General features: G+C 42.0%; 3 protein-coding genes and 1 long non-coding RNA gene across 9 annotated transcripts; 1 reads left to right on the top strand and 3 right to left on the bottom strand.

The window, feature by feature from the left end:
• The first annotated feature begins 10,566 nt into the window (after positions 1–10,566).
• MATCAP2 (microtubule associated tyrosine carboxypeptidase 2) lies at positions 10,567–38,436 on the top strand. The gene is made up of 7 exons (XM_071561409.1): positions 10,567–10,817; positions 17,894–18,576; positions 26,856–26,999; positions 29,704–29,836; positions 31,014–31,319; positions 31,822–31,919; positions 36,221–38,436. The coding sequence occupies exons 1-7, from the start codon at positions 10,793–10,795 to the stop codon at positions 36,380–36,382; spliced, it is 1,551 nt and encodes a 516-aa protein (XP_071417510.1). The 5' UTR covers positions 10,567–10,792; the 3' UTR covers positions 36,383–38,436.
• A 10,420-nt stretch (positions 38,437–48,856) lies between these two features.
• Positions 48,857–110,773, bottom strand: EEPD1 (endonuclease/exonuclease/phosphatase family domain containing 1). The gene is made up of 7 exons (XM_071561407.1): positions 109,612–110,773; positions 76,477–76,528; positions 60,408–60,518; positions 57,052–57,186; positions 55,682–55,814; positions 49,462–49,656; positions 48,857–49,353 (listed from the first exon to the last, which is right to left on the bottom strand). Exons 1-7 carry the CDS (start codon positions 110,463–110,465, stop codon positions 49,154–49,156), a joined length of 1,680 nt encoding a protein of 559 aa, XP_071417508.1. The 5' UTR covers positions 110,466–110,773; the 3' UTR covers positions 48,857–49,153.
• Positions 110,774–112,267: 1,494 nt separating this feature from the next.
• On the bottom strand, positions 112,268–163,067 carry LOC139674334 (uncharacterized). 5 transcript variants are annotated; one of them, XR_011698284.1, is made up of 9 exons: positions 163,002–163,067; positions 135,091–135,278; positions 126,911–127,027; positions 126,117–126,799; positions 125,158–125,192; positions 121,065–121,363; positions 119,989–120,123; positions 116,805–117,066; positions 112,268–112,625 (listed from the first exon to the last, which is right to left on the bottom strand). It is a non-coding gene; the product is annotated as an uncharacterized lncRNA (long non-coding RNA). The 5 variants fall into 5 exon arrangements; XR_011698282.1 differs by lacking the exon at positions 112,268–112,625 and adding an exon at positions 115,055–115,138 and having other exon boundaries at positions 116,768–117,066; XR_011698281.1 differs by lacking the exon at positions 112,268–112,625 and having other exon boundaries at positions 115,300–117,066.
• A 7,610-nt stretch (positions 163,068–170,677) lies between these two features.
• Positions 170,678–236,605, bottom strand: SEPTIN7 (septin 7). Of its 2 annotated transcripts, XM_071561405.1 has the most exons (13): positions 236,509–236,605; positions 197,819–197,925; positions 191,796–191,896; positions 191,057–191,191; positions 187,920–188,037; positions 186,097–186,189; positions 184,782–184,878; positions 182,702–182,753; positions 181,651–181,776; positions 176,469–176,489; positions 173,680–173,815; positions 172,249–172,388; positions 170,678–171,702 (listed from the first exon to the last, which is right to left on the bottom strand). In XM_071561405.1, exons 1-13 carry the CDS (start codon positions 236,516–236,518, stop codon positions 171,663–171,665), a joined length of 1,176 nt encoding a protein of 391 aa, XP_071417506.1. In that variant the 5' UTR covers positions 236,519–236,605; the 3' UTR covers positions 170,678–171,662. The 2 variants fall into 2 exon arrangements, with proteins under 2 accessions (XP_071417506.1, XP_071417507.1); XM_071561406.1 differs by lacking the exon at positions 176,469–176,489.
• Positions 236,606–251,749: the final 15,144 nt, after the last annotated feature.

The following is a 251,749-nucleotide window of genomic DNA, read 5'->3' as shown; positions in this document are numbered from 1 at the left end:
GTTCTTGAGCTCAAAGTTGCCAACAGAAAATAGAGAGAAATAAGTCTTTTCTTTCTCCTGCCATCCCAAAGGACAAAAAGTCATGAACAATTTGAGCCCTTTAAATATTACAGAATTATTGCAATTTAAACATGCTTCCTGCTTTACATGTAGGTTTGTGAGATTTATACAGTGCAGTTCCGTCTGTTCTTAAAGTATTTCCAAGTTTGGCTCCATCCGTTGCTGTTGTCTTTCAAGTGACATGGCATAGCACATGATGCTCAGCCTGAAGGCTGACCAGAGGAGTGGGAGTTGCACATTTTATTCTTAAAAAGGAGGAAAATAGTCATGCTTTATTCTGTAAAATAAATTTCTTGTAAAAAAACATTTCTATGAAGTATATTCTGAAAAATAAAGTGAATATTCCTAGGAGAGTATAACTGCTTAAAATGTCAGCACAGCGTGCATGTGACAAATGTCCTTTCCTTTTGCTCTCCACAGAGCCAATCATTTCTTCATCATTTTATTCAGACTCCATGGAGCCCTACTAGAAACAAACACAATACATAGTTTCTCATCTTCTCAAGGGGTTATGTCTGTCTACCAGAAAAATAAGTGGAGTAAATATACTTATCCTTTTAGGCTCCAAAGAGCCAAAGAAGGTCAGTCTTTTTCAGGAATGGTGCTATAAAATGACTGAGATCTCTTCTCTGTGTAATAGTGAGCAATACAGACTGTAACAATGGAAATTTTAGTTAAGGTTAAATTTTTCTTAATAAATTATTAAACTATTTGCAACTTATGGAAAAAATCAACTGATGTTTCATAATCTGAAAGTATAAAAAAATGAGAGCAAAAGAAAGGAATGCCATGTGAAACCAGCAGAACAATGAGCAAGCTCTGCCTGCTCAACAGCATTATATTTTATGCCAGCCGTTTGCATTCAAAAATTATGAATCACACCCTTAACTGTTGCCTCACCCCACGTGATATGGTTCAAGATTTCTTCTTGCCAGGGGTAAACTAAGGAAAAGTCATCCATTCTGTAGCAATAACACAATACAAAGCACTTGGGTAACAGTTTTTGCTGGCTCACAGTTTTCATGGGAATTGAGAACATGGGCACAGAAGCCAGTCATTAATCTTTTAACATGGCAAGGAAAACATTTTTACTTTACCAAGTTTTTCTTCAAAAAATTTTAAAGCATATTGACTGCTTTCAGGGGTGTATTTTCATGTTCAGAAAGTTATAGATGTTTGGCACTAGCACTTCAGTTAGAGTGGAGCACTTTTTTACTAATAAGGAGAATACAAGTCAAAGTCTTTGAATCTCTGGCTTCCTTACAATACCAATACAATCATTAATGTAAAATATTAAAGTTCATAAAGCTGATCCCAGTGTAGTCCACCATGTAGCTCCATTCTGTAATCCTCAGAGAATATTTCCTAAAACTTTCTGCTGAAAAACTGAGTTCACAACTCTGATTCTAAAGGAAAGATGAGCAAGATGATTCCTTTGATTTGCAGAACAATCTTGGTAATCCTGTTATTTAAAGAAAATTACTACTTTCCAACTTGTCATTTCCCTTTTTTCACAGTTTAATAACTCAAAATGAAAGTCAATGCTCACTTATCCTGCCCTTGAAAGCAGATTCAATCTATCACGTGATTAATACAGTGCATTAGAATACAGTAGTGTAGTATATTACTTGTAGATTTACTTTCAAAAGGTGTTTTTTACCAGAAAAACCACTCTTCCACTAATCAGCTGGAGAGCTGTCATGATTCTGATATTGATCTCACACTTAATAGTATGATTGAGTAGGATTCCACATGAAGGAGAAGCAAATGTATAGTCTAGCACACAGTGGTGTGCATCATTACTTCTGGACTGTAGTCTGATTAGAATGAATTCTTCCCCTTGACTTCAGACAAAGGGTATAACCTTGGGGAAGAGGTGAGGATACAGCCCTTTCAGAGCTTCTTGAGGACATTCCTTTTCACTAGCCCACCTTCTTTTTGCTTCCAGTGGATTCTGGAGGATGTATGGTGCAGGTCTGACTCTGTGTCAGTGATGTTTAATACGAAATCAAGCTCTAAGACATTCCCCTCTTCACAAGCGCCCCACCAGGACCCCTGCAGAAGGGAATCCTGAACTAAAGAAGAGCAGCAAGAATACAATATCTATAATTTCATTCTTCAAATGAAGAGCTTATTGTGCCCTCAAATCCTCTTGAATATCCTAGCATGACAAAGACTTGCCCTGGAAAAAGGCAATTTCATCCCCAAAGAATGAATAGAAGGGCTGATCCATAGTCTGGCAAAACACAGCAGTTTGGATTAATCTGTATTTTCTGTTGCAAATATTACATAACCAGAAACACTCTGATGGCCTGCAGTGAGGATGTGTTCTCTGTGCCAAGCCAAAGGTGATTATACTGCTTTTGTCAGCTCCTGTGATAGTCACAGAGGCAACTTAGGCTGACATTATGCAGTAAAGGAATACATTTATGTCAGGAATAAGACAGGTTTTGTGAGAGAATAACCCCATGTGTGACATGGATTTAAATTAGCAGTGCTCAGAACACAAGTCTCTCTCCTTAGTAGCCTGAATAGGAAATTCATAACCAGCTCAAACAGACTAAATACTGCAAGACTCATAGCCAATACAGCCTAATTTTCAGCTGGGACTTTATCTTACCAAAAGGCTTCAATTGTTACTCTGCCTTGACTCTGCCCCAAGTGTGGCTGGGGAAAAATCCTTTAAAAAGGACACTTGCTGGGGGGAAATATGCTACATTTTTAAAAACATACAGAATTAATTTCAAACTGTGTTATTTTAATTATTCCCTCATTTGTCCTTTGCAAAATCTAGGACATTCTCAAGAAAACACTGCCTTGCTGAAGACACTCTTCATATGAAAGGCTGGAAAAGACCCCCCTTCATTTCTATATTCTACATCAAATTACAATATGATGACATGGAGGGGTTAGTGTTAACTGTTGTCAGAGCTGAAATACACCATCTCATATGAGGAGTGACTGAGGGCAAATCACACAGAAATTGCAGCTGGAGGGAAAAGCAAAATTATTACAGGTTAATGGTTGGACCTGCTAACCACAGAGATCTTTTTCCCAGCCTTAATGATTCTATGACTATAGGGAGAAACAATTAAAAAAAGAGAAGAGTGAAAAATGGCAAATAATAAGAGAGGATAAAAAAGAAACCAGAGGAAAAGAAGAAATATTAAAATGGAACAGTAGTGAAACAAGGAATGAGACAAAACTCATATTTCATTAACAACGAGAGACAGTTGTCAAGAGAACTCAGTTTCAGAAAAAATGTCTGGGTAGTTGAACTCTGCATTTTTACAAGGCTGTGGGAGTTAAGAAACATTTGCCTTTCACGCACTCTCAAAAGATTTATTGTGTTCAGTTTTCCTACTATAATATTGCATTTGTATCACTAAATCATAGAAATTTTCTCAGGCCTGTTCATTTAGGTCTCCTGACTGATTTATAGAGGAGAAAGAGAATTGGATTTCCTTCTTTTGTGTCTCGACGTAAAATATCTTTATTTATCCGTATGGTACAGATGTACAACTTGCTGACATAGAAATTCTGAAATGATGCAAAGGGCGTGAGAGTACTTAAGTGCCATGATCTTAATTTAGATCAGGATGTTACTTTACAGTACCTGAGACTTGCTTGCAACTCTGCAGCATAATGCAAATGAAGTGACAACATAATCACATCAGCAGTTCCACAAGCCAAACTGTATGGCATTTTATACTCTGGAAATAATTTTCTGAACAATGGAAAAATTAGGAGATTCATACTGAAAAACCATTTTTCACCAAAAAAAGTGTTTTATCAGCTCTAGTTTCTTTTTTTTTTTTTAATTAACACTCAGTAGGCTGCAGGCTTAACAGGTAATAATTTTCTGACCTCATTCTTGCAAGCTTGTTCTGTTATTTTATATAAATAAGGAAACTACAGGACACACATAAAAGAAATTATGCATAAGGAAGGTTAGGAATCTTACCTACAAATATAACTGAAAGTTTTTTTAAACTAAAATAGATGCTTCAAATTAAGTGTAGCCTATATGCTTTGCTAAACAGGGAAAGACCTAAGGATATGAAATGGGTTTTACATGAGTACATGCTAGTTTTTCTCTCTGTCAGTCCTCTGGAAAAACAACCAACCAACCATAAAGTATTGTGAAATCCTTTCTGCAAAAGTAGCTTATTTACACTAGAGGGTGCTACTTGGACAGGATTTTAGGCTCCTCAGTGTTTTGCTTTAGAAATCTCTTTTTCAACGTTTGGAAAAAAATGCACATCTGAAATAAGAAGCAGATGGTTTTAGTAGAAGAAATTCTACTGAAATATAAATGAACATAATTGAAATGTAGTGGTGATGTTATTTTCCACACACATACCCATGAGGCACAGTAGTCCCTCATGCCATCTCAGCTTCAGTAGAAATTACATATATAATTACACTGAGGGTGCATTAGAGATGAGTAAATATCCCTAATACTTCAGTCTGCTTTTGCTTAAAACACTATTATGGCATGGAAAATAGGCTAACTAAAAGAATATGAAAATAAGATCATGGTTCTTCATTAATGGGAGGGACAGAAACATTCAGTGAAATAAAACATAAATTAAAAGTCTGTCATACAAGCACAGTGTCCCTGAATGCCTGGGTGTGGTGTGACAGAGAGTTGCCTCACCTCACAATAAAGCATCAAAGAAGATGAAGGGAATGGAAATAGCCAAGAGGTTTATTTTAAATAATTCTTCCAAGTGGTGTGGTGAGAATTGTTAGAGCTCTGAACATGCCTCTCTACATCTCCAGGGGCTTTGGCTGCCCCGAGTCAAAGCCCACATGGAGGTGGTGGAGAGCTGGAGCTATGAAGAGAGCTGCTGCTCCCTAACAGCCATTTGCAAGTAGCTTGGTATGGGCAGCTTGTCTTCTATGTTTAATCCACAAATACCTTTTGAACTGGCAGATCTCTAAGAGGGTAAGATGCTGTGTGCCCTGTACTGTTGTCAACTCAGAGACTCCAAAGCTCCAACTCTACGACTCTACTAATCCCGTGATAAAGTGGTGCCCAGGGAATCTCCAAAACCAGACAGGAGTTAGAGGAGAATAAAGTCTGAAAAAACGTCTGTTTTGCCTTATGCTTTCCCCAGTTTGAACATGATTTCCATCAGCTGAATTTGTCACTAGTATCACTTGAAAGGGATTATTCATCATGGAGGAAGTAAAATAGCCCCAGCTGTTTTATTTACTCCCCACTTAACTCCACAAACTATGCAGGAACCTACAAGGTAAAACTCAGTAGCAGTGCCAGACATATACTTGGAAACTGGAAAAAGAGTGGGGGCTTACAGCTTGGGTCCTGCCCCTCACTGAGTCCAGTGTTTCTCCTTGAAACAGGGCTTTCCAGAAGACCACTTTCTCCAGGCCAGGCAAAACCCCTTCTGTTTTACAGATCCTGTCCTAAGTGAGAGAAACTGGATGTCCCATGAAACGAAATCCTTTGATGAAGAAGTACATCATATCTCTTTCCTCAGCTACTGGGTCATTGTCCACTGATGTCAACTGCGTAGGGTCCCCTGGTCCCAGTGCTGCAGCTGCAGGAGAGTGCTGGCCCCAGTATGAGGTTAGAGCTCTGCCTCCAAAACACCATGTACTCATAACTGCACAAGTTTCTTGTAAAAAGCTGCTAAGGCAGCGTTTTTTGATTCTTGGAGATACCGTTTTCATTTCATAAGTCAGTTGTATAGCCCAGACTAGCAAAAAATAGGGGATCGAATAAACAAAGTAGAAGAGGAAGAGATAAGGATATGAATGGCAACAGGGAGAAGAACATTGTGCTTTTCTCAGATTGGTTAAGTGATAAGCCAAAAAGGATGATTCACTACTATGAAAACATTTGCTTTTCAACTGAAATTATCCCAGCACCACAAGAAAGTTGACTGACTTCATAAGGCCCCAAAACAAAGTATGAACATTTAAAACATTTTCATTATTTGGGGACTGTCATGGTTTAACCCCAGCCAACAATTAAGCCCCACACAGCCATTCCTTCACTCCACCACCAATGGGAAGAGAGTCAGAAGGGTAAAAGCTTGAAAACCCACGAGTTGTAATAAAGGGGATTTAACAGGAAAAGCAAAAGATGTGTACACAAGCAAAGCAAAACAAGGAATTAATTCACTGCTTCCCATAGGCAGGCAGGGGTTCAGCCTCTCCAGGACAGCAGGGGCCCATTCCATTTAATGGTGAGTTGAAAAGACAAACACCATCACCCTGAGCCTTCCCCCCACTTTATATACTGAGCATGATGCGATATGCTCTGGAATATCTCTTTGGTCGGTTTGGGTCACCTGTCCCAGCTGTGTCTCCTCCCAACCTCCAATGCAGCTCCCCACTTCTTTGTCAGCATGGCAGTACAAGAAACGAAAGGCCTTGGATCTGTGCAAGCACAGCTCAGCAATAAAAAACCTGTCTATACTATTAACCTTGTGTTCAGCAGAAATCCAAAACACAGCCCCATACTAGCCAGTGTGAGGAAAATTAACTCTACTCCAGCTAAAACTGGCACGGGGCAGATTGTCATTAGCCCTGTGCTGCCTGACCTGGCATTTGTGTTGCCACAGCAAGGTACCTGTGATTCATCTGCAGGTGTTTGTGGTTCAGCAAGCAGCTTGTGCTCGGGCTGCCTGTCAGTCCTGCCTGCCAGCCCTGCCTGCCACTGCCAAAGGCAACATTCTGCCTTTCTCAGAAGGACCCCTGTAGTGACAAGGCATTGCTGCAGAAGTGGACAGACCGTTAGAGGAGGAAAGGTCAAGAAGGCTGAGATGGTCCATCAGTCTCTACTGTAATCAGGTGCATGCTTTACTGTGACTTATATTTGTATAACCCAGTTCTCTGCCACAGGAAAGCAGGTATAGGTGCATTTGTGAGAGTCGACTAGACACCTCAGACTTTTTTCCCCTTGTGATAATGGACAACAGTTAACTGCCTGTCTAGGTTCATATCACGAGGATCATCCATTGTTTTCACTTCTCTGAACTTTACTGCAAGGTTTTTCTGTGTTTTGTTTGCCCTTGTTGGGCTGAGTTTATGGTTTTGAGCCTCCTCAGCATAAAACATGAACAAATTCAGTGGATAAATCAATCTGAATACTGGAGCTGTTTCAAGTTGTGCATCTTAGAATAGCAGTCCCATTGAATTAAGTCTATGAGTAAGCAGCTCCCACAAGCATGTGCTGCCTTTGCTGTGTACTAGAAACGTAGGACCCAGCTGGAATCCAATGGCAACATCAGACATTTCTGGAGGAGTTTCAAGAAAGAATATGTCTGAAAGGATGGTCAGTTGGAGTCATCTGGTCAATGAAATTATTTGGTCAGAAAATACTCAGTCAGCTAAAAGTCATCAAACAGGGAGGGAGGGCTGACCTTGCAACTCTGAAGGGCCTGAAACTGTGCCAAATTATGCAGTGTTAGTTAAGGACTGTGGTTCTCAGCTTTCCCAGTTCATCGGTGATTTTTTGTTGTCACAGAGAGATGGCAGAAAGATGGTGAGAATATGGGGGAGGAACCAAATAAACCAATGTTAAAAAGCTTGTGTGTGTATATATATGTGTCTGTGTGTCTGTGTGTGAGTATATGCATATTTAAAATCCAAATGCACATATACACATATATATTTATATATGCAATTGTGTTGGAATTTTGGAGTGTTAGCTTTTGACAGATATAGAGATCAAGAAAATGTGTCACTGCTCTTCCAGACTGTACACATTGCAGAGCTTATTGATGCTAATACTCCTATAAAGATATTCCTCTGCATGCAAGACATTGCAGCATTTTTGACTGGGTGAATATGAAATTATCTCTGAAAGCATGACCAGGTAAATCTGAAATTATCTCTGGAAGTAATGTTATGTTAAAACTGAAATACAAAATGCATGTCACCTTTAATTCTGTCTCCTAACAATGAATAGGTGGTACCAAAATATAGATCTATTTGCATTGTGGAACTGTGTTATTTAATCTGTATTCCACAGTGTGCCTCATCTAAACTTTGGCATTTGTCCCCATGTTCCCTCATCTCGCCACAATGTGATCAGTGCCAGCTGCACTGATAGCCTCCAGGAATGTTTTCTTGACAGAATAGCTTGTCTTTTTCTCACTGTCCTTCCAGACAGACTTGCAAGCTAAGATGTCTTTGAGGTCAGAACTGCTAGAGGTACATTAAATATACATATGTGTGTGTGTGTATAGCATTTTTGTCATATTGAGATATTTAGTAATGTTTTTCTCAACTAAGCTTTCCATATTATTTTTTTAATTAACAAACATGACAAAGCTTGCTCAGAGACAAAGCAGAAAGCAGGGACAGGTGGCCTTTTAGCATCCCTCCTCTGTGCCTTCTGCTACTGCCTTTGGCATCCTCTTGCTAGAGCCAGTAGCTAGCATGACCTAAAAAAACCTTCATACCATCCTGCAAAGGAAAAAGGCTGGCAGGAAAAGAAAAAAGAAGTGGTGGCAACAGATTCAGAGGAGACTGACTGCCCAAGCACTCAGTGAAAAGGACTGAGTGACACCATGGAGAGGTAGGCAAGAGATGAGAGGGATGGAGTGAAGGCATGCACTGGATGGAGCAAGGACAGGGGATAAATGTATAAAAAACACAAAAAAAGCTGGAGTTACCTATTTCATTGCTATGGCCTCCAAGGATATATAAAGTAGCATCTCTACAAGGAGAATTTAGGGGCTACGCAGCAAAGTCATTGGGGAGTTATGGTAACAGGGTACACTGACTATTTTTAGCAGTTGTCTATCATTTCTTTATCAGCTGTCCTGCTGCTTTGCAGTGCTTGAACCAATTCATTGTCTTGTTGGGGTTTTTTTCTGTAATTGCCATGTATCACAAGCAAACTCTTGCCCATTAGGGATAGCTTTGGCTCTCTAAATTTAAAAGTGTTTATTCAGTTCCTGCAATTTGAGATTTGGAGACAAGCCTGCAAGTTCCAGATGCTACGCTGTTAGCAAAACACTTTGGAGGGTATTTTAGGTTAAACTTAGACATGTTGACAGAGCCTGTATCTTCTCAGTTCTTCAAAGAATTCAAGTTAAAAGGGACATCAAATTTGTCAGCTAAGTAGAAGTGTGTTTCAGCACTGGCTCCTCATTAGCAGACTGAGAAAAATGACACCTCAGTCTTTTCATAGCTGGTCTTAAGAGTGCCTGTCTTCGCCTGGGTGTGAGGCAGTAGTAAATAAAATGAAAATCTGTGCTTTAAACCCTGATTTTTGTTTTTAATTACTGCCTCTGAAGACTGATACAAAAGCAGACAGAATTATCAGACCATTGTGATCAGTCATGTGATTGCATGCATGTAAGTGTCTCTAAGTATTCATGAAGCTCAGTAGAACCTTTCCAGGAAGGACACAGAAAGGGGTTCTCAAAAGTACCAACAAACTGTGATGTGTGGAATTTCCTTCCCTGTTACCTGACGATACAGCCAGACTTTACAGGACAATGCCATGGAGGGAGTCTTTGTGTACAGTGCATTGTAGATACGGATTAATTGATGGGCGGGACATTTAATGGCAAACATTGAAGATATTCAGCTAAAGCAGTGCATGACTTCCCAGCTCTTCTCTGCCTGGCAGATCACTACACTCGCATAATCTATCTGGCATCTATCTATTGTGCCATTAAGTCACTTTCAATTAAATTGCTTTCTCCAGTAAGTGTTGACTATTTAAAAAAAAAGTAAATGTATTATTAACACAGTAAAATGTATTGTGCAATCTTGACTTCAGCAATGCCCTTAAGTCTGCATTAAGAGGACAGAACCTTCCTACACCATGCCTGCATTACTTGGTTACACAACCGTGATTGCTAGGATAGAATAACTTGTTCCTATTTGACATTCAATTTTAAAACACAGATTGTATTTCAAGGAGTGAAAAGTTTCACAAGCAAAGCAACAGATTGCACAAGTAGTGAGACATGAGGGTGCAGTATAAAGTCTGTCTTGTGCTTTAAATTCTATTTATTACTTTTCAATGTGTCATAACCATCAGTTATTGCCCTACACTGTTGCCCTGATGTGATTCCTCCATTCTCTTTAGCATGAGACACATGTCCCAGGGTATGTATCTTGCTGAGCACCCTTGTCCCGTGCAGTCCTTCCTTCGCCTGCCTCGAGCGCAGCAGGTAATTGCCAATCACACCAACTATTACCAATTACTGCGATGGTGGTTGTCGGTGACTATCAGAGGACTGCAGCGCTGCACTCAATGCGACTTATGGTCGCTAGACTCCAGCCAACGATGATCTGAGCCCCTGCCCATGCTGCTGGCACTTGGGACCCAGCCGTACCAGTGGGATAAAGTGGCCTGTGTCGGCGACATCCCGAGCAGGCGGTCGGCGGTGCGGGACACCAACCGCCCTGCCTGCTGCACTACAGCTCCCAGGGTGCAGCGCGCTGGCGCTCCGCCCCCGCCAATTCTGGGGCCACGCGGGTCACACCGGGACTTGTAGTCTGCAGGGAGGGCGGGGGCGCCGGCGGCGCGGCTCCCGCCTGCCGGCCCGGGGCCAGCCGCGCTCCCCCGAATCCGGGGAGGCGCCGAGGCGGGCACATCCCGCGCCGTGCCCGGCTCCGCTCCCTGCCAGCCTCCTGCCTGCCTCTCCTCAGGGCTCCCCGCCCAGGAGACGGCCGCCCGCCGCGCAGGGGGAAGCCGGCGGGGCAGAGCGGCGGCGCTGCCCGGCGGAGCATCATGCTGGAGTCCATCTGTGTCACCGGTGAGTACCGCCCCGGTGTGCAATGTCCTTCCCTGCTTCCCGGGAGCGGCGATGGTTCCCCACGGCGACCGGGGGCAGCCGGTGGGCTGCCAGCAGCTCCCTCCCTCCCTTCTTCCATTTCTCCATCCCGGGAAAGCATCACCCGGGCGGGCGCTCGGTCTCGGTGCGTGTCCCTGGGGAAGGGACCCCCCACCTGCCTGTCTCCAGGAAAGTCGGCGGAGCAGGAGCCCCCTGGGTGGATACAGAGCCAGTGTGTTACCTGCGGGCCCCCATCCTTCTCCGGGACGCTGGGGAGTGTGGAGGTGACACCCGCTCCACTGCAGGGAGGGACGGGAGATGCAAGGAAGAATGCCAATAAAACTATTTCTGATGATATACGGTGCCTTTCACTCTTTGGCTCTGCCCTGTGTTGTCAGAGAAGTTAACAAATCGCTCTAGCGTGTATATATAAAAACCTGTATTATGACTATATAACGATAATATGGAAAAGCATTTGGTGGCACACAAAACTGTTAATGTTACATGCTGTGCACATGTGGGATGCACAAAAACCTGCTGCTGAGAAACAAATTTTTCACTCAGATGTTTTTCTTGTTTGAATTTGATGTCATTTCATAGGTCATTGCTTTAGCTGCTCAAGCCACTGTTTCTTTGTCTATCTAGAAAAGGTGGGGGTGTCTTAGAATCCCCTCATTCAATACTGTTACAGTTGTAATTAAGATCTCTTACTCTTGCTTTGCAAAATTTATATGCCATTCTGTCTGTACATGGATATATGACTAGTGTCTTGCTTCTAGTACTGGGAATGGAAATAAATTTCGTGGGGTCGGTCAGAGCAGCTCTAGAGACCTACAACAGCAGCTATAATCTTAAAGGAAAAGATTTCTTGAAACATAGTTATTTTGGGTCCATATCCCTCCATCAAATATTCCTGACCACACCTCTGGTGCAGCAGAACAAGCCAGAGATTTGCTTGGATGGCAATTTCATCCTGTGCAAGCCTGCCTGTAAATCAGTGGTTTGTGATTATATCCTGAGTCTATTAAATCAATGGGAGTTTGTCACTTGATTTCATTAGGGCCAAGTCTTCACTTTGCTTATTATTACTGTGCTCATGTAATTTAATTTGAAGAACACAAATTTGGAGTCAGTTACATAATACCGTATTTCAGTGTAGAAATATGTATACAAGAAACTGCTTGCAAGTCAGTTCATACCTTTTTTTTAAGGTAGAAAGAATACTTCCAAATATCATTGTCACTTTAATGGAGAAAATCCAAAATGCATGGTCCAAAATCATGCAAATTGGTCCTATAAATGTGGGATTTAATGAATCAGACATACAAGTTGTACGATAGCTGAAACTTGCCCTCAGTCTTAAAACTCAGAATTAAAAAGTGAATGACAGATAACACCTTTAAGTACATAGACAGATATTTCAGGGGGGAAAAAAAGTCTTTGGTTAAATGACAAAGTTCCCAACATCATACAGGCATTACCTAATAACTAATTATTAGTTATTAACTAGTTAATAATTATTAATTAATAAAATTATTCATTATTTATTAATAATTATTAGTTAATAACTAAGATGCTTGTGAAAATAGAAGATAGCTCAGTGCCAGTCTTTTTACAAGAACTCTTTGACTAATTATACCACTAAACCATTTCCAGTCATTATAAACAGAATTATATCACAGTGTTGTCTATTTCAAGTTGCCAAACAGTTTCTGTTCGAAACTGGTGTGTTTGTAAACCATAAATATGTTTATAGTAGTGAGGAAATAGAATATAGGATTCTAGTCGGGTTCTGTTACACCACAAATGAGCCTGTGGCATTGACAGTGGCACATTACAGGTTCATATACAACATATTATGGTGCCTGTTTTTTGCAGTCTGGTCTTTTTACAGCCCTCTGCACCCACAAACCATTCAGTCTAGAGTTCATAAACTACAGGGAGTTATTAATCTATTCAAATTGTCTGAATATTGGAGATGAATATTTTTTTCTAATGTAATTGTACCTTTACATGGTGGTCAGAGAAGGAATCTTACTTGTCACATCTGTGTATTTTCTTCTTGTCTCTCAGTTTCCAACTTAACCATTTATTTATTACTTACATTATTTGCATTTCTATAAATCTGAAAATTCAAGTCAAGCTACTGGAAATTATTTCAGATTTTGAGCAAGAGGAAATTCAACCATATTCTAACATGGTAATGGTGAACTGAAACCAAAAGCAGTGGCTCAGACCGTTACATTCTTGGGACAGGAGGAACTGCTCCAGAACATCTTTGCTAAGCACTTTGAGAATCATAATTGCAGCTTGGAAAGGGTTTGTCCATTGTGCATATATAACCTGAGTGGCAGCAGCGTGAAAACTGCAGGAGCTCTGTACTATTTTAGAGCAAGGCTAGCTGGACAGAAAGAGATCTGTGCCCACAAATACTTGTCATTAACCTCGTTCCACCTATGGAACAGGTATTTAAGAAGCTGCTTAAATAGTAGCTGCCCTGTACCCTAGAGAAAGATATACTTATAAAACACTCTCCGAAGTCTAGAAATTTCCCAATCTAAAATCTAGTAGATTTTACTACACATATTATTAAACTAATAAAAGATTAGATAAATTCATCAATTTCTAAAGGATGGAGGCCAATAAGATAATCTAGCTCCTGAATATAACAAAATCTAACATGGTTTTCCTCACAATTAACTGCTGACAAGATTAGGCAGCATTTGCAATGGTGCAAAGTTCAAGACTAGTGCCTGGGGTGCAACTTCTAAATGGGAAGTGTTTCAGCAGTGCAGAACTGTAATGAAATTATGGGTTCCCACATATCCTCTGTTAGCAGTCTTGGGCTCCATCCCTTTTCCAGTGGAAAGGCACTGGAATAGCTACATGTACATAAATGGAAGTTACACATGCACGGGCAAAACTCTGCTGTTTGCAAAATCAAGCCTGTGGTATTTTGAATTGTTCTGTGACATGTGGTCCATTTGTGTCTGCAGGATGGAGTAAGTAAGTTCAGTAGTGCCAATTCCAACAGATAACATTGACAGTGATGGGATTGTGGCTGGGGCACAACCTGCTCTTTTGTGAAGTTCTTTAGACACACAAAGGGAGTTGCCATTGGATGTCTCTCTGCCCTGCTAGCCCACCTTATGGGGTAGCAGAAGCCAAACACCGTGACTCTAAAGTGGGGTAGAACTCTACGCTGGCCCAGGACAGACCAAGTTGCCATTAACTGAAGAGATTTCTGTCCTCTGGTACCCTAATTATGCCAAATTGGAGACAGTAAGCTCTTCTTCTCCCTCCTTGCTTATGTCTACATCACCTTGCACTCCAAATCTGGCAGATTGTTTCACCTAATATTTCACTCCTGTCTCTAGACCTATGTTTTTATTACTGTATTGTTGCAGAAAGGAACAAGCTATAAATAAATGGAAGTAAACATGATGGAAAATCTTTTGGGAAGAGACTATGTTGTTTTGGTGTGAGGTTTTTTGATTGTTGAATGTCTTGGGGCTTTGTGACTTATGAGTGGTTGGAAGTAAGTGAAATTAAGGGAATCTTTGTACATAAATGACACGTTTTCAGAGGTTCTCAAAGGTAACTGGAGGCCTGGTCTTATGTTCTTTTGACAGTTTTCTGCTGCAAAAACTGAAATATGTAAAGTCAGGAAATTCAGATTTGTACTTTTTAGAACACTCATAACACATGTGGATGAATACAAAAGAGAAAACCTGTATGATCCATAGCATGATATGCAGGATGGAGTTATGCAATAGCATGGTGACTTTCAATTTGCCTTTTTCATGCCTTTTTGAAGTAATCTGTAGACATCTGTCCTGTGGTATCCAGCATCTAAAAGCTGGAAATCATAGTGCTAAGCAATCTATGCAATTAATCTGGGTTGATAATCCATTCTCTGACTGGCTACTTTATAGCAGTGTGGTTACCTCAGTACGTTTTGGAACATTGAAGCACATTTTCAGAAGGCAGGCTGTGCAATGAATTGGTTTTAAATTCAGAATGTTAGACCTCTGTTTCAGTCACCAGGCATTAATCCTTGGGAACTCTTGGATATAGCTTTGTAAGTCATTCTTCATTAGCTTGATTGATGCTGTCTGATTTACAGATGTGACTTTAATAGCTTAAACATGGTGGAGAAAACCTTAAATTTGGTGCTTTGCAACATGATTTTTACATAGTCTCAAGTATTATTTTCTAGCTGATTTGGTAAAATAATGATGTTCAGAGGACCTATACAAAATTTTAGAATACTAGCTAAATTACTTCTGTGAATACTGCTTTGCTATCTATTAGAATATTTCAAATCTGCTGGATTACCTGTTGATTCCAGATTTCTAGCACAAATAGGCATGAAACAGTATCCTTCTTTAGCTGGAAAAAAATTAAGGACAGCCACACTTAGTTTGACAACTGAGAAATCACTTTGCTACAAGATTGTGCATATAAAGTAACTACAGAATTGGGGACAACTATTTTTGATATCAGCCATGTGCATGTGAAACCTGCCAGTGCATGTTCAGCACTCAATCATCATTTGTGACACTTTCAGGAGAATTCTGGCTTATGATGTTGAGCAATTGTCTACATATAAATGCATTTATTACTGGCCAGCTGTACTACTTAGCTCTGAAAGCTTGCTGTCATGAGTTTTTGGTTTAGATTGACACAAGAGCTTTGGGGGAGGGTGGGGCAGAGTGGTGTGGTTTAAGGTCATGTTGAGTTGTTTCTTTGAATTCAGTTTTGGTTTTGTTCTTTCTTATTTATCACTTCTTAGATACACATGTGTTATTAATTCGAATTATTCCCTGTGTAGTAGCAATTTAAGTATTTTTTGCTCTTTATGGTTTTTAGAACTTGACTAGTAGAGAAAGTGAAGTGTTAATGCTATTAATGTTAAGTTACTCTCCCATCTGTATTACAAGAGGCAGCTGTGTAATTTCCAAATTCAGTGTTGGCTATGCAAGCAAAATCACATGCTCAGAAATTTAATATGCATTCAGACATTCTGGAAACCTCAGTTTTCCTTTATCCTTCTTAAAAGTAAGCATTCTCATCCTGTAAGAGTTGGTACAGGTCTGAAGTCAATCTCAAATACTTGCCAGGAATTGGTCATCCTAGTATGTGGTCCAAAAAATACATCTCGTTCTATGTAGTTAGCTTGATGTTGTTTTCCTTGTGATGGGAAACAGTGGTTTCTCACCATGACAGCTCAGAGTAAAGCAAGATAAGCCATGTAGGCAGGTTGTCACATATGTGATGAGAATGATCTGACAGAATTTGAACAGGAATGCCAAGGAGCACATCCCTGTGCCAAGCATAGAAAGGGAATTCTCAAACTTGCCGTGAATCAAAACTGAGTTTGCATAAGATACTCATGCTTTTGTGAAAGAGAATAATCTAATGCTTCTGTCTCTCCAGTGGAGGATACACCCAGGCCAAGATTGCCCATCGTGTGTTCATGTAAATAGGACCTCTGCCTTTTTGCTTTTTCAGACAGCATCTTCAGGAGACCTGAGGAACACAGGTTGACATGGAACTGACAGAGGTCCAACAGCATGAAATACGTTGTCATGGTGCTTAGGTTGGGAGGAAAACCTAATTTCACTGTGAAAATAAAGCTGGAATTAAACTACCATCGATTTTTTCCCCATGGAGGCATTTAATGATCTCTTGCTAATGTTCCATTCAGAGTATAATTACTGTATGTAAAGTAATTACGGCTCTGCTATGTATAACTATGGGATGAAGCTCAAATCCCTTTTGCGGGCTTTAATCAAGCTCCAGCCACATCTCCAGTTCTGTGAATCCTTTCATTTTATGTGCAGAAGGAGGAAGCATTTCCATGTGGCATGGTTTATTTGTACCCTTACTTTTGCCTCACCTAATGTTCTAGGATGAACTGGCTGTCAAGAGGAGGGAATGATTAGAACCAGCAAAGCAATCTCACTTCTCTCTAACAAGCCAGCACAAATGTTAAATGCAGTTTTAATCCTCAGTGATTCTTCCATGCAGCTGCTCTGCACCAGGGACCCGTCTCCCCCTGAAGGCTATGCCAGGGGTCAGAGCAAGAAAGGAGGCTTCATTCATTAAAGGAATCTTATTTGCTTTTTTCATGCAGTTTAATCTACAATGTTTCTTCCTAAGTGTTTTCTTAAAGCCAGCTGTTACTGTAGAACAGCTTTGAATAGAGGAAATTACCAGTGTTGTCTTAAGGTATTTCAGGAGTGTAACTCGCTGATCTCTCTTCTATCTCCTCTTAAAATACAGCTGACTGTCTGTATTAAGGCTGAACAAGATTAAGGCTGAACAAGTGAAACTGAGTCTTTTAAACTTATATTACTATTCCTATGGTGTTGTCAATTGTTCACAGTGGCCGGCCCATTCTGAAGTTCTCATCCTTTTCTGAGAGTAAATTCTGTGAATCACATTTTGCACATGAGATCATGCCAGACTGCTTATATCACAGCACAGATCCCTGTGAGATGGGACTTCAGTGTAAAAACTCCTTACATACTCTTCCTATACAGTTTCCTATTTTTTAAGTTTATGTGTAGAGAAAGCCTTCCCTGCATGATAAAGACCAATCAGATTTTTCTCAAAACTAAACATTTTTTAATCTAACAGTAAACATTCATGAAGTCCCACTGTCTTGTTTTAAACAACTTAGTTCTTAGCTACAAATGGTGTAACTGTACGTGAAGATGTAAGATCACAGAATCAGAATCACAGACTATTCTGAGTTGGACGGGACCCACAAGGATCATCAAATCCAACTCTTAAGTCAGGGATTGAACCATACAGGGGATTGAACCCATGACCTTGGCATTATTACAACCAGGTTTTAACAAGTATTTTATGCTTGCAAGTCCTAGTCTAATTGTTCAAAAGTGATATGCACACTCAATTCTCCCTTATGTCTAGAAGTCTAGGTAGTGTTTCATTTATGTTGCAGTTTTGAGTCCTCAAGATTAGTATCGCTGTGTGAAACAATTGTGTCCCCATTTTTTTCTTTTTTTTTCTTTTTCCTCTAAACACAGAAAAACTTCACTGGCCTAAGACAGAGCTTTCTAGGAAGTCAGTCCTGAGTCTGGAAGTACATAAGCTGAACATTAATAATGAAAACAGCCTCCAGCATCCACCTTCTGGGATCCTTAAGGACATTTTCACAACAGGAACCAGTAGCTACAATGTCCTTCTGCAGAGCAAGGAGGAGAAAAAGCACCACACTCCAAAGCAATCATCTGCTCACCACAAGAAGCACAGGAAACCCACCAAGTGTTCTACCACCTTGCGAGGCGGCGAGCACCGCAAAGTCAAAGTGCCCCAGCCCTTGCTGGGCAGTGGGTGGTACTGCGCCAGCAGACAGCCCTCCATCCTCGTCACTAGCCCAGTGGCTACCGGCATGAAGTTTACAAACAGCATTTCAGCTGCAGGGAGCAGCACGGGACTGCCACCTCGACCCAGAAGCAGAACTAAGAGGCATTTTAATCTGACAAAGCCAAAGCAATCCCAGTCCTCCAAAGGCAAGGGAAAAGAAGGCGATGTTTCTGGCCAAAAACTCTGTTTACTGACTGCAATCAAGCCCTCCAATGTAGAGAAAGAGAAGATTAAATTCTTCAACTCAGATTTCACATACAATCCTCAGTTTGAATATGAAAACCCTGCTCTGCCAAATGTGTTAGCTAAGCACAGCCATGCATCTGACAGATTTCTTAAGCAGGTATAGTTGCCTTTTTTCCCTTCTATTCCACCAACTATTTCTTCCTACACTTAGGTGGTTTTTCGTTTTGTTTGTAGGATATCATTTCTCCTTGTCATCCTCCCCTACGGTTTGAAAAATGCATCAGAGATGAGCATGCAATAATAAAACTGAAATAAAATCTTTTTTATTAAAAAATTAAAACCTTTGTATAATTTACAGGATTTTATAGAATAAAGGCAAAAGAAACATAATTTAAAGCGAGCAAAGTCTAGTACCTGAAAAATACAGTGTCTGAATAGGCAGAGGAATAAAGCTGTGTGGAAACCCTGCCAATCCTCTTGGTGACAGAGGGATTGGGAGGGGACAGGGATTACTTGAGGTCACCATTATTGGATAAGCATATGTTGATGTTCCTTGTTTTAATCAACTTTGAAAGGATATTTGCATATACATTAGACTTAATCAAGCAGCAGTCAAATTCCATTCCAGAGAGAAGTAAAATTTAAAAAGACAAACCCCTCCTTGTTTTTTGTTTTTTTTTACTTTTCTCCATAATGTCCAGCCACACTGGTAACATAGCTAGAGACATTCCCAACTGCCTTGGCTTCCTACCTGAGTAACAAAAAAGTCCCAGACAGCAACAAAAGCCTTTCTTTGAACTTTGACCTAAGTGACAAAAACCGATACTTATCTATAAAATAGCAGAAGTACTACTCTTCCCACTTTTGCTATTTTCAAATAGTTCAGAAGGATCTTACTGAAGTCTGACAAGCTTTTCTAAATAGAGGATCTCATGTTTCAAGTGATACTTTACTTGGGAAGACATCCTGCCATTCCATGAGCTTCACTTCTTTATGATATGAATATTTCACTTAAAACCCCAGAAATTCCTGGTGAAAAGGATACGTGAATTAAAGTACCATGGAATCTCAGAACTGATCCTTGACTTGTGAACAGACTGACTTTGGACTTGTGAACAGGCTGACTTTGTTTTTTCCAAATCTAAGAATGCACAAAAGTGTTACTACCCATTAAATCATTGTATTGATGGTCTTGCTCTGCCTTTTCACATTGAAAATATCTGCATATTTTAAAAACTGAGTTCTCTGTTTTCATTAAAAATTTATTTTCTTTCTGAGAACAACTGTTCTGTTCCTACAATCCATCTTTTATACTTCTAAACAACCAACTAAATCATGCTGACACCAAATAAAACTGCTCCTCGACTAGAGCTTTTTAACAAGTTTTTCTTTGATTTTTATAGCACTATTAGCAACAGTAATCACAGACTACAGCAAATCAACAATAGCTGATTTGCCAAACAATTTAATACAAATTACCCTTTCACTATGGTCTAGGAGAGCCTTACAAAGTTATTTTATGAATTATCATTTTCTGGAGTAAGCTTGTCATTGGTTTACCCTTCTTTTCATAAAAAACCCTACACCTAAATGAGGAATATTTTAATAATGAATAATTACTCAATGTTACTGTGATTTGTAACTCTACCCTTTTCCCTGTCCATAAAAAGCCTGGGAAAAGAAAGGCTTTGCAACAACCTTATAAAAAGCAGTGAAGGATTTAATATTCAATGATACTTCTGAAAATTGACAACGAGGATGTAAAATGCTTCACAAGATTTAGTTTAAGTCACCAGAAAAGCATTTATTCAAAGTTCAGCTCCTAAAAATACTGAACAAAAATACCTTGCACTTAAAAATGACTAAACCAGCAGCATTAACACAGCTCCAAGCCCAGCAGGTGTCACTCTCTCTCTTTTATCAACTACTAACTTTAGAAATTTTCAGCTCCACACAAATTTAAATTTCATTTCATGCAAATTCACTATCCAGAAAAAGCAGCATTAATCAAAATTTTAATCAGCAAGTATTGTGGGAGGACTTGCTTTTCCTCATTGCTATTTTTTTCCATGCAGATTTTACTTGTCAGAAGAAACACGTAGGTATCTCATAGAAGTTCAGTTCAGGAAAGATGACTTCAGTTTGCAAAAAAGGCACTCAGAGTATCAAGAGTCAGGTCTGGAGTAAAAACATAACTGTGTGTAGTCATCCTTTTTGCTGCAACAAGGATAAATTTGGTTTTGTTGCTTTTTGGTTCTTTGTTTTTTAACACTTTTGGCTTTTATTTATTGTTGTACTTATTTTAGAAAGCTTTACTGTCTGTGAATGGAATTATTCCCATTTTATTTTACACAAGGTACTCACTGCAGCTTACACTTACTTGCTTTTTTATGAATCAAAAGGTGTAAAATCAGGTTTTTACTGAGAGAACTCACCATTTTTACAGGGGGGGTTTTAGGATACTTCAGTGAAACCAGCTCAAAATCTGACATTTCAGAATTTTAGAGGATTTCTAGTCATTTCAAAAATAGTTTTAACCAACAGCTGTGCATATCCTGCTAGGATATTAAAACAGATTGTGTTTTCTTATTGCCCTTTCTGCTTTTGCGCATATCTATGAAATTGGTTAATACAGCATTAATGCCACATGTCTGGAAGACAAATCACGCTCTGCCCCATTTATCTGGGTTTTTTAAAGGCTAAAAGTACTGGGGTTTGCAGTGCAGCAGTGAGGAGCACAGAGGCTTGTGAGGCACTTTGTCCCTGTGCCTCTACTTAAAGATTTTAACCTTGGGCACAGCCCAACACTACTATTAATTGACTTTTCACAGACATAGAGAAAACATTTTTGAGTTACTAATACATTTGAAAAATACTAAATTTAATGTCTTTCTTCTTATACTTTTTTTGTTTCTTTGCTTCTCTCTTTCTACTTCATGTTATTTTCTTCATAATAAGGTTATTCATGAGTCACACAATATGTGCCTTTAGGGAAGTGAATTTGAGAATAAAAAAATAGCCTGCAGATTTGCAGCTTTTCACATTGATTGACATATCTGATATTACAGAAATTAATTCTCTTATTGCTGTGTTTCAAGGTCAGTGCAGCAACTGTGTGCTCTAAGTGCTCTAAAAAAGGTTTCTGGCTCAAAGTACTTGTCTTTCATTAAGTTTCTTAACTCTTTAAGTGTTTGTTATTTTTGTCTCAGGTGCTAGAGGTGGCAATACTTAATTGTTCCAAGTGTTGGCAGAGCAGATGACCAAGCAGTTGCAGTTTGCTGAAACAAAATCAGCAAGTTTCAACTTTAAGTAACCTTTCCTTGATTGTACGAGAAAGCCAGAAATCTATTGTAATATACATATATTTAAAAAACACCCCAAACGCTATTTTGTTGAATGAGCAATCCCCCCATGATTGGATTGTACATCCTCTTCCCTCGTACTCATAAAAATCTAGCAATTTTGATTAATAAATAAACCTGTTGTGCCACATTGCAAGTGTTTGTGTGACACACCTTTTAAGGCCATAGTACATGTAACTTACAATTAGCAAATTTATCAGACTTTGAAAAAAAAGGTTAGGGGGAGCTGGAAGGCTAAACAACATGACACTCAACACTGAGTAATCCTTTGCTATGTCCAAGTGATGTCACAGTTTAGGCATGTTGAAGATTCAAAAACACAACACTGCCTGTAAAGAGCATTTAACTGTGAAACATTTCATTCTCTGCTAGTAAAAAATTCCCTCCTTAACTAAGATTTATAGATAAGGCATGTTAATATATAACACAATGCATATCAGGCCATCCAAGTAGCCTAAGTTTCCAAGGTCCAAGACAAACTTCTCTCTTCCTCTAGAAGAGACCATAGATCACTTTTGGGATACTACAGTAGGAGCATAGGTTTATTGCAGAACACAGCCTCATACAAAACCAAGCCTGTATTAATTTTTAACTCTTTACAAAGTATTTTAGAAGTTTTCCATTAAAAATATTTTTACAAGCTCTAAATTACTTTAAAATGCTCTTTATCTCACTGATATACTAACTTAACAAACTAACGCTAAGCATGCAAAAAAAAAAGGCACTGTATACCCTGAATAAAACTCAAAATACTACAGCCTGAGTGGACTGGCCTCAAAAATCTCCCTCCCTGCATTCCTCTTGACCAGAACAGCCACCATTTTATGGCTGTTGATTAAGACTAACAAGTTCAGCCTGGTACCCCTGGGAAGCTTTCTTCCCCTTAGCAAATAAGCCATGCAGGGAGGAAAGTAGTGGTGTTTTCAAGCCTTGTCTATCTTGTAACTCTCAGCAGAGACTGTGACCCCTTTGTAGCAGAGCTGCTTCTGAATGTAGGACGAACTGAATTGAACGTAGGGGGCTGAGCCCCTTTTCTGACTTGGTCTCCTTAAATAACCCATGAGCATGTCTAATCAGTACACACTTCTACAGCAACTCTCAAGTAACTAAGCTGCACATGGGTGACTTGGGATTCAGAGACCTACTTGGCTGTAAATAATTTGTTTTAAAAAGCCAACACCACCGTAACCTAAACCAGGCAATTAACCAGCCTTGTCTTGCTTCTGTGTCATTGCTTTCTTGAGCATCATTAGAGTTTGTTGTGGAAGGGGGCTTGTCTTGACTGCTTCTTTTGGTACTCTTTGGTAGTGATAAGAGAGGTGGAAGCAGACCTTTTAGCTAACTAACAATGAAAAGAATAGGAATTACTGTTCCTAACCAGTAAACCTGGTACAGCCACATAGTGCTTCTTTTCTTCCATTTTTACCTGTTCCTGAGGAGTTTACAGTTTTGCCTTAGGAACTATGGCAATACCAGTATTTTGCTGGTCCAGAGGCTGGAAAATAAGCTCACAGTTGGATGCTGGAATAGACAGGACCTGGCACACTGGTCTGGATTTTCCCCTTTCCCGGCAAGTTGTTGCAACACCTGACTGAGTCATCTTGCCTGGGAGACAGGTGCAGAACCCCAAATGAAGGGCTTGGTGTTCTATTCAGTGCCTGGAAACCAAACATTTTCCAAAACTTTTCCCCTGAGAAGCTGTCCCTAGGTGATGACAAGAAGAGTCAAAACCAGCAACAGCTCTGGGAATGGGGACTATCCCAGTGCTGGGGTGAAGTGCCACTCTCCAGAGATCTGTGTGTGTGATGGCTCTCCCTGTTGTTTCAGTGCTTCCAGAGCCACACCTGCCTACTTGGAAAGAATTATTGGGACTTCTTCTGTTTCACTTGAAACAAAGTCAAGAGAGAAGGTGTTAGGGGTGAGCATCCTCCTTAGTAATTTCTGATTATATGTCCAGCAATAAGGAGGCTTAAGCTTAATGCCTTTCTCAGCATGCATGAGTTCAAACTTGCAATGCCAATTTGGATGTGGCTGGAATGACGGAACATGGATTACTCAGCATGGCACATAAGGTAGGGGAAGCACCATTAGTATCCCACTCTTCCCCTTCAAGCTCCAGACTGCATCAAGTTGAGGTGGAAGAGACCAGAGTGTGTCAGTGCTTCTTCAGGAGGATCCATCTACAGCTTGGGCCTCCTGGCTCCCAAACTCATGCTGCTTACCTTAGCACTGATTTTTCACCTCCAGGGAGTTTGCTGTTACAGACATCCAGGCAGAAAGTTTAATGTGTGTTTGGTGTTCAGTGCTCATTTTCTCACTGTTTATTATGGTGAGATGGTTTTAGAAAATACCTGCAGTCTGACAAAGGTAGGAGGGACCTCTTGGATAACACCACCTGTGTACTGCTGCATCTTATAGTACAATATCTTTATAAGCAGCATCAAAACAGAGGAAGGTTAATAAAGTTTGCAAACCCCTCTCAAACACCCTTATTTTTATGAACTTTCACATTGAGAAGAAACTGTCCCCTTGCTCTCCAATGGTTTCAGCAGTCCTCTGCTTTATCAAACCTGCCCTCATCCACACCTGTTCAACTGTGATCAGCACTCCAGATTTGTCCTACTGTTCAAAAAGTCTGTAAAGTATCTTTGTTATTCTTTGAGCTTACTTTTTATCTTTTGCTACATTTATCAGCTTTCTTCAGCCTATGAATCTCACTTGCTTATTCTTCTTCATCCAAAGCCTTTGCCATCACATTGTCAGAACAGCTTTTTTTCATTGTTTATTATGAAACTGAACTGGACATGATGTGTGCTTTGCTGAGAGGCAGGATAGGCTTCTTTTGGAGAACCCAACAGCCACTTGATCCTTTGGATATGGCCAAGTGTTGCCTGAGAGCAATGCTGGTTCACTTAAGGCAGAACTGTGCCTTGGGACCTACAAACAGTTTAGCTCATGAATGGACCCTTTCCAGTGCTTGAGCCAATATCCTGGTCTTGTTTAATTTGCTGGTAGAGAGATGTAGGCTGAGTGCTAGGTACTTTCTGAAAGATGCTTTAAAAACAAAAAGAACAAATCCTGGTGGCGTTTGAAAGTAACATCCATCACTCAACTCCTGCAGTAAATAACTTGCAGAGAATTGTGAGCCAAACATTTCCACCTGCAGGATCTACTGTGTTTTAAGTTTTGAGAGGAATTTCTGTTCTATACAACCACACATTAAGACAGACCTACCTGAAAAAGGGAGGGTTATGGGGGACACCACACAGCACAGCTGCCATGTGTGCTTATTGAGGTGTTTTAACAGGGAGAGGCAAAGCCAAATCATTTGCAGTGGCTCAGGTGGTGAGTAACTTCTTGCACTGCTGCTGGGCTGTCCCTGAAGAACTGGTGGTATAGGTAACAGGTTTCTGTTTATCCCTCACTTTCCAGTTTGTTTTTGGTGCTCTCCAGCATACACCCTCTGCTCCCACGTAAATAAAGCCTTATTCTGGAGACTCAGGTGCACTGGGAACAGAGATCACAGCAGTGAGACATAGTTGGTAGTTTCTTTGTTTCCAGATTGCTTAACACCCCCCAAAAATACAGCATTCTTTAAAAACACCCAGAGGATTAGCTTAATCCATGCTAAAGTAGTAAATGATGCACTTTCTTCACTCTTGAAAAAGAAATTCAGATCTGACCAGAAGGCCCTTCAAATTTAATAACAAATATTAGGGGCAGACAAAGAAATACTGAACATTAGGTGCAATATTTCTTTGGCATTCAGGTAAGTGGTACTTCTCTCATCAAATAGCTACTGGGCTTTAAGAATATGTCTAGCTGTCATTTATGGGTTTCAATAGCAATTAGGGTTGCTGAGTTTCAACTTGAAAAGAATTAGTGACTGTGAGAGACAAAAGATTAATCCAATTTTTGTGGACAATCAGTCAGTCTGACAGTATCAGAATTACACAGCTGGAAACAAGTATTTTACCAGCTTCATGCATAGATATAAGTGCATAATATAAAAAGAGATTCAATCTGCAAGATTTCCCCCTTCATTGTAGTGGTATTTTCTTAGAAAGAGGATTAATTTTTTTAAGGTAATATCAGGACTTTCTGTTATCAAGTCTGTGAGAAAAAGATATTCCCTGTAGCTGGACTGTTGATGGGAAAGAGGTTATTCCATTGCACATTTTCTTATAAGGGTGTGAAATGACATACTGGAAAGCAGATTACTGGGGATGAGCATTTCACACCCCACCAGTAATATCCTCAACATGCAGAGTTCAGATCATGTTATGGGCATCATGCTAAGCTTTACACCTACAGGGCTCTTCTCCTAGTAGCAATAGTAAGAAAATACCACTATGTTTCTAACACAACATGCCTCTTTCATTTTGGGGGGGTTAAAAAGATGTGTTGTTGTTTAAATGAAAATTTTAAATGAAAGCTCTGTAAATTAAGTTCCTAGTCTCTCTCCTCCTTTCTGAAACAGACATCCATGGTACAGAGGATTTCATTGTAAGGAGACATTTTTGGTCAAAGTATTATTGTTAAAATTATAGTTACACATCTGCTTAATCAGGGATAGTGTTCCTAAATTAGAAAATACCAAGAAATGAAGTGAGATGACAGTAATGTTGATATTTTCAAAGTTCTTTGTAAAACCATAAAAAGAAACATGCTCACAGACTGCAGTTGTCCTGGAGAACTGTTATATCTGTTTTACAAGGCAGTTGTGCAACATTCCCCAAATCAAGAGGAAAATGAGTATTATTTCACTAGACTGATAATCATCTGTGTTGTGCTGATGTATGTGGGTCTAAGATGAGTTCATCAGAATCTTTTTTCAGTATTTTGGCATGTACATTAATGTACATGTGAAGCTAGTACAAATTCATTGCAGCATGTGTCAGCCTGTATTAAATGAGAATAGCTTGATAGTGACTGCCAATGATTTCAGAAAAGAAGAAAGATTTTAAAATTTAGAAAAAAAAAGAGAGATTGAGAGGAAGAGAAAGAATACACATGCAAGTCCAACATGGGGATCTTACTGCACTGATATTTGCTATGCTTTTGTGTTTCATAGTCCATTAACATTATGGAGCGGACATTGCAGAAATATGGGAGCTATGAAAAATTTGAGCAGGCCACTGGAGGCAGCTTGCTGACCAAAAGTCGGATCTGGAATCGTGTCAGGAAATACATGGTGAAAGAGGGCTGCCTTGGTGAGGTAAGTCATGCTCTGCATCAGGGAAGGAACATTTCTGTACACCTTAGACATTACACATGGATGGACCCAAGGGACTATCTGGGAGGCCTTTCCTCCATAATTACAATTGTATACCTTACATCACATTTTCCTCATGGCTATACCCACTCTAACATTCGAACAATTGAAACGATGCAAATTCCTTGTGAATGTTTCAACCACCTCTCTGAGCCTGTTTCCTGATTCATATATGCTTGTTCTTAAATTCACCTCTTTTGGGAGTACCCAAGAACGACACCCTTCCTTCCCTCCTTTTTTCAGCTACTTGTAGACTAGCACATTTCCATTTATTCACCAGTTCTGTCATCCATTCTCTTGTATCAAAGTATTTACACCAGAGGAAAGAGTTAAGAAAAGGCCAAGAAAAATAAGCACCAGCCCAAGAGACTGATTTATGAGAAGTAACACAAATGAAAGTGACATAAGTGAATAAAAATGTCTGAAAGAGGTTGGCTTGTTGAGATGGTTTAAGTGCTGTTTTTTCCTGGCTTTAACCATCTAAATTTTTAGAGCTCTGTGCAAAAAACCTTATTTTCTATATTCAGGATTAAAAATACCAGTTTGATGGAGTTACATAGAACTGCTTGGAAAAGTCGGATGAAATTAAATGTATAAAACAGGAATTATTCCAAATTAATTCACTGACTGACACAAAGACTTAGGTGAGGCCACTGGCAGTGAGCAAGAGGAGTCTGGAATGGGTCATCAAGAGACAAAAATTAGTTTCCCAGAAACTAGGTTTGATTGGTAAATATAATATTATTAGGAGAAACTGTTGCTGTAAAAGTCTGTAAAAAAGACTCCTAGCGAAGTTTTGTAGGAGATAAGATAATGGGCAGGCACTTTAATGAGCAACCCCGCTCATCCAGGAATACATCGACGCGCGCGCATGCAAGCTCTAAGTTCTATAGCTTTTATAATATAATCTATCCAATCACTACTGTCCACATGTCCAGTTCCACCTCTGTCCCCTCCCAGTTTCCACCCCTGTTGAATTGGGGCTGGGGTCGTTGGGACCCTCCGTCTTCATCCACCTCCTCTTCTTCAGCACACAAAGGTTCTCTGGACGCTCTCCAGGGCTTCGGGTCACACTGCTCCATGTTTATGTTCTCTTCTGATATGCTTTAATCAGGTACCTTGAGAAAGACACTAAATAGCTGGCAGATCTTAGCTGCCTGTTCTGGAGCAGGGGTAGAGATAGAACGACTTTATGCTACAAGCTGCTAAATATTAATTCAGTAAAATCTACAGCATTACATCTACTGTGTTCCTAAAATCTACAAAATTATGAAAATTGAGAAAATCAAAAAAACCCCTTTGGCATCAAAACTGTTAAACTCATCATACATTTTTATGAGACTGATTTGACACTGATAACCAGACTTTATCTGTGTTTCTAAGAGTGAGGTTAATAAACTACAGTTTAGAGCAAGCAGAAGAAAGTTCTGTGTTTGGTCTTTGCTATGTTTTTATCCCTTTACATTCATTTTTGGCTTGGTTTGACTTTGTGGAAGCAAGATCCTGCATCCTCATCGAGCAACCCATGTCCTTATTAATGAAGTGCTTTACTTTTTCTGCAAAAGTAGAGTTAATGCATAATGTTTAGTATGATCTAAAGTATTACAAAAATACTCTCTCCAGCTGAAGAGATATTAATAAAGCTAAGTGGTACTTGTGCTTTAAATCTAAATGCCTTGGGATTTTCCTTTTTTTCTTGCCTCTTAAATACAAGTTTTATGGGACTGACTGTTTGCTATTGAACTTGAAGCTGAATGATGAGTTTTGAAGGCAGGGAAGTGTCATTTTAATGACTTTGATCCCTGCGTCTTTTTTTTTTTGATACTAAAAAAGTGGTCTTTTATTTAAGTACTCTCCCATGTAGTTTTCTGAGCAGTACTGTTTCTTTAGGCTTTACATGAAGAGGGAGGGAAAGGTACTTAGTCTTCAACAAAGAGAACTTCCCTTCTCCCTTTCAGTCACTTATTTAAAAATGCTTTTTGAAGTCAAATAACAAAATATATAAATATGCATTAATTTCCTTCTCTGGCAGTTTTTGTTTTGATTACCAGTTTTCCAAGAGAAAACAGGAAAGCAAGAACTATATTCCTGTATAAAACAAAATGAAACAATACCAGCATTTTCATAATATTTCAGGTCTGCATCATGTAACAGGAAACAAAGTACACAGTGCTTCCTCCTCCCATTCATGTGGCTTTAGAATTGCAACTAAAAAGGTTTCACACAGTTAGATATATAGATAGCAAATCAATTTGTGTGTTTACCTAGTATTCTTCAGTTCTCAGCAATACTAAGATAATTAAACACAGTCCAAAAAATAGAAATTTTTCTAATTAACTTGGCATATACTTTCTCCCTGACCTTTGAATCTAGTCAGTGTTACTCTATTAAGTTTTGCAGTCTCATGTCTATCTATCCTAACACTCATACCAAGTCCCACTAAAGCCTGAGGTTTTGTCAGCAGCACAAGTGAGTAGGAGAAGCTTGCTGGAGTCAGAGGGTCTCTCATAGGTAATTGCTGGCAGCAAGGAAGAGTTGTGAAGGGCAAGGAACCAAAGAGAAATGAAATAATGGAAGGGCCAAAGCAAAAAAGCAGCAAAAGGAGTGAGAAGAGAGCTCTTTGCTGCCTGAACTCTCTCCTCTTCAGATTGTGGTCCATCTCACGGAGGACCTGCTGTCTCGAGCCTCAATGACAGTGGTGAATGGGCGCCCCACTCTCACTATCAATATCTCCACTGCACGAGAGCACTGGCTGGAAGGGATGCTGAGACACGAAATTGGTACGAGCGTGACAGCAGTTCTTCAGGCAAAGGGGAGTACTTGCATGCCTTCTTAATTATTCCACAATAATGGGCCAGGCACTGTATATATACAAAAGGAGGGAACATCCTTGTGTAAAGAACCTGTGTAAAGAAGGTGTGCTAAATGGAAGGAGAAGCCTTTTTATCACTGCAGCATCCAGTAAAAGAATTCCTAGGGTTTGTGAACATTAGCACTTTAGGTCAGATCCAGAGTGAGCTTTTGAAAGAAGTCTACCTACTAGTCCCACTTTCTGCACTAAGGTTCACATGCCAAAGGAATCTTGGAGAAGGCAAAGTGTAAACTCTTCAGATTATGCTAGTCCAGAGGCTATGCTCCAGGGCATACCTTCTGTGCTGTTACTGCTCAGGGACATTTTGCTTATAAGAGGAATTTAGTCTACTCTGGAGTTGAAAAGAAAGGGAAACAAAAGTAGTGTGACCATTCAACCTCAGCTCCAGCCATTTCACTTTACAAATTTGTATCTGTTACGCCACATTCTTGAAAATGTAGACATGCTTAAGGCATGAAGTATTTACCCAGTGATCCCTAAACTGCTGTAAGATTGCCTTTGTTTTGCATTGCACAAGGTTGGCCCAGCCCTGTGGAAAAGTTCTGCAAATTTTCCAGTGCATCTGTTTTAATTAAGTACATAAAAAATTACATAAACTTGTCTAGTGCCTGAATATCAACTGAATAATAAGTCTTGCAGTTGCCTTGAACCACTGTTACTCACTTTTTGAGGGGACATCTTCCAAGGCTGCAGTAGGGCTGTTTAAGCACCTTCAGGAAGCAACATTTTTGCCTCCTTACTTTGATTTTCCTTCCTTCTCTTCACTACAATGCCTAGCCTGTGCCAGAGACATTCAGCAACATTTTGGAAAATTCCTTTCCATAGATTTGGAAAGTCAAGTCCTCCTGATGGTTGTATTCCTTAGGCATTTTCTGTACTCTCACTTGTAGTCAGCAGGTGAATATTTGCATGGTGTATTTCTCTCTGACAAAATTCTTTGTTTAGACAAGAATAAATTTTCCCAGTTCACAGTCCCATCAGCTCAGAAATGGGCATCTCCTTATATATTTTACAATTTTTTGTTAACCATTATATGCTACAATCCATATATGGATTATATGCCATAATCCTTTTTTATTTTTCAGGAACTCATTATTTTCGTGGTTTTAACAACAATAGCCAGCCTTGGTGCAATAGGAATGGACGTAGAAAACATGGGTTAAAGCCAATCAACCCCACAGAAGAGGGGCTGGCAAGCATCCACAGTGTCCTGTTCCGCAAAGACCCTTTTCTCTGGAGAGCTGCCCTGCTCTACTACACAGTGTATCAGGCAAGCCAAATGTCCTTCAGTCAGCTTTTCCAGGATGTGGGGAAATTTGTCAAGGACCCCAATACTAGGTGGGATTACTGCGTGCGAGCCAAGAGAGGGTGGACTGACACGTCCCAGCCAGGTGGGTTCCCTATTTGCCTTCTCTTTTCCTGTACTTCAGGGAGGTTTTCAGAACATGCACAGAGCTCCTTCATCATGTCACACAGTAAAACAGAGAAACGGGACTCCACACTTTCTGATATGAGGTGTCAGGGATTCCACTATGGAAAACAAGGCTGCACATGTGTGAGACTTTCAAGCTGAATCAGTAAAGGAATTTTTTTTTTGGAAGTGGACTGTAAATGCAAAACTGTGAAAAAGTCCATACTCACAGCTTGACTTCCTTTCATATTTATTACAAGAGATACAATGTTGGTATCGTTATTCACAGACACTATCTTCTGTCCTTAATTTCTTTCTCTGTCTAGTGGGTTTTGTCTTCTAGTTAGTTTTTGGAAAGGTTTTCAAAGTCAGGGATATAAATGTCTAGTTTTTAAAAATAAAATTGTTCTGCTCATAATGGCTTTTGAGAACATGCCTTGACCAAACCTTGACAGAGTGCAATGTATCTCTCTTCCTTTAAGGCTGTTTCAATAAGGATCAGGTGTACTTGGATGGCATCCTCCGAATCCTGAGATACAGGGAGTCCATTGATTTCTATCTTCTGACAGCCCTTGGAAAGGTGAGTGGACTCATTATCCCCAAAGGGTACAGTTTTATCATTTCAGCAAACCTGCCTGCAATGAGCTGTGAGTCATTGTGCTCCGTTCTACTTTGATCTGGAAATCTCTGCTCTGTACAGCACCTTGAATTACACCTTGCAAAGCTGCAAATATTTTGAGGTCCTAAAAACTTCTACCAGATTCTCCTCATTCCTTGCTTATGATCTTATCTCCTCAATTAAGATTTTATGGTCATATTTCGCAGACTTTCCTCCCTTTATGGGGTACTACCTGACTTGCAGGACAATAGAGTGCCTTTGCCAAGCAGGACAGGTACTAGATAAGGTGATGGTCCTAGCAGAAAACAAAAGGAACCATTTGATTCTAGCAAATCCCCTTCCATCACCAAGAATTTTTCATCTGAAATTTATCTCACTGATGACATCAGTTTTCCAAAAATCAGAGTGGGGGCTCTTTTCCCCACAATGCATGGTATTTCTACATTCACAGGACATAATTTATGTCAATTCTGTCACAGCATGTTTGTTCTCAAAATCAACCTAAGAAGTGCAGAAACTTTGTCACACTTCCTGAACCAAATCCTTGGGTTGCTAAGTTTCCACAGTTCGTAAAGCAGGATTTATACTCACATAAACTGGGAGTCGAATGGACATTAAGCTTGCATTTAGAGCTGGTATACCAACATTTCTGCCTGCTTGGCAATCAATGGGTGATAAAGGGAAGGGGCATATTTTGATAGAGGGGTTTGGTCCACATTTAAGTTTTGCCTTTACTGTCAGAAACATCCATACTGATAAGCACTGAACCAAGTTAGAAAGCTCTGAAAATAAAATTGCACTGTCAAATAGTCTCCAGTTTTATTCTCTGAAATTTCCTTTTCATTTAAGCTTTCTTAAACTCCACACAGCTTCTGCCTACCCAGCTACTGAACACACATTGTTCCTGTGCTGCTTCATTCAAGGAGTCTGGAGGATTCTTAGCCCACTGCAAAAACATAAGTCATTCCTTATATAATTACAGATTCCGCTATGATCCGCATTGCATGGCATCCACATTAAGGGTCTACAAACAATTTAATTCTAGCAGTATAATAACTTATAAATGCTTGACTTTGCAACTTCTAAAATTGAGGGATCATAAAGTCTGTTCTGAATGTTTTTGGTGCAGACATCTTCTGCAGTCAAGCTGGAAATTTGTGTGTAAGAGCAATGCCTACTCTCAGCATCACAGATCAGTCAAGGTCTGCAGAGATCTATCAAGATCATTTAGTCCAACTCCCGTGTTCAAGCAGGGTCAGCTACAGCAGTGTGCCCTTGACCATGTCCAGTTGGCCTTTGAATATCTCCACTGGTGGTGACTCCACAACCCCTCTGGGCAACCCATGCCACTGTTTTACCACCCTCCCCGTACAAAAGTGGTTTGTGTCCAAATAGAATTTTGTGCATTTTAACTGGTTCTCATTGCCTCTTGCCCTGCCAGTAAGTAGCCCAACTCCCATGTTATCAGGTGTTTATACACACTGACAAGATCCCCCTGGGCTTTCTTTTCTGCAGGCTGAACAGTCGGCTCTCTCGGCCTTTCATCATACGAGAGATGCTCCAGTGCCTTAATCATCTTAGTGACCCTTCACTGGGCCCATTCCAATATCTCCATATACGTATGAAACTTGCACTCAGATCTAGCTTGCGGTTATTAAGAGTTTATAACAACTTTAAAGGGGGATTTTTTTCTGGTTTTAGGATGGAATAGGAGGATCAGTTAGTTCCAAAGGGAGTGTTAAGCTTGGCTGGCATGTCTTCCAGGTTAGAATAAAAAGCACAGGATTTAAACATAGGGAAGCCCAGCATTTAGTTGTAAAATTTTGAATGCCTTTTCTAGATTCTTAGTGTTGTATTGTAACAAGTGAGCTCATCTTTCTCAGCTTGCCTACGTTGGGCATATTTTCATTGCAAATACAATAAAGGTATGAACATAACAGGAAACAGAAGCAGTCAGCTGTGCTGCTGACAGCAAATTGCTTCTGTACTTTAGTAGGTAGTTGCCGCAGTGGTAAACATCAGAGCACTACCTTCCATGTGAATGTATTTAAGACAGAGCCACACTCAAGTTTCTGTGTCTTCTGTTCTCTTCCAAGTACTACAGAAATCTGGATGATGGAGGCAGCTGTGCCTTCCCAGTGCTTCTGACATTACTTGCAGTGTAGTAGAAACAGAATACATGCAAGCTGTTCAGCAAACCTAGGAGTGACTAAGGTGAAAACTTGAAATCTGAGAAAAGACGCTTTTTAAAAGGAGCAGTTTGCAAACTTTGCAGGAAAGAATGAATTAAGGTAAACACTGCAAAACATTCACGTGGCAATCGCATGCAAGTAATACTGAAGAGAAATAGGATGCAGATCTTGAGTGCACTTCAGTCTAACATAACTACCAGAGTTTTAAAAAGCAAAAGCAGTAGAATATCACCTATTACTGTGTTTCCCAAGAAACACATGAACACCTTACACAGAGCATAAGTTTTAGCCTTAGCCTTTTTTATCTAGTACAATGACTTTAATTACATGTGGTAAGGAAGACAACCTGTTTCTGCAATAGGATGAGATTATGTTTTTGATCTGCTCGGGATGTCAACATTTTATAGCAATTGCAAGGCCGGGGGAAATACATCCCATTCAAACCATACCTCAGATTGCATATACATATTTCTTTCTTGCAACAGTTAGAGAAACCCCTGAACATAAATATGAGGAGCAAAAGAGATAGAATTTAATCTCATTTGGTGCTGTTCTCAGTTCTCCAAACCAAGAAGAGATGGTATGATTTTGTACAGCTCCTCCATATCCACTTCTAACAGGTTAATCAAGTGTAATGCCACACCATCTTCAAACAGGAGTATCTTAATGACTTGAGTAAACCTGGGCAAGAGTGTATGTTCATATTTTAAATGGGATTTATCTTGTCATTGCAATTAGAAAAGCACACACGTGTGCTCAGATGAGAATTCATTCTCTTTGGAGACTTTTTCCATTATCATCAGTGAGAGATGCACCTGTCTCTGTGGATCAGGTTTAGCAATCTGGATTACACTGTCCTATCTTTCCAGAGAGCCCTTCCATGCCCCTTACACATTGATGAATCCTTTATGCTCACTTTAATCTTTTCTGAATAGAAACCATCACCTGCTAAGAGGGCAGGCTGTTTCCATGGAACCCAGAGCGCACAGTGCTCAGCTCCTTAGAAATGCAGGGTAACAAGGTTGGAAGGAGCAGGCTCCTCTCTTAAGCCACCTGGCACAAACCTCCTATGATGACATAGGACATGCCAGTTAGAAAGCACAGCTAGGCTGGTGGGTTTTGCCAGTACACATGCTTCTGTCTGTAGGGTGCCCAGAACACACAGCTTGTAGACAAAGCAGCAACCACACAAATTTCATCATGCTGGATAGCTCCCCAAACAGTCCTGTTCTGTGCTGGCAGGGCAGCTTGTGCATAGCCAAAGCATCCACCCATTCTGGACCATCATTCACAGCATCTTGAGCTACTATGACTTGAATTCTAACTTGTGGAATCTAAGACTATGAAGGAAAAATTATCAGTTTTCATTACCAAAAAAAGGTGTTTGGCCTTGCAGTAGCTGCAAAATATTTGAGAGTTTGACACTTGTCCTCAGAAGACTCCGATACCAAGTGGCAAACCCAATTTTCACCTTGCTTTTGAATGGGGAAAACAAAAACCTAAAATGGGGATGTTTGAATGTTGTTCATGCTGTAGTTAGTTACTAGAGGTGTATTTTAATTTAGCTTTACATTACTTAAGCATATTTGCTAGTGCAAATGGAAACATCAGAGTTCAGGTCAGCTGGCACCATGCCTTTTCCAAAGCCTGCTTCTTGTGCCATGCCTGTCCTGTACTCCTTTCTAGTTCCTTAGTCTTTGGCACAGTGTTTTTTCCATTCTCATGTCAATTTTTCCACCTCTTCGAGAAGTGACTCCAGGACTCCCACATGCTCCATCCTTTCCCTCTCTATTCCTGCAGCTGCTGTAGATCATTCTCATTCAGGTTCTTATGAGTCTGTTTACTGATTGAATCAAAAACAGAACCAGGAATTATGCAGGCATTTACTAAAATTACACTTTTTTACATCATCTACTGCAGCATACAGTTAGTCTTGTTTTCAAATGAGTTGTCCAAGATTTTAAATTCCCCTGCTCTGAAATACTTTCTCATTTACAAGAGAGAATTTAGAGCACCAGCAGAGAAGTAACAGGGCTATCCGGCTAAACTAACCCATGTTCTTCCTTACAGATCTCGTATGAGGATGTGGATCGCCTGAAAGGATTAGCTGTGATTGAGAACATGAGGGTGCCCCACTTTTTGCAAGACCATGCCCGGTATATGGAGCACTTGGAAAAGATCATGGAAGTCAATGAACTGACTGATGAGGAGCTCCAGGATCTCATAAATTAGCCCCACCTTTCACTTACATTTTGAGGACGTAGAACTGGGCTTCTCAGCTCTTGCAAAAACAGACTTAGGAGGAGCGGGAGGGAAGGGTGGCCAGAACATGCAGAATTCAGAAAAAGCCCCTTTATGTTCCTTTTGCATTGTGATTGTATACTGATCATTTTTTAAAGGGATTGTGCATTTTTAAAAAATTTGGTTTAGAAATTCCTCTGCAGTGATCTGTCCAGTCATTTATTCTGTCTTGTAAACTAAGTATAGTGCTTGGTGCTGTCTCTTGTAATATTACTGCCTTTTCCCACCCAGGTTTAGAGATGGAAGAAAGGATAAGGAAGGGAAATTCCCCCTTAGTTCACTTGTGTTTGCCTTATCTTTTGTCATAGCTTCCACGGTTCATAGTAATAGAACTGCTGTAGATTATATTGCGTTGCTGTCTGCATAACTTTCCCATTTAGTCATCATTGCAATGAAAACAGAAAGTTTAAAAAGAGTGCACAGAAGCAGGTCTTTGTGCCACAGGATCAAAGCTCTGTAACATTATGAAAAGTTTTGGGTTTTTTTTTTTTTAATAAGAGAATTAGCATTTAAAAATGTATGTATTGTTATTTCAATGAGTGTAAGCAGGTAGCTGGGTTATTGCCCTTTATTCCCTCAAAAAGTTACACTGTTCCACATCTTTATCTGTAAAGTATGTGTTTCAGGCAGCTGAATTCTGAAAAGGGTCTCCCTCCTTTCAGGATAAGCGTAGCATGTCTAAGAAGTTCAACATGGCAGTGTTTTGGAAGAAGGATCAAGCAGAGCTGTGATTTCATGACTTACATGTTCTAAATAAATTCAGGAACACAGGTCCATGATTCAGGACAGCAGGCAACACTCACTTCTCTGGGTCACCTGAGCCTAAAGGGGATCAGGTCACATTTTTGAGCAGTAGCTCCATGCTACAGCAAGCTTGAGCTTGCAGCGCTCATTGGAGAAACAAGATATGATGGCAGGAGGGGAAAGAAGACTCACAAGTGCCCTATTCCTGTGCTCCAACAGAAGTGCTGCACCACTCTGAAGCAACTTTACCTCTGTTTTAACTGCTGGTGCTATATCCAGGACCAAGAAGAGAAAGCTCCTTACTGTAAGGCTTTCTCTAGTCCCATGATGAACAGCTTAGATGATGCAGGAGGACTTACTACATAAACAGCATTTTCTGATTCCAGAGAATTATGGAATTGGTGAGGCAAATTTAGTTCTGCACCTATAAGTATTCTGACAAAGGGTTTCATTTCAGTAGACAGCAATTTACCAGGGCTCCTCTGAGCTCCTGAAAGGCAGCTGTAGGGGCTGAGCAGGAACTAGGGGGAGCCATGGGTAGAGCTTCTGCCCTTTCTTATCCTTCTACTTTCACCCACTGGTAACAAGTCTAGAATGGAATAAAGTCAGTAGATGGAGCCAAGGTTTTCTCCACACCACATTTGCATGGATCTGAGCCATGGTATCCTGTTTTTTAAAGAAACAAATGGAATAACACTCCCACCTTATTTTACACCCAGACATTACGAACCATGACAGTAAAGTCTTGAGAAGACATTTTCTGATCCATAGGAAAACCTGTGAGGTAAAGCTCTCAGTTGGCTAAGAGGTCTGAAGGTTTATGAATAATCCCATAAAAGCAGCTGCCTCTCAGATACTATTGCATTGCAGTGGCTGGCTGGCTGCTGCTGCTGCAAAAAAGAAAATGCACTCAACAAACATAAATGTACTAATTTTAGTTATTTTCCAGGCAGGGACCAAGAACTGCTTGCAGCAGCCTTAATTTTGTGTTGTCAGTATTGTTCAGGAGTTGAAAGCCTTTCAGCCTCTGTATGCTGAATTAAAAGCCCTGTTTTCTCTCCTCCCCTCCTTCAGGCTGTCTAGTTTGATCACTGGTGACTTTGCCTGCCCAGCTTTGTTTCAGAGCTGTGCAGAGCAGACACAGTGTTGCAGCAGCTTGACAGGAACCATTTGAAGTCAGTCATACACCTGCTCCAGGTTTTGGCTGCTTTGCCGGAAACAGAAAGAAAGCCACATGTGACTCAGGTTGAGCCAAAGGTTGCAGTCAAAAGCTGTCTTTGGAGACAGCTTTTGACTGCAACCTTTGGCTCAACCTGAGATCATTTGATCTGCCTCATGGAAGAATTTGGCTCACTTTACTGACCGAGGGGTATGCAAGACAGTCCTTTTTGAAAGAGACAATTTTGAACTGATTTTATTCTTGCAGGAGAGATCCCTGCCTTCCTCTAGTGACTTCTACATAAGCAAAATGCTTTTCCTCCTCCTGCAGTAGTGGTGTCTTATAATCTAAATGCACATGTATACTGTGTCCTCAAAACCAGGAGGCTGTGCTAGTCACCCTACTTTTCCACAAAATGCCATTCCTGCAGCCCTTTGTCCAACAGCCACTTGACTGTTTTACCACTCTGTAGCCCTAAACACTATTACAGGCCTTTTTGCTTTACTTGAAGACCTGCATCACCTTTCTCTCAAAGCAGTAGGTGCCATTAAACTTCCATTCTTCATTATTCTAGAAATAGATTTGCCTGGTGCAAGTTTGGAGTCTGGAAGTGGTCAGTATCGATATGTAGCAATAGGTGAAGCTGTCAGCTTCTGTTCTCAGCATCAGATTTGTAGTTCCTCCTTTGTAAAAGTATTTCAAATTTTGAAGTGTAACTTTTGTAAATTTTTCAGAATATTTGTTTTTCACTGTGAAGAGGCTGGTTAGTAAGTTGTGAATCTGAAGTTCTGTAAGAGTGTATGGACAGCAGTGCACGTGAGCTCACATCACTACATAGTCCCATGATGTCAATGATGTGTTGACAGCCTTTCCTAACGGTCTGGCTTGGTTCCTTTGCTGTGTATCTGTATCTGTCTTGCTGCTCTGTTCCTATACAGAAACTTGGAAAAGTCTCCCAGTTTCACCAGACCAATTTTAAAAGGCATTTTATACAACTTTTACAAATAAAGACAAATAAAAGAATGATAGAGAGGTGGGAGTACTGAAGTGTTATATCGTGTTGTGTGAGTGCATTACTCTCTTCCAATGGCCTTGGCTGTACAGCAAGTTGGACATCCCAAGCTGTGCGTGAAGAGGTGCCTTTCTGACATGGTTTTCAAAACATCACTTGGGGTTGGAGCTGAGAAGGATCTGTTGAAGTTTGCACATAGTATGGCTCCCACTGCCCTCAGTCAAGCTGCTCTGAGGAAATTACCCCCCCCATTTTTCTAGGATATGGTTTGAGGCAGCATCAGAGCCGCCTTGCTGTGATGGGTTTCTCAGCACCATCCATCCTCTGACACTTAAAATGTGCTTACCTATCTCCAGGAGTCCTGTCTTCTCCTTATGGTTCAGCTCCCTCATGTATAACTAAGGGTAACATATAAGGATTTTGGATTCTCTTTAGTGAAAATATTTTAAAAGTCATTAGCTGATGTGCCTGCAACACTGCTAAATATTATCACACCACATTCCCCCTCCCTTGCTAGAGAATTTGGCACACACGGCCTGAAGCCTGCCCCCTCCACAGGCTCCCAAAGCACCACTGTTCTCCCTTGCTCAGTGCATCCCAGACGCCCCTTCTACAGTGTCAGCATTGCTGGGCAGGTGCATTTCAGTACTGAATAAATGTCACATTTGTTATAGGTTATCTGCAGGACTATTGCAACTCTGAAAGGTTTTTTGCAACACTCATGTGCCAGACTTGTAATCCTGAATGTCCTAGCAGTAGCTCCAGAAATAATCTGAGCACTAAGGTTCTCTGTTCCTGCCTGCCTGGAAAGAAAGGACAGATGGAAATCATTTATGCTTGAAACCAGGATGGAAATCTGACAACACATGAGTCAGGGTGGAAGTTGAGAAAGACCCTGTCTAAGCCAAGACAAAGGCAAAAGGAAACAGCTGGAACAATTTTTTGGTTTGGTTTTGGTGGGTTTGTTTTGGTTTAGTATTTTAAGGGTATGTTCATTTGAAAGTGTCTTAATAATTTTCATAATATATTAACACCAATTTTTTTTCAGTGTGCAGTTAAAAATGAGATCATGTATCTTTAATATACAAAAAGGAAAATCTATTTTGGCTTTGCTGAACAATTACAGACTTCTCACAAGTGAAAGTCTATTAGATTAAACCCAGAAAATCTGGATATGGAATTTTAAACCTATTCATTAACATTGATTCAACAATGAAAAGATATCATCAGAAGTATCTTTCAAGGCACAGCTATAACCTCCCCATTCAAGTTGTCTAAATTAATTTCTTATGGTGCAGCTGAAATGCTTTGTATCTTTCCCCAATCATATAGTGCCTCTAAGACACTTCTGGCATCTTTTCCTGAGGTTTCTAAGGACACACAGGGTGAAGTACAGCATTATTTCAATTCTTTTGATAACAAAGATACTGAGACCAAAGTTCAAACTACACTGGCCACCATGTGAAGCAGGAAAGAACATGGAGAGATACCACATAGATATGGCTCACATAAGTGAGCAGGATTGGGTTGAATAGACATGGGTTTGAAAAGAAAAAAATTACTAAGAGAACTCGGTGGTGGGAGAAATGCAGCCAGTGGATGGGAGTGGCTGGCTCCAGGCCACAGTACTCCTGTCATGCTGCAGGTTCAGAGCAGGGTGGGCATCTCCCCACAGGGACCTTCTCCCCTGGCCTTTGCAATGTTGTGGGGCTTTGGAGGAAAAGCAGAGCACATGCCAACAGCAGTCCCCCTGCACAGCTACTGTGATACAGCAGAGCTGGGCTCACGTCCAGATCCTGTCCCAGCACAGCCCAGAAAATGGTGCTTGGAGATTCTTACATGTGTGCATTAGGGCCTGATTTCCACCCTGTGCCACAGCCCAAACAAGAGACTTCTCAGGCTGCTTGCTCCAGCTTACTGGCTTATTTCTCCTGTCTGACTTTTGTCCTGGACTCTAGCACTCATCCCTCAGGCTATGTTTCTTTAATTAGAATCATAGAATCATAGAATCGATTGGGTTGGAAAAGACCTCCAAGATCATCGAGTCCAACCCTTGGTCCAACTCTAGTTCATTTACTAGATCATGGCAACCAGCGCCACATCCAATGTGTTTAAAAATCTCTAGGGATGGTGAATCCACCCCCTCTCCGGGCAGCCCATTCCAATGCCTGATTACTCTCTCTGTAAAAAATTTTTTTCTGATATCCAACTTCAATTTCCCCTGGCAGAGCTTAAGCCCGTGCCCCCTTGTTCTATTGCTGAGTGCCTGGGAGAAGAGACCAGCCCCACCTGGCTATAACTTCCCTTCAGGTAGTTATAGACAGTGATGAGGTCACCTCTGAGCCTCCTCTTCTCCAGGCTAAACAACCCCAGCTCCCTCAGCCTCTCCCCATAGGACTTGTGCTCCAGTCCCTTCACCAGCCTTGTTGCTCTTCTCTGGACCCGCTCCAGCACCTCAATATCCTTTCTGAACTGAGGGGCCCAGAACTGAACACAGTACTCAAGGTGTGGCCTCACCAATGCAGAGTACAGGGGAAGGATCACTTCCCTGGTCCTGCTGGTCACGCTATTTTTGATTCAGGACAGGATCTCATTGGCCTTCTTGGCCACCTGTTGACTCATGTTGAGCTTCCTGTCAATTAGTACTCCAAGGTCCCTTTCTGCCTGGCTGCTCTCCAGCCACTCTGTGCCCAGCCTTAGCGCTGCAGGGCGTTGTTGTGGCCAAAGTGCAGGACCCGGCACTTGGCCTTATTGAACTTCATCCCACTGGAATCAGCCCATCTTTCAAGTCTATCCAGATCCCTCTGCAGAGCCCTCCTGCCTTCCAGCAGGTCGACACTCCCTCCCAACTTGGTGTCATCAGCAAATTTGCTGATGATGGACTCAATACCCTCATCTAAATCATCAATAAAGATGTTAAACAGGACTGGACCCAATACAGACCCCTGGGGAACACCACTGGTGACTGGCCACCAGCTGGATGCAGCTCCGTTCACCAGCACTCTCTGGGCCCGACCCTCCAGCCAGCTCTTAATCCAGGAGAGGGTACACTTGTCCAGGCCATGAGCTACCAGCTTTTTCAGGAGTATATTATGGGAGACAGTATCAAAGGCCTTGCTGATGTCCAGATAGACCACATCCACAGCCTTCCCCTCATCCACCAGGTGGGTCACCTGATCGTAGAAAGAGATCAGGTTGGTCAGACAGGACCTGCCCCTCCTAAACCCATGCTGGCTGGGTCTAATCCCTTGTCCACCCTGAAGGTGCTGTGCGATTGCACTCAGGATGAACTGCTCCATAACCCTGCCAGGCACGGAGGTCAGGCTGACAGGCCTGTAGTTGCCAGGGTCCTGCTTGCAGCCCTTTTTGTGGATTGGGGTGACATTCGCCAACCTCCAATCATCTGGGACCTCCCCAGAGAGCCAGGACTGTTGGAAGATGATGGAGAGCGGTTTGGCAAGCTCTTCTGCCAGCTCCTTCATCACCTTGGGATGGATCCCATCTGGTCCCATAGACTTGTTAGGATCCAGCTGGCTCAGTAAGTCGGTCACTATTTCCTCCTGGAATACAGGAGGGGTATTCAGCTCCCTCTCCCTGTCCACCAGCTCCAGAAGCCAGTTGTCTTGAGGGCCACCTGTCTTACTGGTGAAAACTGAGGCAAAGTAGGTGTTAAGTACCTCAGCCTTCTCCTCATCTTCCTTAACTATATTTCCCTCCAAGTCCAACAGAGAATGGAGGTTTTCCTTGCCCCTCCTTTTGTTATTAATGTATTTATAAAAGGACTTTTGTTATCCCTAACTGAAATAGCCAGTCTTTCACCTTCCTTTTTATCTAAGGAATATGTTCCCTACCACATCATGCATCTCTGAGCCTAGAAAGTATGTCAGTTCACTCCCACCCACCAAAAAATCCACAGGTGATTTGTGAGTCAACCTCTTCCCCCTCCTCTCCTTGCAGTATTGGTAAAGCTGAGGTCTTCTGTATTTCTGATTTTCCTTTACAGCTTCCAGCAAAGAAGTTTTTTCAGGTTTGGAAAAGACTTGTCACCAGGCACACAGGACCATGTGGAGAAGCCTCCAGCTGTGATTCACTCCTCCTTCTGCTCTCATCTTCATCCCTCAGCCTTTCCCAGCCTCTGGGTCCCACATTCCTCCAGCTCACCCCTCCATGTTGCAGCTATGTCCTAGACATGAATTACTTCAGGGAGCCCCCATGGCATTCCTGCCTGTCTCTTGGCATGGTCCTGCTACTCCCCCACTCCCCGTGTGTTTGCAATCTCACACATCCCCTTTACCCACTCTGATTCATTGAAGATCCTGCACAGCTCCCCCACTGTGGAAAGGGCAAAAGAAACCCATTTCCTTCTGTTTTGAAGTGAAAAGGGTGGTTAAGTGTAGCTCTGGTCACACGTTTCCAGTCTGGAGCCCTGACAGTTACATCGCTATCTTCCTGCTGCAGATAGAAAGGAGCCACAGCAGGTTCCCAGGCTGATTTCTGAGCATAAAGCAAAGCATGCTGCTACAAGCAGCTGTACTACCCGCTCTGTCCCAGAGGTGACAGACAGGGAAAAGCACCGTGTGTATCAGCTGACCAGTATTGCCACCCTTTGGGTCTCCACATACACCTCCATATGTCCCCGAGGCACAGGGCAGAAGGCAGGGAGGAGACAGGAGATGTAGCAGAAGCACTTCTCCCTCCAGCACCTTCTTGACCCAAGGAGCACTTGAGTGGATGAGGGTAGGGTGAGAAATCCTTTAAAGCAGCTGGAGAAGCCTCATGGGCAAAGGGGAAGAGTAACACAACCACAAATTGCTAGGAAAAGGAGTAATAGTCCTTTAGTTGAGGCTATGCAAGAGAACTGATGAGCCCACCAGACACATATGGAGTTATCTTCATGGGAGCAGGCTGATAACTGCAAGCAATAAGAACAGGAGGAGGTAAAGTAACCACCCAGCAGCAAGGCAGCCCCTCTTGTCTACCAGTATGCCAAGGGACTAAGGAGGTCTGAAGCAATGATCTGGAGAAGAGCTTCCCTGAAGTCCATTCTCTAAAATCTGGTGGGAAAGTGCTCTGACAGCCCGGTGCTAGTGCTCCTTGTGTTTTCACACAAAGTTTGAGCAACACTGCAGTTCAAGTTTGTGCACATTCCATTTCTTTTCTTTTTAAATGAGGCCTTTCACACAGCTGATACGAGACACACTTGGACATCCCTCAGGCTGGGAACATCTCATCAGGCAGGGTTACAAGATGGCCAGAAGAATGGGTCATCAAAGGGTCATTCACCCACACATTTGCTAAGTGTACACATAACCTGTGGGTACTCCAGAGTAAGTCCTTTTCTAAAAGGGAACTTTTTTCCTTCCAGATATGGAGGTAAATATTACTTAAAGCTTAAAAACCTAAAAAACAGGTAAGCAGATGAGGGCTCTGTCTGCAATTGTGGTCATGTCCTGCTCTCCGGAACATGGGACACAACCCAGAACTGCTGAGTGGTGACAGAGAGAGCTGTGCAAACTGCTAGTAAGGGTCTCCAGTCACCCTGAGAGCAGCCAGTTCACATAGACTTGCTGCTGTGTCCCTTCCAGGGATGAAAAAGCTGCTGTGGGCTCTGTTTCCCATGAAAGTCCTTGTTTACAGTCTGCGTAACTCCTCACATGAGGGAGAACTTTGTGTTTAGCTTTGGAAACACAAATTAACATAAGCCTCCTACAAAGTTTTTCCCATCTAGAAACTCTGTACAGAAGTGTGAAATGTGAAAGGAAAGTCAGAGGCCAGGAAATGCCTGTGTGGTTTTTGCCTTGCTTCCTGCAGCTAAGAGCTCACAACCTAAATATGGGACATTTCCACCTAATTTCTCAGTGTTTCAATTCATGACCCAAAGCACTCCCAGGGAACAACAGCTGCTGTCTCAGGAGCTTGGCTTCCCATCACATCCGGCTCCTGCCTGTGGCCAGCAGGCTCCTCCAGACACCAGTTTTAAAACTAAAAATCAACTCAATCTCAGGACAAGGCATTTAAATATCCACGAAAAGCTTGAACTACTGTAGGCTGACCCTTTTCTGTCACTTTCTAGAAACACTGAGCACTGACTCCCACGAAGGCTCGAGAGTACCAAGACCAAGGCTGGTTACCTTGTACAGTCAACCTTCCACTCCTGCAGCATCAGGGTTTATCAACTCACTGCTGCCACAACCTGGTTCTTGGAAGTTCACCTCCAGGACATTTATTTAGTTGTGTTTGCTCCTCAGAGGTTTTTAGCAGCTCTCCAAATTGTTCCTCCTGTTCCTCCTCTTTTTTTAAATGGCCTGCAACACTGTGGTGAAACAACACTGCAAAGCCAAGTGACCAAATGGACATTTGCCAAATATGCTCTTCTAAAAAGCACACTGGACAAAGCAGGGGCTTTGCCATGAAGCAGAGGTCAGAGTAAATAGGAAAGGAGACTAATTTGACTGAGAATATTTTAAAAGCCTTCATTGTGAGCAGCAAACAGGCCAAATAATAGACATAGCCCACTAAGCCTTGATGAACCAGGTGCTGCTTCAAGCTTTTATTTCAGAAGATGCTAAAAGGTGGAAATAGCCATGCCTTTCCAGGAGCCACCTCTCCAGCCAAGAGGAGAGAGGTCCCTTGCAGAAGCCACAGCTGTGAGGTCTCACCAACCACAGCCATGGCAGGGACCACGTGCTGTGCATCATCTGTCACCTGGCCATGTGAGGTCTGAAGCCAGCATGTGTCAGGAGGAGATAAGAGGCAACACTTTGTTGTAAGGCTCCATGTGCAGCGGGCAGGGAAGAGCACTGTGTGCAGGTGAGATAAATTGCCTTAAAAAGAGGACCAAATCAGACTGTAGCCATTAGTGACATTAGTTATGAAGCAGGACCCAGCCTCATAAAATTTGGGCATCTGAGGGAACCCCAGAACATGTAAGGAGTAGAGCCTGTATCCAGTATTTTGCAGAAAAGGCTCAGTGGTTCTGTGGCACCTCCTTTGTTGCTGCCTTCGCTACAGAAAGCAGGGCCTGCACCTTGAAATAAAATTGCACTTTAGGTTTGCTCCCACACTCACAGAAGAAAGACAGTCACCACTTCAGCTTCTGAACAACCATAACAGGACAGACGTTCTTGGGAACTCCAAAATCTAATAGACTCACAACCACCCGATCTTCATCCAAGGATGTCACAAAAAGCAAACAAAGCAAGCTTTCTAAAACCAGTGAAACAATCAAGACACTGAGGCACTGCTTATTGTCAACATGAAGTAACCAGGCACGTACCTTGGACAGATGCTCCATTCAAGACAGAACTCCATCTGTAGATATCCAGCTCCTCCATCTTCTTCCCTGTGATCCTGTGGGGCCCATCCTGAATAACCACCTTTCCAGAGCTCTCCAATAGGCTGAGCAACCTCCATGTTACAGACCAGCCTCATTAACCTTTCCTAACAGCTCACACATGGGTTGTGAAGGTGACTCAGCTCATTTCCCCACTGGCAGCCCTTGCTAATCAGCCAAAACAAGGTCCCCTCCTGCAGCCCTGAGCACTGCTGCTTTCAGACCATCACCTGCACAGAAAGCTGCAGATCATTCTCTAGGCTTGGGTGCCTCTACATTAATTTACATCTGCAGCAGAATAAATGGGATCTCCTTCGGCCAAGTGTTATTTCTAGATCTATAAAGTCATTCCAGCCTCCAAACATATTTATAGCAGGAAAACACTACCAAACACTAGCTGGTACATGAGAATAAGAGTATTCTTGGGAATTTTACTGCATCTCACCTCATATGATACTTATTTGACTATGGCAATTCTATTGCATCTTCACCTATATTTTGCACTGATCCAGTAAGAGTTTCTTGGAGGATCTGGTGCTGCTTAAATTAAGGCAGCAAAATTGTACCTAATTGAAAAGCACAAAGCAGTAGCAAGAATTCAGACTAAAAGTTGTAGCCCAGATCTCCTGGCTGGCTTCTTTAATGACCAGAGACAAATGCCTGCACCTCCCATTTTCAACAGGGAATGTTGAGCAAATAAAGATGCACTTTTGGTCTGATGCTCTGAGCTTTTAGTCACTCACTTTACCTCTTGAAATGTCCATGAAACCTCCCTCAGCCTAAGAGGCACCCCCAGACTATTACACCTTCTTTGTTTAGTTCTGCATACAGATAGAAAAGCTGTTCAACTGTGTGTTTGTATGGAAATTTTTTTAGTCGTTGAGAAAAGAGTTGTTTATTGTTGCTACTGAATTGTTAGAAATAAGATGATGTCTCAAATGCTGCAAGAATATGATAGTGTTTATTCTATACCCTTCAGTTACAACTCTCCTTTGGTGTGGCATTGCTGTCAGGAGTAGTTTCCCTTTATAACCCCATGAGTCATGCCAGAGAACTTTCCATTCAGTAGCAAAATGTGTGGTCATCTGCAGCCCAGAGCAGAACGTTAGTGGGCAGCTCAGCACCTTTCACACTCAACCTATTTCTCTTGCAGATGCTGAATTGCTTTTTCCGGTCCTGATATGTTTCCCTTCTAGGTCACTGTTTACTCATTGCTACTTGAAAAAATTCATGTAGGTGGCAAATTTAATGCTCTGTTCCCTGCTGATTGAAGTGTCCCCCACCTAGGACATGCAGAGGACCAGAACTCCTCAGAAGCAGACGCATCCCTGCCATATGCACAATGACCATACACTGTATTTAGACTCCATGTCACAGTGACTGCACCAGGCTTATGCAGCAAGGAAAGGGATGCATAATTGCCTGCTCTTCCAAAGTGAGAAACTGAAAACACCTAAAGCCTCAGTGGACAGAGGTCAATGCAACACGTGTGTCAGCCTTTGCAGTTATCACAGGAATGTGGGCTCATCTACAGACCTCCCACAGAAGCATGACCTATTTGTGCCCCATGCAGAACCCTGCTCAGAACACTGACTATGAGAGATCCACGGATATATCACCTCTCTGATGTCACTTGCAGCATCAGAGGACAAGGGCTGTTCCTGTGAGAACCCCAACAGGGAATAAGGAAGAGGGCACAGGAGAAGTGGACCTCTGGCTATGCAGAGGGACAAGTTGGTGATTTCCCAGCTCCTGAAGGCTAGTGTGCAGGAAGAAAACCCAACACTGAATGTTGCACCAAACAAAAAGCCAAACCCAAGCTCCGGTAAGCCATTATGGGGCAAAATGACCCTGCCAGGAGCATAATGAGGGAGGAAGGGAAGGTTGTGAGATGCCTACATGGGGCTGCAGAAGAATAGGGTCTCTCCAGGTTAAGCCAGAGGGACCACTCAGGTCTCATTTCAGGTCACATAGGAACCAACTCCAGCAGCTTTTGCAAGTGTTGAACTGCATTTGCAACTTGCCAAGAATTTCCACTGTATCTCTCTTTTTGGGGCTTATTACCTCAATTTACAAAGAGGCAAAGGAAAATAACCATCCCAGCCCCCTCACTCTCACAGCAAAGCCCTGCTCAGCTGCATTTTAGCAATGATCCTGTAGCGTATTAAAAGTACACTTTATTTTCTGTACAATTCTCATTCAAATCTCCAGGTGTGAAAATGTCCACCGTGTCCCCAGAAAAAGCTGCAGATTGCTCTGCTGCCATGAGACATTGTCCACAATTTTCCAGGAGGAGCACAGAGCCAGGGCCACCAAAATCAAGTGCTGATGCTTTCTAGGTGCAGGGAGGAGGAAGGAGAGAGAGGGAAAGCCAGTCCTGCTCTGTCAGAGCTGTGAGGGACCAGAGCTTTCAGTTGCTTCCTGGGTAGCAGAAGAGGCACCCTCAAGTTCACATCATCGTTCGTGCTTAGTCTGGGAGTCGTTGCGTTCAACTGTCACCCCATTCCCATTCCGTGTCACCTCCTTCCTGTTCCAGTCCTTTTCCAAGTAAAATTCAGCGAGCACTGGGCAGTGGTCTGAAGCCACTCCACCCCAGGACCAGTTATCAGGGATCCATGGGTTTGTAAGCCCCTCTCTCACAACAGCCCAGTGGCCTGCATCAAAAAGAATCACAGAGAAAAAGGTAAGTAATATTGCCCAAGTTCAACACATGCCACTGACCTAATTAGAGGTTATACAACCTCCCTAAAAAGCAGCTCTACCTGTGAAAACCTTTTTCAAGCTCCGACTGATCCAGATGTTGTCCAGTGACTTGGACCCTTGTGGGTTCTTTGTGCTGATGTTGGTGAAGGTGCTGGAAGGGACCAGGTGATGGAACTTCTCCTTCCTAAGGATGTCATGGTCACTGCTGTCTGGGGCCTGGTTAAAATCTCCAAGGATAATTACATCTTTTTCTCCTAGAAAACAGGAAAAATACAAAAGAATAGGAGGAATGGACATCCATCACTGAAGTACAAGGGGAAGAGAGGATAAATGCGAGGAGGAAAAATACAAATACTGAATGGCAAAGCTGACTGTACTCTGAACTTCTGAAAGAATTATGTGTAAAGCCTTTTTTGCTGGCTATTTACTCATGGCCAGTCTCTTCATGACAATAAAAGCAGCCAGTACACGTTTGATGCTTGTTTTTAAATATCATCTAACTAATATTGGTGTCTTTTGCTTGCTATTCACTGATGGTGATAAACTCAAAGAGAAGCAGTTCTTATCATAGAGGGTTTTAGATATCTGTGACTTTGTAAGCTTCTTTTTTTTATCACTGCAAGAAATACATATTTGCTTTAACTTATCTTGACATTGCCTTTTTATAGATTTTCTGTAAGGGTCAAGGACACTTTTGTGAGGAACCCAAGAAGATGCAGCCTTATGCTGGTATATATTAAAGTCTCAAAAGTGCAGTTCTCATTTTAACCTCTGCATTTGAGAAATGCCAAAGAGTAAGACCAAGGAGCAGCCTGCAAGCCTGATGGCAGAAGATAAGTTGAGAAACCACACACTGCAGCAGCTTTTCTTTGCCTGGGTGACTGAAGGAATTCTGCTCAACTTGGGATTCTTCAGCTTTTTGTCTACAGCTGAATTTTCAAAGAAACACAGGGAATGACTTGAAATGCTCGTCAACCAATCCTGTCTTCATGAGAACAGAAAATTATTTCAGTTATATTGTATTTGCAACCCTAATGAATGAGGAATAAAAGCCTCTGGACCTTAATTCAGTATCCACAATGTGTGGTCTCCTAGGTCCACAGATGTGGATGCAGACATCCCAGCTGTGCACTGGGGTAAGAGGACAATGCACATGCTCTGGTGCCCATCTCAAACCACTGCCAGAGATGTCTGAGAAGACAAACTGAAGAATGCTGACAGCTGATTAGAGGTGCTGCTGCAATACAACTTGGTACTGGAAAAGTCAAGAAAGACACTGAAAGGAAGGACAAATGCACAAAAAATTCATCCCAAAGCTGACTTTAAAGAACTGTACGAGTCTGTAAGCTTTTCCTCTGATAAATGTGAGAGACGATGGGGTGGACAGACAGATTGCTCTGCCATACTTAGTATTCTTGGATAAACCTCGTTTTGTGCTATTGCTGTAGAAGGGGCTATCCAGGAGAGGGAGCACAAGCTCAGCAACAAAATCTATTCCAGTTGCAAGGAAGATTAATTGGGAAAAGGAAAGAAAGCAGCAAGACTGATGGCATATGACTCACAAATACTTCAAAACATGCTGCTTGCTAAGATGCAGAAGGACAATGAACAGAAAGTGAAAATATTTATGTTTTCTCTACCCTTTGCAAGTAACAAATATTGTAAATAACATGGAGTTTAAATATTATTCTATAAAGCTTTCATAGCTGCAATCTTCCCACCTCTGAAAGAAACAAAAAGCCTGAATCTGAACAGAGGTTGTTTTAAGCTCCATCAGAACATGCTTGTCTAATGGGATGACAGTGCTTGCTGTGAGCTGGTGGTATTGTGAGCCTCTCATCACCAAGATCCCATGCAAGATCTCTTGCTTGGCAGGACCAGGAAGCTGGAAATGCAACTGAACCATCTTGGTCCTTCACTACTAACACTTGCTTAATGCCCAGGCAGCACTCAGCTCTTTCCATGCTTTCAGCTTGGCCCTATAAGTGGGAAAGGGCCATTACAGAAACTTCTGGAGCACATCCGTGGGGTGTGGTGTTTGAAAGTGATAGAGAGGCAGGGATCAGGGATCTTAACAGCAGTATCTTGATTATGTACAAAATCTATTCTATTCTAAACTACTCACACTTGTTCTAGCAAATGCTTAAGCCTATTTTCCTTGGATGAGGAACCTATGAAGAAAACCACCATACTTACAAGTGACATTTTTAACTAACTGCTCCATTCTGGACAGTTTAGAACTAGCAGAGGCTACAAAGACCCAGCACCTGAATGTGTGCTCAGAAGGTGGTAAGAAGTCAGCCCACAGCTGCCTGCTCAGGGACGGAATCACTATATTCTTCACCCATTTAAATTTTTGCATGCAGAATAACTAAGGATAAAATCATTGCACAGTGTAAAAGTTGACAGACAGAATAGGTTGGTGCATGTAAAAGAGGCTAGAACCCAATTTATCATTGGGAAGAGAAAGGATTGCTTCTGGACTCCCTCTCTCAGGAGCTTCTGGGGCTCCCTAGACTGCAAATTAATGGGCAATACATCAGGCAGCCCTGTGCTAAGCAAGAAAGAGCAAGCAACAGCAATTTTCTAGACAACCACCAACTTCATTTCCCCTTGTCCTGGCTCACTCTCAGCCTTGCTCCTACCTCTGCCAGCTCCTGCGACAGCAACATCATGCACACCAGCACTGAGGTTTCGTGTCCTGTCTGCCTCTCAAGATCCTGACAGACATCAAACAGCGGGAGGGAAGGAAGTGAATCCGCCTGGACCCTCCTGAGTGCGTGACTGAGACTAACTGGACACCCCTGGATCTCTCAGCAGAGGGAGGGAGCAGAGCTGCTGACAGCAGCTGTAGCTCTCAGGGGGTCTCACAGATCAGCCCCAATGGCTCTCAGCCAAACTTAGCAAAAGTTCCAAAAGAAATCATGCCCTTGCTTGTAACAAGGGCTGATAACTGATCAAAAACTGCAGTCATGATGTCCACAGTTACAATGAGGGGGGGGGGGGGGGAGAAGGGAAATCAAGACAATGCTACTTTTCGAGTTTACAAGTTTGAGACTGGCAGGGCTTGACTCTCCTCCTCAGGAGCCAGAGGCTCCTCAGCCAATTAATCTGGTCCTCCTTCTCCTCCAATAGGACAGAGCAGCAGGTGCTCCCTTACCAAGCCATCTTTTGCTGCAAAAGTCCCTGACACAGACTGTACTGTCTCACAAGGACCCAGACCCTCCATCTGGGTCACTTATACGGCCCACAGCAGCCAGGCATGTGTCCCACACAAAGGTTCTCCCACACACATTCAGACCCACTGGGCCCAAAGCAACGATGCACTTGTCAGCTGAGAACTCCTCAGGTGAAGAAATGTCTGGTCTGTTTGCAAAGGCATCTTCAAACTCACTGAAGCACCAGAGAATTTTAGCAGTGCCTGTGGGTGGCTCTTGGCCAGCAAAGCAAAGCACTGCCTTAACTCAGCCCTGTGCCGCAGTGGCTGAACTCCGGTGTGCCAATGCAATCAGCTGAGGGAATGACAGTGCCTGCAGAAAAGTCTGCAGTGTTGAAATCTTGTTCCCTGCAGGAATTATGAAACCCTCCTTTGCTTCGTGGCAATCCAAAGGGGCATCTGTAGGACAGTCTCCTGATTTTCCCATGCCCTGAATGATTTCCCTCATGAATTGAACAGACCCTTAAACCCCCAAATCCTTTCTGGAGACAGTAAGATGTGTATGTTGAGAAGGATGTGATCATAATCTGGCTGCTAAGCAGGTTCCTACTGCTTCTCAAAGGTCTTGTAAGCCTAGTGCCTGAAGCATGGGTAACCTATGGAATACGGTCAAGCCAGATGGTAGGACATCACAGAATCATAAAATGGTTTGTGTTGGAAGGAACCTTAAAGATCACCTAGTTCCAACCTCTCTGCCTGTTTCAACCTTCCACTACACAAAATTGCTCGAAGCCCCATCCAGTCTGGCCCATCCACTGCCAGGGGTGAGACATCCACAACTTCTCTGGGCAACCTGTTCCAGTGTCTCACCATTCTCTCAGGAAAAAAATTCTAACACCTAATCTAAATGTACCTTCCTTCATTTTAAGGCCATTCTACCTTGTCTTGTCCCTAAATGCCATTGCTAAAAGTCCCTGTCCAGCTCTCTTGTAGGTCCCTTCTAGGAGCTAGAAGGCTGCTATAAGGTCTCCCTGAAGTCTCTTCTGCAGACTGAACAACTCCAGCTATCTCAGCCTTTCTTCATAGGATAAATGCTCCAGCCCTGTGATGATCTTCATGGCCCTCCTGTGGACTTGCTCCAACAGCTCCACATCCATCCTTTGTTGGGGGCCCCAGAGCTGGGCAAAATGCTCCAGATGGGGTCATATGGGAGCAGAGTAGAGGGGAGAATCATCTCCCTTGACCCTCTGGCTCTTCATCTTTTGATGCCGTTGGCTTTCTTTGCTGCAAGTACATATTGCTGGCTCATGTCCAGCTTCTCATCCACCAACACCCCCAAGTTCTCCTCAGGACTGCTCTCAATCCATCCAATACCCTGGGCCCTATGTCCAACCACTACCAGGACATTCAGAACAGCACCTGTGTGCTGCCCATGTTCACCACACTGAAGATGAACTGGTGAAAAAATCTTGAGAGAAGATAGAAGGGCTGCTGCAAAGAGCTAGCTATGAGCAGCCAACAGCAACCACATCTCTCCAGTACAGAAGAAGGGAAGGAAAGAGAGGGGAAAAGGAACCAGGACCCACTTGTCTGACGGGAGAAATATGGGGACACTGGTGCTCTGCATTACAGGAGGCTGTGGATAGTAAACAATGATCCTCAGAGTCTCACAGGCCTCCTCGTAAAGGATAGTTAAACAGGCATCTGTTAGCAAAATAGGAACAGAAACTCTAATTTTCTGCAGTACCCACAGACAAATAACTTCCTATTACCCATATTTTATGGACTGATTTGGAAGAAATTGAAGGGTGGCAGTAATTTTAAGCATGACATTCATTTTGGCAGGGTAATTCAGTACTTCAAAGTAACACGTGTACACTACGATTTGTTTAGGAAACCACACCTGCATCCCACACATTTGGAGGAATCTGATTCTCATCTTTTGTGAAAGACTAAGCCAAGAACAAGCATGCTCCAGTAACATGCCTGCCATACGAAAATTAAAAGAAAGAAAGAGAATGCCAACAGTCTAAATTTAGATGCAGTGGAAGTGCCACTCAGTTGACTTCAGAAGAGCTACAAATTTATCTGTGTCTCAGTTCAGCCTTTGGGGATTAAACAAATGATCCTTTTGTTTACCTTCATCCTTTCCAATTTTAAAGTAAGTGGACAAATACTTTAACCAGGGGCACTTAAAACAGTTCCGACTGACTTCTGCAGTTCAAAAGGAACCACAATAGAACAGACATAAACCTGCAAATACCTCTTGTGTTATACAAGAGAGATATTAATGCTTTCAAGTAAACAACCTTGCTAGACTGGGCCAAGTTGAAAATCATCATGCGTATAACTTTGCAACCCTTTCACATCTTTGTTAAGCAGTAAACAAAGGGCTACATTTTTCTCTTCCTGTAACAAGATCAGCAACATCTGAAATGTTTTTTCTGCTTCATAGGAAACTGAATATAATTTGCAAGCTTCAAAGTAAGAAGCAAATTTGCAGAAACGAGGTAAAGAAATTCAGCTGCCTATTACATTGCTCAAGTTCAGATCTACATTCTGGTGTCATTCATCCAAGTGTAAAACCAGAGCAATTTTTTTGAAATCAACAAAATTATTCTGCATATTACATCCAGGTACCAAAGCAAGATTTGGTCTCTTTTCTCATCAGCAACTGTCTCCTGATTTGCATTGCATAAAGAACCTATTTCTCCTGGGGGGAAAGAAAACTAAGCTTTGTTCTGATATCAGGGAGGTGTCATTTCCACAAAGCACTTAAAATAAGGTCTCAACTCTGGTGTCTTTTTTTCCTTTGGCAGAACTTGCTCTTACAGGAATATAAAATCAGAAGGAACTTCATTTGAAAAAATGGTGCCAAAGCCAGTAGGTTTCCCTGTGCTGTTTGTGTTCATTAGGAAAGACTGTAAGACAATGAGCAAAGGAAAAGCACATTTGTCACACTAGGCATCATTCAGACACAAATGCGGGTAAAGACAACTGTGAGGCTGATGAGAATATTTGTGAAATGCTCACTGAGAGACATTTTATTCTTTTCAAAATTCCTTTTAATTACATAAACGCCATTGTGCATGTGATAGCTGGCAGGGTAAAACCTGCCCTACCTTTCAGAGTTTCCTGCAAACTCTGCGCACAGGCTGCCAGTTTGTGGCTGTCGTGGTTCTTCCCGGTATTCTCTCCTGCCAAGGATGGCAAGGCCAGGTGAAGGTTAACCACTGTTAGATCATTCATTCCAACCTGGGGGAGGAAGGAGGAGAAATCAGTGCAGGGGTCACAAAGCAAAACCACGTGCTTGCTCCCAGTACTTTCAGTAGTAAATTTGAGGGACTAGGACTCCCTTTGCTATGTATGTGGTATGTTTTCATGCACCTGGTATTGGAGAGGAAGAGGAGGGAGTCATTTTGCAACTTTGTTTGCCATAACCTGATACCCTGTCAGTGCTGGGGAAACTGGTTTGCATAGGCAAACAGCTCCATTCCACCACAGTTGCAGAAAGAAGTCAGCTGCTTATGAAAATCAGTTTATGCAAAACCAGTTGTTAATAAGCTACCAACAATGTCATGGTCATTACGGGGGCTAATTAGTACTGTAGTCTTGTGATTAGCCATGGTTCGTCACAGAGACTAACCAAGAAATTTAATGTCCCTTGAAAGAGCTGTTGGCTCCCTGCAATCCTCTTCTTACCTTCTGGGAATCACTTGGAACAAGTAATACTTATTCCTAATATTTACCTATATACATAATTATTTAATTACTAATAATTTAATTCATAATTATTTGCTTAATGCTTCTTTCAAAGCATCACCAGAGATGTCAGGTTCCCCAAACCAGGCCCCTCCATCACAGCCTGTGCAGAGATGAACTCCCTCTGCTTGTATGTTTGCTCGAGCTAAGTACAAGAACTGTTTCCAAAACTGATGATATTCTTCTAGATGGGTTCAGTAAAAAAGCTTTAAAATGGAAACTGCAGTATGATAGCAATATAAGACAGGCCAGCCTGAGTCCCTCTGGAGCACTGTGCCTTATACACAAATATACATAAAACGTATCTTCATTCTTCCTGCACTTCTCCCTCTTTGTGGCACTGACAACACTAATAGCCCTGTGGCTGGCTGCTGCTGAATAAGCATATCATCCTGGCTGTGTTCATTTGGTAAAAGCCAAACAAAGTGACTGGTGACTTCTGTCATACTCTCAGTGGCTGTGGATGCTACTGAGGATCCACTGATCCTCACGTTCCCAAATGTTTCCTTGTGGCAGGGCTTGTTCCTACAGGAGCAAGGGAAAGGATTGACTGTGGTGAGCTACCACACGTATTAAGGTCTGCTAAGCACCTGTCCATCATCAAGCCAAATGAGATGGGTTAGAAGCTCATGAAAATTTTTATCTGTTAGAAGTCTGTGTCTCTTTTCATCTTGCCCAAATTCTTTTTAATAAAAGCTCTGCAAGGGTCAGCTGGCACAATAACAGATACCTTGAAATGTGCAAGATACGGGTGAGGATATGAGTGCCTCCCATTGCCATTAGTCTGTGCACTCTCCTGAGATGAGGCATCTTTCAGCTCAATGCCAGCTGTTGTATCCCAGAGGAAGCCAGAGTACTCAACTCCCTGGAATTAAAAAAATAGAAAAGCCAGTCATAAAAATGTATAACCAAAACATTTCTGCCCAGATGCAGCCCTACAGATGAAACTTTCACCTGCAAGTTTCAATACCTCTGTTTCCATTGGCATTGGCACAAATCACTCCCCAAATATGCAGAGGTAGTAGGGGATGATGCAGGTTTATATTCAGGCATGGCAGCTGCTGAGGGCAGCCCAACTCGCTATGCATAAAGGAGAAACAGCATCCCTAGGCTATCAGTAGGAGATATGGAAAACAGGGGGAAACACTTCTGTATTTCACCCCAGCCAAAAACCCCAGCAGATGTGGGGGAAACACTCACTGAAAACTGAGTATGCCAAGCTGACACATGCAGCACCCTGCTACTCACAGCCCTCACATCTGCATGCCAGCTGTTGGGCACCCAGGTAATTTTGGCACTGCTCAGTCCAGCCAAGGATTTAATAGTATGTTTTATCTTATACAGGCAGAGCACATTCAGGACCACCACAGTGGTGAATGATGCTGACTCTCATGTGAGTGTTTGGGCTGATGTGGTCCTCATTTCCTTCTAGTCCAGCCAAGGCATCGAATTTCTCCAAGCATGGTCAATAATGAGGTAGGCAGTTCTTTACCCGCAGGATTATTTTTTTCTAACCATGAGCTCAGTGCCTCATGGTATCACCGGGTAACTGGTAGGGCTTGTGGTAGGTGATGCTGTGCACAGTTGTTCCTTCTCCCCAGGCTGTACGTACACCATCTCACAGCCTTCTGCCACACACAAGCTAAAAATATCTTGGCCCCTTCAGCCCCTTGGCATGAAATCTGGTCTAGACCTGTCAATCTTCACTGTCTCTTTTCAAGCTTGAACGTTTCAGGCTCAGTTCTGTGCTCTTTTCAGCTTTATCATCCTGCATGGGCTTTTTTTTAATAACTTTGTGATGTGGAATTGGCATTTTCAAAAAGCTGCCTACCTTGGTTGCACCAGAAGCAGTATCTAATTCAAAGCCTGTCAGCCTCTCCTCGCCCAGACACCATTTTCCTTGGCATCATTCAAACCTACTTCCCTTAGCAAATCATAGTTAAATCCATTGCAAGGAAGAGTTTTCTCCATTTCAACTGTAATAAAAAAGTGTTAACTGCTCCACTGACTTTCCAAGAGCCTTGAAAGTATTAAGGTTGGCTAAAATTCCTTGGTAGCCCCTTTGACAACTACCTTTAAAGTACTGACAAAATTGTTCCACCAGTCAAGAATCTAAGGTCTGAAAACTGCTACAGGAAAAGATGTGGAAGAGTAACACTGCTGTCAACAGCTTTTTGCTATTTCCTGGCTCCAGACTTCACATCAACATGGTGGTCAAAAGTCACTGCCTGGTTGAAGGCCAAGTGTGGGAAGCACAAGCCTGAAGCACCATCCACTATTTTGCACTATTTAGCCCTGTAGAACCTCCCGAGACTGTCCTGTGCTGAAGATGCTCTGCTGGTGGGGCTACACTGCGTTACCGCCCTACATCACGTTTGTGTACATGGTGGTCACACCTGACAGACTCATTAGTAGCCCCAGGGTTGAAAAAGACTTTTTGTCTTAGTGCAGGATTTTTCAGCACAGCCAGATTTCTGTTAAAGCAGCTAAAAGGAAGAATCAGTAGATAAAGTTTCTATTCTTAGCTTGGCCACACATTTCTCTCATAATTTTGGGGACCATTTATCCTTATTTCCCTACCAGTAAACTGAGGTGGATGATAATTCTTATTTACTCAGTCTATAGTCAAAACTGCCGTTCTTATCTTTGGAAATACAGCTCAAGAAAGAACTGATGAAGGACTCTGGATTTAACATAGAAACTCTGAGACATTTATAATAATTCTCGAGGGGAAAAAAGGTGGAGGGAATAACTTTCACAGCTTCGCATGACTATTTTTATTCATTGTTTTAATGATCTGGCCTACCAAGAGATCCCAAAGGAAAACTCCAGCCAGGAATAAAAATGTCCTGAAGGGCATTTGCACTCTGCATGGCAGTGTGAATTGTATTAAACCCTGGACACATTCAGACCCTTCATGCCTTTCTAGTGGTAGCTATAGTCCAATTTTTGTGCTGCTCAGGTGTGGGTTTTAGTTGGGGTTTGGGTTTTTCCCCCTGCCTCATTCTTGGGTTTTACTCAGAGGGCCAATAAAAGGAGGTGCACCTCCCAAAATTCACCAGTAAATGGTGATCCAACTGATTTGGAAAAGCCAAATTAAGGAAATGTGAATTCCAAGCAACATGTTACAGGACACAATTGCAGCTACATATTTAGAAACAACAGTGTTCAGAATAGATCATTCTAGATCAATAGATCATTCAAGACACCACGGTGTACTGTTAGGCACCAGTTATTACATGACAGGTCTCAGTTCCCACTTCTACCACACAACAGCATCCACACTGTGATAACTGCATCATGAGAATGACCCTGTTCAGCAACAACATGCTTGAGCTTCAGGAGGACCTTGTTCTGAAAACTCATTAGTACCCTTAGAGGGAAAAAGAGAGATTTCCCTTAGGAGAGACTGCTTTTGGGCACTGTTATGTCATGTCCAGCCCAATGCAACTGTATCTTGAATATTGTCAAAAGTCAGAGGTGCAGCTGCTACCACCATATAAATTAGTACCTCTCTACAGTATATACACATACTCCCACGGTGGAAGATGCTGCAGGGAAAAGTGCAGTGCAGATTTCAAATAGTGTTCACAGCACTTTTAACACCTGCGCGAAGGACTCAGGAGAATATGTGAAATAAACTCTTCCAGATAAGGATGGCAAGCTGCACAGCTCCTCTACAGGGCCTTCACTTGCAAATGAGGAAAATGGGGAGCCCTTACAAATGCCAGCCATTGCAGCAACAGGGAACAACCCCAGGTGACCAGCCTACCAGGGGCAAAACTGAGGGCTCCTTCCTTGTCCTAATGGGTAGCCTTTCTTCTACATTTCTATACTGCCTTTATCCACCACACCTCCCACAAATACACACACACCTTCCTACTTACAAGCACACCACAGTTCTTTCAAAACATCAATTGCAAAGTCAAATTGAAAGCTATAGGAACAGTCAGCTTAAAAAAACAAGAAATTCAAACCTTGCCAAAAAGGATTTACAATATGTGTTGCCTTAAACATTCAAAACACATCCTTAGTTAGAGGGAGAAGAGAAAGCAAAGCCAAGTTCAGGCTTAGGGATTAATGTACCTTGTGTAGCTGGCCGGAGGGTTTTTCGGAAACAACACCCTTCCAACATCCTCTAGGGCCCTTCCACTTGCGGATGTTTGGCAGTGTCGGCTGGTTCAGCTCCATACAAAACTAGAGAGAGAGGAAAGGGGAAAAAAATGAAAAAGAGATCAGTGTTGTAGGGATTTTAAAAATTGCAAAATAAAGTGTGTAGTAAAGCATTGGTGAGAGGCACTGTGCAGTACAGGCTGTGCTCTCTGCTTTCCCTGAAGGTTCACAAAGGAGGTTGTCTGAGCCACATCCCAGGCTGACTCATCCCCAACTTGGAGATAAATAAAAATTAAAATAGCTTAAATGCAAATGCTGCGAGTAGAATGTTTCTCCCTCAGACCCTTTTTCCTCTTCTCCAAGCTACTTTTTAGATTGGAAAGGTGTTGTCTCTGTGCTGCTTCCAAAGATGTTGACTACACCATATCCCACCCCTTCCAGGGGCTTCACAAAGAGCTGCTGAATGTTCCCAGGGGCCAGGGGGCCCCCACAGCATGGCTGGCTCCACTCCAACAATGCAGCCACCAGCACGACACAAGAGGAAGGGTGTAGGCCAAGCTCAATAACTGCTATTTTGGGGTTAAGGCTCTTCTGACTTTATGCCAGGGACATGTGCTTGAGAACCTTCATGCATGAGAGAAGTGGCTGCACACCTGCACACAGTTCCAGCACATCCTTCTCATGCTCCCCAGAGGTCTTCATCTTCCCAGTCACTGCTAGACAGCCACAGCACTTGGACACCATTATGTTCCAAGCACATGGTCAGAGCTATAGAGACTCTGCCCTAACGCCCAACAGATCATGGATACTGTAACTGTGGACACTGGAGAACCCCTGAGTCCACCTGGGTAAAATCTTGAGATGGAAATATAAATAATAACAAAAAACACCCTGGAAAATCTAGAATCTGAAACTCCTTGATGTGGTCAATGTGGAATACTTTTTGCCAGGATTTTCAAAGTAAGGTTTAACAGGAGAAGCTAGAGTCCTTGGCAAAGCTGATGTTGGCTCCAGAAAGGCTTGGGCTGGAAGCAGATAGGAATGGGCAGCAATCAAACCACAAATAGGCTGTGCTGGAGGTTCTGGCTGCAGGGAAAATGAACAGTAAAAAGTCATCACTGTGAAAGAGAAACAGGGATTTCCAACATGCATCACTTTGCTCTGACACTGGAGAAACTGCTTTGAAAGGCAGAGGATTTCACAGCAAAAGAGGATCCTTAGACAAAGTCTTGTATCCAGAATGTCCCTCCAGATCAAGCAGCAATTTAACAAAGAAGGATTTTCAAGGCAAGCAATAACCTCATGTACACAGCAACTCTTTGCAGTGGGGCACGCCAAACACAGTTTGAAGAGCTACAGAGTTGCACAGATATAAGAGTTTTCTACACAGGTATGAGTAAAATGATAGGACAGTTATTTCCATGTATATTTTATGTTTTGATTCAAAAATTTAAAAAAAAACCCTGCTCTTACACTGACTACCTTGTCTGCAAGTTCAGCATCCTGGAGGTTGAAGCTTTAAGCACTGGTTTTCAGATACACACAACCCAACCACCCTTTTTTACCATGGAAGGTCAAGAGTCATTTTGTTGCATACTCAAAACAAAAGTGAGTGGCACACCTATATAAAGTTTTCTGACATGCAGATGTTGGTTGGGGCTTCTTATTCAAGCTGCTGCATTTCCATACCATGTTGGTAATGCACCTGTTACGTACCTTCAGGCAGCACTGGGGCTCAGAGGATTGATGAAAGGAGGAGGCACACAGGGTGTTTGCACAGCCTGGGAACAGAGCTCTGCTCGCAACTGATCACCCAGTGCTACCCTAACAAACACCATAAATCTCAGCAGCAATAATTACTCATTCCTGGTGCTAGTCTGATGTCTTTAAACAGGGTGAATTTGGTGAATGAGTTCTCTAACATTTAAAAAACTTAAATCAGCAAAGAAAATATTGTTGAAATTACAAGTTCAACCGTAACATGACAAAGAGTTAACTTATCTCTGGGTTGCAGCTGCCTAGAAAGTCCAGTCAGCACAAAGCATATGACTGGACTGAATAAACCCTACAGAAACCATCACTTTATTAAGAAGAGCATCTGCAGTCAACTAGTTTGAATAGTTTGTTTCCTCCAAATCGATTTTTTTAAGGTCTTGATTTAACTTTGTGCAAACAAAAAGATGACAAATAAGATTACACGGTTTGTTCAGAAAAAAAAGCCATCAGCCTGTGCTGGGTACTGCTGCAGCAGTGGAGAACTTGGCCTGCAGCAGCTGACTTCAATCTGTGCCCATTTTCCAGGGGTTACAGGCACACAGAGTTTGAAGCTGTGACAGCATACTTGCTGAGGTCATGTTTTTTTGAAGTGAGAAGGGCATTTTTCAAATCGTGTTGTTCTGCCCGCAAAACCCAACGTCAACCAACATTACGCTTTCCCTCATGCAGTAAAAATATAGCCCACAATGGGAATGAAAAAAGTGGTTTTCTTCTTTGGAAATCTAAGTCAGGCTTCTGCCAATCCCTTTGAGAAGCAGTTCTTCAAGAAGTAAAGAAAAATCAACATTAAAATCTGTCAATCAGAACAAGTTTGGTTTTTTTATTATTGTACCCAAATCCTCCTAAGAAAAAAAAAGCTGCAGTTTTATTTTTCTCTAGAGCCTCTCAGGCTGCAATTTTCATGAAATTTAATCAGCTTCTTCATAACATGCTACACACACCAAGTCAAAACTCATACACATACCATAGGACCAACAGTACCAGGGCTTATTTATAAGGATGCCCTGTATTGCATGTATGCCACCAGTCTCTATTCCAGCTGGGTGCTGGTTTTTGTGGGATAGGCAGCTCTGCCAGAGAGCAGGAACATGGCAGCACCAGGCTCCAAAGCACAGTCTAAGCAAAGAACAGCCTGTGCTCCTGAGAGGTCAATACCCTTGTGCCAGGTACCTATCTGCCCACTGCATTCAATGATCTTAAACCAAAAATGAGTCCATGATTCTATGATTGCCCCCATTTGGCACGCAAGGTGCCAACAAGGAGCACCACCCCAGGAAGTGGGGAACAAGCTCTGGTGCCTTAGCTCATCAGCAACACCTCATTTTACCAAGAAGGGAGGGTCCAAAGGTGTAATTGTTCTTTGTCTACCCTGATAAAGAGCTGGCACCTGTTCCTCCCAGCCTGTCCAGACGCAGACACAGGTATAGCAATGAAGTTACGACTAACACATGCCAGCAGGCACCCTGCAGTAGCTCACAAGCAGCTCTCACCACCTTTTCTTCAGGATGCCCTCGCTACCCTGCGTCCCATTTGTGCAGCAGGATCATCCTTCCCAGATGACAACACCAATCCATGCTGAATATCTCTGCCTAACAAGCATTAATTACTCCTGTAATACCAGCTTTTGGGACCACTCTAAGCCAGCGATCTCCCCTGAACTAAGCATCTTTTGCTCAAAAAGAAGATGGACTACTCCTAAACCCTGGGGAAACTAAATGTGACCCAGGAAAACAATGTCCCAGGGTTTAATAATTGTTTCAGAGGCTGAGAAAGGTGAGGAGAGAAGGAGCACTGAGGAGATTCCAGGGTGAGCCTGTTGTTATGGCACAGTACACTTCAGTGCAGTAATCATCACCTGAACTTTAGAAAGGCACACAAAACAACTAAATGTCCATTTTGGTTGATTACCACAGAAGCTTTCAGGCCAAAAGGGCACTGCAGTTAAGGTAAAAAACAAGCTGCTTCACCAAGGCAAAGGTGATTTTGTCTTAATGAAGAAGAGAGAGGAGAGCTAGGAAAGAAATACTCATTTTCTAAATGTCCCATTACACAGTTAACTTTTCTTTTAACAAGCACTAGAGGGAGCAGCTTTAATGACTACCAGAGGCAAGTAAGAAACTTCTATTAATTCCTTATCATCTCAGCTATGTGGAGGTGTCATATCAGTAAAGATTTGACATCACTATGGGGAAAGAAACCTGGACTTTGAGGTAAGGGCTATTCTGGCTGTCTCGTGCTACAGAGCACCTCCCAGTGATGGACTTGGTGCTTGTGGAAAGGGTAAACAGAAGAGCCCTAAGACATACCATGTAAATTGTGCAGTTGCACACAAGAAGAAGTAGCTCCCCAATCCTCTCCAATAAAGCACCCATTCAGAAACATGGTCTAATATATTTCTCATAGAAGACAGAACAAAATTGACAATGGCTTCATGAGACCATCTGCCCCTGCTTTTTTAATCCACCTTTTAATACATATATGACTTCCCTGCTCCATCACTATGTACTGTATAAATTAAAAATTAAATGCGCATTATCCTTTCTTTCCTTTATTCATCCAACTGGATTGTACTTTTATTTCTCACTGAAAAAGCAGACTTGAACACTCGTAATCCAAATTCAATGTACCACATACAGAATACAGCTGCAGTTGGTGCACCCTAAGGAAGCCTGACCCAGAAACCTGGGAGCAGAAACGCTACAAATATCTCTGAGAAGCTGAAATCAATACCTATGTCTTCAAGCAAAACTTCCTGATTTGACACACTGCTGCAGAAGAAGACTGTTTTGTTAGATCAAATTTGAGAAGAGGAATAGGCAGAGTTAAGGGGTGAAGAGATTTGTGGATGCTGTATTTTATTGAACTGGCTGTTGAGGTAGGGATGGGGAAAGGTCAGAGGCTTCAGGGCTGTTGTCCTGTGCAGGCACACACGGCAGCACAAGGCAAACCAAGAGGGGATGCAAGACACGATGGGGCCAGGATGCTCCGTGCACTTCTGCAGCCGGATAACACAGTAACAGCACGGAAGGAAGCGTTATTGTGGGCGAAGGCTGAAACAGAGACTCAGCATCACTGGGTCCCATTTCCACTGACAAGAGTGTTGTCTCAGGCCTTTATTGCTTGTTTGCCTTTCCCTCAAGCATATCCTTTTCCTGTTTGCAACACAGTAAAAAACACACACACACAAGAACTAGTTGCATCCATTGCCATGGGGGATTCACTCACAAACTCTATTCAGGGGAACCATACAAGTAACATGGGGGAAAGTTGTTAAGATATACCATTTTTCAAATGCCCATTTAACCAGTCCCTTCTAGGAAGACGTCATTAAAGACTGCATAATGTTTATTGCTTGTGTTGTTCAAGTATTGATATTACATAAAAGCAAATAAAAACTGGGCAGGCAGATGGGGGTCCAATAGGCAGATAATTATGAGTGTTTTCAAAGGAGAACAACCCCTTTCCAGGGAATCAGTTTCAGTCTCAGCCATGTGTATACATTTCTGATGGAAAAAGTTTTCTACTTCTCCACACTGTACATAATTCTATGATGCTAGAGTTGAAGAAATAAAAAAAATTACAAAGTCTAGGAGAAAAAATTTAGGATGAAAAAAATAACGAAACAATCTGCTGAAAGGGCAAAACCCACAGATTTACTCATAGGAAGTTTATCTGCCCCTTTGGCCATGCTACTGTGTCCTGTTTGTACTGGGTCATTGAGACTTGGGGCAACCCTTTATGTACTGGTTTGTTTTTCCTAGAACTAAACTGGAACATCCAGATTCATGACCAGATAAATCCTTGCTACGCTTTTCACAAACATTATCTAATGTACCTTTCAGAAAGCTCTACAAACTCCTCATGAGAAGTGAAATCAAGGTAAAGCCCTTCAGAACAGACAAGTATTCAACATTTTCTTCAGAAATCATACAGGATCCATAGGCACCGTCACCACCTCTACATACCTTTGCATACTATGGACATACAAAGCTCATTTGTTGGTATAATGTGCATGCAAATTGGGGTCCCAAAACTTGGTCCTCCTGAAGACACCTACAGCTTTTTCATCAACTTGAGAAGAACTCATCTGTTCTCCTAGAAAATGTGCTGCTTCTGCTTCTTAAAGAGCATATCAGTAGTTCAGACACCCATAGAGGAAGGATTTCTTTCCTCTGAAGACCAGATTCTCATTCTGCTCCTAAATGACTGCCCCAGGCACCACGTTATGGACTGCAGAGTAAACACTTACCATGCTGCAGCCTCACCGCCCAGCAGCATTGTAATGACCTGAATTCCCAGCTTTGCTGCAAAAAACACTTCTAAGCTTTATACTTTAAAAAGCTCTGGGACTGAGCTTCTCAGAGGAGATAGAATGAGGGAGGATCATTTCTCAAGCCCAATTATACATAGGCTAGAAACTAAGTTGTCCAAGTCCCTCTGCCTGCTTCAGAGGGGTGTAATTCTGTGTCTGCAGAGGCACTGCTTGGCAAAGCACCAGAGGACCCCACCATTTAGGCATTCCTTGGTTTGGCAGCAACCAAATGATGCTTGGCAGGATTGGAAAGTTTTTCTAACAGAAGACATGGTTTCCCACATCAGGTATCTGAACCCTTTCATGAGCTTGACTCCCTTTTGAACCAGTCCCTGGATGCGAATCCAGCTGGACACGCGCCTCCCTCCTGCCGCTGCTGTGTTACTCACCCATTGTACTTCACGAATGTGTGGGAAATAATTATGCTGATAAGCTTAACATTAGCTCAGTTATCAAAAGTGTGTAATGGTTTGTTTCCATATATGAACCTGTTTGAATCACTTTTTTTTTTTAAGTCAGGCTTTACAGGATCAGTTGGGGAGTGGTAGGAGCATAAGTTTGAACTCCCAAGTTATTTGCTTTCCTTTTTGAGCACTTATTTTGGAAAACCTTAGTAGTGAGTTTCTACTCTGCCCTCCCAAATGAATTCCAGCTCACCACAGCCACCCAATTGTTTAATTCTTTGTAATATCTAAGATGAAATTACTTTCTTGAGCTTTGAATATATGATTAAAAAAACAGATGTTCCTGGGACAACAACATAGATCCTTCACTGGCCTGTTCTCCTACCTTCAGCCTAAACAAATGTGATTATTTATATAAACAATGTCTTTTTATAGATCTTCAAAAGGAAGACATTTGGTGCAGAGCAGCAAAACAACAACTGAAGGAGGCAATGCAATAACTCCTCAATACAGTTTAAGCGCTGAGGCCACTAGTGAAGAAGAATGGGATGCTCAGCTACCTATTGTCAAAATGGAATACTCACTCTCTTTCATCCAGTTTGCCATTTAACGGGAAGGTGTCTTCTTAGATGCTTGGTGGAAATCTATGCTGCCCTTTCCCTATGCAATAGTAGGGCCATATATGGCAGCTTCCACATAGGAGAGGTGTTGCGGGTTCTCAGTTTCTGATGTTTCCATTCACAAGTTGAGTTTTTTCTTTGTACTTCATGAAATAGACTCATTTGGCAGAAGACATTTCCTGAACATTTCTTTTCCTACTCTTAAGGTCTTTCTTTTTGTTTTTAAATATAATACAGGAATTAAGGTTCGAGAGGTCATTAAGGATGGTCACAAATCTTTGCAATTTATTCTTGAAGTCTTTTCAAGAGAGTGTTTTATTCTTCCTAAGTAGGCAGTATAATCATTAACAGCTATAATGGCATGCCAGAGGACGGATGTGATGCAGAGAAGAGTAAAAAGAAACCCTAATGACTACAAGGCTATCTTTTTCATCAAGTTGACTTTATGAAAGGTGAAGGGTTGAGTTCAAGCACTTCTGCTCTGTTGTCAGAAAACAGTACCCAGCTCAACTGGGAAGTTGTGCCAAAATCCCAGCAGTTGTTTGGAGACTTAAACTACATGCCAAGTTGGAACAGACATAAGGTATGGGCAACCAGGAATCAGTGGCTTCCAGGCAATCCCTCTTTTTTTTTGTTGTTTTTACTTGATTTGTTTTTATTTAATCCCTGTGATGATTCTTTTGACATGAACTCAGGAATTGACTTCTGTGGTGCTGTCTAAAATGATATAACTCTGAGTAAACCTTACTCACCCAGTAACTACCAGGACTACATGAGGTGACAATGAGTTTATCAGAACCTAACACTTAATATGGAAAGTAAATAGAAAATCATCCTATGAAACATGAGATACAATAGTGGTATGAAATAGTTTCTTGTTCACCAATTCAAAACATCCCAAACAAACAAATCAGTGAGCTCTATTGATTCACCATGATCTGAAACTCCTGATCTGCACACTGCCTTCAACCAGAGGAGAAGGGAAGGGGGGGAAAAATGTGCTCATAAAAAAGAAAACCAAATACAACTGAAAGGGAACAGGGAAGTCACAATATTTGAATGTTATTAATCAGAGAAAGCTGCTTAAACACTTAAAATAACTAGGTCTCCCTCTATTCCTGTGGTAAAAATTTACTAATTTTTAGAGATGATGGCAAGTGAGTTGGATGTTTTGCCGCTTCATTTCTTTCCTACTGTTAGTATTACTGTTTTCCCAGCTGATTTACATCTCTGCTTAAAGCAAGCATTCTTTCCCATGGCAAGAACACAAAAACAAGGAAGAAAGAAACATACAATATGACTCACAACCATTGACAGCCTCAAGTATTTATTCTTTCTGCAGGCATTGATTACACCACCCTACAGAACACTGTGCCACCTTCTGTAAAGTTATTTAAATCTGTCTCGCCTCCTAATCCATTATTTTTTTTTAATGCTCATTATCAGGAGGATCTCTTCCAGGCTGCTAGCATTAGGCCATGCTATCTCATCTTAAAAAAACCACAACCCACTCACACACCCTTTTTTTCTTTCTTTTTTTTTCACAGCTCTAGCTCTTAATTTAAAGGACCCATTTTGACACTGATTCCTCTCTGAAATAGTACATTCTTTATTTTTAAGTTTGCATGAGTAATAATAGATGGTTTTCTGTCTGTCCTTACTAGCAAACCCTCCATGGAGTTTACAGGACTGTCCTCCAACCCTGCCCACAGTTCTGCTATAACAGTTGCTATGAACTCTTGTTTTCCATGGAGAGCACACGTATTTTTAATACACATAAACTATAAAAAATTATTTCAGATGACATTAAAACACCTCTGCTGCTATGGCAATGTATTAAAAAGGGGGAAAACCCCCCAAAAAACAACAGAACAAAATCAAACCAAACCACCCCCCATTTCCACAAATTGCTGACTATTCAAAACTGGTCCTGTTCTATGAACTTACTCTGTCTTCTGCCATCTTCTCGAAGAAAGGACTGACTAAGGACTCCTATTACTTCTACCACCCACAATCAAATCTTAATACATGCCAGCACTTGTAAACACATATTTGCTGTTTCTCCCTGTTCCAGAAGTGTAGAGAATGACTTCACTTTGGGTGAGTTTGGTTTATGCCCAGGGGTAAGACCAGATGCCTTACAAAGCAATGCCAAGCTACTATACCAAGCAATCCCCATACCACCACAGAGAGAGCCACATCTCTGCCCTGGAGAAGAAGGAACCTCATAAAGGACAGCATTTTAAGAGAACTTGTTTTTTCTGTAGCTCCCTGTGGTGTGTACAGCATGGCTTCTAGTGTTTTGTTTATTGAAGTCCACTCACTGATCATCAGAACATAGATGGGCAATGCAACTAAAGAGGAAAAAAAAGCCAAGATCAAATTCACCAGAAATTCCAGTAGATGAGAGAGCCTGTGCTGCCAATGCCACTGACACCCTGAAGATAGATTGCTGCTGGCTTGGAAAGACAAAGCAGTCATAGGGCCTCCTGCAGAGAACTACTGAATCATCATGATGGTGGCCAGAGCCATAAGGTCCAACAATATATCTTCTTAAAATTCTAGCTTCTAGATCCCTCCTGGAGGACAGAAAGGAGGAAAACATGGAATGCCAGAAACAAACACTGCATAGTTGCAGTGTTCCTAAGTCAATTCAGTAGATAGGATAATGCCAAAGAAGCCTTCCATTTTGTAAGAAATGCTGTCAACATCATTTCCAGCTCCACTCAGTCAAAACCAATTCCTTCCCAAAAACAGCTACTCTTCCCTTCACTCTCAGCTTTTGTGACCCCAGGGGGTGAAGTCTGAAAAAATATTTTACATTCCTGAGTACTACCTGTGCTCAGATAATCAAGGAAAACAAGGGAGAGAGGGGGAAATACAGGGAGGGTATGGGAAAGCAAAAAAGGAGAATAACAAGGAATAAGGTGAGAAAAAGAGTTAAAGCCAAAACATTGGACTATTTGGAATAATCTCCTTTTATTCTAAGTGCTCAATCATTGACTCCTTGGTGGCTTTGGAGGAACAGGCAGGACCTACACTAGCTGATGAATTATGTAGAAGTCCATCCTATGGCTGAATAAGAGACTTGACTCCACATATTCTCTCAAGAAAAGGGGAGCAGAAAACAAGGCAGCAATGGGGCTGAAAGAAACTGATTCAAAGTTACCGACTAAGCCAGTGGCCAAGTCAACATCTCCTTCTTCTGTTCTCTGAGACTGCTGTTTCCTTATCTGACTCTAGAGGACATCAAAAGGTACTTGATTTTCAAAGAGGTCAACTTTCTGAAAAGGATAGTTCTAAGAACAGGCAGCAAATATAACTTCTTTACAGCCATTCGTTGCAAATTGTCTTATGATCTCCTTTAACCAATGGCTCAAAGCAAAGCAAGATTGAAAGATGGGGCTCACACTGTTCAGGAGGATTATGACAATTAAAAATATGCACATAAAGATTCAGTCCTGAACTAACTGCATTTCTGGGGCACATGTCTGCTGCAGTAAAAAAAAAAATCACATAAAATGCGCACACAACTATATTTATATCCACACAAGCAAGAAGCGATGCGTCTATGGTTATCCCTGCAAATAGAAAACAGCACCTCTCTTTCAAACACAGAAAAGCTCCTAGGGATAACCTTTCACAAATAAACAACCTGCTCTGCTTGGAGAGGGATTTTATAAAGAACAGAGATTACAATGGGCTTAATCATGATTAAACACTGATCTGGCTCAATCTACTCAAAAGCAGACAAAAGATAAATAAAAACCTCCAGCAGATACATTTCATACTGGAAATTCTGGAACTTCAATTGACGTCACACTTTTTATGTTCTGATAATATCTGGAGGAAACAGTACATTGGATCAAGAAAACAAAAGCAAATTTTTAGTTAAAATTCTCCATGTGCTGTGTACAAAGAAGGAGGCTACAGCAGGGAACACACAGGGCAGCTCAGCATTTTACAAACCTCTTTTTGACCGCTGCTGAAATTGCATTGTCAGAGCAACAAGCACTCCATTTTGTCCTCATCTCCTGCATCTTAGCCTATAAGAGTGAGCAACAGTAGCCATTGCATTCCCCCTCAGACAAGAACCACTTCTGATCAACAGCAAGCATGTTAGATTTCTTTTAGTAAAACAATGCCACCTCCTCAGTATCACCCCAGTTGTGGTTCACTGATTCCTGAGGCACAGTATGGAAATTCTGTGTGAGGGGAATGGGCTGCAATTACCGAATATCTCCCAAATACAGACATCTGGCCTTTCCTCCAGCTGAGGAAACCCAGGAAACTGATTCCACACCATGGGAGACAACTACAGACATTAGTAGTACTGAGGGAGGTGGGAAAAGTTAAGAAATAAGCAAAGAGTGTAGATGGCTCGCTTACAGCTTTCCATTTTATGCAACAAGGTAAATATATTTTCTGTGAAGAAAAAGGAATAACTATTTGTATGGGACGGGGAAGCCTACCTGGAGGAGAAGGCTGATCACAGTTTACTCAATTTATCATCTCCAGCAGAGATGAACAAGTAAGTCTGGCCAGCAGACACAAGAGATCCCTTCCTGTACTGAAAGGACTAGAAGGTACTTTACTACCTGTTCTGGTGCCCTGTGAATGTATCTTGTGCTTCCACAGGCATCAGATGAAAGACTTTCAATTCCTCTTAATTTGTGACTTCCCATACTTCTCCAGTGAAAATGAAAATCCCCAGACAGTGAAAACCTACTGGTAATTACTTTGTTCTTTTCACTGACCTCTTGGAAACAGCTCACATAAATTCACCATCACTGTGACAGGCAGACCTTAGTAGTGAAATTTATGTTACCCTAATTTTCAAGCTGCAAGTTATCATCAACTGCAAGAAAAACAACCCTAAACAAAATCAAATTTCTTAGCCCAATTCCTATCATCCTTCAGCCCACCCAGTGTATCTCTCATGCTAGTCTTGACAGATCACTCCCAGCTTCAAACAGAATAATCATCACTTTGCAGATGAATTCCACACTTTACAAACTGCAGCTCAGAATCACATGATTTACATTTCCTAGGTAAGAAGCCAACAAACTTCTCTCTCTATGGAGCCAAGTAGACAGTCCTTTCTCATCTTGAGTAACAGCAGATACATTTACTTATTAATACACCAATATGAAAATAATGGGTTACTGTTGCTTGTTCCCAAAGCAGGCTTACCTTATAAAAATCTGTACTAAATTGTACAGATTATTTAACTTTCCTCTACAACCTGCCTGAAGAAGAAACAGCCTTGAGAGTCTCCATTAACACCTGAAAAGTGCAGGGAAGAACATTTGACAGAATGCAAAGCATATTTTTATTTTTCCTACAAGATGAATGACTCTTCCTTCACAACCTCCTGGCATCAAGCACAAATAAGAACCATTATTTTGGCATACCTGTTGCCTATGGAATAGGACTACAGAGTTAAAATGCTAAAACAACAACTGATGTGAAATGTCACCTGACTAGGCAGTTTGATCTGCTAATTACTTATACAGACTTCTTTTTAAACTTGAAAACAGCATGTTCCTAAGAAGAATTATTTTTCCCCTTCCTCAAATAAATACAATTAACATTTGCCAAGTAGAATTCTTCATCTGCAATTAAGGGCTTCCCAAAATTAGATCAAACAAAGTACTCAAAAACACATTGGGGCAAGAGTGTCTCTGGGAGCCTCTCCCAGAGTTGTGCTTCTGAAAGAGGAAGCAATGCTTAATACAGGACTCAGCACCAACAAGCTTGCGTGCCTGAGCCATTTCCTTCTAAAGCCTGAGTGGCCTTGAACCCTTGTGGGGATGAGGCTGGCACGACTGCGAGCTCTCCCGTGGCATCTCGCCATCTGCGTTCCTCACTGGCCTCGGCAAATGGCAGCAAACTTTCTGAATCGAAGGCATGCAAGTAATGCAATCCCATAGCAGCTGGGGCGAGCTCAGCAAGGAGGTAGAGGGAAGCAAACAGATCGATTGGAGGTTCAAGGCAAGACAAAATACAGGTAAGCACAAACTCGGTTTTAAGCTGCTAGTAAGACCACTCACGTGACTTCTGGTGGAATGAATCTGACAGGCTACAGCCAAAACAAACACAAACAAGCCCATCTCTGACCCAGAATTTTCACCAGGTAAACAATCCTGTTCTTGTGTGACCTGGTTCACTGAAACAAGTTATTATTTTCTTGTTCCTCTTAACAACAGCAAGTGTGGTACCAGGGTGCAGCTCCACAAGCAGCACCCCCCAACTCAGAGGCATCCCATGGCTTCCCAGAAAAACAAACCAGCTGATGAGCAGCATCCAAGGGTCAGTCAAACTTGTCCCAATCCAGTCTCAGCTGTAATTAAACCCTGCAGATCATACCTTCTGTCTTGGCAACCCCAGGCATAAACACTGCCAAGTGTGGTAGATCTTTGGCTTAAAGGGGCCATTTTGGACCAATTTGCCAAAATATTAGGGTTTAGGAAATTAAATAGAGCCTTCCCATGACATAAAGCTTCTCACAAAGTGTTCAGTGTGTTTTCAATGGCCAAGACACTTTAAAGACATGTATCTAAGATAGTCAGAATGGCATGAAACCCTTATGCAGTAAGCAATAAGTAAATCTATGACATGCAGCTTTTGGAGGACAGAAACATTCTGCTACACAAGGGGAAGGCTTTCCCAACATACCCTCAAGGGGTACCCATCTTGTCAAGACCTCAATGGTTTAAGCAGCCTGCTCTGACAGTCTGATGCTTCATGTGCTTCACCTCACAGTCCATCTGTGTTGGGCATGGCCAGATAACTTCATGACACAGCCCTGAGGTCCTGGTTCTCAACAGACTTGCTACACATGCACTTCACTTCAATGTGATTTAATTTAATGGAGCTAATTTGCAGCACAAACACTACAGTGTGTCTGTAGGTCTTTTCAGGAGGGCACTGCTGTTCAGCAGTGGGCTTCTACTCATTGTGGGTTTCCATGCAAGTGTCAAAAGTACATAAAAACACTTCCAAAGTTGGCCATTAAATTTTAGAAATAAGAAAGTTTCTGAAGTTCAAAACCATGTATGACAGACTGGAAAGTGCCCTATACAAAGAACACTTTTAGATTATTATGTTCACTGCTTTCTTAAAGAAAACTTCCCTTCAAAAAACCAGAAACCCCATCTTACAATGAATATTAAAATATTATAATTTAATAATGTTCTGTATTCCTACAATATAATGTATTCCAGTACTATAATGCTGATAAATAATGATGTACGGATAGAAAATATGATAGCACGTGTTCTCAAAACCTAACTCTGCAAGCAGGCTGGACAAGGGATTCTGTTCTAGGCTATGTTCTTTTTTCCCTCCTGTACTTAAAAATTAAAGACATCAAATTTCTTTGAACTTACATAATTCCACCCTGTTATCTTCCAGAGAGCTAAACTGGCCTTTTAAATTCATTAAGCTTGGCATCGTATGAAAGACGATATCAAATATTCAGAGAACTTGATTTAGAAAGATCAGTTTTCTGAGGCTAAGCCTTTCTGAAGAGCTTCCTGCAGTGCTCCAGACAATGCCTCAAACAGCCATTCCCACCAGGCTGAGATCACCTGCCCTCACTAGGACATGTTTTTGGAGGTGTTGGGCCAAAGGGAGGTACAGGTCCAATGGAAAGAATGTACAGGGTGTGATGTGCCAGAGAGTCCAACTGCTGCACAAGATGAACATTTGTGAATGTTGACCTGTTTTGCAAAATGGGTGGTTGAGAACCATGTCTTCTTCACATTTGAAAAACTACAGCTTCATCTGTCTAAGCCTTCTGTCACTGCCTTTATCAAAATCTACTTCCTTGGTTCAAAATCAGAGCTCACAAAAGCTAGAGAAGAAATGCCCCATTTGAAATAACTGGGTGGTACGCAGAACCTCTGTGAAATGCATCTCCAGTCAGTGGCAAAGCACCAGGCTGAAGCACCCACTGCTGCTCTATTTCCTTTTACCCCATAATTCCAGAGTACCCAGCAGATGCAGCCTTCACACAGCGCTACAGGGTCTTCTTCACACAGGAGGGATGTGTTCAAGGCAGGAGCAGATTTGCTCCTTCCTCCCTGGGCTTTGCCAAGCCACTCGTAGGTACAGAGGGGCTGCTTGGGTTAGCACCATCTCAATGCCTGCCCTAAGGCAGTAGTTTTTCCATTAAGGCTCAGAATCCAGTTGTTTCCTTTGAATCCTAACAAACATATCATAAGTCTGTGCTGCCTCCCAGTTGGCTCCTTGGCTTGCAGATGAAGGAAATGGTGTAGAAAGTGAAGGGAAGCCACTGGTTCCCACATGAGTACTGGGAATCTAGTCCTACCCTCCAGGTGAGAAAAATCATAAAACAGTAGAGAAATACAACATTTGGTTCCTCACTCAGTAGAAGGACATCATAGAATGGTTTGGGTTGGAAGGGACCTTAAAGATGGTATAGTTCCAAGCCCTCCACTATCACAGGGCTACCTTTCACTAGACCAGCTTGCACAGAGCCCCATCTAGCCTGGCCTTGGATGCTTTCAGGGATGGAGCATCCATAGCTTCTCTGGGCAACCTGTTCCAGTGCCTCACCACTTTCACAGTAAAGAATGTCTTCCTGATATCTGCCCTAAACCCGCCCTCCAGGGTAATGCTGTGCTCACAGTACCTTGGGTGTAGAGCAACACCAGGTTTTATTATTTACTGCTTCTTATAAAGCATTGCTTTTCCCCAGCTTGTGGTAAAATCAGAGAACAGCAAAAAACACGTGGTCAGCTTGGACAAAACATCACCCCTCTGCCTCCACACACTACGTAGCTAGGAAGATGTCTTATTTTATGCTGTATGATTTTCCACGAAGTTAGGAAGCACAACTAACACAGAGGGCTTTAAGAGCTTCAATGTGTTAGGTCAGTTGTATTAGAGAAATTTTTAAATACCTTTTCCAGTGCTTCTCTGTCAACCAACTCCTGCACAGCCAAAAGCTTGATACTGTAAGAAAAAAACAGAGAGAAAAAAAGAATGAATCACTCCATTGCAAGCATTACAGAAACACAAGTAACAGCAGAACTGAAACTTTTTTATCTTCTCTCTTCACAGAAGAGATACAAGACATGCTCAGGATATAACAAACCAAAGCAAGAGAGACAGTGTTACTTTGTTTGCCTTGAATCAGCCATACCACGCAGGTTTTTTGGTTTCCAAATTACAGGCATATCTGAATTCACCTCACAGAGAAACTGCACTAATCACTACTTTTTTTAATACCCCAAATTAACACCAAAGGATCTTCTGAATGACAAACACAGAAAAATATTCTAGAGATTTCTATTGTTTTTAGTCAACTTTGTTCTTCAGTATCAGCATGTTTCTATGAGTCCCATGACAGTCGTTCCCAGGGATTTACAACATTATATATGAGATACAGTAATAAAGACAACTCAATGCAAGAATCTTGAGGGACAGATGAAGGAAATGTGTACCACTGTTTGAAAGTAGGGTAGAGAGGTAATCTGTAGTTATTATTCTGGTGGTGCCCTTTGCTGATCAACTCCAAATTTCTTTGCCTACTGAATCTTTTCTAAGTTTACCTCTAGGAGATAAATCCTGCACACTGAATTTCGTTCACTTCAACAAGAATATTAGAGCTATTCAAGCAGGATTTTGCCCTGTAGACAGGCAAAATCACAGATAAATCTGGGTATATAAGAGAACCTTGTATGACATCCAATCTTTCATAATCAGTTTAATGACTAATTAGAAATTATCCATCCTCCTTCAATTTCAGTTTCTTTCATGTGTGCTCATGCTGTGCTAAAGTCCAATCTTTTCCATGGTAAGGAATTTCAGGAAAGTATCTTGTTGCAACCCTGCCAAGCTGCAGGGCTCACAGGACAGGTATGAACCTGAAAAGTATAGACAGCAGGTCAAAGGAGGTGATCCTTACCCTCTATGCAGCACTGGCAAGGCCAGACCTCACACTTCCCCAGCTCTGGGCACTCCCCACCGAGGGTCCACACCAGCTGCCTTGGCCAAAGAGTAGAAGGGATCAACAGCACTTCTGCTTAGAGAGCTGGGCATCTACTTTAGGATGTCACAGTTAAGTCTGTGTCCACCTAAAATTCAGCTCTCTACAGCTTTGGTGTCTAATTGAAGCTTGCATTTAGATTCACTATATAGTTTAATGAAATAAGAAACTCACTGTCCCAAGGTGGTTCAAACCACCTATCCTAGCATCATCCCTTATGTCCTTCCACAAGGACAGAAGCTGCTGTCACCCTACACTGCCCCAAGCCAAACTTACAGAAAGCTGGCAGGCTTTTTACCCATGAAGTAGACCTGTATTGCAACTCCAGCTGCTCACTTTCCTTACCCAGTCTTAAAATGAGTCACTTAATATATTATCCTTGGACTCTAGAGGATAATTTCCTTTACCCAGGGATACAAAAACATTTCCATGGCAATAGAAGACTCAAATGATGCATATAAATATTGTTTAAATGACTCTCACCACCCTGTAGACACAGTAAAAAGCCAGTGAGAACAGTCGACATAAAAGTATGCCAAAGGATATACTACGAAAAGTTTTATTAGCCTTTCAAGACCTCAGAGCAATATTGCAGAATTCTTGAACATCCACTGGCCTCTTATATGTTGATTATGTACATCCCTCCTGTGACTGCAGCTGGCAAAACATAGCTTTAGTTCTGTCCTTCTACTGTTTTTCATTGGAGGTGGAAACACACAGCATAACCCCTAAACACAAACATGCTTTCACTTTAATGGACTTCTGTTTTACAGATGTCTTCAAGGCATCATAAAAAGTCTATATTCAATGAATTATAAAAGACCCCCAGACAACAGATTTCTAGTCTGTAGAGGCTATTATTACTAAGACAGAGAGGGTAGAGATGGTTCATAAAACAATGGAATAATCAGAACAATGAAAAAGGTATTCCATTAAAGTCCAGCCACTGCAGTAGCAGGGGATATGTGGTTTTGTGTTACTGTTTGGTGAACACAGTAGGCTTCACACAAGCATTCAGCTGAACTGGAAGACACTTAGGGAAAGTACAAAGCCAATACAAGGTATTTTTAAACATAATTTTCTTTACAACTCTGCCAGCACGCAAAATAAAGATGGGATGGGGCACCAGGCAAAAAAGGCACCTCCATTTACAAACACTACAATATTGTGCTCCATTCCGAAGAAGCTTAGGCTGATGCACCTTAGAGAACAAGGTCCAATAACACAGGTAGTAGCAATGAAGCCACAATCGAGACCTGGCTCCGAATTCTGTGGTCACTCCTTCATTTTGATGACCTGAAGTAGTGCACTTTGGAAAAACACAGGATGGGTGAGAGGGAAGTAGGCTAACACACACATGGAGGCACCCAGGATGCCCACAGCCAGCTGGGCTGTTACAAAGATGGCTTCAAGTCTGTGTATACTTAGTAAAAGCTAACATTTTGCCATTCCCTTCTGCTAGCTGGACAACAGTGTGGGTTTTGTTATGCAAATTACTTTTGTCTTTTTCTTTTTGAAGCTAGACAGTTTTTGATTACTTCATCAAATCAATGAAGGCTGTAGATGATTCTATCAATTGACTGATTTATTTCTAGAATGTTATTTGTGATTTACCTGATACTCAGTAGCTGCAGAAGAAAGATGTAGACTGCCTCAAATTAAAGTACCATTTTCATTAGAGATCATGATCTTACTGTACAAATCTACCTTTGTTCCCATTTACACCTCTAAAGCCCCACAAGAACTGGTATACATTTATTTAAAACAAAGGATACGGAGTCACACAGAAGCAAGTAAGGAAACAGGGAGCAGGAATCTTTTTACTTTATTTCCTTACGTTTATGGAGGTGCTGTGCTTTTGTTCAGAGGTGAAGAACCCATATGAAGGATTTACATTCTGCAGAGGTACTGCACATGCAGGGCCAGAATCAAATCACAATTCAAAGTTGTTACATGATTTGCAGCAACACTTGTTTTACCTCTGGTCAGACAAAAACTTCCTCTACTGTTAAAAATTGAGAGACCAATGTGTGCCTAGTACTTTACTCCTTTCTCCTCAGGTGACATCAGGTACTTTTTCTGGGTCAAAAGGAATCGGCAAATGCAAATATCAGCCTTTACACAACCAGTTTGAAAATCCTTCCTTCCTTAAAGCACCATTGCAGATGCTGTTTCTGCCCACCGGATTACAGCCCACTACCTGGAAAATTGCTTTTGATAACCAGTTATTTACTGCTATTTCTTCCAGTAGTTCCAAGCAACATTAGTATGTGCTACTTGATGCAATGTCAGCTTGGAAATGCAGCTTCTTTTAAGACTGCTGCTTTGGGTGTTTCAAAAAGAAAACACACTGTTTATTTAGGCACTACATCAGCAATCTTACAACCACAGAGAGCAGCTCGTAAGTTTATTTGCTGTTTGTAGCTTTTGCATTCACCAAGTATTTCACAGTAGATGGGAATAAACTCAGCAACTGAGAAAGACATGGAAGAAAGAGCTCTAATAAAAAAAATCTCTAATAAAATGAAAAGAGTTACCAAAAGCCAATATGGAAAACCAAGACTCTTGGCATAATTTCTTTCATCCTCACCCACATTATGCAAACACTGAGTCATGAATATAGTCATAGAAAAATCGTATTTCCCAAATAAACCTGTTGGTTCCTGGAGAGCCTGCTGTAACCTACCAGGTTTAAAGTACACTGGTTAAGAAACCTGTAATGTGAGTAACTATACTGACCGGATGAAAAAGGCCCTGCTTAAATCTGAAACCTTATTAAAAATACTCACAGACTCAATTACTTATATGATCTATTTAAACAAAGCTATTGAAATTAATATCCTGGCACCCTAGCCACAGTCAAAATACTTGAAAACATGCAGTAATCAGGATGAAGGACTCTCCTCCAGCAGTAAAAATATGCAAACATGATGTGCTGTCAAGGAAACATGACTCCCTCTTTTTTTGGCTGTGGGTGATGCATAGCATTCTCCTCTAAGGGAATTCCTTTTGGTTTCCAGAAGGTTAGTCACAGTGCTGAGCAAATGCCTATAGCTACAGCAGATTACTGTGCCTCAGGGTATCATTGCAATTCTTTCCTCAAATCCTTCTCACTTAAAAAAAACACAAAGCACTGGGTTACTATCTCTAATCACACATACCCAGGAATGTCTTCTCAGCATCTTCTGCAACACTGCAAACTTGCTGATAGGTCCCTTGCTGGCTGGTGCACTCCTATTCACTGTGAGCCATCACAATTATGTTTAATTTGCATTGAGCTTCACTTCCCAGCTTGAGTTCACATTACCCACAAAAATCCCATCTGCTCTTGGAGTATGGGGGTTTGGGGCCTTTCAAGGAACCACTGCAGGATCATCTGCCTGCAAAACAGCGAGGGTATGGCTCTGCGGCAAGGCAGATGGGATAGACTGAGACCACCAAACAAAGCCGATCCTAGACCCATCCACACAGAATGCACCTCAGGTCTTCAACTGAGGAAGAGGAGCTGCTTCTTCCAAAACCAGCTAGGAAGGTGTTTTAGGGATAGGGAGGTTTTAGAATTACAGACAGTTTCTGGACCATTCCTGCACAAAATTAGAATTGCAGCCATTATGGACAGAGGTCACTTGGCTGCCACTAACAAGAGAGGGTCTCCAGAGCAGACCCCTGCATCAATGAGCACAGTGATCTACGTCTGCTGAGCCGAGCACAGCAGGGAGCTGGGGTTCCCATTCAGTGCAGAACCTGGTAATTTTGATGAAAAGGGAAAGAGGAGAAAGTGAGGAAAATGTGAAGCATTAAGTACAGCAATCAGAGAGTCAGCAAAGTGTTTAAGAGAACACTTGGCCTCTCTATGGTGTCCTACAAAAGCTGCAGTGATCCAAGGTGGCTGCCAAGGTAGAGCAGCAAGACCCGATCTGGAAGCTGGCATTCCCAGTGTCTGGGACACCTTCGTAGCCTGCAAACAGCTCATGCATGGTGAGTCTGTCCGCATACTCCCACTTGGCTTTTCCTTCCCTCCTTAGCCTGGAACCACAGCTCCCTGGACTGTCAGTGCTGCCTGTCTTCCACCTGAGGGTTGATACAGCATGTGGCTCATTGCCAGGCATCACCAACCCAGGCTTGTCATCCAGCAATGTCAAGCAGCAATGAGCTGAGGATTAGTCTCAATTTGCTTTGCAAGCTTATACCTCTCTGCTCAAGGCCTGAGTTTTTCCCAAAGTCTCATGCTTTCTGTTCACCGGTGCATAAGCTTAAATTTAACAATAGCAAGAAATGCCATTTGACTTCTCTAGGTTTTTTGTCTCTATCTTCAGCACACAGCTGTACCAAATCTGGGTTCAGCTGGACTCCCAACCATTGTTACAAACAGCCCATGCAAAAACCACTCAATCCCAAAGCACCATTTTGAACAACATTCAATAATTCCCTTCTGCCACCCTTTTAGCTCACTGACTTTTGCCTTTGTTCTTGAGATAAGGTCCCATAACCACATCATAGCACACAGTGAAATTTTATGGAAGACTTACACATCCAGGAGCAGGAAATGGATGCACATAACTGAAGTGCTTGATGACACATTCACGTTAGAGTTAGTGAAAAAAAAGAACAGGACAAGACTACTTGGGTCATCAAATTAACACGCTAGATTTGTATTTGCAGACCTTACAAACTGGCCATCAAGGAAAAAAAAAGGGAAAAAAAGAAAAAAGAAAAAAGAAAAGAAAAAAAAAAGAAAAAAAGAAAAAAGGAAAAAAAGAAGAAAAAAAATTGCAGCTGAACTGTGATAGTGGTACCTGGAAAGGAGCATTGCCCATCACCTGATTGCTTTCCCCGTACCTCACCTTGGTCTAGAGCTCTCCATCTGCATCACAGCCTCTCTTCTTCCTTGGGCATTTCCAAGATGAGGCTGAGTAACAACAGGGATGGGGAAGCTACAGACATGGGTATGTGTTCACTGGGAGGGCTGTGGTGCCTCCCTGCTGTAGCCAGCTGTCAACAGCCTGAGGTTAAGGGCTGTGATTAATTGTTTTTTAATCGTTTTGATCACAGGCAGATGCTTAGGCATCAAGCACGTGCTTTCCCCACATGGAGGTTGGGGAAAGAGGCTAGCCCAAAAGTGAGGAACACAGAAAAACACAGATCTAGTGGCTTTAAAAAATGGGGGTGCAAGGCAGGGGATGGTGGTGTGTGGAGGGGTTTTGTGGGATATTTTTGTTGTTTGGGTGTTTGTTTTAAATACAGAGCTGCTGCTGGAATTTGTCCCTAGCTGCTAACACCTAAGGAGTCTCAAGGTTTTGCTTCCTGACTTCATCTGCCCCAGTGACAGCTACACTGCGTAAAGGCAGGTGAAAGAACAGCAGGCTCTCACCAACAGCATGGTAGACTATGTCTAACACGGTGGGATGATGGCAGAGCAAGTCTCTGAGCACTCTGGGGCTGCAGAATGATCTGTGCTGCCCACACTGACCAGACTGACGGGTGACCTAACTGGGGTGCCTTTACAGTGAAGGAGCAGCAGGACATCCATCAATGCATGCACTGTGAAGAGCCATCTCATTTTTGCTGGTATATCCCATTTACAAAGTTGTATCTCCCCATCAAGACTCTGTTTGCTCACACCCCCATAAAAACTGAAGCAAAAGGAGGAAAGGCAAAAAGCGTGCTTAATGACTTTCAGCCTCATAAACTTCCTCCACCTACCCCTGTGAAGTCTGACAAGGAAAAAATAATCAGTTTCTCCTTCTCCAGTAAAAGCATCTGCATATTCTCAATCGCTCCTTAAATGGAAGGAAAAATTGTGTCCACTGCCACATCTTAACAGCTGCTGGAGGCCACTGGAGAGCTTATGAAGTAAGCTGATGGGCTTGGATGAGAATACCATGCCATATTGCTTTGGGATTAGCTGCCAGCTAATGACACAACAATATGAATTGGAAGGTTCTCAGAAAAAAAATGTATCTACAGTAAGAAATAATTATGATAAAATCAGGGAACTTCATTTCCTTTAAAAAATTATATTTACTTAATATATATTAAATGTATTTTTATATATCTATATTATAGATACACATAAAATAGATACATTTCATATATAATTTTTAAACATATTCATATATATACATATAAAAATTTATTTAGGGCTACTTTTTTGCAGCTTCCTCATTTAGATGGAAACAAATGTTCTTTCATGTGTAATCACCACTGATTTGCCTGCAACATGGTCTGAAACCAAAAAGCAGATCAAGGCACCACAGCTGGAAAGGGAACCAGGAGTAAATGGAAGGAGCAAAGAAGTTGAAATCCATCAAGCAAATTGGCAGTGTAGCCCAGGCCACACAAACACTCTTCCTCCAACAGCTGCATCCACAGATCCTATTGCATTATGTGAGTGATCGGAGTATTTGTCATGGGGAGAAAGGAAAGTGTAATGGAACTATAAGAGGGAAAACATGAATTATAGATGGTTACTACTGAGAGTTGAAGGGGGGGGGGGGGGGAACAGCAGCATTACCCAAGCTAACAATAGTTTACTCCTTTCTTTTTCCATTTGAGTAGTTCCCTAGGTTCAGGGATGTTCTCTTCTTGCTATTTTCTTTCCTAAACCTACAGCAAAGCCACTTTTTTGCAGGATCTATGAACTTTGCACAGAGGGTCTGACTCATGTTCAACTGATGCTGTGGTTTCAGCACAGCTATATCATTGCAGGAACAGAAAGATGATTCATAAACTCTGGGCATTGTGTATTCCCACTGCACGAGAGCAAAACCAAAAAGGAAGATTACAAGAAGAGCCAACTTCTTCTTAGCACTCTGGAAGAGAGCAAGGCATGCTCACAAAATGACCCAAACCACAACTGGCTGGAGAAAGCACGTGAATGCCCATGTATAATGAGACCTGGAAGCATTCTTGAACACGTCCTTGGGAACACCCAACCCAAGCTCTTTTCAAACAGATGAAATCCATGCTGCTGTGCATACCGACTTTTACTGCATCAGTGAGCAGAGAAGGTCACACACAGTAAAATTAAAAAGGGAGGTGCTCAAAACTCCCAGAATCCCAGTGAGACTAAAGAAACATCATTCTTATCCAGCTTCCAAGAAGAGGTGTCTCCCGAATTGTGAGGCACTGATGCTCATCAAGAACGTCCATATTCTGAGTGTTTCTACCGTAGAGAGGTAGAAACCTCTTCCTCCACACAGAGAATCAAATCTCAGGCCTAATTATTTCCTTTGTCAGGTAAGGTGGAAGGAGATGAGACATAATTTCCACTTGTATAATATCTCTCTTTCTGAAGATTCCCTCGATGTTTTATACTAGAGGAAGTCACAATAGGGTCATCCTTTGCATGCACATAATGCACATGTAAATACTCTCCTTTCTTTCATTATCATATTCATAAAGATTTGCTAACTCATCCCCATTTAGAACACAGAGTACCGAAAACACAAGCCCTGAGCTAACTGCACTTTTTAGAAACACTTGGCTAAGTTACAGGCCATCCTATGGCCTTTTCTCTTGATGTCCTGTTGTTCTTTCCTGTCCCTCTCCAGTCCTGTCTCTGAAAATTGGTGTAATGCCAAGAGAGTAGCAGCAGTTAGAAAACTAAAAGGCAGGGAAGACTTCCAAGGTCCTCAGAGGAAATGCTGGTTATTAAGGGCTGGGATACATTGCACTTGATTGAACAGACCCAAAGTTGATTCCTGAGAGGCAAAGGTTAATTAGATAAATGGCTCAAAAGGATCAATCTGTTCTAACCCATAATTTCCTGGGTTTTTTTTAATTTTAAAAGAAATTTTAAAATAGACTAGGCAGCTGAAAATATGCCTCAAATTCCCAAATGCATGAGGTGAAACCACAGAAGGCCTGGGACTGCCAGTAACATAATGACTACAGAATGGTAGACTAATGAATAAAGAAATAGTGAATCAAATACCTATATTAAATTATACTGGATGCAGCAAACTTGCCTGTACATATCTTCTAACAGGGACCATGTACATGCAGTGGCAACGCAGCTTAACTTCCAACACAGTCCAGGAGGCTTCTCTGTCACCACCTCCACCTCCACTGGTTGCTCCTATGCCAAACATTTTACTACATGATAATTTAAGCAGCAGAAGAGAGGACTACTGCTAGTGGCAGGGGTGTGTGTGTGTCATATTCACTCACAAAAAAATACAGGAGTTGTTGCAGCTCACTTCTGACAGAGAGCAAACCAAAATCAGCTGCCCTCATTAAAAAAAAAAAAAAAAAGAAAAAGAAAAAAGGGGAGAAGGAGTTGGCTTTTAGCGTAATTTAGGTAATGATAAAGTGTATTTTCCTTCTTCCATATTTCATTTCTTACTGTATTTAGCTAAAAGCAACACTGTTACTGTCTTTATCCAAAACAGTTCACCTTATGTTCAGTGGTTTTGAAATCGGGCAAAGTCCTCTGTATAATGTTCACAGTGACAGGGTTTTTATTTTTTAATTTTTCAAAGGATGCCTGTTTTCCTATAATTCTGCAGAAGGAGAGAGGCTCACAGAAAATGTTGTGTTTGCAGCAACATTGATTTCTTCTGAGTCATAAAACTGGACAGGGGCAAGTTATTTAACTTGCACTGAATTATTCAAATCTGTCCAACAAGAGTTGAGAGCAGGGTTGAAAACAAAAATTTAGGTCCTAAAAAGCAAAGGTGACTTAGAACTTCCAAATATAGGCATTATGTTATAGTGTACACGGTCTCTGGCATTTGGCTCTTTTTCTGGATTTTCTGAATCATTCCCTGCTGGGGTAGACTGCATTAATTCCAGAAACAGCACCTTCTCCTACCCAGTCTTGCTCTACTACAGCAATGGAAAAATTTAGTAGTTCTTAATTGAATCAAATGGACATGTTTGAGAAAGGGCACACCACCATGCTACCATTCTAACATGAATTACAAGGCTACCAATAAAATTATGGGGCCTTAGGAGCCAAAGTGGTTAACAGTGACTCTCCTTTGAAAAATCTCCCTCTGTGTCCCTGTAAAACACTGGGAAGAAACAAAAAATTGATTTGAAATAGTCTGCTTCCCTTTCTCCATTGGATACGTGAAACTGCACTATCAAGTTCTTATGCGAAAGCCTGTCATGGTCCCTTATTCAATTTCAGAATATTACTTTGTCATACATGCACATTCTTGTCTCAGAGAAATGAGTTTACCTGGTTAAAAACCTTACAAAGGAATACAGTGAAAGTCAGTTTGTTTTGTAAAATACATGCTCAAGAGCAGTGCTGTAGTTTTATGGTAGTACAACCGTGTTGAGCTGGCAACGTCTGAGCACCAGTAATATTTAGCCCGGTGTTGTGCAAAGAGTATTGAAGCTTCCTGGTTGAATCTGAATACAGAACTTCAAAGTTTTCTACCGTCCACTCTTAACAAAGAAATTGACCCTCAAGAGTTGGCTCCTACTTCGAAGAGGCTGGCAGAGTGCCACTGCATTTGGGCATTTCATAAAGCATCTTTAGCAGAAGACTTCGTGCCAAAATGGAATTGTTTAAGTGGTGGAGGAGGCTAAACATCAGGGATTAAAATAGAAAAATGTACACAAGAAGTGCTCAGAGAGACACTATGAAATCGCTGAAGAGAAACACTGCGACAAAGAGAAAAGAGCACTACAGAAAACAAGAGCAGTGCTCTGGTCAAGTGCACTCTTCTCCATGGCTTTTTCACAAGCAGCTTATTTTGTCTCACGAATTCAAAGACATTTTGACAAAAAGGCTAAAATGAAGTGCATCATTATAACAGGTAGAAAACAAAGCAGAATCTGTATTAGCAGACATCCCATAGGTTTTAAGGACTTATGGCCAAAAGCCAGGTCATCCAAGTTATCAGAGTGGAGCTTCGGAAGCTGGTGACAAGACCTTGACACCACAGTGCTCTGCAAGAGCAAGGGGCAGGCACCCAAAGACTGTCAGGGTGACTGAGATCTTGTCACCTTGAGAAGGAGGAAGGCATGGGTTTCACAAGATAACATTCCTGCATTACTATTCTGACAAAAGTCTCTAGCACAGGCCTAGCCTAACACTGTCGAGCTTGCACATCAACAGAGTGGAGCGCCAGTCAGCGCAGCCATCTGCTGCATCACACCCAGGAATGGCGTCAGGACCCACTGCCAGCAACTGGGTTGCTCTCTTTCTAGCTTCTATACCATATGGTGAAGGAAAGGTTGCAATAGACAAGAATTACTCAAAATTGTCACTCAGCTGGCCCACTTAAAGGTTACTGAAAACAGAACAATTTGGTACCCAAGCTTTGAATGAATATGAACATTCATCCTTCTAAAATTGAAGTCGATTGCACAGTCCAAAATGCGAAGCAAAGAAATTGAAAGCTGTGAAAATAAGATAGCCAGAGGGAGCAAAGGCAGAAAACGTGAGTTTTTGTGTACCAGAGAAGATGACACTCCTCCGTCTCGCAGGCACTGAAGCTTTTAAATGTCAGAAAAGCCATGGAAGACAACTCAGTAAGGCTCTTCACAACTGGTGTTGATGTCAAGCTATAAAGAATTTTGTTTACACTGATACTACACTCTTAGGTTGCCAGAAATGAAAAGAATATTTTAGTCAGAAAACAATAATCAGCCAATACTGAGGTTGCATCTGCAAAGGCCCACAGAAAACAGCAATTAGATAAGAAAACTACCTGTCAAATAAGAGTAAGAAGTTAAAAGCCTCCTTTCCAAGAGCTAATTAGAAAAGTATCCTACCAGCTTCATCTACAACATCATATTAGAATAGAGAATTTAGCTTATGGGGTATTGGGAGTGCCATTTATGTAACTTCAACCCAAATAGCAGACCAGACGGTCTTTCTATTAGTCCAGTTGTTTTGTACTTTAATAATGACTTTGAAGTGTGATGAGGGTTACATGAAGCTTAAGCTTCTGGTCAGCCAAAAGTCACAACCGCATATAGTCTTTGCTCCGAGTATCAGAGTAACACGGAAAGGTTTTGATTTAAACCTCCAGGGGATGCATCACATAGCTGTAACTCTAATCCGGGAGCAATGTAATCCGTCCTCAGGTCTCAAAGTCAGAAAAACTGGTTGAGTAGGCACTCTCCCGGCCAACTGCTGTGCTCAAACCAGCCCCTGCTCATTTTGCTGGCAGAGCTTTCTAGCAGAGATACACTAAGCAGAAGGGACAGACCACTCAAACAGAAAATACGCAATATAAACATATAGCCGAGCAGACTATGCACAGGCTGCAACCATTCACTTTTTCTACTGCATCCCAGAAAATTCCTTGAGACTCTGTGTGGTAGAGTCCTCTACCAACCAAATACTGTACGTCTGTCTCCAGCAGTACTATGGAACCACAAACCTAGGAACGTTGGTCAAAAGAGATGGCTGGATTCAACAATGCCCTAACACAGGAATAATCATGAGGTCAGCTGTAGCTTCACCCAAATGAGTCTTGGAAACCTTCAAAACACTGAGACTCCATGACCTTGGGATAACATTTTCCAGTGCTACACCAGCTTCTGAGTGAGGAAGCTTCTTCTAATGTCTGTTCCGAAGATCCCAAACGAACCAATTGCCCACTTGTACTAAAGGAAGGGGTTGTTTTACCTGCAGGGCTGGGCTATGGGCTTCTGTTGACACAGTCAAGTTTCTTCAGGATCTTCAGATCTCAAGGGCTACCATCTGCCACAGCACCCACTCCCTCAAATTACATACTGTTATAGAGCACAATAATTTATTACCCATCATAAAGGATAATTACCCTGTGTAGCAAATACATACTGCCACAACGGTCTTTGTTGACAAAGGAAAAGGCTTATCTGACTAGATACATAGGTCAAGTAAAGTTTTGTTTCTCCTGTCACAACAGTAGCTTGTTCCAGATTCTTTGGAGGACAGGATGAGACACAGAGTAAAGAAGGCAAACAGCTTCTTTGCTTTCCCCCCTGCTCTCATCTCACATAAAAGAATGCCACCACTGACCATATTTGCATCTCATTCGGTGATTCCCAGGCTTTCTGGGCTGTAACTTGCTGTCAAGATTGAAGCTGCATTCTGTAGCAGACGACACGCTGTTATGAAACATTTAACCAAAAGATACTACAGAAAGGATGTCTCACCAACCATGAGACCACAGTCATGTCAGTCACACCTCAGGAATGGGTAAGGAGGAGGGCAACTAATCCTTTATTTGAACTTCTGCCTAGTTCCTAACCTGTGTGGCATTTTCTGCCATGGATTTATTAATGTGCCATCTTAAAAGTTGCCTTGAAGCAAGTACAACAGAAGGTTTTCACCTTGTTCTAATATGTATTTAGAAAAGGGCACAGTTGAGTTACTTAACATTTGCTTATCACAGCAGTCTCTTTGTTATAGTATCTCATGACTTTGAGATCAGGATGAACTTTATCACTTAAGGCACCTCATTAAAATAATCTATTTCTCCTACAGAAGAGGGAAAATCTGAAGTTTCTGTGATGGAAGATAACACTGAAAGTTTTAAATTGTGGAATACTTACACGTGCAATAACCAGTTCCAACTCAAGAGTGTTGCATGGGCACACACACAGAAGCTTATGTCGCTAGCAATAACAGGCACTGTTACAAAAGCAGATTAACCATCTTTCAGTCCATGTCTGCAAAAACATTGTGTACAGCAGCCTGCCTAGTAAATGCTTCCCTGCAGCTGAGGACCGTGCACAGGAGCATGGCAGCTCACAGTTTCTCCTTGGTCACAAGGAAAAGCCACGTGCTGTGGAAGCTCAAGCAGACTGCCATCAAAGTGGACCCTCATGAACCTCCAGGTGGATGGGCAGAACAGCCATAAAACCAGGACCCCATGTCATTTCTCGAACAGGTCCTGCAAGTTCAAGGGCATCAGTCATGACTTTATGACAAATAGAACCACTGCATTTGTCAGAGTAGTTAAAAAAAATCAGCAAACAAAAACCAAATGCACTGTAGTCTCAGCCTCCAAGTGCTCAGATTTGGTAAGGAATAGTGTGCCATGGTTGAACAAGGCCTGGCAGAGCAGCACCATGCTGAAACACAACAGCACTGCCCAGGCACGCTGCTCCCAGTGCTAGCACCACAACCATGCTCAGCCCTGGCCAAATGCCAGAGTTGACCACCTGGGGAACCTCCTCCCATGCCATGTCCCCACCAGGCAGCACCTCTCCTGCCTGTCTAATTTAGTGTCTTCATACACTATTCCCTGTGGCCCTCCATGTGCTTTACAGAGGCAGCAAATGGTGATACCCCCAACACATACAGCCAAGGTATAGTCTGTCTCTTGCAACAGCAGATAACATGGTTTGAGCAGTCACCACTCCTGCTCAGAGAGCTGCATTCAGCAGCTGTTTAAGTGAAGCCAATTTACTTGGCAGACAAGAAGCTCCCAGATTAACCTGGATCAGCTCTGGCTGCTGAGAAAGAGTAACAAGCAGCTAGCGGAAGGATCTCAAATACGTGCTGCTTTATCACTGAACAGAATATGCCTGAAGCTGCAGAGAAGTGACACAACTCATCCAGCATCATGTGAGAGATGGAGATGGGACAGAACCAGAGTGGCTACAGCCCCCAACCATGGCCTCCTCCTCTTTGACCACCTCACTTTCTAGTGCCTCATTTAGACATTTTACAGTGCAGGAAAGCACACACATTATATGTGCTACTAATATAATTTAAAAGGGCTCCTACTTCCAATTTAAGGAGAGCATTAATACATTATTCACTACTTCAGCATTTACTCTTTGCTGTTTGGAACATTGCTTTGATTTTTGTAGCACCGCTGTTTTCCTCTCACCCTCCCAGTCAGACAAATAGTTCCTAGCTATAATTTTGATTACAATTTGCAAATATTGGTTTGTGGAGGATTAATTATGGTAGTGGAGGCAGAACAAAAACTTGGTGGATGACCAGTGCCAGTTTAGTTAGACGCACAGGACAGCAACGGGAAGTGTCACAGTCCTCTTCTCAGCAAGACTCTCTTAAGCAGCAGAAGTCTTAGGCTGCTTCTTTCTCAAAGGTCATCAAATAAATCCCCAATCACTGAACAGCTACAGCTTAATCTTAAATGGCCATATGTTATTTAAAAAAATAAACAGAAATTAATAAAAATTCAACCCAAAAGCAGAGCACCTAAGAAATCACACAGGCTGGGAGGATGGAAAGGGTCATTATTTCACTACAGAGTTCTCATTAAACACTGATGCCTGCAAACTGTCACAACTGCCACATGGAGATATGTAACCAGTTACTAGAGAAAGCTGCAGAAATTACCATTACATAAATTGCAGAGGGCTGTGTCTATAGAGGAAATAGCCCTCTGGTATCCTCTAAGTGAAAAAAGAAGGATTTAAGGTCTAAAGCAAGGAAGACTTGCCATATCTGCCTCACTAGATGCATAATGGGGGACAATAAACATTATTCTGCTGTGTCAGCTCTGTCACCAAAGGGGTTCCTTTAGAGAGGGCACAGGTAAACATAGAAGCAAAACCCCAAATCCTTCTAAATTTAAAAGGATGTGAGCTTGTTGGGGATTTAAAAAAAAAATCTCTTTAAAGCTCTTCAAAGAGCCATGGAAAGGAGATTTCGTTAAACACATGATTCTCACCATCTTCTTATTTGTGCTATGCAGCGTGTGTAGGGCAAAGATTTAAGGCGCTTTGCCTGTGAGTGGATGCAGACTGACTCGAGCTGCAGCAATGTGCGTTCCCTGAACTGAAGTAACCCTGCACAGGCAGGGATCCAGCCAGACATCTTAGGGGTTACTAGGATTCATATTTAAAGAGGAGAAACACTGACTCTCTCTCTCACTAATAGAAATAAAAATCGTCAGAGGCAGATGTCTCCATGTGCCTAACTTCAGTTGGATAATATGTGGCTGGGATTGCGTTGCCACAGGATTTAATAAGAGGAAGTTCCCTTATCTCCCTTGGTTAAGCAAAAATAACATGCCTTTTTTTGCTTTATAGAGAAATGAGAAAAATAGCACACACACCACATAGCCTCTGTTCTAGTGTAAGGAACAGGAAAAAGAAGTTCCTGACATTATGCAAGTCCTAGCAGTGTAAGAAAGTTTAATAGCATTCACCAAACTTCTAATAGTGCATAACTCTATCATACCTGCACCAAAAAGATTATTTCATTTGTTTTCATGTTTACTGCTCCATGACTAATTCAAGGCTCAGAAATAAGAAGGGGTTTGGAGGCAGAGGACATTGACTAATTCCCCTTGCCATTTACCTTGGCTAAGCAGAGAGGTTTCAGGCAGCTGTGCAGCACACACAAGGGTACTGAAGCTTCCAGACACGGCATCACAGTAATCACTTCAATTGGACTGATTCTGGTTTGCAGTCCAGGTGGCGAGAAGAAAAGCCTCTGCACCTTCTCCTGATGAAGGGGAGTCCATGGAACAGCACCTCAGAAGGTGCCTGTCCCCACACTGGGCTGGCTGCTCTCAGATGGGATGACAACCAAGCACTCAGGGCTTCCTGAATCTAAACTAAAACAGAACTGCCTGTGGTCCCTTAGAAGCTCACCAGTCTTCCACTAGTTTAAGCAATAAAATACTAAGCAAATGACAACCCTACTCTGCCATATATATATAAGACAATGAGGAAAACCACATCGCTTCCCCCAAAACATAAAACCCCAATACACAGGAAAAGACCAGCCATGTCACAGATGATGAAAAGAAAGGAGGTACAGTAGCACTCAACTTTTTCACTGAAGAAAAAAAGCTGAGTGCAAGACTGCAATATGGTACCTCACCCTCAATAAGGTCACTGTGAAGCAGCACCATCCTTGAGGAAAGGAGCTTGAGGAAAGACAAAGTGATTACTAATGTAATATAGGGGTAGGATAAGTCTCTGGGTCAAAGTCAACCTCTTACTGAGTCCATAGGATGCCCAGTGAGGCAATTACAGCAAGCTCAGGTGGTCCCACTTGCAGCAGTTCCACATGTAGAAATGGCCACGTAATGACACAGGAGGATGAGGAAAGAAGTGGTGCACTTGGGGAGGAAAGGCTACAAACAAGAAGAGGGTGTATTCATGCCTTCCTCTTTTAGGAGACCATGGTGAGGAGAAGAAAACACGTAACACCTCATGACACAAGCAAAGAGAAAAATGCTAAGGAAAGCTTTCCCAGAAAAGAAGGGAGCAGAAAGGAGAATTTGAAATCATCCTTATCTTCAGAGAAAAGCATGAATAGTTCATGAAAAAAAATTACACAGTTTAGTAGTCAAGATGGACAGAAGAAGAGGCTCAGCAATCACTGGAGCAGATCCTCAGCAGTGATGTTCTTCCCTTCACTGAAAAGGGAGGACCCTGAGCTGGATGGCAGGATGCTGCTTTCTTCCCAGAGCCGCAAAGAGCACAGGGAAGATCAACAGAAAACCTCTCACCAGCTGAAGTCTACACACCATGCAGGAGGAGTCGGCCCTCACAGGCAGTGAGCAGCCAATGGCACAACTTCTGCCTATGCAAATAAACCCCAGTTACTGGATACCAGCTCCTACTTTGTGAAAGACAACTTTTTTTTTTCCAGTCTTACAAGAAGCCACTATCCATGTACATACATGCTAACAGTGGAGTTTCTGCTCAGTCATAAAGCACCCAAGCTCTCTGCCCTGACATATAGCAAGAAAGCCAGACACCTGTTCTGATGAGCCAGCAGGGGCAATGTATGTGTGCACAGACACAAAGACATGATGCAAAATGAGTTTGGTAACACCGAGAAGTGAGCCAATGCTTTGCTGGGATCCATTTACTCCCTCCAGTGCCCAGCAGGAAAACACCTCTGTCATCAGTCAGTCAGTGTCACCACAAACCACCTCACCACCAGCTCTGTGCTGAAGAAACCTCACGTGGCAGGCAAACCATCTGATTTCCTAAGCTGGCAGAGCCAGGGGGTTGGCCATTTGCTTTCCTCTCTCCACCTCCCCATCCCAAAATACAACAATGTTCTGAAACCCTCTTTCAAGAAGGGAAACACCCATCGTGTCTACAGGATGGGAGAGGCAAAAGGGATGTGGGTTAGCTGGAGGAGGTGCAGCAAAGTGCCTCCAGCTGCTGTGCCCTTTAAGGCATAGCATGGCATGACCTAAACCTCACAGCAGACAGCAGCAGTCCATAGAATAATGTAATCATTTAGGCTAGAAAAGACCTCGAAGGTCACCAGGCTCAACCATTAACCTAACTCTGCCAAGTCCACCACTGAACTGTGTCCCTAAATGCCACATCTACATGTCTTTTAAATACCTCCAACCTTTTCCCTGGGCAGCCTGTTCCAATGCTTGGCAACACTTTCAGTGAAGAAATTTTTCCTAATATCCAATCTAAGATCATGCATATTGATGTGGGATCTGGCTGCAAGGCATCCTACCCACCACCCACTTTAGCTGCCTGTCTCCAGGGAATGCAGCCTTTTCCACTGGGCATTGCTCTGAGGGATGAAACCAAAAGGTGTGAGGTTATGAATCACAACAGTCTGCAAAATTTGTAATTGTAGCTCTAAATTAGTCCTGCTATTTTTCTAGAAACTATCCTCACCATTTTTGAATGTTCAGAACAGGCAAAACTTTAAAGTTAGATCCCGACCCTGCAAAGGAGGCTGCAATATATATACACCACTGCTTTAGGGATCCTGCTCATGCTGCCTGCTGCTCGTGGTTATAGATGCTTCCAAGTTCTTTTCATTAGGAGAAACCCTGAAAAAGACCTCAAACTATCAAACTGGGTGTACGAGCTTGTCTAGCACACCTCTGTGAGCCACAGACCACAGTTTTAATTCAATCTCAGCTTCCTCCTCCTCAAATCATCTCCTTTAGCACTCCAGACACAGCTAATAACATCAGAAGGGACAGCAAAGTGAACAGCAGCACAGCCACATGTACCAAGGGAAGTTTTCATTTCACCTCATCTCCTAACCTGCTAGAAGGCAGGAAAAGATGATACTACTTTGCTGGAATAATTTTTTTTTCATCCTTTACTTATTCTTTCTCCCTGGGCACATGAATGTTTAGAGAACTGCGCAAAGTCTTCTGGAGCAGCACCTTCTGGTATGACGTGGATTAACCTCAAGGCCACCATCTCAAAAAGTATGCAACCCCAAACCTCCAAAGTCAAAATCCTGCAGTAAGACATGTCCCTGTAAAGAAATTTGAATATGTCTATATATTAATTACATTGTAGTCTCTGTCCTTGTATCTGGGTTTGGGAAGGAAAAAAGGACAGTTCAGTAGAAAGCATCCTCCTCCCTGTCCCATTAACCTGCTTTTATTTCCCCTGGCTACCAACACACAAAGAGAAACGGCAAATCAGTAGCAAATCATACTCCGAGTGACTGCAAGAGGGGGAGAGAGGGGGCAACGTTTCTTCTTGCTGAAACCCAGCAGCCCCACCACACTGAACATTTGTGCTTCTTGACAGCAGGCCAGCAAGCAGAGAAATGGAGCCTCACCATGAGCCAGCCCAGCTAGCCAGGCATCCTCAGCAGCACACCATAGAGCCAAGGGCTCATACCACCATCACACCATCCAGCTGCCCTCCGCTTTGGCTCATCGCTGATTCAGGGTTACATTATTCCCATGAACTGCAGCTTGTGTTCCCGCGTGGAAAGCCAACAAGGGAACATGCTAGCCTTCCGAAAAACCATACTCTCTGAGGAGGAGGGGATTAGGAGGGAACAATGTCGGAGTGTCTTCAGTGAGCTGGAAGGAATCCCAGCTTCCAGCTACACAATGACATGCAGGAAGGAGTTTTGAAAGCTTCCCAGTCACAGAGGACTCCTGCGTGCCAGGCTCAGAGACGTCTGGACATAAGAATGGCCTTTATAGCATAAGGATGCAAGAGGACTACAGAACCCCACACACAGAGTCGCCCTGGCCAAGTGGGGAATGGTGGCTCGAGCTTAGCTTTTTCTTTCTTGGCATTGGGTGCTAATTGAGTAATCCAGATCCTTAACCTTATTGAGGTCAGGGGCTTCAGCACAAAACAGTCTTAGAAACATCAGACTTTCATGGGAATGAGAAAGTCAGCTTGTCTAGACCCAGAGCTCTCCTAATATTGGAGCTGAAGTGCAATTGTATGTTGGAAAGGGATGACAGGAGGAGATCATGCTTGATGGGATGCACATAGTGGTGCAAAATTATGTCTTGTGCAGTTTCAATATGATTTGCATGTTTCGTAACAAGCTCCAAGGCAGATAAAGCAGCTCATAACAAACTACATGCAGGGTATGAAACAGGATTGTTTGGATGCTCTCAAAGATATTCCCCATTGGTTCACTCTGACGCCCTGCCAGCCACTGCAATGCAATACCTTCCTCCAGTCTGCCACAGACCTTCTCAAGCTTGAAGAACTGATAACCCCCAAAACTGGTGGAGAAAGGGTGAAGGTGGCAATGCAGCTACCCCCAGGGACGAGTTAGAACAGTGAATGCTGAGCCCCAGTGACAGTTTTATTGGATTCAACAGTGGATATAAAGCAATATAAAGAGGTCACCAGTGATCCTTCTCAATGGTGCTCACACACCTGCAGGCTTACAAAGTCCATGGTGGAGAAATTATAAACCTTTCAAATACTGATCCCATTCCTATTTCTTGATATTCTGCAGATGAAGTAATCATTGCTCCATTGAAAGCATTTCAGATTATTCGAAGAGGTGTGCCTCACACAGACTTTGTTACTGTGACTGCCTCCTAAAGTTGTGCCATAGAAACAATCTATGAAAACAATCAAACCAATGATTTAATACCTATACAGAATAACACAGTACTAAAATATCAAGCCTGCCATGCATTGCACCCAGAAGGCAAAATGCCAGTAAGGAAAACAGGATGTAAAAATAGGGTGACAGGGAAACATGCAGAACTGTTTGACTGGATGAAACATTCAGGAGGATGAAAAATTCAGGAGGATGAAAACAAGGAATACTCAAACTGTTCAAAATTTAACCACCAACTGAATGGGGAAAAAACTTCTAGGTTTGACAGTGTTTTCCAGAGCATTCCAGTTTTGAGGAGTAGACCTGGGAGGTGAAACCTTCTTCAAGCACAGGGAATAATAAAAATGGAAGCAACCGTCTCTGTGCTTTTTTTTGGATGGTGGATTCATGACACTGTATGACCCTTGCACCTTGATAATAGGAAACTGGCTGCAGCAGTTAAATACACATGCAAAATCACTGCTCCAGAAGAACTGAAGATTATAGACCATCCTACTTACACTCCTAGTGAAAACCACACAGGTACAACTAAAGAGAGTAGACACACTTAGTGCTGATCTGGCTGTAGACTCCAAAACAATCCCACAAAACATACCAGTAAATACTTTAAAAACTGGGGCACAGGGAGCCTTGCATGGGCAGCTCAGGCTTTCTCCTACAAATACCAGGGATTAACCAAATCCAGTAGGCACTGATGATAAATGGCACTACCGTGACAAAGCTGATATTCCGCCAGTACTTTCTATTTTTAAGAGATATTCTGAACAGTGTGCTGTGTTGAAGAGCTGCTAGACAAAAAGATTCTTCTGATATAAATTCATCAGTCTCTCCTCACAGAGCTGACGTCTCCAGACACTATCTTTGGGAAGATAAGACGCATATGGAAGAGGAATCGTAAACTGTCAGTGCAGCTCCCACCCATACAGCATAATCAGATAGGAAAAAATGCTGAGCGCTCGCGCTGCCAAATGCCTAACGTACACACAAACCCCTTTCAAACAACTGCTCTAGGAAGTTAAAAATAATTCCATGTTATACACATCAGGAAGCTGACAAGTTGTTTTTCTGTGAGCTTTTAATACCTCCAAGGAACAGAAATCAAAAACATAAATCCTTTTTGCCTTTAAAGCAGTGGTACAGAAGCCTCCTCTAATTGCAAGAATTCCTAACAACTCCTGAAATAAAAGACAAGGCTGAAGTTTTCAAGCAGGTTTTGCCTGAAACTTGAGATATCTTAACCGTCTGAAAAGAGGCCTCAGCAGAGGAGAAAGAAATGCTGCAGCACATCTTGGAGCAAGAAGACAGTGTTACAATGATTTAGGAGAAGTATCACAGATGATCCAAGGAAACTGAAGTCCTCAGCCTTGTAGGTGACAGATGATATCATTCAACCCTTATGGTGCGAAAGCAAAGGTTTGATCAAGAAGCACTTGAAATAACTGGAAGTACTCAAGTGCAAGATGATTTAAAAGCCTAGTGGAGCCAGAGGTAAGGCTTTAGGTTCAGTAAGACTGGAAAGACGACATGGAAGGGGGTCATGCTCAGGTTGCAAGAGCAAGTTTCAAAGATAAGGTCAAGGACAGAAGTAAGTTAATGAGGCAATTTCCTTTCTACCTATGGACAACCAATACACAAGATATCTCCGCAGTTTCCAACTTTCAGTTTCTTTTTGCCAAATTTGGGTCCACAGTTGGGCAATACAGAGGGTCACCATCCTTGCACACAGCTCCTCAAAAAAGCTACTTTACACACGCAAAAAAAAGAAAATCAGAAATGGATGGAGAAGCAAGACAAATCACAGTCAAGTCCAAGTACTCTCAGATTAAAAAGGTGAAACACCACATACTTGGAGGTGACTTTTGCAGAGCTTCCATCCACCAGCAATGCTTTCAGAATTTTTACTGATAACAGCTCCGCGAGGAAATTGTCCGAGTATTTCTTTAATCCACAAGCTGATGTCTGAGAACTGTTCAACTCCTGAAACTCTATTTCATCCTTTAAGCACTTTTCTGCAGTGCTGCTTTGCACCAGAGAACTCAGAAACAATCAAAACAAGACACTGTGGTGTTTCTTGGTAACCAAAGGGTAATCTTCACCAAGAGATCCCTCCGGGATGTGTTGGAAATACATCTGTGCTATCTGCCAGCCTTACCAACCCCTTTGCCCTCACCCAGGCCACATGCTGCTCATTGCTCAATGCTGTTTTCGGGAGAGCAGCCAGCACAGAGGACAGTGGGCAGCCCTGGTAGCACAGTCTCCATTGATTGTGAAAGAGAACTGTAAACACAGCTAGAGATAAGGGAAAGAGCTCTACAAAGGACTACCTGGAAGATAAAGGCAGATAGCTGCAAACTGCACTGCCATTGCTGCCAAAACCATAGGAAAACTTGGGTTGGTTGCAAAGCATAGTCAGGTACCCCTGAGGCATTCTCCTGATGATAACATGTATTTTAGCACTTAAGTCAGTGGTGGTTCTGGTGTTTTACATACAGGAGTGGAACCTGTTGCAGACACAGTGTACTTCCTCTCCCATGTCTTGTGGGGGCTGGTATGTACTTCACCCCAAACATCACAAGAGCGAAACAATTCAAAGATTTCCCTAAGGTAGGCTTAGGGAAAGGGACCCCGTCATTGACTTGAGTGAAAGAGCCACATCAACCTATGTAAGCTTAGATGGTATTACCACTGGAAAATTCTGGCCCTGTTAGAAAAGCAGACTGTTTTAAAACAACTAATATGGGTTGTTCCCAGCTAAATCTATCCGCCCAGATAGGGGTTCACACTTCTCCATATTTTTGTCGGCTTAGAAGGAAGAAAAAGGAGGAGTAAGGTAGTAATTTTACATGCTGTGAGAAGTAGGTTTGACAGCAAACCTGTTGAACTGGCCTCACATGTATACAAACAAAACTTGCCTATTTTAAAGTTCATTTTTCAATACCAAATTAAGATTTGCTTTTGTCACAACACCCTGCAATTCAGCAGCACTGACATGGAACCACATTTGGTCTTGTTTGTTTAAATAGAATAAATAAAGAAAACCAAATATAAGGCTTCTAAGTTAAGATGCAGTGTGTATCCAACAGCACACTGCTTCCAGTTTGGCAGAAAGGTGACTAACCTTTATGCCAGCCAAGCCTGGGCGAGGGAGGGAGGGCACTGACCGGCAGTGACCTCAAGTGAGCCTGGAGCAAGCCCTTGGTCGAGCGCCTGCGCCTCGGCTGGACTGCGACTGATGGACCGACACGGAAACGGAGGGGAACAACACAGCTATAAATATCAGGGAGTCAAAGGATAAGTCTGAAGGCAAAAGCAACAGCCTCCTTATGCTGCAGCCTGGAGAGGTTTATGCTTCCCCCTCAGTCTTCTGAAGCAAATGGAACAGCGTTTCTGCAGGACTGGCAGCGTGTGGTGAGCGCCAGGGATTTAGGGCAGGGAGGCTGCCGCCGCCACACGCAGCAAAAGCAGAGCTGATCAATTAGCTGTTCAGTAACCCATTAAAACCCGTTCAGCTGTGAACAGCTTGGACAGCTGTTGTAGCTAAATTTGCACAGGAGCTCAAGCACGCTACCTGAAACGCCTATAAAAATGGAGCAAAAAATAGCCACACAGAAGGAAAGGGAAATTTTCCAGTTCCTCCTCTTCATCCATCTCCATAAGCCTATGGCGTGAACTGCTCCCAGGTATAGCCTTGCCCACTGAGATGTTCACCACAAAGAACAGAAGGGCATTACTATGCCCTTTAACTAAATAACTATACCCACATAGTCTGTGACAGACTGGGGGACAGGATAGACAGACAGCCCACACAGCCAAGAGGCCCCCTTCCAGACAGCATCAGTCAGAGGGACTCCAATCCACCCTGCACAAGCAGGCTGCATTTATTCCATTATTTGTGAATGCAAACACAGTGCATTCCATAACCACAATATTCTCAGCCATCCTTAGCACATTAGATGACAATCAAATCCCAAATGTATTTTTCCATAGCAATAGTTTTTTAAATTATATTTTTATACACAGTTGAGCTTCTGGAACACACATACACACGAGGCATATGGGGGGTAAAAGTATTTCTCTTACTCAGTGGCCTCTAATAATTTTACCACAGGCACTGGAAATAACAGCTTGGCACTGACGCCGGGTTCCTGCCTGCACAAACCCCCAGCAGCAGGGATGGAAAGGAGGTCAGCAGCACTCAGCACCCCCAGCAGTGACCCAGCAGTTTACAAACCCTCATGCCATTTGGAAAAGCCACACAGCTTGATCAGAACATGGATATGCTGCATATGCCAGGGGTGAGATGAAAGAGTTTATGGACAGAAAACATCCTTTTTTACCACAACTACATATGGCCTTCATATTTATCTGTTGTTGGCATGATGCATACCCTGCTCTTGGCACCTTACAGGGCATTTCAGAACCCACTGTGAATCACTCAGGCCCGAGATGAGGAAAAGGTCCATGATGAGAAAGGATGTCTTCAGTAGGTCTCACCCTCCCTCAGCAAAGCCACTATGATCTTATTCTTCAATAAATCAGTGGGGATTCCCAGCTATTATTCAAATAAAGCACAGACTCTCTGTAAAATAATAACGAAAAAAATCTGGAAGTGAAGAAGGTACTGAGTTCCTATTTTTAAGTAGTTATTAATAATGTGCCATAGTCTCCATTGTCTCCATCACCACATCATATAATAGTGTGGAGAAATTACTGCAGCATATTGTAATTATTTCAATAAGGACACCGTGCCTCCCCCTGCCAGCTTACACCTGCATCACAATGAAGAAAAATGTGACTTAAAAATAAGTTACATGCACACTGTAATCTATGCCCTATCACCTCTTCTCTGCTTATCTGGCCAAGCCTTTTAATCATGATTTGGGCAAGACTCCCAGAGAAACACTAATTAGAGACTGAAGAAGCAGAGTCGTCCTAACAATGCTGCTGTAGGAAACATGCTGAAGCCCAACTCCACCAAGAAGGGTGCAGCTAAATCTATAAAAATCAGATTGCTTCCTAAATGTCCCTGTTTAACTGCTGGAGATCCATGTTCATGGTGAGACAGACCAGCACTTGGTTGCAGAGACAATGTTTCCTCCAGTGAACAGGGACTGACAAAGCTTCTGCTTGCACCTTGCCCGGAACACAAGAGCACTTAATTCTCATGTTCACAGTCCTGTGGCTTTTCTTTCCTAGTAAGAAGAGCAGCAGCAGCATCTTTTGCTTTCAGAAATGGTTCTATTGCTCTCTTCAAGGCAAAGCTAGAAAACCACCCTTCCTGCAGCTGTACTGCAAGTTCCCAAATCACACAAAAGTCACAAAGCATTAAACATTTCTGTTTATGGGATGAAGCCCTATGTGTAGCTACCTAATCTGTCTTCTACAGTCATGTGGCACAAGCTTTCTGAAAAGCAGAATGAGGTTACAGCCTTACGGCCTTTGCTTGTGATTCAGGAGCAGGCAGTACAGCATCACTTAATAATTCAGCAATTTATTACCATAAATCAGCCAACCCATTTAATCTTTGTCCCATGGAATACAGCAGACCTTGCAGGATCTGTAAGAGTAAGCTGACAGCTCTAGGTTACCAAAATACCTGCAATCTGCAACTTGAATCCAGTGACATGAAATACATGCCAAAACAGCCCAGCAGGCCTGGATTGAAATGATGTGGCCATTAAGTGCTGCCAGATGTATCAATTACACATGTTGGGAGAAAAAGTAATATATGAACCAATGTTTTCCCCACTAATCTATTTCATTTTAGTCAAGCTTTATGGCAGAAGTAACATTAGCAGGGTATGGTCATAATTTTAAAAAGGAGGGGGGGAAAATATTTATTTTATATGGATAAACCAGCTTTTAACTATACCACTCTTCCAGCCATATTCTCAACTTTAAATCAGGTAAAAACAACTGGTTAGATAAAGCTTCTCAAATGTTCAAAGAATATGCTGAGGCAGTTCTTCAAAGTCAACATGATGCCCAGATCTCAATTTAAAACAGAAAATCCCTGGGAAGGCTACTCAGGGGTGATTTCAAGGGTCTGTCCTACATTCTGTACCATGTCTGAGGAACAGAAGCTATGGGGAGGCTGTGGAAAACCCACCAGATTCACAGCTATCAACAAAGACCAAGAAGGACTGAACAGCTCAGTGCTGAGATCTCCTGCAGAGGACACAGCTCTAGATGGCTTCTCTAAGAGTCTGGACACAGGGATGGTGTACACCCTTCATGACCTTGCTGCAAGTCTGCCTTTGATCTGTTCTGCAAAGACTCAGGAGTTGCAAAATAACTTGTGTGAACATATGTCCTCCTGCAAGAGGAGCAGGTGATGCCTACACACGGGGCCACAGTACTGCAGTCATACAAAGCAGAAGTTTAGAAATGGAATTTAATTAATGTATTATTTTATTAATTTGAAACTGACATCACCTGTTCCCCTAGCAGCAGTCCTGAAAGGGGCTGGAACCCCTGTCCAAGATGGGTGCAGTGCTGCAGAGGAGCCCTAACCCCCAGGGAGATGGTTGTGCTCTTCAGCATTGAGGTCCACAGTCTTCATGTGACTTTACATGAACAGAGCAACGGTCCAAATCCCAAAAAGGAGTAAATCAGTAGAGTTTCACTTCACTGGAAAACTACATAACTCAGGGTATGACCTAAGAAGATCTTGCTGCTTTCCCCCTGCCAGATGGTATGTAGAAGGCAGTTTAAGTCTCCCAATATTCTCCAGTAAGTAAAATATTGTTAGTCTCATAGAGGTGGAGGTCAAAAAAAACAACAAAAAAGCCAAACCCAGAAACAACAGCTCTTCCATTACCCCTTATTTTTTGTCCTCTGAGGTATTAGAAAGTGTAAATTAATGGTGGCTTTACATTCATCTTTATTTCTACTGCTCATTAAAATCCCTTTGTGAAGGGCACATAGATGATATCATCTAACAATTCCTTTTTTCTCAAGTTTTTTCTGAAGTTGCAGGAGGCAGGATTTCCTCTCTGTTACATAAGGAGAAGAGGGTGTATTTGTTCTTTTGCCATTTAAGACTTATTAGCACAATCAGGTTACTCGAGCCAGCCCCTCTTTCCTGATCTTTTCTTGCAGGGGAATTATTCTTGGCGAGGCTCCAGCCTAGTATTAAGCCAATGGAGAAAAACCAAGTGGCTGTAAAAAGAAAGACATAAACCAGACCCACCTCGGGGCTCTGCCCAGCCACTGAGAACTGCAGTGACAGAGTAGAAATAACAAATATAAGCTGGTGCTCAGCCTCCAAAGCATGCGAGTACAACCATCACTAGTACTACAACACAGTACTACAGTGTCTGTTTGGTGGAGGTGCAATTCTTTTCTGTCATCCTGACCAAAAAATGTGGCTACAAACCAGCAGGCAAGGTACCAGACCACACCCTTTCCCAAGCAAAGCCTCAAGCCCAGTAGTAAAGAATTAGCCCTTGTAACTACCCCATCTGTCAGCCCAGCCTAAGGGACTGAAGAGGAAAGCAAAACACGCCCCCTGTTATCTAATGTAGGAAAGTGATGGGAAAGTGGTTCTCCTGCCTCAGCACCTAGTGCAGGGACCTGAACAAGACAAATTTTTCCTCAGCTCTTAATAGGAAGAGGCTGCTTCAGGGGGTGGTTCAGAAACTTATCGTTTTATTATGTGACAAGATGATGTTCTTAGGGTGACCTGGCGTAGGTAGGACTAAGAAGAGGAACTTCCAAGGTGGCCCAGCAAAGGTTATCCAGGGATTGCCTGTCTACTTACTGCCACCCAGGAGGCAATTTTGGGCTGAGGTTTACCTACTATTCCCCCATCTGGAACACCAATTTAAGTCTCAGACACAGAAATGGAGGTTAACTTCTTCCCTTTGAGAGACGTCTATGCTTCTATCTAACCCAATTGAAAACAGCTAACCCGTTACAAAGCTGGGGGAGAAAGAGAGGTTGACATGTTCCTAAGGCTTGCTGTCCACAAAATTAAGTCAAGGAAAAATAAAAGCATCAGTGCTGAGTACAACAAACCTTATACTGGCATTTGTATTTGTTACTCCAGAGTCAAACAAAAAGTAATTTTTTTATACTCAAAAGACTCAATCACTGAAACAACCACATAGGGATGCAGAAGAGCCCCAGTGCTACAAGTTTTCAAAGTGTGACTGGACATGGTGCTAGACAATTACAGTCAGGCTGCCTTTGCCACAAAAGGCTGGATCAGATGGTATTCAGAGGTCACTTTGAATAGTTAAGAGGCCTTCACGAAGTTCCTGCTCAGTATTATAAAGCACAACAAAACCAGTCAGAAAAACTCTGCTGTAAACCATGCTGGAAAAGGTGCACAACTGATCACTGCCTTCAGCTACTAGCAAACTCCTAAGCAAGAAGTCCAGCTAAAGGACCGACCTTTAGGATGCCCTGTGCATCAGTTGGTGTCACACATGCCTACATCATGCTTCTTGATGGGGTCACCAAGCTGGCACCCCACACTCAACAGCCAGAGAAAGCAGTCACAGGATGTAGTGGGAGTCACAAACCCAGTTTATGGCAAGGAGGGACAGGTCTGAGGCAGGTATGGATGAGGAGTGGAAAGAGAGCCCTTCCCTATGGACCTGAGGTACAGACCAGCGCTGGGGTACCTCCACCAACCTTGGCCAGAGGAAACATCCCTGGTGGGGCTACTTATACCTCCCACAAAAACACTTTTTGCCTTTCCCCCAAACTGGCTTGCTCTTTTGATCATGCCACCCTTACCATAGCTTTTTTAACTTTTTTTTTTTAATGAGAAGAAGCAATTGGTTTCTTCATTCCAAGAATGGGGAGCACGTGGAGGGCACGCAGAGGGGATGACCTACAACCCCTGAGACAGGCCAACTCTGACCCCGTCAGTAAATCCCAGATTTGCTGAACCACACCTACAAGAAACACAACAAGTTTGGGCAGATTCACCACAGATTTGGTACTTCAATCCAGTTATGTGTCACATTCACCTCCTCGTTCATCATGTTAAGCTGTTCTAAAATTACTCTCTAGTCCTCTGAATGAAAACACCTCGCTCCTCCACTTCAAACACTGTGATAAACATAGATCTTTGTAATATGAGAAAAGAGGGTGAGGACCTTGCTGTATTTCAATTTTGTACTCCAGCAATGAATTTTAAAATAGCATAGCAGTAGTAGTCATGCTTACTGATTTAGTACACATTCTCTTCACTGCTCTTCAGAAATTTAGCACTTCTCAGAACAAGCGTGAAGATTTTGGGTTGTTTTTCTTTTTTTTACCCCTCTCCTCCCTTCAGCAGATTACAATATAACATTTTATATATTTTTGTTTATTTTGAATGAAGATTTGGCCCTCCCTCCTTCCTGCACCACTGTTCCCTCAGTACAAAGGACAAAAAAAAACCTAGAAGATAGACTTCATCTTCCAGTCTCACCTGGAAATAGCAGCAATTTTTTTCCCTGTTGTTAACACCTGAAAGAACAAGCTCAAAGGGTTTTAAAACTACTTGCTTTGAGCTCGTCATAAAAAAAACCAAACTAAAAAATCCCAACCAAATAAACAAAGAATGCAAACCCCAAAGCAAGCCCCAAAGCAGCCTTTTAACTGGCATAAAAGGCCCCACTGTGCCAAATTAAGATTCTTTATGGGTCTTCACACAGTTGTACTAATCTTCTTGACTTGCTATGCTTTATTTTTAGACTTAAAAAGCTAGCTGAGGCAGGTTCTGCAATAGAAGCACTGCAACAGGACAGTACTCCAGCTTCTGAGAGCATCCCAGTCTACCTGACATCACCCTGGGCTATAAGGGACCAGCACAAAGGAGCTTCCCTGTGTACCTGAGGGCAGCTGTGCACAAAATACATCAGCAAGCAAGTGCCCATTAGCTTAATTCATGAGAGCATCTACCTACTGTCAGACCAAGCAGTCTTCATAACCTCCAGGGCAACAGCTTGTTTAATAGCTGGAGACTTCAGCAACACACGCGGGACATCAGCTGAGCACACAGAGCACTGTGAACACAAGCCTCATGGATTTTGTGAGGCTGAAGTGCTGGTGAACCCCATGCAGCAGTGTATTCTTGCTTGCAGAAGCAAGAGACGAATTTCTCCAGCTGACTACTGAAGTTGAAGTATCTGGGCAAAGATTAGTCTCCTTTCTATCCATTCCCAGGGTACACAACTGGAGCTGGGAGGGAGACCACGGAGCTCACATGCAGAATGAAGGAAGTTTTTGGCCTCAGCTGAGGCTGGTTTACAGCCACAAAGCTCCACTGACCTCAGTAATGCTCACAAAAGCAAGAGGAAATTCCTCCCTGAGGTGCTGAGTATGGCTTTTCCCAACATACACTTTTTTCCTGAATCATGTTCATTTTTTGTGATCCTACATTTATTTTCCCAGAAAAGTTTTGCAGCCTTGTCTGTGGATGCACATTACTCTCGTTTCTTTCCAACTTCTGGTGTTATCACAAATAAGGATCAAGTACAGCAAACAATTGCATTGTACTCTCCCTGTGTGATTGATGACACAGATACGTGCAATAAAACAGGACAAAAACAAGCACTTATATCAGGCTCCTTTGGAACTTCAAAGTATCAGGGAGACCTTTCACAGCACCCAGCACAACTGAGTGCCTGTTTGCTAAACCAGACAAAACAAAGTACCATGCAGCTTACGGGCACAAATAAAACAAACTTCAGGAGCTACACTCTGTATACACAGTGGCCTGCTTGGGCTAAGGCAAGTTTATTTTATAAGTCACTCTCTCTGCCTAGGTTTTATAACAGATGGACTACTTTGTTTCGTTCTTTTTCCCCAAAATGCTAAAGATGCAGAACTGACACTTAACACTTCATTGGATGAGGTCCTTAAAAAATCCCTAATACATATAAATCATCAAAGTCACTTTTCTTCCAAAACTGGATAATTAAAATAATCTTGAAGCTACAGATAACCTGAGTTTCCTTCCTCAGCAGGTCTGTCTGCCTCTGCCCCACCCTGATGCGCAATCCCACCAAACTTCATCCTAAGGTCCGATCCAGCCAACCAGCTGTTCACAGAAAAACCGAGTGGAGACCAAGGGGTAAGTAGGGAATACCTGAACTAGGGAAGCAGAATACCAAGAGATATTAGGCTGAAGTCATCAGCATAACAGTCTCAATACCCCCACTGGTCTATCATCTCCAATTTGGGTATCAAACAGTGCTGGGTGTGAGATGACAGATGTTTTCAAACAGTGCACAGCAGCAGTAGCCCCAACCAAGAGTACTGTAATGCAGCGCAGGATGCCACATCACTGTCATCTTCTTTCTTGCATGCCTGACATCTGCAACTGCACCCACAAGAGTCATTATTCAGCATGTTATTGGAAAAAGCCAGAGCTCAGGGCACACCAGAGTTAATTGCTCACCAGCACTTCCCCTCCGCACAATATCCCTTTTGCAGAAGTCCAGGAATCTCATTCATTTCCAGCTGGAAGTTTAAGTGGCAGCCAGAGAGAAAAGTAACTTTATCAGTGCTGTAAACTAAATGCTGGATCAGCTGGGACAGGTTTGACACATGGAAAGGAAAGGGTGGGAGTTATTTCAAAATCCTTATTGCATTCTTAGATTGCTGTATCAAGCAGAAAGTTTAGCAAGAGAGACATCCTCAGCACTCTTGCCTAATTACAAAAAACAAAACGCAAACTCTCGGCTTTCCATTAACACCAGAAGTACCATCTCAGTTGACCACACCACAAATAGACCTTGCTCCATGCCCATACCCTCAGTGCAGTCAGGGGCCCACCTGGCACAGGCACAGAAGAGCCTCCCCAGGCAGCTGCCCCATGTCTTGAACCCCAAGGATGAGCAGTTCCTCCAGCTCAGCAGAAGCCCCATGACCATTCATTAACAAGCTGTGTCACCCTTGCAGGATGAGCTGTGGCATTCCATGCCTGTTACATAGCCCTTGCTCTGCCCACCAGATTCTGGCAGGAAAGGCAGTTCTCCATGACTTGTTCAAAAGGCTCTTAATGCAGAAACAATCCTTGACCAACCATTAACAGGTCTAACCAACTGCTCAGACTTCTTCCCTGCCCAGATGTGTGTAGGCACATATCTCCTCAGGAGGTCTGCTACCTACCAGGGATCATAGCAGCCTTGTCAAGGGACAGTCACTACAGTCCCAGCATTATGACTCAACCAGGGTTCTATGCAAGTAGGAAACATTTAGTAATCCTGGAAAGGAGTGACTCCCCCTAGGATCACAACAGGACTCTAAAGTGCCCAAAACTCAAAGGCATTAATATACAATCCTGCATGAAGCTAGGTCTGTAGGTCAGGTGCTGCCTCTTACCTGTTCTCCAGCAGCGTCATGCACACAACCTCCCGCACTCCTGGGTTGTTGGCTTTCTCGATGGAGCAGCTTTGCAGGTTCCAGGTAGCCACTCTCAGAACTGGTCTGCCATCTCTCACCCCCCCAAACATCTCCACAGATGGGCGAGTGGAAATGATCTGGGTTGGACCCCCGGGAGGAAAGTCCAAGTCCTCACTCTGGAGGCTTAGAGAAGTGGGGCTGGGGTGAGGCTTGGCCATGAAGTTGAGGCCACCATTGGTGTTTGTCGAAGGGGGTCTGGAGCGTTCTGCAAAAATCTGATGCCTGATTTTGTCCAGAAAGGAGGAATTGATGCAGTCCATCCTCACCAGGTCCTCAATACTTTTGAAGGGTCCATGCTCCTTACGATAGTCCACGATGCTGTTGGCGATCTTCTCAGTGATGCCTCGGATGCTCATGAGCTGTGCCGGGGTGGCGGTATTGATGTTGATCTTGGTGACGGAGAGGTGGTGCTCAGAGGCCAGGTCCTTGCGCAGGGAGCTGGGCGAGTGCTGCGCCGAGCTGCCCTTGCTGCTCACGCAGATCTCGAACTTCACCTGCTCCAGCTTGGCTGCCCCCACCCCGCTCACCAGCGCCAGGTCCTCCACTTTCTTGAAGCCGCCGATGTACTCGCGGTACTCCACGATGTTCTGGGCCACCACCCGGGTGACCCCGGGGAGGGTCATCAGCTCCTCCTCCGTGGCCGTGTTGATGTTGAGCCTCTCCTGGTTGACGAGGATGTTGCTGAAGTTGCACGCCGCGCTGAACTTGCGGCTGTGGCACAGGTCGGCCGGGTCGCGGGGGATGGAGCGGTGGCAGCCCAGGCTGCCCCCCATCTCAGCGCCGCCGCCGCGGGGCGCTGCCGGAGCCGGGGGAGCGGGCGCGGGGCGCTGCCCGCCCGCCGATCATGGACCAACGCGGGAGGCCGGCGATGGACCGGGCGGCTGCGGGGCACCTGCGGACAGACCCCGCACCGCACGCTGGACCAGCGGACCCGCGGAGGGGCCCCCGGTCCTTCTTTCTTCTTATTCTCCTCCTCCCACCCTCCTCCGGGGGCACCGCCGCTCGCCCGGCGCCGGAGAAGGCACCGCTGCCGCCCAGCCCACCCCAGCCCCGCTGCGCTCCCAGCGGCTCCTGCCGCTGCCCCGAGCCCGCCCGCGGTAGTAGTGGGTGGGCAGGAGCCTCCGCCCCTCGGCGGGCGAGGCGGGGCCGCCGCTGCCACCGCCTCCGCCTCCCGGGCGGCACCCGCGCCCGCCCCCGCCCGGGCACGGCGGGGATCCCGCCCGGGGATCCCTCCCGGGGTCAGGTCTTCTGCGGAGTCTTGTCTGCGGCTCTGTCCCGACCGCCGGCGGGCAGCGAGAAGAAGAAGGAAGGTTAACCTCCTCCTTCCTCCGTGGGCACTCACCCCTTGAGCACGGGGAGACTAAGAATGTCCCCAGTGCTGTCACCTGGCCGCTAAGGGCAGGCTTTTCCCTTCTTCAGGTGAAAGGACGCCGAGGTCTCAGGTGCTCAGACATTCCCTGCAGCTCTCCTGTCCCAGAAGTTCCCTGGGCTCGCCCCCGTGCAGCGGGCAGGGAATAAGTGTTTACAAACCTCGTGAAAGCCTCATCAGTCACCTCAACAGGCTTTTCTGTGCTCTTGCAGGGCACAGTGCTTTTGTATATCTGGGTGAAGTCCGCTTTTGTTTTTCTTTACTTTTTTTTTTAACATCTCAAGCAATTGTAAGAGTGCTCAACAGACTGCAACTCACCCCAGAATGATGCTTTTGGATATACTAGGTCTGCATACTAGGTCTGGCTCAGCCCGTGGTCCCTGGTCGGCTGCGTGTCTAACCTTTCCCTGAGTCAGAGCAGCATCATTCTGCACCGAATTGTGACTATGTATCATCCGTGTGCCTGAGCTTTAACATATAGTTTGTTCTGCCCTGAGAGCCGCAGCAGCCCACCACAGTCCATGGTGGTGAAACCGCTGAAGTACTTACACAGCTTCTACTGCATCCAGTCCCATGCCGTGCTGTCTGCAATGCTATCTGTAGTCAAATTAGCTCATTTGAAACTGGCTTGACTGTGCCCACACAGGAGTGACTGCAATGTCAATGAATCCAAAATATAATCGGTGGGTGTAATTGAAAGGAAGTGGGAGGAAAACTGAAAGAAAGAGCAATATATGCTTACAGATGCCAGCTACACTCCCTGATGCTGCCTGGTGCTGACAGTATAAATATATATTTCTTTTAGCTGGACAGAAGATGGTACACATACATTTTCAACATCAAGACTCTTTGTTGGCCCTCTAACAAGAATGGAAAGAGCTTGTAGTAGTGGCTTATGCATGTATTTTTCATGGCAAGATAATGTAAATTATTTGGGTCCACCTGAAATAAAAAGTTGAATTTGTTCATCTTCTTGGTGAAGGAGAACGTGATGTGCATAAGGGAGTGCAGGCTGCACCAGGCTTTCAGACTGCACAGGGCACTGGTGGTTTAACACTGGCACTAGATACTCTGCTGCAGATCACACATTTCTCTTCTATTCGGCTGAGCAATATAGTCGGAAAATTATCGTTATGGGAATGGGTACTGGCTGCATCAGGGTATTGGCTCTCTGCTGACTGCTGGAGTGGAGAAAGTGCTCGCTTAGGTGATTAAATGCTTCCACGTCTGCTGGAGAGTGCTCTGTGCACTGCGATAACAGCAGGCAATGCAGCAGAAGTCATGCCGGGCCTGTTCCTGCTGGGATGGTACCAGCACAGAGCTGGAAACAATTAACCATTGAAACGAGTATTCTTTTTGAAGCAGTATTATTACGGTAATAGCTCCACAAGCTGTTATCTCAATGGAGAACACACTCTTGCTTTCTACAGCAGGTTGTTTTGAATTGATCCAGGCTCATTAAATAAGTTTAGAAGCTGAAAATCACCAAAATCCAGGTGAGGCATCATTACATTGCAGGCAGCACTAGGTTTTCCATGTTGCAGAGAGAAGGTAGGAGCATCTCCTGAAAGAAAATAACAGATGTCTCTCTCATCCAGAACTTTCTGTTGTCAGCAACTACTCAACATTTCTTGAATATGCAGTTCCAAAATAACTTGTGAAACTAGATACAGCTGGAGAAGTGAAGTTCAGAGGGATGCAATGAGTGTCCCATCACCTCATCCTGACTATAAATCCCATGCCAATGTGAACTGCAGGGAAGAGAATAGGAGAGGATTGTTGTTGGTAGTGTTATTCTTCCATTAGCCCTTTACTCTTATTCTCTTTGCCAACAATTACAGGAAGCTTCTTGAGCTCTGAGTCAAACTTTGAAATACTTGGTATTTTGGGGAAGTGCCAAAAGATGTGAAAAGGCACAGGTTTGGTTTATATTTTAAAAGGTTCAACAGAAAAAAAAAGAAAAAAAGAAAAAGATTAATCAACTGGCTGAACAACAGTGTTAGGCAATCCACTAATATGAGAAAGCTAAAAATGTGGTTCAATCAGTAAATCATTAAAAAACAATGTTGAAATTATTGACAGCCAGGGTAGGCAACAGAAAATAAATCTTGTGAAACCCAGGTAAATACTCAATTTTATCTTTGATCCAATCCTGAGCTAGTGTATTTAATTTTATTTGTAAAGTGATTGATCATGGTCTGCTGGTGTTCACCGCCTGCCAGGTAGCCTCCCTGGTCTGCTTGGCACTTATTGTGGCAAGGGGCCACAAATCCGGGATTCCTGGATCTCCATCAGCCCCAACAGCTTAGAGGGCTCTGAAATGCCATGGGTGGCTTATTCCTTAGATCCGCAGCTTGCTGCGTCTGGCTGCTGGCCAGGGCTGGCTTAGAAACCTCTCAGCAACAGCAAAATTGAATTTTGCCATTCCGAGGCTGCAGATCTGGGAAGGCTCTCACAGGGCTGAGCAGGCTCCAGGGGTGAGAGGAGAGTGGCACACCTGCAAAAGGCCCTTGGGAGCAGACATCACTTATCATGCAAAGTGTTTTTGTGTTTCCTTGGATAGTGTTACGAAATGAGCAGCTAAGGATCAACATTTCCCACTGGCCATTTGTTGGTCTTGGACTTGCTTTGCCGCTGTCTACAGCCCTCCTAAGCTGAACATCTCACACCCTGTCCCCTCAAATAGCTAGTGAAACAGGTTTCTGGAAGGTTGACTGGCACCAGGGCAAGCAGCCAGACACACAAGAAATGCAAGGGTGGAGTGGTGTCACCTGCTTGCCAGCTCTGGAGGTCTCAGATGCATCTTTCCTGTAGGAACTCTTCCAAGAAGAAAGAACAAAACTAACCTTTTTCCTTCAGTAGGAGGTTCTGTAGCACTTAAAGCCTTTAAATACAATTTTTAAGAATGATATGAAATTACTTGAATCTGTAATGATGGAAAGGGAGCAGATACTGGTGAGCAATGTCTTTTGGCTTAGTTCATGCAACGAATCAGCCCACAGGCAAACAGATTGCAAAGGTAAAACTTTCTAACATTTTAAGATGATCTCAAAAAAATTGTAATAATCTATTTTTATATTTTTCAACATCTACATCTACACTGCAGAGGCTCTAAACAAATAGAGTCTGTTTCATGATGAGGGTTAGAGGGAGCCAGGAGATGTTGCCTAACAGAAAAACACAGTCTGCCTTCAGTCTTCAGGCAGCAATTGCAGTTCCTACCAGCAATTGCAGCTGACCATGTGACAGCAACACGTTTTTCAGCTCTCACTTACACAGCATTTGGGAGCAGGGGGCTTGGCAGTCACAATTCTAGAGACTGCACTTTCAAACCTGCTGCAATGGGCTCTTACTGGGCAAGGACTCAAAAAGGCAACTGATTAACTTCAGTGCCTGTATTTTTATTTAAAGGAGCTATTAAAATAATTGTTTTCCTTCTGCAAGGACATCTTCAGTAACACTTGTAACAGATGCCCGAGGCAGAAGACAGGCAGTGTTTTTATGAAGACAAGTAATAACAAGTAGGAGTTAGCAATTTCATGAGCAGTGGGACTTAGAAGTCTGATTTCTGGTGGCTCTTTCCTTTGTTGATTTTCTGATCTATATTAATAAAACTGAGTATCCTTTAGTCTCTATTCTACACAGCCAACCATATTTGTGGCTCTTTTAGAAACTCTGTATTTTTGGGACATTAACCTTTGTCAAATCTGCTTGAAATTAGACCAAAAGCTAATAAAATCCATGAGTAGGGAATAAGGAGCAGAGTAGCACAGCATACAAACTCATGAGTTTTTCCTTAGGAATCCAGTGTCTGTGATGTGAGCTCTTTTCCCTGTAAGGCATTTTATATGGCTGCCAAACTTGTTGCAAAAAAAGGTGATGTCACCAGTGCTGTGTTGCCAGGTTACAAGTGTCACATCCTACAGAGAAATAGTCAGAAAAGTAAGCAGAAGTGACTCATTCTCACACCTTGATTAGGGTTTCACTTTGGTTGGTGTTCAGTCTGAAACCCAGACCTCTCCCTCCCACAGAAGACCTCAACCACTGGTTCACCAGTGCAGAGTAGGACAGCTCATCCTGGAGGGAAACAAGAGAAACCAAAGCTAGAGAAGATGTTTTCCAGTTTCCACAGACAGCAGGGAAGATTTTATTCTCATCTCCCACATCTGAGATGGCACTTAATTACTCAAATATCCATTGGGTCACAAGGCTGGAAATTATTTTAAAAGTCTAGTCCTTCCTTGATACCAGGCAGAGTTATCAAGGCCATGCTTACAGAAGCTTGCCTGCTCCAAGTCTCCAGTGGTGCAATCTTCTGGACTTCTCAGATGAGAAACAGTGGACCTGTGTCCCAGCTAATGTCTTCTTTGAGTCCTAGTCTGGCAATCCTCTAATAAAAATGCTGTATGAATCTGGCACAGAGAAGAGTCAGAACTGATCACCTACTAAGCTAGGTGTCTAAGCTTTCTGTGATTCCACCGAAAGGCAAGCATCAAGTGGATTTTTGTGAAAAAGATACAGGCAGTGAGATTTTAGGCACCTTGAAAGCCAAGCAGGAGAAGAGGAAAGGTAAACCAATATGCCTGACAGGGTTGGTCAGTACAGCATTCAGCACTTTGGTTTCAACAGCTGGACCACCAGCCTCTCAAACATTGCCTTTCATATACAGGCCTCTTACCCTTCAAAGGTCTTTAGTGATAGGGAGATTTGGTGGCAGGTAGGGATTTAAAATGCAAGCAAGTCAGCTCACTAATTTGTAGTGAAATCTGGACTTCACAGAAAGTGTTCTTCATTAGTCCTTTATAAACATTTGAGTTCCAGAAGCAGTATAACTTGTTGGTGTGTAGTGCCAGAAATAACGATAACCTGTCTCCTGAGCATCATGCTGTCTCACTGAATGAAATATTATTTTCCAGTAGTTGTCATTTTATCCTTTATTGTGGTTACTAGCTTACTATAATTAATTTTCTTATTAACAAATTTTAGGGAAATTTAAAAAAATCAATTTCATGTTTACCTTTTACTTTTCAAAGTGTTTAATGACCATTATTTAACCATCTCATACAGCTTTTTAACTCAGTGATTCTGCAGTAGCTGTAGCAGCCAATGCAATTCTGCTCAGACTTACATATTACTTGTAACATTTGCTGCTTCAGGAGTTTACTTTTGGTAGGTGTTTTTTGTTGTTAGAAAACTTAAAAAGTTTGTCTCTACTTCTTACTCCCATGAGCAGTTGTGCTTCAGACCCTGAAATTATTCAGACAGGCAAAACCTGGACTCTTAGTCCTCCTAATTTTCTGAGATGTACAGAGAGGTCAGTCAGGTCTCTCTGTGGTTACTTGTGCCAAGTTTCCTTCCTGTCTTTGTCCCTTCACGCATAAATTTCTGTTTGCTGAGAAGAAAACAAACCACAAAGTAGAGTCAAATTTTCACTTAGCCCCAAATTCTCAGAGGTCTGCAGAGAATAGAGCCTCAGTATAGAGCCCTCTAGAGCTCTGCTGAACATCAGGTTACTGGTTTATGAAACTGTCAATGTTTTGATTAAGACTTTCCACACAAAACATAGCATATTGCATAAATGAACATATCTGCAATACTCCCGTGAGAAACTTTGTCTCTCACATTTCAAGTCCTGCACCAACAATTAAGATGGTTTAATGGCCTCAACCACTCCCAGCAGACTTTGAACTCCTCTGAGAAGCCTACCTGACAAGGAACACAAGTTGCCTAGTTATTACAACACCTTCTGTGAAGGTTTGATCCAATTCCCATGAATGCAGAGGAAGGATGTCCAGAAGGATTCAAAAGGCTGCTCTGCTGATTTCGGTGAGCAGACCTGCACTGTTGGTGAATTGACTCGTTCAGTTCTCCATCTGACAGGCAGGTTTGTTGAAATGAAGGCATGAAGGAGGGAGGAAAGCAGGACATTGAAGAGATCATCCTCTAGAACCAGGTCCTCTAGGGTGGCTGGTTGGAGGAGACAGGAGAGTTCAGATCAGCAGCACCTGGGGGAACGGGCAGCAGAGCATCTGAACAACACTGAACCAGCAGAGGACAAACAAGTCCCTAAGCACCTGGAGTTGGACAGCACTGAGCTATTTAAAACCCAAAATGAGTGACCATTAATGACATATAAAAACCTAGCTTTGTTCCCTGGAAAGACCCTGGCACAAACAAGGGGTTTAACTTCTTGGAAGAAACTTAGGTGTTTAAAAAACTAAACTCAACTTTTTTCTTTAAGAGGGGACTGGCTTAAGGGATAGGACAGAAGTAGCTGATTAATGACAGAGGAAGTGGAAGAGCCTATACTCACAAAGTGTGTGGGTGACACTGATCCAGAGAGCCTGCAAGGACTTGGGCAGGTGGGATCAAAATTCAAAACAGTGTCCACAGATCAGAAGGACATTCCAAAACTGACAAGGTGAGTTTTGGTAGAAACCTAAGGAGGAGAAATCCACAGCACCCATTCAAACTGAGGTACACCTGTACCATAGATGGGGCACTAAGGGCTCAAAAAAGTAAATATGAGTTAGCAGGGTGGTGCACTAGGTAGAGACCAAAGTCTGTTTCTCGCAGATGTCATGAATCCCAAAACCATGATTAGGAAGATAGTTATGCAATGACACAGTTACACTCAAGAACATGATGCTTAGAGCCACTATGCCAAAGTATTGGTGAATTACTGTCAGATGTCATGCAAGTTGCAAAAACCAAACAGTTCTCCCAAAGCAAACCCCACGGCCCTGAAGTGTTTACTCTTTTAAGACTAGATCCTAGTCTTCGCTTAAGCCAAGTAATATGTACTCTAATAATTGGAAACAGGGACCATGAAGTACAATTAGACAGGAATAAAACTTGCATAGCCTGGGGTGAGGAGTTTTCTGCCTAAATACAGGCTTAAATTACATAAGATGTGGAGTGTTCTTTTTACTGTGTGTGACATTTTTGCTGAGGTCACTTCCACAGCTCCGAACCTTATTCTAGTCAAATAACATGTGCTTTGGGGAGGCCATGAGGCAAAATAGCTGTTGCCATCTTATGCAAGCCATTGGGTTATGTCAGCAGCACAAGCTCCCTACACTGCAGGACGTTCATTCCTGTTCACCTGGTGTGCTCATTACCATGACTCACCATGAAAACAACACAGCAGATATTGGTTGGCTGTAATTTCTATGCAAACATTGTTCTGAGTATTGTGGGATGTCTGTTTTTCCTGTGATGGATTCTCAGACTTTGCTGTGGTTCAAGAATGGCTCCAGCACCTCCTGCTTCAAAAGCAATCTCACTGCATATCCTGAAATCAGATTTTAATCATTCTCCCGTGTCCCAAAGCATGTAGTTGATTAATTCTGACTTCATGCCACATATAGTCACGTCACACACACACACACACACTTACGCTTGCCAGCCAGTAAACGAGCCACATTCTTCCCGTGTTAGTCATGGAGTGCATGTCCTTTAACCTATGCAGCTGCAATTATGGGACATGGGGTGCTCCTCCCATGACTCAGGAGACATTCTTGTCACCTGACACTGCAAGGTGCTGGGCATCCCAGTCCTGATACCTACTAATTGGTGTCAGGGGATGCTGGTATCCCACCAGCATGACTCTTAAGTCAGGACAGAAGGAAGATGGGACATAGTGGGGTCAGTAAACTCTGGGAAGTGGTCGGATGAATGACTCGCTTAAGCTGACTAAGACCCCATCCCAGAGGGGCTGGTTGCTGATTCTGACTGTTTCTCACACAGGCAAACTCTGGCAATCAAATGCCTCTGGGAAGGCAAACACTGCTCCTTCAGTTTATGTACCTCACTGCCATCCCAAACTGGGTGGGAACTCACTCCGCACTTAGTAAAGGGCTGACTGCATGGTGATGTTCCATGAGCCAGTGCCTTGGGTTTCAGTGTGTCAGGTACCTCTTTTGGAGAGGTCAGTTCCCTTGGCCTGCCTGATATCCGGCATTCCCTGGCAAAGTCATCAGGCTGCCTGCCTACACTTCACCTCTTAGACCATTAGATTTGCCAGGTATGACTTACCCAAACTAAGCGAGCAGTTGCTGTTACCTGCACTATCCCATTCTTGTTACACAGAGATGGGGTGACTGACTTTCACCAAACCGAGGCATCACTCACACTATTTTTATCACTGCATTTCACTGGTTGCAGTTATTACTCCTACCAGCATAGGACAGTCGAGTTTTAGAGAGACAGGTTAAAAGGGAATTCAGAATGATCTCCATTTATTTTAGAGAGCTTCAATACAGTAATTATCTAACATATCAATAGGGATTTGCAGGTTGCTAATGGATGCTGGCCCAGTTCTGTGAGGTCTTTGGACCTGAGCCTGCCATTTGCCTGCTGTGCACGAGGATCTGCCATCTGCCCTCATTGAATCCAACTCTCTCTAGTGTGATTATGACAAGCTGGAGAGTAGGAGATTGCCCAGTGTGAGGAAGGGTATCAGCACGTGGCCTTCACATGATGTGTTTGAGAGAGGCAGCCATGAACACTAACAGTTGGCAGGAACAATAAATTGTTTTCAATCGATCTTGATGCCATCTGGTTCTGAAAGGGCTAATTCTATGTAAGACACACTCAAGGGTTCTCTCCATCACTGTGGCAGATTGAAAAGAAATGAGAAGTTTTGCTGTGTCTGAATTCTTTTGCCATTGATATTTTAGATAAGGTGACATAAACTTGCAGATTCCCTTTAGATTTAAGCTAGTAATTTTTTATGGCACAATGATAACTCAGGATCACAAGAGCAAATCATCAAACAAACTTTGTTAGAGAAGAAATGGTTGGAAATCAGGGAAGGCACTGTATTTTGTCCCTCATTAAGCTCTGAATTTCATTTGGGTTTCCTGAGCAGAGGCTGTGGCAGGTACAATGTGGGGTGCAATGCCCAGGAAAAACATTTCACTCACTGCAGGATCATAAGCTGAAGTAAATAGCCAGAGACAAGTCCTGTGAGGTGTTTGCAACTCTCTCAGCAGTGACAGGTACATTCTTCCCCTCATATTTCAGGAAGGATTGCAGATTCCCAGAAGATCAGACTAGGTCTGGTGGATGAAAGCAAGAAGGCAAGACAAGAATTGGTGTTATCTTGAACGAAGTGGGGGAAAAAAACCAACCAAAAATATGAAAGAAAAAAACCAAATAAAAGCAACCAAACCCAAAACCAACAGCAACAAAAGAAGATAAAAACCAAAAGAAGTTAAAACAAAACAACCAACCCCCAAAACACAAAACAAAAACAAACCCCCTAACCAAACAAACAAAAAACACCATCAATAAAAAACAATCTTTTGTTATATAAACAAGGAGACAGGTCTCTCTCTCATGTTCCAGGAATTTCACAATGCTTTCTCTAACTCACAATTTTAAATCAAAATGTTCAAAAATATTGCACAAAGTAGTTTCAATTTCCAGAAGTGTAGCATTCAGTAAAAAGGCAATTACAATCTTGATTTTGAATGTTGAGTTAGGCTTTTGAAAAAAGTCTTAGAAAATTGGAATATCATAACAAAAATTGCTTTTTAGGATGGTCTCTCTTGTTAAAAGTTGTGGACATTTCTGGTGACAAACAATTGTTCCCAGCTCATTGTTCAAAACAAACCAAACCCAAAACTTTTAAGGATTTGTTTTCAAAAATGCTTGAAAAATCTGTACTGTTTGACCAATCTATGTTGCTAAAGGAAACAGCTGTAAAGGGGTTCACCTCACTATAGTGTATCACTTTGTAGGGTCAAATATTTAATGTTCATACATTTTAATCTTTCAACAAAGCAGAGGGGATGCTCACAGGTAGGATATCCAATACTCTCCATGCTGCCTTCCAATTTTCCTATGACTTCATTTAACAGCTCCCTGCCTCCTATGATGTCATTACAAGAGGCTCACTCAGGCCCATTTAATATCCATGAGCAAATTATCCAGGAGAAGCCATTTCCTTTGCTTCCCACCTTCTGTACCACCTAATCACCTTTCTCTTGACACTCACCCCTGCTCTTTAGAGCTGTTTATGACCTGGAGCTGAAGTGGCAGAGGAGCAGCAGCAAAGGCTGAGCTGGGTGAGGAAGCATGGGATGGCAGAAGGGTTTCTCTCAGCACCACCAGCATATTCACAGTTTTATCTGCTCTTCACAGCTCTTCTCATAAAGCTTTGCCAGCTCACTGCTGTGGGGTTATTTCTCTTCCTGTCAACCAAGAAACTCTTGCCCATGCCTCTGAAGTATTAAAGCTGTGTTAAGATTCAGTCAATGCTTGAATTGCTGAGTTAGAAAAGAGGATCCTTTATGTCTGGATACAGGAGGAGAAAATTCATCATCCTAACCAGTTATTACGAGTAATAAAACTAATTTTAATAACATTAAACTCTTGAAATATATTCAATTTCAACAGAAAATTTTGAGCAAAATGTCCCCACAAATATCCCCAGGAGAGTGGTGCAGCCCAAGGGCAGGAGTCCAAAGAAGATGAGGAATTGCCACTCTTGGAGGTATTTGAAACACAGGTCTATGTGGTCCCAAGCAATTTTGACCAGGAGGTCAGACTAGATGCTCTCCCTTTCAATCTCAGTTATGCTGCAGCTTTGTAGAAAATGGTGGTCTTGGACTTGTTGCCTTTGTAAATAGGAGCTGGTGGAGGATTTAGTGAGCTGCAGACAGCACAGCTATGAGAGGGAGAGGAAGTGAACAGATAATGGGTTGTATGGCATTGGTAGATTCATATACAGTTTTTGCAGATTCATGGGGATAACCATCCCATTCTAAATTGATGAAGAAGCTTACATTTGTCTGATATTTTTGATAGTTAAAGGCAATCTAAGCTGGATTTAAAAATAAAAAAAAAAGAAGAAGCAAAAAATCCTCATCCATCTGCTCTCAAATTATTAAGATTGGTTTATGATTCTGCAGGACCGGATAAAGCAGTTTGTTAATATTGTACAAGTAAAATCCACAGGTCCTGAATCAAAGCTCTGTTGAAATGGTCCAACAGAGAGACTTCTCATTGAACGAGAGGCACCTTCTCCACTTTCTCTGGGGAAGAAGAAACAAAGCAGTCTTCAACTAGCAATATCACAGAGCTTTTATTCTGCTGTCACTCTGCATGATATATGGGGTTAATTTTAAGACAGAAAAAACTATTGGGCTTCTTTTGCCAAACAGGGAGAAGTTCAGTTGCTGCAGAACAATGGAAGCAAAGGGAACTCAAGGGAATTATTCATCTTGTAAATGGAATTTGATTTTCTAATGCAAAGAGCAGGCTTTAATTACAGCAAAATGAAACAATAGAACACTTCCTCACTAAAAGGTTTCAGGGCTTTTTGTTGCTATGATTACTATGTGAAGGGGTTGTGTGTGCTTAGAAGTCCTAGCAATTACAGAAAGGTTTAACTTCAGCCAGCTACTTTCTAAAAGTTACCATAATTGAAAACAGGAATGTTTCCCCTTAACTTACTTCTCTTAAGGACCGAGCACAGATGCCATGACATGAGCATAGTCATTGTGTGATACACTACACTGGGACAGAAAGGGACAGATATCTCTGCATCAGAAAAGGAACCCTTTCTTCATTGGAGAGCATAGCCCAGAAGAGAATTTAGAGAAATGGATCTCCATCTCCCAGAGTGAACAGGATCTGCCATCCCACAAAAGAAAATACTACCACATTTAGTATCAAATTTAGTTAGTGTCAAATACTAAAGTCATGTCATGATTCTTTTGAGTACTGGATAACAGTCCTTGCTAGCTTGTAGCCACTGTATTTGTTAGCATTTAGAATAAATAATTTGATTATTTTATTGTATTCATTATGACTAATTGCATTAATAGGATAGCCTAGGGCTCAATGCACACGAGACAATATAACACTGCGGTCAGGATTTCAGGTTTAAAATGTCCACAGCTACACCCACATCACATGCTGACATCACATGTACTGGTTCCTGTAACACCTTTTGGAAATAGAGATTCCAAAATTTGAGTTATCTAAAGGAAAAGAAAAAATTCTCACATTACTGTGAGACTTTCTGAGTACGAAAAAAGATGCATGCCGTGTTTGTCAAATTAGGGCTTAATTACATTAACATTTAATGCTTAAAAATATCAGGAAAAGACTGGGGGGGGGGGGTGAGGGGAAATCAGAACTCAGAACAGAGGCAGATGAATTGCACACAAGTTTAAATGCTTGATTTGGATTCCCTGTGAAGAACTGTCACTATTCTTCTAGCCTCATGCCAGATTGTAAACAAAAATTTAGTGTGTTCAATCTTAAAACACCCCAGCTTCCAGCTTTCTAAACTAGTAGAAGCTAATCAAATTTAACTACCACTTCAAATTAATTTTACTCCCTAGAATGTTGTTGCATAATGAAAATTGTGATGGGAATAAAACAGATCGTGCTCTTCTGAGGTCTCAGGGTTATCAGCCATGCTCCATTTAACCTCAGCAGTTGTCTGAGATGGAGCTTCAATCTTTTTGTGGGGAAAGATGCACTCTAGTTGCTGACTTGGCAACTAATGCTGCATCTACACAGTAAGGAGCAAATCTAGAGAGCTGCTGCTCATGTTCAGCACCTTGTCTCTTGAGCCAGGTAGCTCAGACATTTGCACTTTTGGGAGACTGGTGATTAGTCAGACTGAGAAGAGACTACACATACAGTCAGTGCATCCAGCTGAGAGAATAAATACAGAAGCTGCATATGAGGACAGTCTTTGCTAATGGAAGAAGTCCTGTGCTGTCTTTCTTTTAATCATGAGATCTCTCCAATTGGCAGCTACTCAGAAGGCTGATCCTGGTTATCTGCGTCATAAAGGCCAGATGGAGTATTTTTTAAGGCTCTTCTTGAGGAATAATTTGGGGAGTTTTGTTTGATTGTTGTTGAAGGTTTATTTGCAATTATTATCTCCTCAAATACTAGTGAGGATTCCTCCAAAGTGTAAGTTGTTCAGTTTTAGAAAGTCCAGCAAAAGCCTGTGCCTTTTTGTTGCCTAGTGAGTGATGGTCCGGTGGGATCACATTGCCAAGAGAGTTTTCATAGCAAAGTGAGATTACTCATGGAAGAGAATGTTCATAAAATATGTTTCATTTTTAATGAAGACATTAAACACTCAGAGCTTTGTCTCTTCTCTTCTGTGCCCAGACTACTGCCTCTGTAATGATCCCAACTCTGGGAGCCTTGGCAAAAGAGAGATAGATGCCTCAGTGTCTCTCTGTTAGCAAGATTTCAGGATTTTGGTCTCTTCAGTTAAGAAGTTATTTGACAGTAATGGATAATAATGAAACTAAACTGCCTGGAATATCTGAGCATAAATGTTTTTGAGTGAGGCCAAGGACTGTATGGCTTTGATGAGTCTTCTCACCATATATAAAACCTTAAGAAGGTTCTCTCTGGGACTGTGGGAAGCAGTGCAGTGGCCAGAGGGCTTAGGAAAATAAAGCAAGGGATTATGGATCTCTGAATATGACCAGAGGAGTTAGTATAGTGTCACACAGAGCATTTCCTCTCCTCTCCCTTCTTCTAACAGTAAGGCTCAAACATACTAGGTAAGTCTCCTGTAGTTCCAGGATAGGACATGCAGAGAAGAAACCCTTTGGGAAACTACCAGTGAAGGGATTTCCCTGGACAATTTTGGTGATCTCAGGTCACGGAACAAAATCTTTAGAGGCACTTGCTCTGCCATGATACAAAAGAAGCAGGTCTGAAAAATGGAAAACTAACAATGTGCGATTGGAAGTGATCTGCTGAGGTCCTTTCCCCAGACTTTCTAATCTAAGTGCCCCCAGAACATCACAGAAATCTTACCTCATAAAGTCTTTGTTACAGCTGGAAATACCACTAACCTATTTTTACAACTGAAAAACCAGGCAATAAAACTAAATGCCTGAAGTCACAGAGCCTGATCTGTCCCAGGCTTTCCCCTTGCCCCTGGAATGTATACAACATACAGACAATCCTGTAAAATCAAGCCAGACAGGATAAAAAATTGGGAGAGCAATTTTTTTGGAAAAACATCATCCATAGACTGCATTTATCCTGCATGAGTCAAAGCAAATATTTCCCTCATTCAGTACCCTCCCCTGCCAGCTCACCAGTTTTCCAGGACAGTATCCAGACACAGGAATTTCTGTAAGCATGTGAAAATCAAACATTACTGTCTTGTAATGGCTTTTGGCATGGACATGTATTGCATTTGAACCCTTGCTCATGATGGCTTTATTTCTGAACTATGAAGTCTTGGTCATCTGATTCTTATATTAATATATTAACAAGATAAAATTATGTTCCATAAGGCTTCTTTGATAAAAAGCTTAGCTATGCAAGGGCTTCTTATTATCCCTTTTATCCTTCACTATGTCAGAATGAATTGTAGCACCTAACTTCAGCTAAAACCCCTCTTCAATACTTAATGCTCAACAGAGAAGATAATATTTATTTTATTTTGGAGTTTAATTTTAGATGAGGTGCCATACAACAGAATGAAGCACAGACACTGCAAAATGGTCCCCTGCATTGTGACAAATGACAGAGAACAAATGAGTAGCGCAGAGACAATGAAAAATGCAACATGCCCCTTGAAGGTGACATCCTATAACCCCATGACTAAGTAGTCAAGATTAGTCCCCAGCTATATTTATGCAGCATGCTGCTCACATCTAACTGTACTGCAGAGTGTGAGGGGCAGAAGTCCAAACAAGGAGAAATTTGGTCCAGTTCTGTGGCAGAGGTTATTTTTCTGTACAACAAAAAGGGACTCTATATAACACCCTTCCATTTCTGTGCCACTGTTCATGAAGGCATTCAAAGTTATGTAGTGCAGCTGAGTAAGCTGGAAGACCTTGTCTTAGATGACACTTCACTCTGCAAGCAATTAAGCTTCCAAGCAGCTTCTCACCTTGCAGCATGTGTATAGTCCCATTGGCTTTACTGGCTTAAGGGTCCTGCATGCACCCTTGTGTTACTTTGGCTGGAATAAGTCCTCTCCGGATGTCTCCATTTACCTGGAGAGCCATTTTCTAAGAGGCTGCTTGACCTCAGCAACATGACTTACACAGTTACAGGAGCTGGGATTTTCAGCAGTGTCCTTTAAGCCAAACAATGCACACAGCAATTGTTGGCCCTTTCTTCTGGGAAAGATGCTGCACACAGAAGCTACAACAGGCAATGAGAGTAGAGGGACAGGACACAAAATAAATAATTAAATAACAACTTTAAAACTACCATCATGACAGAGCAGGGAAAACATTATACCTCCTGCTAGCTTAAACTACTGGGTGGAAAAGACATTTGTCAAAGTTCAATTCAAAAACACATGAAGACAAAGACAGGCCTAACTCCCAGTTTCATATCTGTTACCAAGGCATTGTACAGTCTTAACTCTGACAGCAATTAAGTTATCACACCAAGGCACTTTAATTAGTCATAGAACTCAGCACTATAATTCACACTGTCAAAGCCATTTTTGTTCACTTGTAGCTGTTTTTACAGACTGATATAATTGGACAACAGGTATGACAAGCTTTTATTGTGATCTTATCTTCATCGAGACTGAGATTTTGTTGTAGGAGAGGTTGAAACACTGGGCTCTGCCAAACAACACGGCATGGAGAAAGCCTACCTTACCCAGGGAAATCAGGAGGCCACATTCGTGTTTCTGTGGAGCTAACACAAGTGCCACCAAAGTTACCTTATTATAAGCCAAGAACAGTAGTGATGCTTCATACTGGAAATTTCCTGGAAAGTGGTTACAAACAGAAGACATTAGCAAAGGAAGGAAGAAGGAGAAAACAGGGGGAAATAAAAGGAAAAAAAATAATGCAACAAAATTTTGATGTAAATACTCACCTTTCTGCAAGCCCATGCTCGAGGCAGCCAGCTTTTTTTTCCACATTCCCATTAGAAAGCCCACTTGCAGACCTGGTCACACATAGCTGCACATCATCAGGGCACACACGTTATTACCTGTCAGCATAGTGGGATACACCTGTCTCTTTACCACTGAAGGAGAGTATTTATGAGTTCCCAGAGAAGTTGTGGATGGCCCAACCCTGGCAGCGTTCAAGACCAGGTTGGATGGGGCTCTGAGCAATCTGGTCCCTGGAAGCTGTCCCTGCCCATGGCAGAGGGTTGGAACTAGGTGATCTTTTAGGGTCCTCTCCAACCCAAACCATTTTGTGATTCTGTTGTAACCCACACTCATTTTTACTGAGCCAAGTAATACCCCAAAAGAACAAGAGTTTGTCTGTACTTCATCATTATTAGTATGCTCAAGTAGTAACTTTTGCATAATGCGTCCCACCTTGTAGACAGACTGACTTCTGGTATTGTCCTTGTCATGGGAATCATCAAGATTCAGCCTCATCTCACTGAACTGGCAATTCTATCAGAGAAATTAACTAGAGCCTTGCAGCCACACAAGGCTACAAACCCTGCTGCTTGGCATAATAGACTATATAGGCATAAAGTAACCAAAATAAATATTTACTTTTCCCTGACTTCAGCCTGGTCTGTGCTAAGAAAAGCTTTGCAAACCATCCCCAGCTTTGCTCTGAGCGGCTCTGCTCAAAAGCAGCCGACTGCTGAGGCTTAAGCCCCATGTTGATTAGAGATGACCTGTGCCGAGTTAGAAAACCTGATGCTTAAAAAGGCAGCAAATAGCTAGCATCCCATGTCATTAGCAGATGTTTTCCCCATAGTGCGCTAATGAGCTAGCATAGCTTTGGCTTTCAGTACGAGCTCCTTATCTTCCTGAGATTGCCTGACAAGTTTCGCTGGGCACAGTCTACTTCTTTGTCCTTTCTGCGTTGCTTAGCCCTGGCTGGGAATAACAGAGGCTGCCATAAGGTGAATAAGGAAACAACAACAACAAAAACCCCTCTATGCTGCTGACACCGGGAGAGCTCATTGCCTTGTGGCAAACAAGGTGATAATAATTCTTCCAGTCCTGATGGGGAATCAGTGAAATGTCAAGGCTGATAGCTGCCCTTTCCCTTCTGACGTGATCATTAGCCCCTGGGAAGGAAATAAATTACTGAGCCACTTAACACCTCGTTATGAGTTAAAACTATATATTCAGCATCTTCAAGTCGAGTTTTAAAGCAGCTTGGGTGTTTAACAGCAGGCCGTGAAGTTAGCTCTGATAGTATACAGCCTTAATTCCTCAAGGGAAGATTTTCCTTTAAATATCTCCAAATCCCAGGCAAATAATTTTTCATCTTCTCCCTGCTTAGCTGTATTAGTTTGGGATGTATAGTCTGTCTGTATTTATAAATAACCCATTTTGTTTACCAATTATTTTAAGTATTTTCAGGAAAGGGAAGGAAGAAAACTCTGAGAATATTGCAATTGCCTGTCTGCCCTCATTACCCCAGTAATTACTGCACTGTAATTAAATTATTTCTTGTACTCAAGATAAGAAGACTGCAGAGGCAATAATAGCTTAAGAAGTTTCATCTTCTCTTTTTTTTCCTCCGTCTTCTTCTTTTCTCTTTTCTCCAAGGCTGTTCTTCTCTGCCTCTGCATCATTCCTCCCTCCTCACTATGATATACTGGGACCTTGCTGCTGTGCATTGAATCAGAGCTATAAATAGTTATCTTCCTTTCTTTTTCTGTAGGTTTAGATTGTTTTTAAACCCAGATCAGTTGGCATTTGTAGGTGCCTACACTGTGAAAGTTAAACAAGATTGATCTTATTTTATCCAAGTTAATAAAATCTGCAAACATGGTGTGACCTATTACTGGAAACGAAGATACTTTAATACCTGAACCCGTGAAGACTCAAGACTGTGTCAAAGCAAATGCTTTGAACTATAAACCAGGTTTTGATGCTCTTTGCTGTAGCACTGGAAGTAGGAGGCAGAAGCACAGATCCCATGTGTATGAGTCTGCCTACCAGAATATCAATGGTGCAAAGTAGTCACAAAAGGCTGGAGTTTCTGGATGAGCCCAACTTCCTTGGGACAAAAGTTAAACTGTCAACGCAGGATGCTCCACAGAGATGTGGTGTTTTAGGTTGAACATCGCTTGTCATCTTTGTGGATTTGCTGTGACCAGAGGTGCAACCACAGTGGTGCACTTCTGAGGGCGAGGGCACAGAGCTCTTCCTCGGTGTGGTTTCACTGCAATGTCTCATCTCTTTTGTCCCATAACCCCAAGGCTTTGGCTTGGATATGAAAACACAGTTGTCATTTACCACAGCGTGTTTTTCCATCACCCACAGGACTCCCCAGCTCGTGAGGGTGTCATTTATTCTCTATTCAGTTTCACAGGCAAGTTGGATCATCTCCAAAGATGAAGTTATTTTGCTAAGAGGGTCTTCTTTGGCTGACAGATTCATGATCAGATTTGAGCCAAAGAAAGGTGACTTTATCCTCCTGTTAGGAAAGGGGTGGGGTATGGTGTTTAAATACAGCTCCTCCTTTTTAAGAAAGCAAGCCTCAGTCTAAACTTGGGGGATGCAATTTCCTCAGTCAGGGTATGTTGGACCAAATTGGTTTAGAATTATATCTTTAGCTCACTTGTAAAGCTAAAATGATTAATCCTTCCACTGTTTGACACAGAACTGAATTTCAGAGCTGAAGATCTTTCCTTACTTGGGGAAGAGTTGTATATTCCTCCTCCTGCCACATGTACTCCCAGTTAACTCATTAGAGCAACAGTGTGGATTAGCTGTGACAGATGCTCGCTTTTTCAACCAAATGGAAGCCACTATCCTTTCTCTGCTTGACATTCAAGCCTGTGTCAATTAAGTTACCTTTTGGCAAGATACAGTGACCTCTTTGCATGCCTGAGCCCAACACAACAGCCAGGTGCTGAGATTGGACCTGTGAAGGACCCTGCACCAGAGGAGACTGAGCATCAGGGTCCATAAATCAGCTCCTCATTGGGGAAAACAGTTCTGGTTTCACCCCAACTAGCTGCATGTAAGGACCTAGAAACTTTGCTTGAGTTTCTCAAATTGTCCAAGTATTTATCTTGTTCATAAGCATGGCCCTTATCAGAGAAGCCAAGATGGTTTTGGAACTGTGCAAGAAGAGGGAACTTCCTATCTGATCTCACTGGTGTTTCCCAGATGGGAACAATGTGCATTTTGGTGGCCCATCAAGGCTTTTTGATTTGTCAAATGGCAACTGCCTCACCTCTTGTGAACACTCCAGAACCAAATTGGGGGAGAAAGAAGAAAAATATGAAGAAAAATTGTGGGGAAAAAAAAAAGCCTGGAAGACCTCTCCAGCTTCCAAGAGGGATTAAGAACTGGTTTATAATAATCAGTCCCAACACCAAATCTTCCATCAGCCTCCCAATCCCCAGAGGCTTTTCTGGGGGCTTATTTTTTAACTCCCATCACTGTCATGAATGGATAACCCATGTCCTCACAAGCAGCTCTACCAGCCCCAGCAAGAGAGCTTGGGCGAAGCATAACCCAGAAGAGGAAGAGGGGATAGTGGTCTCTGCTGAGTTTAGCTTAAGCAGGCTGACTCACCATGAGGGATGACCAAAAGGGGATGGAAATGTCTTTTTCAGAAAGTTTTCAGGAACTACAAGGATCCTCTGAGGCAGCCTCAACCCTAACTCTGTGTGTCTGCATGCAGCATCAAGGTCTGTTTGAGCCAGTGCACATGGCTATGAGTGTGATGTGAAGTTCTCCTCAGTGCCATGGGTTTTTTTTAAGGAAGGACTGGACCTCGTTAGCATACTGCAATTGTCCTTTGACACTGTTTCCAGGATTTAACACCCAGCATCAGGAATGGGAATGGCTTAGCTTGCAAAGGAATGAGAGGGGAAAATGCCTGCTGCTGCCCTTGCTGTGTGGGAGTCCGTGCTGTCCAGCTCCTGGCCTTCAGTCCTGCCTTGGCAACAGAGAAGGAAATTATTCTTCATGTTCTGAAACCTCAAACACTGACTTACTTTGCAGATTTTCCTTCATGCTTGGCAGCAAGCACCGACACCAGGCATGTAAAGGAGAAACTAGCTCCAGTGGCAGCAGCCTGTGCCTTTGAAGTGTTGAGATCTGCTTTTCCCTATCTGTCACTGGTGACTTTCTGGATGACCTTCACATTCAGTGGTGTGACAACCATTAAGAATTGGCTAACTGGTTTGCTACAGCAATGCCATTTCCAGATTTACTGCAAGGAAATCAGAGAAGTCCAACAAAGCATTCTTCCCAGAGATGGGAATGGCCAAGGCAGGACTTCTGCTGATTTTCCTGTGCATGGACTGTGTCCACTTAATGTATCCCTAGCTCTCTTGTCAGTACATGCAAACATGCCTCCTCTCCAACAAGAGGCTATAGCATTTGCAGTACATCCAGCAATGTTGTAGAGCAGCAGGATTATCCTGTAGGGATGGGTGAATTTCTCTGACCTCATTTCAGATCCCCTCAGGTATTATGCATTGGAAAGTTTGGCTTAGATTCATGCATTTCTGTGTGAGGGATAAAAAAAAGGTAAACAGGAAAAAATAATGAAGGGGGAAATGGTAGTCAGCCAATGAAGCAAACAATATAAAAATCATTATGAAATTAGAAGCTGAGCAGGAAAGAGAAACAGTCTAATAAACCCCTAACAGCCTGCACCTTGTGGAAAATAGATTGACTCTCAGAAGGAAAAGGGAAGATTGCTTCATCCCTGGATCATCACATGTTCCCCAGCTAGAGCATGCTTTCAATCTAGGTCAATGGACCACCCCAGAAACCCCAATGTAACATTTTGAAAGCTTAGGTAGATTTGCAAAAACCACAGTGAGCAGTTTGTAAAGCCATGTGTTCCTCAATACCTACTTTCAGTACCAGCATTTTGGGAGACTGCAGCAAATGAAACCATGCTCTCACCATAGAAGACTCCTTTTTTTTCTTTTTTAATGTTGTTTTTTAAAGTCTTCCTGAGACTATTCCCCAGAAACTTCTGCAGTCCTGGCCCAGCTGACTTCCTCAAGATGTTCCTGACCCAGGGGAATGCTGGCTGCTTAGCTGCTCTCAAGTCAGAAGTACCTTCTGGGCAGTGTTATCACCCCAACCAGGGGATACAAAACTCGAGCAGGTAGGTTTCTCAGGTGGAAAACCGAGTCATGGGGAAGTGAAATATCTTGCCTAAAGATACTCAACTGGTCAGGGACAGAAACTGGGTGTCAAATCCCAGGCTTTTCAAGACCAGGTCAGTGTTTATTTGCTTTAGGAGAGGCAGTCGTGCTCATCCCTCTGATTGGGAACATTTGACAGCACAGCCCTTCCCATCTCACACCAATCCCAGGCCCACACAGGACGGGAGAGGACCTCAGACCTGCTTCTTTCTCTCAAACCCAATGTCTAGCCTCCAGTGATTCCCTGGCACAAAACCCTAACCATCCATCCATCCATCCATCCATCCATCCATCCATCCATCCATCCATCCATCCATCCACAAACAAACAAAAATAAATGCTATCTTAGGTTCCTGGATAGTGGGCAATCAGCATGCTACCAAAATCACCAGGATGGTACTGCACTAGCTAAGTAGGCAACCAGTTCCTTACAGGGGAGGTGCTCTGTGGACGTAGAGGGATCTGCTGCTCAGGACTGCATGGTGGCTTTTGGCATGATGGGCTTTAGTGGTTCCCCAAGGCTCCTTCTTCTAAGGACTCAACTGAGAAGAAAGGTCTCATTCTGTTCAAAGACATCCATTAAATTCCCATTTAAAAATGTCTTTGGATGTAATTTGGCATTAACTGTAAACATGGATTACTGACTTTGTGAATATTTTATTATTTCTATTACTCATCTATATTTTTAGAAACATAGGGCATAAAAAATTGAAGTCATTTTGCTTCAATTCTGCCATGCAAAAGATCTTTTCCTCCAAAATATATTTTGTTAGAGCCTTGTGTTTCTGGTGAAAGAAATTGGAGTGAAGTTAAAAGGGAGATCTGTCTGGTCTCTAACAGTTGCCTGAAAGATGGGTCTGCCTGGGCAGCTGTCGGCATATGAAGTTTCATTTAGGCAGGTAGGAAATTCTCCTCTCCAGATCCTCTCCCAGCACTGACTGTCCTAAATATTTCCCTTTTCACACAGTTAATTTCCCTGAGGCTTACCCCTTTCCTAGATAAAAGCATGCCTTTTAATTTTAAGCCATATAACATTTGTGCTCCACTATATTTTAAGTCCTACTTCCTTTTCTAAGGATCCATGGTGCTCTGATGGCTAAATCCTGCAGCCACCCTTATGCATGCCCAAGGGTTCCTGATGCTGCTTCAGCCCCAGGGATCCTACTCAAATACAGTTTATCATATTTAAAAGATTACATTTTATGGAGAGTTATAAAATTCAGTACTGACTTTTTTGCAATTGGTGATCTCAGTAGGATTTTCAAAGTTCTCTCTCCCCCACTCCAGAATCATTGCTTTTGTAAATAGGGTTTGGTTCCTCAGAGGTCTTGTGCTCCTAATGCTGTTCAGCATCCCAGCACTCAGAGTCATATCAAGCATGGTGGGTGCCATGAGAGCACTGCAGACCTGGCCCCACGAGTGGCACCTCAACCTGCCTGATTGACATTCTCCCAAAACAGACATTGCTCCTGTTCTTGTTAGTATTTTGCCTTCTGAGCTTTTAAGATATGGAAGGTCCCAGTGGGAACAGGAAACCTGCTTTCCAAAAGGGGAAAAGAACCCAACACCGCTAAAGTTATCCTAAAAATCATTAATCACAAATAGAAGAATGGGCTCAGCACAGAGTTGTGGTGGCAGCAGCAAACACTGCCGATATCCCTGCTCCAGAGATGAATGGAGACTTTCCAACTGTGATACACTGGGAGGGAGTAGACTCTTGGCAACATGTGGCTGTACATTTTCAGTACATTCCATAATTTCCAGCTGATTCCTCGGTTGTAAATGAAATTTTGGAGCTGCTGCAATTTGTGCCCTGGCTGTTCAAAAGCACAGTGTCACCACAGGCAGGCTGGAACCCATCAGGTGGCTTTTTTTCCTTTATAATATAATTATTCACAGCTGCTGGGAGCACATATACTCTGACTTCCAAATATAGAAAGCTGGGTATCTTCCACCTCACTCCTGTTTTTCCACAGCTTGCTTTATATCTTCCAGACATGCATTCTTCTTGGAGCACTACATGTGTTTCTGAACCCAACTGAAAGACCCAGGAGGTCTGTGATGGAAAGTCACCACTTCTTAAGCTCAGCATGTGTCAAGTGAAGGAAGAGTCCAATCACTGCCAGTTAGCCCCCTGGAGTGCTCCTATTCCTTTCATTTGGCACTGGTAGCCCAGAGAAAGTGGCTGAAAGGGAAAATTTCTAATTCAGAGACAAAGGGAAATTAAAAAACCAAAATCGCTGGGTTATAAATCTTTTTTGTCTGTGCCCAATTTTCGCCTTTTTTAAAACTCTTTACGGCTTACACTGTTTTAAAGGGAACCTGATCCACAAACTGGGCAATCACAGTCAATTTTAAGACTCATGTTCAGCCTGTTGACCTTAACCTCAAGGTACAGCACAAAGGAATCAAAGACAGCCCATCGATATGGGCAGGTGAAGATTGCCAGCCATGCATTTCTCACTCCTGCAATTCCAAGGCCCAGACTCAGAAATGTGCCAAAAGGTGGAAAGCCCTAAACTGCTGATGTCCTTACAGCCCTTTTTTTATGAAGTCACATCTAGTGACCTCCCAAGGCAGATACTGGTCCCTTTGTGTGACTACAGCAGCCAGACAAGAAGAGGAAAAGTAATTTGGTCATTGAAGTCAACTCTGTGAGGCAGATGCTGTGGCACTCACCACACAGCCCTGGGTGAATTTTTCCTCTCTCTCCCTGCTCCTCTGTGCACATTTTTGTAGTCACAAGAGATATAGGACGAAAAAGCTACTCTAATTTTTTGTCTGTAATCTCCTGAGTACTGCCCCATGAATCCATGAACTAGATTTTACAAACTCCTTTACAGAAACGACACAAAAAATATCCCAGTGCTTAATGAGATGCCTGAATGCTGCTTTCCCATCAGAGGTGAAAAGTATTTTTTGGCTTTGCTGCACTCAGGTTTACTCACCTACTTCATGCAATAATTCTAGTTTCAAGCCATTGGGTTTAGCTGGTCAAAGTCATGGGGTCAGTTCTTCCAACCTCTGTCACTCCAAATCTCTGCCAGGAAAGGTCAGTTTCATAAGAGTTTCTTCATGATCTTCTTTTCATCATAGTTTTGCTGGTAGTCCAAAACATTCATGTGACAGTCTTGAACTAAAACAAACCAACCACAACAAAAAAATCACTCATGAAAAAACAAACGCTACATTGAGGGGCAGAGTCATGGCCAAAGGCTCAGCTCTCAAAGTTTTGCCACTTATCTTCAATAGGTTTAATTTTAATAATAAACCATTTACTCTCATTACTGTGGAAGAATACCTATTCTTTGTGTTTTAGAGCAGCCCATGGTTTACCTTGACTCCCTTCCAAAACAGCACAGACTAGAAAAAAGCCATCTCAATAACATAGCAAAGTAAGCCTATGTAGGTACCTACATGCATGATTTCCCTCTGAAGATAAAACCTGAGAAATGCTCTAAATAAGGTCCAGAAAGAAAGTGCAAAGCTTATGGAGTATGAGTGGATGAAAACATTTGGATCATATAGGACTTGGGACAAAAGGACACAATAAATACACACTTCAAGTGCAATTCATTGCTTGAATAAAATGACAAACCTGTCCTGGAGCTGAAGTAGCAGTAGCTGCATACACAATAAGTTTGATCCAGTGGGTCAGCTGGGTAAATTTCAACACTAATTTTCTAGATACAAAGACCAAAGTGTATTTCAGGATTCAACTGCCCATAACAGCACCTCAGATCACTCCCATGCTGGGGTGCTTTTTGCACCCTCTCAGACCAAAGCAGGAGGAAGGTGATGCAGCCTCCTGCATCCAACTCCTGCAGTTCTGGGTCCAGTGCTGCCCAGGACTGCAAGGGAACAGAAATTAAGGTTCTTTCCCTTTAGGGCATGTATATTTTGCCCATCTCATGCTCATCAGTGTTTTTCTTTTTAAAAAGGGAAAGACCAAAGATCTCTCTCATTTTTATCTAAAGTTTATTAATTCATTGAATATTTAGTTGTTGACCCAGAATTATCTCAGCTGTTTAGAACATGGTGCTAATAATGCCCAGGTTGTGGTTTTGATTCCTGTATGGGCCATTCACTTAAGAGCTGAAATCCTTGCGGGTCCCTTCTAACTGAGAATATTCTGTGATCGAATTTTCCTTGTTGTTTTTTCATTAGGATCTTTCTTTAATTCTTCAAATATTTTGTAAAAAAAAGAAAAGGGAAAAAAGCTTCTTCGTTTGTGTTTGTGGTTTGTTTTGTTTGTTTGGTGTTTGGGTTTTGTTCTTAATTAAGCCTGCTCTCCCCTTAACATCTCAAACCTGAATCCTTCTCCACAGTCCACAACACTGTCAGAGACTACCCCATTTGAGCTGATGGAGTGATCCTTCTCCCCAAGCTTTGGCAGCAAAAAGATCTCACCAGAAACTTTTCACTCCTTGAAACAGACACTTTTCTAAATTACAGGAGAGGAAGTTCAAGGACCAAGCCACTGATGTGGCAAACTGCTGCTTTTATCAGCCTGCAATCTCAAAGCCTTTTCTCTCTAAAACTACATTGGAGTGTTTTAATGTATGCCCAGATCCCCCACATACGACCCTTTGTCCTGCCCGGCATGAGGCTCAGGTGGGACCAGTAAGCCCTGCAATATTTGGCCCAAAGTTTCGTTTTCCAGATGCATGTGGCAATCCTTTATGTATCTGTGGGACTGTCCTTACCCTTACCTTTCTTTCAGCATCTCAGAAAGCTCCACAATGGAAGTAAGGAGAATCTAACAGAGCTGTCGCTGCTGTGTTGACCCCACTGAAATCGTCTGAAAGGCTTTGGTCAAAATTTATTGCCTTGTCCTGCTTAAAAGGAGAAAGTATCAGAGAAAACACCTGTTCCCAATTCCTACATCTGCTCCACGACCTTAGCAAAGGAATTTCACCTTTTATTGCCTCTGTGTCCACATCTGTGAAGATAAATAGCAAAGCAACACATGGCAAATGAACACAGAGAGCTGTAGGAAACTGAAATATCCCATCAGGGAAGCACCAGTGATATCAATCAGCAAATGAAGGCTGAACAAGAACTGACTGTCTCTGCAGAACTGCTATATTTTGCAGTGCTGCTGTGTTATTTTTCTTTCCTTTCCAGGCATTTTCTCTCCCAGGCAGTTACACTTCCACAGGGGGAATTTGCACTCCTTCCCTTTCCCTCCCTTTCCCAGAGAGAAATTACACGTCTCCAGCAGCAGCCCAGAGCTGCAAGAGGCAGGATGCTCGTATTTCACTCTGTGCCTACGTGACCTTTAAAAATATAACTTGCCAGTGATGGGAAAAAGGTAAAGGAGGAATGTGTTCAGCTTAAAGCACAAGTTTTCATGGCAGCAAAGCCTTTGTGGGTTATCCTTGTTGGTGACCCAGCATGGAAGGGCTTTGAAGGCAAGTGACAAAGACTGTGGTGCATTTTATGTGAAGGTGGCAGGTTTGAAATGAAGGAAAGGAGGCAATCCTTCACGCAAATCCTCGTAAAACTGTGTTGTCTCACAGTGCCTAATGGTACAGATCCCACCAGCTCACCAGAGACACCCTGACACAGACCCTGAGGGTGCAGAGCACAAACAGCCTCACTGCTTCCACAGCATGCAGGTCTCTGGACAGATCTGCGGTGACTGACAGCCCCGTTAGAAAAGAGGATCAACGATGGGTGGGGGCGCATTAGGCAGAAATTACTGAGCTGGAAGAGGGAACATTCAATCATATCCTGAAGCAGAGCCAGCCTCGGGACCTGGATTTACAGCTAAGAACATCACCTACTATTAATCTCCGCCCTGCACAGGAAAGGTTTTAGCAGAGAATTCCACCATGTTGTGGGATTTTCATCCGGTGACTTCTCCTCTATTCAACAGCAACGAATAGTTACAGGAAGGAGGTGCAAGAGAGAGCTAATTAGCACTTTAACTTCAGCTGAAATCAATTAGGAAGAGCAACAACCGCTTCATTCACTTAAAGCAACAGCTTTTAGGAAAGAAACTTAAAGACTGCCTAAGGAGGGAAAACAGAAGGACAAGCAGCCTGTAATGGTTCTCATGTCCTCCAAGACACACTCAGAGAATTGTGAGCAACAGCCACACAGCCCAATGCACAATTTCCAGTGGTATCATCTATTTCAGCAGAAGTTGTGATGCTTTTGAGAATCCCAGCAGCCGCTGGATTTTGTGTAAGGGAAAGATACTAAAGTCTTAGAAAAGCTGTCCTATAATCATGGGCTCCTGCTCTTTTTATATTCACCATTGGGTGCCATGAGAATTAGTCTGGGAAAGTATCTGTCTGGGCAGTGCTCAAGATGTGATGAGCAGGACAGTTAGATACCAAATGGCTATTTTTATTCCAATGCATCTGAGGATAAGGATGTTAAGAAAAAATAATTTCATTTTGCTGTGGTTCAGTACATATCCATTTAACCAGAAATGCTGGAGAAGTTTTAATTCAACAAGCACAACATTTTCCATTTACCCAAAAAATCCTGTTTCACACTACATGAAAAATTTTGGAATAAAACTTAAAACAGCTTGAGTGTTTTCACAAATTATTTTGAGGGGGTTGATTTTGAAAGAAGACATTTTTCAGAAGCAAGATGTTGCATGAAAAATTCAAATCATCTGTAATTGAATCCAGCAGTGGACTGATACAAAACCTTGGAAAGAGCTTGCCAAATATATGTGTCCCATTATTTTTTTCAGTTTATTGCTAGCACAGTTTAGAAATGGAAAGCAGGCAATTATAGCAGTTGTATTTGACAAACAACATTGTAAGATGTAAATTAACAATGCCTGTTTCTGGGATTCTGCATCCTTCTTGTGCCATTTTATAATGCAGGGGAAGTGCTGCGTGTGCAATGCTGGCACTGAAATATTAAAACTCACCCAGCGGAAAATCGACTTGTCTCATCTTTCAGCTTTGGCTCTGAACGAGGCATTAGTGGGAGAAGATAATTTTCCTCATAGGGCCAGCCTGGAGAGCAAAACTTGGCCACTGACAGCAGAGGAAAGCAGCACTTTGAAACCTGTTGAGCCACATGACCCTTGCAGCCCCTTCACTGACTTTTTTGGTGCATTTTATGTGAAGGTGGCAAGTTTGAAATGAAGAAAAGGAAGCAATCCTTCATGCAAATCCTCATAAAGCTGTGTTGTCTCACAGTGCCTAATGGCACAGACCCCACCAGTTCACAAGGACTGTGAGGATGGCCAGATAGCCTGTAAGAGCAGGTAAGAGCCATGAACTACCTAAAAAAGAGCTGTGTGTACCCTCCCCTTAGACTTATTGATAGGCACTCACACCAGAAATGGGGCAGCCCAAAAATGGGGAGGATGCTGGCAGGCAGCCACTGGTGTGGGCACAAGGAGAACAAGGCAAGCCCACCACCAAAATGAACACAGCATGGTGCAAACAGTTAGATGTGTGCCAAAACTGTGTGCAGATCAGCCCTGATCTTATCAGGGGACAATAGCTGCCAGGGCTCTGGGCTCTGTTTGGGCCACAGTCACACTGGCCAAATAAACATTTGATTGAATTTTGCCTTGGTGACCTGATTACCTGGCTGCAGCCCAGCTTTTGACATCTTATCAGCCCTTTGAGCCAGCAGGGAAATGCTGTGACCCATGGCCAAAAAGCAAAACCAGGGGGTCAGATTGATTTGGACAGGTAATAATAATAATAATAATAGTAACAACAACAACAATAATAATAATAATGTGTCTTAAGCTACAGGATTAGAGAGACTGGGTACTTTCATATTTAATTGAAGTACTCCTATATTTTCTCAGTGATAAACAGGCAGATGCTGCGTCAGGACTACCCTGTGATTTCCAGCATAATTTCAATGATTTACTGCTGCCTTGAGCTGGTAAAGAGATAAAGGCATCAGCCAAGCACTGGGATCCTCCTTTGCAGAAGTGGCTGTTGGATCAGAGCTCAGGTTTGCAACAAAACAAAACAAAAGTTCCTCAATCAGAGTGTTTCTTTGCAAAGAAATAAAGCTGACAAAGAAAACCAATGCAAATTTTAGTGCACACCCTACTGCAGATGACACCTCTGCCCCAGAAGTGGCTTCTTTGTCTGCAGATGTGGGGCATCTCCCAAGCTCCAGTCTCTGCTTCAGGCACTGCTGAGAGACCATTTGGTCAAACCCAAGAATCTGAGTCCCCAGGGCGCATAATTTCTACAGTCCAGAAAGTGGGACTTAAGGAAAACTTACATGAAAAATTTCCATTTCCTACAGCATTTCACTCTGCACTCCCTGGGATTAAACTTCCCTGGGGGTTTGTGGCTCTCTGCAGATGACATTGCAAATACCAACAAATTTTTACTCTCAGATAAAACCTTGGTATAAGGGATAAGCTATCTTTTTTTCCTGCTTGCTGAGGACCCTGGTGCAGTTCCAACATCCCTACTGTGACACACACAATAAATAGTAAACCTTTCAATTTTTAAGGAGTAAATTAGTACTGTCTTGGGAGTTTTCATGGATCCTGTGAAAAGGACTCAAGTCTTACTGAATTGCTGTTGCTTGATTACAAATGGATGTCTACTCCAGTGTAATATGCCTGTCTCATGAGGGATGCCTTTGCCCCTGCTGCAGGGATCTGATCTCTGCAGAGTCTGTGCCCCACACCAGTATTGGGGCTCCTTGTTTCACCTTTTTCTGACAAATCCTTGTCAGCAAACACCAGAGAATATCTGAAAAGTGTGTTCAGCACAGCTAGCTGAACATGTTTTTTTCCCCTTTTTTTAATGTTTTCCCCTTGCCTCCCCAGTCATTTTAATTTCTCTGATTAAAGGGTACTAGGGATGCTTAGGTGAACAAGGTGTGCTGCCACAGAACAGACATCAGTGGGTAAGACTGAAGTGCTCAGCAAACGCCCCAATGGGCCCTTCCCTCACAAAGTGTTTATTGCACTTAGAGACCTCATTTTCAGAATGTCCAGAGATAAAGAGTTGCAACTGCCAAGTTTCCTCCAACATGTACCCTATAGGACATTCATCTCTTTCTGTGCAACTTGCTTCACTTACATTAAATTTTCCTCCTGATTTTTGCAGACAGTATACAGGGTACAAAATAAGAGGCTATTTAGAGAACAACAGATCTGTTGTACTGGATTTATAGATCAGTACTGATACAAGCACTGAGAACTACCAAATTCAGAAGTCGATTGTTGTTAGATGATGTGTGCACATAGAGCTACATTTTTCTCAAATCATTTATAAAATACTTATGAGACATTTTTATCTGTGTGCATCTGTAGGTGTGTCTATATATAGTTCTCTGAGTGTATTTGTCTACTTGGCACCTCCATTAATCTCACCTTAAAAGCATGGTACGCAGCTCCCAATTTCTTTTTTGTTTATCCTCCTACCCACATCTTCTTCCCTTTTGCTTCACCTGCCTGTCCTTGTTCTCCAGTTTCTCTCATTTGCTTCCTCCCTGCCTAGGCTCCTGTCTATTCGCCTCTTGTGCCCCTTTGCATACCACTCTCAGGGGTGCTGTGTGCCCCAAAACAGCTCCTTGCACCTGTGGCATAGGAGGGAGGCACAGAAGAAAGGGAAAATAAAGATATTGCCTCCTGCAGCTAACCCACTTCTCACTGGTAGGGGCAAAACACAGGCTCTTCCCTCTGGTTTAGAAACCACAGGGAAAACCACATTCTGCTATTAATTTTCCCCCCTATGTACAAAGCATATATTCTCAGAAAAGCCAACAAAAGCAGACCAGAAAAGCACAGAGTTTCTAAGCCAAGACAGAAATGCAGTTGAGCCGAATAAGCCCCCAGATTCAACAACATAAGGAACAGTTATATTATTATTTTTTAATCATTATAACTTTGAAGTGTCTCCCATAATTTTTAATAAAGAGCACAGATCAACCTGTGTGGGTGAAGCGAAGAGAAAGAACATGTCTATTATTGGCAGATAGCTCTGACTTCAGCTATAGAAGAGCTTGCATCTCTTAACAACCTCCAAAAGAGTCACCAAGGGTGCACAGAAGGGGGGCAGTGAAGCAGCTCTGGATTTTCTCACATGGAACTCACTTGCCACTGAATTTGCAGTGCTCCCCATCCTGTACCAGTGGTGATGGGGACATGTGGTCTCCCCTTCTGCCATGTGGTCCTCTTCAAATACCCCAAAAGCCACATGCCAGGGAGAAGCAGGATGTGTAGGAGGGCAACACAGCACCAGCCTTTGCTTCTAAAACTAAAACTTGGCAAGCTTTAAATGTAACAGGCCCTTACTGGCAGAGTGCAACCAGAGCCAGCTGTGTGCTAGGATGAAGTCCTGGCATTTGATGGAAACAGATACCAGTAATCCTTCTGTGCGGCTCACTGGGAGGGCTGGCATAGCCCAGCAGGGCAGGAGGAAAAGGTCTGCCTCCTGGCTATAATTAGCAAGTAATTCAGCATGATAGGAACGGGTCAGTGGACCAAAGCAGCTGGTGCCCCTGCACTATAAGCAGTTCAAAGGTTTTATTTCAGATGAGGTCTGGTCTGGTCCCCCCAGATTGTGTGCCTGTCACAAGGACTGAGAATTAGTCTGGGCCAACCCAGACGGGGGTGGACTTGCTTTGACAGTCATGTGGAGGCAGCTTCTGGTTTGCTTTCCTCCCCAGGTGCCTGGGTCATGAATGCCAAAGCACCCTGCAGGTGCATCCAGCCCTCACATTCCAACACGTAACTGTTCTGAACCACCAGGTGAGTGGGAGGTGAGGACACACCAACTCAGACTCTCAACCTTGCATTTCTATGCTAGAGGAAGGAAAATGAGACTCAAGTATAAAGACAGCAGTCCTGGCTCTGTCCTGTTGCTAATTATGCAGCTTGAGCAGGTAATTGTGCCTGCAACCACAATTAAAGTACCGGCATGGATCTTCTCTCTCCTGGGAGCTGATCCCTCAGTCCCATTATCTCCCAGACAGAGCAGGTCTCACTGGGATGGCTCTGCAGCCCCTCACATGCATAAGACCAACTGAGCTCACCAGCACAGAGATGGGGATTGCTACAGACCATCTCATCCTTCAACTGGAAATGGGAGAAGGAAAAAGGAAAAGCAGGCAAATTGCACACCACATTACAAACCTAGGACTTGCTGTTGACTTTTACCAGGGAAATGTCATGGCTCTGGATAGCCTCACACTGGAGGTGACAAATGGGCACATTCATCACTGCTTGTGGCATTGCTTGACCTTTGGGAGAGGCTTTCAGGAATTTCTTTTTTTTTTTTCTTTTTCCTTCTTGCTTATCTGCATGGGATAATTAGCTTCAAAATGCCATTAAGAAATAAATCAGGCCAAGTTCATCAGGGGGATAAGTCTCACAGAGTCAGACACACAGTACTCAAGGGGTCAATATTCTCCTTCCTGCCTTTCATGACCATGTTATTAAATATACAGAGCAACAAATAGATGTTTTGACTAGAAATAGTTTTCACCAAGGAAACGTTTCCCAATTTTGGCACCCATTTGACCTGGGACTAAACCAAGAGCAGTCTGCAGAGCAAAGCAGAGACCAAGCAAATTCTTGAAGCAGTTTGCATAGCTGAGGTCCCAGATGGCCAGTGCCATCCCTGGGCTATTAATAACGACTATTTTGGAACAAATGATCATTTCTCAAGCAACCAGTCTATTCATTAGCCTTATTATCATTACAGCCAGCTGCAAAGTATTTTGAATCCCCTGTGCCTTGCAGATGTGGCCTGACCAAGAGACACAATGGTGTGAGCACAGCTGATGAGCTGCCCTCTTTGTGAAACGTTAGCACTTGGAAAGCTGGTGGCCTGCTCACTTGCTTCTGTACAGAAATGACTCACAGCAGCCATTCTTTGTTGCTAGTAGCAAAAGAGGTGGTGCTGCTCAAATTATCTGGGTTAGTCCCCTCAGGTATCGCTCCTGGTTTTCTCAGCACAGGCTCTGCAAACGAAGTTTGGTAACTCAGAGTGGCAGCGCTGCTCCCAGCAGAGGTAAGGCTCCAACAGACTTGTTGCTTTTTATAGACTGAGCTCTTGCAAAATAATGTATTCTGCATGTTGGAGAATAAAATCACATTAAAAAAAAGAGAAAAAGAAAACAAAGGAAAGAAAGAAAAAAAAGAAGGGAAAGCAGGAAGGTTGATGAGCCAGCATCAGCTCAATGTAGGACCTCAAGGGGATCAATCCCTGGTTGAAAGCCATCTTGAAACTTTATTCTTTTAAATTCCTATCACATGAAAAGACAGCAATGGATTGAGTGGGTTTTTTGCTATATGTTTTTGTTAAATGCTGTCACTGATTTCTATTCCTCATCTAAAAAAGGCTCTTTTGTCCCACCTGCCTCTTAGTCCTCTTTACCAGAACTGGAAGGACAATGGTAGGGCAAAAAACTTTGGTAGGACCAAGCCCAAATTTCAGACCAGTTTTTCTGCTACCATGGTTCTGCAGAGTGAGGGGAGTAATTTGGGATAGGTAAAATCCATCCCTTGTCATTACAATGACAACAAGCTGTGCCCATGCCAAGGTGGCCAACAGCAGTTGATGTCCAGCCCAGCAGACAACAAGAGGGCACACACCAGGGAGCAATGCTCCCAATAGCCAGGCTGCTCCAGGCACCCTGCCTCAAAAATTGCTGGAGAAAGCAAAGCAACTGCCTTATATCTACACCTTCTTCCTAAATGCTGCCTACCTATGAATTTTGTGGCATTATGAAGTCTTTCACAGTTTTAGGGGAGAAGCCAAAAAGCAGACTTATAATAGAAACTCAACTACAGCCTTGGGTATAGTTTGGCAGTTCTAATCCTATAATAAACTCAAAGTACACGTGAGTCTGAAAAACAGTGTGGTGAATTCTCTATTCCTGTCTGCAGTATTTTTAGCAACCTGGGTAATTTTTAGCCTGTGCTCTTTTTCTTTTTCCCCCCCCCCTCTTTCAGTGTAAAGATGTTGTCAAAATAGAGGCAATGCTTGCAGCGCAAGCTGCAGTGAGTCGATTCAGACAGGCGTGCCTGACATTTCAAAACAAAAAATACTCAGTAATCAAATTCCTGGCATGCTATAAAATGCAAAAATGTGAAACTGTCACCTATGGCAAACATTTCTCCATTTAATGTGTCACAGGACCATGGTGAGGAAATCAGTGAAAGAGGAGGGAAAAAAAGTTTATGTTTTGCAGATAGCTTAAGGGAAAGGAATCCTAAATCTTGAGCAAATGTTTGGTTTTGCATCGTGGCAAAAATGTTTGTTTCCTTAGCATGGGGTGATTACAATGCAATCGGCATTTTTGTTTAAAAATACTTCTCCTGCTGTCTGAGCTGCAGTGTAAACAGGATGCACTGAAATGTCAGCCCATCCACAGCTCTGCCCTGGCAGACACATGCAGGGAACCAACGCACTTGCACTCAAATCTGACCTGCTTCCCCAAAATAAATCGTTACCCTTACAGTGTCATCATTGTCTGATTATGGTTTCTCAGGCATGGGGGAACACAGGGATGGGGGGCTCAATGGCCAGTCAAAGGGTCCAGAGGCAAAGGCTGCAGGATGAGCTTGGGGGATACACATGTAGAGCCAAGCAGTGCAGGAAGGGGTCCTCAGGAAGGAGCCCAAACCACACTGCCCATGTTACCTCCTCTCATAGTGCCATTGGATTAAATCCATCCTGGCTGGCTCTCAGCAGTTCCCTGCCCCTGCAGGATTACTAGACATGGGGCTAGTCCATTTCCTAGCTAACTCCTCACCTCAAATGTCAGGAAGAAACCAAGATACTTGTCTCTGACTGCTATTCATATCAGTACAAACTTAAGAAATAGCTAGAAACTGTCATATTTGTAAATTTTTCCTCTTTAAAAAAAAAAAAAGTAAGATCAAGATGCTGCAAACCCCTCAGGTACAAGCACTCTGTCAGCTTCTTAGCAACAATTAAAGCACTAGCTGTTTCCCAGAATCAAGTAAATTAAAATTTGCACAGAGAAATGCTGCTAGCAGTGGATTCAGCCTTTCTTTTTTGCTTTCCTTCATAAGTTGCCCACAATCAATCTTCTTCAAAAGACAAAGATGTGATCTACACACTTAGCCTGTGTTATTCTACAGTCAATATTCAACAGACTGTGACAGGGCCACCACCCCTTAGGTGGCACCAGTGTCTGGTCTGCAAGAACTAACATTTTCCTTGCCATACCCATCAGCTTCATACGACACATATTGCTCACTGTAAGCATCTTCCCCTAACAGCTCCTGCAACAGGTCTCCAGTAATAAAAACGTCCTTTCCTTTGTGTTTTCCTGATCCACCACAATACTTGAAAACAAGATTACATTAAGGATGCCTGTGATCAAGAGACTGAAACCAAGAGGACTGGTGGACAGTACTCTGGGTTTTCAAAGGTCTCTAATCAGGTTTTTTAGAAATAAGTGTTTCTTGGAGCCTATTCTCAACATTAAACACAACTTTTCCTATTCTGACTAATAAGACTTGGGTCTGTGACTCTACTCTAGTGCTTCAGCATCCCAAGACCTTATTCAGTGCAGTTGTCACAAACAGGTTAACAATTCTCAAGTGATTTCCCACATCTCAAAGGGCTGACAAGAATAGCAGTAGGTGGCTTTGACTGGTGCACCCTCTTTAAGCTGATTCATTATCCCACAAGCTCATGTGTCTGCAGGTATTCTGCAATGATCAAATTTCTGGTCTCCAGTGATGATGTCCAACCAAGGCAAAACTGGAAAAAGGGTTTGGGGAAACGCATTTCCCTCGACTGCCGCCTCTTTACAAAACAAAATTCCCAGAAGACTCACCGAGGTTTAATGGAAAATTTTGCCATTACCTGGGCTGTGGAAAAATGTTTGTCAGCATATTACAGCTCCAAGGGCTAAGGATAAAACTAATTGCTTAGAAAATTACCTCACAAAATGAAATAAGGACATTTGTTTCAACTCAGTGAGCATAAAGTGCCTCTTAAGTGAACGCTCTTCTATTTTGTTTGCTTCTTTCTGGTTAATGAATGGCCAAATAGGCTTGTTTTCAGTATGTAGCCAACAACTGTCATCATCTTGAAAAGACGTTAGTCTTTGCTTTCTGTATTTCAGTCCAGAAACTGATTACAAATACAAGACTACTGATGATTTTCTTACAGGTGGCTGAAATTCCTTTACAAAAGAGATTTATCATTGAGATATTCTTGGTATCTCCCCTCTCTAAAGACACCTTATACTCCAGAGGGAGGGTTTGCCTAACAGATCTATTATATTGTCTGCAGCTTCATTCCATATACAAAGGTGGTTTGTAAAATACATGAGCATCTGCTAAAACACATATTGAAGAAGGTGAAGAGGAGCAAAACCCACAAACAGCTGTAACATCAAAAAAAATTTACGTGCAAGTGGGACACGGATTCCATGTGAGCCCTTTTGACTTACCTCTGCTGGCAGAGAGTGAGAAAGGGCACCGATGGACACTGTTAGCAATCCTGTGCTGTGGTCACAAATCTGACCATTCATACCTTTTCCAAATGGTGAGTGATGCAATGTTAGACTGTTCCTGGAATTACTGTTCTTGCAGTGACCAACAAGTTTAGGGTTTTTTTCCTAAGAATTTTAAGGTGTGCACAGATGTCCCCTATAGACATAGATGCCCCATCATCAACAGAAAAAGATTTATCTGATTTGGGAAACACTGTGTGAAGGTTGAGGAAACCCAGCTGGCATGACTAGGGTGTTTTGAGTGAGCTGGAAGGTCAGGAAGTGCACTTGGACTTCTGTTGACAGATTTTTTTTCTGAGCTGACAGGTGTTAGAAACATAAGATGAGGAGGTGGTAGCAGGCAGGAACAATTGACCAAGCACAGTGTTTACTGCTAAGGAACAATACAACAGGGTAGCAGACCTAAACACATGAAAACTCCATTCCTCTTTAACTTTCATTAAGAGCAAAGATAAGTTTTAACAAAAAACCCCCACAACCCAGTCAAATTTTGTGTTGGTGTTACTAGCACAGAAGTGAGGCCATATTTCTCCCACTCAACCCAGTCTGGAGTACATCTATATATGGCAGGAGTTGCACTATATCAGACTTTTGGGTTGGGGCCATCCAAACCCATGAAATCCATGGGAAGTGTCGAAGATCTGTACAACAATGCAACACATACTGTCTGAACTCTCTGAAGCCTCTCTGGCTGATGCAGCATCCCAGCAGTGGGAGCTTGGTCCTCATGGCCACTGTGGGAGAGCAACAACACTTACTCATCACCCCTGTATTTCTGGCCCTCCTGCTTGCAGAACCACACTTGCAAACATGCTCTTACCACCATCCTAGATAGAGCCAGGCATTCACTATTGCTTTTTTGCTAAGAAGATTAAGATGTCTTTATGGTATAATAACAACTCCCAGTTTCAGGCAAAGGATGGGCTGCCTCACGACTTTGAACTCCAGGAGCTGGCAAAGCGGCGAAGGTGAAGAAGCTGGCAGATAATACTGAGAAATCACATTGCCTTTTCCCCTCCTCCCCTCCCACACATTCCTTGCACCAGATGTCAACTGGGACATGCTGAAATGCCTGCCAGCCCAACTCCCTGCCTGCTGGCTTATGGCACAGCCTTTCACCAGCATCCCAGCACTACCTACCAGCAGGTCTTTTCCAGAGACAGCCTCTCAGTGCATCCTGAAAAGTCATCTGTGCTTGTAACTTTCCATCCTCCTCCTCCACTTGCGTTTCATATATTGCAGAGGTGACTTTTGGATGTGGATAGCAGGCATGCAAAGAGTGTGCTAAAAACATGTTAAATGAAAGTCATGGCAGAGAGGAATAGCCCCAGAGGAGCTATAGAAACAGGGGAATATTAATCATTTCCAATTAACTAAAGCTCAGCAAAATTCTGACTTCCTTGCAAAGCAGCAGGGTTTCCCCTTTTCTCCTTCCTGCTCTAGATGTTGCACAGTGGGTTTGCTTTCCTACCAATATAAGTGCTGTGCTAAAGGACACCTTCAGACCATCCCCATCCCACATGAAGGCAGGCAGGTTCAACCATGACAGCTTGATACTTAGTGGGAAGATTTTGACCAAACAGTGAGCTCTCCATGCTCCTTGGACACAGAGAACCTCAGCAGCAGTTCTGTGCAGTCTGCTCAGCTCCACCAGCCTTGCAGCATCCAGGGCTGAGCTCTTGCCACACTGCACAAAGAGGAGGGCATGAGCCCACCAACCTCAGGCATTCCCATGACCATGGGGACCACAAGTCCCTGCTCTAAGACTGGGAAGGCTTGAATTACTTTCTGTGAAGATCAATGATGTCCATAATGAAGAGAGTTTGAAAGGAATGGTATTTTTCAGAATTGCTGGGGATTGGTCAGCTGAAGTCGTACACCTGACTCTGGTGGGACCAGCGAATGCTTTGTGCTTTCCAAACTCTTTCCTTGAGCTTAGAAACATGCTTCCTCACTTGTCTTAATATCCCCAAATATGGGGAACTCTGCCTACCATGGTACTCAGAGGATAGGCATTTATTCCTTCCCTCCAAGGCAGGGAGAAGTTAAACTGCTGAATTTCTCTGGGACCAAAGCCTAGATTGAAGCTTTGGCTTGTGAGCCAACCCAAACCCATTCCAGGAAATACCAGCTAGGAGCAAAGCGCCCCATTGGAGAGCTGCTCTGAGCAAGGGGTTAATATTAAATGGATTGCATCCAATTTCCCCCCACCTCTACCCCTCCATGCAGCAGCTGATGGAGAAAAGCAAGGAGAAAGTGGGAGATACAGAGGGGCTGTGGTGTCTCCAGAGGGAGGTTGGTTACCATGCCTGCCATCTCTGCCGACCACCACAGCTTGTCCTTCACATTTCAAAGAGAGTAGTCATTTAAGATGATGCTATTTTGGGGCATTCCCAACATAAACACTGCACAAAGATCAAAGTTTCAGGGGGTTCTTAATGTTTGGAGAAACCTTCCAGACAGCTGCCCAAATAGAAAACTGCAACGTTTTCCCTTTTCTTACTTCATTCTTGCTCCTGGCTAGCCAGCAAAGATCATGCAAGGAACAGATGCACAGAAAAATGAAAAACAGTTCAGAAAACACATATAAAAATAGCAGCAGTGGCCATTTTGCAATGCAGAGAGCATAGTTATGTGAGGAATAAATTTTCAATGCCAGCAAAGAAACTCAGACAATCCTGTTAATTAAGAAGCATCAATACCCTGCCCTACTCTCCTCCTCCCATGACAGGCAACAGCTGCTCTGGCTTTAGAGCAACAGGCAGTAGAGGGGCCCATCCAGCAGAGTAGAGAGACATGGGAGAGACAAGTTTAGTGACCCTTGAGCACTAGCATTCCTGCCTGCTTCAGCTTCCCCATCTGTGAAATGCGCCTCTCCTCTCTGGCAGCATCTCTGAGCTCTACTGCTGCAGAGCTACACACTATGGAGGATCACCATAGCAGCAGTGATGGGTCTGGTGAGTTCCTCATTTATTTCTCAGATATTACACAATTTTTGAAATAAGGGCTCCTGAAACACAAGCTTGCTAAACCTTACCACAGGCATCTATCTGGCTTCTCTCATAGCTTTAGTCAGCTTAGAAGGGCCTTTGCTTCCCCATATCATGTTTGCAAATCCAGTATCTCATTGCTTCTGATCCAGTCCATTGGGAAGCACAAGCTGTCCAAACTCTGCCAGCTAAGCTCAGAACAAAACCTCCTGCAGGCAAAGCCAGCAGCTATGCTTTTGGGGTCTGGATGTCCCTGCACTTTTGATTATGCCAGTCACGTGCCAACTTCTGTGGGGCTGAACTTCCCCTATATAAACACTAAATAATGCTCTGGCTAGTCACCAAATGGCACATTTATCTCCTGAACAGCTCATGCAGCTGAACATTGACTCTTCTTTAGACCAAGGACAGCAACCTCTCAGGTTATTGCAAGAGCATCAGTTCTCTTTTTACTGTAGGGTACCTTAAGCATGAGTATGTAGGGGGTAAATAGCATATCCCCAGAAAGCCCTGGGGTGCTAATGGTATCCTGAGCAATCACCTTCATGTCCCTGCCCCAGCCCTTGACAGGGAATATGGCCCAACACCTCGAGTCTGGTCCTGGAGAGAGGAGACCTGCTGTCTCTGCAGGTACCAGATCACCAGATGCATCATTACATTTAACTTTTTTTTCATTCTCTTAAAATTGTGCAACTTTTTCATCTCTGAAGCAGCACTTTGGGATCCCATTCCATTTCCTACTCTGCTGAAATTGGAAACTGTACATCCTCATGCTGGCTGGATAACATCAGCTCTGCTCATGAAGGTGGGTTGCAATACTCCCTTGAGAAATGCCTCTCTTTTTCCCCTAGAAGGGTTTCTAGAAGTCCCCAAACTGGGTTTTGTCTGGAATGGTTGAGGGCATGATGTCAGTCAACAAGTAAGAGTGAAAAGTAAAATGAGATTTGTCCAGGCAAAGCCAAAGCAAGAAGACAGGGACAAAGGGCTCTGGGAGGACTCAGGGAGAGGGAAAGAGAAGGGAATAAAGACAAAGCCTCAGATCAGAGGCTAAATTTTTAAATGAGGCACAAAGGACAGGGGAGAAGAACAACTAAGCCAGTGACAGTTTTCAAAGCAGGACCACGAGTCACCAGCCCCATTAAGGTGGGAACAGAAACCTCAGCTTGCAAGAGCATCCTTTCTCTCACAAAGCCAAGGGCTTGTGTTTTTGGCAAGTGGGAAGCTGGAAGCCTGGAGTCAGGTGCTGCAGGTACATGCACATGGTACAGAGATTGCAGGAAGGCTGCCTGGCTGGACCCTCACCTGCACAGAGGGATGCTCAGGGAAGGGGAGCTCTCCTGCTGGTTCAGGGCTTGCCAATGCACTGCTGGGCAACGTGCCAGGCTGGGGCTATGCTCTGCATGTGGGGGTTTCAGTCTTGCTGGAAAATAATCCGGGACTTTTTCTGGGCTTTTTAATGAGGTGAGTGTTCATGTCATTTCCTTCTTGCCCCAGCAAGACACAGCACAGACTGAGCTCCCACCCAGACAGTGGTTTGGGTGGTTTCCATAGCCCTGAGTCATGGTGGAGGCTCTAATCCTGCCACTGGTGGCATGGGGAGCTCTGTGCACTCTCTCCAGCACTGTCCAGGCTATCCCACAGGAGCCAGCAACACTTTGCAAATTCTTCTTTACCCAGCAGTCATCCCACAGGCACTGCCAGGGAGCAAAGGGGTGCAACTTCCACCATGGTTGGGCACATCCATAAGGAAGTTGTGCCTCTGCATTTGTGATGCTCCATGTGGAAAACCTCAAAATACAAATGGCACAGCAGCACAGACAGCACAAAGAGGAGCCTGCAAAGATGCTGCCACCACACTGCTTTTGTGAACCCAGAAAGCAGCTGAACGGCAAGCGGAGTGTCAGCCAGCTGGGAGAGTTTTACGGGCTTTGGGTTTGTTTCTCCCCTGCCATGCACCACAGATTTTGGGCCCCCAAGCAGGGCAGAAGAGCAGTGTTACCTGACACAGTGCAAAGCAAGAATTTTGGCTTGCTCCAACAGAAAGCAAGAGGTCTGGCTCCAGTTTTCACACAGCCCGGGCTTCTGGGATGCTTATTGTTGCGGCAGGCAGATGTGTGCATATGGATGTGGAAGTGTAGGCATCTGAGAAAGGGCCACCATAGGGAAATGAAACCTAAAAGATTCACTGAAGATATTTTTGGGAGGCCCAACATCCCCTTGTCATGCAAATCAGTTGAGCAGCCCGACAATGATCAGGGCAGGCAAGTCTTCCACTTTCCAGCCACAGAGTGCGACCCCCAAATTGGGCTCTGCAGCAGGGCTGGGATGCACAGGGGTTGCCAACCTGGCAAATGTATTTCTTGCTAGCCAGAAAGCTGTACTGCACCACCAAAGCTGTGGGGATCACTGCCCAGCAGTCTGCCAGCTTCCGGTGGTTCACTGATTTCATGAGGCCTCTGTTGGTTATAAACTGGAAGAAAGCAGGAGTCTTACCTGCATTGTCTGAGACATGCTGTTGAGCTCTTTTTGGGCGAAACAGCAGGACATCTCACTGGCTCTAAAGCTGTCTGACCTCTAGGAAGTAGTAATAGTGCTCAACATTATGCAAATATAAAGAGTGAACACACCCCTGTGCTAGTTGATATTTCCATGGATAAAGATGTTTCACTTGGTCTCTCCCTTTAGGTATCAGAAAAAGTTCGGACCAGAGTATCCCCACACACTTGGCAGAGGTTTCACTTCTGTCCTGGAGGATGGGGTAAGAGATTTTCTCTAGATTTTAAAGAAGGGTCCACAAGACCCAGAAGAAATCAGCCTTGGCTGCAGAACAAGGAGAGAGATCCTCCAGTCGTGGCTTGGGTGCAAGTCTCTCCTGCCTGCAAGGGCCCAATGGTGCTGTTTGCTGCCACCTCCAAAGCAGCTTTATTTAGAATAAGCCCCCAGCTGTTAGGGAGCCATTGCAGGCAGGTTGCCACACAACCTTGTCCCTCCCTAGGACTACAAGACAAAGCTCTCTGTTTGCTGCCACCTCCAAAGCAGCTTTATTTAGGATAAACCCCCAACTGTTAAAGAGCCATTGCAGGCAGGTTGCCACACAACCTTTGTCCCTCCCTTGGACTACAGGACCAAGGTCTCTGTTTGCCCCACTGTGGGGCAAGCATGGAGGCATGACTCCTGCTACAGGGGGAACAGGCAGGCCTGGGAGATCAGCTTGTTTTAGCAGTCACCCCATGTGTCAGGAGAGATACAGAGTTCATTGACTCGTTAAACAGGGTGAAGTTAAGCTCATCTTGCATCACCCACAGCCGGCCGAAAGCAGGTAGAAACAAGAGCGGAGAGGCCGATGTTTATTCTCCAACCATTCAGCTTTGTACAAATAACCCCTCTGGGAGACATGGCTATAAATTGCTTAGACAAATGCAAAGTTCAGACAACTGCAAGGAACTTGTCTCACTTGCCAAAGATAATTACAAAACAGCAGTGCTTTCTGAAAAGCAACTCTGTGCAGCTTGCTTGTAAGAGAAGCGACAAGGTGCCAGCAGCCAGTGAGCATGGAAGATGTGGAAAGACTCTGGTTCTTGCCCAGACAAGGCTTTTTGGAGCAGAGGCTTGTTTTGCTGTTATTGCTCCTAAGAACAGATGCAGGGTCACCTGGAGCCCTGCATGTGTTTGGTAGGGAGGGGAACAGCTGAGGTCCCCTGGGCACAGCAGGTGAGGCAATGTTTGATCACAGCCCCACTAAGCAGGCTCGAGGGCAGCTCATTTCATCATTCACTTGGTCAACAAGTGACTCACCTCAGCACAGGGGCTTTCAAAGTCCCTTCACCTCAAATCAGTAGCAACTTCCCATATACTGGCCAGTAACCTGTAACATATCTCCCACCAAAACAACATGTATGTGCTCTCGTTCCCTGGTGGGCAGGCACATGAGCATCACCTACCACAGCAGCACCTTTGCCATTGCAATGTTTGAATAAAAGACAAACTGCTGCTCCCCTCTCTCTCCATGAAGGCTGGGAAAGAGGAACTTTTTTCTCTCTCCACAACACCACAAGCAGCTGGCAGATGTTGCTCTTCCAAAAGCAGCTTCAAACCATCACCCAAACACAGCGTCCAGGAGTTGTGCACAATCCTAGAAAGAGAACACCTTGGTAGCTCAAGGATCACAGCCACTGACACCAGCACAACTGCTTGTGTCCAAAGGCTCAAACCAGTAAGAGAATGTCTTGTGCTGAGCACTGCAGGCATGCCCGGTGATTTACAGGTGTCACGGAACACATGGCACTAAGACATGACCATGCCTTCCCCATACAATCTTCCTAGAGATAAAGAAGCAAGGAACACAGACAACTTTCACCCCAAAATCTCACACACCCTTCACCATTCAAACCATTATGCTGGAAGCTGTTCTTTTACTAGTTTAATGAGTGGAAAGACATAAGAAGCCTCTAGAGGACAGAAAGCCACCAGGAGTTTGCACAGCCATATGAACCAGTTGGGCCAGCTTCAGGTGAACTGGTGGCTTCCTGAGTTCAGCTGCACAGAAATATACATCTGGGTACACAGCCTCTTGCACACCCCTCACTCAGAAGTGCTGCCATTCATCTCCAAACGCTGTTTTCTGAACAAGTATTTTCGCTCCCTTTTGCAGAGAGAAAATTGTCACCCTTTACATCTTTCTGAAATGGTTTCCAGGTGAGCCACAAAGCACCTCAGCACACCATCCCTCCCTCCTCATAGCTGCCCAGACTTTAGTTTCTGCAGAGCTGCATACCAGCTGCTCCATGGCAGAGGCCGTTTAAAACCTTAGCCCTTGCTGCTTCCTTTCACCACCAGATCCCATAATCTTCTTCTGTTTTGGTTTCCATTGCAGGGATAACAACTCCCAGGCATATTTAGGTGGTAAAACATGCTGCATGAGGAACTTTAACACAACAGCTTACAGCCCAAATCTTTCACAAAAAAGTGCTTAAAGCAAGCACATAGGCACCTAAAATTTTAGGGTTTAGCCTAGAAGAAATAAAAATGGGAAGAAACACCTTTTGTTCAAAACCTTAGTTTCTCCCCCCCACACTCTCTTCAGTATGAAGTATCTGCCATTCCTGCTCTTGGATGCCAAAACATCTCTTCTGAAATCGCTTGTACAACAGCATGCTCAACAGACGGGAAACTTACCCACACCACCTAACAGCTTCAAACTCTTTGCCCCTTACATGGCGGTGGGGGCGGGTGGAGGCTGGGGGGGGGGGGGGGGGGGGGGAGGTTTCAGGTCTCTATATAGCCTGCCTCCACAACTGGCAGCTGCTGGGGATTAAGCCCCAGCTGATGGGAATCAGCAGTAACTCACTATTACTGCTCCAGGAAGGTGCTGAGCTCTCTGTGCTGGGAGGGGATGGATGCCCTGAGCCAGAAAGCAGCAGGGGAGCACTCTGGCTTTGGCGGGATGGGATGGGGTTTCTCTGTGTCATAAATCTACTCATCCCTCTGTAGCCCCTGGAGCAAGGTAGGCAAGGTTAATCTGTGTTACCTGATCAGTAAACTCAGGTAGATACAATGGCAAATCATGACTGACGTCAAGACACTCAAACAGATCCACATGCTGGGCTAGGAGCTGGGCTGCTCTACTGCTGCTCTCACAAGATGAGGAGGTATTTGAATCCCCTGTCATGCCAGGGAAAGCGGTATGTGGATTTTCTAATGGGGCAAGGCCCTTCTAGAAAGGGAGAGCAGAAACAGGGCATATCGGCAGAGAGGAAGGCAAGGCTTGCTATTGCCTGCCAGTGAAGGGAAAGCAGGAATATTACCCTGCCATGGGATGCTGCATGGTGTGCTCCCTACCAACTCTCATTTCTAAAGATTTTGTGGAGCCTCTGCCCTGCTCAGATCAGAAAAGCTGATGTACAAGGCTTGGGAATGCCATCCCTTTCCTACTGCTGAGCAGGTGGGCTAATTAAACAGGATGTGCTGTTAAATGGTAATGAAGTTGCACAATCTGGAGCTGCGTGATGGCCTTCCAGCAGAGCTCAACACATCATGAAATTGCAATTGCTTTTCTCCTTCCCCCTGGAGTGAGCATCCTCATGGAGCATCCCCTGCTGCCACCTGCCACCAGTGACTGAGGGCCAGTGCTGCTGTTCCTGCCACCAGTGCTGCTTTGGCTCACTGTCTCTTGCAGGCAGGTGGGGATAGAGATTTGGGGACATTTGTAGTTTCTGGAGGATGATCTGAACTCTAAGCAAGGTCTGACTTGAGGAAAACTGTGATCAGTGTCATTGAGGACTAAGTCATTCAGGCTAAGCATGGGACTGAAGCATCCCACATCAGTAACCATTCCAGAGCCCCTCATCCCACACCTCCCCATGGCCAGGAAAGGGCTTGTTCATTGTTTTGCATCTGCTTCCATGTCACGCTGACCAAAGCTGTAACATCAAGAAGGAAGTCGACAGGAACACAGAGGAAGAAACAGAAATTCCAGTAAACACCACTGGGCTGCTGCTGCTAAAAATAAATGGGAAGGGTTCTCGTTCCTAATTTACTATTCCTTCCTGTGACTTCCCATCCGCTGGGCTCATGCCTGCACTGTGAGAGAGGCTCCTTGGGATGTACAGCTTTCCACAGCAGCTGCTCCCAGAGAGCAGCCAGCTGACAGTGCACAGCATGGAAATGGATATTATTAAAGCTATTTGGCTTCCCCTGTTCATGCATGCTAGTTAAGATAACAGGGATGAGTACTGCTGAGAGACCTCACATCTAAGCACAAGGGCAAAGTTGTGCTGCTCTCTTGCCCTCCCCCCATATCTCAGCTGCCTCCACTGGGCAAAGAAACCTTTTTCTCTGCATGAGGAGCAGGCAGCTTGGCTCCCAAGGAAGTGACAGAGAGCAGCAGCAGCAGCAGCCCAGCTGGGAGCTGGGCATCCTGCAGCAGTGCAGCTCACTGAAGGGGAGCTGCGTGCCTGCTGGGTGATTGTCAGCAGTGGAGTGGTACTCAGCCCAAAGGCAGGTGACCCAAACTACATCTTGCTTCATCTGATGGTTATCTGGCAACTGGTTTTCAAAGGCATTTTTCACAGATTGTTGCCTCCCTGAGGTAGAAACTCAAAATCTATAGTTGCCAAGGACATGGCTGCCTCTCCGCTGGCTGAAGAAAGGGCCATGCTCTTCTTCCAGGAGTTAACAAGGAGTACACTACTAATAGCTCAGCCTTCAAATGCTTCTTATGCCTTCACACTCCATGTCAGGCTGGGGAAGGGACCGCAAGGGATGCACCAGCATCTCTGAGGGTCCCAACAGGCATTACCAGTGTGGGACAGCACTGATGAGAGACGGCCCTTGCCGACATCCAACCCACTGAGGTCCCAGCTCAACACAGCTGCTTATTTGGCCAAGCACCTACCATATCAGTTTGCATTTATACAGAGGAGAAGACCAGCTGCCACAGGGCTCTGAGAAGCCAGAGGAAGCCTTTGCAGGAAGCTGGGGGTTTTTGACGTCAAGGCCACAGTTGGGTTTCTACTCTATTTACAGGACTCATCCTGCTCAATGCAGGTGCCCAGCCCCCTGTCACATCCAGCCCCTGGCCAAAGGCAGCTGCCTGAAGGTGGTGCCTGCAGCCAGAATCCCACAGGCTCCCCAGCACAGGCATTAGAGAGGGAGATGAGGAGTTGAGGCTGTGGAGAGCCAGGAATGGGAGCACACAAGTCTCTTGCCTGCTCTTACCTCCTGCTTATTTCAGGGTTGGCTTTCATTCTCCTGTCATCTTAATCTTTTGTATTTTTAGAAGGCATTTAAAACTGAAATAACATGGATGAAACTCGTGGTTTACAAAGACTATTTATACCATGGCAAGAATATCCCACAGCTGTCTGGGTTTTCCATGCAAAAGACTGTCCCAAACTATGTTTGTCTATAATGGGCATAGCATCCCTCATTTTTCCTTGTTTTAGGAAACATTCCAGGAATGCACAGCCTTTGCATTTACTGAGTATCTTTCCTCCCAGGCAGGGCAAGCTCCTCCTCACCTCAAGCATCTCCTGGCTGGGGATGTGCTGCTTCAGGAAAGGTCAGCTGTTCTGGAAAGGCAGAGACTCCCCTCCTCACCTTGCCCCATGGAGAAAAAAACCCCATCTTTTCTCCCACTATATTATTTCCTTGGGAATTTCCCTTTGTTATATGCATGGGGTGAGTCTGTTCAGACCATTCCTGACCACTAAAATGCCCTTTCTCATGTAAAACATTGATGACCTTCACCAGCAGAGTCTGATCCTGCCCTGACACTGCTCTGCTCCCAGCCAGCCTCATGATTTCAGGGCATCTCTTTTTTGGCCATGAAGATCTTCCATTTGGATTCATTAAGGCAAACAGGAAGTTGGGAAAAGCAGGTCTATCAGTGCATCTCCCAGCATGCAACCCCATGGCAGCTCTGCTTTCCTCCAGCTCTAACCCCACACCTCCATCTCAGTGCAAAGCCAGGAGGAAGACTAATTGCTGACAGTATTGCCAAGAAACCCAACTTGTCCAAAACCATTGTGCTGTTTTTAGTGTCTTCCATCCAGGAATCTCACAAGTGCGTGACTAAGGAGGTATTTTTACCTTCCACCCTCAGCATTCCAGGAGGGACAGCTGGTGCCTCCACAGTGTGAGCCAGTCACTGGGGGCTGCCATGAGCCAGAACTCCAGCTAGGCTTGCTGCCAGGATTGCCAACTTCCAGCTCCCAACTGCCCAGGACCCTGCGGCTCGAACCAACCGCAGAATTTCCCCATGGGGTTTAGTCTTCGGGGTCAGAGTGCTTGAAATCCTCCCTCAGCACTGCTGTAAACAACAGCAGAGGTTATGAGGGACAGTAAATGTTGGTTAAGGACAAAATTAATGCAAAATCATGGGGTTTTTTTCCAATAAACAATATGTGAATGTTGGCCACAGCTCTCCGGCTGAGCAAAGCCCTTTCCCATCCACACCCAAGCCCTTATACCTGGACTGTTGAGGATCCAGCCAGATGCAGAGCTGGCCAATAAAACAGCAAATGAGAGGCAGGGGATTGGACCTCTGCACTCAGCATTCCCAACTCAGCCTACCTGTCCCTGTTCTGCTGTTCTTGGTGTGACGGAGAAAACCATGCATTGTGGGGGTCCCTGCAAGGCAAATCCCTCCTAGACAAGTCACTGGAACTCTCATGTGCATTCCCCAGTCAGGTTTCAAGCAGAAAAATCTCCATAGGATCCATGCCATGCCAACATCAATATTCAGGGATGAGCAGGGGTTTGCATGCTTGGAAGAGGCAAGCGTGCATGTGGGGAAGATGCTACAGCTTCCATTGACAATCTAAGACCTAGTTTTGCCAAGCCTTTGGAGCACTTTTATGCACCAGCAATTATGAGCCTAGAAAATCTGGCTGGAGATCACTTGCTCTGGCAAAAGAAAAGGAGGCCAGAGTGAGACACATGAGAGCAGTACCCTGACTTAATAAAGAGGGGGAAAAATACCTTCAGCTGCCTCCCCACATGGGCAGGAGAGACATCACTGAGACTGGGATTTAGCCAAGGCAATAGCTACCAGGGATGTGGCATCCACAACTTCTCTGGGCAATCTGTTCAGTGCCTCACCCCCCTCACAGAAAAGAATTTCTCCCTAATATCTAATCTAAACCTACTCTGTCAATGTAAAACCATTACTCCTTGTTCTATCACTACATGGCTCAAGGTAGGCAGCACTTCATGCACAGCTTATTTGTCAACTTCTTGCCATCTGCAAGTAGCCCAAGCCCGAAATTACCCCTGCACACCTTTTCCTTTGGAGGTACTGCCTGGCCCAGCTTGGCCACCAGCCCATTCTGACTGACTGATGCGCAGGGGAACAAAAGGGTGTTCTGGCTTTCTTGAGATGAAGCAAAATAAAGCCAAGGTCTCTGAAAACCCCTGGGGTTTGAATGAGCCCAAACTCTCGACAAAGCAATGATTCTAAGGAAAAGGATGTAAACTCCTGACTCTCCTCTGGACAAAGCCAAATTCCAGCAAAGCTGTAGCAGGAAGGATGGTGCTTGGTGCCAGGGCGATGACATATTTGGCTGGAGAACAAGGACTTTTTAGTCTTAGGAATATATTAATAAGGATATCTCTATTTTTAAGACATCAGTGAGAGCCACTCAAAGCACTCAGCTTGACCCAGCAGGGAGTTAATATCCCTGACAGAAATCCCTCCTCTGGGAAATCAGCCCTCAATGAAAACCCAGCACGCCATCCTTTCACAGCGTGCAGCAAATCGGCTCAGTGTGCTGAAAACCAAGCCGTGAGCCCATCATCCGGTGTTCATCCAGGCTGGAGCACAGCTGGCACAGCAGGCAGGATGCTCTGCCTGTACTTGTGGGTGCTGTTGCACCACACACCTGCAACAGCAGTGCCCAGGGACAAGGTGCTCTGGAAAAGCCTGAAACTGGGGTGATCGCTCCTGTCTCCTGGATCTTGGGAGACGTGTCAGGAATGGCAGGCGCCAGCGCCTTGATCCCGAATTAGGTCAGTGGAGTTGTAACATCTGGCCTTTCCATGGGAATTAGGCACAGGCATCACTCAGACACAGATGTAAATGCCCCAATATGCAGCTTGTGGATGCTGGGGGGGCCTGAACATCTGTGCCCTCCCCGTAGCCAAGGATCTTGGGGGCTGCTCCAGGGGCCCGTAGAGGAGAGAGACTGCATTCAACATGGTCCTACCCCAGCCATGGCCTCAGGCTCACCAGAGGGCATTGTCCTCTCCAGAGTCAGCTGCTGGGTCAGTCACCTGTGAGCCAGTGCAGTACCAAGGGGGGAACTGCAGCAGCAAACATAAGCAAACATTCCCAGGAAACTAAAACTGCCAGTAAGGCTGACTGAGAGATACCGAGGAGCTGAGAAAACCTGGCTTAGTCATGGGATGAGGCAATGGCCAGGGGGACACTAGCTGCTGAGGGGCATTCCCATTCACCATGCAAAACCAGGGCCAGCTTTTTACATCCCATATATAAACGCAGTGTCTCTACATAACCTCACATAAATAGACATACAGGATACTGTTTTTGCTTAGCATTATAAGCAGTGTCAAAATCCCTCATTTCTCAGTCACAAGTAACCTTTTCTAGGCAATTAGGCTTTCTGTGAGTGTTTTAATAATTTTTTTTTTAACTGCAGAGCAACAGGAAGCAACTCTGTCAGGTCGTCCCTTCTTGACATTTTGCAGTACTCTTGCCAGCCTGGGCTGCTCCACATGACTGTGTATTTCAGACCAGGTTAGTACAGGGTTTTGTCTTTGCCACTCCCACTTGAGCTATCTAAGAAGCACAGAATAATTGAGCTGGGGGTAGATCATGATGGATTTCTATGTCAACCCCCACTGAAAGCTCAGAGCAGGGTGCTCAGGGTGTTGTATCCAGATGGGCTATAACACCTCCAGGGATGGAGCCCTTCCAGTCTCCTGGGCACCTGCACAGCCACCCTGGGGTCTCCCTGAACTCACTGCAGTTCATTAACATCCATCAGGGAGTGGGAGGGATGTGGTATCCACACAAATAGATTAAGATGAACCCTTCCCTTGACCTGCGGGCTGTGTTTCTGCCAATAGGGGTGGGAGGCTGCTATGTTCATCACAGCTAGGGCATGCTGGGGGCTCATGCTCAGCTTTTGTCCCACCATCCCAGGACTTTCCCACAACGCTGTTTCCCAGCCAGTCCCTCCCCAGTTTTGCTTTCAGGAGTCAGTCCTTCCCCCATGCAGCATTTGGCAGTTTTTCTCACTGAACTGCATATCGTTCCTTTGAGTGCCTTTTTTTTTTTTAAGCTAGGTGTGACACTTGCCTTTTTCCATTTTTTGGGACCTCCAGGACAATCCAAAGATGACAGAAAGAAGTTTTGCAAATATGGTGGCCAGCTCTCTCCAGGCCCTCAGGTGGATGTGCATGGGCTACACTGTTTTCTGTACCCCAGACTCAATCCATCTCCTCCAGACCCTTGCCAAATGGGAGCACACATCCATACATGACTATGGATTACAAATTCTGGTGCAGGAAGAGCATACAGCAGAGAAACTGATATCATCAAGTAGGTAGGAACAGGTGTTAAGCTCTTGCCTTTGCTGTTCATAAAACTTAAATTTCTAAGTAAATACAAACATTTGTTTGCATACTTTCTACTTGCAGCCACATTTCTCTAGCTTCGTATGGCTGGGGTTTGTCATTGTAGATCAAAAGACAGGAAGACATGTAAACCTGGAATATAGGAAGAACAATGGTTTGAACAGATTTTAAAAGGAAAAATTTGAGGCAAAGGGAAAAGACCGATATGAATCACATGCCAGAAATACAACCATGGCAAGGGCAGAAGATGAAATAGAAAGTGGAAGCGTTTATTGCCAGCGCACACAGAGATCCTCACTACTTACAATCACTTTGTGACTTCATGAACTGGCCTCTTCACTCATATCAAATGAAATCCCCTGGGCTTTCAGGCATCTACTGTTGACCATCTGTCTTTATGTACAGAAATATTTTAGTATCTCTTAAATCAGTGTCATGTGTGCCTCTTTCACAATTTCCAGGAATTTCTGGGCTGCGTTTACTGTCTGCACAGTCACAGAGATGGCCTTCTCTTGTACCATGATCTTGTGATCAGGCTTAATTTTCTGGCTGCTTCTTTCTTTATAACATACTCAAAATTTTAGTCCTTCTGCATTTAAAACAATGTGTGACCTTACCTCTGGCTTTCAGGATTATCCATCAATAAGAAAAGCTGGACAGTAGAGACTGAGCATGCTTCAGAACACAGATGTAAGGTGAAGGTGGCACATAGAAGAAATTACTGGTGTTCTCTCAATTAATTAGAAATCATACCATTAAGCTACTCTGTCTGGTCTCTGGGCCCTTTGCCTGTATCCTCCTATGCCAGGAGTGGCATAATTTTTGGCTTCTTCAAGCAACTCCCATTTAAAAATTAGCTTTGGTCTTCTCCCCTTAGAACTGAATCTCAGACGTCCTTCCCCATCCCACCAGGGGCAGGCTGAGCAATGTGGTGGGTGAAGCACACAGAAATAAACGGTGAGGTGGGTCAGTGGGTCTACAGAAGGTTTTTCAGAAGCTGAGGTTCAAAGATGCCCAAGTTAACAGCTGTGGACCTGTTACTAGTTTGTGGTCCCAAGGACTGTGATAAAGCCAGAGAGCCTGGTGGAGCCACTGTATTTCAGGCCTAACCACTGTGGTATCAATGGGGCGCCAGGATATTTCAAGTTAGAGCTTGAATTTGTATTTACAAGTGTTTTGCTTGCAGTCCACTAAGGCCCACACCTGGGCTATGCATGTTTTACAGTGGAGACGTTTTTCTCAATTGCCCATTTGAGAAGCCATTAGAACACACACCTGTGCACATCCTTGTGCTTTTAGGGAAAGCTTTTCCCCTGCATCTTTCACAAAACTACTGCAGCAACCATATAGGAAAAGCATTTGAAAGTACATGTGGAGGTATTTCTGGGTGCCCTTGCACACCACTGATTGACTTGAGGTCATGTTCAGTGAAAGCCACTTGACTAAGAGGGGAAAAAACCCCTTCTTTAAACAGGAATTGCATCACTAAAGTCAAGACACTTCCCCAGTGTCCTTCTGCAGACTCTCCTTTGGAGGCACTGCTAAGGTGCTCTTGAGAAAGGCAGAGGCTGCAAACAGAGTCTGAGGTTTCTCCTGCTCCAAGAGGAGGAAAAATAAAGTCCTCATGAAAGCCTAAGTTGAATTCCATCAGGCAGGGGATGTTGCCACCTGCTGCTTAAATAGGGGCAGACATCAGTTCCTTGTGGTTTGTGTCATTAGTGGGATTTGGACCTTTATGCCTGTTAAGTCTGCCTGCAGGCAGTACTGCTTGTTCCAGATGACTTTTTTGTGCTCATAACTCAGGTGTCAGCATCTCCTTTTCCACTGTACTGCTGGCAAACACAACAGACCATGAAACATTCTCTTCCCTGCAGTTTCTTCACTGTAACAAGGTTTGCAAATCAGGTGGGCTACCACAGCTAGCAAATATCATCTGAAAAGCCTTCAGAGGAGTCTGACTATGTACTCAGCTGACACTTCTTCTCTGGTGTCTCTTAGTGCGAGGTGCAAACCTTCAGGGATACACAAATCTTGGGTACACAAAATCAAACTCAAGACATAAGGGATTTTAAGATTATTTTTAAAGAACTGTAAAACATGCATAGCCTAAACACCCTATGAACAGATGTGGAACCTCTGCCCTTATTTGCAATTCAAAGAATTAGGTTGTACTGTTGAGGATTAGAGCACACACTCTTTGTGCAGGATTAAATAAAAAGGCTGACATTTCTGTGAGACAGCAGCTTGGCAGAGGATGAGAAATGAAGTAAAAGCAGCACAGGTTGCTCTGCAGTCAGAGCTGATGAAACAGCAGCATCGGATTGCTATTCCCCCTGGTGTAAGATCTGGGGAAAGATCTATTAATTACAACCATCTCGAAGAGGCATCAGCTGTGATGCAGTCAGGATAATGGGGACAGGGTTGAGCAGCCAGACCAGTGGCTGTGGCTGGGAAGGTACAATACATGGGGACTCCACCACATCCATCTGTGGGGACAGGGAAAAAACCCCACCAGGCTCTGGCACACAGGAATGGAGATGCAAAGCCCTGGGAATCAGGATGACTCAACCTGAACTTACTTTCTGAAAGGTTTCCAGACATGATGAAATTACTCTGCTAGTTTCTTATTTTCTTGGTTAGTTTTCTGGGGGTTCAATCAGCTCCATGGGGAGTCTAAACAGCAGCAGAGAGGGAAGGGAGCTCACACCATGCCACAGGGCAGGACACTCAGACACTGAAGTTGACCAAAGCAGTTTCATCCATTTTGCCAAGACATACTCCTGTCTGCATCTCCTGCAAGAAAAAAGATTTTTGCTTCTGCAGGGAGACAGGAATCTGTTTCCAGAAGGAAAACTGAAGAAAACTACAACTTAAGTGGCTTTCCAAAGTACCCAGAGGCCTTTACTAGTCAGGTGAAAGCTTGAATGCTGTCAGTACAGTTCTCAGGCTTGGCACATACAAAATAAAGCCTTCCTCTTAGTGAGGAATCACAGAATGGTTTGGGTTGAAGGACTCCCCTGCCATAAGCAGGGACACCTTCCACTAGACCAAGTTGCTCAGAGCTCCACCCAGCCTGGCCTTGACTTGAACACTTCCAGAGATGGGGCACCCATCACTTCCCTGGGCAACCTGTTCCAGGGCCTCACCAATCTCACAGTAGAGAATTCCTTCCTAATACCCAGTGTAAACCTACTATTTGTCAGTTTAAAATCATTATTCTCCCTTGTCCTATCATTTCATGCCCTTGTAAAAAGTCCCTGTCCAGCTCTCTTGTAGGGCCCCTGTAAAAGACTAGAAGACTGCTTTAAGGTCTCTCTGGAGTCTTCTCCAGGCTGAACATGTCCGATGGTCTCAACCTGTCTTCATAGAAGAGACCCTCTGATCATCTTTGTGGCCTCTTCTGGACTTGCTCCAGCAGGTCCTTCCTATGCTGAGGACCAGAATTCAGAGCTGGATGCAAAATTCCACGTGGGGTCTCACCAGAGCAGAGGGGCAGAATCCCCTCCCTTGCTCTGATGGCCACGCTGCTTTGGATGCCCAGGACATGTTTGGCTTTCTGGGCTGCAAGTGCACATTGCTGGGTCATATCCAGCTTCTCATCCACCCACACACCCAAGTCTGGCTCCTCCACCCAGCCTATATTTGTGCTTGGGATTGCCCCAATCCACATGCAGCACCTTGGATGAGTCAAGCCTGGGAATTAGTGACTCAGCAGCTCCTGGAGGAAAGAAACAAGTTATTCTGAAGATTAGCAAATGAGAAGGTCTTGAGAGCAGAAAAGGGATTCTCCTTGCCTCTCAGTAATCCTGATAAACTACAAAAATCTGGTCATTGTGACATGACTGCTTTTTCCATTTCCTTTCATTGTGAAGATTATTGCTACCAGAGCAAGTACAGGGGACATCAGAGAAGCCAGAGGAATTATATTCCCTTAGTAAAGCAAAATCACAAGTTTTATCTTGACCTGTGTGGTCCAGCTGTCCCAGGGCAAGCTGAAATATGATCACCTTCATTAAAAAATTGCACTGTCTGCACAAAGCAAGTGTCTTGGCTGCCTCAGAGACCTGTCCAGATGACAGTGCAGAGCTGAAAAAGAGCTGCCTTCCCAGTCACAAGGGGAATAGATAAAAATTTTGACTTGTTTTCCTATGGCAGTCAGCAGTTTCTTCTCATAATATTGCTCAAAGATCTGTTCCCGTGGTCATCAGCTACTTTTCATAGTGAAGAAGAAAACAAGGTGCAGAAGGCAGAGATTATTTGCAGCTGCAGCCTCTGCAGCAGCACTACCTGGCACCCCAGCCCACTTGCAGGTCCCCAAGTGCTGCTGCTGGGTCACCCCCGTGGCCTCAGATGCCCTTCTGCATCCCCTCCTGCTCATGCAGGGATGCCCCAGGCAGCTGTGGACACCTGCTGAACAGAGGAAATTCTCCAGTCTCACAGCTGCATATCCTGGTGACCAGAGAAAGGAAAGGCCTTTCATTTACTGTGCTTCCTCACTGTTGCCCTTAGCAAAAGACAGCCAACAACCTTGGGAGGATGGGAACACTGTTTTTTTCCAGCATCAGTAGGTGTTAGATCCGGATGCAGGGGAGGAGTCCCATTTGCATCCCTTGAAGAAGACCTCTGCCATTTTTACCAGCATATAGCAGACATTTCTAATGATGAACATTTGTGACTAGTTAGAAACAAGGGAAGCTGCCAAGAGCAACAGCTGAGTAATTCCTGGGAGAATTTACCATGTGGAAACAGGAAGGCAGGGGTGGGCAAACCCACAGCATGCAGCGAGGCTCCAGAAGTGCTCCATTCTTGAGAGTTCTGATACAGGCAGCCCATCTCCAGAAAGAGCAGCACAGCAGCTCCCAGTGTCAGGGGCAGGCTGCTATCCTGATGGCTGACCACCAAACCCATCAGCCACCTGGCAGAGCAGGACACTCAACAGAATGTGGGATGAGGCAGGCATAGGTTGTGGAGAAGGGAGTAATTGCCTTTGCTGAGCCTTAAACAGCATAAGGTCAGGAAATGGAGATGTTGGCAGTGGAGAAATGTAAACTGCATTAGGACAGGCTTGTAAACATTCAGGGTTGGAAACCCAAGAACTGTATGCAAAGCAATCTCCGCAGCCAGTCCACAGGGAAAAGTATATATCCTTATCCTGGGCACGAACACATCCTGCACTCACTACCCAGAGACAAATAAGCCTGACAATGCTGCACAAACAGGATGATGAACCCTTAATATACTGGCTTGCTCCTTTTCTGCTCTTTTCAAAGTATGAACCAGTGATCCAGCCCAATTCTTTACTTCCATATTGATTTATTTGTATTGAAACCTTCAAAAGGATTATTTTAAATCACTTATATTTAAATCAGATTGACAGGTTTCTTGAATCAATGAAGATAAAACCAATGCTCAACAAATTAAGAATGTGTGTTATGCTCACTCTGGAAGCTTAGGAAGGGAAAATGTAAATTTGCCACATTCCCTGGGGCGTCAAATTGAGGAATGACTTTGGGTTTGGCAGCCTAGCCACGAGTACTCTGGTGATAAAATGTCACATGAACCAAAGTGGTCCAACATGTGGCCTTATCAAGGAGTCAGGGCATCAGCAGGTCACTGCCTACCAAATGGGAAAACTGCAGTGAAAGCCAAAAGAATACAACATCACTCCTTCAAAACTTTGTGTTTCATGCTGGAAGCAGCAATATCAGCATCCAGATACTCAGGATGCTGAACCTCAATTTTGGTCAGCCAGATAAGCTACCCAATACAGGAATGTATTTGTCATCAGAAGAAAGTCCCAGGTCTGCAGTCTTTACACAGTTTTTATATATAAAAATATAGATGCATTTCATACCTATCTCTATATAAAAGCACACCTACACCCCCATATAAATGTACGTGTAGCATGTTTGCATATTCAACAGGGATGTTTGCAGGGCCATGCTTGGCAGAACCAGGATTATTTTCTCTCCCTCCCTCCCCCTTTCACAGAACACACTCTAAACTGAATGGAGATCTTCAATCACAAACAAGAGCAGCAAAATTTCCAGCCTCATAATTGCCTAAAGACCAGACTCTGCTATGATAGCAACTTCTGTTACAGAAACAGGCAGCAGATGGACAGAACTGCTCCATAACCCCTCTGGTTTTGTGCCTCAGCAGAGCAGGTGAGGTTTCACTGTACACCAGAAAGCACACCAGAAAATTCTAGGACCACCCATGCAACATGGCTCTGGTCCATCAGCACACACAGTGCAACACCTCTGCTGCATGTTCGCAGAGTTGTGACACTAATACAGGCAAATCCAAGTACTCAAATACTAACAAGTAGAATGAGCATTGGCTTCACAGAAATAACACATTTCAATTATGATATATTTGGTGGAAGGGAAAAAAAAACCCAGCCGGGGCTTGTATCTTAGTATCTCTGTAGCTTAGTGGCTGTACTGGCTATACAGCTGCTGTACTACAAGCTGCACAGTTTCATAGATCATTCTCAGTTTTATATTTTTAATTAAAAAAACCCTGGTGCAGCCAAACTTACCATAAAAAGCCAAAGCATTAAAGAAACAAGTTGAGAGGTGACAGATGTCTTTCCCAAAAGTGCAATGCTTCATTTCAGAAGCAAACTCTGAACACATGCTCTAAATTTTCATGCAAATACAAATGAAATATAATTGATTACCTATGTTGCTCAGAGAAGTTGTGGATGCCCCATCCCTGGAAGCGTTCAAGGCCAGGCTGGATGGGGCTTTGAGCAACCTGGGCCAGTGGAAGGTGTCCCTGTCTATGATGGGGGGGCTGAAACCAGATGATCTTTAAGAACCCTTCCAACTCAAACCATTCCATGATTCTGTGATTAATACAAAAGACCTAACAAGAGCTTATACCGGTTTTTGATCATCCCAACTGTAAGCGAGGCTAGAGAATAGCGAGGAGAATGAAGACCGGCATAAGGAAAACAAGTTTCCCGATAAATGAAATCTCTCATTTCAGAGCAAATGGAAACTCTAAAGCACACGCATACCCACACAGACAGTCCATCCGGAGTTTAGACGAGTCCAAAGAGCAACTCAGAATCTGCAGCTTCTCTCCTGGATGGCAACTCCTGCCTGGTTATTACATTACTCAATTTACTGAATTAAACTGAAACCTGAGGGGCAGATGTAGGCAGTGCAAATCTTCTGTGATCTATGAAAGATCAAATTTTGCAATTCTGTTTACTTGAAAGCAAAAGCGATGCCTACTTATTGATCATCAGGGTCTTCTCTGGAAAGAAAGAGACAATGTACATGAAATGAGTTATAAGAAGGCTTTTATGCAGACTACTGCAAATGCCTTTGTTTCTTTGGGAAGCTGAAAAAATCACATTTCCGTAAGTATAATTCATGTGAAAGAAAAATGAGCAGAAAGAGTGATAGCAGGGATAATACAAGGGATATGTGCAAAAAAATAGATATCATTATTCCTTAGGTGAAGACAGACATAAGAAATCCCCATTAATTTTGTAACAACTTATAGGCTGTATTTGAAATATCAACATCCTAGCTATTACATTTTTCAGAATTGACACAGCTAACTAAAAAAAAGACAAAATAACCCCTCCCCTTTGCCAACAAGCCCAAGAGAAACACCTGAGGGGGCTATAAATGTGTTGTTACACACACCCCCCTCACTAGATGCTCCTGATCAAAGCTCGCATAAAGCCCAGTGTGGGAAGCAGGACTGCCGAGGGGGGAGCTGGTGGGACACAGCACAGGGTGTGTGAGCACTTGGTGCCCTCTCCTGGGCACGACAGACACGAGTGCTGCCAATTCACTGCATGGCCACAGCAACGGGGTTCTCTACACCTTAAACTGATTCCTCAGACAAATCACAGGCACGGGTCAGTGAAGTGCAGATGGCAGAGGGAAAGTTCAAACACTTCCCAGGGAAGTGCTCAGCTGCTCAACACCCTTAAAGATTCTGACACAGCAGCATGTTACATCACAACATTGTTTATTATGTAACTTTTTACAATACAAACAAAAATACAGAAATGCAGTATATGAATACAGCTAAATGCAAAATGGTGATGTTTTTCTCGAGGCCATATTCCCATTTCTAGTAAAATAAAGAAAGACTGCACACAGGTAGAAACAGGTTGGTAGTTAACTCCACAATTTTGCCTAGAAATGACCTATAAATGCATTTTCCTGCTACTTACCATAAAATGTAAAAAGGGAGTTAAAGGAAAGTTTTACTCACTGGTTCCTACCATATGAAAGAAGCTATATTCTATTTAGGAGGGCCAATATATGGAAAAATATCTAAATTAAATGTTATTACAAAAAATGAAGCAGTAATGAGATCCTTCTGGCTAAAGAAGTTACTAAATGAGAATAGCATATATTTCAAGAATCCAAAACATAAAAGGGTTGTTATAAAAAGCTTAGGTGCACTGTAAGCTTACAACTTCTGTTTTTCCATGTGTCCTTTTAAACAATGGAAGTGTCAAAAATAGGGTCAACTGTGTTAGACTAAATTACATTATTGTATATGCTGCACTGAATGGAATTCTTGTATCATAATAATAGAGAAGCATTGTTTGCATCTTATTATGGCAATTTATCCTCACTAAAAACCGTCTAGAGTCCTGCGTTTTTTAATATCCTGTAAACCGTTAAACCACCAGAACATGATTGTACAACAGTAAAATGTTTTCTTTTGCATTAAAATGACACCTGTTGAACAAAAAAGAAAATTAAAAAAAGGTACTTAGAGCTGTTATTTTTTCCAAGTACACAACACCCTAGACAATTCAAGGCATCTCATTCTCCATCAAAATTAACAAAAATTTGTCATGCTGTTAAATCCATTACTATGGATACAACTGGTGCAAAATTGGTCAAACGGATCCAACAAACACTGATGTCCAGGCTGGCATATTGGCAACTAATACATAACTGGTGGTCAAAATGATGCATTTAAAATATCTTCCCTTTCTTCTTATTCTTTTCCAAGGTTCTAAAATTACATTAAAAAAAAGTTTGTTAAATAGTCCAAACATGTACAGATTTTTTTTTAATTACTAATATACACCTTTTAAAATAAGCATTTTATAAAGCGTTACTGGTTGCAACACAATGTGTGAACCTCATTAAGTACACAGTGCTTGCCTTATGTGAGTCAAGCAATGCATTTATCATCAGATTTTCCCCTCCAAGGACACAGGGAATTAAACATTTTAATTCTCAAAGCTTTAATTCTGCATCCCTCAGAAGTCTGATGCAATGCAGCTTTCAAACATAAACATATTTTTTTTACACAGATATAAGTTACACGTGGGTACAATGTTTTTGCAGATTAAAACCTGCTTTAAAAGCTAAAAACCTTCCCAATACTGCAGATATGTGCTTCTTTGTAACTAAAAGCAGTTCATGATTTGTCTTGGTTTTAAGTGACACTTCCATATTGGTCAATGACGACAGGCCATTATTATCTCAGAAACTGCCTTGTAGCAAAAAACTACAGAATCTTTATTGTCAACTACAAGACAAGACTCCAGCTTACCTGGAAGAATTCTGTTGTTCCAAAATACGTTGCTGAGCTTCCCAGTTGGCTTTCTCATCCTCAAACTGGCGACGCTTTTCCTCCAGTTCTTTGTGTTGTGCCTCCAAATTCTTTTTCATTTGTTCATGGCGTCGCTGCAGCTACAGAAAATTATGAACAGAGTTGTGAAGTGCAGAAAACTCAGCAACTTTTGGAGCTGCAATAATAAACATCAGCAACTGTACTCTGTACTCAGCACTGTCTATTGCCCATTTTTCTACATTTAGATAAATAGAACAGAAGTTTACGAAGTCATGAATGGTGAAAGAAAAAAAAGAATGAATTGCATGAACATTTAAAAACTGGTATCACAGTATACACTCAGTCAAAAAGTCATGAGATAGTACACGAAAACTAGAAATATTTGATTGTTTTGATTTTCCTATGACAAGGAGAGTGTGGATGCCAGAAGAATAAATAGGTTCAGAAAGATTTGAGACAAATTCAGGAAAGATAAATCAAGTGACTACAAAACTCATGACCCAGATAAAATATCTAGCTTGAAAATTCTCAAATTGCTGACTGGTGTATCTGAGCATTTATAACCTTATCTGTTCAGTTCTCAAAAAAAAACCCAGAATCTAGATTGATTTTCTTTCCCTCTGATCCAGTGTGCCTTGGCTTCTCACAAAGCTGAGGCTGCCAAGCATTTCAACTACCCTTCCAAGTTTCCTCAATTTTTCCTCAAATTTGGAGCCAAACTTTCTCTAAGAACTTCGACAGTTCTCAACTTCTTTATTAGGATACTTGTGAGAAACCGCTTAGAAAAAACTTAGGAAATTAGTTTTACTTAAACCTCCACTTATAATAGTCCCTTAAAAAGATCACTTTGAGAGTCCCTTGAAGTCCATAGAAACAATTTCACTGTGAGGACTTCACCTGAAGATGACAGAAATTATAAAATATCCATAAAATTTGTTCAAGTAATACCAGAACATGAACAAAAACATATCCATGCCTCTTCCTTAGCCTAGTAATTCTCATTTAGATGGTTTCTTACAGATACCGTATCCAATTCCTGAAATGCTTTTGCAATATGCACAGTAAATTAATGCATTACCTCATGTAAACCCTGAATGTCTAAAGAATTTTTTAAATCACAAGGAAGAAAATAGTCCCAAAACATTCTAAAGAAAAGGGAGAAGAGGGTAAGAAAGTTAAAGAATATTTTAACATACTATAACTGTGAAAATAAAACTAGAATGCATGTGAACATTAAAATTATATTTTAACTCCAGGCTTATATCATTTCAACAAAGACAAAGAAGAATCATGTTGTCTTTACACATAAAATCCAACTGTGCAATGAATTGTTACAAAGTCTTGGCAAAAAGTGCCGCCTCTACACTTGTTCAGCCTCCAGCACATTGGGGTTTAAGACACTTTGATTACCTCAGCTTCAGAGTCCTTCAGTTTCTGAACTTTTTCTTTGACTTTCATCTCAAACACCTGTTCCATTTCCATTTCCATTTTTTTCATTTTGGCTACATGCTCCCTCCTTTCCTCCTCCATCTGTGCCAAGGGGCTCCTGCCATAAATCCAAAAGAAGTAGTTAACTAATAAGAACTTTTTTCCCTGTCTGTTACATTAGGGCATCTGGAAAAAGCAAGATACAAATGCTGAAGTATTCAGATAAATACATTGCTGTAGGCCCTGCTAGCTTAAATTCCATTTGCATTATTATATTAACTGTTAAGTTTTACACAAAAAGATATTTCATACAGCATCTCTTCCTCCCCCACAACTGATTTACATTACATTTAGGTTAACAAACTCCTGACTTTGTTTGTAGAACCACCTGGTCATGGGAATGAAGGAAATCAATGTTACAACAACAAGAAAGATGAGCATCTTCCAAGTGATCTTCAGGCATCTTTTTCTTTCTCATTCAAACATATACAAAAATTAATGGACATAACAAAAAAAAATTAAGAGTACTGCAGAATAATATTCCAATATTCTGTCTAAATCTTCACTGTTCTAAGAGTAAGTTAATATTACAATTGTGTTGAATGCTGTGGTCACAGTTTTGAAGAGATATAAGCTTTGAAAAAAAAAGGTTTGGGCAACTGAACATCAGCATTTCATCAAAGTGTTAATTGGAAGATTTTTCTTTAGAAAGTTATTAATAAACTTAATGTATAAAAACAATGTACATAATTTTAAATTTTTCCATGCACTTTATGGTAACTACTTTCTTGGATTCTTCTGAATTTTCAAAGCTGTATAAGCCTGCTATCCATGTTTTAAATAGCAAGTTTCACATTAAGTATCAAATAAAACTGGATGATTATAATCCAGTGATGATTGCTACACAGAGTCTTGTAAGACTATGCTGTTCAACAAAGAGCAATCAAAACAAATCACTGGACTCTTGTTCCAGTTTGGAGTATGCACAGCTTAAAATGGCAAAGTTTTAACTACAATGTTGGCAAAAATAAAGAACTGAATATATTTGAAAGTTACAATCAACCATCAGAGGATTTCTACTGTAATGGTGCAAAAAGTCACTCAGACCAGCAAACTGTAAATAAAGGTGGCATGCCTAAGCCCTATTTAAAATAAGACTTTTGTTTTCACATCTTAAAAAAACAAACAAACAAAAAAAACCAACAAAAAAAGCTCTGTTCTGATACAAATCATGCAGAAAAAGCATTTTAAAAGGACAAAAGTATTGACTAACTTTCAGTGATGACTGAAACATAGTCAGCAATATCTATTTTGATTTAGAATTTGCCACTAATTCTTAAAGGAATGGAGGTTACATATCAAACATGGTTAAGACTCATTTAACTATTACTGGCTTATTTTATGCTTTCTGCTTACTCTTTTTCATCAACTAACCATACAGCCAAAGTAAGCAATGTCATATGAACCTCAGGCCATGTAATTTTTTTTCTCAAATATCAGTATTTTACAGTTAACAATTGGTGAGAGGTGATGAGGAAAAAAATGGCATTTCCCAAAACAGTCCCAAAGCTTGGACTTTTGTGTAAAATGCTGTATAATATACAGGACTCAGACTGATCATCAGTCTAATTTTACTTTAGTCCTTCAAAAGGCCAACTGCTAGCAACCTTTTTCAAGGAATAAACTAATGGTTAAATACAGGTGAAGTACAATAATACACAAAGATAATAAGAAAGTGAAAGAAGAGGTGAGTAGCAGTACTTGTGGAAGCCAAGCAGCTGTCAAAACAAGACTATTTTCCTATTGTTACCTTTTAGAAGTGCAAAGTTCTCAAATGTATCTGCTCTTCACAAATTAATCTAGGAAGCAGATTGAATACTGAGGAATCATTGCTGCAGCTTTAACTTGAAAGGGGAGCAGAACTGTCCTTTCATTTACAACTTAATCTAACAGGAAAGTCATGCAAGTTGTATTTGAGAAAGTCTGCACAAAAAATCTGATAAACTGATGAGTGAGCATTTAGAGCTGAGAGTTTTATAACACAGGTCACAACTGGTTTTGTTCGGCCCAAGTATGTGACATGTGTAGAAGAACATCACTCTGTGTATCAGGATAAAATTCTGTAAGGGATTTAAAACAAATAAACAAAAAAAAGGAAGAGCTGAAGGAAAAAAAACCCAAACAAACCACTAAAAAAAAAGTACAACATTTAAGAGGATGTGTGCTAAAACAGCCCTGTAAGTTATTCTGCAACAATTGAAAATTATTCCATGTATGCGTGAAGTGGAACCTCTGCAAGCCAATAATGAGATAAAACCACAGTCAGAAAAGATTGAAGCTACGAAATCCCTAATTCAATGAAGAGCTGTAAATTTAGAGATAAAGATGAAAATTCCACTAATTCTTTATAAGCATCTACATAAAGATGGTGGAGCTATGCATAGAAACCGGGGGAATTGCATAATTTATGCACATCTACTGATTTTTTAAATTTGACCAGATTTGTCTTGAGTTTTATCCAGAAAGTTCCTAAAAAGGATGGGGTTTTACAGAGATAATTGTCACTGAAAGTATTTATAAATTCCTAAAGTTTACGTTAGCACAGCTTTAAAAAAAAAACCCAAACCAACTGCTAGGGGGGAAAAACCCAATGCCAAGAGCAGGATAACAGGAAACTGTTTTAAATTTGAAACATTAAACAGTGAAATCCTTTTTGTGTTTATAGAATTTTTGCCTTTAAGTTTTTTGGAAAAATTTAAATGACCACTTACATGCCTTCAACTGTGTCAAATCTAAAAAACAAAAAATACAGAGGCTTAGCTTAGCATGCTTAAATAAAACCACAAAACCAAAAAGCAATAATTAAAAAAGTAAATTCATTAATAATAGATTCCTAAAGCTAATTATGTGCTCCCCCAAAAAGCAATTTTTTCATATTAAAAGGAAAGATTGTTAGTTAAAGCTTGCTATATTTATTTCAAATTCAGTTAGTTAACCACTACACCATGTCAATATTAACACAGGTTTGATGTGCAGATGCTTTCAGGAATAGCCCTCCTGGAATACCTACACTTTTAAAGTGTTAATATTTTAAAGTGATTTAAATCTTTTAGTGACATGAAGAACCACTTGCTTCACACAAGTTTTTGGAAACCAATGCCATCTGGAGGCTTCTCTCTTCATTTGGAATTTGTCAGCTGGCAGAGGACAGTGTATTAAACCCTCGGGAATGTTGTGGCGCGGCAGGAAGAGCCTTTGGCTCCCACGGCCAGCAGAGGTCTCAGCTCGGAGTCCCTTCCCCAGGGCGAGGATGCTGCACCCAGCAAGCCTCGCTCAGCACATCGCTGATGCCACGGCAGGGGAAAAAAGGGCTCAGTCTCACCACCCTGTCAGATGAGCTTACTAACATTGGAGTCATTTCATGAAATACACCAAAAACACAGGCAAAAGTATCAAAAATAGCGTGGCCAGCAGGACCAGGGCAGTGACCCTTCCCCTGTACTCTGTGTTGGTGAGGCCACACCTTGAGTGTTGTGTTCAGTTCTGGGCCCCTCAGTTCAGGAAAGATCTTGAGGTGCTGGAGCAGGTCCAGAGAAGAGCAACAAGGCTGGTGAAGGGACTGGAGCACAAGCCCTATAGGGAGAGGCTGAGGGAGCTGGGGATGTTTGGCCTGGAGAAGAGGAGGCTCAGAGGTGACCTCATCACTGTCTACAACTACCTGAAGGGAAGTTCTGGCCAGGTGGGAGCTGGTCTCTTCTCCCAGGCACTCAGCAATAGGACAAGGGGGCACGGGCTTAAGCTCTGCCAGGGGAAATTGAAGTTGGAGATCAGAAAAAAAATTCTTTCCAGAGAGAGTGCTCAGGCATTGGAATGGGCTGCCCAGAGAGGGGGTGGATTCCCCATCCCTGGAGGTTTTAAAGGTGAGATTGTCCGTAGCACTGAGTGCCATGATCGGGTAAAGGGACTGGAGTAGGACCAAGGGTTGGACTTGATGATCTCGGAGGTCTTTTCCAACCCAATCCATTCTATGATTCTATGAAAAGGACCCAGAAGTAGTCTGGGCTTAGTAGTCAGAAGGACCTGAGCACTGTGTATTTTGTTACCCTGTACTGAACAGATGAGTAGGTGGATAAGGTACATCTTTATGACATAGAACACGATTTTCAATAAAAATTTGACTTTTAAAACCATTGAAGAGAGCAGTTTCATACAGCAAACCAAAAGGATTTCTCAAAAGACAACTTTTAAATTTCAGCAAAAATGCCAGTTTTCTCATGTCACATAGTCTATGTGTGAAATTACAGTTACAATCAAATTTAAAGAGAAGTTATCCACATATGTGAAGACTACCCTAGACATTTTATTTTACTTTTTTAATGATTGAGATGATGTTGAAAATTTGAAAACTCAGACTAAACCTAATATACAAAACCTCCTACATAACCATGGAAAATACATGCCCTGGACTGCTCTTAGGTTAACAAGTTCCTTACAAAGCAGCAGAGTGTCACTAAATCAGAGATAAAACTATTAACTGGACAGAGAAAAACCATTTCAATTTATCTGCACAGTATTATTAAAACTTGTAGCACATATTCCTACTTGTTTTCACGTCTGCATTTTTGTTCAAAGAAATACGTTAACAGCTGCATGAAAAAAATTAAGAACCTATTCGGATCATAAAAATACAGCTGTTTTAAAGGTACAAAAGGTCAATCCAGAACAGCTGCCAGCAGGAGATACTTTTGGAAAAGTACAAGCACTACTGCATGTCCATCTCCTCTCATGTCCAGCCTCCCAGTTTGCAAAAAACAACAGCTCAGGAGCTTCCAGAGCCAGAAGTTGTATCTGTGTTTACAGATATGCTTGTAATAGCACCAGACAGCATCAGAGCACGTCTCCATTCTCACAGTCATACAGGATCTGTCTCCCACAACAGAGTCAGATTTCCAGAGGGCAAGACAAATATTTCCCCATTTTGAGACACGGACACTTCTTTCAAAAGGCAAGCAAGCGAGCATTAAATTCCCGAGGGGAGGCACAGATAAACTGTTAAAATATATCCATTTCCCTCAGTTTCCAGGAGGCACATGGTCATTAGGAAAATTCCTTCAATGGAGTACAAGTCCTGTGGGGAGAGGCTGAGGGAGCAGGGGGCGTTTAGCTTGGAAAAGAGGAGGCTCAGAGGTGACCTCAGCACTGTCTACAACTACCTGAACGGAAGTTCTTAGCCAGGTGGGGGCTGGTCTCTTCTCCCAGGCACTCAGCAATAGGACAAAGGGGCATGGGCTCAAGCTCTGCCAGGGAAATTTAAGTTGGACATCCGAAAAAAATTCTTTCCAGAGAGAGTAATCAGGCATTGGAATGGGCTGCCCAGAGAGGGGATGGATTCACCGTCCCTGGAGGTTTTTAAAGTGAGATTGGCCATGGCACTGAGTGCCATGATCTGGTAAAGGGACTGGAGTTGGACCAAGGGTTGGACTTGATGATCTCGGAGGTCTTTTCCAACCCAATTGATTCTATGATTCTGTTCTGCTTTGACTGTTCTAGATTAAAAACTACAAAAAAAACACTGAAGCAAAAAAAAAGTACGTTAAAGCTTTAAAACTAATCTGTATCTCAACATATGGATAATGTAACAACACAAGAATAATGTCAGCTGATTCATAACCAGCACATGAATTCAAGAATTTTATGTATTTACTTAATTAAGTCACCCTATGTTTTGGGGAATAAAATCTTAGAAAAGGTTCAAAGTATTCTTTTCAAGTTTGCAATAGATTTTGCCATCTTTCAAATGGCTGAATCAAACCAACTGTGATGATAAAATCCCAAACCAACAACTGACAGCAAAAGAGCACAAGCTGTATTCATACATCTCTGAGCTGCAGCACCACAATGTTCCGAGCAACAGATTTCTAACAGAAACTTCCAGAAGGCACATTCACCTGGAAATACTCAGGTGGGACAGCACAAAAATCTGAGGTGGCAGGAGGTGCGAGGTAAGCATGTTTCAGAAAGCAGAGCAATTCTAGATCCTCTTACTGTAAATTCTGGCTCAAAAGGAAGCTACACTATCAGCCACTGACTGGGACAGGGGGGTGGATGACAACCACAAAAAGGATTTTGAAACCTAAAGTTAGATGCATTTTTGTATAAACTAACATCTTCCTATGTCTGCAGTATAGGAATAAAAAAAGAATTTTAAAAAAATCGCTGTGTTGTTATTTTTAAGTACGCAGAATAACCAGTCTCTACTTGGATGAGGTAACAGAGCAATTTGTAGATGCAGACTAACACAAATGCAAGTAGGCACAAAACAAAAAATGGTGAAGGTGGTGTCACCAAAAGGCAGATTTTTCAAAATCTAAGGAAAACAGTATACTAAGATTTTGAAAAGTATATAAAAATCCCCCAGTATTAAACAACACCCACACACCCACACCCCCCCCCCGCCTCTGAACAACTTCCTTTGATATCCCAAATGACAACGGAGGAAAGAAAAGTTTCTTTCCAGTACAGTAATAGCAAATAATAGTATAGTAAAAAGCATAGTAATAGCAAGCTGGAAGTCAAGCTGGAGGAAATACAGAATTTTCTGTTCTGCACTACTGTTACTACATTATCACCTGACACACTTGCTACATACACTCAGAATCCCCAAGATACCAGTCAGGGATAAGAAATATGACAGTGATAGGTAGTAACCACAGTGTTATGGATACACATATTTGAAAAGTAGTCTTTAAAGACTTGACCTCACTACAAACTTTACCTAAATTCAAGTACACTTGTGAAGAGTTGACATAACTGACATAAACTATTACATTTTTTGTCAGTAGCTGAGAAGGGAAGTCTCATGTAGGCTCACATTAGATGCAACTAAATCATGTCCACTTAAATCATTCTCTCACAGCCACATTCAAGGCATTAAGGTAGTGTAGAAGAGACACTTCTTCAGTAAAAAAAGGCCTTGCAGCTGTCATATGGATGGAAATAGCAGGTATTTCCATTTAATTTCCATCTAAGTTATCTTATTCAGGAAGAACAGTTATAATTTTGCATGCCATTAGCTGTAAAGAATAGTACCCTGTATTTTGAAATTTGTATTTAAATACAGTACAAAAGAGTATCACTGATTATTAATTATTTAATGACTAATTACTGTTGATGCAATTGGTACATGGAGAGCAGGAAAAGTACTTAAGAATGTTGCTGTTCTCAAATAGCAGTACAGAATTCAGAATACAGCAAAGCCTACTTTTAAATCTTCCAATAACTTCATTGTAAGCAAATAACTTGCTGTCAGAGATAATTAAAGTTACACTTAAGAGTTAAAAGACCCAGCAACAAAAGCCCCAAAATGCTACATTGTAACTCTCTTCTCACAACAGATAATGATGTTGCAATAATTTCCCTGACATGACAAGCAGCCACCTAAGCAGCCAGAGCACCATTTCAAAATGACAGTAGCAGGTCTTGACTTTCAAAGTTTCCAAACAAATATTAACCCATCCTTCTCAAAGACATCCCTGACACAAAGAATTGATCACTCATCCCAAAGAACCTGTAATCCCCGAAGTAGCATATAAATCAAACTAGAAACACTAATGCACTAAAACTTTGCAGGAAATACCAGTGAAATAAAACTGGAAGAGTAAATGTAAGGATTCTCTTCAGAACTGAATCTATCCAAAAGCCAGTTATTTAACATGCTCAGTTAAGCCAGTGTAAACCTTCGTGAAATAGAAAATAAAAACCCAAACTGTAAGCAAACAAGAGGCATCTGGTGCTCAGATACAGCAAAGAGGCAAATGACTTGAGGCTATTTACAAACAAAACCACCACTGCCTCTCCCCAAAACCAAAAACCCACCACACATTCACAAAACCAAGCAACCAAAAACACACAGTAAGAAGATTAAAGTGCAATACAATCTTAACAGGAACTTACTTTGTTAGCTGCCCTTTATTTTTGTTGTTGTCGACACCGTTGTATGTAACAGCTGCCAGTTTTCTGCTTCTGTAGTTCTCGTAATGTACATTGTTAGTGACATCCTTCAGGTCCTGCATATGAGTTCTGTCAACAGGGACAATTTATCAGCGTAGTGCACAAAATTAGTACAAAATATCTGAAAAAAACCAGTCTGTTCTTTTTGCAGATTGACTTAATTAAATGACATTCCTCCACTGATGTCCCCTGCCCCACAATGTTGTCATTCCAACATTCAAATTAGAGCATGTGAAGACAGTAAAGCCACAGAAATACTGGATTATTTTACACCAAACTATCTCAAGCTTTCAATATTCCGAACACTAGCTTACAGGACCAGACTTTGGAAAAATATAAGTCCTTTGGATAAACTCACAAATATTTGGTAAACAGATGAGAAAACCTTGTATTACTACTGTAGGAGAGGAGAAAAAGCATGTCAAGAAAGAAACAACAAGCCAAAACTTCCTTCCTAGTTGCTACTTTTAAGTTCATAAAAGCTAAATGTAAAGTTCTAGACAAAGATCAAGCAGTAGCTTCCTTTCATGACTTTCCATTGTCAGCCTGGAGACAAGCAAAGCTTAATAGTGAAACACTAACAGTTGTTACAGCCAATGCCACCAAGTGCACTGGTGTGAGTTTAGCACTTGGCATCTGATACAATGAAGCACAGGCAAGTCTTGCTCCAGACAACTGCAGCACTGCAAATATTTTAGAAAACACCCACAACTAAGTGCACATCACTACAACTAAGTACATATCAGCACTAACAGACAACTCAGGTTCCTATGGTTTATCACAATTTTCAAGAACAAGGAAAAAAAATCCTTACCAACACCACTGCTTGCAAATATGTGGTTAAACAAGGTATCATACTGTAAGATACTGTTTAAAATTAAAAATATGGGCATTAACATGAACTCACAATCACAAATCATTTTTTCTTCAATATATGACTTCCCAATGTCTCAGACATAGCAGACAATGTTAATGTTACCTGTAAGTTACTCACCTTATCAACATGTTCCTCAGAATTGTGAAGTCACAGTGTTCACCATTTTCAACTGCAAAAAAAAAGTAAACTGTTGTTGAGATGCCAACCAAACTATGTGCCTTGAAGAGGTAAGATATCATCCATCTGCATTCATTCCAACACCAGATTACTTCCAGCCTTTCTCTACTCAAACAACATGTGTGTTAGCAGAAGGAGAGCACTAACAGTTATTTTTAAAGTATCCTACTAGCAGAGTTCCTATGCTCCCCTAAACCACACTGGCCAACTGTACTCTGAAGTCAGTACAGCAGAGTAAGCGACCAGTCTTGTCAGCAGAACCAAGTTTTTGATCCTTTGGAGGCCTTGCCAGCACAGCTGTGTAAGGATCAGACACCAAGTGTAGACCCCAATCTAGATCAGCTATATCCAAAATACTTTAAAAGACAGACTTAACCCAGTCTATTGCCCTCTTCCCCACTAAGCATGTTCTGGAGTCTTCATTTCAATTTTAATGTGGATTTAGTTCCATATTAACTAAGGAAAGGAAGGTTGTGTATTTAATTCAATGCGCCTACCTACAGATCAAGAGAGAATGGGCAGCTGTCATTAGATGCCACCTATCCCACTATGCCTATCATCCCATTAACACAGAAGAGGCTGATTCCGATAGATAATAAAATGATGCTGGAGCAAAATGTACACCCCAGAAGTCTGGTATGCAGACAGAGAACACAACACAGAAAGCTCTTGGTGCACACAAAGGAAAGGCACAAGGCAGGTTCCAATGTGCCCCTGAAAAAGGCACACATTTTCATGGGCAGGAGGGAAAAAACCAGGAAGAAGGAATTAAAATAGCCTGCACAAGTTCAGTGAATCCCAGAGAAAAGCACAGAACATGCTATTTTCGTGTGTTCATCTTGTATGTGCACTGCTGCATCATTTCATTCCGTGGTTTCACACACTGGTAAGTTCCACTGAGATAGTAAGTGAAGTCATATTCCCAAAAAAGCGTAATTTCTGAGTATCCTGTCCTTGGCTGACAGACTGAAAGCCACTTGAAGAGGTTCCTTTTAGTTAGGCCAGGTCTTCCCTTCCCAAAGTTGTACAATCACAAACATGAAGCCTTTAAGATATTTGTTTTAAAATAGAGAAAAAAACCAGGACCATTTTGTACATCTCCAAATGCCAACGCAAGAGCCTTAAATAAAGCTGGATCCTCTCTGGTGCAGCTGGTTTTTACTTTCTGCCAAACCTCATTTCCTGCCAGACATGCACTTCAAAGTGTTACAGCATTCCTCTTTAAAGTATTGGTCCGTACTCTGCTTGTGGGTTGGGGGCTTTTTGGTCTCTTTTACACTGCATCCAATTTACAGTTCATTGCCCTTGGAAGGCAGAAATAATGAGGAAAAAAAAAGTTGTCTTTATTTAATACATGCACACCACAAGGAAAAATCCAATGATCATGGAGAAAATTTAATAGCGATTGTTTCACTGCCGAGTATGGTGTAAGTCATGCCATGTGCCACTTGAAATACATGAATGGCATTACAGCACAAGAAATGGTTGTCAGAAGAACATGCAGTTATCTTCAAGTCTCTACACAACTTAAGATTTAAATAAATTTTAAAAAAAGTATTCTATTCACTACCAGGAACATTCTACATCAATTAACATTGAGGTGTTTTGGAAAAACACCAAATTCTTCCAGAAACTTTAAACTGAATTTATGATAAATGAGCTGGTCAAATTCATATTCATAATGTATAAACTCTAGAAAGAAGAATCTAAGAAATATGTAGATTTTATGTGAGGAAAATTGAGGTAAGAAAGCTACAAAACAGTTGTGATATGTCATGTCATTACCTGCAATAAGTTACTACAGGTTTTACAACTCATTGAGGCTTCAACAGGTATCTGCTTGCCAAGGTACACATTGCTGAAACCTTTACCTTGTTCCAGTATTATCAGAATAACAAAATGGATATTCACTTAATTTCTGGACAAAATAGCATTGAAATTAAGCATTTCAAACACTTCAAATATAGACTAATGGCTAGTAAGTTTTAAATGGATTTAAAATATCATGAGAAAGCCTTACCTTCTGCAACACCCCACGGGTACTGCCTTCCTCTAACTCTCTTGCCATTGACTTCAATGATCGTATTACTACCTACCACAGCAAGAGGTAAACGGTCCTACAAGATAAAGGGCAACTTTAAAAATCAGAATTTCTACTGCCAAAAGATACTGCAAGCATGCCCATGTATAAACTCCATACAAGCTAGTTCAGTGCTGTATCACTGCTGTGTAGCTAATCTGAAGTGCAAGAATAGTGATGTTTACTGACCTCTGCCTAGTTTAATGACTTATTTATACACACACACCCTTCGAAATTCCTTATATGGTTGCATTCTGTAAATCTAATTAAGAAATAGACATTACTGTTACTTAGTAAGCTAAGCAACAGACAAACCATTTCCTATTTACTTAATCATACAGTTAATTATTTACCAAGTCATATTCCCATTGGCTACAAGGACTGTTACTTTGACTGGATCTTATACCCAGTTTTCAAAGGTTTGGCAAAGAACTACTTCAAGTTCTTGTTTTCAGCTGAACCAAGAATGCCTCCAGTGTAGCAAGCAACAAAGCAGGCTAGAGCAGTTCAAGTGGCTGAAAGGAACAGAGTACAAAGCTAAGTATTTTAGAATTTTGTCTTTGCTTTTATTCTGCTCTTCTCCACTAGGCATAGTCCCAGAACAACTTCTGTTTGTGCTACTTGTGTTTATCTATCCTAGGTGACTCCCACAGTAACAAAACAATTTAATAGCTCTTACAGGCTGTTACAGCTACTGAACAAACAGAAGCAAGGCTCAAGAAACATATACAACATGGACTCAGACATAAAAGAACAAACCAAAAACATGGGTAAACTAAGAAAAAGCCTTTCAACAGCCTGACAGGGCTTTTGATTTTCTTTAGTCATTCATCTCCATTAAGGTTTCAGTATGTCAATCAGCCAGACAGCTATTAGCTGTAAAGCACACACTCTGTTCCACTGCACACCTTTGTCTGAAAAACAGCCCTGGCCTCCTTCAAAGCTCAGAACCAAAAAAAAATGAGTTGGTGACAAAAGTCAAATTGGCACAAAATGAAAAAAGTGATCTTTAAGAGTTGATTAAATGAGCATGTGATCTAGTGCTCTCACACTGAATTTTAGCCATTAAAGAACTTAGACAACTCAATAGTGTCATTCATTGCCTCTGTTGAGGAATGGTGACTCTTAGGACAGATTTGCATCTGATTTCTACCTCCTACACATATTGGTGAGCTCTTCATTAATGACAGAATACTTTTCACTCAACCCCCCCTTTACCCTCCAGGAGCACTTTTTCAAAAGAAAATTAATTTACCTTTATCTTTTTAACGATCTTATTTTCTTCTTCATCATCTGTTTCTGGAAATTCATATATTTTAATTTTGTGTTCTTGGATTTCTTTCATTATCTAGAAAGAAAAATGTTATTTGTTTGAGAAATTCATACTTTGTAATAGCTCGGTATTTCTTGCTGCAATCTGATTCTCCCTCCTTGTGTCTGATACGCAAGATCCTTACACATTAAGGTGACTGACTCACATCACAAAACTTGCACATGTTTAACACCACCAGGTGACCTCAAGGGATTATTAGTATGCCTATCTCTCCTTAGCCAGGAGAACACAGGATCAGAGCCAGTGCCTAACTACTAACAGACTATTACACACCAATACAGGACACTAAAAATTAACACCAGTTTTCTAACAATGGGACAAACAAGAGATTTACTCTAATGGGAATTCTACCTGCATGTGCAAAAACTAATACTACCCAAGTTAAGTTCTCAGACTAGTCTTGCAACTGAGTCCCTTAAAAATACAAAGCATTTGAATAGATAACTGCAGGCACACTCCATCCCTTTGAGCTCCCACAATAGCTACTGCTGTCACTCCTATTCTTTTCTGTTTCTAGCACACCTGAGCATCAGTTGCTTAAAGCAGGATCACCTGCCTGTTTTAATAGAGCTTGTGACTGATGGACTGACTCAAGCAGTTAGTTGTGTTGAAAAACATCTGCAAGCACTAACAAAAATTTAAGATTAACTGACAATATCATGAAAAAAAGAGACTGTACTGTTTTGGTGCTTCATTTGTCTGAAGGGTATTTTTAAAAACAAGATGATTAGTTTTCCAGAATTTTATAATGGAAAAATATTAGACCATTTAGTTGACAGCTGCACTGCAGAGCCCTGGGGAATATTTCTGGTTCATGGGTTTGCAGTCTTACAAGAACCTAAGTTTGCAATTCATGCAAGGACTTATTTTCAAAGTTTGATTTGGAAAAGTCTCCCCTAATTAACATAAACTCATTGATAAAGCTGGTTACACATTTAGAAATATTACGTGTTCTGCAATTTTTTCCTTTCAATTTGCTCTCCAATTTTTAGTCTTAAATCAAGCATTTTGAACACACCACCTCTTAATGCCATCTTCTTTTCAGAACCTGTGCTCTTCTAAACTAGGACACAGTTCAGTAAAACAAACTCCATGTCTTGCCTTGTCCTATTCTGGGTCCTCCTTATCCTCTTCTTACAATACTACAAAGCTTAAATCTACTTCTACTCTGACCATGTAGCTGAAAAAAAGGTAACCCACTCATAGACACTAATGCCAAACATATACTACAGAGACACTGTATCACTTGTATCAATGTTAAAATTATCTCACCATCTTTAAAATGCATTACCACAGCCCAAGACTGCACAGGTACACAGATTCTCATCTAATACTGGAGGTATCTTTAATAAATTCAGTGCATCAACATGGAAGTGAACACCACAACACAATCAGTAATACTGTGATACTGTGTTAAGTACCTTTTTTTTTTTTTAAACACCCAACCTCTGTCAGGCACCTAAATCTTGAAAGTTTCTTTCCTCCCTTACTGATTTTTATCTCATCAGTGAATTATTTCACTTGCCAAAAAACATACTACTCTGGAAACCTCTTCCCCTGAGGACAAAAGTAAGATTATTTCACCAAGAATTATAATTAAATCTAGAGATATAAATCACTTCACTTTGCTGTCTCAAGTCTTGGCTTCAGGGTTTAACCTTTTCACGTAGGTTACATCTCACCATTTCCACAGGGATCAACTTAATAAATTATCCTATGTTGTAAATACTAATTTTTCAACTCACCTGTTTTTTAAACTGTTGGCATTCCTCAGGTGTAAGTGTGTCTGCTTTGGCAATAAGTGGAATGATATTCACTTTTTCATGCAGGCGCTTCATAAACTCTATATCCAAAGGCTTAAGTCTGAAAGACAGCATTAGAGCATTGCAATTTAAATTAATTAAACAGGAATGTACAAATGATGAGATTTGTCCTGACAGCTACTCTTAAGACACTGATTTATGAGTGACAGAGGACTGACTGGAAGTCAAAAGGCTACCTGCAACTACTATAGGAAATCCCCTCAATTGTATCATACCAGAGGGATAAGTCATGTGTTAATATTACCAGCAGTCCTGAGACTTGTGTTAGCTGAAGTTGTGCTCATTTAAGCAAGTGATCAGGACTCTCCTATGAAAGTAGCAAAGTCCATGTCATTACCAGAAGATAATCCCATTTAAAGCCTGACTGATAGGAGTTTATAGCTGTGAATTATGCTCTGAGAGTCATGTTGATTAGGATGCTTCCTCTTGAGAGCAGCCTGGGAGATTTTTGTCTTTAAGACCTTAGATTGCTGTGGCCTATGCACAAATGAAGTAGAAATATCTCATCTCTAAATTGCTATGTAAAACATAAATACAATTATGAAAGTGAATGACTGACATAAAAACCAAAACAACCACCATATGGGTGTTGGGTGGGTGGGTGATGGTATATTCACCACCAATGTGGATTAAAGTGGTCAATATTTCCTGCTTGCTGAAGTAAAGCCAGAGAGATTTTGATGCATTAATACTTCAGAATTATAGCAAGTTTAGTCAGGCTTAAAGGATTCACTTAAGGGATTTAACAAGATTATTTCTCATGTAAAAGAAATTAGTATTAGGAACACTGAAACCAGATTCATTTGGTACCCACATTTAGCTGCTTCTCCAAGCCACATATAAATGAATGAAGAAAATGTTAAAGAACACATACTTAACTTCATTCTAACATTTTCTACCTGCCACTGAATTGCCCAAGTTTTCAACAACCCTAATGCATGTGTAGAATATGAGTGCTTTTTTAGTTATCCATTCACTTTCATATGCTTTCCTTCTACTTGCTTCAAAAATCACAGAACACTCAGAGATGGAAAAAACTATCTAGGGCAGCAACACCAGGCTGAAGGGCAGCTGCCAAAGCAGAGTCTTTCAAAACAGAAGTGCTCACCTCAAAGACTTGAGTTTCAGTGGAGACTGAGCAAGAAGGCTTTACATGCAGATCTCAGAATGGCAGAAAGATGGTGCAATTCATTATCATCCCATGCACTTACCTGGAAGGCCCCTCCTACCCCTCCCCTCTCTCCCCCTGCTCCCACACAAACTAACTCATCAGTTCACATGTTTATGTGGATACCAGCTAAAAACAGTGGGATGCATTAAATGGAAGGACCTAATCTGCCTTTTTTAATTTCTAAATTACACAAGTGGACTTTTACAAATGTATTAAGTCATAAGGATAAGCAGAAGTAAGTTCACCTACAAGAGCTTTAATTTGGTGTAAATACCATCATGAATTAAGAGTGAAGAGGACACGACTGGACAGGTTACGTGCTGTCCTGTGCTGCTCCTGCACAGGAAACAGCAGCAAAGACTGATGACCACAAAAACCAGGTAGGAAGAGAGCCATGCCCTTTCAGAGAGGGCAGTGTCTTAAGAGGAAATGAACACTAACAGCAGCACTGCTTTTCTCTATTAATTTCCTTACTTAGATAACAATTCTAAGCATTTATTCCAGTAACTGGAAAACATTATGCAAACCCAGCACAATTATGCAAACCTAGCACAACTTCACACCTTTTTCCCCCCAAGAATAACATGAAATACCTGTACAAGAAATGTATTTTTACAGCTTTTAGCCTCACAAATCCAGTCACCAAAACTTAAGTTTATTGGAATATTACCTTTCTTTTTCCTTAAGAGCAATTTGTACCTCCCACGGATTTGTAAAGTTCTAATGGATAAAGGGGGTTGTGGGGGTAAGAGAAGTTTTTGAAGAATCAGAAAACTAGCTCAAAAAAGACTGACTACCACAAAGAATGGACCATCATTCCTTTATTTAAATTACATTTTGATTTTGATTACATTTTGATTTTGCACACTAGCAAAACAACATGCCACAAAATGCATGTTTGCATTTAAAACTAATGTGCATGTTGAGCAACACTTGACACTACAAACATGCACGTTGAACAAAAACAAAGTATTTAGTAAAGGCAAGTCTGCATAAGAAAGACTTCTTTCTCCAACTTTTCTTTCCAAATTTGGAAGTCCCTGTCCAGTTTAAAATTATTAGACCCATTCCAATGCTAGCTACAGAAGGTCACTGTAATAGTCAGCATTTTTTACTGCTTGAAGAATATGCTTCAAAATTTGTTCATCACTCCTTTCAACAAGTTGTACTACTTTTGACTATACAACAAAATAGGCTACTTACCCTCTCCTGGTTTTGTAGGTATAACTTAAGAACCTCTGACCAATTTAGTAAGTTACAATACAGTGATAAAGTGCTAAGCAACTAATTTCAGATAGTCAATCTGTACCTACTATACCCTAAAAATGCAGTTCTTCCTCTCTACCACTAGATAGAAGTCTGATCAAGTTAAAAAAGTAGGCAGGGGTGGAAGATCACACAATAATTGAAAAAAATCAGAATGCCTATACTGGAATTGCCCCTGGACAAAATATGACACACCAGGTGAATTAAAGCATGCTTACAAGGATGCATGAAACTTCTCATCTTCAATTTATCATTCAAGTCAAAGGAAGGCAGGAAGAACAGAAAGGAAAAATCCTGTTGCTTGAAATGTGAACCAGTTTCTCCTAATGTAATCAAAAGACATGCAGATCACAAACAGACTTGGCACTTGTCAAAATCTGTGTATTCTTAATTGTTAGAATTCTATTTTTCCTGTTATGCAATTAATGTGCAATCATGTTTTCTGGTGTTTGGCTTGCTAATGTTTGACAAGCCAAAGCAAGCTCATAGTTGAAAATAAGCATGATCTGCAGGCCATTAAGAAAATCCTACTTGGAACTTTACATAACTAAGACTGACAGGTTTATATATTTATCTGAGGTAAGAGACAGAGAAAGAAAACATAAAATACACTAATACAAACCCATGTCCTGAAGGAGCAATGAAGTATAAACAACACTGCACTCTATTATCTGGCATCTGACGTCGGTTCACTCGAGATTCTGCATTCAGGTAATCCTCAAATTTACTGTCAATGTAGTCGATAACCGGCTGCCAACTGCAGAGGTTACATGAATAAAAAAAACTGTAAGTCACATTATTTTTGTAAAAAAAAATAAAACCCTGACTTTGCCAAGAAATAGATGTTCACAATTTCCTCATGGCTTGCTTTATTTTTGGTTTGGTTTTTTAGGTTTTTTTTAATTAGGATGCTTCACCACTGCAGATCAAGAGACCAGCTCCTCAACACAAAATTGAGTTACATAGCTCTGAAAATGCAAAGTGTGAGTTCACCGAAAAAAACCTTTCAAACACAATCACCATCATTGTAATAGAATTAAACAGAATACTTAAGAACAGTAGCCAAAGGAATACGCTTCACTGATCACATCTTGTGACAACATTGAAGTCAGTTCTGCACACTGAGTGTGTGGATAAAGAGCCAAATGCACCATTCAGTTTAAAGGGAAGAGCTGTATTTCCATCAAGTTCTAAAGGTACTTGGAATTAGTTAAAGGTTTTCAGCTAACTGAAAAGTTTAAAATTGTTAATATTTTAACTGAATATTGAAACCTGTATTTAAAAATACCCTACAAGGTATTGCATCACACACAAAACACAATTCAGAGTTATCGTGGGAGAACATGCAAAGAATGTCTTACCAATTACTATTATCCACAGCATCTCCAAATCCTGGTGTGTCAACTATTGTAAGTAGTAACTGAACACCACCCTCTTTGATTAAAACTTTTGACTGCTCAACCTGTAAAAGGAATAAGGTAAGGTTAAATTGTAAGCAATTTAGTCACCTATCTGAAACATTGGGAAAAATATTCAATGAATAAAAGATCTGACAGAGTTGCTGACTTCTCTTTAGAGGCATACTGGGGCTGCTTATAAAATCCCAGTATTTTTATAATAATTAATATTTTTAAAGAAAAAAAGTCATTATTTAAATAAAATCAGTGAACCTTCTAAGTATGTAGGATATCTTAATATTTTAATTCCTGATTAAATAGGAAAAACCTTAACCAGGCATTAAAACCTGATGAAACTGCCAACTTTGGTCACTTGAAAGAAAACGACACTTTTCAAAACTAATCCTCCCACAAGCACCTTGATACAACGTTTCTAGTCTGGGTAATGTGTTTTTAAGAATACATTTATTCTTCAGCTAGCATAATGCTTGGGAGTGGAATCATTTCAAGTGATGGTTTCCTGTTACAAACAGATTGATATTGGAAAGCAATACAATCTCACTGCAATCTGCTGAGCGAGACCACACGTGACCATAATGGATCGGGTTCCTGTCAGCTCAGGTCACTGATGGAAACCTGGCTCAGAAGGCAACAGCATCAGCACAAGGCATGATGCAAGATTTGGGTGTGGGAATTCTTGCCTCCAATGGTGACCACCCATCTGCAGCACAGCTCAGTCAGCTTGCAATAACCAAGTCATCAAACAGATTAAGCGTATCATGACAGAGAAAATGCAGACTCATCAGCATATGGATGCTACCCCCTCCTACTCCTATCTCAGTAATTATTGATAATGCCAGTGCCAGGTGTATCTGCCTGAGAAAGTGTCCTATCAGTCACTGTGATGCACAGCAGTAAGGAATGACAAGCTCATGTTAGCATTTAGCTTCTTTCCAACTGCTCACACATTTATTCATCAGTTTTTCTCTGATACTAAAGCAATTTTATTAAATCACCAGTGACACTGTTTTCTAGATATGGATTAAAGAAATCAACTGTGAGCCATTTATCCAGAGCCACACATGAGCTGGCACAGCAATGCCACCTTGTTGCTCATTGCTTAACATTTCTTAAACCTCTTGAACTCTGAACTGGGGAGAGAAAAGGAAGTTCTTTTTAACTTGGTGAACACCTGCAAGAACATTCATTAAGGAACTTTCAGAGAGCACAGAAACTTGAATAATAAATCCTATCTGGATGGTCTTTTGACCAGTTCAAGATTTGAGAGAGATTGTATCAATGCTGCTTAAGCTCTCGCACATCCCGAATTGTCATGTAAGTGAAACACACTCACAGCCGCACCTGAACATTGTTGCAAACACTCTGCAATTGCTGCTTATGTGATGCAATGTAAATCCACCAGATAAACTGACACCTTGCAGAAAAATCAAACTAAAACCCTCCTGCACAAGCAAAACACTGATTCTAATTCAGAAGAGAATATACACAAACACGGAAAACAGTAACTAACTGCAAAGAAAGCTTCATATTTCACCTCTGAGTTTGCAGGATGCTATTTTTACCTACTCATCAGTAGGAATACTAACCAAGTCAGATCAAACCCTTTCACTCTACCCTCAAAAAATTAATTCAGCTACACTGTGGCTGCCTACAGCATAAAATCATCCTCACATAACAAAAAAGACAGAAAAAAGAAATCAGTAAGGCTCATGAAACAAGAGTCCCTAACACTGAGCTTCCAGAATGTCACAGAAGAATCCAGGTTGGGCTGGACTTCAAGGCCACCCAACTCAAATTCCTACTTGAGAAAACTTTACTGCAGGTCAGGTAGGTGTAAAAACACAAAAAATTTAAAAAACTAAACAAACAACAAATTAAAAAAAATGAAAAACAAAAACCCCATGCACACCCCAGCATAAGACACCACCAAGTTACTCTTTCACAATTGTTATCCTTCTCAAATCATCCAGTTCAAATCTAGGAATAAGCAGCACTTCAGAAACTTACATTTTAATTGTGGTGAGTGTATTTTCCCCCCTCCTCAAGAGTTCTATACAGAAATTGTATTGTACACAATCAATGCCAGAACCCAAGACAGAAATCCCCAGGCACAGTCAATTCAGCCAAGAGTTTACTACTCACAAGCACACAGGAGATTAACTTCTGATTCCTTGCATTCTTTTTGCTATCTTGCATATAGTAACCACATAGTCCTCCTACCCCTTCTACTACCAAGCTCTCTGAAAATATAAGAAACCCCAAACACTTGCAAAGTACTAGAGATGATAAGGGTAAGAGATGTATTCTTGCCAAGCGCTACAATGTATCACCTTTATTCTCCAGCACAAAAATTCCCAGCAAGAACCATTAAATTATTATGCACTCCAGATGGAATGCTTTTACAAAAGAAGTAATTAATAAAATATTATCTCAAACATATGTTTATAACAAAAGAAAACAAAGGTCAGGAGGTCCTCAGAAATTCCATGCCAAATATCTTCCCTGATTCTGTGTGCTTGTAAAACCTAAATGTGGCTGAATTTGTGAAATCAGCTTCTGACAAAGGGCCTGCAGTAAATGAATCTCTGCAGGCAGTGCAGAGGGTGGTGAGGATGCAAATTTTTTCTTATTTTTCATAAATTCATGTAGCTATCTTGCTATCAGAGCAGGGTTTTCAAAAACCCACAGAACAAGAAATATGAGCTGATCAAATTACATGTCCTGTGCTTGTGATGTGGACAATGAGACCACATCCACCATACACTGTAAACAGCAGATCCTGCTGGTAGGAGGCAGCAGATGAAGAACCTGCCTAAAGCCTCTGCAAAGTTGCATTTTTCTAACCCAAAGGGATGTGTCCATATATAGTCAAGGGCACAGAAAGCAGCAACATCTGGAAAAGATCCAGAAAATCACTGTAAACTAGTGTCATTCACAGTTAAGCATCCAACTGCATCCTATCATCCGATTTACAAGTATTCCCAAGGGATTCATGGAAAACATTAGTTCAACTCTTGGAATCTGAAACTTTTTCAGAAAAGTCTCCTTCAAACAGCCCTTTTCCCATGCACTCGAGTCAAGTGGGTCACACTGGTCTCCTTGGCAGTCACTACACAGCATTCATGACCTGATGCTTGTTGGAGCTGGACTGCTTTTTATTGGATTAAACATGCCTTTGTCATACTCCATTGAAGACAGAAAAAAAGTGATCACAGAAAATATATTTCATACCCCTTCATTTCTGAGTCAGTTTGCTTTGAATCAACCTGACTTCAAATCACTCAGTATTAACTGTTTTTCTGTGTTTTCCATGAAACTAATACAAAGGACCTGCTTCAGAAAACAACTTCAATCTGCGACAGCTTTCCAGCCCAAACCAGTTTATATCTATCTATGGGAGAGCCTCAGATACAATTCCTGGTCAGTAAGTCATTCCCACCACACAGAAGCAGGCGATTATCGGATTCCAGGTTTGCAGATGCTCTGGGGGCCTGTCTCACCTGTACTCTACAAAACCCTTTCAATCCTCAACTTAGCAAGGTTTTCACTGGCAAAGAGTACAACTCCAATGGATCCAAATAGCAGCTCCAACTGTTTCGTATTTGACTGGAAACACCTCCACATCACACACATAGTTTCTAGTGCACACAATTTTATCCTCACTTACACATTTTCCCTGAAATAAGATAGTTTCCATTTCCTACTTAAAATGCTACACTTAATGATTTTTCATTCACCGCAAACAACTGAAAGCACAGCAATGTTGCACTGTAAGTGTACCAAAAAAAGTACTTATTAAAGTAAGCAGTAGTTTCTAAAGGGTAAGATGATCTTTAAATCTGTTTCATTCCAATCATATTAAATCCTAAGTCACAAGAGACTGCAGTTCACTACTGGAAATAGTTTTGGCCAGCTCTTGGCCACCCTCAAGCTTTAGTCCACACATGCAATGTCTTTCCAGCCTGAGTTGTGTTCAAGCCCTTTTTGTCCCCCCTCCAGCTTTACAGGAAAAAAAATTAAAAATCATTATGTGAAGCTTTCTGAAAAGCATGGAGGGGTTTTATTCAACCAGTAAATTAATAAAAATCAACCCTCTCTGAAGGTCAGGATAAACAGATCATCTGGTCTTGCTGCCTAACAGATGAATGTACTTAAATTCCAGAAACTCCACACATTTTTTTCCACATTGATGTACCTTTAACTAGGGTGAGAGTGAGTTATATTTGAAAGATATCTTGGTTTTGGTTTTTTTCTTTTTAGCTTCTACTAAATCAATGTATAATCATCAGTAATGAGATCACATTACATCTATTTTCCAATAAAAAGGTTGCCCTTCTACTTAGCTTTCCAACAGTCACCTATTATTTCAGTAATAAGTATATAGTACCAGAGCTTAACTATTTGCACTCCTCTTCCATCCCACTTAGCACCTCTTTAAATCAAGTACATAAATTCAACCCTGCTAATTCAAATAATGGTCTGATGCCCAAGTCAACAAGCTTTTAAGTACATTTTGCAAGAGTCACTATAGTTTAACATTAAACTGATAAAATAGCCTAATAGACATGACCAAAGCTTAGAAAGTATGAATATATTGTTAATAGAACTCAGGATGTTCAAAAGCTTTCTTGTAAATTAAAAAAATTGATATTCTGCAATGAATGCATTTTGTAATAGTACTCAAGCTTTGATGTTGAACTATCTGACAAGCAATGCCATTTAAACTTCTCAATATGAGCATAACTAACTTTTCTTGGTACTGTGGTAATTATTCTGTGTTCTGAGACTGGATTAAAACAAGTCTTATCCAAAAAACCCAAGCAAAAAAAAATCCGAGGTCCCTCAAAACAGTATGGTCAGTGGATCATAGCACTGGAGCACAGTTATTTGATTCCACTGAATAAAAAAGGACTCTATTTTACAACTTCTGTTTAGCACCTTGCCTACCCTTCTAACTCAATGCTGGGCTTAATCACTTTATGACACCTCTGTAATTGCCCAGTCACTTCAGCTGAGGTGGTCTGAGACTGTCACTTGGCAGCTGGAGAAACCACAGGACAACATTAGCATTGGTGAGCACCCCCAGCCCTCACCTGTACAAAGTTAGATTATCACAAGCTGCCTGCACCAAAATCTTAAACAAGTGCACATCAAGAGAGGTGAGCAGAGCTCAAGCATCCTTATTCAGCTGCTCAGCTGCGGAGGCAAAAAATATCCCACTGGAACATAATGTTTTCCTAAACTACCCATAACGCCATTATTTCTCATTGTTAGGTAATTGTTATTTTTAATAACCTTTCATAATACAAAGAACATGCTTCTTTTCTTGAGAGAAAATATACTTGATCACTAACACGTTATTACACAAAACAAATGGATCAACTTCAGTTTTCCAGTCTTTGACTATTTCATTTGCATCATGCACCTGCAGGAGCACAGTCTTTGCCTACGTAAGTTCAGTGCTTAAGGTCTGACAGGCTCACCCTAGTCCTTGATATATTTCACAATAACAACTTCTACCAGGTATACAAAGGATACAGTCTGTAGAAGACTTGTGGATCCTTTTATACCCCAGGCCCTTGCACTTCTGGCAAATCCTTTAATGTACACTCTCCCAAAAGCCTGCCTTAAACAACCAAGGGTTTTAATGCTCATCTGTGTATTTCTGCAGACTTATTCAAAATTTTAACTGATAATAAAAACACTATATTTTCAGAGAGGACTGCACACGTGTGTGTTCTCTTATGTACAGGCAGCACACAAACCCCTTTAGGGCTCCCAACACTTCAACAGGCTACAAGTTTGAGAGCCTGGAAGGTCTGTTGCAAAGATAAATTGAATATTTCTTAGCGGTTCACATCAGAACAATGTATTTTGCAATATAGGTGCATATGTAACAACTGTACCACCTCACAGTACTAAGACGCATTGTTCAAGTTGGATCTTTCTCCCTCCCCCAGACATACCTGTACAGTCTTTTTAATTCTGTGTGAAGGACCTGGATATTCTGGTGAATACAATTCTGTTAAGAATAATGAGTTGATTAATGTTGATTTTCCCAGTCCAGATTCACCTAGAAGAAAACAGAACAGTTTCAGTAAAACCAGGAGCATCACATTAAGTATAAATACTTAGATCTACATTTCAAACACTCTTGAAACATAGTATCTGAAACAATGTACTGCACTCTAAGGCTTTGAGAATCTATCATCTTGTCCAATATCAAGGAAAACTCTTCAATTCAAATGCCACTGTTGCATTCTACAGACATTAATTATTCTGATCACATTAAGTACTGAATGCATTTAGCACTTCGTTGCTCCCATTAAAACAGAGATGATATTACATTAAATTTTATAAACAAGCTATATTCCTGATATGACTTCTTATCATAACACCACAGCAGGTTAAGTTATCTCCTTTAGTTTAAATATTATTTGAGAGTCTTATTGTCAGGGAGGGGGAAAAAAGAAGGGAGTTGGGTAGGAGTAGCTCTGGAGGGAGAAAGACTATGATTAGTTTGGTCTAACTACTAAACCCACAAGAGATAAAATGAAATTTCAAACTATGTGGTTTGCCTGGGAATTTTGTTGTTGTTGGGGCAGGGAACGGAGACTGAAATTTGGGGTTTTTTTCATAATTTGCTCATGAGCAACAATAAGTCACAGCCTTGCAAGAGACTCTGGAGACACTCTGCCATGACGATCAAAGCAAATACAGTCGCAGTTCCCATAGCAAAGACTATCCCCCCATTTACAGCTCTACAGAGACATGGTCAGATCAGCTACTTATTACAGCATTTTAAAAGACAAGTGCTTTGCTTAGTTTTTTACTACCAAGAAACCACTTGAACACAACAATCCACAGTGGCATGAGAACTAAGGGAAAAGGTATAAAAAACATTACGCTTTCTCTCTCTAAGTTTCATATGCAGTCTGGCAGTACATTGATCTAAACAGGAACAGTCACACGTTGCTTTTAACCCAACGAATCTGGGGGCAAAGTACACACTTTCACTGAGGGAGGAGAATGAGCTGCCTTGCCCCCACACTTGAAAAGAAGAAACCCAATGCATTAATCGCTCCATCCCCAACAAACAGTGTGTTGATTTAGAGACTAAGAAAGCTTTGAAACTTCTCTTGAGGTAAATGTCCTGGGTTAATAGGAGAGTTACAGAACAGAAAGCAGTTACAGACCTCAGCAGAGAAGACCCTGTCTCCACTGTGATAGCAGTCTCGAGTTCATACTTATACACATCAAGCCATCTCGATTACAGGGGTGTAGCACAAAGTCTCTCCAGCACCGTGCAGAGCAATCTGATTAGCTGGACTGTAAACGGATTAGCAGCTGATGAAACACTGCACCCAGAGCGCCTGCCGGCTGTCTGCGCTGTTAGCAGGGCTTGTTCTTCAAACCCCACCCTCTTCCAGAGATAAACTGGCCCATGCTGCGAGCAGGGTCTGGCTACAGCCGGGAAGATGGGCTGGGGCAGCCAAAGGAAAAGGAGATACTCCAGTTACGGTCTCAGGTTAGCAGTGCAGTAAACATTAACCACAACAGGACAGCTTTACACAAGGCAGAAGGGACACACTTGCTGGCAAGCGTTTCATCACTACCCTACAAACGCTGCCTTTTTCTGTGGTCAGATGAATTAGATCCTGACAAACCATGCAGTAAATACAGGCCTGAAAGGGTCTGGTTGTAAAGGACACATTTTCTACCCTGTGTTTACAAGACCTTTAAGGGCAGGGTCAGCTGCAGCCAAGAGGCTTCCCTACTAAGTTTGCAACAGAAAGAAGCTCCTCAAAGCACGACTTTCCAATCTCCTGCATGCAGCCAGTTTGAAGCTCAAGCTTCTCCATGTCACAACCCTGCTCAAGATGTACATATCATTCCAGTTAAACTGAAGGCTTTTATCCACCCTGCTGAAGATCTCAAAAGAGAGGGTGGCTCTGATTTTGCAAGGTACAATTCACATCCTTTCAATGAACTTTGCTTTTTACCTTGACCATAATGTTGCAAAACTCTCTCTTCTAGAACATATGTATGGCCAGACTTTGCGAATGCAGATTTGGGCAGGGCTCTCCCCACGTGCCCTTCCAGCCTGCACAGTGGATTTTTCAGGTGAGGCACAGCATGTGCAGAACTGGCCCCACCGTTTCAGTCCCAAGGTCCATCTGCCACAGCCGAGCGAGCTTGGACAGTGACAGTGAAGACCTCGGGACTGTCACAGCACCCGGTACTGACCAGGGCTGACCCTGCTGAGCATCCGAGATCTGACAGGATGGGATGGCAGGGAGGCTTTGAACTGCCCAGTACGGTCTCCACTGAGACTTGAACTCAGGTCCTTGGGATTCAGAGTCCGGAGTGCTCACCATTACACCACGAGACTGCCCTTCTTCTACAATATGGAAGAAAGATTCGTGCATCAGATTCTGCTTCAATATACAAAAAGAATTGTCCCTTCTCCCTTCCATTAGGGTTATTGCTGATCTCAACATGCTAACGAATTTTAAGTGGGAAAACATGGAGAACAACCACTTCTCCTGAAAATCACTGCTCATTAAACTGCCACTGAAATTCAACATATGGAAATGAGATTTTCAGCTTTGAAAGAACGTGATGGAAACCCACCAGTAGCTTGCCCTGGATGGCTCCTGCAGCTGTAGCACTCCATACCAAGCAGTTCCTGAACTGCTGAGCGTTACACTGCAAGAGATCTGGGGCTTGCTCCCCTCCTCACCCTCTGCCACCCTGACAGCTGCAAGGATGTGAAGACAGTTTTGAGGTGAAATTAGTGAAAAGACAAGTATGCTAAGGATGTTTTTGTACCACCTTGTTCCAAAGGTGCCCAGCCTCCCAGACACCTCTACCCATGCTAAATTCAATCAGCCAGTGCAGATTTTAACAGTTCAAACTGCTTAACTGCTACCAGTAATTGAGGTATTGGATGTGAGACTTTTCATTGATACACCAATCCTGGATGCAGTTGTGCCTTGGAACATATAAGAGTCAACACCCAAGATAAACAATAAAAGGCTGTAAAATCAAATGACACAATTACACTGAAACTGTAGGTAAAAAGCAGAACTGGAATATTCAATATTGCACTATGGTGAGTAATGCTGCTTCCACTGTAATAAAACAGGAATTTCTCTGCTGTCTACAGTGAAAGCAGAATTAGAGAAACCAAGTGTGTCAATTCTAGTAGTGAACAATTCCAGCAGCCTTTCTGGGTATATGAAAATATTCTGATATTTGCCAGAAATACAGTAAGGAGGAGGGGGGAAAAAAAAAAAGAAAGAAAAAAATCAAACCCAAAATAAATCACATCAAACATCACCACCCCTCCTCACTCCAAATCCCAAACAAACAAACAGAAAACCAAAAAATTCATCAAATAAACAAAACCCCGCAACAAAACCCTCTGTCCTTCCCATGTAGAACCTTGTTCAACCAAACTTCCCTGAAAGGACTCCCTTCTGGAAAGGCTGGGAAATCACCTTCCAGGGATGCAACAGGCTATAAATAAGACTAATAAAAAAAAGCCCAGAAGGGAGAAAGGAAAACAAGTGAAGTTTAATTTGCCTTAACACAAAGATAACAGCCCAAATGAAATGCATCTTCCCACTTGCAGTACACACTGCTGATGAGATTTTGCCCTTTGACCATTACATGAATTTGCACAAAGATTCAGTGTAACAAACCCTCCTCAGTAGTAATAACTTCCAATCACTTAATGCATCATGTTGCAGTTAGATCTAGATGCCTAATTTGGAGTGTGTGATTTTTAGAAATATTTTATGCTTTGTTTTAAAAAGAAAGAAATTTTTTTTGCAGGCAATCCTGAATCCAAAGGGTTATTCTTTTTTTTGTATCCAGGTACTGGTTTTACATTGCCTTTGATCTGCCACTAAATGTTTTACACAGGCTTCAACTTCTTCTGAGTAAATATAGTATTCTTTTTCTTCATTATTTTGTGTCTCATGTTTATCAGCAACTTAAGTGTTTCAAAATGTTAACATTTTTATCAAGCTGTTTCTATGGTCACATTCAAACACATGAAGTGGCCACTCTTGCTGGTAGAAATGAACTTTACTAACATACTTCTATCAGTCTTTAGAAGGAAAATCTTTTGTCAGCCCTTGCAGGACTGGCAAAAGTTCCAACTCTTCTCCCATTCCTGAATTTGTAAATGGTTGAACAAATAGATGAGCTTTACTTATATACTTGGGTTAACAATTATCTGTTAACCATTATCATCTTTATACGAGTGGCCCACAGCACATCATTTCAAATTAGCCTTGGACAGCAAAATTTCTTCTGTGAACAAAACACCAATCAAGTACTTTCCTTTTTTCCTACACAAATGAGACAAGCTGGAGCAGGAAAAGGGAGACCAAGGAAAAAAAAACAAACCAAAAAACCAAACCACAACACATTCAGTTTTTTCTTTTAAGTTTCAAATATATATATATCTCAGACATAAGCAAGTGTGGGCAGAGGCCTGCCCAAATCTTAGTTTGTGAAGCCCAGCCATGATGATGATCTCTGGAGGTCAAAAGAGACCACTGGTAACAGTGTAATGGTTTGCAAACCATGGTAACAGTCTCCAGAACAACAGTAAAGCAAGGATGTACAGGGAATTAACAAAGTGGAACAATGACGTGCAATCCATGTGAATGGAGGAAAGCAGTGCTCAGGTTAAAAAACCAAACCAACCAACCAACCAAAAACCCCAAACCCAACAAAACTATCTCAAGTTCTTCTCAATGAGCTACATCAATCTTTCACCTTCATTTCTAAATCACTCCCTATAAATGATCCAGATAACCAGTTCGAAAAGCTACTCACAGCCAACTTATTTGTTTGTTATTTTCCAGTTTAACTTCTATCCATCAGTTCTTGTTAATGACGTTATTACTCCCAAGAAACTCAGACTGCAGATCTCCTCTGAGTGATAATAGAAGTGAATTGTTATCCTTAATCTTGATGATTCTTTGACCATTCATTGCTGTGACACACCAAGAATGTGGCGTATTTCCAACCTCCTCCAACTACTCAGCCTCTGCCATTCATACTCAAATATCTGCAACAGCAGTGGACAGGAAATCCAGCCCAACCCAGTTTACAGCTTTATATGTAACTTCTGTTGGAGGCTGCCATTTCCTCCTTCACATATTGCCTCTCTCAATAACACATGACACTTCCTCTTCAAGCTACCACATCATTCTGAAAATCAGGATCAGGGGGTTTTTTCTATATTTTTTAGGATCTTGTTTTCTAAAAATCCAAGCCGTGATGCGTGACTTATATTCTTAGATTTATGACTCCACAAGAGAATTCATTAAACATACCAAATGATCAAGGTGACTGGCTAACCACTATTTAACACTGTCAGTGTGCTCTCTTCATGTTTTATTTCCTACTTCTTCGTTAGAAGTTACTCTTGCAGAAATCACCAGAAGTCTTTCTCTTCTTCACTAACAATTACTTGGCTACTCACCAGTGAAAAAGCATCTCCTGCTTATGCCCTGTGATAGAGAACTGCACCACAGGAACACGACCACTTGTGCTACTTGTACTTAGGAATTTCAAGTTGTTTTCCCAAGTTCCAGGTGGGACTTTTAGCTGGCTCTGCTCTTTGCTTTTTCCTCTCCAACTCTAGGCACCCTGAGCTTCAGAGAAAGAAGGGAGAGACACAGCTGCTTTCAGGACACTGCAGACCTTTTTTCCCCTCTTTCTGGGAACCGACTTGGACTGCAAGGAGATTCCTGTAAACTATCACCATTTCCTCCACTGCCACCTTTCCTTCTCCGTTTGGAACAGAGGACAAGGAGAGAGAAAGAGAGAGAGTCCACATGAGTTCATCCCTTATCTCTGCCTCACTGGGAAAAGACTGAAAATTCACTTCACAGCCAGCCAAGGTGTGACACTGACACTGTCCATAAATACAACTGCTCCAGGAGGAACCTACTGCTTTGGGGGTTGTTCTCTTTTGTTTTTTACCTTTGGTGCTGGGGGAGTAGTTTGCTCTGGTCTGTTTACAGTTATATGTTTACATATACTAGTTAAGAAGAGTTATCCTTCTTATATCCATTTTCTAATTAAAGTTCCTTTCCTTAAATTTAAGAAAGAGTGAAGTGATTATTGTGGAGGAATCCTCTCCTCTGCTTTTTGGTAAACATTTTGGTTTTCCCCTCAAACCAAGATATTCTTTGGCCAAAAAAACTGCAAGCAAAAGCACTTCTGGCCATCACAGAAACCAGGACTTAGTTAACTTGCTCAAAGTGGTATCCTTCGTGTATCCTCTCCAAGAAGATGACCCAGACCCTGCCACTGTATCCATTAACTGGAAACCACAGGAACTACAGGTTCAGAAGGTGCATTAACTGCTACCTCTGATGGCTGAGAGAAGGTAACTCATCCCGGGGGGCCTGCACCTTATTAGAGACACGGGTTTTCTACCCATTGCACAATTTTTGAAAGTTTCCACTGCATTGTAAATAGAAATCTGTATTTAGAGTTCCTTGATACAGTCAAACAGAAGCTGCAGTTGCTTCACTGCTTTTTCAGAATTCAGTTATTCAACAATATGTTTCTTCTGTGATGAAGTGCAGAAAGGGATCGGATTCAACAGAAAAACGCTGTACTTCCCCACAACCGACATATACACAATGTTTACATCAAAGTGTATTTTATTTTTAGCTACTGAGCCATTTTTTTAATGAAATTTTTCCATTTTATAAATTCTAATTATTGTGACAGTTGCTGCTTAAAATATAATCCCATTAGTTTGATGCTGGTGACTCAGAGAGGGGTAAAAAGCTTGTCAGAAGACATAAAAAATAATGCATTTCAGCTGCTTACATCCTTTAGCAATTCACAGTTTATGTGCACGACAGCACCTGCAGCTTTATGCAAATATGCCATGGCTTTGATGGCACTGTAACATGCAGTCTTCTGCTTTTGTACAGAAGGGAAGCTACATAAATAATCAAAGAGCCTGAACTACACCAAATGGTATGAAGGAACCATTCTCTGGGCGAGGGGGAATTACTCTCTGCCATGTCATTATAGACAACCACAAAAACGGAGACTACAAGATGCTTTTCATTTTAAGTCTGATTTTAGAAGCTTTCGTAAAGGCCAGTTCCGGTTTTCAGAGCTTTACAAAACACAGTCCAGCATTTCAATAAACATGCAGGAACATCCAAATTGAACCCATCAGGAGGAGGGTGGGAACAGGACCATGCTGCTCCCATATTATCTACTCTTCTATGTAGGGCAGTGTCATATGCAATCTTGCAAAAATATCAACTTTGTACTTTTTGGGCCATTTATAAAGGGAATAAAGCCAAAGCTCCACTATTTCACAACTTAAATTTGAAGCATAAATTGTGGAAGCAACATATGTCAGAGCCACAAAGCTGCTCCTGGCAGAGAGGAGTAGCAGGGAAGTCTAGCAGCAATAAATTCACTTCTGCCTATTAGCAACTGCATCAACAAACTTTCAGCATTCAGAATACAGTAAGACAACTTGATTTTCCTAAGAGTGAAATTCAAAGTGCAATAACTGAGGACAGAGTCTTGGCATGTCGTTCTCATCACAGATGGCATTTAAAGAGTTCAGGGAAGGGAAGTACTTCAGAAGAATATTGCAACAGATTCTACATGCCATTTTTTCTCTCAGGCAACCAACAGTAGGACAAGAGGGCATGGGCTTAAGCTCTGCCAGGGGAGGTTTAGTTTGGATATCAGGAAGAAGTTCTTCACAGAGAGAGTGGTCAGGCATTGGAATGGCCTGCCCAGGGAGGTAGTGGGTTCTCTGACCCTGGAGGTTTTTAAGGTGAGACTGGACATGGCACTGAGTGCAATGATCTGGTAATCAAAGTGGGGTTGGACCAAGGGTTGGACTTGATGATCTCAGAGGTCTCTTCCAACCCAACTGATTCTATGATTCTATGAAGTACTACTGTTTCCCCTCAAAGCAGAAGCAGGTCTAGCTTTCTGTAACTGGCAGATCAAAATAGCCATGAACCAATGGCTTATCTTCACAGGTGAAATTCTGGCTACTGACAAGAGAAATGGTTCCTTACTCCTAGTCCAGCTCTCGCACTAGAATTGGTAATGCAGCACTGTGAGACCAGAAGTGACCCAGCAAACTCAGAATCTGGGAACTTCACGATGGGAAAATGAGGGGAAGACAACACCAGACAGATGAGGTAAGTCAAATACTCTCACCCATTTTTAGAAACTAGTGTAAGTGTAAAAATCTGCATTTAAAACTGGACCTCTTCTCTGTCACAAAAGAATCACCAATAACTCACAAGTCAAAGAATTTGTGGCACTTCATAAAGAAAATCACATTTGCACTAATTGCATGCACAGGCTTTGCTCCTGATAAACAGCATGTCTGCAAAGTAGCCATTTAAAACAGGACATGTTACTTAATTTAACATCAGGCAAAGGAAGCAATTTTTCAGCATTTCAGAAAACAGTTTCAGCCCAATAAAACCAGGGAACCAAAACCACAAGTTTCTTTCTACTTTTAGTTGTTGAACGTTATTACAGATGAATAAAACATCCCATAGCATTGGCCCACTCACATCAAGTACCAACAACAGCTGAAATGCAACAACCTGGGCTCAGCATCCAAGCTTGCATGGAATTACAAGTCCACAATGGGCAGCTGCAGCCCAGGCTTGCCAAAGCTTACCCTGCTTTGTTTTCTGTGCTAGGTGAAATCAAAGTCCTGCGTCTGATTAAGTCACACTGCAAAGCAGCTTCAGAGACATTACAAGCAACAAGAAGTTGTCAAAACTGACCTGTGCAGAAAATCTGAATGCACAAGCTCTCTGTGAAATAACTGGGTTAAAGAAGTCAACTGGAAGTGACAGAAGCTTCAGAGCTCCAGGACAACAAATCTTCTACAGTTACATCTCATAGCCAGGATATACCTCGAATTTTTACAGGCTTTGACAAAGCCAAAATAAAGAGCCTTCACAAGGGAAGAAAAAACCCACATGCTTCAAAAATCAAAGCAAAAGGAACAGAAAACTGTTGTTAAAAATGCTAAAGAAGGATGAACTGCTTAAGGCTAAGAAAGAAAACATCTGAGATCACCACGGCTTGGTCTGAAAAATTATGCATCCAAAGAAAGCTGCAGAGGTAGACTTACTCTCTGGAGGCAAATACAGTGATAAATAAAACTGATTAAATTCGGTGGTTATATGAATTCCTAAAAAAAAAAAGGAGAGATTACAGGAACATGATTTTTTTATCTCTACATTACCACTGACAACCAATTGTACAGCATTTGCAGCACAAAATTTCTAACATTTGCTGACTAAATAATGAAAGGTGTATTAATGAAGAGATCACAGATTAGTCACAGTAGGATCTTTCATTACTTAGACTGAAACAAAGCCCACACAGCTATCTACATGCTAATGAGAAAATAAAAAGTGATTGGGTTTACTTAATCTTTAAGACTAAAGTACTTGGTAGAGATACAGGGTCAACACCTCGAAGACTGTATGGCTCGCATTCCACTTAAAAACAAGACGTACGACACATTAACTTGCACAAAAGGAGAAAAAGGTGAAGTACTTTAGGCAACATGTTACTCAAAACCCCACCAATGGATACACCTGAGGCATGAGTATCACCGAAAATTTCAACAGGACCAAAAACAATTATTTACATGGAATCTAATGAATCTCTGCAGGAGAGTATAAAGAGCACTTGGATTGATTTAATCAACACTCCATCAGCTCTTCCCTGAAAAATTTACACATGAACAGAATGGAAACTACTGGATATAAGTGTTGAGTGCTTTTAAAATATCCCAGGAAAGACATCCTGCTATTAAATAAATCCACAAAAATTTGTCAGAGGACTGAACTTAGAGGATGTCTAGTGCTAGTCAAAATTTCTTTCAATACCTTATACTTTGTTTCGTGATGCCTTCTCTCCCTAATGTCCTTGTAAGCATTTTTTATTGCAGGCAGCACAAAGGAAATTATGTTATGACAAAACCCTTAACTGACACAAGTGGTAAGAGAAAGACACAGACAGTGAGACAGAATTCTGCAACTCTACCCCAGTGATATGATTTTTGGGGCAATAAAGAATGAAAAGTTAGGGCAATGTAATTTCTAAGTTCTTAATATTTGGTCTAGCTTTAGCCAAACAAGGAGCAAGAGCAAAGCAGGGATGTGCTCTCCTGGATACACTGCTGCCACTCCTATGTACGTATGTATGGACAGATTCGGGCAGGGCTCTCCCCACGTGCCCTTCCAGCCTGCACAGTGGATGTTTTAGGTCAGGCACAGCGTGTGCAGAACTGGCCCCACAGTTTCAGTCCCGAGGTCCATCTGCCACAGCCGAGCGAGCTTGGACAGTGACAGTGAAGTCCTCGGGACTGTCACAGCCCCCGGTACTGACCGGGGCTGACCCTGCTGAGCATCCGAGGGGATGGGATGGGATGGCAGGGAGGCTTTAACTGCCAGAGGACGGTCTCTGCTGAGATTCGAACTCAGGTCCTTGGGATTCAGAGTCCAGAGTCCTCTCCTTTATGCCACGGGGCCACTCCCATACAACCTTGGCAAAATACACAAATTTGATGCCTCCTTACTTTGGGGTCGTTAAATGCTTTTGTTGCCCTAAGTCGGCTGCCACTGGTGTCCTAAAAATGGGTATTTTATCTCTAAAAAAGGTTGAGGTAAATTGCAACAAGGTTGTGTTGTCAAGTCTTCACCTTTTTTTAGTATGGTAAGAACTGTTTTGTTTGAGTGCTAAGCCACTGCTCCCAAACTGATGCAACCACTATTCAGCTTTCCAATAATTACTCAGAAGAAAACTGAGCTGCTTTTGTAGCCAACGAGAAAAGCCACATTCACAAGTTGAGAGGAAAAAGGACAGGTCTGCAGATAAGGTGACACCCTAAGACATGTTTGGCGTGCTCGCTGTTTTGCAGTGGATGAGCCTGAAGGGCAGACACGAGAGATGGACCAGGAAGGACTCCTGGAGTTCCTGCCAGATAGAGGGGACAGAACAGAGCCAAGGACACAGAATCTGGTAAGTCATTGGCTTGTCCTTTACAGAAGCTGAGGATGATATACAATGAGTTTAGTCAAAAGAAATATAAAACATAATTCTTCAAGTATTTTTTCACATAAATTCTTAAATCAGTCAATTGCAATGGAAAACAAACAAACAAACAAAACCCCAAAACCTGACTTGGTAAGTAAATGAAAATCTGACAAGCTCTTTTTTGTCTCAGTGCCTGCTGAGTTGCAGCTCTTGGTTTCTGCTCTGCCTGGCATTGATGTAGCAGAAAAGTGGTGAATAAATACTTTGTCAATAGTCAGTTTCCTCTAAATTAGCAACTTTGTATATATTTCAAAATTTCCAGCAGTATAGATCTCCAAGACCCAAAAAAAGAGACATCTTGCAGCTTCTCCTCTACTATAGTGAACTGGTATACCTTTAAATTAGTCTTTTTAATGCAAAATACCACAAAATCTCACCTCATCTTCTATTTAAATATTTATGCTACTCAAAGGCTGAGTTTCACTGTGGACTTCAAAGTTATTTCCTTTTATAGTCTGGAAGCACATGAAACAGTCTAGTAATTTCTATATTCCCCAAGCCTGAATATGAGGATACTACTTTTGCAGTACGATGGATTTTCATCTGAAAATGTGAATTGAAGTCTAATGTTGCTCTCCCACAGCAAAAATCTTCCCACTCCTCATGTGTCATCTATCAAAATTCACTTGAGCAATTGCCATACTCCTATTCAAGTTTATTGTTCAAAGTGAGTATGTTCCTCCTGAAATAGTAATTCTACTAATGAGAATACAGGAAAAAAATAAAGCTTCACTGATGCATGGAAGTCCAAGACAGACACATCTGATTAATGTGCAGTTATTTATTTATGGTTTAGCATATGTGAAAGCTCCCCATTTGATAAAATTTGGGGAGTCATTTGACAATGCATACAAATAAGATTTCCATACCCCACAAAATGTTTAACTTAAAACACAGACATGCTGATTTGGAAACACACAACTAATTAAAGCCGAGACTATGCTAAAGGATGTGTCACTGACAAACACTGAGGTTGTACTTTTAAAACAAGGAATAAATACTTGCCTCCATCCTACATCACGGTGGGCAGCAGCTGCAACAACCAAAGCTTAAAAAAGCATCAACTGGAAAGCACGTTGCTGAAGGACAGAGTTATGTATATCTGCAAACATCACCTGATTTGGTGCATGACTTCAGCTGAGCAGGGCTGTGTGTTGTGCTCTTCCCATGAGCTCTCAGAAATTTCAGACACACAGAATTCACAAAATACAATTTTAAATCCTTTATCTAGGAATACTTTTTAACAGTTTCCTACAAGACTGACTTGTGCACAGCCTCGTTTAGCATTTTCAGTTGGAAGATTTCCACAGGATAAGCTGCTCTTCCAACTACAGCAGTCAAAATTCTTCAAGGAGAAGTATCTCAGACAAACACAAAACCTTCATTACAACCACATTATGTAACGCTCAAGATTTTTAGTCAAAAGTAAACATTAGTCCAATGCAACCAAAGGTCATTTATCGTAGAATCAAATGGGTTGGAAAGCACCTCCAAGATCAAGTCCAGCCCTTGGTCCAACTCCAGTCCCTTTACCAGATCATGGCACTCAGTGCCACGGCCAAGCTCACTTTAAAAACCTCCAGGGATGGGGAATCCACCCCCTCTCTGGGCAGCCCATTCCAATGCCTGATTACTCTCTCTGGAAAGAATTTTTTTCTGATGTCCAACTTCAATTTCCCCTGGCAGAGCTTGAGCCTGTGCCCCCTTGTCCTGTTGCTGACTGCCCGACAACTTTCTGACTCACAACTGTCATATCCACCAGCACCGTTACAGAAAAAAAATAAAATTAATTCCCAGCCTCCAAACCACCCCTTCTTTGTGCTGACATGAGATTTTCCTTTTGCTATGCTGCAAATGGACAGAAGACCAACCTTCCTTGCAGCTCCCTGAAAACACTCCAGCTGGATTTGCACTCTAATCCAATTTGGATCAAGTGCTATTAGTTCTCTCAGGAGCAGCAAAGACTTAGGCCAGGTTAAAATCTGAACTTCAGCCTAGAGGAACAGCTGCTATTGTTGGATCACAGTTTTTCCTAATTAAATCAGAAGGACACTTCATAAATGCCACTGAGGACGTTATTCTTTTTCAAGTACTTAAAAAATATGAAGTTTCCTCTGTCCTCCTATGTGACTGACACCCTCTACATCAACCCAATTTCCCCATACAAGCATCTTTAAAAAGGGTTGTCCACTATATTAATAAACAGTGTGAAAAGAGAATTCCAGCATCTGAAAAAACACAAGACTCAAGGAAAAAAAAAAAGCTCTACAGAAAAACTAGACAAAAAGAGGCTGACCACATATGGAATGCAGAGTTTAATTTTTTCCACCTTCACTTTGTTCTGTTTTTCATTAAACAAGAAAACCTTTAAAGTTTTTGGTTGGGTGGCTTTTTTGGTGGTGTTGTTTCAGTTTTGTTTGGTTGGGGGGCTTTTCTGGAGGGAGGGTTGTTCTGTGGTTTTGGAGCTTCTTTGGTGGTTTTTTCATTTGCTGGGTTTTGAGAGGGGGCACTTTTTGGTTTTTGGGGGGTTTGGTGGGGTGGGGGGTTTTGTGTGCAACAAAAAGTACTCAAGTCTCATTTTCCTACAAGTCACCACAACCTGTTCTGGGAAAAGCAGCTGACAAGCACACAATACTGAAAAGAAAATATGCATTCAAGTTTTACAGTTTTTGAAGATGTACAATAATTGAAAACCTAGAAGAAAATGAGAAAAACACAAATCTTGAAACAAACAAGTCTACAGCTAACTCAATGCCAGAGTAAAAAAGTGTTTTTCTGCACAGTGTTTTATCCATTAACATCTAACCATCCTTGCCATGTTCTGATGGGAAGCCTCTCAGAGGAACCAGCCACCTTGGAGACAGAAGTTTTGGTTATTTTTCAGTGGTAACTTTATGCTGGTCACATTACAGAGGTATTAAAACGATCGAAGGAGGCCTAAAAAAAGACAGTTTGCCACGTCGGATTGGTCAGTGGAAAAAAGAGCCACGTCAAAGAAATCCATTGGTATTGATATGAAACAAAGGTAGCCAGATGACATAAAGAACTCCAAAACAGAGTCACAAGACAGTGACTGGAATTTCCATTGATTCTGATACTTTTGAATAGAAAGATGCAAGTCTGGATTTTTCCCAGCCATTTCCAAATGCTACAATTAGTAGGAGAACATCCTTGTAAAAGGACGGGGGGTTGGGGGACTTGCACCATTTCAATAACATCAGCTATTTGTTCAAACTTACTGTAATGAAAAAAACAGGTTGATTTTTGTACTTAAATAACTATAGTGTTATTGGAAAATGTGGTCTCGAAAGTAAAGGCAAGACAACAGCCAAGATCACAAAAACAATGATGCAATTAAGCAGCCTAAAGATAGGGATGAAGCCAAAGATGGATAAGGATGAATCCAACAGATCTGGTACTTATGTATATATAAGGTGTTTACAACCTCAATGCCCATCAGAAGGTAAGCCAGCATGCAAATACACAACAGAATCAACAGAAAATCTGGGGCTGGGTTGAAGAGAACTGGGGGAACAGAAAGCTGGAAAGTCTTCAAAAAGTACCAGTTGCATACAACAAAACCAAACTGCTAACTAGATCTGAAAACTGCAGCTGTACACAGGCAGCCAAACCTACAGTGCTTCTGAACAAGACTTCTCAACAGTGAGGCACTTAAATCATGCAGACTAATCAGAGAGAAAACAAGGACAGAGTCCTAAATCAAGGATCATACTGGGCAAGCACCACTAGTCACCCCAGCATCCAATCACACCGCAGTGAACAGCCCTGCAGAAAAATCAATTAGAAAGCCATGGAAAATGGTTCTAGGCAAGATTCAAACTTCAGCAAAAATCTGCTGCACTGAGCTGTGCTACGGTGTAACATCAATAAGCCCTCTGCCCTCCTAAGAACAATCCTTCTAAAAATAAACTTGCCATAAACAACCACAACAAACTTCCTCTTTACATCATTTGTTTCAGGTTAACTACTTTTAGTTTGATTTAAGTTTATCTATACTGTAAAATAAAGATCAAGGTTGGCACTGTCAACACTGCAAAATATCTTTCCTTCCAAATTTCCATTGAGATCTACTTTTCCCTCCCCACTCATGTCTAATAAAGCTTCATTTGAATTACAGGCCTGAATTGCTCCATGACCAACAGACTTAGCTGTAATTGGTAATAACTCCTACTTGTACACCAGAGTTACATTTCACACCTTCCACCCCTCAACGGGAGATTCAGGCCTGCAGTCTCTCACAGGATGCTGCACTGTTTCTCTTAATTGTATGAGCAGATTAAAAAAAAAAAAACAAACACAAAAAAACAAAGCATCATTCTCTACTAGTTAACTGCCCAATTATTGGAAAAGGAGCATCCAGGGGGCCTTTAACCCCCATAAAAAGAATGAGATATGTACTCCTGTTTCTTCCTAGATTTAAGGGTTTACCAGTTCCCCATCATGACCATAAGCTGTGCCTTTTCTGTTGCTTAAAAAAATCATGAAGCAGTGGGTGTGAAGTTTGAATATTTCTGGGTCAAATTTTTCCCTAAGACATCCCTTGCTGGATGACTGAAAGGAGCCCTTTAAAAGCACATGCAATAATGATTTAAACTGAAACATTTCTTGAAAAATAAAGTACTTCAACCAGCCAACCCTGAAGTCCTTGGACCAGGCATACTGAAGGTACTCCAACAAAAAGCACATGCCTTGGTTGGGTTTTTTCAATTTGTTTGTTTCTTGCGGGGAGGGGCTCTCAGTGTTTTTTCATTTGAAACGCTTTATTGCAATGACTAAAAGGGATAATTACCACAACTGGGAGAGACCACAAAGTGACCTGGATGGTTTCTTTCAGTCCCAAGGTATGTATTTTTTACAGTTCTTATTTAAGTACAAATAGCCCACAAAGAGCTACATTAAGATCTTGAAAGGGATCAGACAATGGCAATGTCTGCAGCACAGGAAGAAACAGAAAAGCCATTTCCAGCTATAGTGCCTCTGAAAACAGATACAAGATACTCTTAAGCATTAAATTTGTCATTTCAAATCAGGTCAGATTTGCTCCAAGCTATGCTGATTTCACAACACTTGTACAGTAGCACAAAAAAATCGGTCACATCTTAATACCAGCTACCTTTTAAAGAAATGTTCACTGGTTTCTTTTTGCTGTTAGTAGAATCAATTTCCTAATCTTAAAAGATCATTATGACTGTTGGCCTTTACTCAGCAAGTATTTGGAAGCTCCTCAAGTCTCCCGCGACACACCATACCTATGCTCCTGCATCTTCCTCTTGCTGACTTGATCATCTTGAAGTCACAAATGGGAACAAACTACCTTGGGGAGAATCATTAAAATCTCATCATCCTTCAAAGAGGAAACAGGACTACCTGCTGATTTCCTCATTAGGAAAAGCAAACGCAGCAAACCCACTGGAAATCCTCAAGTGCTACCTGTTCATGCCAAGTACCTTGACATTTATGGAATTAAGATGAACAAGCTCGAAGCTTTTACCACTGAGGAGTTTGCAACAGTTGACAAAGTAACCCATCAGTCAAAAGCAGCCAAAACTGCTCTGGCTAATTCAATTTAACTTGAAATGTTTAAGTTACAGTGGACAGCTTGCATGTTGAACATGTCATGTGCTTTTATGGTTCTCAGAGTTTCTACACACAAAAAACCCTAAACTTCCAAAGCTTGCTACTACACACCTTGGTTCTTTATATCCTTTTAAAAAAATCACAATCAGTTCAGAGAAAATACGAATTTCTTCCTACATACAAGAACCTACACCAAACACTGCAAAATTTGCATAAGAAGTTGTACTACAGGAACTGAGACTTGACCACACCTAAGGCCACACTTACACTTGTACTGGACACAGCTATGCTCAGAAAAACTGCCTCATTTGTAAACAGTTAATATGCGTTTAATTGCAAGCACAGACTTATAAAAAAGGTTATAAATTGTATTATTGTACATGTTGTTCTGCAATGGGCAGAATCAAGCATGGTTTTCCAGACACAGTAGCCACCCCTTCCTACCAGGCTGTCAGCACAGGTTCCTCTTTCAGCCCTCTTTACTCTCTCTCTTCCTGACAAGTGTCCTCGAAGAAAACCTCAAGGCAGATGGACTGAATGCTAATCAGCAAATTAACCCCATTAGCTGTAATCCTTGACAGAATCTTCTGATTTAGTATTTTTTCTGAAAGAAACCGAGTTCAGATGCTGTTGGAGTGCCCCGTGATGTGAATGAAAACCCAGTAAATGGGAACAAACTGGGAGATCCACTTCAAAAATGAAATTTCCATCAGAGCTAAAACTGAATTGTAGACACAACTATCCAGCTCACTGTTTCACCAGATCAGAAACACAATGAGACTTGCCAGCCAATAACACTTGTCCTAACTGATCAACCAACTAACCAACTGTAGAATAGAACAAGATTATTTATGTTGTCCCCCAGCCCAAGTCCAATAACCCTACAAGAATTTTGCCAAACCAGTGTCTATATGATAATATGACATTTCTACTCTTCAGCATCTTCTGAAATTCTTCAAGAAGTCCCAGTGTCATCTAGTGAGGTGGTGGAATAGGAGGGATCTGACAACAAGCAGCTTGATTGCCATGTCTTCCATCCCTAGAAAGAACAAGTGTTCTGGTACCTGACAAAAGGTAAGGGATAAAACCAGCACTGATAGTTAACACAGACATCTACAATCCCGAGTTAAAAATACTAATTTTAAAACCTGAATGCAGAATACTTCCCCAGTCTCAAGGGGCTCTTTTCCATGATCACTGCTGCTGGCCTCCGTTATCTCAAAGTTTTTTCCTCGATAAACTATCTAATTATAGGGGTATAATTTATATTCAACACAAAAAGGAAACAAACCTCCCTTCTCCCCTTTTCCACAAAACTTTAGTTTGTCTTCCCACACCCAATAATGGGAGTGAGGAAGTAAGCTTTATTCAGCCAAACAGGAACACACCCAAAACAGTTTATTCCTTATATTATATTTAATATGCATTTGTATTAATGCTTTTGGACTCCAGCTTCCTTACACAGAGCTTTGCTGTTGCTCTGTTTACTCCTTTTCCCTTCAGGTGCGTTTGTTTCATCTACAGCAGAACTGGACTTTCTAGTCCTCATCTCCTCAGACTTCCTAAAGCAGCCAAGTGAGTCAAGAGACACTTCACTGATCCCACCAAAACATGGTGGTGGTTTGCCAAACAAGGCAGCAGGATTCATGTAAAATAGCAGAGATGCTCCCCTTCCAGAGTCAAAAATGAGACCCATAATAACTTTGGTGCCTTGGAATATAATTACTGGAAGCAACCTGTTGACTCCACTGTACGAGAGTGACTAGAAATTAGTTCCATTCAATTCTATTCATGAATCCCGCTCAAAAAAACCCCAACAAACCTAAAAGAGCCCACGTAAAACCACGTGATTTTGGCAACCACGCTTCTACTCTCAAGAGATTTCACAGCCCACTAAATGTATTTTATTTACAATTCTAACATTAGTCCACTGACCCAGACAGTACTGAGCTGCAGAACATGGTTAGAGTATTTTGAATAGTATTTTAGCAACTATGTATGAATGTCTTAAAAGAAATCGAATTAAGTACTTTTGGATCTCAAAGGAGGAAACTGAATGAGATCTTTATGGTCACAGTTCTGAAAATGAAGGATGGCACAGTACATGGAAAGATACTCCTACTTGGAATGTGTCATTATATATCAGATCTCATGAGACTGCAAAAAAACCAATGTATTTGAGCACATCTTTACATACAAGTTTTATATAAAAGTAAATAAATCAGTACTACTGAAAAAGACAAAAAAAATATCACACAACACTGAAGCTTTAAAGTTGTTCTTACCTTTTTTACTCACTTCTTTCCAAAAATCACTATTGGACACAAAGCGTATGTTGTAAACCACTATTTTAGAACTTCAGTGTATTTAACTAAGAAGGATCAACATTAGACAACTATTGCATTTCATATATTCTCAAAACAAAAAGCACTTATAAATCCACGCTTGTAAAAAGGCAGAAAGCTTTTTTAATTCATCCTGTGCATAGAATCCAAGCAGTGCTCAGTTTTCATTTATGATCAACACTGACTACTAATTAGCAGGCTCAGCACTGAGATATTGAGAACCTGTTCTGAAAGGCAAAATAGAATAGTTTGGACAAGCTTGAGTACATAAATTATCAACATAGTACAAGTCATAGTCATTATGCATAAACTAAAATAAGGCCAGGGAGGTGGTGGATTCACCATCCCTGGAGGTTTTTAAACTGAGATTGGACGTTGGTCTCTTCTCCCAGGCACTCAGCAATAGGACAAGGGGGCACGGGCTCAAGCTCTGCCAGGGGAAATTCAAGTTGGAGAGCAGAAAAAAATTCTTTCCAGAGAGAGTAATCAGGCATTGGAATGGCCCGCCCAGAAAGGGGTGGATTCCCCATCCCTGGAGGTTTTTAAACTGGGATTGGCCGTGGCACTGAGTGCCATGATCTGGTAAAGGGACGGGAGTTGGACCAAGGGTTGGACTTGATGATCTCGGAGGTCTTTTCCAACCCAATCCATTCTATAATTCTATGAAGAGTGAATACAGATATGGTTAAAAAATAAACCAACCAAAAAAAAAAAACCCAAACCCACCAAAAAACCTGTATCACTCTTCAAAACCAACATTACACAACTTATATAAGCAAATAAAAAGGTAGTATTTTAAAATAAAAAGCTATTTTACTGTATTTTAGCAAAACTTTTTTTAATGTAAAATATAAGTTCCTAACAAAGTATTCAAGGGGTTTTTTTGCTACTCTGTAAAACTCTTAAAAAATCAGCCAACACACAGATACATAATTTCCATATCCATGTTTTGTTTATTAGAAAATATATAAAATTCATATCTTATATTCAAGGTCTCTATAACTAGATTACAATGAGATTACATGTCTCAAGAGCTGAAGAAGGCAAAGAGCTTCAGAACAGCCTCCACAGATTCCTTTGCATTCTTTTCAGCCATACTGGACTCTGAAAGCACCAAAAGTATAATCTGCTGTTCTGGATGCTGCTGATTTATTGTGATCTACAGTTTCAGATGGAGACCTCAGATTAAAACATGATGCCAAGCACCCTTTGGGACCAGCAAACTGACCCAACTTCTCAACAAGCTACGAGGCAAAAAGCAAGAAACCCTTTGGAAAGGCTGTAGCCAACAGATCCACAGCACGACTGGACAATGAGCAAATGCATTCCCACATCTATGCAAGAACCAATTCTGCACCTAAACTTTATAATGCCTGTCTCTGTTAGACATGAATCACATAAACCAGAAAAAAGTGGTACCCAGAGGATTACTGAATTTATTTAGTGGTATTTTGACAACAGAAAGGGCAAGACTAAAATACATTTAAGAGGAAACACCCAATGAGCTCACTCACATTAACAAAAAGAAGATAAAAAAAGCTTCTGATTAAAGAGGTAGAGAATTTATGCTTCCAAAAATTCCCCATTATACAATATTCAGATCAATTGCAAAAGCTTAAGTAGAAGATAGATAATTACACTAATTCTCAGCAGTGCCTATGCACAATGTCCAGGGCACCCGCGACTGAAGCAGACAGATTGAGCCTCCCCTGACAAAAAAAAACGTCTTTTGTAACAAACTGTGTTAAGTGGCAACTCATTTATCACGATCTTTAAAGGAAACATGGTACACCACCTCTATTTCACTCAAGTGCATTATTCCAAGGTAAGCCCACCTAAAAAAAGGTTAGAAAAAGCTGTGATATTCAGCAGATTTGAGATAACAGAAATACTTGTGGCACAGTGCAAGATGCTGAACAGAAATTCACCTTCGTTAACAGATCCAAGGAAAGTTCTCCAGGACCCACAGCTCTCTGCTGTCCCTGCCTACCCTATCACAAACCAGCCACACGGTCCCCACTTCTTTAGCAGCACCCAGTGCTAAATCTGAATTATGGGATTCAAACCCAGATGGCAGCACACAGCAGGAATATCTGTCCCAGTCATATCTTTCCACCTTTTTATCCATGGAAATCCAATTACTAATTATTTTTGCAAATCAAAATTTACATCTCAAGACTACGAAGCAACACAAGAAGTCTCCTCTGTCTCCTGTTTTCACCTTCCCCTCCGGTACTTTCCCACCTTCACACCCAGCAGATCAAGCCCTCACTTTCTCCCAGAATAGCACCAACAACCACAGCTCTGACTCGCTGCTCAAAGCAGATCACTCTGAAGTTATACTTATGTTTTGACATATGAAGGCACTTTGTCAGAATACGTGGAAAGAGCTAAAACTGAACAGTAAGTAATAAAAAGCCTTCCGGGAAGGGTCCAAAGTACATCAACAAAAAAGATGCAGCCAGAAACATCAGAAACAAGAAATGGACATGAAAGGATGCTGAATACACTCAGTGGTACTGCTATGACACAGCAGCTTGAACAAAGCAGGTAGAAAGGCTTGCAGTATATGGCCCTTGGTCTTTCATTCCCAGAAGCATAAACATAATCATGGTACAATTTAAACAAAAAGTCATATGTGACCATCTGCAGAAACAAAGACAGTCAATCCTTTTAGTTATCGTAGTCTTCGTAGCTGGAAAATAAAAAATACTCAGTTGCTCACTTTTTAAAAAAAATTTACTTTTATTTACTTTACAGATACCTGATTTAACAGTTTCCCACAGCATCGCAAAAACCCAGATGAGTTTGTTTAAATCCTTTTGCTTCCATAGGTAACAAAATCTACCATAAAACTTCATCTATGAGAGGCTTTATGTAAAACCTCAAAAAGGCAGGAAATTGACGCTGCAGTACATTACAAATAAGAGAAACTGTGTATTTTTTCCTCTTTGCAATATATAGGCAACATTTATACTTATTTAAATACCTGCCACTCGGATAATACCATTGGTACTAGTATATATGTCAGCATTTTATTACATGAAAATCCAGGTATTTTAAAAAGATAGATATTTTACGCGGAAAATTCTGAGGAGAGGAAATATACAGTAATTACTGCCAACCTAAATTGGGCACATCCACCCACCTCTCTAAAAGACACCACAATCTGCAACATTTCTAACTGTGTCAAAGTTGATCTTGTATCTTTTCTGTAGAGTTAAAAGTGCTGAGAGGTTCTCAAATTCTTATCCAAGAAGAGCCAGCCCCAAGGCGCCATCTGAAGTACTAACAATGTGACTACATGAACAAAACCAAACAGCTTAAAATGTGATGCTTTTCTAGAAAGTACTCACTCTTTTAGTGCACCTGCAAAGACGCAGTTCTCTGTAGCTGGACAATTAGCAAGGGTAAAAACTTACCAATAATAACAAGAAAACAACCAGAGCAAAAACAATCCCACCGCTCTTCCTGACTGGACAGGGAAGGTGGTTCTGGAGAAATAACATTTTTACAGCCAAGGATAGGGATGAAAATGCAAATGAAGCCTTTAACCACTTGACTGGGGAGAGGGGGCACCTTCTCAAAAGGGAGCATTCCATGAAGCACAATTATGAACAGAACACAGAAAAAGTTAGCAAGACTCCCCAAAACCACCAAAAGCAGTCAGAAAAGAATCATCTTTACTGAGGTTAAAGTCCCAACCCTACTGTTTATTTTTGCATTTGGCAAGTCAGAGGTAACCCAACCTTAGTGTTATATACCTACATTGACACATTAAAACCACATCATCTTTAGTTCAGCATGGTTGCTGGGGATGCAATAACTTATCAGTTTTAAAATGCTAGAGGAATATGATAATCAACTACAGGTTCACTTGTTAATTGCATTATCTTTACTGTAACAGCTTATTAAAATTACAAACATGAGCAAAGGTCTTCACACTCTGCATATTCAAATTAGTGTCATTCAAATTAAAACTGTCATTATACACAATTTAATTAGACTCTAGTTTCTATCCATTTCTATCTACTTTGAGGCAACCTTATTTAATCTTTGGCTAAAAACACTACTTTTCAGTAAAATATTTTCAGTTTCTCAGAAAACAAAGGCACAGACTTCAGCTGGAAACTCTGAGCAAGAAATGGCTGCTTAACATGTATTAGAGGAGGGCTGTTCTGAGGCCTTTCAGGAGAACTCTGCAGAGAGAGAGTCAAGAAATTGCAGGAGGCATCCAAATGGAGACCTCTTCATCTACCTTTAAAATACCTGTTTTCTCCACATTAGTACCATGTCATGATTTCAGCTTCTGCCATAATGATGATTCTTCTTCGGATTTCCAGTAGTTTCTACTCATCCTGCTGTCTCTGTCTGCATCCTTGCCTGGTCTCAGTCAGCCACTCAACACCACTTAACAGGCATTAGAAAACACAATTGGAGCACTCTTCACTCTTTGCCCAAAAAGCAAATTGCTTCTAAAAAATTAAGTTTATTTTCAGGAAAAAAAAAAGAAAGAAAGGAAAAAAAACCCAAAACACAAGACCAGACAGCATACTTCAGAGGAGTGCCAGAACTGGGGGATAAGAAGATATACATACACTGTCTAGAAGGTTGTCTGTTGATTACACAGTGCAGTTATTGTCTTGAACTTGTAGGTCTTAGCTTTGTTCTAATTAGACAGGTATATAAAAATGTTTTGCAGTTAGTTACAGAACAAATGTGCTTATTGCTAAGCAGAAACTGTTTTTGAGTAGAACGTCAAACAGGCCAAGTATCTGCAAAGTTCATAAAATACTTCCTCTGAGTCAGCTTTATTTTATTCAGCCATCTGAATGCTTGCCATTTCACATAAATCAACCAAAGCAGATAAATTTACAGTCAAATAAAAACTTGGACAACAGCTTTCAGTTCAAGCCACAGCCTAACTGTGTATAAAAATTATATCCTTGTACTTATTGTACAAACTGAAAGAGCTGTGATAACTCAAGCCAAATTGTTTGAATTCAAGGAATACTTAAAGTCAAAATCTGGGCTGATCATACAGGTCTCAACTCATTTCTCTGCATTCAGTCACTAAAAAACGTTTGACCACAGAGTGACTGTACTACCCAACAGTTCAACAACAGCAGGTAAAAGGATCAATATGTACAGAGCAAGACCTGTATTTCAGAAATACAGTTTTTCCTCTTAACAAAGTACATGGATTTAGTTTTTCAACAACCACTAGACTGTGTTAATCTATTAAGTGAATTAATAAGTAACTTGCATTATTGGATTAAGTTCTACCTGTATGGGAGCAGAAGTAGGTACTGATTTTGCAAAATCACTGATAGGAGACATTGCCTTGCAGTGCTAATTGGTTTAGTTTTTTAGCTTCAGTTACTCAGGAAACAGGAGACAATATAAACATTAGAAAAATCAATTCAAATGAAAAATTTATTTACTGTAAGCATCCCAGACCATAACAGAATAAAAATGGAAAAATTCCAGTGTAACTTTACCAAACAAGTGAACATAAAAAGTTACTTATATTGATTTAGTAATCTACATGGGGAGGGGATCTGCCATGGCAAGCAAGATCCTGCTCCTCAAGGTCTGACTTGCTGCAGTTTCAGCACAGTTAATCAAAGGGCCACAAATAGTGGTGATGTAGAACTCAGTTGGGGTGTGGGAAAAGAGGCTTCACATGTCCTGCTCAAAACAACCTCTGCTTTAGTTCCCTCACACAGGAAACAAGGTGGCTGTGATTTTGTTTAACGCTACTTCTTCCTGCATCAGAAGACTCACACTAACAAGGTTACCTTTGGCTTCTCCAGAGCAGTGTGCCCAGGTGACCAAGAAGGCCAATGGGATCCTGTCCTGTATCAAAAATAGCGTGGCCAGCAGGACCAGGGCAGTGACTCTCCCCCTGTACTCTGTGTTGGTGAGGCCACATCTTGAGTGTTGTGTTCAGTTCTGGGCCCCTCAGTTCAGGAAAGAGATTGGGCTGGAGCGGGGCCAGAGAAGAGCAATGAGGTTGGTGAAGGGACTGGAGCACAAGTGCTGTGGGGAGAGGCTGAGGGAGCTGGGGGTGTTTAGCCTGGAGAAGAGGAGGCTCAGAGGTGACCTCAGCACTGTCTAGAACTACCTGAAGGGAAGTTCTGGCCAGGTGGGGGTTGGTCTCTTCTCCCAGGCACTCAGCAATAGGACAAGGGGGCACAGGCTCAAGTTCTGTCAGGGGAAATTCAAGTTGGAGATCAGAAAAAAATTCTTTCCAGAGAGAGTAATCAGGCATTGGAATGGGCTGCCCAGAGAGGGGGTGGATTCCCCATCCGTAGAGTTTTTTAAACTGAGATTGGATGTGGCACTGAGTGCTGTGATTTGGTAAAGGGACTGGAGTTGGACCAAGGGTTGGACTTGATGATCTCAGAGGTCTTTTCCAACCCAATCCATTCTATGATTCCATACATTTAACACACACAAACAGATTATATGACTTGGTTTTATAACTTAAGTTCCATTGCTGAGAGCACAGATGAATGGTTGACCACAAACTCGTGCAACCATCTCAGAGGTTCCTACATTCCCCAGGTCTTTTGCCAGAAGTCTGGAGATGCAAGGTTAGAATCCAGTGACCACAACGTACGAAGCTCAGAAGGGAAATACCCCTATAAATAAACTTGAACACTACTTTATGTTGCTAACCTCTCAACATCATCACACTTCATCCAAAACCCAAGAAAACTCAAGTTCAGAGTCAAGTTTGTCTTCAGGTCCTTCAAAAAGCCGCTTTCTGTTCTTTGTTTGTGCAGTCCTGTGTGAAGAAGGGTATTTTTAATGCAGGGTATTACGTGAGTTGCTCAAAGCTCTCTTTGACAGACTGTGCTACTTGACATGTGAAGCATTTTCTGGGGTGACAAAAAGAAAACAAACCAAATCATCCTGATCAATGGCAGATAAAAATAGCTACTAATGAAAACAGTGGAACAAAAAAATAACCAGAAACAGACATTAAACTGTCTCATATATTAAACCAAGGAAGAACAGATGGTAAAAGAGAGTTGCTGACTTGCCACACAACAAAGTTGACTGTCAGGAAACCTATAGCTCCCTTTTAGCCCTGCAGCAAGGGACAGAAACTTTAACAGTATCTCCTCATCAGAAAAATCATGCAGATAGTGAAGGCAAATTAATGGATCACAGTTTAATACTGACACAAAGTAAATGTTTTACAGATTTACATCACAGGGTTTAAGGAGATATTTATAGATGAAAGCTCAACTAGCTTTTTACCATAATATTCTATCACAGGTGAACCATTAAGATCTTTCAGGAGACAAACTCAAAATATTCCTGAGATTGCCTCATTTGTAACAAAAATCAGATTATTCCAAAAGAACACAAATCCAACTACATTTGGTGCAATAGTTCAAAATACCTTAGTGAATCATCGGTCTGACTGGTAACAACCAGAGCCTTGATAATGAGTATTTCCACCCCAGTAGAACAACATAACATTTTGTTACATCTGGCAAGTAACATTTAAGGTGAAAATCTACAGGTCTTAAATGAGAATAGATCAAGAACATCAAGTTCCAAAATACCAGAACTGAAAATTTATGTCACTCACTTATAAAACACGTGGCTCCCTACTATGCTTTGGAAGACAACACGTAGTGTTCCCATCTTGAAGAGAGCAGATGCAGGCAATGTGGATCAAGGCAGGAACAACTGATTAAGTGTGCAGTGAATCCCCTTTGTTGCTCTGTGCCATTTGAGCTTATCAAGAGTCACCTTCTGCTTATCTGGTAATTATATATTCCAGCAGTGAATTCTGATTTCTTCAGTTTAACACAATGCTCCTTGTCCTGTACTGCAAAATGCTCCATGGACATCCAACAGCTACTTTCAGACCACTGTTTTTCACTGTCTTAGAAAGAGAAATGAACCCAAGATTCCTGATTAGCCCATAAATTCAAAACTTAACATATATAATGACTGCAAAACTACTATTTTAAAAGGTACTGCTGTCTGCAGTTTGAGATGTCACCTGGGAATGCTTCAGATTCTTCACAAAAAATCAAGCTGTCACCTTACACAGAAAGCAGCATCCCTTTACACATCCCAAGTCTCGGCACCAAAGGGGGACACGCTCATGAGATAACTCACACACACACAGTTCTGGTGGACAACATATAGAAAGCACTTTATTTCCGGCTGGGGTCTGGTTATAAGGGTTCCAATAGAGGGTTTGGAGGGGATTAGAAAGCACAACTGAGGGCAGGATTAGGAAGGCGGGGATGGCAGAGGAGCAGGGCAGGGAAGGGGTGTAGAAAAAACTCAGGGAAAAAACACACAGAGAGGGGGAAGGAGCATGGAAGATGTAAGCCCAGGAGGCTGAGCCCAACACCCAAGCAGTAACACACCATAGCCAGATGCTGTTAGAACTGACCCTCGATGCCTTTATCTGGCCCACATTTATTTATCCCTGTCCTTCCATTGCATTGCTTCTCACTCTGCAGAAGGCCAAGAGTTTAAATTCCCTTAAATCACAGACCATTTCAGCCCTTCTGAGGAAGCATCTGCCCCATGAAACACACATTTATCCTTCACAGCAGAAGTTCCATGAACAGAAGGACCAGAATGACAGACTTTGTATTAACTTTGATGCACGTGTGGTTCCAGTTATAAGATGTTGGCACAATTTCTGGCTTAGGGTCCCATCAATGACTGAAATTAAAACCTCAGTGATAAAAAGCAAGAACTGCTTGCAAAATTATGAAGCCAAGACCCTCCAAAAAAACTTTCACTTAAGCTTAACAAAAGGAAGGAACTGCGCTGAATGGCATCATTACACACTTAACTCAGCTTAAACCAACAGACGGAAATTTGGCACCATTCCAAGATGGAGTGCAAAAGGTCTTGTGTTTGCACTCTTAGTAAACTACCTAAACTGAGAAACCAGGATGAAAGTTAAGGCTTACAAGAACTCAAACAGAAAAAACTCATTTGATGAAACCTCCAACTACTGGTACAGTCTAGATATTGTGCCTTAAGTACCGTAGTCTGGTAAATTACTGGAAAAAACATCAGACTACGATACCCAAATAGAAGTGAGAAATAAAATTATTATTAGAAGATATTCATTCTCTTTAATAAAAGCAATTCTAGATTAAGAGTATTGTATAAACTCTGATTAATCAGTAAATGTACTAAGAATCTCAAAATAAAACACCCAAAACCCAAAAGTTACATGCAATAGTCATACTACATACAGAAAAATAATGGAAAAAGAAAATTTAAGTTTCAAGTGGACTCAGAGGGAAGATCTGAACTGACTCGCAAAATCAGTCATAGGGAAAACAGTCACACTGAAACCCATTTAATGGGTCACAGAGGCTTTACCACAACTGGATATTTAAATCACAAATACTCCATATCCAGGAATATCACTTTGGTTAGAGTATGAACCTATTCCTGCATGAAACTGCCAACATTTCTTGATATAACAGACAAGTCTAACATAGTCAGCCAACAAAAAAAGAGTCTGTTTTAAACTAATACAGCACATTTATCTATACAAAAAACTCGCTTCTGCTTTGAATCTTGCTCTAGGCTTGTATAGCACAGGATACTGAGGTGCTGGAGTGAGGCCAGAGAAGAGCAACAAGGCTGGTGAAGGGACTGGAGCACAAGTGCTGTGGGGAGAGGCTGAGGGAGCTGGGGGTATTTAGCCTGGAGAAGAGGAGGCTCAGAGGTGACCTCAGCACTGTCTAGAACTACCTGAAGGGAAGTTCTGGCCAGGTGGGGGCTGGTCTCTTCTCCCAGGCACTCAGCAGTAGGACAAGGGGGCACAGGCTCAGGCTCTGCCAGGGGAAACTCAAGTTGCATACCAGGAAAAAATTCTTTCCAGGGAGAGTAATCAGGCATTGGAATGGGCTGCCCAGAGAGGGGGTGGATTCCCCATCCCTGGAGGTTTTTAAACGCAGATTGGACATGGCACTGAGTGCCATGATCTGGTAAAGGGACTGGAATTGGACCAAGGGTTGGACTCGATGATCTCGGAGGTCTTTTCCAACCCAATCAATTCTACGATTCTATGATAAAACCAGTCCTGCAGTGAAGTGGTACTTGATTATCTGGGGCTAAGGAACTGAAACAGCAGTGACTTCCCAACAGGTTATTCCTTACCAAACGTGCAACATGTGGCTCTCACCCCACCAATGCACCGTAACAGCTCAGGACAATCTGCTGAGCAATATCAAAACAAGTGTTGGTCACCTGGTAAACAATTTAAGAAATAAAACATGTACCTCCTCTAAGACAAGTTTGAGTTCACACATTACATTCAACACCATCTGAGTATCTACAAAAGCACAGCCAGGACATCCTGCAGGGACCAATTATCCTTACTGTAGTATCAAAAAGCCAGGATCCACTCATTTCAGTTAAATTGTGACCTACAAACCTCTCTCTCATCAGTGGGAACAAAGATGAGGTTCAAAAGCTGATCTGATGATAATGAACAAGGGTACTGCAATAAATTAAATACCAACAGACTAACCATGTGCTTGAGTGCATGAGCTTACATGGTCAGATGTGCAAAATCAGCAGGGACAATTCTGCTTTGAAATAAAATGAAAAATTGGAAAGGCAGGATAAGAAAAATCACCTAGAGAAAAATTATTTATGCAGTTGGAAACATGGCAGAAGTTACAACTGGGCTGAAAAACAGCTAATACCTGACAGGGTTAATTATGTCGGTAACTGCCAAAAACTCCACAAAGCTCACAGAAAGTGAAGGTGACACTCACACAATGCAGAGCACAGCATCTCATTAGATGTTTAAATGAAATGTTCTGAATTCATCTACTAGAGACCCAGTACAGGAATTAATACCATTTTAAGTAAGACTGACAGGAAAATGATATATGGATTAGAAAAGTTGTTAAAGGTTCAAACACAGCAAGGTGGTGTTGGGAGGAACCCCCTCAGAGAATTTTTCTCACCATACCAGCACAAAAGGTTTGGGCTTGGAGTCCCAGGAGTGAAGACAAAAGATAGCTGATGACTTTCAGATTCAAGCTTAATGGTCGGGTGGAGGTGAGAAAAGAGAACCCCTGCACCTGGGGGTGGGGAGAAGTTTTTCTTTCTTTGTTCCCTGTATGCTGGTTTGACTGTTTGGGGGGGTTTTCTTGCGGCAGGGGCAGAAAAGGAGCCATTGCTTGCTGGTGAGCTCTCTTTTTCTGGCTCTGCTTTTTGTTTTTCCCCCTCCATCTCTGGGCACACTGAGCTTCAGAGAGAGAGAGGAGAGACACAGTTGCTTCGGGACACTGCAGACCTTTTCTTTCCCTCTTCCTGGGGACCGATTTGGACTGCAAGGAGATTCCTGTGAACTATCACCATTTCCTCCACTTCCATCTTTTCCTTCTTGGTTTGGAACAGAGGACAAGGAGGGAGAGAGAGAGAGAGAGGGAGAAAGTCCATGTGAGTTCACCCCTTATCTCTGCCTCACTGGGAAAAGACTGAGAATTCACCTCGCAGCCAGCCGAGGTGTGACACTGACATCAATACAACTGCTCCAGGAAGAACCTACTTTTGGGGGTCGTTCTCTTTTGTTTTTTACTTTTGGTGCTGGGGGAGTAGTTTGCTCTGGTCTGTTTACAGTTATATTTATATCCACATATATATGTATGTATATATATATTAGTTAAGAACAGTTATCCTTCTTAAATCCATTTTCTAATTAAAGTTCCTGTTTCTTAAACTTAATAAAGAGTGACGTGATTATTGTGGAGGAATCCTCTACTTTTTGGTAAACATTTTGGTTTTTTCCCCTCAAACTAAGACAAAAGTGAAAATGTTTCCAACAGAATCATCACTTTTAAAAAGAAATAAAAGCCAATTAGGTTACAGGCAGATTTTTGAGAAATTCTGGGTTCACGCCCACACATTTAGAAGTAAAAGTCTCTTCCCATGGAAATCTTTACCAGGAAACAAAGAATTTTAACAGAGAAATTAGGCCCTGACAAAAATGCCGTTGCACAAGAAATGGATCCGTTTCCTTTACATACAATTACCTAAGCTTTAAAAAAATCTTAAACTTGATGTTTCCAAGCAATATTTTACATACTCATACTTGGTACTTAAGGTTAGTTGTTGAGAATTTGAGTCATGAGATTGCAAGTATCCAGTATGTATGGCCAAACTTCGTGAACGCAGATTTGGGCAGGGCTCTCCCCACGTGCCCTTCCAGCCTGCACAGTGGATTTTTTGGGTGAGGCACAGCATGTGCAGAACTGGCCCCACCGTGTAAGTCCCAAGGTCCATCTGCTACGGCCGAGCGAGCTTGAACACAGTGAAGTCCTCGGGACTGTCACAGCCCCCGGTACTGACCAGGGCTGACCCTGCTGAGCATCTGACGGGATGGGATGGCAGGGAGGCTTTAACTGCCTGGGGACGGTCCCACTGAGACTCGAACTCATGACCTTGTGATCCAGAGTCCAGAGTGCTCACCATTACACCGCGGGACCGCCCTAAGTATCCAGTAAGAGGCCCCTTACTGAAGTTGGCTTTCATGTAATCTACTCAAGAAGCTTTGCATCCAAACAGTAAGAAAATAAAAATCCAAAGGCTCTTTAGAAGTTATCCACTAAGCACTACAATTCCAATTAATTGCAAACAATTAAAAAATGAGAATTGAAGATCAACACTTTTAAATACCAACTTTAGTTCTGGTCATTAGAATCTTTAAGCTACTGCATAGAGAGGAGAATGTTTAAAATGAGCTTAACAAAAAGTAAAGATTAATTTTTTTCCACATTAAGTGATTAAAAGCCACTACATTAGGAGCCACTTGGGAGAGTATTTGAAGAGCCATGGTTTCTAGATAAGCTCAAATAGGTAGATTAACTGAATTTGCCCAACAATAACTTTTAACAATAATATACTGTAAAAAGTTTCTCTTCCTCCATCAGGTTTTCCACTTTGTGCAGGTTTCTTTCCCCAACATTAAAAAAGGCAGGAAGAGCAAATATGTTGCAAACTGTAGTTCACTGCATTACAAAAGAAAAAGAAAAGAAAAAATAAGAAAAAATCCACCCACAAACAAAAAAGGCACAAGAGAAGATTTTCTAACTGAAGCCAAGTACTCACATGAATGTGCTCTCATCTGAACGTAACTCAATGGAAAATCATGCACTGCATGCAGGGCAGTAAACTCACTCTTAGGTTACTGATCTTTCACATCTTCAAGAGACACTCACTTCTTCACAGAATGATTGCAGAGTTCATCTATTTTCTGCCTCCTCAAAAATTCTTATCAGCTTCTTTCCACAGAAAGGAGAGATGTGAAGCATCACTCCAACAGCAGAGATCCCTCCAGAGGAGCCTGTCAACCCTAAGAATGCACTGGCTCCATTTTGAGTTCCAACAGTTTTCAATTTCCTTAGTTTTAACCTCTGCCAATTCTCCTGCATTCAACCATCTTGTTTTGGCATCCCCACCAGGTAAATGTACGTGTGGCATTTTCCATTTTAATAACTTCATATACATCATCACCAGAACACAATAAATTCCTTCTTTGAAGAATTCCGTAACCTTAAAAACAACTTTTCCTCTACCTGTACTTCATGGAAACCCCATAATCCTGCCAATAGAATACATGTAATTTAATTTGTATTTCTTTTTCTTTTCAAATCCATAACATGCTTTTCTTCCTAAGAGCTGTATGCAGTGTACTCTCCTAACTATACCCAAGGAAAAGATCCAATGCAACAACACAGCACAGGGAAGGTAAGAACTGACTCAAAAGGTCAAAACTCAGTTTTTGACCCCTCCAGTAGGTTTAAAAGAAAGTATGTTTTAAGTTAAGCAACAATTGTGTGGCAGTAGAGCTTGGAGACCTCTAAGTAAGGTCAAGGTTAGGCCCTGACCACCCAGCAGTGACAGTTCACTCACCCTAAGAATGCAGGTAATGAAGGTCACACCAAAGGCTGAGCACACACCCAGATCCTGCGTTAGGAGGGACACCACTGAGACCTTAATTAAGAGCATTTCAAGTCACAGCAGATCAACATCCTTCAACTGCTTCACTAAATTGAATGGCCCATCCACAGGTTATTTTTCATTTATTTATTGTTCCCCTGGGGCGGTCCCGTGGTGTAAAGGAGAGCACTCTGGACTCTGAATCCCAAGGACCTGAGTTCAAGTCTCAGTGGGACCGTCCCCTGGCAGTTAAAGCCTCCCTGCCATCCCATCCTGTCAGATCTCGTCAGATGCTCAGCAGGGTCAGCCCCGGTCAGTACCGGGGGCTGTGACAGTCCCGAGGACTTCCCTGTCACTGTCCAAGCTCGCTCGGTCGTGGCAGATAGACCTCAGGACTTAAACAGTGGGGCCAGTTCTGGACATGCTGCGCTTCACCTAAAAAATCCACTGTGCAGGCTGGAAGGGCACGTGGGGAGAGCCCTGCCCAAATCTTCCTTCACGAAGTCTGCCCATACACATTGTTCCCATCCTGCCATACACTTAATGAAGATGGTAATTTCAATCAGAACATGATCCATCCCCAGAAGATTCCAGTATTAAACCAGTCCAAATTTTCTTCAGTGAACAATAAAAGCATCTTAAAATCAGAGTATGCAGTTGCTTCAACATAACTTCAACTCTTGCAAAATACAGTCCTTTTCTTTGCATCCGTGCCAAAAAGCAACGTTTAACGCAAACCACTTGACTGTGCCTGCAATTACAAATGAAGCACTGCAACAATATTGCATGACATTTTCCTTCAAGTTGTAATCTACAGGTGATCTACAAAGCTAAAGCAACAATTTGGAAACAAAACAGACAATTTACTACAGGAGAGGTTTCAAAACAGCTTTCAAAGTCAAAGCTCACATGCAGGTTGCTCAAGAAGCAGGAACTGCACAGAAAGGTTCTCTGCAAAGTCACTTGATTGTAAGTTTTCTACACACTGCAAATCAGAGGATTTTAAATAAAATAAAATTTAAAAGTTCAACCTCTAATAATACTCAGGAAGCCTGAATACCTTAAAGTACACAGCTCCAGGAAAAGTCACCACAAATAGTTATTATTGAGTATATAAAGTCTATAGGAGAAGAGAAGTTTCAAAAATCATGTCTTGGCATCTACCTGGGCCTTGGTTCAAATCACGTTACTGCATCATTACAAGGACAATAAAAGAGGGATTTCCTGACTCAGTGTTTAGAAGGAAGAAACACTGAAAAGTAACTATTTGTTCCACACGTCATTACACTAAAACAAAGACATGCACCCACTAGTTAAGCAAGTGTAATTATATTAATAAACAGACACAACTACAATTCAACAATTAAGATTTTCTTTAACTGTGAGTTGTTAACCATAGCGGTACTAATTCTGTTTTCTTTTCTTAAGCATCTGACTTAGGCATCTACTTTCCTCCAAAAAAACCACAAAGCAAAGACATACAGAGAATACACTTCGGATTTGAAATAGACTAAATATTTATGTCGGGTTCTCAAGTGTTTCAACAGCTATCTAATACCTGAAGAAATTACAGGAGATTATGAAGGAAGCAGTCTAGCAAGGCAAGCCTGGCATTTTTTCCACTGCTGAGCTTTAATATTTCAGATGTAGAATTGCCCTAGACCACTACTCAAAATGTCTTACTTTGAAAGCATCAAGAACGAAGCTCAGTTTAATGGAAACTTCTGCTTACTCTGTGTCTTATTCTCAGAGGAGGTGCTTGTCAGTTTTTATTCAACAAATCATTTCAGAAGCAAAGCAATCAAAACTACTGCTTAGCCTTTGAGAATATAATAGGAGAATTAGAACTGATTAATAAGGAAAACAAAGGGCGATCTCTGTCTTCAGTTTCTTAAGGAAAGTTTATAAACACTCACATAAGAAACAATACAACTTAGAGAAAGCAAACACAGTTTCATGAGACAGAAATGTTGAAATATTTATTATGGCTAAATATTACAAAGTAACACCATTTCTATTAACTTTTCAAGTATTCTTAAAACATTAAATATAACAACAATAAAAGGGTATTTCAACATCCACTTTTGATTTTTTTTATATATATATATATGCATGCAGTTCATAACCACCTCACCCTTTAGTTATATTTAATGCAAACACCAGAACACCTAGAAATCAGCAACCATACTTATGGAAAAGACCTCACTAGCATCATAAGCCTCAAACCAATCTGACTCCTGGCCCAAAGAGCAAGTTACAGGACTCCACATGGCTGAAATGGGGCCACTTCCAAAGCACTGCACCAAAGCAGCTCAGACAAGGAGCAGACAACCTGCTCTAGGCTATTCAACAACCATTCAGCCTTATGCACCCCCAAATTTGAAAACCCACTCTCCAACTTCTCTGGCACAACAGAGCAGGAAGCCACCACATGCTGCTATTGGCAGATCCATCATCTCCAGGGCAACAACAATAACTGGAAAAATACACATTTTATGAAGTACATTCACACTTGAAGCACAAGAAAGGTTCTGCAAAACTGATCTATATCCCTGAAAAAATGCTCACTGGAAACCACACCAGAAGCATTTGATGCTGTACTCAATACTTGCTCAGTCACAGACACCTTACATTGTTGAACTGAACACTGAGCTGTGTCTGCAATAACAGAAACCCACAGAATCACAGAACCATAGAATGGATTGGGTTGGAAAAGACCTCCGAGATCATCAAGTCCAACCCTTGGTCCAACTCCAGTCCCTTTACCAGATCATGGCACTCAGTGCCACGGCCAAGCTCAGTTTAAAAAACTCCAGGGATGGGGAATCCACCCCCTCTCTGGGCAGCCCATTCCAATGCCTGATTACTCTCTCTGGAAAGAATTTTTTTCTGATCTCCAACTTAAATTTCCCCTGGCAGAGCTTGAGCCCGTGCCCCCTTGTCCTATTGCTGAGTGCCTGGGAGAAGAGACCAGCCCCCACGTAGCTATACAATGGTACACCCACACTAGCAAGTCCCCCCAAAACACTGCTCAGGTATCTTTTCATACCACACATTCCAATACAAAGAACCCAGATATCATGCTATGCACATGTGGGAAGTTTAACTGATAATTCTACACTAAACTGACAACCAGAAAACAGTTCCTGTATAAATGCATTATTTGCAATATCAAGCGTCACAGACACCTGAAAATAGCGGAACACAGAGATGACAGATCTAAAATTGGTTTGCATCTTCCTTGTGCCCATTTAGCAACCACAAACATTGTTTTACTCATTTTTTATTTCAGAACAAAAAGGTAACATACTGACACCCAGGTGTGGCTCGGCTTCGCTAACGAAGATTTGGGAAGGGCTTTCCCCCCACGTGGGTGTGCCCTTCCAGCCTGCGCAGTGCATTTTAGGTGAGGCTCAGCGTGCGCAGAACTGGCCCCACTGTTTAAGTCCTGAGGTTCATCTGCCACGGCCGAGCGAGCTTGGACAGTGACAGTGAAATCCTGGGTGCTGTAGTTTCTAGTCCTGACACCCGGGTACCCACAAATAAAGCACAGCCAGCAGATGACTAATCGTGCAATGCACAGCAGAAGGCAGCCTTGCACACACCACCCTTGGTAGCAGAAAGAGCAGGAGAACATTTGAGATTATCTCCAAGAGATAATACATAGAGTATTCTCATTCTTCCAGCACTGACCATACACAGATAAGCTCTATATTTTAAGCTTTAATAAGTAGGCTACAGATAATTCAATTTACTATTACAGAAGGGTATCACTGTCAGCTGAAAACCTCAAACCAAACCAGAGAACACGATCTCAAAGGATGAATGCAGCAGAAAATAACCACAAATTTAAGAATCTAACTGCAGATTACACTGCAATGTTTACCAACACAAGTGACCAGTAATACATAAACTATTCCATCTTCATATTTAAAACAGACATATTTTTTCAGGGCATAATGCTACCAGGCACAGAAGTTAGAAACAAAATCATTTCTCTGCCATAACCCTCCCCAAATGTCAGGGTATTAAACCATTAGCCATCATTTTATTTCAACAGTCACTTTCAAGTACTTGATTTCTATATTTGGGGGTTAAAAGAAGAGAAGTAGATGCATTTTTAGTTTAGGAAACTGCTACTCCTTGTAGTAAATTTCCAGATAATGGCACAAATTTCCATGCAAACAAATGAAGTGTTAGTAGTAAGTACAAAAATAGTAAAACTGGTAACAAAATTTTCTGATCAACATCTCATTTTCAATCTAATTTTGGACCAATTTTTCTTCTTGGTGTTCACAGTCTTATACAGTCCTAAGTGCAATTGCTTGAAACTATACTACAGACAAATGTAAGAACACCAAGGTAATTTTACAGACTTTCTCCAGCTCTAATACATCACCACATATACCAGTTACGAAGACAGTTTTCTCCCTTCCTCCTCTTTTTTTCCTGTAGACAGCAGAAATGCAAATTTTACTTAAGACTAACGAGTTTTGTACCAAATGGATTATGCACTTGGATGCCAGACTACAAAGAAACCTGTAATCAATGTCTGAAAGAAAAAGGGAACCCTTGAATTTCAAAATTCTAACTCATTTTTGTAATCAAAATTATAAATTATCTCCATAGAGTTTCACTGCTTCATCAGAGGAGTTTTCCCCAGTTTGGCCTGTATTTCTAACACTGTCAATAGCACTATTATGTTGTTTGCCACATGTACATAAAGCCTGCACAGGACACCCGCTGTCTCGATGACAAAGCATCAAAGTGTTATCAAGCCAAATTACAAAAGAGAAAGCTGGATACCAACAAACTGACACTTGGCCATTATAAATCACTTTTAAAATTATTATTATTATTATTTTGATCATCATCATGTCAAAACTGGGTCACATATCCAGTAGCATCAGTTACATACAAATGTACCCAACCTTACAAACAGTCTACTATCATAAAAGTACTCAAAAGAACGAGATAAAAAAATAAATCAGACATCCCAGAAGGAAAGATGACAATTTGGGTCATCACTGAAGCCTAAATGAACTGTTCTGGATGGTATTATTCATTCATACTAACTATAGTTTCCCATTTTCTGCAGTCCATGGGGAACAAACTGTTTACATTTGGTTTTCTTTGCAACCATACAAACTAGAAAGGTTTGTTTAAATTAAAGCTTTGATTTTGTAGCACATTTTTGTGGCCACAGAAGTGCAGGACACACAGTACCCTGTGCCTGGTTACGTACAAGGTTTGCCATTTTGCACTCAACCATAAAACCATTTTTTTTTATTCAAATGAAAATCCAAGTTCAAATTACTTCTGTCATACTTGCAAGCCACATTTTAGACTAGGTCCACACCAAATGCTCTTCTTAAGATGGTATTAACCATACCATTCTCATTATTTATTCTTCTCATCAAGTTGCATATCAGACATGTTCTTTTTAACCACTCTAGAGTGATCAGTCCAGCAGAGGAAGAGCCATGTTTTCTCATGAGATCACACAAAACACACATTATCATCACAGATTTTTAAGAACTACATCAAAATACTTGCAATCATCACCACTCAAAACAAAGAAAGAAACCCACCTACTACCATGAGTGTGAACTCAAATCCTCTCTTCACAGACTTCCTGTAAACTTGATTTGGAAGGTTTGCAAACCCCACATATCCTTCAAGGTTCTTCTGTTGCTAAAGCAAGAGATATTTAGAAAAGAAAAAGTTAAAAGAAAAGCATGTGAATTCCTAGTTGGCTTGAATATTTTCTTAGTGATTTAAACAGTCACTTCATTTTCACATTTACAGGAAAATGGTACCTAACCAACCTCTCAGCAACCTAAGCTGCCTACATTCAAGACAGAGAAATGAAGCGCAGCAATAAATTAGAAAAAAAGATCTTTTTTGACTGGATAGCCAAAAACCTGGCACAGCAATTCAGCTCTGCTAACAGTATTTTGAGCAAGTACAATTGTGCCATTAGGACTGTGCAAGCACAAGAGTGTGCATGTGCAAACAAATTAAAATAGAATCAACTCTGTATCAATGCCCATTTGAAACACAGGCAGGGAGCAGGAAAGAAACTTTCCGATACTTCCACGTGATGCTGGCTCTGCCCCAGTACTAATCTGATGCCTCTGCTTTGGGTCACACATGGAGGCCTTCATGTTAAGCCTAGAAATCACAGAATGATAGAATGGATTGGGTTGGAAAAGACCTCCGAGATCAGCAAGTCCAACCCTCGATCCAACTCCAGTCCCTTTACCAGATCATGGCAATCAGTGCCACAGCCAATCTCAGTTTAAAAACCTCCAGGGATGGGGAATCCACCCCCTCTCTGGGCAGTCCATTCCAATGCCTGATTACTCTCTGGAAAGAATTTTTTTCTGATCTCCAACTTAAATTTCCCCTGGCAGAGCTTAAGCCCGTGCCCCCTTGTCCTATTGCTGAGTGCCTGGGAGAAGAGACCAGCCCCCACCTGGCTAGAACTTCCCTTCAGGTAGTTATAGACAGTGATGAGGTCACCTCTGAGCCTCCTCTTCTCCAGGCTAAACAATCCCCAGCTCCCAGTCTCTCCCCATAGGGCTTGTGCTCCAGTCCCTTCACCAGCCTTGTTGCTCTTCTCTGGACCCGCTCCAGCACCTCAATATCCTTTCTGAACTGAGGGGCCCAGAACTGAACACAGTACTCAAGGTGTGGCCTCACAAACACAGAGTACAGGGGAAGGGTCACTGCCCTGGGCCTGCTGGCCACACTATTTTTGATACAGGGCAGGATCCCATTGGCCTTCTTGGCCACACTGTTGCCTCATGTTGAGTTTCCTGTCAATTAGTACTCCAAGGTCCCTTTCTGCCTGGCTGCTCTCCAGCCACTCTGTGCCCAGCCTGTAGCGCTGCAGGGGGTTGTTGTGGCCAAAGTGCAGGACCCAGCACTTGGCCACATTGAACTTCATCCCATTGGAATCAGCCCATCTCTTGAGTCTATCCAGATCCCTCTGCAGAACCCTCCTGCCTTCCAGCAGGTCAACACTCCCTCCCAACTTGGTGTCATCAGCAAATTTGCTGATAATGGTCTCAATCCCCTCATCTAAATCATCACTAAAGATGTTAAACAGGACTGGACCCAACACAGATCCCTGGGGAACACCACTGGTGACTGGCCGCCAGCTGGATGCAGCTCCGTTCACCAGCACTCTCTGGACTACACCAATGCTGCATGACTTGCAACAAACTCCCCATGGAGGCAAAACTGCAGTTGCCTTATACTGTGAAGAAGGTTCCCAAAATATTGCCTCTACCATGAAACAGGAGCAGAATATTGGATATTATCACTGCTTCTTTTCACCACAGTAATGAAAATACTTGAGGTGCTTAAAATGCCTCTTCCTCACTGTACTAGACTCAGTGATCTTCCAAAGATCAGCTGTGCTACCTTTAAACCACTTGCAGTAGAATCCTAGAAATATGTTTGTTATCACAGCAGGTTTGAGGATTGCCTTATGAGACAAGACAGTTTAGTCCTTTTACAAAGAATCTGAAGATACTTTGAGAAAACTGTCTCCTTAAAGCAACACAAGGCACAGCTGCTCATGGAACAATGATTTCGGCCTTTAGGCTTTATGCCCACACAAAGCTGAGAGGATGTGATGTGATGGTGGTCCTGTCTCAGTTTCACAGTTTAAGAGTTATACATATCCACACAGCTGAAGTGCTGTCTGCAAGTTGAAATTCTACTCTCTGAGATTATCTTCAAGAGGAGAGAAGAATTCTAAAAAATAATTTTTAAAAACATTCTTCTACTGGATGCAATAGAGCATGGTTAATTCAAGTCTAGTATGTGGTTGACTCAGACTTCAATTTTTTTTCTAAAACTGACAGAATAAATTTAATTCAGTAATAACTCCTAGAGTTATTAAATTCAAAAAAATATTGTTTTTTATTAAAGCAAACTTTCCTTGCATGCATATAAATCCACTATCCCCTGTAAAGCATTGAATGCAAGAACAACCAGCTTCTTTGCAATCCAACAGTCAATGAATGGGCTCCACTTTAAGTCACAACGGACTCGTCCATTTGGCAAACAAACCATTATTCTCAAGCAAAGCTACACCACTACAAAGACTGAGTTTCAAGTTCAAATACCCACAACGCAGCAAATGTTATTACTTCTCTAAATGTAGGAATCTTTGTCTTGTGTTATAAAGAAACTCTTTTTTAAAGATGATTTTTGTTTCAATATAGCCTTTGGAGCAGCAATAGTATCATATGAAAGGTTTAGAGCATTTAAAAAAAATCATCCAGGAATTTAAATTCCAAGTACTTGCTTTAATTTTCCAATCTATTACTACAGTTGCATGTGAGGAATGGAATTTATCACAATTTAAAACCCTGAACACCCCATGCTTTAGAGATATTACGTGACATGCAGGTCGGTACTTTTTAAGATATTAAAGAGCTCCTTAACAGTGCAGGTCGTTAATAACTATTAAGAATATGGAACTGCCAGATGTAAAATATCTAATCAGAGTCAGACACTCCTTATAGCTCTACTTGTCAACCACCTGCATGTTTTAATATCTACATACCTTTTAATGTGTGTCATGCTCACCACAAACAGCTCACTCCCTCATTAACTAATGCATCTTTTGCTTAAAAGGATGGGTTTACATGGAATTCTTGTTTTAAATTGCTATTTCTCGTCCCTTCCCCTTCATACATAGCTCCAGAATTGGGGTGGTTTTACTCCTAAGAACTTTTAAATCATTGGGTATGAAATGCTAAAAAAGAATAGATGGCACCTTTTGGGTTGTTTGCTCTGTTAAGTGGATCTATAGCAATTACAACCACAATTTTAGATAATGAAATATAAACATTACTAACCAGAAAGATGTACATGTATGAAGCACTACATGAGGCAGTAACATTGTATTTACCATGAGCATTTATAGCCCATAGGAAAGAGCCTTTCAAAACACTGAAGTTGGATGCCAGATTCATATTTCTGGTATACCAATTAAAATCAAAGCTTTTAACATCCTGTTTTTTAAATGGTTACATTTTTTCATAACCTGCTACTTCTAAACTGACCAGAACAAACTAGGAATTGAGTTTCTTTAATTCCTGCAACAGCTTTTAAAAGAACTTAGTATTTTTTTGTTAAAGAATTGACTTCTGCTGTATTGATCACGGAGCCAAGTGAGATCTCATGTTTCTAACACTTACAATAAACAGCTTCCCCTTAACTTTTATCTCTTCTGATTTTCAACCAGCTGCTACCTAAGCTCAATTTTAGTTCACCTACTAAAACCTAACGCTGCTTTTATTTCCACAACATCTGTAAAACATCTGTATCAAAGTAATACTTACAGCTACTTTGTAAACAACACGTTTCCATCATTTCCAGTATTGAAGGTGTGAGTGGGACACATCCAGAAGTAGTCCAGTAAAGCCATGAATTTGAACCATTGCAGCAGCGAGTTCATACATGTGCAGCCACAATCCAGAGAGAGGGGCAAGGAGGGAGAAAAGAAAAGAAAAAGTTACTTACATTTGACCAAAGTAACCCCACAATACTTCCCACCTACCATGCTCAGCATACAGTGTTTCAAGCAGAATGACAGAATGGTTTGGGTTGGAAGGGACCCTGAAGATGATCCACTTGCAACTCCCCGCCAAGGGCAGTGACACCTTTCACTGCACCAGGCTGCTCACAGCTCCACCCAACCTGGCCTTCAACACTTCCAGAGCTGGGGTATCCACAATTTCTCTGGGCAACCTGTTTCAGTGCCTCACTACCCTCATAGTAAAGAGCTTCTTCCTGACATCTAATCACAAAACCCACCCTCTGTCAGTTTAAGGCCATTCCCCCTTGTCCTACAACTTCATGTTCTTGTTAAAAAGTCGCTCTACAGCTCTCTTGTAGTAACCTTAATTTAGTTTGTTTTATACACGACAGCTTAATTTCCCAGTAATATACCACATGATCTCCACACCACTTCATGATTAAGACAGATAGTTATTCAATAGCTTTTTTGACTCCAGTTATTCAGTGTGCTTTTTGTTTGCCATATGCCACCTGAATCTCTAATGGGGGTTCAACGGTATTTATGTCCTTCAGAGGTGCTCACCAGAACACGGGATCTCACTTCACCACACTACTGCACAATGTTTTTATTTTAGAGTGGAAAAGGTACAAAGATCAAAACTATCATCCTAGCAAAAGTCTCTCAGGATTTTGTATTTCTGTGTCACATTATATGTTCAGTGAACAGTGTTGACTAATTTCATTTGCAATAGTGACGACTGGAGCACGGCTACAACCTTGGCCACAATGCCCACAGTTCAGCAGCCAGAAAATAAGGAACAAATTAGGGAGCACAACTGAAATGTTTCTTCAACACCACCTAACTATGTGCATGACGAGATATCTACACCAGCCCTCCAACATGCCACTTAAAATACTTTAACTACAAACCTGTATCCTGTATACAAAGATTCTTTCAATTTCTGGTTTTTGTTAAACATCTTTCCATGCTTAAGTATTTCAAGACATCAATACCAAAAAAAGGAAGGGAAAAAAAAAAGAAAAAGCTCAACAGCAAAACTCTAGGCCAGCAGTAAGATGCTTCTGCACCCCAACAACTAATTTGTTCATCAATCCCATACTCCCAGTGTCTCAGAGTCCAGCTATAGAAGATTTACCCTGTGTTGGAGACTACAGTTCAAAGTGGCACTGAAGTCCCTTCTGCTTTCCTACCTAATACAACATAAGCCTTCTGTTTTCACAGTCCCTCTCGTGCTCTATCCAGAGCTGTAACTTTCAGCACGTTGGGTACTTGCTTTTTTATCCTCTCAGAAGAGTGGAGCAGCAAAGCACTGCTGATCAATTCCCTCTCTGTGTCCTGCAGAACTGTGGCTCAGTGCAGCTTTGGCAGGAGAGCAGATGCACATGCAGCAGAACTGGAGAAGCTGTACAGGCTGGAATACAACAACTAGCCCTGCAGATCCTGCAGCAATAGGAATACTCAGGAATTTTAGTATCAACCAGCTTAAGTACCATATTACTGTTATGTATCATGTTGAGCGATGATTGTCAAGCACAGAGGAGTTCCAGCTCACCAAGTGCACAGGAGGGGCTGGTTCCCAAGACAAAAGCTATTTCAAATCCCATCATCCAGCAAGAACAGCCACACAGGCAATGCCAAAGTTACTGTCTTCAACAGTTGCCAAAACCATAAATCTAAGGTAGCACATACAGCAGAATAAACAGAGCAGTATTTCTCTGAACACCTCAGCAGTCACCAAAAATCTACCCCCCAAGCATTTTAAGATAGGTGTATTTTTCCACTAAAGTAGCACTTGACCAATTTCTCTTCCCTGCAAACTCTTATTAGCATCACAAAACCAGAGCATCCACAAAGGTCCCTATAGCAAGGACTCCCTCTGTGTACTGCTAAAGGGAGGAATTCATCATTTAAAAATCACCTCCTGTTACAGTTACTGCTGCACAGTAGTATCTGTGCTGGAAAACAGCCTGAATAATCTCTGATACATCATTCAGAAGGAGCCATTTCATATCTCTGATTGCTTCTGCTGCTCTTACATAACAGTGTACTCTTCTGGAGAGGCCAAGGCAAGAGCTACACACAGTACCCAAGAGACAAAACACTCACATATCCACACAACGATCATGTGCCATCTCTTACTCTGATCCTTTCTTACTGATTGCCAACACATAACTTATTTGACTCCCACCCAGTGTTGAGCTGTTGACAGTGGGAACTGTACACAGGCATGAGGTCTTGATCCTGAGCTTTAAAAAATGTTCACAGCTTATCACTCAGGATACAGCACGACAGCAGCCCATGGGTATCACTTTACATTCACCTGCACTGCATTTTAGCCATCATTTTGTCTCAGCTCTTCTAACATTTTTAAGTTCTTGCAGTTGTTCATCATCTCTGGTTTAACTTAACACAAATGAAGGCAAGGCATACAAATAATTACAAACGTGGCCTTAGCTGACCTTCGATGCATCCACTCTGTGCACTCAAAGTTATTTTAGTAGGTCTCCCTCAAGCAAAATGTCACAGCCAACATAATCCAGCTGCAGAGCTCGTGTTTTTACATCCATCATCTGAATCAATGGATAAATAGCCAGTAGCAAGCTGCTCTAACTATGCAAATGAGTGAGAAAAAGAGGCAACATCAGTGGCTTTCCAAGGAGTTCTAAGGGAGAACATTGAGAATAAAAAATTGGAGTTTTTTCCCCTCTCTCTCAAGCCTATCATCTTTGCTCTCACCCAAATGTCATAATTTACATCTCTCCTTTATTCTGGCATGACTGCATCCAGGAATGATAAATCTAAAGCCATTCTTCAAATTCTACCATCAGGGCCAAATGATGACAGGCTCTGGCATAAGGTCCACTGCCTGACAGGAACACACTTACTTCCTCCGATCAAGAGGAGATGGAAGTCCAAGGTGAGCTGAAGCCACCAATGACTTCTACAATGCGCAGCCTGAGAGTTCAGCTTGCACTCGACACAGGGAAGTGCAGCTGCTTTACACTGGTAACAACCAGCAGCCCATCACATGATGTTAGGAAAACTCCTCAAGATTTATGACATGGCCAAACCAGCAGCAAATATTAATGAAGACAGCTGGAGAGAAAAAAGAAGACCAAACAGAAAAGCAGCGTGACATGAGGGAGTCACTGTCCTTTCCAGTCAAAGTCGGCTTCAGTGCTTCTCAATCAAACTTACTCTAAGAGAAAGAAATATAGTAATTTTTTTTCCCTATTGACCTTCTGGGAAACACTATTTTTAAAAGTATCCAGAAGCATCATAGAAAACCCAAAACCTGTTGAAATCTGACCACAAAACAAAGCACAGATACCCACTGCATAAGGCATATGACAGCAATGCTTCTTGTCATCAACAATGAAAACAAAAATTATCATTTTTAACTTATCTCACACAGCTGGAACTGGGAGCACATTCCAAACAAAGTATTTTTTTCCACAACGTACACCTGCGATGGAGTCTATTTGTTCTGGTAAGATACCCACACATAGGGCAAGTTTTCTTCATACAGAGTTTACTTTGAAAAGATGTCGGTGCTGCCAAAATGTAAGAATTCACACTTGTTCTAACAATTATTTCAATCATTAAAACCATCTTTTTAGAACCTTTAGCTAAATTTCTGCAAACTCTCCAGCCACAGTACTTCTATGCAATGCCCCACCATCATGCTTGAGTAGTATCAGTGGGATAGAGAGTATGTACACATAGAGAGTAGTCCATAAACACTGTTACTTGTATTTCCTCCACTCTACCTGACATGGTAACTTTGTAATTTCTTCTAACAGTGCAAGTCTCCATATCAGTACACAAAAGCCTCCAAAACTTGCCAAGAAGAAAGGCCTTACCAGTGCCTTCCAAATCCCTCAAAGCTTCCCACATTTTAACAAACGGCATTTTTCCCCAAATGGATGCAATACCCAAAGCAAACAGCTGCTACATATCCCCACCTTGTCATCCCACATCCCAGAGGCAGAAAGCAATGGCATGTCTTGCAACTGACAACTTTTGTTACTGCATTCTTAGAACAGTGGCTTTGGGTAGCAGCATTTAGTGCAGTAATGATTTACAAGCCAAGAGCACTTGGTAATATAATACATAGTAGTCTAACCTCCATTTTTTTTCTCCACAAAAACAACTCCAGTAAGATATACACAAACCATACTAAAAACAAACAAAAACAAAAAAAAAAACACCAAACAACCCTGCACTCAAGAAGTATGAAAATAACAAGATAAAGGTGAAACTCACCAGACCTACTTGCAAAGTTAAACCTATGCCGAATATCTGTGAACGTTGTTTGTCCTTTCACTATTCAAAGCACAGTAAAAATATCTGCTGGGTCAGTAACATCTGCCACAATCTGCATGGAAGAGTCTAGCACTGACAGAAAGGAAATGAGCACTTCTATTCTGTCAAACAGGCATCAGCTGCAGCCTTCTTTTACAAGACAATCTGCCTTCCAAGCGTGCATCCAGAGTCTGGCTTATGATAGATAAAATTATTTTCATAAAGGATAAAAAAAAAGAAAATCCTTTCAATGCATAACCACAACTAAGAAAGGAGGAGCTCTTTCAGTCTCTCATAGCAAGCTGATTAAGTCAATCAATAATTTTAAGACCTGATCCAGCAAATGCACTTTAAATTTAACCACTCCTCAAAACCTCACAAGGCACAGTCAGTGTAGGTGAAGAGTGAACTCCAGGCTCTCCCTCTTCCCATGCCAGACATCAGCATCCCATTTATTAAAGACAGTGCAGAAACACATGGGATGTTGAAGATCAACACAACTCTGCAAGAAGGCTTCTGCACTGTGAGGACCAGAAAGAGTACAAGTATGACCTCAGCACTGTCTGTAACTCCCTGAAGGGAAGTTCTGGCCAGATGGGGGCTGGTCTCTTCTCCCAAGGACTCAGCAATAGGACAAGGGGGCACGGGCTCAAGCTCTGCCAGGGGAAATTCAAGTTGGAGAGCAGAAAAAAATTCTTTCCAGAGAGAGTAATCAGGCATTGGAATGGCCTGCCCAGAGAGGGGGTGGATTCCCCATCCCTGGAGGTTTTTAAGGTGAGATTGGCCATGGCACTGAGTGCCATGATCTGGTAAAGGGACTGGAGTTGGACTAAGGGTTCGACTTGCTGATCTCGGAGGTCTTTTCCAACTCAATCCATTCTATGATTCTGTGATAACCCATCTATTGAGCTACAGGCAGAATGTCCATGAGGAAAGCAGAAACCTCTGAACTAAAACAAAGAGGACAGACCAGGCAAACTGGTAAAGCTTAACCTGTCTGTTAAAAAGAATCTGCTAGCCTTCAGAGCCAGGGTACAGGAACTGCACAGAGCAGCAGCTACAGCCCACACGGCAGGGCAGCAGCTCTTACAGCAAAGTGCAAGAAGGCAGACAACTACAGGAAAATGAAAGTAGTTAACTACTTAGAAAACAAACCTAATTATAGATAGATTGAAGAAGGAAGGGGGCAGAGAGGGGGAAGGCTCTCAAACTATAAAAGCAGGCCTGCATAACTAAAACACAATATTAGAAGTTCTACCCAAGATGATTCTACAAAATATTCAGGTCAGCCACATATACTGACAATTTTTTTACAATAATTCAACCTCTGTTAGAAGTAGCTAGACAATGAATTCCTTGAAAATGAAATAAACCTTTGTTGTGTATTTTAAATTAAATTTTACAAGTACAGGAATACAAATTTAAAGCTTTCTGGGGTTTTGTGCTTTAAAGAAAGCCTTGGTCTGCCTGCAGGAAGCAGCATGCAAACCCACCATCACACAGCAACCTGCATGTAACTCCAAATCACATTTGACAGTGAAGTGACCAAATATCTTCCACCCTACAAAGTAGAGGTCGAAATGAAACGGCAGCTGGAGACCCATGTCAGGAACAGCATCAGATCACGCATCAGCCACACGTCACTTGGTGTCTGTCACCACTGTCAACCTGCCTTCCCAGCTCCTCCTCCTCCTCAGTTTTGCCAGCCTTCAACATTTATTCCAATACAAACACTGAACCAAGAGATGAAGATCAAAGATACAAAAGAAGAAAAAATTTTAAAAATCTATGAAAGATTCCTGGATTCAAAGCCTCTAAGGAAAAAAACCAAAGTACCATCAAACAAAAACAAAACATAAGACTCCTCCAAAATTAAAACCAAATCTGTATTCTACTTCATATTTAACAGTATTGTCTACTAACATATTTAACTGTATTGTCTTTTAACATATTTAACAGTTTCTTGTCTATTTAGTTTGTGGATGTTTCCCAAAACAAATGTAGATAAGATTTAAAAATAATTTTTAAAAACCCAAACCCCAAAATGACAAATCAAAACCGAAATGGTGGGATCTTACAGACAGTTTTCTCTATTTTCATCTCCTATGAAATAAACTAACCCATGGGTTTTAAAAAAAGTCATTTTTGAGGAAATGGAAATTCTTCCCCAAGCAGGTTAGTGCTTCTACATCGAGACCATTTCAAGATTCTCACTTGGCACTGGAACATGGTGAAAAAAAAGCAATAAAGCACAGTATTAAGAAACACTACAGTGTCATGCTGCAGTGTATCCTTTATTTCCTTTGCCATATCCTTCTAACCCAAGTTACTGTTGAGCCTTTTTCAGTTCCTTCAGGCTCATCTTAACATTGCATTTTCCTTCAGAATTTGCATAGAGATTGACCAGTTAACTCAAAGAATCAGCAGGTGGTGGTTAAAAAAAACCAAACACAATAAACCACCACAAAACCAAAGTAACAGATTCCCACCCCAACCTCTACATAAAGCAGCAGGAACTGGGCACCTTTTATATGCCCAAGCACAGGGGTGAAATTTTCAGGAAGAGCAGATTGCTGCAATTCAACTGGCAATATTTCAACCAAGGGACTCTGAAAGAGGCACATGCAGGTGTGAACTCTGCAATTCCTTCTGTGTGATGCCTTCAATACCAACAGAAGTTAATTCCCTAGTGGCATACCCCGTCCAGAGAAGAGCAACAAGGCTGGTGAAGGGACTGGAGCACAAGTGCTGTGGGGAGAGGCTGAGGGAGCTGGGGGTGTTTGGCCTGGAGAAGAGGAGGCTCAGAGGTGACCTCAGCATTGTCTACAACTACCTGAAGGGAAGTTCTAGCCAGGTGGGGGTTGATCTCTTCTCCCAGGCACTCAGCAATAGGACAAGGGGGCACGGGCTTAAGCTCTGCCAGGGGAAATTCAAGTTGGAGATCAGAAAAAAAATTCTTTCCAGAGAGAGTAATCAGGCATTGGAATGGGCTGCCCAGAGAGGGGGTGGATTCCCCATCCCTGGAGGTTTTTAAGGTGAGATTGGCCATGGCACTGAGTGCCATGATCTGGTAAAGGGACTGGAGTTGGACCAAGGGTTGGACTTGATGATCTCGGAGGTCTTTTCCAACCCAATCAATTCTCTGATTCTGTGACGCCAGAGACACAAAGCCAGGGCCAGGTGAAAATCATTCAGCAATCAGATTAGGGCCATCCACTGATCATTTCTTTGCAAAGCTGTGTCTTAATCACTTTCAAAGTCTTCTCCAAATCAACTCTTGCAGATGTTTGGACAAACAAGAAGCCAGTGTCCCTTCATAAACTATTAACACTCAAACTTAACTTGATATGTGTAAAATACTGAGTACTGATACAATTTTGACCTCACCAGCTGAAAATTTCAACTGTTCAAGGATTCAGAACACAGCAAATCTCAAAGACCTTCTAAAGAGTCCCTGTCAAAAACATGAGAAGGAACGCCACCATCCAGCTCAAAAAAAACTTGCTAAATTTGAAACTGCTGGTAAGAAAAATTCCCTGCTGAAATTTCCAGCTTTCCTGGCCAAAGTTGTAGAGAATGGGAACTCACTACCCCAACCTTCTCCTCCTTTCATGAATGTAGTCTTCAGCACTGTTCTAAACTTGTAATATTTAGATGTATTTCCTGTAACTGACAGAAAAGGAGATTCCTTTTATTCACAGTCCACATCTGTACAATGAACAACCACAGGCTCCAGTTTTTGCCCCAGTCTCTCTAAGGTCTTGTTCCTCATTCTATCAGTCACTCACTTAGAAACTGCAGGTTCTTTCCATTGCTCTGAAAACTTACAGGTTTTCAGATGCTCCCAGAATTGCAAATGAGAGCACTGAAGGTCAGCATTTGGCACAGCTGAGCAGTAGGAGGTGACTGTGAACTTCAGTACCAATTTGCAGATTATCCTTCTCCAAGTTCTCCCTCAACTAAGTGTAAAAAAATCACACAGAAGAAGGTAACAGGATGGGTCTCCTTCGCCCATCATCAAGGGATTACTCAGACCTTGATTTCAAACCACCTGGCAAAGCATCCCAAGAAGAAACTAATATAATCTCAAATCTCTTGATTTGCTAGCACATCTTTACTAACTACAATTAGGAAATGTTTGTTTTCCCAGGAAGCTGGGGAGGAGGAGAAATAAGAGGATGAGTTTCTTGGCATCGTTTGGGAATTTTCACTGTCTCAAACTTGAAGACATCAAATTACTTTTAAGCCAGTATCCAGAACTGATTTTGAGTCATATACTCTGAGTTTCGTATTCTTGTCTTAAAAAACTACAGTGGGTATTGGTAAGATTGCACAGCCAGAAAAATCTGTGCTGTCAAAAAGCTTCCAGAAAATTACATTTCTCCAGCAACAGCTTTTAATGCCTCACAACGATGTTTCTGTTTCTTTAATGACACCAAGTCAGCTAAAACTCGTAACCTACTTAAGATACCATAACAATTAGAATGGCACTGCCAGATTTCTGCAGCCATCATTAGTCAGGGCTTTGGTTCTGCAAATCACTCTAGAAAGCCCCTGCCATAAACGACTCGGAGATTGATGCAACAGCAGATAATAAACAGCAAGTCACCTCACCCATTCAGTGCTCAGGGAGTGACAGCTGCTGAAACAAGCGCCATTAAACTTGTGTTTATCCTCAGATAAGTCACCAGCTCAGCACTAGGGGAGAGTACTACACTCTTAACCACCAGCACTAATTCCTCCAACAGTTTTCCTCCTTCCCTATCTTACCCACTGGTAGAGTGGAAATAAACAAGTTGTACAACTAGATCAGCTATCACGTATCTCTGCTGCCTTGGGCACACTAACAAAAACTTCCAGCCTACACCCAGTGTCTGGGTGGGAACACAAACCAAGCTCCCCTCTTTCTGCAGCAGTGCCACGTTACACCAGTGTAAGGCAGACACTAAACCAAGACTGTGCATATCTGTCCACTGCCCAAATGGTCGGCTGATGTTCCATCTCATGCCTGGAGCCCACTTGCATTTCTTTTTCCATGCCAACACTTCTATGATCACATGATATGAAAGGTTCAGGGAGCTCAACTAACAGAAAAAAGAATCTTGAGGAAGAAAAACCAGGCAGCTCCTGTGAGTTGAGCTCCATGAACAGACTCACTATGGGGCTGAGGAGGTGCTGCTGTGAGGGTGGGGAGGGCAGAATTGCCTCCCCTCAAGCAGCTGAGCAACAGACTCACCCAGAGACTGAACCACTGGGGTGAGCTCAGCCCTCCCTGGTATCAGTTCTGAAAACTGTACATTGAGCAAGTGAGATTGGCTCGCATGTCCAGCTGAAAACTAGCACAAGGTTAACTTTCCATTACATCAACAAGCTCATCTAATCACACCAGCACATAAACACCAGAGGCTTTTCTATAATGTGTGTAGAAAAAGCACACAATCAAGACATGATTTTTCAACTGCAATCCGTTTATACCACTGTAACCCAAGAATCACAGAATCAGAATGGATTGGGTTGGAAAAGACCTCCGAGATCATCAAGTCCAACCCTTGGTCCAACTCCAGTCCCTTTACCAGATCATGGCACTCAGTGCCACGGCCAAGCTCAGTTTAAAAACCTCCAGGGATGGGGAGTCCACCCCCTCTCTGGGCAGGCCATTCCAATGCCTGATTACTCTCTCTGGAAAGAATTTTTTCCTGCTCTCCAACTTCAATTTCCCCTGGCAGAGCTTGAGCCCGTGCCCCCTTGTCCTATGCTGAGTGCCTGGGAGAAGAGACCAGCCCCCACCTGGCCAGAACTTCCCTTCAGGTAGTTCTAGGCAGTGATGAGGTCACCTCTGAGCCTCTTCTTCTTCAGGCTAAACAACCCCAAGAAATAGCATAAGGTTCTTGACAAAGAACAAAAAGGAAAGCAGAGAATACTGCCGGGCACACTAAAATTTCCGGCACCCTATGAAAAAATTACACATAAATGAGATTGAAATACTGCAACTGGCCAACACTGGAAAAGGTTTGATTTAAACTTTATTTTAATGTTAACTTATGCATTTCTGGCAACTTTGACCACCTCACTAGGTCAAGTTTCATTTTATTACAAGTTCAACATGAATCATTACAGGAATGGTCTTTTAATGTACAAGATATAAAAACAGGTAATATTTAATGCATTATTCTAAAAATCTACCTGCCCATAACACAGTGACAACACTGATGCCATCTTGCATTTTTCTCAGCATCAACTGCAATGACCTACAATGCTTTCTCAGACAAATGTCACTCCAGAAACTCTGCCATCAGTGACTTCAGATGCCTTTCTGAAAGGTCTCTTTGTAATAACCCCACTGTACAGCAGACTGATTCCTACATGTAAGAAGAATGTTGTCATTGGAATTTGATAAACTATTACTTCGTAGCTCAACACTCACCAACACTGTTAAAGAACACACATTTATATATCTAGTTTGTAATTCTTGTTTTGTGGCCATTGTTCCTGGCATGCTTTACCTCTCAGCACTGAAAAAAGCTTCACATGGGTTACTCTCTGCTTTAAGAGAACACTTCTAAGACAACTGTCACCCTTAAATTGTTTTTGTGATCAAATAAAAAACCAGTCTAAAGCAAATTTTCTTCTTTCTTCATGTCTCACATCTTTGGTGAGTATGATGCAATCTTTCCATTTAAAAAGCTCTGTCTTAAAAATGTCACGCCAAAGGTTGATGCAGTATCTTAATATTTATCCCCCTAAAGCCAGTGGGTCAAAGGAGGAAGAAATCTTCCTAGTGTTTTAACCAGTTTTAAGTCAACAATTTTATCATTCACGTTTTAAAAATTAAAAAAAGCACACTACTATTAAGTGTAAAGATAAACAAAGGGGGCAATAACAAAGCTGTATCTTGAGATGTTATTTCCAATGTTGACAAAAAAAAAATCTGTGCTACTAAGAAATTATTCAGTTCTGTTTTA

This window comes from Pithys albifrons, chromosome 7, assembly GCF_047495875.1.
Source record: "Pithys albifrons albifrons isolate INPA30051 chromosome 7, PitAlb_v1, whole genome shotgun sequence".
Classification (NCBI taxonomy): domain Eukaryota; kingdom Metazoa; phylum Chordata; class Aves; order Passeriformes; family Thamnophilidae; genus Pithys; species Pithys albifrons.
The sequence above is the reverse complement of the archived record's forward strand: the minus strand, read 5'-3'. Positions and strand labels throughout refer to the sequence as shown.

Bases quoted from the DNA above. Each gene is read 5' to 3' on its own strand.
- SEPTIN7 (XM_071561405.1), bottom strand. The intron at 188,038-191,056 runs GTTTGTATTAGT...GCTGTCTTTCAG, and splicing joins ATTGCTCCTTCAGGACATGG to ACTTAAGCCTTTGGATATAG. The intron at 186,190-187,919 runs GTGAGTTGAAAA...TTTTCTTTCTAG, and splicing joins GCCAACAGTTTAAAAAACAG to ATAATGAAAGAAATCCAAGA.
- MATCAP2 (XM_071561409.1), top strand. From the start codon at position 10,793: ATGCTGGAGTCCATCTGTGTCACCG. The intron at 10,818-17,893 runs GTGAGTACCGCC...CTCTAAACACAG, and splicing joins GGAGTCCATCTGTGTCACCG to AAAAACTTCACTGGCCTAAG. The intron at 31,920-36,220 runs GTGAGTGGACTC...TCTTCCTTACAG, and splicing joins TTCTGACAGCCCTTGGAAAG to ATCTCGTATGAGGATGTGGA.
- EEPD1 (XM_071561407.1), bottom strand. From the start codon at position 110,465: ATGGGGGGCAGCCTGGGCTGCCACCGCTCCATCCCCCGCGACCCGGCC. The intron at 76,529-109,611 runs GTAAGAGGCAGC...TTTTTCTTACAG, and splicing joins ATGACGCTGCTGGAGAACAG to TATCAAGCTTTTGGCTGTGC. The intron at 49,657-55,681 runs GTAGGGCAGGTT...CCTGTTTTCTAG, and splicing joins TTTGCAGGAAACTCTGAAAG to GAGAAAAAGATGTAATTATC.